A 247,842-nucleotide genomic window follows, 5' to 3' on the forward strand; every position below is an offset into this window, starting at 1 on the left:
TGTCTGAGCCTCCAGGCCCGGGCACCTGCTCCTGAATTAAGGGTACCTGGATCCACCAAGGCCATGACCCCTGACACTGGGGCAGTTGGGCTCATCAGATTTCACAGTCCACACTGGACTGAGGGAGTGAAGAGGTGCTTCAGGCCAACTCCAACCCTGCGCCCAGAGAGAATGGCCCCAAGGGTGAGAGGGGAGGATCAACCCTCATGGTCTTGGGAGCAAAGCTAATTTTGTGGCAGAGTGACAGCTGTCTACCCAACAACTATCTCTCCACTTGTCTCAGCTAACTGCACTGCAGCTTTGCTGGAACAGCAATGTCTCCTATTATAGGAAACAAGTCATGCCTAGTCTAATCAGATCATGGCAAGCCCATTCCCTATTGTCTAAAAGTCTAAAGTAACTGGTCTAAAAGTGAAAACACAATTCCATTATGGACAATGAGATGTAAAGGGAAATCTGCTCGGAATTTCCAGGAAAGATTTTCCTCCAAGAAACGAAAGAAGCACTTGAAGGCAAGGCCCTTGGTACTCTGTCCTGCTTACTTCCAGCATGGGATGCTGTCAGGAGGGGATGTGATGTCTGGAGCTGTGGTAGCCATATTGTGTTAGTGAAGTGAACCATCATCCATGGACTGAAGATAGCAAAGAGTAAGACTACACAGAGTCTGGGTCCTTGATGTCACCACTGAGCCATTGGTCAATCTTGGGACTACTTGCCTCTGGAAGTATCCTTTAGTTAAAGCATTGTAGTTGGGTTCTTGTTTGCTTACATGGAACCATCTTTGTTAAAAAAAAAAAAACACCTATAATGCAGGTTAGAGGTCACCTGGGGTTTCAGTGCTATTAGTAGGCTTTTACAAGACACATAGATTTATCTGAAGTCCAGGAAGTACAGGGAAACAGAAATCAGAAAGACTTGAGTTGAACTCTGATCCTCGACCTCTCCCCTGCATGAATTTAGGCACCGTATAAGCCTTCCTGAGCTCCGCCTTCCACATCTGCAGAATGAGAGTGATAGTCCCAACATATGAATATTCACAGACTTTGGTCTGAGTTCAAATGAGATGATGTGTGAACACAACTTGTGACATGTCATGTAAACGACAGACTGTGAACCAGCTCCACCTGCTTCAAGTTTGGGTTAACTGTGTGTGTGTATAAAGTGGGGGAGCGAGGGGAGAGAAACAGGAAAGAGAGAGAAAGGCTGGGGTGGGGGTGAGGGATTTAAACAGAAGAGAACAAGGTTTGCCTTCATAAGTGTGTCCCACAGGAGGTGAGTGGTAAAATCAGGTGCTTACCTGGGAACGCAAGTCAACCGAAAGCTAGGGAGAATTCTGCCTCCTTTCCTCTCACACTCAGGCCCTGTCGCCTCTAATTCCTGAAGGGTCTGTGGGTCTGTGCCTTCCTCCCTCCCACCCCATCCTCACTGCCCCCATCCAAACCTCACCACCTCTCATCCAGAATACTGTCCCAGCCTGAGCTGGCCTCCCATCTCCGTTTTGGAATCTTCACAAGAGAATTCTTTCTAACACACAGGTGAGACTGTCTCTTTCTGGGGTTCACCCTTGATAGATCCCCATTCCCTGGGTCACTGTTGACCTGCCTGTCTCTCCTTCTGGAGGGGACGGTCCTTGCCTCCCCCACCCCCAGTACCCTGCACAGGGCTTGGTGCAAAGGGGATGCTCCATTAATATTTGTCAGAAGGAAACAGCACCCTGGGATTCAAACCTTGGGAGGATTAAGACATAGTTTGGTGTCTCCCAAGTGAGTGAGTGAGTGAAGTTGCACAGTCACGTCCAACTCTTTGCAACCCCGTGGACTATAGCCCACCAGGCTCCCCTATCCTTGGGATTCTCCAGGCAAGAGTACTGGAGTGGGTTGCCATTTCCTTCTCCAGGGGATCTTCCCAACCCAGGGATCAAACCTGGGTCTCCTGCATTGCAGGCAGATGCTTTACCCTCTGAGCCACAAGAATCCCTGGTGTCTCCCAAGGACTGTCTGAAATTAATGAATCTGAGTCACCAATGCTTTTCTGCATGTAGACACTTTATTGACAGCGGCTATGGTGGAGAAGAAGGTGTCCAGGGTGGCAGTTGGGATGGGGCTGGTCACTTGCTGTAGGTCTTGGAGGCTAACTCTGGGAGACCCAGGAGGTCCTCTGTCAGCCCGGAGCCAGCCGGTTGGTCCTCCTCTTCACTCTCTGCTGACAGCCCATCCTTAGCTTCATCTGAAATAGGAGAGACAAAGCTGGTCCAACCTGGATCCGATTTCTCCCTCATCTCCTTCCCTATGACCCAAAAGAGATCCCAGTCTCTGATGGGAGCTCCCTAGTAACGCCCCTCCAGAGGGACATTTCTGGGGTGGGGCACCAGACTTACAGTCTGACTCTGCTGCGGCTGCTAAGTCGCTTCAGTCGTGTCCGAGACTCTAGGGACATACTAAAAGCATGATGGCCTTGGGTTCATCAACTGAGAAGATAAAATCAGAGTTGAGGACTTCCCTGGCAGTACAGTGGTTAAGAATCTGCCTGCCAATGCAGGGGACACAGTTCGATCCCCACTCTGCGGAGATTTCATGTACCACAGAGCAAGGAAGCCCATGTGCCGCAATCACTGAGGCTGCGACTCATAACTACTGAGCCCATGCCTCCTAGAGCCTGTGCTCTGCAACAGAAGGAGAGACCTCAAGGAGAAACCGGCATACCGCAACTAGAGAAAGCCCATGCAACTCCGCAGACCCAGCACAGCCAAAGTAAATAAATTAGTAATAATAATAAAAAGCAGAGTTGCGAGTCTAAAACATATGCTGGCCAAGTTGCTTCCCTGCTGAGCGCTCCACCATTTCGCTCTCCCTGTGAAGAGCTGCTGTCTAACTGAAAACCTCAGCCCCAGCGTCACCTCCCCCAGGAAGCCTTCCCAGAGGCTCCGGGAAGAGATGTCAGCCCTCCCTCCCTTGGGACCTCCCTAGTGCAGGCTCAGACTTCCATCATGGCACCACAAAGTGGAAGGGCATTCGCTGGTTATGTCACTCACTCCCCCACTCTTCTGGAAGCTTCTGCACTGCTCTCTCTATCCCCAGTGTCCTCATGATTCACTTCCTCTCAGCACCTCTGCAACAGGAAGTTCTCTTCGACAGGAAGAGATGAAATGCCCACTTCTCCCCTGGCAGAAACCCCTTTCTAAGCTGTTTCAGCCAAGCCTCCGAGGACGGCGAGCAGGAAGTTCAAGGTCTTGCCCCACAACAGTGCCGCCTGCCGGTGGCTCCCTTCTCAGCCCTCCCAGGCCTCCCCACCCCGGGCCCCCAGGGGCTTCTCGCTGTGCCCCCATCAGAACAGGAGGCCTTGGCAAAAAGGACCCACTCCCCCTGCCCCCAGGCTGTGAGCCCCTCACGGGAAGGGGCGATGTCAATGGCATCCCAGGGACCCGGTGACCCCTGCTCCCCACCTGCCGAGGCCTTCAGAGACTGGATGTACTTGGACCAGAAAGAGCAGTCGGCTTTTTTCAGGCCCTGTCGATTGGGGAGGAGGACACTGAGCTCCTTGTAGCTCTCTGCGCCATCACGAGGGACAAAGTCAGGCCAGGGGGCTCCAAATTCAGGTGGTCTCCTGGAGAACTCATGAGAGTAGTTGGGATTTCTGGGGAAATGAGAAGAAAGCAACACCCGTGAGGAACGATGCTCTTTCCTTTCATCATCTGAGGTCACTGCCCCCTCGCACACAGTCTCTGAGGACCCAGTCACACATCTTCAGGTGTCGGAGCAGGAGTTGAAAACCCGCCCCGTCTGATTCCAGGGCTGTGCTCTGAACAGCTGTGTTAGACATGAGTAAAGACACGGAGGCCCTGACTCACCCCTCTGAGGCCACTTCTGGAAGAGGAAAAGACGTGAGTTCAGGACCCAGCGGTGTTTTCCAGGACCTAGCCCTGCCCTTCTGACCTCCTGATCGCTCAGGAGGTCACCATGTCCCTTTCAATCCTGGTGATCTTTGCTCTGCCAGTGTATGGAATGCCTCTGTTTGCCCAAGGCGTGGGCAGGAAGGTGGGCCTGGAGCTGGACAAACTTGTTGGCCACCTACAGGCCAACTCGTCCTTTGAAGTTTCCAGGGAGCTGAGCACTGAGCTAGGTGAGCGCTGCTTGTCTGGTGTAAAGGGACAGAGCGGGGCGGGCAGTGAAGCAGGAACTGGTTTCAGAAGGAATGGTGAGCACACCAGCTGGGCCAGAACAGAGGTGTGCGGGAAGGCTGGAGGGAGACAAGGAAGTGAGCACTGGAACTTCACTTGATCATCTAAGACGGCAGTCCTGCACTGGGGTGATTCTGCCTTCCAGGGGGCATTTGGGAATGTCTGAGATAGTTTTGTTTTCATAAATGGAAGGATCGATGATGAAGCTGAAGCTCCAAAATTGTGACCATCCGATGCGAAGAGCTGACTGCTTGGAAAAGACCCTGATGCTGGAAAAAATTGAGGGCAAGAGGAGAAGGAGGTGGCAGAGAACAGGATGGTTGGATGGCATCATCAACTCAATGGACATGAGTCTGAGCAAACTCTGGGAGGTAGTGAAGGACAGGGAAGCCTGGCATGCTGCAGTCCATGGGGTGGCAAAGAGTCGGACACGACTGAGTGATTGAACACCAACAACTTAACTGGAACACGGGTGAGGTGCTCCTAGCATCTAGTGGATGGAGGCCAGGGATGCTGCTAGACAGCCTACAGTGCCTAGGAAGCCCCGCCACAAAGACTCACCCAGACCAGTGTCATTGGTGCTGAGGGTGAGAAAGTCTAGAGCCACCCAAGGGAGTGTATGATTGGGATGTTTCTGTACCAAGGCCACTTTGGGTGGAAGGAGAGACCGAGTCAGGGAGACCACTGGCAGGGAGGCAAGGGTGAGTCCATCAGTGCAAACTGTGACCTGTGCGTTCAGAGGGAGGGGAAGGGGTGCACACGACAGCCTCCAGGCACACGTGGTCCACTCACCCGGATCGGATGAAGTTGGAAAAATGCTGCATGGTTTTCAGGGAAAGGCTTTTCCACTCACCCAGATCGGATGAAGTTGGAAAAATACTGCATGATTTTCAGGGAAAGGCTTTTCTCCTCCAGAGTAAACTGCCCCTCGTAGGCAGGGTAGAAGGGAAGCCCAAAGGCATACAGGACATCTGTCAGCAATTCCAAGCTGGGAAAACACACAGAAACAAAAGTTACAAGAAGAAACAAAAGTTAAAGGAATATTAAACTGCTGGAAGAACCCACATGGGCCAAAATCCAGTATTCATGCCCCAGTGAAGGTTTTATCTCGTATGTCTTAGATCCTGTGTGGCGCTTAGTTGAGATTCGTCCAGCGGCCCCTTGGGCAGCTCCTCGGTACATAGATAGGCTGAAGAGTAGCCACCCCTGAGAATGCAACTCCCTGGAAACATCTGTAAGACTAAGCAAGTTTCTAAGACAATGTTCTCTTGACTGCATTCCATGATACTTAGAACACTATCAGTCAAACATCTGTTTGTCCAAAGTAACTTGTGTTTTCAACCCCTTCTCTGTGCTAGTCCTTATAATCATATACGGCTTATACTCTCCAACTCTTTTCCAGGTTGACACTCATCCATGTAACCTACTCAGCACAATGCCTGGTACATAACTGGTCAATAATACATATGCTATGCTGAACTGGAGATCTAATAAGCAGCAGGCAGGAGGGAATAAAGATTTGGAAGCCCAATGAGTGGTTGAAATGGACTGAGCTGGTGATGGGGAGATGAGTCCAGGGGTACACGGATCCATGGGGGTGAGTGCCGGGAGAAAGGCTGGAGGGACTTCATAGCAGTGGAGTAGAGAATCTGGCTTTTCCCAAGAAGTCTGGCCCATGCCCTCTGGTGGCTGGGAAGTAATCCATGCCACACCTATGTGAGTGTCTTTCTTTAGGGCAGCACTTTGTTGGCCATGCTGGACCTTCCTTAAATGCAGCAGTATCAGCACAGGGCTGGCCATGCCAGATCAGCCACGTGGCTTAGTGTGGGGGCTCTGGGTCACATGATAACAGTCAGCCTAGAGACTGAGGTTAACCACACAGGCTATCAATCAAGCGATCGAGCATGCTTACGTAAAGGGGCTCCTGTGAAGCCTCTGAGCACCGTTTGGAGGCACCTCCCTGGTGGACACCACTCTGGGTACATCTTTGCTGCTGTTCAGTTGCTAGGTCACGCCCGACTCTTTGTCACTCCATGGACTGCAGCACGCCAGGCTTCCCAATCCTTCACTCTCTCTCAGAGCTTGCTCAAACTCATGTCCACCGAGTCAGTGATGCCATCCAGCCATCTCATCCTCTGTTGCCCCCTTCTCCTCCTGCCCTCAATCTTTCCCAGTATCAGGGTCTTTTCTAATGAGTTGGTTCTTTGCATCAGGAGGCCAAAGTATTGGAGCTTCGTTGTCACTCATCAGTGTCCAGAGCATGACCCTCCTGATTCCATGGGGAGAGGACAACAGCAGAGCTGCACATTCGGAAGCCCCCTGGACTCTGTGCTCTGCCGCTCTTCCTTTGTCTGATCTTAATCTACATCCTTTCCTTGTGACAACCTCAACTATGACTACAGCAGCTTTCCGTGAGGTCTGTGAGTCCTTCCAGTGAATTTTCAAACCAGAAGGTGGTTTGGGGAACCCCCCAAATTTGCACTTGTCCTCAAAAACAAGCATGGTCTTATGGGGAGGCCATGTTCTCTGACCTTGCACTTGGCCCAATTTATCACGAGAGCCAAATTTCTTAACTTTATAGATGAGGAAGATGAAGTTCAGAGAGGTTTCCTGACTTACTCAGAGACAGCAAGAACCTGAACAGCAGAGTTGAGTCAAGAACGCTGCTAGGAAGGCAGGATGCTAACAAAAGACTTGGCTGGAGGGGCCCAAGGGCACTGTCCCTGGTCTTGGCTCCTCTACTTTCAAGCTGAGCGATTTCTCAAAAATTACTTGACCTCCCTGATTTCCTGTTTTGTCATCTATGGAACAAGCGTGAAATACCTACTGCACATGGCTGCAGTGAAGTCTGAAATATGGGGGATGCAGTAGGTACTTGAAAGCTTGGTCTACTCCTTTCTCATCCATCATTCTACTTCTAGATTTAATCAACCATCTCTGAGGTGTCAGTGGCATCTCTGAGCAGGGGTACGGAGTCACCAGTGATTCTCATCAGCACTGGTATAATGGGCAGATATGCCCAGAGCTGGTCCTGGGAAAGGACTTAGATTACATGACTCCCATGTAAAGGCAATTTGTACAAAGACTAAACTGTTCTAAAGCAAGAAGCAATGTTGTGTGACTAAACAGTGTGACTCTGGCTCAGAGTGACCCACTGTCATGACCCCAGAGATGGGAAGGGAGACCCTCAAGATGAGGGATGTGAAGGGGAACATTTCAAGCACAGAAAGGGCCTTCTCTGCTGTTCCTCATCTGCTTAGGCTGGGAACTGCGGTGACCTACGGGCCTGAGGTGGGGCTGGGGACCCGGCACCTGGTCTAGCCTGGGGACTTCCTAGGGGCTCGAGGGCCAGAGTGACCATCAGACTGATCAGCAGGTGTACATGTGACTCGCAGCAGGGCACAGAAGAAATGACGCGCTGCTGAGTCACTCAGCTGGGACCCTGCTCTATCAGTTACTTGTCACCGTGTAACCTTAGATGAGTCATTCAATGTCTCTGCGGCTGAGTTTCTTCATCGTGAAATACAGACCAGAGCATCCATGGCCCGTGGAGGCTATTAAAACAAATGTTTCACAAATGCCGGGAACTATTGTGATTATGGTTTTTATTGCTCAGTAGCTAAGTCGTGTCTGACACTTTGTGACCCCAAGGACTGCAGCATGCCAGGCTCCCCTGTCCTCCACTATCTCTGGAAGACTGCTCAGATTCATGACCATTGAGTCCGTGAAGCCATCCAACCACCTCATCCTCTGGTGCCGCCTTCTCCTCCCACCTTCAGCCTTTCCCAGCATCAGCTTCTTTTCCAGTGAGTCGGCTCTTCATATCAAGCAGCCAAAGTACTGGAGCTTCATCTTCATTTTCCGTCCTTCCAGTGAATATTCAGGGTTGATTTCCTTTAGGATGGACTGGTTTGATCCCTTGCTATCCAAGGGACTCTAAAGAGTCTTCTCCAGTATCGAAATTCAAAAGCATCAATTCTTCGGCACTCAGCCTTCTTTACAGTCCAACATTCACATCCGTATATGACTACAGGAAAAACAATAGCTTTGAGTATATGGACCTTTGTTGGCCAAGTGATGTCTCTGCTTTTTAATATGCTATCTAGGTTTATCATAGCTTTTCTACCAAGGAGGAAGCATCTTTTAGTTTCATGACCACAGTCACCATCCACAGTGATTCTGGAGCCCAAGAAAAGAAAATCTGTCACTGTTTCTGCTGCCTCCATGAAGGGCATCATGGAAGGAACATGACACAGTGTGAGTCCCCAGGACCAACGGCACTCAGAGTAACAGTCCTAAAGGCTGAAGTCTCTTTGCAGCTGTTGTCAGGTTCCCCGATCCTCTTAGCACCAAGGTAAGCTTTCCTTCAGTCCTGAGCAGGGAGGAGGAAGTGGCACCAGAATTTATAGGTTCTGGGACCCGAAGAGCCAAGCGCCTTGTTCGGTGACGAAGCATCCACGGTCAAGCTCAGACAAAGCCCAGAGTCTGTAGTCCCCAACTGGACCGTTCAGCGGCCAGCTCTCCTCAGCGCCTGTTCACAGCTACCATTTCCCGAGCACCTCTGATGCGCCAGAGACTGTGGTTGATCTTTGATGGGCAACATTCAGGACCAGCCAGGAAGTGAGAGTAGCACCTGCGTTGTGATGCATCACAGGAGAGCCAGGGCCGAAGCTGTCTCTCAGGCCCCAAATCCTGTCTCCATCTTCGCTACCTATAGGGGCGGGGCTGAGCACCACCACAGGGCGCGAATGCCCCATGAAAAGGAAAGGAGCACAAGACAGAAAACAGGAAGGCGTTCACGTTGTAACAGGGCAATAAAGAGCTCTCACCGAGGCCCACACGTGGCAGTTCACCAGTCACTTTACCCTTATGATCCCCAATCCCTGTGAGCAGATGGTACTGGAGTGATTTGTAGTTTTACACTGGACAGAACCGAGGCTCCAAGATGTCATTTTCCCGCCAAGGTCCTGAAACTCAGCAACAATGCCGGGACCAGGCCTGCGATCCAAGGCCGGCTGTCCTCCTGGCCTCGTGGCAAGGGCTCCTCCGTCAGCACCCCCACCACTGGACTGCTTGAGGTCTGTGCCTCTCAAAGGCTGTGCGGGAATGAGGCGGGCCTGGAGTCTCAGAGGTCGGCCGCTCCCCTCTGTTCCCCCAGCCCAGCCTGCTCCTCCTCTATGGTGTGCGGGAGGGAGCCACCTGCAGAGAAAGCAGCCCTATTCCTTTCCTGCTGCTGCCCTAAGAAGGGTTTCCCAGTGGCTCAGTGGTAAAGAACCTGTCTGCCAATGCGGGAGATGAGGGTTTGATCCCTGGGACAGGAAGAGGCCTTGGAAGAAGAAAGGGCAACCCACTCCAGTATTCTCACCTGGAAAATCTCATGGACAGAGGAGTTTGGAAGGCTACCATCTATGGGGTCGCAAAGAGTTGGACACAGCTGAGCAACTAAACAAGCAGCTTAAAACAACAGGAATGTACTATCTCACAGGTTCTGGAGTTCAAAGGCCCAGCATGGGTCTCAACGGGCCAAAATGAAGTGGTCAGTGGGCTCTGTTCCTTTGGGAGTGCCTGCAGAAGGACCTGTTTCCTGCTCACCAGGTGGGGAGCTAGGGTCTGTATCAGAACTGAGATCCTCAAGGGGCAGGACCCAGGCGGCTGCTGCTCTCTTGCTGGAAACTGCAGGCCATTCCCAGCTCCGACAGGCCATGATTCACGGTCCTCTTCTTCCAGCCTCAAAGCCACAGCACTCAGTGGAGTCCTCCTCTATTCTCTGACACGCTCCTCTGGCCCCTCTCCAGCCTTGAGGAACTCATGTCGTTAGATCGGGCCCACCTGGGGATTCCTGAATCACCTCCCATCTCAAGGTCCTTAATCTTAATCTTATCTGCCAGGACCCCTTGCCACGTAAGATGACGTATCCACAACCTGGGGGATTCGGATGTGGACATTTGGGGGGCCATATTCTGCCTCCCATGGTGGCCTTTCTACTACCATTTCCAAAGAAAGCTGCGTTCCAAAGGATGTCATGAACAGAGTTCAGATCCTGACTCCATCACTTCGTATCTGTGAAGTCTTATAGAAGATCCATAATCGCTCTGGGCCTCAGGGTCCTCATCGGCAAAAGGGTAATACAATCAAGCTTCCAAACAGTAAGTGAGGTTTAGCAACTACAGTTTTCAAATCTCTTGCACAGTTTCTGGCTCCAGTGCCCATTTCCATTTCCTTTACCTTACAAGAACCACCAGAAAGCTTAGGAGTAAGGGTCTTTAACTCAGGGCTTCCATTATAGGGTTTCAGAGGACCACAGATTCCCTGAAACTAGATGTGACCTGCTGTGACAGTCTTTCATGCGCATCTTTCTTGGGGGAAGCTTCACAGCTTTCATCACGTTCTCGGGAAGATCATGGGCCCATGGTGAGCTGGTGAACACTTAAACCTCGGCCTTTGCAGATGTGCATGCGTGTGTGTGTGTGTGTGTGTGTGCTCAATTGCTACAGTTGTGTCTGACTCTCTGCGACCCTATGGACTATAGCCCACCAGGCTCCTCTGTCCATGGGATTCTCCAGGCAAGAACACTGGAGTGGGTTGCCATGCCCTCCTCCAGGGGATCTTTCCAACCCAGGGACTGAACCCATGTCTCTTACCTCTCCTGCATTAGCAGGCAGTTTCTTTACCACTAGCGCCACCTGAGAAGCCCCGTCATGCCTGTAGACAGTACCAAACTACTAAAGAGACATCATAACACACGGAGTTGGGAAGAGGGGTGCACACTGACTCTGGGAGCACACACAAGCCAGCTGCAGCCCACCACCCAAAAGTTACAGAGCACTGCTTTGGGGAAAGGCCTGGCCTTCCAGCCCATCTGATCTGTTTAATTTGAGAGCTTGTCGTTGTTGTTTGCTTTGTTGTTTCCTTAGCAGGGCTGATCTTTATCAGGATGCTGGAGTTATTTTGAGCTGTTGATGGCAAACATCTGGAGGAGGGGCAGGCGGTGGGGAGCCTTGGAAGAAAGCATTTGGGATTGGAGGACCAAGGCCTCGGTGAGTCTGGGCCTGAGAACTCCCGAGCTTCTGGAGGAAGAAGAGGGATTTGGATTCGGTTATCAGCAGAGGGAGACACAGAAGAACACTCCAGGGACTGTTGGGGGAAAAAAAGAAACTCGCTAGCTGAGAGGCTGCAGTGCTGAGGCTGGGGGCAGACAGTTCAGGTCTATTGATCTGGCTTCTTTGCTCTGTGCTGGGTTTGATCGCTGACAGGTCATAGACCCAGGCCGCCGCTTTGATTTGGCCTTTCGATGTCATTTGCTAACAATCCTCCCGTCAAGATTCCCTAACCTGACAGTCACTCGTCCTGTCTCAGGCCAGGTCCACATCTTCTCGTCGTCCCATGTGGATGTGAGGTCTGGGAACGCTCCCGGCCCAGGCTGGGTGAGCTCAGCTCAAACCCTGCTTCCACCTCCGACTCTGGGTTGTTCTCTCTGTGAGATGCATCTCACCATCCCTGTTCAGCCTCCCCCGTGGTATCACCAGATGCTCACAGACTGATGGTGGATGGAGTTTCCTCTAAAAATTAAAAAATTGCCATCCGAGCAAGGGCTTCCCAGGTGGTGCAAGTGGTAAACAGCCCACCTGCCAATGCAGAAGATGTAAAAGACTTGGGTTCAAAAAAAATCCCTGGGTCAGGAAGACCCCCTGGAGAAGGAAATGGCAACCCACTCCAGTATTCGTGCCTGGGAAATCCCAGGCACAGAGGAGCCTGGCAGGCTGCAGGCCACAGGGCTGCAAAGAGTCAGGCACAACTGACGTGACTAAGCACACAGCCCACCCAAGCAAGAGCTGCTGTTGCCGGCGTCGGTCACGGCACACACAGCCAGGGAGGGGGAGGGCCCAGCAGCTCCCTGCCCGGGGGATTCCGGGGGATTTGAGCTCAGGGTGTGAATACAGTTCGGTGAGGATGGTTGCAAACACAGCACATCAGGGCAGGATTGTACTTGAGCCACATCTGCCAAAGGCCTACTGTGCGCCGCACTCAGAATAGGTGCTGGGGGTAAATGAGGACTAAGTCCGCCTTTCCATCATGGAGCTCAGAGTCTGACAGGAGGTGCAGAGAAGCCAACATTACAAAGAATAAGATTCTGATAGATAAATAGATGCCAAGTGATAGAATCATTGGCGGAGCTTTGTAAAGAGAAAAGTGATGCTACTTATTTCAGACCAGGGAATGGACAGCAGTTTGTAGAAAGTCAGAGGGGAGAAATTACGGTTGACCTGGCCTCGAAAGGTGAGTAGGGGTCTTTAGAGAGGGGGTTAAGTACAGACAGGCGTTTGAGCAGAGACTCGGGGCATGTGAATCACATTGGGTCTGGAGCTTTGTGTGGAGGCCAGGGCGGGAGGTGTGGCCTGGCACAGAGAGGTGGGCACCTTGGCAGGTGACAGAGCCCCCAGTGCTCTGGGCCTTGTATACTGTGAGAAGCTCATCATGCTGACAAATGAAAGTGGAGTTTTTCCTGATTCAGGAAAACCAGAAGTTTGGGAACCACTCGAGTGCACACTCATTAAGGCCTTTCGGCTCTGGTCCTGTGAAAGGCGTGAGAACGGAGATCAGAGGAACTGAAGGCAACATCTGAAGGGATGGGGGACATCGGTGATCTCTACACAAGCCAGTCACCAGCTGATCTCTTTGGGAACCATTGCTAGAGTAGGCTGGGAAGATAGATTAGAAGAGAAATCATAGGGTGGCTGCAATTATCCAGTAGGGACAGAAGGCTGCTTCCTTTAACAGATTGCACCCTGCTCCCCCATCCCCGCCCTGGCCCTGAACTTAGCTTCTAGCCAACCTGCTCACCTAAAATGTGCTGGATTTGCAGGGAGGCTAAGCCTGCATTCCAGCGAGTCAAAAGCAAAGTCACATTTCAGAGACTATTCACACACAAGCTCCTGACCTGAGCTCTGCTTCCAGCGTAAGGGAGGCATCACACATGGACACCAGGGCTTCTTAGGCAGCAGGACTGAGGTGCTGTCCCCAGAGGAATGCACCTGATTCTGAGCCCTGTGGACACAGTGACCTGTGCTGGGGAGCAGGGTGAGGGAGGGATGGGTAGGATCTTTCTTAACGTAAACAGGCCACGTGTTTGCCTTCTGGAGGTTGAAGAGGCTTGATTGCTGAAAGGCCATTGCTCCAGCCGATGTGACTGGATTGATCTGAGAGCCTGCAGTGGCAGGGATTTCTATCCTTGTTGTTCCGTCTGCAGGAGGAAGTTTGTTGACCTCATCCCCATAAAATATACACCTTTCCTTATCTTTAGCCAGCATCTCTCGACAACTTCCTCCAAAGGAAATTAGAGAACACGAAGGAATAAAAGTCCTTCTGCTTCCCAGGCCTTTTTATTATTTTTTTTGAAGGGTTGTTAAATAACTTACAAATAGAAGCTTACCAGTATGCTTCTCTTTGTGCAAATCTAATATGCAAAAGTTCAGATTCTGCCCATGAATTAATCAAGAAGTAATTATATGCTTTGGCTTGTGTTTTACAAAAGGATTCCCTATACAGTACAACACCGCCCCATCCATGGCTCCAGATGAAATAGTTGAAATATTTTCATAGCTCCCTAAAGCCCAGCAGAGCTGGATGATATATGCTTTGGAAATACAGGCGACACTTTCAAAGGACTTGCTGGATTAACCTGGACATTTTATTCCCTACATAAGGCACAACAACCGTTGCTCAGAAAAGGCTGAACTTTCCTGCCCCAACACATCTATTCTCTCCAGGAAGTTATGTGTCTACCAAGAACCAACTGTGCTCCTCGCTAATCTGTTTGCGCCTGTTATAGTCCTCACTGTAATTATAGAGCTGAATTAAACGCACTGCGTATCTCGTGGATGCCCCACTTTCAAGAAACCAAAAGTGGACATCACAGAGCTTGCATTATGGTTTTGGTTTTGCACAAATTTCAAAGAGAGAATTCCAAACTGTGTTTTCCTACTCAAACTTTTGACCCTGCACGAAGCATGGCAAGTGAATGTACGTTTATATGCTTACATTTCAAATTAAATGTTTAAGGCATATACATACCTCATTCATTTATCACAAGTTCCCATTTTAGTTAACTTTCCTGATTAACTAAATGATCATAATATTGGATAACAAGGTTTCCAATGGTTTTTAGTGAGTTGTGCTATGAGTGTGAAAGAAAAGACCAATGTGCATTCTACATAATCTTAAAAATCTCCAATATTAAATCTTCTATCATACTCAGATACAATAATATCTCTGCCTGCCACAGCTTGCAAACTCCTATGTGAACTGCAAGACCCCATCTTTTTCTCCCACATCTCCCACATACTCTCTTCCTTTCCAAAAGACTTCAGTTCTCCATCCATCTTTATCCTCAGACACGTCAAGCTTTTTTCCTTTTTTCTTCCTACTGCCATTATCCAAACTTATTCTACTTATTTATCATCTGTTCTTTGCAACCTATTCTTAGACCCTTATCAGCCTTCAGTTCAGTTCAGTTAAGTTCAGTTGCTCAGTCGTGTCTGACTCTTTGCAACCCCATGAATCACAGCACGCCAGGCCTCCCTGTCCATCACCAACTCCCGGAGTTCACTCAAACTCAAGTCCATCGGGTTGGTGATGCCATCCAGCCATCTCATTCTCTGTTGTCCCCTTCTCCTCCTGCCCCCAATCCCTCCCAGCATCAGAGTCTTTTCCAGTGAGTCAACTCTCCACATGAGGTGGCCAAAGTATTGGAGCTTCAGCTTTAGCATCAGTCCTTCCAAGGGACTCTCAAGAGTCTTCTCCAGCACCACAGTTCAAAAGCATCAATTCTTCGGAGATCAGCTTTCTTCACAGTCCAACTCTCACATCCATATGTGACCACTGGAAAAACCATAGCCTTGACTAGATGGACCTTTGTTGGCAAAGTAATGTCTCTGCTTTTTAATATGCTGTCTAGGTGGGTCATAACTTTCCTTCAAGGAGTAAGCGTCTTTTAATTTCATGGGTGCAATCAGCATCTGCAGTGATTTTGGAGCCCCCCAAAAATAAAGTCTGACACTGTTTCCACTTACCCCCTGACTATAGTGTTAGTCCCAAGAGTGTAGCCCTTCTCTGCCTCACCAGCTGCTCTATCTCTAGGATTTCCATCTCAGAGAATCTGGGGCATAGAAGATAGTAGTTATTTGTTGAATTATGTTAAAAAGGATGTATAGCACAAGTCCTTATACATCATGAGGTTGGCTTCAGTCTCAGAAAATTACTCACTTCCATCTTAACTGGGAAATTTTCTTGTTAATCACACAGGATGTAGCCAGGCCAAGAGATTCAGTTCAAGAATTCAGCCTCTTAATATTTTCTTTGGTTTTCTAATTTCAACTAATCCACCAAGACACATCAACTAGAAAGATAAGACTATGAATCTGGAATATTAAAGGCCCCTGGAATGCACAGAAACATCTAGAATGCACATGCAGTGGTATACAAAATGTCTTGAGTTTGGAATTGATGGCTTGTTTTTCCAGGGTTGGGACAACTTGTGAAGGGGAGTATAACTGCTTCATTAGTCATTTTAATTTTTTTTTCCTCAGACCTTATTACTGACCAGCTACAATATGCAAAGTATTTAATGTACAGTGACAGGAATCTTCACACTAGGAGGCAGATGTAACTATAGCCATTTTCTAGGTGAGGAAACTAAGGCGAAGGAACTTGCTCCAGTGCAGAAGCTAACAAACGGAAGAGATAGGATTAACATCCTAGTTGGTTTAACCTCCAAGGATATGTTCTTCTACACTGAATTGCCTCTCCCAAAGGTAAAGAACAGTCCAACATCCTATGTGGAGCTTGAGAAGTGTTTAATCCCAAGAGTCCGACCCCACCGCCCATTCAAAGTCAAGTCTCAGCTCTCTAAAATGTCTTTTGTACTGCAGAGACATGGGAATCACGTCTCAGGATCCTGCAGACCAAAAGTTTTGGAATAAGGACCTGAATGGAGCACACAATTCAAGTCTGATGGCTCACACACAGTCCCGAGGTGAATTTCTATGCGAATGATTACCTGACTCTACCTGCCAGGAAGCTTAAGATCATGGGCCTCTATCTCCTCTCTGAAGTGGCCACAGCAACCCTTCCAGTGGCCAGTTCCCCAAAACCACTTTATCTGTGGTTGCTTTCTTACTCGCACTTGTTCATTCCAATGTGGGTTCTCCCAGGATCATACATTAAGCGGAATGAGCAGCACCTACTGAGTGCCAACTTTACGCCAGGCAGCAAGTTAGGCTGTTTGCATGCTTTGTCTTACTTGATCTCCACATACTCCTGTATGTGTCAGTACTATTACTAGCTCCATCTACGGATGAGGAAACCGAAGCTCAGAGAGGCTGTCACTGACCAGAGGCACACAGCACGAGGCAGAACCAGGCTGAGCCCCCTAAGGACAGGCAATATCAGAGATAACACCAATGCTCCCTGCTATGCTTGCTGGGGCCTGGCTCCTAGAGGAAGGTCTGGAGAGGATCCCCCAAACCTGGGTCAGTAACAGGGTCTGGGAGTCCTTTGCTCGTAAGTGGCAGAGAATAAAGTGGGGCCCGTTCTGGGAAAATACTCGGCAAGTGTGTCCTTTGCGAGGAACTGGTTAGACAGAAAGACATCAACCTTAGTCAACAAGATGGTGAAGCCAGGACTGGCAGGGAGTGTGTGATGTGATGCTTAGAGACAGCTGGGCAAGAGAAACAACGCCCACGGCCTGAGATGCAGGAGCAGACGGCAGGCCAGGGTCCTGCTGATGTGACCACCGAAGAGAGCCTGTCAGCTTTCCAGGGCTTTGTAATAGAAGCGCCAAAGATTCTGTATGGGTGGTGCCCTGTGGTCTGCCTGAGACTCTGTGGGGCCAGGGATGATATCTGGGGGTGGGTTGGTTCTGTGCTCATTTAGAGATGGGGTCTGAGAAAGAGGTCGCCATTTCCCTCCAGTGCTGTTAGTGATACCTGCCATTTTGAGGGATGCCAGCAGTGTTTATTAACTGAGGACCATTTTGGCCCCCAAGGAACAGTGGCCATGTCTGGAGACATTTTTAGTTATCACAACTGGGAAGGTGCTTCTGGCATAGAATGAGTGGAGGCCAGAGTTGCTGCTAAACTCTGCTCAACAGCACGTGATGCACAGGACAGCCTCCACGCCAAAGAGTTATCCGGCCTGAAATGTCAACAGTGTCCAAGTTGAGAAACCCGAGATTACAGTCACCACTGAAAATTCCTCTTCCTGAAACAACAGGCTATATATTTGAAGCCATGGAGGAAACTGGCTCAAAATCTCCACAGTGAGCAGAACTGAGCAAAAGAAACATTCTAACCTGTGTTCAGTTAGGTTCAGTCACTCAGTCGTGTCCGAATCTTTGCAATCCCATGAACCGCAGCACGCCAGGCCTCCATGTCCATCACCAACTCCCGGAGTTCACTCAAAACTCATGTCCATTGAGTCAGTGATGCCAATGAGTCAGTGATCTCATCCTCCGTCATCCCCTTCTCCTCCCACCTTCAATCTTTCCCAGGATCAGGGTCTTTTCAAATGAGTCAGCTCTTTGCATCAGGTGGCCAAAGTATTTGAGTTTCAGCTTTAACATCAGTCCTTCCAATGAATATTCAGGACTGATTTCCTTTAGGATGGACTGGTGGATCTCCTTGCAGTCCAAGGGACTCTCAAGAGTCTTCTCCAGCACCACAGTTCAAAAGCATCAATTCTTCGGCACTCAGCTTTCTGTATAGTCCAACTCTCACATCCATACATGACTATTGGAAAAACCTTAGCTTTGACTAGACAGACATTTGTTGGCAAAATAATGTCTCTGCTTTTTAATACACTGTCTAGGTTGGTTATAACTTTTCTTCCAAGGAGCAAGCGTCTTTTAATTTCAAGGCTGCAGTTACCATCTGCAGTGATTTTGGAGCCCCAAAATAAAGTTAGCCACTGTTTCCATTGTTCCCCCATCTATTTGCTGTGAAGTGATGGGACTGGATGCCATGATCTTAGTTTTCTGAATGTTGAGTTTTAAGCCAGCTTTTTCACTCTCCTCTTTCACTTTCATCAAGAGGCTCTTTGGTTCTTCTTTGCTTTCTGCCATAAGGGTGATGTCATCTGCATATCTGAGGTTATCGATATTTCTCCTGGCAATCTTGATTCCAGCTTGTGCTACATCCAGCCCAGCATTTCACATGACATACTCTGCATGAAAGTTAAATAAGCAGGGTGACAATATACAGCCTTGATATACTCCTTTCCTGATTTGGAACCAGTCTATTGTTCCATGTCCAGTTCTAACTGTTGCTTCTTGACCTGCATACAGATTTCTCAGGAGGCAGGTAAGGTGGTCTGGTAGTCCTATCTCTTTCAGAATTTTCCACAGTTTGTTGTGATCCTCACAGTCAAAGGCTTTGGCATAGTCAATAAAGCAGAAGTAGATGTTTTTCTGGAACTCTCTTGCTTTTTCAATGATCCAACAGATGTTGGCAATTTGATCTCTGGTTCCTCTGCTTTTTCTAAATCCAGCTTGAACATCTGGAAGTTCACGTTTCACATACTATTGAAGCCTGGCTTGGAGAGTTTTGAGCATTACTTTGCTAGCATGTGAGATGCGTGCAATTGTGTGGTAGTTTGAACATTCTTTGACTTTGCCTTTCTTTGGGATTGGAATGAAAACTGACCTTTCCAGTCCTGTGGCCACTGCTGAGTTTTCCAAATTTGCTGGCATATTGAGTGCAGCACTTTCACAGCATCATCTTTTAGGATTTGAAATAGCTCAACTGAAATTCCATCACCTCTACTAACTTTGTCCATAGTGATGCTTCCTAAGGCCCGCTTGACTTTGCATTCCAGGATGTCTGGTTCTAGATGAATGATCACACCATTCTGGTTATCTGGGTCATGAAGATCTTTTTTGTATAGTTCTTCTGTGTTTCTTGCCACCTCTTTTTAATATCTTCTGCTTCTTTTAGGTCCGTACAATTTCTGTCCTTTATTGTGCCCATCTTTGCATGAAATGTTCCCTTGGTGTCTCTAATTTTCCTGAAGAGCTCTCTTGTCTTTCCCATTGTATTGCTTTCCTCGATTTCTTTGCACTGATGACTGAGGAAGGATTCATGTCAATAGTTGTAAGTAGTGTAAGTTGTGCTCTCATGTCAACAGTCTTGGAAGCAAAGCTGCTGGATATCATTGTAGGTACACACACACACACACCCCAGATGCAGGTATTCTCTCCCTGAACCCTTGCAGTATCCCTGTGGGAGATGCACTATCACTCTCCCTTGTATAGATGAAGACGCACCAAGGCTCAGAGAGGTTAAGCATCTTGTCCAAAGTCACACAGCCAGCAAGTGGACTTAGCCATGGTAGGGACTCATAAGTTTCAGGCTGAAGTAGGTGCGACTGAAAGAAAGCTGGAGACAGGGTAGGAGATGGGGTTTGAGTTCAGACTGCCACTTACTGACTCTGTAGCTGAGACATAATTCCAGTCTCCCCTGAGCACTTATTTCTTTATCCGTAAGATGAGTTGGACAAAATCATTCTACATAGTTTGTGATTCTTTGAATCTGGATCTTGAAATTGCACCTTCTTCTCATCTCATCCTGTAGATTTTCATTTCTTTGTCTCCCCCCTCATCCATCATGCCTATTCTTTCCTCACAGAATTTCAGAGACGTAAATCTCACCGACAATCCAGCTAAGCAGGTAGAGGACCAAGCGGTGCTGCGATCAATTGACCAGAGGCTGTGAGAAAGTGGTAATTTATTGTGTTTTGCTCTCTGGCTATGCCAGGAAAGCTAATATATGCTCATAGAAATGGAGGTACCAGACAGATGGCTGAAACCATAAGGCGCACACATATATTTTAAGTCTGTAGATGTGAGCCAGAAACAAATGAGACGGTGACAGCTCTGGGGCAGAATGAGGGAGATGTCTTTGGCAGTAAAAGATAAACTTGCCAACAATTAAATGGGTTAGTTCCCGTGATTCATTCATTTATCTACTGTATAGATGGAACCATACGTGGTGGGAGAGATGATATATGCTTAGAAAGATGTCAATAGTGCGTTTTGATGGACAAGAATAATGAGACATTCCCACCATGTCCTGTTTACCAGGTCCCATTCTATATACAAATGATCACAGCAACCCTCTGAAGTAGACACTATTATTATTATTCCCATTTTCAGATGAAGAAACTGTCACCAAGGAGATGGAGTGCCTTGCTTTAGATTCCTGAGCTAATAAGACAAACGAGGCGGCTGGCCCAGAGTCCCTGCTCTAACCAGGACACTCTCTGCCACTGTACAGTTGGCAACATCTCTGTCTCTAAAATGGATCAGTGACGCAGAGTCTCTTTGCTCCAAAATTCATAGAATGTGAGAGTCAGAAGGTGCCTTAAAGGTGACTGAGCCCAGACATTTTTCATATCTCTCTAAACTGCATGACCTTGAAATTTTACTTGAAGCTCAGTTATTAAGATAAGGGGCTGGGAGGCTCAGATCCCCCACTCCCTTCTTGCTGTCCTCCTCTCAGGGACCTTGGGTCCAGGGCTCTACAGAGCCCAGCTAAGACTGAGTACTCCTGACCTCTCTCACCACCTTACTCCCATTCTGCAGATGGCAAAACTAAGCCCCAAGGCGCCTATAAACTAGGGTGGAAAGGGCACTTTCCCACCTGATAATGAGGGGGCTGGGTCAGCATCTGTCCTTCAGCCTGGTTTCCTGAGCACCTGCTATGCCCTTTCTGAGTCAGGAGGGTCTCCTGGACCCGAGGTGCTGTGACTGTGAAAGACCCAGCAGGCCCTTTGTGTGTCTCTGATGCACAAACACGTCTTCCTTTCAAGGGAGCTTCTGTGGACCAGCCCTGTCTGTCGGTCCCCAGGAGGGTGTGAAGATGCTCTTCAGCAACACAGAACCCCAGAGTGGCCATGGGAGACTGAGGATGTGTCTTGGACTCCGTTCAAAGATTGCTCCTCCCAGGACCACCCCGATTCTAAGTCCTGAACAGCCAGCTTTGAACCCTTGTCTCTCAGGAGCCTCCCCGGCAGGGCTGTCATATGACCGAGAAGGGTGGTGCTTCCGGTTGAATTCTGTCCCCCTTAAAAGACATGCTGGAGCCCCTTCCTCTAGGACTTCAGAATATGACCTTCACTGGGAACAAGGTCTTTGCAGAGATAACCAAGTTAAATGGAACTCATTAGGGTGGGTCTTAGTCCAGTGAGACTGATGTCCTTACAAAAGGGAGAAATTTGCACATAGACGCACAGTGGAAAGATGTTCAGCTACTAGCCAAGAAATGCCTGAGGCCCCGGAAGCAGGGGTTGGGGGTGGGGCTAGAGCAGATCATCCCCTCCAGCCTCCAAGGGGAGCGTGGCCCTGCTCCCACCTTGATTCCCTGCTGTGGGCCTCCAGAACTGTTGTTCTACCCCCAACCCAGGGTGGAAATGAATTCAGATGGGGTTAAAGCATTACTGATTCCGGCTAGAATCCTATGGGTCTTTTCATTATGCTTTGTTTTGATTGTTTCTGTCCTCATATAATAGGTGCAGTTCTTTTTTTTTTTTTTTTTTTTTTGCCACTTATAAATTCTGGAGTCCAGGCTTCCCCTGGTAGCTCAGTGGTAAAGAAAGAATCCACCTGCCGATGTAGGGGACACAGGTTCGATCCCTGGCCTGGGAAGATCCCACATGCCTCAGGGCCTCTAAGCCTGAGTGCTGCAACTGCTGGAGTCTGTGTGCCCTAAAGCCAGTGTAATGAGAAGCTCACGCACCGCAACTAGAGTAGCCCATACTCGCTGCAACTAGAGAAAAACCCCATGCAGCAACAGAGACCCAGCACAGCCAAAAATACATAAATAAATGAAAAAAAAATTATCAAAAAAATTCTGGAGTCCAAAAGTACATGCACGTGTTGAAGGCTTTTGATGAGCTTAATTCTGGAGGCTCACAGCTTCTGCTATAACCTCTACCTTAGAAGAGAGGAGGGCAGACCACACTGAAGCAATGCACCAGATGTGAATTCCTGAGAGCCCTGGCATTCAGGAGGTGCTGCCAAGGCAGACTCTACCAATGACTTCCCACGCCTGGCCCCCCAGGACGTGGTGGCCACAGGGTTACGAGGCTTCCTTTCATCTCTGTCCAAACCCTCAACTGTCCTCACCACCGTCTTCCTTTTCTACTGACTGCCTTCTCAGCAGAATACCTAGCCTGACATGAGTCTCCTTCCCACAGCCTGGAGGCAATTGCTTGACTCTAGGAAATGGAGCAGGTTGACATACTTCTAAGAAGAGAGACCACACGTTTTCATGGAAAGAGAACTCGGGGGCTCAGAGAAGCTGAGTAGCTCACTGTTCTATAACAAACCACCGTTTGTCCTTGGGGAAATCATGTGAAGCTCCTTGACCTTAGGACTCTATCAGTAAAATGCAGAAGGTCATTTCAACACTGCTGACCTCACAAAGATGTATGTTCTATGTGTGTGTATGTGTGTGTGTGTGTTAGTCGCTCAGTCGTGTCTGACTCTTTGCCACCCCATAGACTGTAGCTTGCCGCGCTCCTCTGTCCATGGGATTCTCCAGGCAAGAATACTGGAGTGGGTTTCCATGCCCTCCTCCAGGGGATCTTCCCAACCCAGGGATCCAACCTGGGTCTCCTGCACTGCAGGAAGATTCTTTACCAGACATTCTGTGCAGTGTTAAAATTAAAAAACCTGTCAAAGGAAGCCAGGTAAACAGTGAGTGCCTGCTTAGGAAAACTAGAATATTTGGGAGACTGTATTAGTTTCTTGTAGTTGCTGTAACAAATTACCGTAAACTCTGGTGACTTGTAGAAACAAAAATTTACTGTCTCATGGTTCTGGAGACAAAACCAGATTTATTGAGCCCAAATCCAGATGTGGGCAGGGCCAGGCTGCCTCTGGAGGCTCCAGAGAAGAAGCCAGTCCTTACGCTTCCCACTCTGGTGGTGCTGGCATTTCTTGGCTTGTGTGTGCATCACTCAAGCTCTGCTTCCTCCTCTTCTATGTGTGTCAAATCTCCCCACCTCCCGCTTATAAGGACTTGTGAATGCATTTAGGACCCTTTGGGATAATTCAGGATAGTTTATTTTGGTTTTTTTTTGGCATCAGGATCCCTAGTTTATTCACATCTACACACCCCTTTTTCCTTAAGAGGTCACATTTAGAGGTTCTAGAGTTTAGGACCTGGTATCTCTAAGGTGATCATTATTTCCTTTTGTTGCGAAACATCTTTTTATACTGTGGAAAGCCATTTTCTTAAATTAAACTAACTGTTCAGTTTTCAGAGGCACAAACACATAGGATTAATAAAGATGGCTCCTCCTCCCAAGCCAGGTCAACCAACGAAGAGCTAATGTTGCAATCCCAGACTGCTTTCTGCATCTTTTATCCCACATGCCCTTCCTACAATGCTGAGATGCAGTGGCGATTACTATTCTACCCATTGTTCAGATGAGACTCAGAAAAGTTAAGTGATGTGTTCCGTGTCATTGAACCAGGAGTCGTACGGCGGCCCTGCCCTCTTTGCTCTGTTACCCTGTGGACTGCAGAAGCGACAGGGCCCCTCGGCCAGATTCCCTTCATGAACCGATACCCACCGTGGCCATGTGGCCACCTTACCTGCTGTGGCTGTAGCTTTCTGGAGCGTGGTACATGAAGACGTTTCCTCGGACTGTCCTTGCCCAGTGGCTGGCCATGTCGATCACGGGGCAGATGATAAAGTAGTCTCTGGTGAGAGGAAGACAGAGGGGGGTGTCTAGCCATGTCCAGCTCTATAGACAACTGTGCTGGGTAAAGGTTTCTCCCAGGCAAGGGTCCCTGGGCTACCAGCCCCTCTGCACACCCCCGCAGAGAACACACCTGCTCCTTGCACCCCCAGCTTTCATCTTGCCCAAGCTGTGCCCCCTGCACAGTCCAGCCTGTTTCATGGATGGCCATGGTCACACACTGTGGTCCATACGATGCATCTCAGGGTCAAGAGACCCATGGGAGAAACATCTTTCCAGAACATCAATTTTATCCAAAAACTTGGGAACAAAACATCTTATAGTCAAATAAATACAATACACTGTGGAGCTGAACATAATCGTGCATTTAAAAAGAAGATGGAGACCTCAGGGTCTGGGGCCACATGCAGCATCTCTACGTCTCCTTGACACTCACGTCCTCAGCTGAGAAATGGGGCCCATGAGCCCGACGCTGCAGAGATTCTGTAAGTGATGGACTCATGGAAGTTCATCACTGAGGAGGGCTGCCTACCCCTCCTGCAGAGGTGAAGACCAGAACCTCCAGGGCTTACAGGGAAGGTTCTCAGAGAGCAGGTGGCTGGCGGGGTGAGTCTGGAAGTGCAGATGGAGGCAGCCCTCTTCAGCTCACGGGCCCCTGAAGAGCAGTGAGCAGGGCAGGGGTGGGAGCAGACCTCTAGAGAGGCTCACCCTGGTAACACTGTGACGGGGACACTGGAGGCAGGGAGGCCCGTGGAGGCTGTTGCCTCAGTCTGGCTAGGAGGGAAAGAGGGCCGGACCTGAGGGGCAACTGGAGTCCGCCTCATCAGTGAAGCCTTCCTGGGTTACCTGTCCTCCCTCAGACCTCCGCTCCTGCCCCCTGGTTCATGGATTGCTCTCAAAGACAGTTACAGGCTAAAGCTGGAGCAGGAAGGAACATGGGTTTCTGAACTCTAGTCTGAGCTCTTTCCACAACATGGATCTGAGCCAGTCCCTACATGGCTGTGAGCATCTCAGGGCCCAGGAGTTGGACATCTGTGAGCCCTTAGGGTCCATTCTGGGGCTGGGCCTCCAGGAACAGCTGCTGACCATTTGGTTCAAAGGGTTCAAAGCTGAACTCTCCACTGGAGGGAAAATTAGAGCCCTCTTGGGCCCCGAGGTCCCAGGGGGTAGTACAAAGTTTTATTCAGAGCCAATGATGCACTGATTGGAAACCGCAGACTCTTGGGCAGAGAGACCAAGCAGGGAAGCGTGTCTCAACACCCTTCAGTCCAGCTCTTTCCATCACAGGCAAGTTCAGCAGGGCCTCCAAGCCTCGACAGTGGCTCTGTCCCCAGGGACGGAGAGCGAAGGCCATTGTGGACCTCCCCAAGGACAGGAAAGAAGCCACAGGATGCCAACCCCCCACCCCCCGACCAGGTTCTCCGCTCGTGGAGCGGGGCCTGCCAGGGAACCAGAACATGCCAAGGGGGACTCCCCGGTGACTCGAGAGCTAGAGTCCCCGCTGTGGTCTCATCCCAGGGGCTCCGCAGGCAGAGAGAGCCAGAACCTGGCTGTTTCTCGACTGATGAGAGAGAGGCACGGTCTGGGGACGGCAGAGGCTGCCATGGGTGGGGGGCATCCACGAACCACTCCTGGGTGGGGGACCTGGGCAGACTTCCCCAGGGAAGGAAGCTGAAAGCAGTGAACTTGAGCAACAAGACCCATAAACAGTGAGCGTAGAAACAGCATCCTGGGGAAGGGGTCACACGGCCTCAAAAGCCCTGTGTCCTCAATTCTAGATGTGACATCAGGCACAAACCTTCCCCTGTCTAGGCCTGTGTTTCCTGTGCAAGGTGAATTCTGGCCACAGAGCAGAGTCACTTGGGGGACCCTTGAAATACATTTCATGCTTAGTCACTCCATCCTGTCTGACTCTTTGCAACCCCATGGACTACAGCCCGCCAGGCTCCTCTGTCCATGGGATTCTCCAGGCAAGAATGATAATGTGGGTTGCCATTTCATCCTCCAGGGGATCTACCTGACCCAGGGATCGAACCCAGGTCTCCTGTACTGCAGGTGAACTTTTAACCATCTGAGAGATGCTTATGAGGCCTGGGCTCTTGCCCCACCCTTTGAGTGCTCCCTACATGGTTCTCAAGGGTAGCCTAGGTCCAGACTGCTGTACTGGAGGACATGGGGTCCTCTCTGCTGGGTTGGACTGTTCCCTTCTGCATGAAGCGCCCCCCTCCCTGGTTCTCCATCAGTAATAGCTGAGCTCAGCTTCTAAGCGCAGGGCGTATACAGCAGGTGCAAGCACCAAGGAGGGAAGGACAGGTCTCCCCCATGCAGGCAGGCAGCCCGCACTTTGGACTGAATGAAGGAGGCAGCGAAAAGCACCGGCACCGTGTCCCGGTTCTCCCCAAATGGCCTGAGCATCCCCACGCCCACGTGGAGGCAGACCCGCACGTCCGGGGGCTCACCGCGTGGCCTGCTCCAGGGCGCGGGAGAAGGAGGCGTAGTCGTCCGAGTCATGCTCCAGGGAGTAGTACCACGTGGCCGCAGCCTGCACATTGGCGTCCGCTGCCTCGCCACCCAGGGAGTTCTGCAGCGCCTGATAAAAGGCTGTTTTGCTACTGGTCCGGCCTTGACTTTCCTCAAATTGCTTGGAAAAGAAAAAGATATGGAAATTGCCTGGTCAGATTCTGAAAGGCCTCAAGTCAGCGTCGCTTGAACACTTGGTTTAGAATTTTCTCTCTGGAAAGCGGTGGCAGATGGTGTGAAGCCCATGGGTGCTAGAGCCTGAGTGCGAAACCCAGCGCTGCCTCCTTCCAGCTGTGTGACCTTAAACAAGTACCTGTACCTCTCTGTGCCCTCCTCTCCCAGCCTGAAAATGGACAGAGCGGAGCCTGCCCCCACCAACCCAGGCAGGGTTGCAAGGAAGATTAAAATGTTAATACACACCAAGCACTGAAAAGGGCCCGGCAGTAAGCAAGTGCTCATTGAATGCTGGCCTTGCTGCCGGCTGCTCTCAGTGCTCTCAGGATTCCCGCTGGGGAACCCTGCTCTGGACCCGCTCAGTCAGCTTGTCACGTGGTCTTGTCAGGAGAGCAGACTCCAGTCTCCTTCACTGACTCAAGCAGTCAATGTAAGGGTGTTCTCCGTCCTCTCTTCTACTGATAAACCCACTCCCGGTCCAGGCCTGGGAAACAGCCCTGAGCATGCCGTTCAGAGAGCCCTGATCAAGCTTCCTGGCTCTCGCGGGCCTCATGTTCTAGAGAGTGGAGGTGGAAAATAAGCAAATAGTTATGCCGTTCATCCGGGACAGGTGCTGTGAAGAGAAGCAGAGCAGGGTGAGAGGGTGAGGGCAGGGCGATTTCACAGAGGATGGGCGGGGACGGGGAGGGGTCCCCGGGCACCTCGCTGGGGCTGGGCGTCCAGCTGGAAATAAGTCTTTCCCCTCTCCTTCTTCCTTTCTCTCCTCCGTTCCTTCTTGTCTTTCTTCCTTCCTCCCTCTTTCCCTCCCTGCCGTCTTTTCTTTCTTCTCTCTTCTTTTCAAAATTTGTTTTTAAACTGCGGTGTGACTGGTCTGTAACGTTAAATAAGTTTGATGTGTACAACATTCTATTCCTACTTCTGGGTACCCGACCGTGAGCTCACCGCCAAAGGTTTAGTTTCCATCCCATCACAGACGCTTGAGACAGTAAATGAAACCGAAGTCAATCCCTTTGACCGGTTCTGCCCTCCCCCCACCCTCCCCCTCTGATCACCGCTACCCTGCCCCCGCTGTGTCTGCGTGTTTATTGTTGCTTGCTTTGGTCTGTTCAGTTGTTTGTTTCGCCTGTGAGTAAAGTCGTATGGCACTTGTCTTCCTCCTCTTCCTTCTTCCCTTCCTTACTTGTCCTGTCTGCCTGGGGGAGTCCGGGGAGGGCCATGTCTTCCCCGCCAAGACTCAGTTTCCTTGTTTCTGAAGACAAGGGGTGGGGGAGATGCAGCTCCCGCGTGTGAGGTCCAGGCCCCTTGGCCCTTGTACAGTCCTAGGATGTATGTTTACATATTTCTAGACTCTTGTCAACACTGACATGTGCTTATCAGGACATCCTGACGTGTTTAGATTGTTTTCCTAAACATTCCCAAGCACACCGGACCTGTGATTAGAATTCAAGGAGTGGGTATGATCAGTAAGGAATCCCTGCTGTCTGAGACACAACCCACTGGGGTCACGGGCTGTGCTGCCTTCAGCCTGGCTCACCAAGAGCCTGCACCAGTGGGTGAGTCACTGATCAGAAGCACATCTGCCAGTGGCTACACACCAGCTTCAGGAGAGACGGAGAAAGGAGAAGGGAGAGGTGTGCAAAGATGGCTTAGTCTGAACTCTATCAACAATAGGTTATTTCTCAGAAAAAGATCTGAAGAAAATATGGCCAAAAATACTAGTACCTGTTAAATCTGAATAGCAATGTGCTTATGTATCAGTGTTTATTATGTCAACATGGGTTTATTATATAATGCATACATTACCAAATATTTCTGATCATGATCTATAATAAAAAAGACATTGGATACCTGCGAAATTCACACACACTCACGCTGAAAGTCCTGCAGTAATGTTCACAAGTAACATTCATTCTCATTGTTGCTAACATCTATGATATATCTGATAGTTTCATTATATTCTATTGAATTGTATTCTAGTCTAGTCTAGTCTAATCTAGTGTATCCAAAATGCTTGCCTGCAATCTAATTGACTTCACAATCTTCTAATAGTTTAGGGGGAACCATCATGTTATTATCTGCTCTTTTCTGAGTTTTTGAAATATTTTATCCCCCAAATTATATTAGTCACCATTCACATAACTCTGATTATTGCTAAACATTTAGCATGTGTATTTCACTGAAATATCGAAATCACCATGAGTTGAGCAGTTGCATAGAATCACCATCAAATTCCAACAAAACACTGATACACAGGGCACAGCACAGCTCTGGGCACACACGGTCAGTAGATGTGAATGATTATTATTTTTCCTTGTCCCAGATGCAGGCGGGGCCCCTGGGTGCCTTCAGGATGCTTTACCAAATCCCCAGGGCTATTCTTGTTCTATTCTTGTTCCAGAGCCACCGAAGAACCCCTGAACCACAGGACTCAGTGTGCTCAGTACGTGCTGGACAAAACCAAGAGTGAAGACCCTGACCTTCATGGAGATGACACAGGAGGAGCTGCAAGTCCAAAGTCGAACCTTCTAGATTCAAATCCCCAGAGCTGGAAAGACCTGGACTTGGGTGCCAGCTTTGCTAGGTATTAGATGTGCATCCTGGGCAAGTTACTGAACCTCTCTGCCTTTGTTTTCTTCTCTGTGCCATGGGCACAATAACATGACCCTCTTAATAAAACTGTCCTGAGGTTAAACATGCACACCGTTAGTATGATGCTGGATGCCTGCAGACTCAACCCTGGGCCCAGCTCAGCTGGCTCAGGGGAGCTCATGTTTCACAATAAGACCTGATCCACGCTGGTCCCATTGGCTGGGGTCCAGACCCTGGGAACTCCTCTTCTGAATCACTGCTGGAGAATGACTGACCTTGTCCTGGTGCTGCGGAAATTCTCTCCACAAAGAGGCCGCTTTTAGGAGCAGCACACCATTAAGCCCTGGGCCTTACTAGAAGCACCTCGAACAACCGGAACAGTTCCACAGCTAGAATGTTGAAGGGAAGGGCCCAGTTTCTGCTGTCATGAGACTGCGATTCGTTTCACATTCTAACAGGACCTGAGTCGCTCAGATGAGCTGGGACATGACAGTGTCCATGGTCACTAGCCTGGAGAGACAGCTGGCGTGTGGACCTGGGACCCAGGGTGCGCGTGTGGATGCGAAGGGACCTGATTTCAGCAAGATCCAGGTCTCTTCCTGCTTGGCACGGACAGAAGCACAGATGCCGTTGCTGGTTTAATTAAAGAGGCAGCGGGAGGGAGTAGGGCACCATGTGACTGCCAAGCCAGGGGCCAGTGGCACAAGCTGTAATTACAGGCAGGACCTTTCTCAGAGGCGGGTTTGCTGGGTGTGCGCTCATTAAGGGCCATCAGAGATTGGCACATCTGAGCTGTGTGGTTTTAAAGGGCTGCCCTGAATATGCCCTACAGAACAGTTAGAGGAGCCCTGGGGAACATTTAGAAACTACAGAGAGGTCCAAAGTCACCTTGCATGCTGGTGGCCTAGGGAACTGAATGTGGGGATCAGACCTGGCTCTGTGTGTGGCCGCAGAAGATTCATCGCCAGTCGGTGTCCCCAGCTCCACAAAGCCCCAGCAGGGAGCCCGGGAGCCCCTGGCTCTCCCCTCCTTGCAGTTATGCAAAATGGTTGTGACATCGCACGCTGGAGGAGAGGGAGACCCTGAGCAGCATCTGCAAAGGCAATCAGGAGAAGCGAATGGACAAACGCCCCCAGGATTCTCTAGAGCTCTAGGGCACCTGGAGACACACATCCTCCTTCACGTAATGGGCATACGTTCGAGACCTACTCTGGCCAGCAGCTGAGGGGTTTGAAATGAACAGGACACAGACCTTCCCACGGAACAGCCTGGTAAAGTCGAAGAGGTAACTTGTCAATGAATGAAGTGGTCATGGAAACTGTGGAGGGCTGGCGTCCAGCGGAGATGGGGGTGAAGCAGAAAGAGGGCGGGTTTGGGAAGCACACGACCGCCTCCTCACTCCCTCCTCAGCCTACCCTCAACACTCAGGCCTTCCCCTCACCCCCCTGAGGCAGCCCTTACCAAGGACCCCCAGGACCTACATCTTGTCAGGTCCAGGGGTCAGATCTCCGCCCTCATCTCACACCAGTTCCAATGACGTTCTACCCTTGACCTCAGCTTCCTTTCACAAACACGTTCTTTTCTTGGCTTTCTGTGACATCAAGATTTCCTGGTTTTCTTCCAGATCTGTATCGATAGCTCTGAACTCGCTTCTGAACTCCCAGCGCACCCACCCAACTGCTGATCCTGCACGTATCCCCAGTCTGGGCCTGTCTCACCTCTCCCATGTCTTTAACCCTAACCTGATGCACCAGCTTGCCCCCCGGACCTCACCGTGGACCTCAGTCTGGTCTCTAAGTCCTCTGTTATCCTTCCACAGTTGTTCTTCCAAAGAGCTGCCAGAATGCTCTTCAAATTCACTGATCAGGAGTATCATTTTCTAGCTTAAACTTTCTGATAACTGCCCCTTGCAAGTAGAATCAACTCACTGTTCAGATGGCCTAACAGGTCTGCTTTCCTCTCTTACTGCTCCCTCCATCACCCACTGGGTTTAGCAGCATCTGGCCTTCTCGGCCCCCAAACCAGCCCTGCCCCGGGGTCTTTGTACCAGCTCCTCAACTGGCTCCACTCACGGCAGGCTCTTCTCACCACTCAGGACCAGAAGTCCCCGCCCTGACCTCCCTGCAAAGTGCTCTCCTCCGCTGCTTCCTTTCCTCTCCTGTTATGTTACAGCTTTCCTCGGAGCACATTCCATGATCTGAAACTCCTATGTCCTTTGTGTACACACCACTGCCACAAGGAGCCTGATCTCCATGCTGGGGGCTGGGGGCAGGGGGTTACAACGTTTCCCCAGGGCCATGAGGTGAGCCCTCAGAGAGTTTGTGTTGACCCCTCCTGCACTGACCACTGGGTGTGGAAGTGACCAGAGCAAAGGCTGACTTCACCTTCCAGCAGACCTCTTGCCAGGCCCCATCATAACTGTAGGGGCCATGATAAAATGTTCCTTTTCATTTTTGTTTTAAATCAGAAGAAAAAATAAATAAATATAATAATAATAATGAACATATACTAATGAATCCAGGGACTTCCTTGGCTGTCTGTGGCTTAAGACTTCACCTTCCAATGCAGTGGGTATATGTTCATCCCTGGCTGGGGAGCTCGGATCCCACACAACCTAGGGCCAAAAATCCAAAACATAAGACAGAAGCAATATTGCAACAAATTTAATAACGACTTAAAAAATAATCTGCATCAGAAAATCTTAAAAAAATAATAATAATGAATCCAGCCTGGTTTACATTTATCTTTTACTGGCACAGTCAGAAAATATTTTTACTGTTTTGGGGGGATGAGTCAAACCTGTTGATCCCTGGTTTTCTCTTCACAGAGCACAGGGGACACTGAGACTAGGGACACGGATGGGTGATGATGCTGAGGGGCGGGTGGTTTCAGCACCAGCGTGCAGCAGTCTCGGCCCAGCTCCCACGGTTGGGTGCTGCCACCTTTGCCTAGAAGTCCTTAAAAAATAGGACTAAAACTACCCTATGACCCAGTAATCCTACTACTGGGCATATACCTTGAGAAAACCATACTTCAGAAAGACACATGTAACACGATATTAATTGAAGCACAATTAACAATAGCCAGGACATGGAAGGAACCTAGACGTTCATCGACAGATGAATGGATAAAAAGACTGCGGTATATATACGTAGTGGAATATTACTCAGCTGCAAAAGGGAATGGCGTTGAGTCAACTGAACTGAGGTGGATGCACTTAGAGCCTGGTATACAGAGTGAAGTCAGTCAGAAAGAGAAAAACAAATACCATACCGTAACGTATACATATGGAATCTAAGGAAATGGTTCTGATGAACCCATCTGCAGGGCAAGAACAGAGATGCAATGTAGAGATGCAGGACACAGAAACGTGGACACAGCGAGGAACAGAGAGGGTGGGGCGAACTGAGAGAGCAGTGCAGTGGTGCTTCAGTCACCCCGTCGTGTCTGACTCTTGCGACCCCATGGACTGTAGCCCGCCAGTCTCCCCTGTCCATGGGATTCTCCAGGCAAGACTACTGGATGGGGTTGCCATTTCCTTCCCCAGAGTAGCATAGAAATATATGTACTACCATGCGTAAAATATCCAGCTAGTGGGCAGTTGCTGTATAGCACAGGGAGCTCAGCTCGGTGCTCTGTGATGAGCTAGAGGGGTGGGAGGGAGGCTCAGGAGAGAGGAGACACACAAACACACAAATAGCTAACTCATGTTGTTGCATGGCAGAAAGCAACACAACATTGTAAAGCAATTATCCTCCAATTAAAAATAAATTTTAAAAGAAGAAAAAAAAAAAAACCAGAAGTTCTCACTTAACTACAAGGTTGGTTGCCCTGTGCCCATTCAAAGACTAAAGAGATGCTAGCTCTCAGACTGGTTCAGCTTCCTGCACGGCATGGCTAAAGCAAGAACTCCCGACCTGCTTTTTTTTGATTCTGGGTCCTGGCTCCCCAGAGGGCCCCAGGATGTCTAGCATCCGCACCCTCGCATTGCTTCACCCCAAAGGGCCGGGGATTCGGCGCGGCAGTCCCCCTCTCTCTCCGCAGGAAATCCATGTGCTCCCTGAGACTCTGGCACGCCCCTATGCTGTAATCTGTCACTAAAGGCTTGGTTTTCCTGGGCTGGGGCTCATGCCAACTCCTGGGGCTGCCAGGTGCCACTTTCCAACTTTCAGATGGGCTGCCCTCCCCTCCCCCTCCCTGCAGGGCTCCCACCCCACCTGCTCCTGGACGAGGCCAACTCCCGACTAAGCTCAGGGGCAACGCGGCAGGGGCCAATTGTGGTTTTTTTCTCGCCTTCCTTGGAGATGCTCGTGCTTGGAGGGGAAGGCAGAGCATTGCCTCTTGGAACAAATCTGCTTTTGATCATGCAAATTAATGCCCGGTTAATGTAGGCAGACTGTCAGTTTCACCAGTTAGGGGGAGAGAGAGAGAAAGGAAAGAGGGAAAAATCCCTACCACGGTGACTGACGAAGAATTTCAATGGAAAGCTGCTACTTCAGAAAATAAGATCGTTCTCTGTGAACAGAGCCATCCCAGGCATCTCAGGGAGTGCCGATGCACCACGGGTACGTGGTTAACTCTGCCGGTGTCATTAAGGCTCCCCGGGTGGGCCACAGACAGCCTGGGGTGCTGGGGGCTGAGGGTCTTCACGTGGACTCGCTGGAAGCCCTACCCACCTTCTTTGGGCTGAGGGAATTTATTGGGTCTCTGCTGCTGTGACGGACGGGTGAGTCCGGGGGCTCACTTGGGGTGGGAGGGACGTCTATCTGCCTCTCTCGTGACTTTCCCTGGGAAGCTGGATGGTGTGTGTTTGTGGGTTGGGCTCTGGGTGGTACTGATGCAAGGGTGGAACGAGAGGAAAGCAAGTATATGTATCTGCCACGATTTGGAAAACTGGCGCAGGTCAGGTGAGGTAGTTCAGTGATCGTACACTCTTTGTATTCCTGCCTTCCTGGGATAATTCTCTGGACTAGGGACAATAGCTTTGATATTGATTGTCATAGCACAGTTAAAGAATCAAGGGAAAAGCTAATATTTATTGGACACATGCTACTTGCTGCCTGTATTTTTTTCTTTCAACATCTTTATGGGGATATGTACTGATAATCTCCCGATTTTACAGATAGGAAAACTGAGGCTCAGGCTCTAGTGAGCTCAAATTCTCCTGATTACAATCCATGGACAACCAGGACACTCTCCTGCTCTGTTGATGGACAGCTTGGGGGACAGGGCACTGGCCAGTTCCATCATCACTGGGTCACTTCTGCTGTCAGTACCACTGTGGGTCCAATGACCCCTTCTTCCCCAACTGTGCAGAGGTCCTACAGTAGTTGTCCGTCTCTCCAAACAGTGTGTATCAAACTGCCTTTTAATGATTTATTTTTGCTCATTTTCTTTTTTGTTCCTTGACTGTGAGCTCCTCGAGGGCAGGAATTTAACTTGTATTTATGTCCCAAACACCTACCCCTCTGTTGGGGGCAGAGTAAGTGACCTTGTTAAGTGTCGCATGACTAATTAAACAGGTCTCTGTGCTGGGAAAACATGCTTGAGACTCTGTTCTAGTGGATCTGTCCTGCTTCTCAGCACAGACAGGGTGGGAGAGGCGGGGCCGATACAGATGGAGGGAGGATTGGGGAGAAGGAATTGCTGGGATGAAGGTCCTTGGGGATATGCCACCCTGGGCTTTTCCGTGACTAACGGCAGTTGGATTCAGGTGCTATAAAGCCATCCAGGGGTAAATGGAGAAACCCACAGCCCAACCCTGAATGCAGGTCACGAGCAGGCTGAGACAAGGCAGGGTAACCTGGAGGGCAAGTGAGCGCAGCGTTGTTGGAAATAAAAGAGGAACTTCAACACCACATCCACAGGGCAGCTGGAGCATGGTTCCCTCTTGGGTGTCCACGCTGGTCCATGGCAGCTCTGTGTCGGGCAGGATTCTGAGGACTCCTCTGGGCTATGATCTGTCTGTAGGCTGCAGATGGTGCTAGTACATTTCCACCCCCCAACTTCCTGCAGTTGAATACAGAAAGCACCCCCAGCTGGAGCTGGGGACCTGCAGTGGAGACTCGGCTTTGCAAGTGACCAGTTAGGTGACCCGTCGCACGTGCATGTTTAGTCGCGCAGTGGTGTCTGACTCCTTGTGACCCCATGGACTGTAGCCCACCAGGCTCCTCTGTCCATGGGGTTTTCCAGGCAGGAGTACTGGACTGGCTTGCCATTTTCCCCGCCAAGGGATCTTCCTGACCCAGGGATCGAACCCAGGTCTTCTGCATTGCAGGTGGACTCTTTACCACATGAGCCACCAGGGAAGCCCCAGGGTGACCTTAGGACAATATCAATGCTGTGAAAACATGCTTCTTCCTCAGTACAGTGGTGTTAAATGTTGCTTCATGAGCATGGACCTTATAGCGTTATGGCTGAGATAAAAGAAGAGTGCAGGGGGAACTGCAAAGCCCTTTGCGTTGAGTGGCCCTGATTCTACCTGAGTTCCTGTCCGTGTGAGCACGCTGTTATTGGTGGACGGCAAGCTCATAAAGGGAAGCCTGGCTTTTCCCAGAAGGCTGGGATAGAAAGAGTGCCTTTGGAGTTGGACAGACTTGGATTTGAATTCTGACTTCTCTCTGAACTGGTTTCTCATTGGAAAATTAGTGATAATGATCCCTGATCCATAAGGTTGGCTGGGGATGAATTATTGGTTTTGGTTCTTTCAAACTAATAAAGATTTATCGAGCACTTACTGTGTACCAGTCACTTTTATAGGCACCAGAAATATAGCAGGAAGCAAAACAGATAAAGTCTATGAGCTCAGGGCGACTTACATGTGCCCACGTTCTAGTGGAGGATGAAATATGACAGACAAACAGATGACATTCAGGGGCACAAGTGCTGAGGAGGGAGAGCAGGACAAGGGTGAGAGAGAATGCTGGGGGTGTGGTGCCCTCTCCACCAGAGTGGTCCAGCAAGTTCTTTCTGAAGAAACAGACCCTGAAGGAGGTGAGGCAGTGAGTTACCTTGAGAAGAACATCCTAGATGGTCTAGTGGTTAAGAACCCACCTTTGAGGGTTCGATCCTGGGTCAGGAACTTAAGGTCCCACATGCCACAGAGCTACTAAGCCAACAAGCCACAGCTAGAGAAGCCTGCACCCCGCAACAAAGAACCAGCACAGCCAAAGAACATTCCAGAAGAGGGAACGGAAAGGGCCGAGATGCTGAGGTGGGAGTGTGCTCGGCAGATCTGAGGACTACCACGGGGACCAGTTGGGCTGAAGCGCAGGGAGCGAGAGGGAGATGAGGTCAAAGACTGCATCAGACAGTGGCCATGACCCACTGGGGCTTTTCCCCTGTGTGAGCTGAGGCCACTGGAGGACTCTGAGGAGTGAAGGGATCTGACTTATCCTGTGAAGGATTGCTCCAGCCACTGTGGTTCTTATACCTCGTAAGAGGCAAAATCAGAAGACGGACGATGGTTGGGGGCCATTATAAAAATCCTGGAGAAAGATGATGGCATGGGTCAGGGTGAAGGCAGAAGTGGTGAGGACAGAGGGCTGGAAACATTCTGAGGATAAAGCCACACAGACGTGCTGATGGAAAGCTGGGAGCAAGAAAGAGAGGTTTGGAGCCTGCGCCTGCAGAAGCAGGAGTTGCTGTTTATTACGATGGTGAAGACAGTGGAGGACAAGCTGGTTGGGGCCGGGGGCGGGCATCAGTGGAATCAGCAGTTCCTTTGGCTGGGTTAAGAGTGAGAAGTGATGAGATCTCTAAGTGAGGATGCCAAGTAGACCCTGGGCTAAGCCAGTCTAGGGTTCAAGGGAAAAGCCTGGGTGGGAGATAGAGAGTCGGGCTGGAGGTACAGGTCAGTCCAGGAGATGCAAGCATGTACACGTGATGGCTCTGCAAGTGTCCATTTGGCCCCAAGCCTGACTGTTACTGCATCCTTCTCCCTCCCAATTTTCCAGTCATCCCCTGGGTGAGTTCCCAGGGGGACATAGTCTCCCAAGACCCTGCCAATGGCTGCACTAGCGCCTGTTCACAGGAGGACAAACACAGAAGGGAAGTAAGACGGGGACAGTCTAGCAGAGCAAAGGCGCTAAGGGAGCACTGGCTGGGATGGGGTTTGGATACAAGCAGAGACCGGAACAGAGCCGGGTGCTACTCCACCCCGACCTCCCAGCCAGTTCCCTGATCCGGAGCCTGGCCCCCACCCGCCCCCTGATGTGGGCAGAGAGCTCTCGTCAGCAGACACCATCTTTCTTTGCAAGTGGACCAAGGAAACAGCTTTTTGAAAGCCTCTAAGGGAAATTCAATGAGAGGAATGGAAACACATTCCTGGGGAGGGTTCCCAGTCCTCTGGATCTGGGCTCCCTGCCATGGGGGCTCTGAGAGTCAGGGCAGAGCTGGCAAAATCCAAAGATGCTGCTGGGAGAGGAAAGACCAAGGCAGCCGCAGACCATCCTCTTACACTGGGCTGTCATCACCCCCTGGGGATCAATGTGTCCACACTGCTATATTTAAGACAGCCAACAAGGACCCACTGTAGAACACAGGGAACTCTGCTCAATGTCATGCGGCAGTCTGGATGGGAGGGGAGTTTCAGGGAGAATGGATATATATGTATGGCTGAGTCCCTTCGCTGTCCACCTGAAATTCTCACAACATCATTAATCTGTTACTCTCCAATATAAAATAAAAAGCTTCAGTTCAGTTCAGTTCAGTCGCTCAGTCGTGTCCGACTCTCCACGACCCCATGGATTACAGCACGCCAGGCCTCCCTGTCCATCACCAACTCCCGGAGTACACTCAAACTCATGTCCACAGAGTCGGTGATGCCATCCATCCATCTCATTCTCCGTCGTCCCCTTCTCCTCCCGCCCCCAACCTTTCCCAGCGTCAGAGTCTTTTCCAGTGAGTCAACTCGTCGCATGAGGTGGCCAAAGTATTGGAGTTTCAGCTTTAGCATCAGTCCCTCCAGTGAACATCCAGGATTGATCTCCTTGCAGTATAAGGAACTCTCAAGAGTCTTCTCCAACACCACAGTTCAAAAGCATCGATTCTTCGGTGATCAGCTTTCTTCACAGTCCAACTCTCACATCCATACATGACCACGGGAAAAACCATTGCCTTGACTAGACGGACCTTGGTTGGCAAAGTAATGTCTTTGCTTTTTAATATACTATCAAGGTTAGAAATTAATAAATAAAAGCTCCCCTCCCCCAGTTCCAGTGGATGGATGACTTTTCCACCAGGAGTTGGGGGTGTCTAGGAATTTGCTGCCGGGGCTGCTTCCCCTCGCCTGTTAGGATGCTCCCTAGGCTCCCAGGAACGCAGTTCTTCCCCTCTCTCTAAGGTTGGAAATGGGCTAGGATGCATTTTCAGTGCATGTCCAAAGACTCAGGGCTTCAAGGATAGAATATCTCCTGCACAAAGCTTCCCATGTCCTCCCCTGCCGGGTCATGTGAAACGAGGAATTGCACGGAAGGGAATCCAGGGCCGATGGGCACGTCTCTCCATCTTGCCCGTGCTGTAGGGCACAGTCTCCCACATGGAGTATGTAGAGCGTGCAGCAAGCAAGGACATTCATTTCCTTCTCATGCTTTAAAACGTTCTGTGTTTGTGAATCTTTTATAACAATTAGTATAGAACTATGCATGCATATTATTTATACTAGAATGACTAAGCTTACTACTTTTTAACTGATGACAGACTTGATCAAAAGTAATCTGAAGAGCCACCGCTTTAAAGAAAAGCTCAGGGCTAGTGGTGGAGAGAGGCCTTGTTTCAGCGTTTCCTCAGTGAAACCATCAGTCTGGTTCATAACCAAGTTGCAGACCCTTGAAATAAAGAGCTGAGTCATAGATGGGTGCTTGGCAGAAAAGTGTAGAGATGGATCAGAGGCAAAATTCCTTCTCCATGGCTGTGAGTCAGCAATGGAAGCCGATAGTGACCAAGCTTTGTTGTTTGCCACCTCCCAATACACACACACACACAGACACACACACACACACACACAGACACACACACACACACAGACACACACACACACAGACACACACACACACACAGACACACACAGACACACACACACACACACACAGACACACACAGACACACACACACACACACACAGACACACACACACAGACACACACACACACAGACACACACACACACACAGACACACACAGACACACACAGACACACACACACACACACAGACACACACACACACAGACACACACACACACACACACAGACACACACAGACACACACACACACAGACACACACACACAGACACACACACACACAGACACACACACACACACACAGACACACACACACACACACACACACAGACACACACAGACACACACACACACAGACACACACACACAGACACACACACACACAGACACACACACACACACACACACACACACACACAGACACACACAGACACACACACACACAGACACACACACACAGACACACACACACACAGACACACACACACACACACACACAGACACACACACACAGACACACACACACACAGACACACACACACACACACACACACACACACACGGCTCTCTGTTTATTCACATATATATGGTATTGTTGTTCAGTCACTAAGTCGTGTCCGACTGCAACCCCATGGGCTGTAGCACACTAGGCTCCATGGGGTTCTCCAGACAAGAATCCTAGAGTAGGTAGCCATTTCCTTCTCCAGGGGATCTTCCTGGACCAGGGATCGAACCCACATCGCCTGCATTGGCAGGTGGATTCTTTACCACTGAGCCACCAGAGAAGCCGATACATACCTGTATAGGCACACATATACGTGCATATGTTATAGATAATGTGTACATATGTATGTTAGCAATGTTCATAATACTAAGTTCATAGTGTTATGAAAATTCTTTTTCACACGGATGCACCTCCTGAGATTGTCCATGTTAACTGCTTGCTGTGTTCCTTTCATAAAGAAATATATACAATTATACACACTTACATATTTACAGATATACACTGTTTTTTCAAATACACCAATACTAGCTTAATTTCACACTCGTCTGGGTTCTGACTTTTGTTTTCCATTCAACAACGTATCACAGGCATCCTCAAGATGGGAGAGATGTACCTGGTTCATTCTTTTTACAATCTACATTACATATATCCAGTAGTTCGTGTGTATCTTCATTCATTTAACCATTTCCCTATTCATGGATATTCAAGTTGCTTCCAATGTTTTGCTATAACAATTAATGCTGTGATTAATACCTTTATATATTGATATATCTCATCTCAAAATGGTAATTTGCATTTTTTTTCTTTTGCTCTAAGGTAGATTCCCCCATGGGAGGTAGATTACCAAAGGGAATAGAATAATCCAAAGGATGAGAGATCCCATTTGGTTGTGTTAATGATCCTTATTTGCTGTTATTAATTCCAACGATACTGCCTTATAGTCAGCAAAGGCAGACTGAGCCAACACTGAGTGTCTGTCCTCTGTGTGTGTCATGCGTTGGGACCACCATCCCAGGCTGACAGCCTAGAGGGTGATCAGGAGCAGCTGGACAGGGAAAGGGGGCTGGGCCAGGGGCCAGGGTGCCCAACCCCTTCCCGGGGGCGGCCACATCCCAGTGAGAAGTGATGGCTTCTCTGGTCTGAGCAGGAAGCGTATGCTCAGGCAGATAAATGACCCCGCGAGTCCCTCACACTTTGCTGTGTCTCCAACAAGCCACCACAAGGCTCACGTTTGGGCTTCCCTGCCAGACTCCCTTCATCCACCCGCCTCTCCTTCTCCCAGCCTCCGTGGGATGAGCATCCTTCGTGGGTGCAAAGGGTGCGCACAGCCTGGAACCCTGATGCCACAGAGCTCTTGAGCCAGCCTCGCTGGCGGCCCCCACTGTGATTCGAGCACTCACAGATGTCGTTTCTGCGTGTATCGGTATCAGAGCTGCTCACAGCACAGCAGGCATCTTATTTCTGACCCACCCCACTGCCGTCTCCTAAATTCCTTACAGAGCTTTTGCACATGTAGTTTTTCAGTGACTGTCTTGAAAATATAAGCAAGCAAGTCCATGACTCTTGACCAAGGCCTTGCTTAGGTCCAGAGTCACTGGGCCACGTGCCCCTCCCACCTACCTTCACGGCCTTGGCTCTGTTGATGAGCCCGTCGTCCTGAGAACTTCCGATGAGCAGATCCACCTTGACCCGTGGGGCCCTCTGCAGTGCTTGGGCTGGGGCCTCTCGGAGGTACTGGCCGTCGACCACCGGACCCCAGTAGTGGAAAGGACCACTCACAGCCAGGAGCTGCATCAGGTGCAAAGGGGTGTCATGGTTTATACAGACTTCATCCTTAAAGACTGATACTGAAATAGCCAGTTGTATCGCTTTGCCAGGGGCTTCCCAGGTGGCTCTCCTGCCAATGCAGGAGATGAGGGTTCAATGCCTGGGTAGAGAAGATCCCCTGGAGAAGGAAATAGCAACCCACTCCAGTATTCTTGCCTGAAAAATCCCATGGACAGGGGAGCCTGGCAGGCTACAGTCCAAAGGGTCACAAAGAGTCAGACACGACTGAGCCACCAAGCACAACACAGTTGCTTCGCTTAATCAAGTGTTAACCATAATGAACACCAATGCTGGCTATTCACCCAAAGCTCTACTGGGAAATAACAGTAACATGGCCAGAACAGCAAGCAGGCAGGACACCAAGCCACAGTGCCCGGGGTCAGGATGGCAAGTCTTACTCAGAGCAGTGACTAGTCCCTAGGGGAGCATCCCAGAACCTCCCACCGAGGTGACAACAGATCCACTGGGAGGAATGGGTAAGCCTGAGCCTGTAAGAGATATTGATCGTGGTGGTGGCCAAAGGCAGGACATGACAGGAGAGATTCATCAGCTTTAGTCACGATCCGATTAGCCCATATTTGGAGGAGCTGAGGATAAGACCTGCTCCAGGTCCATGAGTCCAGGCCTGCTGCGGAAGGGATTAAAGCCTCAGCTCAGATGACAAGCTATTCTTTCTAGAGTCCCTTTGTCAATATCAGGGCCAGGCAGGGAGCCTGGGGGCTGTGAGCACCATCTTTATACATTGGAGAAGAAGCACACAGCTGCCATGTCTAAGGGGCACTGCACTGCACTGCAGCCCTGCCCACAGTACTCAGTACCTGTTACTGTGACCTGACCGGGTGACACCATGATCCCAGCAAGACCCTTTACACTTCATTTTCTTCTCCTACTCTGTAAGATTCCCATTATTAACCCCATGCTGCATGCATGCTCGTGTCTGAGTCTTTGGGACCCCATGGACTGTAGCCCAGCAGGCTCTTCTGTCTATGGCATCCCCCAGGCAAGAATCCTGGAGTGGGTTGCCATTTCCTCCTCCAGGGGAATCTTCCCAACCCAGGGATCAAACCCGGGTCTCCTGCACTGGCAGGTGGATTCTTTACCACTGAGCCACCTGGGAAACCCCATTATCCCCATAGAACAGACAAAGTCTAATGCACAGAGACCAGTCGATCCTCAGGACCTGAGTTTGGTCCATGACGTACTGCAGCCCAGGCACAACTCGGGAAGAGGGTGGGGCAGCTCCAGCTGGGCACCAGCCTACTGCGTGGCCTTGGGTGGGTCCTGTCTCCTTTCTGGCCCGGTTTCCATTTGTAAACGATCCCTCCCTCCCCAACTCACACACGAGTGCCCACCTTGGTCTGGGCATCATTGAGGATGTGGGCCGGCTCCTGGCGGAGGCAGGACACCATTTCTTGGACGGACGAGCTGGGGCAGCCAACCTCCTTTGCCAAAGCAGCTGCCTGTTGCCGAGCCCTCTCTGGCCTGATGACGGTGGCAGGGGAGAGTGCGGAGCCACCCTGCAAGAGAGAGCAGACTCAGAGCCCGAAGTCTAGTCTCCCATGCCCGGCTCAGCCCAGAGACCCCTTCTTCCAGGAGTCCCAGGACCCTTCCCCCGAGTGCCCACAGGCATCTGGGAGGTCAGGGCTGATCAATATCACATCAACATGCTGTGTGGCCTTGACTGAGTCTCCCTGGGCCTCAGGTTTCTCACCTGTGAAGTGAGGGCAGTAGACAGAGTGATCTTCAGTCCTGACTATGAACTAAGGTTGTGCATGTGTGTGCGTGTGTGTGTGAGTCATGCAGTCCAGTTCTTTGCAATCCCATGGACTGTAGCCCACCAGGCTCCTCTGTTCTTGAAATCCTCCAGGCGAGAACACTGGAGTGGGTTGCCATGTCCTTCTCCAGGGGATCTTCCCAACCCAGGGTTGGAAGCCGGGTCTCCTGCAGGCAGATTCTTTACCATCTGAGTTACCAGGGAAGCCTGAACTAAGGCTGCATATTGAGACAAAGAGTTGACGGTGGTTGAGCAGGGACAAAAATCAGAACTGTCCTCCGAGAAGAGGACTCCACAAAAGGTGGGTGCATCCCACCGCCTCCTGAGGATTTCGTAAATAGCAAGCTTTCCTGGCTCGGTTAAGATAGAGTCACACTTTAAAATAGATGCCCACCTAGAAGGTGATGGAAACACAGTCATCCTGCGAGTAAATTGTATCAGCAGTCATTGTAAGTCTCCATAAAGTCTTTAGGTCTCTGGGAGCATTTTCTCTCTAAGAAGGCAGGTGGTGGTTGCTAGGTCCTGGGCAGTGGGTCTCTGAGCCTGGACAGTTGGTGGGATTGGATCTTCCGCCCAGGGCAGAAGAGTTTAGATGAGCAGGGTAGGATCCGGGGGCCTGTCCTCTGTGGGTCAACCCCTCCCTCCAGCTCAGACATAGGCTGGGGCCCACCACGGACTCCGAGATAACCAGGGCGGGATTGTTGGCATCACTGCCATTACTCACAATGCCACCTCTAACAACAGTAGCAGAACGGCCATTTTTTTTTATTTTAATTTATTTTATTGGAGGCAAATTACCTTACATTAATATATTGGTTGGTTTTGCCATACATTGACATGAATCCGCCCCGGGTGTACATGTGCAAAAATATGGAACGCTTCACGAATTTGCGTGTCATCCTTGCGCAGGGGCCATGCTAATCTTCTCTGTACCGTTCCAATTTTAGTATATGTGCTGCCGAAGCGAGCACCAGAACGGCCATTGACTGGGGACTTCGATTAACTTGAGTTAATCTTGTTTTATCTCATTGGGTCCTCACAATAGCTGTGTACCTTAGCAGCTGTTACTGTCACCATTTGATAAACACAGAAATAAAGAAATAGGGAAACGAGCAACTTAGCCAAGCACAAAAATCTTATCAGAGGCGGAAATAGCCTGTGGCTTCAGACAGTCAGGCTTCAGAGCGTACTGTGCTCAGGACCCCAGGAAGAAAGTAGAAGGGTCCAGATCGATTCCTGGGTTGGGAAGATCCTCTGGAGAGGGGAATGGCTACCCACTCCAGTATTCTTGCCTGGAGAATTCTATGAACAGAGGAGCCTGGTGGGCTACAGTCCACGGGGTCACAGAGAGTTGGACATGACTGGGCATGGACCCACACAATTTACTTAAGCCTCACAATCATCCCACTAGGCAGGGGGAATTATCACCCGATTTTACAGATGAGGGGGTTTAAGGCACAGAGGGGCTCTGTGGGTCTCCAGTCAAAGACTTGCTCTGAGCTTCAGCATCTGTTAACCAGGGCAAGTCCTAACTCCAGGCTTAAGCAGTAATAAAAGTAAAACACCAACCAACCCAGTGCCTGGAGGTCAGCAATGGTGGGAATGAACAGGTTCATGATGGTTGAACCCTCACCATCGTGAGGAGTAGAGTCCCTGGGCCCTTGGGTTTGTTTCCAATGATGAAGACCACTGCATGTGTTCAGTCTTAAGGGAAAACACATACACATTAATACACACTCAAGATATTCAAGGTCAAAGCCCCATGTTCTAAATTACACATGGAGCTGACAGTGCAGGAGGCCGAGGTGGGGTGGCTTGACCCACAGGTAGGCTGTGAGGAGACATGGGTTTCAGGAGGGGGCCCTCTAATGTGTTCTACATTTTCTACAGATATAAAAAGCCAGAGTCCCTGATACAGTGAGGAAGTGGTTAACAGCGTGGGTTACACTAATATTGCAAGATGCCTCAGGGAACGTTTTTCTCTGCAAGGACTTTGTCTTAATCGATCTTTCTGAAGGAAACCATGTTCTTCATGGAAAATCGGTGGTTAAACAAGCCAACGGCTGGCTCAGCCCTCACTATGAAGCACCTGGTTGAAGACAAAGAACTGGGGGTGGGAGGAGGCAGTGGTACGCAGAGTTGTGCAGAGAGAGGGGGCTTCGGGGGCAGAAGAACCAGGTTCAAACCCCAACCCTACTGCTCACTGTTGAAGTGACCTTGGGCCAATGAGTGGCCCCAGGGGCCTCATCTGTAAATGCGGACGATGAACCAACCTCACAGGTCACTGCCCAGAGGGCGCAGCATCCTCCCCACGGAAGGCAGAGAGGTCTCCGTTGCTGTGGGCACCACGGGGCTCCGCAGACCCAGGACCAGCCGTGGGGTCTCTCCAGCCCACCCTGTCACATCAGCCAGCCACCTGCAGCTCTGGGCCCAGACTTTATCTAAATCTGACCTAGCTATCAAGTGGCAGTGAGTTTCCGCTTGTTTGTTTTTTTTTTAACTTTAAAAATAGCACAGGGCAAAACCACAAGTGCTGACCACTGCTTCTTCACTCTGGAGCCTCCAAACATGGGAAGGTATCTTGACCTCAGTCAGCCACAATGGTCACTTCAGAGTCAGGACCTGCCCTTGGGTAGGCGCGGGCACAGACCACACGGTCAGACAGAGAGGCACCTCAGGGTACAGTCACACACACACACACACACACACTTACCGACACACACTCTCACACAGAGACACAGATAGAAAGACACGCAGACACACTCAGAAACACACAGGCACTCAGCCACCACACAGACACAGCAGACTTGACCCAGACACCTCAGTGAACCCGTCACAGGCCTTCCGCAGAAAGCAACAAGGAGGGGTAGTTTCTGTGACACACGTTCTGCCCCAGGAGGGCCTGGGGGCCCTTCCTTCCTTTGGGGGGTGGGGGGACTCTGGGTGGCGGGTGAGCCCTCCAGGAGGTGCAGGCTTCTCTCAGCGCCTCCCTCACCCTCCTCCGCCTGCCCCCCACTGTGCATTTCTCACCCGTGGTGAGATGGTGGTGGTGGTGGTGATCACTCGTGAAGGGAGAGAGGGTGGGTGGGAAGCTGGGTGCCCGCTGGGGGCACAATGTGGAATCAAGGAGTTAATTCACGCTGAGCCCTTGTGAAGGCGCCCTGCAGGGAGACGTAACAAGGACGGTGGCAATTCTCATTTAAGCAGCACTCACTATGCGTTACACGCTCCAGGACGCTATGCTCATAAAGGTTGATTTACCCTCAAAGAGCAACCCTGCAAGGTTGGAGGGGGCGGGCGGGGGGGACTGGGTTATCTGAGCCTTACAGGTGATGAAACTCAGGGCGGAGATCAAGCCACTTGCTGTGTGTGTCACAGCTGGAGAGGGACAGCACCGGGATTCCAACCTAGATGGCTGGCTCCTTAGCAACCCACTCTAACCTTGTGCGTCCTCAGTCTTATGCCTCTGGTCGCCGGTCCCTTTCCATCCCTGTGTGAATGTGAGGTCAAAGCAAAGTGGAAAGGCATGGCTCCGGGGTTTGGGCCCACCAGGGTTTTGACCCAGCTCTGACCCCAGCTCTGCCTGCAGCCATCTTGCCAATTCCCTTTGTCATGCTGGGCTTCCAGCTCCTGATCTGAAAAATGGGGCTATTTTCACAAACATTCACAGAGCTGGTATATGGATTAAATAAAATAATGGAAGCCAACTACCTAAGACAGAATTATCATTCAGTAAAGTTAGTTGTAATGGTCATAGCAGATATTGTTCTCCATGTGTTTAACTCCTGCAATTTGACTTATTCTCAAGTCACTTAAGCCTGTGGTTACGCACCAAGTGACAGGTAGCAAGTGCCTTGCGATCTCTGTCCTGAAATTCTGCTCAAGCTCACTTCCTGCTTGTTGAAAATATGGACTGTATCCAGCAGGATACACATATTAGTGGCCTCAACATGAGGTTCTCAATCATCAGGGTTAAGAGAACAAGCAGAAATTCATGTGCTTTCAAAGCTCAGAGCGGGAAGAGATTTCTAGGCATGAGAGTGCTCCAGAGGAAGCTGCCCAGACTTAGGACTTGAGTGGGCTTTGATGGGAGGAAGTGATTCGAGAAAAGGAAAGAGGGCAGGTGGCCACTCTTGGGGGAGTGGGCAGGGATGGCAGGTGAATCCAGGGATCTGATCACCCCAAGCAGCTAAGGGGAGTGGGAGCTGATTTCAGGAATCCCAGAATCCCCAGATTAGCACTTCAGCCAGTTCAGTCACTCAGTTGTGTCCGACTCTGAGACCCCATGGACTGCGGCACGTCAGGCTTCCCTGTCCATCACCAACTCCGGAGCTTGCTCAAACTGTCCATAGCATTGGTGATGCCATCCAACCATCTCATCCTCTGTGGTCCCCTTCGCCTCCTGCCTTAAATCTTTCCCAGCATCAGGGTCTTTTCCAATGAGTCAGTTCTCCCCATCAGGTGACCAAAGTACTGGAGCTTCAGCTTCAGCATCAGTCCTTCCAATGAATATTCAGGGCTGATTTCCTTTAGGATGGACCGGTTTGATCCTTCAGTCTAAGGGACTCTCAAGAGTCTTCTCCAACACCACAGTTTAAAAGCATCGATTCTTCGACTCAGCCTTCTTTATGGTCCAACTCTCACATCCATACACGACTACTTGAAAAACCATAGCTTTGGCTAGACAGACTTTTGTCAGCAAAGTAACGTCTCTGCTTTTTAATATACTGTCTAGGTTGGTCATAGCTTTAAGATTAGGACTTAGAACTCAGAAAAATAGGTACTAAATGAGTTAGCCAGCAACTGTGTAAGTGAATGGAGGGGTGAATCGATGGATGGATTAATTAATTCTCCTGAGTAGGAGAGACATGTACACAGAGAGGCAGTGAGCAACAAATGCGAGAGAGCTTTAAACTCAGCCTAAGCAAGATACGCAATTAGAAAGCAGTAAACCCCGGGTGCTGGAGAGGACTCTTGAGAGTCCGTTGGACTGCAAGGAGATCTAACCAGTCCATTCTAGAGGAGATCAATCCTGGGTGTTCATTGGAAGGACTGATGCTGAAACTGAAGCTCTAATACTTTGGCCACCTCATGCGACGAGTTGACTCATTGGAAAAGACTCTGATGCTGGGAGGGATTGGGGATGGGAGGAGAAGGGGACGACAGAGAATGAGATGGCTGGTTGGCATCACCGACTCGATGGACATGAGTTTGAGTGAACTTCAGGAGTTGGTGATGGACAGGGAGGCCTGGCGTGCTGTGATTCATGGGGTCACAAAGAGTCGGGCACGACTGAGCGACTGAACTGAACTGAAACCCTGGGAAACAGGCAGGTATCACACAGGCAACAAGGAGTTAGTAAAGGTTTCCAAATGGGGTGTGACAGAAGGTATTTTAGGAATAATCTTGTGTCATTTATTTTTGCATCTCAGTGCTGAAAATGGTGCATAGCACTCAGTAGCCCCTCAGCAAATGAGCATTGAAGCCTCTGGAAGATGAAAAATTCTTATGGCAGACGTTGAGATGGGTATTCCCTTACCATGAGAATCTAGCACAAAGCTTGGTGCAGAGCAGTCCTTCGCTAAAGATTGGTGGGCAGAATGGAACTCAAGTGAAAGGCTGGATGGTTGACTGACCGCTGTGTGGGATGAACAGGAGAGGTCCTGTCTGAAGCAGGGATTCCAACAGAGGCTTGTGCGGGTGGAGGAGAGAGGGGTGAGGTATGAACCAGAACATCACTGCCACTGCTCTGCATCGGACCCTCTCCTGGGAACGGACCCAAACCTGGAAACTTGCCACCAGAACATCATAGACTGGCTGGGTTTATTGTTACTGTTTGGTCTCTAAGTCATGTCCAACTCTTTTGTGATGCCATAGACTATAGCCCCCCAGGCTCCTCTGTTCATGGGATTTCCCAGGCAAGAATACTGGAATTGGTTGCCATTTTCTTCCCAACTGAGGGATCAGACTCACATCTCCTGCATTGCAGGCAGATTCTTTTTACCACTGAGCCACCTGTGAAGCCCCCTAGCTGGACTGGGGGACATCACTGAGGCAGACAACTCGGAGAACACTCTGCAAGCTAAAGCAAGAGATAGACTTAAAAAAAAAAAATCTTCTGTACGTGCAAGTTAATATTGCTTTTAATCTTTTCTACACTGAAATCATCTTCTTTTCTTGATCCCTAAAAGCATAAGTTTCACTCTGATTTGTAACACTTTGATTTTGGCAAAATTTCAGTCAAAGGGATGATAATTAACACAACTTTCATCCTGAGACCCTAGTCTTCGGGGCATCAGAGCACACTTCCTCTGCTTCTTAGGAATCAGCAATTTTTGGTTTTAGTTGGTGGGAGCCCAGGGCATTTGTATGAAGGAAAAAGGGGGTATCTTAACCCTTGTTGGAGAACTAAAAGGCAACCCACTCCAGAACTATTTCCTAGAGAATTTCATGGACAGACGAGCCTGACAGACTACAAGCGATGGGGTCGCAAAGAGTCAGACACGACTTAGCGACTCACATACATAGCCCTTGTTAGTGTCCTTTGAATATCAAACAAATTGATGCCCTTGAAGCATCTTAACACCAACTGCAGGGATGAATTATAGCTTAGGAGAGCGCGCGAAAGACAAAACTCTGTGAGTGCTGCTTCCTTTGTGGAGAAATGTGTGTGCACAAAATACATCACCTCCCAAGCCTCAGTGACCTCCACTATAAAGCGCTGGCCTCACAGTCTTGCTGCCAGAGGCATCAAGTATGTGGCGCGGGGAACTCAGCATGGCACCAGTGCAGGGCAAGGGAACGCCCCACTGGCTCCCTCTCCTGCTATTCCTCTTAGTACCCTGGGTCTTCCCAGTAGGACACGCCAGCCTTTCACTGACTAATTCTGAATTGCCGTGCCCTTTAAAACTTTGAAAACAACTTCCAGTGTGGAAAAACTGGGGGGGCAATTTGTGAATCAGGGCGATGGCAAGAATCAGAACCTGCAGGGAAAACAAGCAGCCCAGTTCCTCTGAGGAGCAAGGAAGCTTCCCGGCCAGTCTGCTTCCTCCCTGCCATAGGACCCCGCTGGGTCCTCCTCACCCTCTCTTCCCCTTCCATCTCTCCACCTTTCACGTATACAACGTTTAAAGGGATGTGGAAGAGAAGGAACATTTTATAAAGTAACTTCTAAGAGCCAGGTCACTCCTGCACATTTTCTCATGTGATCCTAGCAACAGCCCTGTATGGATTACCATCCCCACTTTACAGATGGAGAGATTGAGGCCCAGATGGGCAAGTACTTTGTTCAAGGTCTTGGGACTGAAAGCAGCAGAGCCAGGGTCATAAAGGTTGCACTGTCTCCCCTACACCGTCCTACCTACAGGCAGAGACAACAAGAGCTCAGCCCATCACACTCCTGCTTTCCACTACACTCGAGAGTGGCTGATGGGCAGTGATTTGTAAACAAGACGTTTGCAAGGTGGTCAGGGCAGAGAGTGGAAAGGCAGGGAGAGCCTGGCTTCGCCCGCAGCAGGAGTGCCAAATGGGAAACAGTCTCACAGGCCGGCTTGTAAAGGTCCCTCCCTTGTCGTGACCTCATTATGTCTGCGGTGTGGAAAAGCCACCCTGAGACCAACCAGAACCCACCCTGGGTCACTGTGATGTGCGTTTACAAGTGTCCCACATACCCTTTTACATAGAGTGTTCACTCAGGCCATCTCAATATCCAACCCATCTGATGAGGTAGGAAGAACCAATACTATTTTAAAAGGAAATACATTACTTATTTAATCACTCTTTTTGTACATTCCCTACCTCATTCCAAAAGGAAATTTGGATATACTCAGGAAATAATGTCAACAAACTTTGGTGAACTGTTTGTACAGATGAAGGAGGTTAAGAAGCCAGATTGTTTGGCCCCAAGATGCTGTGGTTGACCCATGCTGCCATGCTGCCTTGATGGAGGGCAGGGGTCCTGTGAAGTCCACGGGCACCCTGACTCCCTCATCTCCCATCGCCTATCACTCCACCAGGTTCTTTGGATAGTCCAACTTGATCAGTTCCCAGAGTCCCCTATTAATTCAAGACGAGGGACTGATGAGTGATTTTTTGGACTTTTTATAGTTTTCAAAATATTCTAACTTTTCTCCAAAGAATTTTATAACATTTAATTAGAACAAATTTTTAATTACATTTAAAAGAGTAATTCCTTACTAAAATATAACCTGACTCTTGTTGAGAGGAAAGCAGGCATATCCACTGATCTGTGGGCAAGTGGCAAGGTCAAAACCATGTAAGAACACTTGGCAGGGGGAATAAGAGGTGGTGCAGAGAAAGACCACTGCTGGCAGAGGGAGGTGGTCCTGACCAACCGGTCCCCAGAACAAGCCTCAGCGTCATCACATCCCAGGTTTGCCAAAATGGCAATCCTCTGCACACCTAGAAAAAGGCCAGCACGTATCGTTCTACAGCTGTCAGTGTCACCTCGGTTTTGTTGTTTAGTCGCTCAGCCGTGTCTGACTCCTTGAGACCCCTCGCAGTGCTCCTCTGTCCATGGGATTTCCTAGGCAAGAATACTGAAATGGGTTTACCATTTCCTCCTCCAGAGGATCTTTCCAACCCAGGGATTGAACCCACATCTCCTACACTGCAGGTGGATTTTTTGACCACTGAACCAGCAGGGAAACCCAATTTGTCACCTCTGTTTAGTTAAAGGTAAAAGAGAAATTTTTGCAATTTTAAAGCAAAAATAGCACAGAAATCTATGGGGGAAAATAAGGATGAGCAAAACAATGGAAACTTAAAGTAAATACAATTTTCTGAGTCAAGGAGCAATGACTGTGAGGTATTGTTAGCCTCTCGGCATATCTCTTCTCTGTGTGTGTGTGTGTCTGGGTCTATTTGTATATTTACATGTAGGGAATAAATTAGATCACACTGATTTTGGACTTATCTTTTGCACCTCTCAGTCCATTGTGCATATCCTTCTGTGCTGGTACCCAGCCATTTATGAGACTTTCTAACATCAACAGTGCACATCAGGTGTTTAGGCTGTTAGGGAGGGAGTCATGGACAGGTTAGGAGCGCCTGCAGGTCACACCTGAATGCAAAGCACAGCTCTGATTGGTACTTTTTGATCTGGACTCTTCCTTCATCTGTAAGGAGTATAACGATGCCAATAGCCTCTCTAGAAGACCTCAGACAGGATAACTGCCTTGCCCCAACTCATCTACTGTTATCGAGTTGGATTTAGGATGCTTTTCTTCAAAGCCAGCGTGTCACCCAGCCCTGCTGTGCCGAAGGGAGCAGGGGACCAGGCTACTGTCTGCTCTCAACCTCCCTTCTCCTGACATTGCTGGCAAACGCTCCTTCCCACGTGGCTCGGTTACAAATCGCCTCTGCTACCTGTGGATGTGCTGTGTGGAGGCCTTGCCCAGGCATCCGCCGGGGGCAGGTGGGGTGGGGTGCCTCTCAGGCATCTGGTCAGCCTTGGCTTTGCCCCTTTAGAACCATGCTCGCTCTCCTGTCATGCTTGCCCTCCATGCTCTTGGAAACTTGACAAAATGCCTTTTTTTCCCCCCATCTGTCACGAGCATTACATCCAACGGCCTCTGTCATCTTCTGCCCATCAGAAACCATTTAAACGCTTGGCACTCAAAACATACTGCTGTCCCAGGCAAAGCTATTGCCCTTTAAAAGGGACACCCTGACTGATGGCCAAGGCAATGGCCATCTTCTGATTTCAAAGGGAACGGAAAAGGCAGGCTCCTGAAGCTCCCACTCTGTTCTCAACGAGCAGTTCACATACACACGCAGTAAGGAAGTGTCGCCTTTGAAAAATAATTTCCAGATTACAACCTGTAAAAGAGCCGAGGTGCCTGGATGTTTCTGTCCAGCCATTGCTCCTGTGCCTTTGTTTCAGGGACTGGCTGGTTTAGAATGAATGCCTCGGACAGCTGGGACTGTATGGAGGAGAGGGCGAATCTTAGAGGAGGTTGGCCTGGGCTTTCCCACATTCTTATGCTTTGGCTTTGAACAGATGGGACAAAGTGGGACATGCCAGCCTTTCACTGACTAATTCTGCGTTGTCATGCTTTTAAAAAATTTGTAAAGCAAAACCAGTGTAGAGAAGTGGTAACAACACAGACTAAGGAAAGAAAGACTTGCGTTCGAGCCTCTGCTCTTAGTGGCCTTGTCTTGTTGGGCAAATCAGTTAACTTCACCCAATCCATTTTGTGAAGATGGGATTTTTACTCTTTAATTTTTTTCCCACGTGCTGCACAGTGGGTTCTTGTTGGTTATCCATTCTAAATATAGCAGTGTGTACATGTCCATCCTAAAGAAAGAAAGAAAGTGAAGTCGTTCAGTCATGTCCGACTCTTTGCGACCCCATGGACTGTAGCCCACCGGGTTCCTCCGTCCATGGGATTTTCCAGGCAAGAGTACTGGAGTGGGTTGCTATTTCCTTCTCCAGGGGATCTTCCTGACCCAAGGATCAAACCCGGGTCTCCTGCATTGCAGGCAGACGCTTTACTGTCTGAGCCACAGGGAAGTCACACACATCCATCCTAAACTGCCTAACTGTTCCTTCCTCCCAGCCTTTGCCCTGGCGACCGTAAGTTCGCTACAACTGTGAGTCTCTTTTCGATTTGTAAGTTCATCTGTATCATTTCTTTTTAGATTTCACATATAAAGGAGGTCATAAGGATATTTCTCCTTCCCTGACTGACTTCACTCAGTACGACAATCTCTAGGCCCAACCATGTTGCTGCAAATGGCGTTGTTTCTTTCTTTTTAAAGGCTGGGCAACATTCTGCTGTGTCTTCTTTATCCCTTTCTCTGTCAATGGACATTTAGGTGGTCTCCATGTCTCGGTTATTGTAGACCGGGCTGCAGTGAACACTGGGGTGCAGGTGCCGTTTCACATCGTGTGCTTCTCTGAATGGATGCCCAGGAGTGGGGCTGCAGGGTCACATGGTAGCTCTAGTTGTAGCTCTATGTTTGAGGAACTTCCTTACTGTTCTCCACGGCAGCTGTACCAATTTACACAGTCGGGGATTTTACTCTTCCCTCTGTTCGGTTGTATGGATCAGTATACAGAGATAACTGGAACTGGTGGCAGATCTGGTGCGGGGGCTGGTGAGCCAGTCCTTGCCCAGGGCTATATTCCCATGTCTAATATCAAGGTGGAAAGATGGAAGAGTGAGGCGTACGGAAGGAATTTCTGGCCCAGAGGAAGCTGGCCTGGAACTGAAGCCTGGCTGCTCTGCCCCACAGGAGAGACTGAGCAGCTTGCTTTCTCTATAAGTGTGGCTCAGCAGTGAGCCATGGCTGACTATTTGAACCATGCCTCCAAACATGAACATCTAGAAGATAGTAGGGGGCTTCCCAAATGGCTCAGCAGTAAAGAACCCACCTGTCAAAGAAGGAGATGTGGGTTCGATCCCTGGGTCAGGAAGATCCCCTGGAGAAGGAAATGGCAACCCACTTCGGTATTCTTGCCTGGGAAATCCCACGCACAGAGGAGCCTGGCGGGCCACAGTCCATGAGGTTGCAAAAGAGTTGGACACAACTTAGCGACTAAACAGCAACAAGAAGAAGATGGTAAGGCCCAGCCCAGTCATCTAGGAGTGAGAAAGCCTTGTCTGGTTACTGGTTTCCGCCCCATCACCTGCGATCACCTCCCTCTGTCCATCTCCTCCTCCTTTCCTTCCTGGACTAGGTGACACTGACCAGCTCCTGGGGAGAAAGGGCTCCCCAGGCTGCCCTGAAGAAGCGCAGTGTGTGTGAAAGTTCTGAGGCTCTGGTGGGTCTGGATGGTCTTGTCTGTGCAGAAGGGGAACTGGCTGGGGGACAGGGTGGCCTCTCAGGGCACAGTGTTGCCAGCAAGGGTGACCGGGGCTGCATGGACATGACCGGGGATGCCTCTGTCAGAGGGAGCAGGGCAGAGAGGAGGGGCGTGGGCCGGCTCTTGTTAGACATCCCTGGAGGGGGCACCTTGGAAAGAGGCTGGACCAGGAGACAGGGCACTGACCCAGAAGGCCTTCCTGGGTGCCCGGCACAAAGGTACAGGTGAGGGGGCTGCCCTGGGGAGGTCAGTCACAGGCGCTGGAGTCAGGTTCCGGGCTGGAGGCCCTGTGCTGGCCACAGCGGTGGGGAGGCGGGAGGGGCCCCCACCGGAAGTGGACGGTCTAGGGCTCCCACCTCACGTCCAGACCACAGAGGCGGCACGGAGCGCCTGAGGGCAAACCGTCTGCACATCCAGCAGGACTGAAACCCGCGGCCCTGGCCTGTCCTGGCGGCTGTCCTTCAGACTTGAGCCTCACACCCACACCCTCCCGCACTTGGCCTTGTGTGTTCAGAGGGGTCCTGCATTCTCCACGGCCCACTTCCTTATCCTGTATTATCTCCAGCTAATGGGTGTGCGGTCTGAGTTTAGCCCCCTCCCTGTAACAAGGGTAGCCCTCACAGGTCCTGGGCCCATCACTCTGCCAGACCCCCTCCCCAAACTCCCCCATGTGAACAAGCCCAGGGGACTCTTGCTAAGGTGCTGATGCATCGGTATGAACTAAATAGGTCTGCTTCTGAACCCCTGCCCAGCTGAACTCCTGGAACCCATGTCACGTCATGTGCAACAACACTACGCCTTCAAATCTGTCAGGTAAAAACAAATATACATTTTTACATGGTGTAGAAAAATAATGGACAGAGCTTGGGCTTTGGGGTTGGAGAAATCTTACTGAATCTTGAACTGACAACTTGGTAAGTGGTTCTACTACCTGGATTTCAGTTTCTCTACCTGTAAAATGGGTACATAAAAGTGTCTCAAGGTACAGCATAGAGAGCATGGACCATGAGTGTGCATGCAAGGCCAGTATTTCCTCCTCCTATGAGCTGTGTGTACTTAGGAAAGTTATTTAAATCCCCTGTACCTCAGTTTCCCCAAGTGTAAAATGAGAGTAAGAAGAATATTCCACTAGATTGTTGAGATGAATTAATGAGGTAAAAGGGAATGTGCCTACATGGGTTAGGTTTCCAATAAATGGTAGCCAATATTAAACTCAGAATTTATATTTCAAAGAGCTCTGCTGCTGCTGCTTCTAAGTCACTTCAGTCGTGTCCGACTCTGTGCTATCCCATAGATGGAAGCCCACCAGGCTCCCCCGTCCCTGGGATTCTCAAGGCAAGAACACTGGAGTGGGTTGCCATTTCCTTCTCCAATGTGTGAAAGTGAAAAGTGAAAGTGAAGTCGCTCAGTCATGTCCGATCCTTAGCGACCCCACAGACTGTAGCCTACCAGGCTCCTCCATCCATGGGATTTTCTAGGCAAGAGTACTGGAGTGGCTTGCCATTGCTAGCAAGAATTAAATGAAATAACAGGCTCGAAAAGTATTTCAGAACCTGTACAGCACTGTCAGAGATCGGTTATTATGATTTATAATATTATTGCTGCTGCTGCTGCTAACTCACTTCAGTCGCGTCCGACTCTGTGTGACCCCATAGACGGAAGCCCACCAGGCTCCCCCGTATTATTGCTACTTAAACTCAAATTTAAAAAATAGCCAAATCTTGTCCAATCTAAAGAAAGCTTTGGGGATTGCAATCCTGTATTGGCCAAGGATATTTTAAGCAGCTGGGCTTGTCTATCTTCTCCTGTCCCTGCTTGGCGGCCCTGTGCTGCTGGGTGTAATTAGTCGTGGCTCTGTGGGTGATGAAGTAAAGGCTGCCTGACAATTTCACACCCACCCAGTGGCTTGGAAATGGATGACACCATTCTAAATTGCATTAAGGCCAGTTTTGAGCTTGCTCTTCAGATGACAGCCATGGAATCTTGTTTTGAGTGGAAAGCCTATCTCACAGAAGTATTAAGGCATCATAAAATGAGAGAGAAGGGGAATTTAATAAAAGCCATCATCATGCTATAAGAGATGGCAACCTCATTTTGTGCTGTTAAAGCATATTTTGAGGTGTTTGGACAAGTTTAATTTTGATTATTGCTTATGAGATGAAAATACAGGGGTGAAGAAATGAAGAGGCCTGACTCCGCTCACGCTCGAGAGCTAATCGCAGAGACCTTATCTTTAATGCTCATCCAGCTCTTCCTACCAACTCTGAGACACAGCCAGCTCCGCTACCAGAAGCTAGTTCTTCACCAGAATAACTCCATGGGCATCTTTGAGCACTTCTTGTATGCAAGATGCTGCAGTGAATTTGAAGATGATTAAGGCCTAGAGTAGGAAATGGCAAACCCACTCCAGTATTCTTGCCTGGAGAATGTCATGGACAGAGGAGCCTGTCGAGCTGAAGTCCATGGGATCACAAAGAATTGCACATGATTAAACATGCACACTTGAGGGCCTAAAGAAAGTGTGTAAACTACAGGGAGGGGGATTTCTTTGTCTTTCTTGGTTTTTTGTTTTAAATTCTCACTCCCCCTGTCCCAGCCTCCAATTCTCCCTCTGTTCTGCCCTTTCTTCCTCCTAGCAAATATTTGATGGTGACTCTGGCCATGCAAGGTGCTAATGCTAGGTGTCAATCACTGACAAAACAGGTAGCTTCCCGGCCTTCATGGAACTTAATAGTTTTCGGAAGACAGGCCAACACAGAGGTAGGAAAGGGGAGGTATTAGAGAAAGTCTTGAAGAACTTCCCTTCAAAGGGCCTGATACCACCTGATGCCACCATGTACCAAATCTTATTTCTCTTGTTAAGACTGCCTCTTGCCTTTGTCCTAAGTGAAATTCACAAGGATCTCTGTGCCCTTCCCGGTTCAACTATACATTTGAACCAAGGAAAGATAACCTGTGATGTCTCAAAACTCCTTGATAAGAATCCTCTTTGCTTGGAAATGATCCTCTTTATGTTTCTATTAGAGTCTTGGTCTCCCAAACAGGGTGCATGAGACAATCCACTGGTGCACAGGAAGAAATTTCCAGAATATTTACCTATAAGTATCATTTAGGTAGTCTTATTCTTTTAAAACATGTTTATATCTATAATGTATATTTTAGTACAGTCATCTATGAATATAATTAATGACTGTGTACATAAAAAATGTGCACATATAGGGAATGCTTACTCAAACTCACTCAAAACTTTGTTTTACTGTCATGATCAACAAGTTTAGAGGCGAGAACACTTGCACTCGAGAACAGGAAGAGGCCCTTTTCTCAATGAACTGAAGGAAACAGAGTCGAATGAGGAAGCCCCTCTGCGCCATAGCACTTTCTCCGCTGGTGGGAACAAAAGTGACCAGCAAACTTCTCGCCTCTAGGACAGTCACAGGGCTTTCTGGCGAAGGGCTCTGCTGCAGACAGATGGCACCACTTTTGTCATCCCTCCTCCCCACCAGGGCCACACGGCGGGAGCCAGTCTGGGGAACAGGCCGATCAGACAGCTGAGGAACCTCACCTTAGGACAGAGGACAGGAGCAGGCAGGGGAGAGGGCTTGACCCCCACCCCCACCCCCACTGCATAGGGTAAAGGGAACATGAGCCTTCTGCCAGGCTCTAAGTCTCTAAGAAGAAAGGATCAAGTTTTGACTGGCCCAGACTAGAGACTCACTCCTGATTCTGGCAGATCCTAGAATGAGGGGAACAGCAGGAGCAAATTCAGGGACAAAGGCAGCAGAGCCTGCCAGGCAGTAGGAGAAAGTGGAAGTCACTGAGATGGCAGGTCAGAGCAGTGAGGACCGGGGAGGAATCCACACGAAGGCCACGGACAGTGAGGGGAGCGGGGGTGGAAGGCTGGGGCAAAGCGGGGCTGAGACTGAACTGACCCAACGGGGTCAGCTCGTCAGCCTGTTCCAGGAGCAGCGAGCGGGAAGATGGGCTCACACAGGCAGTGGGAGGACCGGCACGTGGCCGATTCTGACGTCACTTCCAAGTCCAGACAAGGTGCAACTTATCATCCCACAAAGAGAGAAAAAGCAAGAAGGCACCAATGGAACATCCCGGCCAGCACTGCCAAATGTGTGGCCTTAGTGGACTCCACTCGTGTTCAAGGTTGAGCTGAACGTCACCCGCGTCCATCAAGGTTCGGGGCCACTGCAGCAGTCTGAACCATTTCCTTTAGTTTCCCTCATCACAGAGCCCCCACTGTGCTGCCCTATCATCGTGGTTCCTTCCTGGTCCCTGTTTGCTGACCTCTTGGATGGCAGGACGTGAGTCCCAGTCACCCTGGTGCCCCCTGAGCTTAGCCTCATGGTTGGCATGAAGCTAATAGTTACTCAATACAATATTCATTTAAATAAAGAAATACCTGTTAGATCTAGAAAAGAAAAGAGTCTGCATCTTCATGCATCTACAGGAAGTTAGGTGGGAAAGCAAAATTGCAATGCTGTGAAGACTGAAATTGGGGCCCCTCTCAGAGAGCTTCCCAAGCTTTGGGAACCCACTGTCCCTTAGGGGGATGCAAAGGGGACAGGTTGAGCAATCGCAGAAGAGAACAGCTCGGGTGATTCAATGCATTTGTGCAACTCCTCAGAGTGGAGAAGCCCAGTGCAAACAGAGCTTCTGCTTTTTTTTTTTTTCCTCCTGAAAACACTGTCAGCTCCAAGAAGCACCCCCCAGGGAAACACAAAGATTCTGAGGATACACATTCAGGTGCCATACTAGCTGGACAATTCAGCTCATCCACATGGACCATTTACCCAGCTCCGGAGATGGTTCCAGAAACATGAACAGCTCCCAACTCCCAGAAAACAATAGAGTCTGATATCTCCCAGATGATTTTCAAGGTTAGCTCATCCTCCCCAGAGGTGAAGAGTCAATATTCACAGGCCATGCGCTTTTTGTTCAGAAAGCAGATCCATCACCTTCATTTATTTGTGATGCATGGGTGTGGCCCATCTGGGGGGCAGGCTCGGTGCTGGGCTCATGGTCTGTGTTAGATCTGCCCCTCCTCTCCCCAGCGTATGCTCCACTTTGAAAGGAAAGAGGGGGAGGCATATTCTGTGGTTCCCGCATCCCCACCCCCGCCAGACACCTTGCACTATGCTAGGTAATCTATGCACATCCTCCTATGGACCTCATGCTGGAGAAGTGGGCTTGGTTCCTGCTTGGTTTGGGAGAACTGCAGGCAGGTGGGGAAGTGACACCTGGCTCTCGATGACACTAAGTGTGTAAAGCTAGCATTTACAAAGGAGAACGTTTCATTTCAATGAGATGATGACTGCACAGAAGTAGAAGGAAATTAGTCAAGCAAATCTCAACATACAGGGTCATCTTGCTAATTTGCCCGTGGACATTAGCCTGAGTCCTAATAGCTCATAGACAGAGTACTAGAGCAGAGACATCACTTTGCAGACAAAGGTCTGTCTAGTCAAAGCTATGGTTTTTCCAGGAGTCATCTATGGATGTGAGAGTTGGACCATAAAGAAGGCTGAGTGCCGAAGAACTGATGCTTTAGAACTGTGGTGTTGGAGAATACTTTTGAGAGACCCTTGGACAGCAAGAAGATCAAACCAGTCAATCCTAAAGGAAATCAACCCCGAATATTCACTGGAAGGACTGATGCTGAACCTAAAGCTCCAATATTTGGCCACCTGATGAGAAGAGCCAACTCACTGGAAAAGACCCTGATGCTGGGAAAGACTGAAGGCAGGAGGAGAAGGGGGAGACAGAAGATGAGATGGTTTGATGACAACACCGACTCAATGGACATGAGTTTGAGTGAACTCCAGGAGATAGTGGAGGACAGGGAAGGCTGGCGTGCTGTGGTCCATGGGGTCACAGAGTCAAAAGCGACTGAGCGACCAAACAACAATAATATAACAGTTCATTAACTCAAAAAGCTCTCGAAATCAGCTGATTTTACACTCACGGATCTGGATGTCTCCATGTGTTCTTGTAGTGAGGTTGCCAGGCACGTGGTCACTCAGCCAGGGCTGATCCCATTCTTAACTTAAGGACCTCGGTGGGTGTGTCCCCTGCCAAGTGTGGGCTCCGACCTCCACACCAGCCCTCAGCCTGGGCCACAGCCCGGGATTCTTTGAAGTGCAGTTGACAGCTTCAGGTACATTTTCTCAAACAGACCCCATTTCCATGCAGTCACCCCAGGGGTGAAAGGAAGGTCATGAAACAGCAAGGCCAGGGCAAGTGGACAGCAGCTCCAGGTCACCAGTGGAAATGGGCAGAGAGGATCCTGCCACCCGGGCTCCCATGGCTCCCAGTTCTGGGCCTCTCCTTCTGCAGCAGCCTCTCCTGGGCACCGACCACTCCCTTTGATGAAGACCCATCTATGGTCCCTGCCTGCCTGCTGTCAGCCTCCACCATCAGACAACTGGGAACTCCCTTAAGCCCACCGTGTTTTTTCTCCCCATCCCCTAAAGTCTGCAGGAGCCTCTAACCCTCTAACTTGTTCCGGGGTGGTCCTTTTCCTCCTGGAGCCTCAGGCCATGGCACAGAGAGTGCCTTCCTCTCCCACTTCCACACTGGCCATTTTCCTCTCCTTACAGAGTCACCAGAACTGATAGCTGTGTAGCAGGGCAGGGCTTTCATGCACGGCTGAACTCCAATGCCTAGAAAATGTCATTGAATAAATAATTGAATGAAGGAATGAGTTCAGAGTCTAACTCATAATTGATGCTCAATAAATATTTTTTGACAAGTTGCCTAAAGCTTCATACCTCTTAACTATCAATCTAAACCCCTGTTACTCCTCTGGGTGAGTTCAGGGGGAAAAGTCCACTTCTGTTTCTCCCCGCCTGCCTGCTCCTCCCCTTCAAGGCCAAGCACCCAGCCAGTCTTTGCAACATTTCCTCTGCCCCTTCCCAGGGTGCCCCGCGCAGCACAGGGACTCTCAGAAGTCGTCTAAGGAAGCATCTCTCTAGTACAGAGCCCCTGCTAAATTTAGAAGCAGCCCTGGTGTTTTGAATTCATCTTCGATCACAACAGTGAGAGAGGTTTCTAAATGACTGTCCCCGCTGGCCGTGTCATTCCCACCAGGTTGGGGCCGTGCCATCAGTCCCAGACACTGACCTGACTCTGCTTGGGGACCAGCTGGGTGACGTTGGGCAGATCATTGGATGCTCTGTCTCCTCTTGAAGTGGGAGGTGGACCAAGGCTCTCAGAGGGCCATGAAGCAGGTCACCTGGCATTCTGAGCTCACCCAGGCAACTCCATGACATGCTGTCTGGAGCCAGCGTTCCAGCAGCTTCCATCTCGACCACCAACAAGCCCTTGGGCTCCATGTGTTGGGCTTTCCTGATTGAGACCAGCATACTATGAGTTGTGTCCGACTCTTTGTGACCCCTTGGACTATAGCCCAACAGGCTCCTCTGTCCATGGGATTCTCCAGGCAAGAAAGAACACTGGAGTGGCTTGCCATTTCCCTCTCCAGGGCATCTTCCCTACCCAGGGGTCGAACCAGCATCTATTGCACCTCCTGCATTGGCAGGCAGATTCTTTACCACTGTACCACCTGGGAAGCATGCTATGAATAGGGAGATACATACCATTACTTAAAAAATTTCAGACCCACCACGAAGTTGAAATAGTACAATGCACATATTCCCTTCACCTAAACTGACCAAGCATGAACATTTTGCCACATTTGCTTTCTGTCTTTCTCATTCATTTTCTCTTTGTGTGTGCATGTCTCTTTTTTTTTTTTTGAACTATTTGAACATTAAAGACAGCATGCCTCTTGACCTCTAAATACATTAGCATGGAGCTCCTAAAAATTAGCACATTCTTCACGTAACTCTGTGTCATTATCATACCCAAGAAAACAAGCACTGACACAAATGGTCTGATAATGCAGTCTGTATTTGAACACCCCTACCTCCATCCCAGGCGAGCTCTTTCAGTCCTTCTCCCTTGATCCAGGAGCTAGTCAGGCATCATACATTCAATTACCATGTTTCCTTAGGCAACTTTCATCAGGAACCTAGGACAGCTGACTATTTTTCATAACCTTTCTAGTTTTATAACCTTTCATAACCTTTCTAGTTTCTTCCGGTTGTAGCACCAGCCAGCCAAGGGGTGGTATGCCTCCCCTGGGAAGGCTGGTGGGCTGCTCCTTTCTGTAAAGGGTCTTTGAGGCCCATTATTTCAATCCTCTGCCAATTAAAAACTTTTCTACAGTGGAGCCAAGACCAGAAGCTTTGCTCGGGGCCCACTGGGCAGTGACATCAAGAACCTGAGAAGAGAGAAGCAGCTGAGGCTTCTGAGCCTCGGCCCCCTTGGTCCCAGTGAGCTTTAGACCATGAGAGCATCCTCTCAACCTCCTCTGCCTTTTAATTAGAGACAAATGTCCCTATGTCTGAAAGCAGAGCATGGCCCGGACACTTAGAATCAAGCTGCCCATATTCCCAAGTGCTTTGCAAAAAAAAAAAGAACAGTGTTGCTATCTGCCCTGTCCTTACAAAGAGAAGTCTGCTCGGCGTGGTTGCTGAAAACAGGAACCTGTCTCCTGCAAGCCCGCGCCTTCCTTGTTTCTAGCAGAGGAAGTGGCAGCCGGTTTAGCAACTGTGCTTCTCGATAGCATGGGCTCCTCTGCACCGGCGGAGGCTCACTCTACCACGGAAGTAGCAGCTGATGGAGCGGTGGTGACAGCGCTCCTGATGGTCCCTCCTCTGCGACTCCCAGGGGAGACTGTGCCCAGCTGTTGAAGGTATCTGGGGGGACGTGGCAGGGGGCTTTGGAGGGGAGGTGTCGGGACCCCTGAGACACACAGCTGGCAGTGGGTGGACTTTCTAGAGACAGACGTTCTCTGGGAAGACAGGCAGAAGCAGGTCTAAGTGAGGCTCAGTGGCTGCTGAGTTGTAGCTGCTCACTGATGGGGAACTCCAGGAAGGGCTGGGAGAGCTCAGACTGGGCACGCTCACTCCAGAAGGAGATCTTCCAGCCACAGAACATTCTAACACAGGAGGCTTCTCACTGTGGACACTCCAGCTTGCTATTAGACTTTCTAGAAGTATATCTGTAGGTGAGACATTTAAATCTCTCCAGGCCTTCATTCTCTCCTCTGGGAAGTGGGAATAATGGTACACAACTCACACAGGTATTGGGCAGATTCAACGAGCTAACATATGCAAAGTGCCCGGGCCATTTTCAGACACACAGTAGGGGCTCAGTAAAATGCTATCGGCATGGAGTCATAACGTCTGTAACTGGAGCCCAGGCAGGTGGACATCACCGTAGTGCTTCTAGGTATCTGGGGTGCCAACAATGACTGATGGTAATAAACAACAAGAATCCCAGTAGGTGAGATTTTTACGGTGCGTATGATTAAATCAGAGGCAAACATGGGAGGCGTATAAAAATCTGAAAATAAAATGCAAGCATTAAGAAATATTTTGGAGAACTAGAATGTTCTAAGGAATATGGCACACTCCTTATCCTGCTAGGTTCTTCCATGTCCAGACAGCCTGGTGTGTCTGGGAAATGACCTGGGTTTTGGCCTCAGAATGTCCTGAATCGGGGTTGTGCATGCAGTGTGAAGGGATGGGGTCTGCCCAGCTGAGTGGCAGGGGAGGCATGTTGCATGAAAAGTTATTCTCCTGCAATCTTTCTAACAATCCTGTTAAGATTACCGTGATTATTTGCTTCCAACAAATGAGAAAATGAGGCTTAGAGAGGTTAAGTGATTCATCCAAGTCACACAGCTGGTGAGAGGCTCTGAGGGCTCCGAGGGCTCCAAAGGCTGAGACAGGGGAGGAAGAGCCCCACCTAAGTGAGCCGAAGTGTGGGAAGGGCAAAAGTGTGTATTTAAAGCAGTGCTCGTTGCATTAAGAGAAGTATGCTCCATCGACTGCAGAGTGTCTTTCTGTAGGTTGCTGTGAGATGCAGTACTGGGCTGTGGTTCTTTCAAAAATAGAGGTAAGCTCAAGTAAAATTTCTGGCAAAATTTGGTACAAACTATAGTCTTCAGTTGGGAAAATGTTATTCAAGAGTACTTAAGGAACTTTCCTAGTGTTCCAGTAGCTAAGACTCTGAGTTCCCAATGCAGGGAGCCTGGGTTTGATCCCTGGTCAGGGAACTAGATTCCACATGCTGCACCTAAGACCCTGTGCAGCCGAATAAGTAAATGAATATTCAAAAAAGAGTGCTTAACAGGCTCTGAAATGTATAATGGTAATAACAGGGGAAAAATCTATGGAATAGGCTGAAAGCTATTTAGACTCTCGTGTCTTAAAGCAGATCTAGAATCAGGGAAGTAAGGCCAGGAAAACCTATTATTTTAATCAGCTCCACCTGGGCCAACATTCTGGGTTGGTTGCCAGTGAACTCACTGTGTGACTCTGGGCAAGTCGCTTTGCCTATCTGAGTGTTTGATTTTTCCTCTTATTATAATAAAAAGAAGACCAGCTTCCTTATATGTTTGTAAAAAGTTTAAATTATATACAATATATGAGGTGAGGTGAAGTGATGTCGCTCAGTCGTGTCCAACTCTTTGCGACCCCGTGGACTGTAGCCTACCAGGCTTCTCTGTCCATGGGATTCTCCAGGCAAGAATACTGGAGTGGGTTACCATTTCCTTCTCCAGGGGATCTTCCCAACCCAGGGATTGAACCCGGGTCTTCCACATTGGAGGCAGACGCTTTAACCTCTGAGCCACCAGGGAAACCCATACGATATGTAGTGGATGCTAAATACTAAATAGCAGCGACTATCATTCCTAACCCAGACAATTAAAGCACCCAAGTTACTTGTGTATCCATCAGCAGCAAACAGTAGCGGGCAGTGTTCAATACGCCAGGTCAAATGGCACAGCCGATGACCTGGTGATTCCTTTCTCAGTTTTTCTGAATGCTTATTTCTACCTGGTGGTCCTCCATCTCGCTTAAGTGAAACAGCTATAGGTAGGTTTGTATTGCACTGAAATCATCTTCCTAATACAGGAAGAAAAAAAAATTTCCCCACTCTGAGTTTCGAGAGCTGGCAATGTATTTCCAAGGGGAGTGGGTCTTCCTTAAAGACTTAGAAATTATTCATCTTGGTAAACCCCAGTCAGATTCCTGCATTAATAGATGCTGCTGGGTTTTAATTTTTCATCTGACATTCAGCAAGAATTTATTCCCCCAGCTCTGAGAGAAGCTGGAGCTTAAAATTCTCATTAAAATTTTCCAGCATATCAAGCTAGAGCCTTTGGTTCTTGTCAGCAACCCCAGGGCCCTGTTAATACATTTATCCATCCGTCTGTCCACCCACTCATCCATCCATCCATCCTTCCCTAATGAATAATTAATTGAGGGTGTACCCTCTGACTGATTTCCTCTCCTCCCACCTCCCCAAGAGTTCCAAAGGAAATAGGTTCACTGGGTCCCGACCACTTCCTCCCATCTGAGAACCACCAGTGGGGAGGCAGTTCATTTCGTTATGGTAACTGGAGCTACAGACAGAAACCGTGGGGCCTCCAAGAGGCTCATTTGTTGCCAAACAGCCTTGCAAAGTCATACTTCCCTCCTTGGCACCTTCCAGGCAACTGGGACCATGGCTGGGGGACTCAGGGTGGGGGTGGGGGTAGGTGGGGAGACTCCAGGAGCTTCAAACCAAAGTGGGAATTGTCCCCTCGATGGTCCTTGAGGGAAAGGCCCACCCTGAGAGAATAGGGCTGCCCCTGAGAGCACAGCCCTGCCTGCCTGCACTGTGCTGGGTACTCTCCAGGTGATATTTTTAGCCACTCGACTGAATGCAGTGAGCCCTTACTATGTGCCAGGCACCTGCTAGGTAATGATTTCTCATTGAGCAATAGATTAAAGAAAGGATCACGTGCTCAGGGAGTTTATAACCTGGGGCTGTTGAAGACACGAATCGATAACTAGGAACTGTGGTGTGAGTCGTGACGGGGCCAGAACCCTGGACAGAGGGCAGAGGGGAACCTGTTGTCAGTGAAGTCTTTACCTTTAATTCTCACATTAACCCTTGGAGGCAGCCACGTTCCTTCTCAGAGTACAAATGTGCCATCTCCCCCTACTCTTCTGGACTCCCAGACCCTCCAAATCATGTGGACAATCAGCTTAAAGATTACACCTTCTGAATAGAACTTGGAAGAGCCTGGCAGGTCAGAAACCCACTTCCCAATACGCTGCTTTAGCAATATACCGACTGGTCTATCTACTGAGCAGCTATGATGCAACTGACCTCGTAGCATACAAGAGCAGTGCCGCGATCTTGTCATGAAAAGGGGTCGATTTAGCTTTATGCAACCCTCTGTCCACTTCCTTATGACTCAGAGCAGAGGACTTAAGAGCTGGGCTCCGGAGCCAGACGCCTGGGTTCAAACCGTGTCTGCTCTCTTACCAGCCCGCTGATAAACCCAGACAAGCTATGCAAACACTCTGGCTTTGGTTTCCCCAGTCCCTCAAGAGGCCTAATGGCCGTGGTGTGTCTCTCCTGGGCACAGGGTCTCCTCAGTTTTCATCTCTTCCTTTTCTTTCCCTTTGGAACATCTAGGGTGTTTCCGGTCTGAGTGAACACAGACCTCTGTCTTCACAGCACTTACGGTCACTCATCAAACCACCACACAAGTGAGTGTTAGAATCATAATCCACTTTACAGGCAAGGCAGGTGACCCTGAGCAGGTAAGAATGAAACCCTGAGCTGAGAAAGTGTAGCTTCGGGGGTCTCCACCACAGGCATCTGCAAGTGATTCACCTGCGGCTCAGCACACACAAAGGCCGTTAAGAAACAAAAGAACAATTTCCGTCTCCTTTGATAAGCTCGTGAGTGAGCCGCGCTGGTGGTTCATGTATCTGTACAAAGAGCAAACCCAAGTCTTGCTGGGAAAAGTGATGCAATAGAGGAACCCCTAACTTCACCACGCCCGGGCCCAGGCGTCCAGATACCCTCTCGCCTATCCATCTGCGTCACCATTGACCTCCACCTTCTGATGAGACCTGAATTTCCTGGGCATCTACGTTCGAAATGAAAAGCCCATTTCGCCTTCACTCCTTTCCCATTCTGTGCAATTGTGTATCTCTGTGATCTAACATCCAAAGAATTGGCTTTCTAACTGCTTGCTCATTGCCAAGATCTGTGATTGTCAGCTTGTAGGTTATGTGGGTATCTAGGACCTGGCCTGATTTCATTTGTAACGTGGTTTTTGTCAGGAAGGGTTCGGTGTTCAACAGACTCACAGACTGGGAGGTACCATATCCCACGAGCCCTGTGTATTGTTGGGGGCGGGGAGGGGGGTGGTCACTCTGAGTATGAAAAGCTGATTTAGGAAAAAAAAAAATGGGGAAATTTTTAATTTTTATATCAGTGAGACGTTAAAGCCATGCCAGGAATAACTATATTGTTCACCTCTCCATGCTGGACACTGCTTTTTACGGATCCTGCTAGGCCTGGGGTCAAGGTGCTCACTTGGAGCACATTTACTGCTGTCAGAGAAATGAGCAGCAGAGCGCTCACTCCCCCCGCAACACACGCACACACCCGGCAATGTGCTAATCTTGTAACACAGACTCTCTAATCCTCACTTGTGAAAACTCAGCAAGGAAGCTATGGCTAAGCTCAGTTTTAAAACAGTAATGAACAAAAAGCAGTGGAAAGAAGTTTAGCGACCTTCTTAAGAAGTGGCACTGAAATATGCCTCAGCACCAAGAGGTCCCAACTCTGGATTCTTCTGACATCCTAAAACGACCGTAAAACGTTTTCTAGGATGTGTCTATCCTGGTCTCAGGGTAAAGCTGAGACTCCCTGTTATCCTGAGGGTATATAAGATCCTCTTCTGGACACCCAAGGGTGAAAGGAACATAGGCTCGTGGACACGTGGGTCAATGCTGATAAATGGTCAGTGGCTCTTTGTGGCGGGAAGAGTGCTGTATGGTTGGGGGGGTGCGGGTCACAGCACTTATCCAAAATTACTGAGCGGCCTTGAGAACACGGCTTGCCCTCTCTGAGCCTTTTCTTTGTAACTGAGGACACTGAACTGCTCATCTCCAGTTGGTACTTTATGGTGCTCTAGGGTCAGAGAGTCCTCTCTGGAGAAGTAAAGGGGCAGGGAGTGCTGAGCCCCAACCCCCAATAAGCCTGCTTTTATCTATTTTACATGTTGAGCCTTCTGGGGAAACTTTGTTAGAACAGGTTTCACCAGCTGGCTGGACTGCAGGCTCCTTGTCTGCAGAGGGGCAGGAGAACGAGACAGGCCTGGGGGCAGGGAGGATGGGCCTGTGGCTGTGTCTGCCCGGCAAGGAGAGCTGGGAACCATGCGGGTCACAGGGCTGGCACACCTGCCGAGCGAGGTCAGGATGTGGTGGGGTGCCCCCGGAAATCCTGAGAGATTTTTGGCAGGGGAGCCAACCGATGCTAAGGTCCTGGCCCAGTTCCTAGGGCCCCTGCTGCGGCTGGCAGACCGCAGGCAGCCCTGAGCAAGTCCCAGGGCGGTTGGGTGGGTAGCGGGTACCACTCAGGGTGTGGGGTAGGGGGTAATTGAGACAAAAGGACCATGAGCCGTTGTCTGGCCAACCCTGTCCCCATCATCCTTGAGAACCCAAGGCCTACAGGAGGGGAGGACTGCCCGAGCTTGCCCAGTGACCTAGCTGGCCACCCAGTACCCCCGCAGGTCCAGCGGGTAAATCTGCAGTGATCCCATCTTACCACACTTGTCTCTGCTTCAGATATGACCTTAATTTAATCCTCAAAACAACCCCTCAAGGCATGGATTAGAATCTCAGATTTCTGCATTTGGAAAGGGAGGCTCAGAGAAGCGAAGCAGACTTGCTAAGGGACACACAGCTGGGAGGTCAGGGAGCTGGAATCGGAACTTCTGCTTGCCTGCATTGGAAACCCTTTATTCAAGGCACCCTCCTTCTTCCCTAGTTCTACTTCTGATTATAAAAGCAGTTCAGGCACGTGGGAGAAAAACTGGGAGATTTTAGAGGTGTAAAGAAGAAGTCAAGAAATTCACCTATAAAATCAATCCTCAGAAAGCCCTTGAAAACACCTTGGCAATAATTTCCTTTAATAGTTTTTCACATATATGCAGATGCATGTTAAAGTTTTGGGCTTTCCTGTTGGCTCAGACCGTAAAGAATCCACCTGCAATGCAGGAGATCCAAGTTTGACCACTGGGTCGGGGAGATCCCTGGAGAAGGGAATGGCTACCCATTTCAGTGTTCCTGCCTGGAGAATTCCACAGACAGGGGAACCTGGCAGGCCTTAGTCCAGGGCATCACAAAGAGCTGGATACCACTGGGCGGCTAAGCACGCACGCTAAAGTTTCATAAAATTGACATAGTATGAGTACGGCTAGTTTTTTGTTTGTCTGTTTTGTTTTGAGCTTTTTTCTCCCCATAGCGTTTATAGTTCTCCAAAACAATGCTTTGAAAGGCTGGAAAATTTTCCACACAATTCACTCCTGCCCTTCTGACCACACCAGGCCGCCTAATAGTGGCCATGACAGCTGAACCTGAGCAGACCTTAACTGGCACTTCCCTCCTGTCCTTCCTCCTCCCCCAGTTAAAACTCCAGCCCTGGGCTTCCGATCACTGCAACTTGACATCCAAGAGACCCCTGGGGACCTCCGTGTCCCCTGGACTAAAGGTCTACCCCAACGTTTATGGCCCTCAAAGCTTCCTTTGGTGACCTTTCAAAATCACTTTTGGTTGTGTTCTTGGACTAGACCCAAGGGCAGGAAAGCAGGACAGCATTTTGTGGTGGTTCTGAGAATGGGTTTGGGAGTCAGGCAGACCTGGTGTAAAGCCTGGCTTGCCTTCTTACTACTCATATAACCTTGGACAGGTCACCTAGTTCATGTCACCTAAGAGCAGGGCTCTTGCAAGAACCTGGGTGGGGAGTGTGATGTCTGTAACTTGCTGGGTGCCCGGCAGAGGAAGGGCTGACCACCCAGGGGCAGTGGTGGCGATTCTGTGGTGACTGCTGCTGTTGGGGTTCGGAGGTGATGTGTGACGAGGGCCCCCACTGGTGCCACCATGCCTTCACATCTTAGAAGCAGGTCACATGGACGGACTTTCCGCTGCCACACTCTGTGGGAGAAATATCTGATTCCAAAGGGAGGGCTGCACCCCCAAGTGAGTTCTCACCTCCCAACTGTCTCCACGCTTACCCGACTGTTCTAGACCTGCCTTCCCCGGGTTGGGGCTCCTCAAGCTGCTGCCCCCTTGTCACATATGAAGGGGTTCAGGTTACTTCCTTTCCCAGAGCGAGGTTTGGCCTTTAGGAGTACAAAGTCGATGAGATATACAGAGCGGTCCTGGGATGCTGCCCCATGAGTGGCAGGCGCTGTGTCCACCCGGTAACACAAAGCCCATGACGGAAACATCCCTGATCTGGTCAGACAGAAACTAGCCTGAGAAGGCAGGGCCCACACGCCTTGACCCCTCTATACCAGGGGTCCGCTCAAAGGGCGGCCAGCCATTTGCTGACCAGAGTCTTTTGGGGACCCGGCTTCCTCCTGGTGGAGTCGGCAGCATGGCCCTGGGGAAAGGGCAAGGGCTCTGCAGCCAGGGCCGGTAGATGGGCCCCTGCATCCCTGCTCCATGGGGTTCCAGCCCCAGGTCTGTGGGCAGGGGAGCCAACCAGCTGACCTCCACACCGAGAAGGTGAATGCAGAAATTCTGCCTCCCAGGATGCTGGGAAGATGAAAGGTGGTGGCATCTGCTCATCGCCCACACGAACCACCCTGCCTATGTCCTGAGAGGTGTAAAGACCACGCTTGTATTTTATTCCATGTAACGGGACTTCATAAGAAAGCGATGATGGGTCTTTCAGTAATCATTTTCAAAAGGTCACTGAAACTGCTGGAATTGAAAGAGGTTCAGTGGCTCTCTCTTTGGAGATCATCTTTCCCATTCATTTCATTTTTAAGAAGAGTAAACTGGGGCCCAAGTTTTCACAGAACAAAAAGCAACATGGGTTCAAAGATGGGGGAAGCAGAAGAGGCGAAGGCCGGTTTCCATCCTCTGACGTCACAAAGAAAAGGGATGAAGAAACCAAGACTGTTCGGAGCCAATGTTAATTAACTCATTTCTCTCTGGCCCTCTCCTTATTGTTTCCAGAAGCAATTATGCCTTTCAAAGCCTCACTCCCACCTCCAGCCACTGCATAAAACTGTCCCAGATTAAATCAGACCGCTCAGCCATTTCATTAGGGAAACCCCAGCTCTCAGTCTCTGGGGGCACTTTAACTCTTCTCAAATCAAAGCCTCCTTCAGATGAGTTCACTCCTCCCTGGAGATGATAGGAAGTCAGCCCCCAGACCTCCAAGGAGCAGGTGGACTGATGGGCTTTTCTGACTAGTGCGGGCGGGATAAGGAGTTTACAGCCCAGCCCAGCCCCTGTTCCTGGTGTGTGCCCATCTGCCAGACAGAAACAGGGAGAAGACCAAGAACCCAGGCTCCTAGCATCCACCCCATCTCATCTCGAGACCTTGGGTATGCTTCTTTCCTTGGATGGACCTCAGTTTTTTCATCTGTAAATGCAAGTTTCAAATCTTTTGTTTTCCTGCATTGTAGTTCCTGAGCTTCTCTGGTGGCTCATATGATAAAGAATCTGCCTGCAATGCAGGAGGGCTGGGTTCAATCCCTGGGTCGGGAAGATCCCATGGAGAAGGGGATGGCTACCCACTCCAGTATTCTTACTTGGAGAATTCCATGAACTGGGCGGCTTGGTGGGCTACAGCTCTTGGAGTCACAAAGAGTTGGACACGACTGAGCAACTAACACTTTCACTTTCATTGTAGTTCCTGAATCCCTTCAAAGAGCACACACGTCCTTGACAAGAATGATAAAGTTGTTGGAAAGAGATGAAGTTAGAATTCCCTCTGATAGAAAACGAAGTCTATCTGTGTGACTCTCCTGGAGCTGCTGATGTAGAGATGAGAGTAGGACATGATGGCTGGAGGGCATCACTTGGAAGAGGCTGAGGGAGAAGATGGACCAGGAGTGGGGCTAAGACATGCTGCAGGGAAGGGGCCCAGGCGTCTGCAGGAGTGAGAGCTCACTGCCTACTGGGCGCTCAGGGTAGGGGTGAAAGGCCCAAGCCCTGGGGTCTAGCTGATCCTGCAGACCACACATCAGGCTGCAGGGAGAGAGGGGCATTGTTCCCAATCAGAAGCAGCACTGTGGGGACCCTTGGGAGTACGAGGGGGCAAGGTGGGCACACATTTGAGTGATATCTCCATGGGGAGGCCTGCAGGGCCACTCCCCACATGTCCTGAGAGCTCCACTAGAAACCTTCGTGACCACAGACAGGGCAGCTGAGGGGCTGGGGTGACCGCGGGCTCCAGGAAGTCACTGGGAGCAGGACAGAGGCAGTAGGGCCTCTCAGGACATCTGTGCATCCCATGCGGGGCGCCGGCTCCCCAGAGCCAGTCTGCTTACTTCCCCCTTCCCTGGACAAACCTCAGGTGGGGCCCCAGAGGTGGCAGCCTTCCTGTCCACTGGGTGGGACCCCAAGGTCCCCGTTCCTCCAGGCGCTGGCTCAAGGTCCCAAACAGGAGACACAAAACTTCAGAGTAAGGCTGCGGGTCCTTCCACTGGCATGGTTTCCCCAGCACTTTCTTTGAGCACGTTTCCAGCAGTGCCTGCACTACACTGGAGACAAAGAAAATTCATCCCTGCCCACCCCATCCCCCCAAGAGCCAGGGTAATGCTTTTGAAAACTCCTGGCCTGCGGGAAGGGCCTGCCAGGGACAGAGTGCCCCCTTGGCTGTATTCGGGGAGGGGGAAGGCAAGATGGAGGAGGAAAAAGGGCCTTGATCTTGCATCAGAGCGGCCTCGCCCTTAAACTACCCTCATTGTTTCCAGTCACAAAGGCCAACAGGATCAGAATGTGGGCCTTCTCATTTGAGCACGTGGCCCATCCAGCCACACAGTCTGAGGTGCATTATAAGTTTAGAGTCTGGGCAAGTCTTGCGATTATCTTGGGAAGAACTCAATGATACTACCATCTCTCAGTCTGAGTTATAAGTGATAAACTTCATGTAACTAGTTAAAACAGATTAACTTTCAAAGGACACACTTTCTGGTTCTCCTTGTTTCACAGTAGACCACGTAGACCGCCTTCCTTGCCTTCCCCCCACCCGCTGGGAAGCGGTGCACTCCTCCCTCAGTCTCTGAAAGGCCCTGCTCTGAGAGCACTGATCTGTCTAGCATCTGAACCTGAAATGTACCGAGGAAGGATGCAAGGGTTGGATGGGCTGACTGTGGGGCCCTTTCAAACTCATAACACCTCAGTCTTAAACTGGAGACAAAGAATGGGGTGGAATGCAAGTTTCCAGGTGGGCTGGACACTGGCTGGGGGATTCTGTCTCACCAATTTTCTTTGTCCCCAGGGACAGGAATAGCTCTGTCTATAGGTGTGGACTTCCTCTGCTTCAAGCAGCCTGAGAGGACACTTCTGTGATGGAATAATTTAAGCCCCTTTCGAAAATACTTATATGATGACCCAGACTTAGATCTTCCCTCACTGTGAACTTTCAGAAAATACACTGTAAATGACAATAACTAGCAATTTTATGCCTATTAATTTTCTGCCAGGTTGTATTCTAAGTGTTTCACAGGCTTTATCTATTAATGTTGCAGCTACAACCCAATGTTGTTTTATTATTATTCCCTAAAACAGGCAGGGAAAGGTCAAGAACTTCCCCAAGGGCATCCAGCTTGCATGCGCAGAGCCAGAATTTGAACATTATGGACCGATGTTCCAGAGACTTAGCATTTGAACAGTAGGGAACAATTAAACCAGAGACTTAGCATTCTCTGTTCAAATTCCAACTTCCCCATTACATGCTGTGTGACCTTGAACAAAATCCTTCCCCTCTCTGAGACTCAGTTTCCTCTCTGCAAAATGGGGTGAGGGATGCAAGGACGCTGCGATAATCGAAGGCGGCAGCAGGTGCCGAAGCGCTGCAGCAACACAGGAAGCAGGCAGACAACAAACAGCCTGTTAGGGGTTTGCACTTGTCCCACTGCTTAGAGCATGTTGAGAAACTCCAACAGGAGAGACAGAGTGGAAAGAGAAAGTACCCATTTCTCATCCCCTTTGGGTTGCGGAGCCCCATAACTCCTGCAGGGTAAGAGCTCCGTAGGCCGGGCCCCTGGGTGTTGAGGGTCAGGGCTCAGGAGACCCTGGGGTGGGGAGTCTGAGAGGCACTCAAGCCCTCACACGAACACTGCCGGCTGCTGGCTGTCAGCCGTGCGAGGAATGGAAACTTTCTCCACCAACAACACTTGCTAGCAACTTCCCTCTCTGTGGTTTTTCTCTGTCATTCCCTTGATAAAAGAAGTAGAGCTGTGCAAATGTAACCAACATTCACGAATCTCATCTTCACATAAAAACGCCCGCCTTTCAAGAAGCGAGCGGCCTGAAAAAATGATGCAGGATGTACTCTAAACTGGGTCATTCTCCACCCAGAGGGCTCGGCACGTGGCTGACTCCCCGTGTGGATCCCCTGTGCCGTTGGCTTCGAGCGGCTTCGACAGCCTGGGGAGAGAGGAAAATGGGAAACAGCATGCGATCCACCCCGGCACCCTCCGAGAGGCCTCTGCCCAGCTCAGAGGGTAAGTCTGGCTTTTTCGGCAAAGACGGGGTGATGGGGGTGCTGACAGCTGTTAAAACAGGGTAATGGGTACATAGGGCTTCCTTATACCGTCTCTCTTGCTTTGCCTGTGTTAACGTGCTCGTGATTAAACGCTAAAAATGATCAACAATGGTGCCCTGCCAGGATGCTAAGCTGCTGGCATTTTATGAAGGAATTTCGAAGCAACTGGTTTGATCTTTTTATTTCATTTATAGGTGGGGAAACTGAGGCCTGCAGAGCAAATGCAATTTGTATATTAGCTGTTGGTAGAGTTAGATTTCCAACCAGGGGGTGTCTGGTTCTGAAGTCTAGGTTCTTTCTTACCATTCCTTGTCAACTGTGATATAATATTATGATGGGTATATTAATATTATCCTGAGTATATGATATTATCATGGGTATATAATGTTCGCATGGATATATAATTCTACAAAACCTCTGCCAGAACATTTTCAGCGTAACTTGATGAAGCTAGCCACCAGTCCTAGGAAATCTTCCTGAAAATAAAGGAATCTTTGTGAGCATCTGTAGGACAGCAGGGACCAGGTGGTCTAGAAGGAGGGCATAGTGTGGTGGGTTAATCGAGGATGACAGGAACCAGCTTTCTCCAGACATGCAAGGCTGAGCCAGACTCTCGAAGCCACGGTCATTCAAGGATGGCCCAAGAGCTGGGAGGTGGACACTGGCAAGCAGAGACAGAGGCTGAGAGTAAACCCATGGCTTAGAGGTGCGGGTGGCCGCTAACACCCTCACCTTTATTTCCTATGACAACAGTGAGGATGTACGTATGGGTCCCTTTAGGGAGTCAGAAAGGGGATGGTCAGGTTGGGTGATCCATCAGCGTCTCCAGGGTGAATCTTGGGGGCTTTGGGACACTTGGACCACCCACCTTCTATCACAGCACCCGGAGTCCGATCCCCCTCTCCTAAGGGGTGACCCCACCTGGTGCCCCCATATGCCTTGCAGCACTAAACTGGGCCAAGTTCACAAGCACAGATGCCCAGTACAATGTCTGCTAAGCACAGCTCCACATGAGCGGGGACAAAGCCAGACCAAGCCCTGTCTCCCCACTTGCAGCTTACTCCATGACGTCTGTGACCCACTGAAAAAGGAGCCACCTTCTCATTTCTTCCAAAATGGAGACACTCTGTATCCATGGTCTCATGATTCCTCAGATGCCCCCAGGTGACTGCGCAGAGACCCTCCTGTTCCATCTTTGCTCAAATCAGATGCAGGGCAATTCTAGTGAGCCTCCTGTCCATCTCCACAATACCCTTCCCCAGATCTAAGGGGGAAGACGCTGAGATGTTCCCCCCACCCCCCGCCAACACCCCGCCCGAGAAAGGAGGCGGAGCTGCGTGACTGGGGGCGGGAGTGTGTGCGACCGGGGAAAGTTCTGAGCTGTGTGCAGTTGTGCAGAGTGGCTGCGCCTGAGATCCTCTCCCACCTTCTCCCAACCAGCTCATGTCAGTCTCCTGCTCTGACCGTGGCCACTTCTAGAAAAGCGATTCTCCCAGGCCCGGGGCCCCGGCTGCTTGTGGGAGGCACCACCCAGGAGCCCATCTTGTGAGGTCGCCTCTCCCACCACGGGGGTGGCGGGGGTGGCATGCTTGAGCGAACTCCATGAAAACACAGGCCTCCAAGGACTTGCCCATTTGCCTTTATTTTCTCAATGCAAATCATCATGAAATAAGTTTCTCTTTTTCCACTGTGTGGGTGGGAGGACGCCTCTAGAGAAGAGGGCCAGGGGTCTCCCCGACCCTCCGCCTCCTGGTTCCGAGAATTCCCCAGGTGGTACCCGGTTTGCAATCCAGGCAACCACATCAAGTGCTGGCAGCCAGTGGCTTTTCCATCCCCCACCCCTGAAAAGTTTCCTTTGTGATCAGTCCTAACTTGATTTCCTCTTTCCTCTGACACCTACTTGAATAAGGGATGAGGTGGTAAGGTTGATGCTAAGTGAATTAGTCTCGATTCAAATGATGTAAAGAAGGCGGGTTTGCACGGAACAAGCACCTTTCAGCCAACACTCCTGCTTACTCATCTGATTGGTCTCAAGGACCCAGGAGGTCTCCCGGGAGCAGATTCTTTAGGCCAACAGCCCCACGCTCCATATACGGATGAGCAAGAGGCCAACAATGTGGAGTTCTAGACAAACAGGTGTTCTGAGCAGGACTGTGAATGCCTGGGAATATGGATTTGCCCATTTGTTTTCTCCTCAACTAAGCTTTCCAGACTATTCCTGATTAGTTCCCAGAGACAAGTATCATAAAACCCAGAGAGACAGCAGGGCTTGCTGGAAATAGGGCAGATCTCAGAGGCAGTGACCTTGCTGGGCTTCTGGTATTGTCCTGCAGGGGCTCCCAGACCATAGCGAAGTCACTCAGCCTCTCACGAGGCAGGCTGTCAATGGAGATCAGAGTAATTCTTCCCCAACAGTGATGAGAGCACAAAGCAGCTACCTGATACATGTGGGTGGAAGCACTCCTTTTTTAAACTCCATTTGAGGTTACCTGATGGCACTAGGCTGTGTCTAAATGGCCTTCCCCCTGCCCCACCCCGGAAAAAATTTTAAAGTGGGGATTCCGTGACTTGTTCCCAAATTATCCCAAAGAGCTCATTTTCTCTGCAAATTCTATGCATGGTTCAGACTTCAGTTTGGGGCCAGACGCAGGTGGAACAAAGTTGAGTAAGACCCAGGGAATTCCCAAAGAGCTAGGAAATGGCATATTTCCACCCTAAAAAGAGAATTCAGTCACCTTGCTGTGATCTTTTTCCCCTCCCTGTTTCTAACCTTCTTATCTCCCGGACCTAAAGTGAGATCTCACTGGCAGAGGTGGTAACACAAACCCAGACACTGCTCAGACCCCTCTCTCTCTGCAAGGTGGAAAGAATGCTAAACTGCATTTACATAGCATCAAGAGGGCTGCCCAGGTGGGTGGAAAGAGGGGTGGGTGAGGCTCTGGGGAGGAAGAAGGGGCAGGCAGTCTCAGAGCCAGGGGACTACTTTTCAGTGAGTGGTGCTCAGACCACCTGCCTCAATCCCCTGGGTAACCATCAAAAATGCAGATTCCTGGACTTTCCTGGTGGTCCAGTAGCTAAGACTCCATTCTCCCAATGCAGGGGACCCAGGTTCAATCCCTGGTCAGGGAACTAGTTCCCATATGCCCCAGCTAAGCACTCACCTGTCACAGCAAAAACCAGACACAGCCAAATAAATAATTTTAAAAACACATTTTGGGGCCCCATTCTAGACCTGCTCATCAGAATCCAGGCATGGTGGGAGGGGCAGCATGCCTGATTTCCTACAAGCCTCCTGATGCCTCTTAAGCTGCCTAAAGCTTGCAGACCACAGACCTGCTGATACACCAGCATACAAGGAACAAGAGAGGAGAAGCCAGCCTGCCTCCCTCGTGTCTCTCTGTCCTTGTTTGTAAAAGGGGGAAATTCAAGTTACTTGGTGCTTATATGCACCAGTCATGAGGCCACATGCTTTAGACATATCAACCCTGGATTCTCACCTAGAGCTGAGGTTGATCCCTGTTAGCAACTCCACTTGGCAGCTGAGGAAACTGAGCGATGAGATGGTTCAGTTACTTGCCCGAGGCCATACAGCTGGGATTTGGGAAGCCAGTGGCCTGAATCTAGAGTTCCCCCATCACCCCGACACTATATGCCTGGAGGGAACGGACTTACTGAAAGGACAGGTGCTCCGAAGGATGAGGGACAGTGTGGTCGCCAGATAAAACGACACAGACACTCAAGTGGCCTTGAAAGACAGACAGAAACCCATGTCAGATCTTTACTAGAGGCACATTTCCCATCTGGTCTCACTGACTCCACTGCCGGTACATACGATGGCTTTAGGACAAACATCATTCAACTTTTACACTGAACGTATAATATTTGTACATTTCATGGATACCATGCAAATTATGACCAATCCATCAAACCTGACTTCACATTGCTTAGAATGGGATTAAAGATTTTTTCAAGTAAATTAACATTAAAAAAAAAACAACAACACTAGGCTCAGAGGGCTAGTGTTCCAGCATCCAAGGAGTTCCCTGGTGGCTCAGATGGTAGAGTCTGCCTGCAATGCAGGAGACCCAGGTTCAGTCTCTGGGTTGGGAAGATCCCCTGGAGGAGGGCATGGCAACCCATTCCAGTATTGTTGCTTGGAGAATCCCATGGGCAGAGAAGCCTGGGGTGCTGCAGTCCATAGGGTCCCCAGAGTTGGACACGACTGAAGCGACTCAACAGGCATGCAGTGTAGGTGGTGCTCAGCTGTGACCAGGAGAGCAGGCGGTCAAGAGCAGAGTCTGTGACCGCTGCTGTTAGGTTACCTGGTTCTGAAACTAGGCCCTCAACTTGCTGGTTGTGTTCTTTTGGCAAGACTCTCCACCTCAATGTCCCATCCAAGAGCCTCAGAGTCTGCTCAGTTCCACACTTGATCATCTAATTGACAGAGAAGTCAAGACCTCTCTGGGCCATTGGGTCTCACTTTCCAGCCTGTTACAAAGGATCCACAGGCACAAGTGGCCCGTGGTGACCAAGAGAACCCAGTAGCAGTGGCCTGCTATCAGGCCACTCTGCCCAGCCCTGTCTCGTTGTTTAAGTGTATGTTGGGGCCAGGGGTATTTCCTGTGAAAGATAACTAAAAGTAAGACCTGCTTTGACTCCTCCGTAGGCCATGAGTTTGAGCGTGACTCAAGAGAATGCAAAACAAGAAGCTGAGCTCACTAAGTTGGTTAACTCCTGTCCCACCATCTGCACTGAGTATCTCTGTGTCAATTCTGAAGCCACAGTTAAATCAGCTTTTGTCCCAATTTGTCATGAGTCAAAGGTCAACTGGGCAGAGCTTGGTAACTAAGTCCCAAAAGGAGCAAAGCGGCTTCGTGACCTCACCATGTGCTTGGCAACCCCCATGCTCTCCCCTGAACATGTTTCTGAAACTCCTGCAGCCTTGCTTCTTTCACCTTTTAAATAAGAAGATGAAAGTGAAAGTCACTCAGTCGTGTCCGACTCCTTGCGAGCCCATGGACTATACAGTCCATGGAATTCTCCAGGCCAGAATACTGCAGTGGGTAGCCTTTCCCTTCTCCAGGGTATCTTCCCAACCCAGGGATCGAACCCAGGTCTCCTGCATTCCAGGCGGATTCTTTACCAGCTTAGCCACCAGGGAAGCCCAAGAATATTGGAGTGGGTAGCCTATCCCTTCTCCAGCAGATCTGCTCAACCCAGGAATCGAACCGGGGTGGGTCTCCTGCATTGCAGGCAGATTCTTTACCAACTGAGCTATCAGGGAAGCCCAAATAAGAATATATGTTCCATATATTTATTGTGTTATATTGGAGCCAAGAAAATAAAGAATGCCTGCTTTAGCAAGATGGTTATACATGAGGTCTACTAAAGGCTTTCCGTATTTTAAAATAAATGACAGGCCTCACCTGGTGGTCCAGTGGCAGAGACTTGGGGCTCTCAGTGCAGGGCCCCAAGTTTGATCCCTGGTCAGTGAACTAGACCCCACATGCCACAACTAAAAGAGTCTTCATACTGCAACCAAGACCAAAGGCAGCCAAATAAACTAAAAATGATTTTGCACTTGGATTGTAATTTTCCTATGCAGCTAATTAATATGGATTTCTCTCAATGGCTCAGGCAATTGAAATTCATATAGTAAAAAATTAGTTTGTATTGAAATGCAAAAAAGCACAGATACTCTTTATAGTAACTAGTTATGTCTCCAAGACTATTAATATTGTAAATGTAGCCTTGTGGTTAGGATTTACTAAACCTACACATCAATAGCCTACACATGTAGCCTACTGGTGGCTCAGATGGTAAAGCGTCTGCCTGCAATGCGGGAGACCCGGGTTCGATCCCTGGGTTGGGAAGATCCCCTGGAGAAGGAAATGGCACCCCACTCCAGTACTCTTGCTTGGAGAATCCCATGGAGGGAGGAGCCTGGTAGGCTACAGTCCATGGGGTCGCAAAGAGTCGGACACGACTGAGCGCCTTCACTTCACTCACTCACTCACACATCAATAAATTCTACTTGTTTATACAATTGAAAACCAAACAAAAAATGAATGATAATGCTACTCTAAGGAACAATAATGCAAACAAAGGGCCTGTTCTCTCATGACCAAGTAATATTTGTGGCTAGTAAGTTCTGCCTCGGTCTCCTTCCGCTTTTGGATTCATTTCCTATTTTACACTTTTGTTCAGTGTGTTTAATCTGACTCATTTTCGCGTTCAGCTATCAGCAACTATTTGGTCTCTTGAACTGCCTCTTCTGTTCTCACCAAATGGCATTTATTTTTAGAAGATAAGAATATTTTTAAATTTACAGGACTAAAGGCTTTGCAAAATTCAGAACACTACTGGCTGAGACTGGCCGGATCACAACAGAATGATAACCTCACCCCCTGTCATAAACATGATACCAGCTACCGCTGACTGAGGCAGGCTCTGCTCATACACTTCCTCATGAATCCTAACCTGATCCGAGAGGTCCAGTGTGATAGTTCCCATTTTAATACATGAAGAAATCAAGCTCAGATGAGTTAAAAATAAATCTCTCCCCAACTCACTGAACAATTATGCAGAGGAGGTGGAATTTAAGCCTGGTCTGATCGATTTCAAAGCTAGTCCTCTCTTCTGAAAGCTCTCCCTGGATTTCTCCTTTGTCTGCCCAGCGTGCATCTCATCAGTTAATTCGGTTCCTTATCTTGAGTCTGCAATAATTCTGTCTGCTTCCTCTGAGCAACTCTTCCCTGTATCCTTCATTTATCTACTTAATTCAAATGCTCTGCTCTTCACAAAGCTAGGGGCTACAGAAGTCCATAATCATGTGTTTGAGCTTTATGAGCAAACTTAAACGTTTCCTATATTGCATTAATTTCACCATAGGGACCAAAGTTCATGGAGACTTAGGTGGGATTCTAGCCCCAGACCTTACTTAAAATGGCTGCCCTTCCCACAAAAGTACAAATCAAACTATCTCCCCCTGACTTTGCCTTCCGTTTTTCCAGTGCTGGGGAAACAAGGTGATAGGGTGGACCCAAAACCCCTTGCAAAAGACCAAGCAACGGCCATAACCTTGAAGCCAAAGCTCAAACTCAAACTTTCTCAGCGATGTTTAAGTGTCATAACTATCAAAAAACATCATTATTACGGAAATTCCACAGGAAACTCAACTCTTGTTATTGTGAAATTGAAACCCTCCAGCCCCTGAAGCCTGTTTTCCCCTGCTTGAAACAATTTTTTTGTAACGGGGTTTTGTTTTTGTTTCTGTTTTTAACATGAAGAAAAGACCGTTGCTCTATTCCACAGCCTTAATCTTGAATCAGAGATCAAAGCCCCAGCTCCTCTTGTAGACATACAGCTTGTTTCAAGGTTCCATTGCTGTCACAGATAGCAAAGCTGTGCCTCTCATTTTCATGCTTGTTTTTAAAAATGGTCTGGTTCCGTCACCCCATCCCCACACCCTACCATCCTGCTTGCCACAAATCAGGCTCCCTCCTCCTGGACCCTTTAAAAAGCTCAGCATGACGGCAGTTTTCCAAGGCCCAGTAGCATCAGGACCTCCACACGTGTTCATTTGATAAACCTGCCTTGAGCATCCCGGGCTGGGGCCGTAAGACAGCTCCTCCTGGAGTTCACGGCCATTCCCTGACAGTCACACACACAACACTTACAACCCCAGCTCACTGCCTCAAAGGCAAAGGCCAGGGCCAGGGAAGCAGGACCACAGAGGGCTGGGCCTCTCCCAAGCATCAGGTGACCTCTGAGTCAACAGAGGTGGGAGGGATGAGAGAGGGGAGAGCAGACTGTGGTCCAGGCAGAGGGAACAGCCTGTTCACTGGCTCTGCAGATGGGTAATCTGGCCAGCTGGGAAAAACACAGCGGCCCATCTCAGAGCATCGCAGGCAGTGGAGACCCTGTTACTAAGTGCTCCTTCCATAGTCGGGGGCTGTCAATCTAAGAAGAACAGATTTCCGTCATGAAGGCATTTTCCAACCCCTCATTTTCCAGAGTAATACACATCCCAGAGGGGAAAATGTGACCACACTCAGAGCAGCGAATCAGCCTCAAAACCAGGACGATTTACCAGCATCTGGACAAACCTCATGCACCAAGAATGGCTTCCTGGCACGACGCCTTCCTCAGGCCCCTACCTAACATTCTACCTGCAATTTTGTGCCCTTTTTCTTAAAGAGGACCTCCAGATCTGCAGAGGTTTCATGTCCCACCAAGTCTGGCTCCACGCCTTGTTAGAACTCGGGACTTTTGGCATGCAGCCCAACTGTAGCGCTACCACTAATTATTGAACTGGGTCTGGGCTGCACGAGGGAAGAACTCTTTCTTGCTTCAGCGAAGCAGAGTGTGACAGAGGACTCCCCACAGCTGCAGGGAGGGTCAGAGACCCCACAGGTCAGCCTCCCCCGGGGACTCCGCTCCTTCTCATGAGCCCCACTCCAGTGGCCATGGCCACCATGAGTCACTTTTGGTTTCCATCTCACACACAGGGAGGCTTGCTCTTACAGGGTGCGTTGCTGTGACTCAGCTTCCCCAAGTGAACAATCCATCTGAGGACACTATTCCATGGCCGTCACTCATTTCTCATTTATTCTTACTCATCCTTGTACTTAAGCTCTCTTTCAACTTAGTCTGATGGGGACTGTGTCAGTTGGAGACGACAAGACAGATGGGCGGTAAGGGACAGGGGCTAGAGTTTCCAGCATGAGGACCTCTAGATCCTAGAAAGTGGCCACCAAACCTGCCTGGGGTGAATGAGGCAGGGAACGAGCCCGCCTTCCATGACTGATGTGTTCTCTAGAATATGAGCTCCGTGACAGCAGGGAGACTTGGCTTGCCTTGTTCACCATGCTTGGCCCACAGTAGGGGCTCAACAAATAACTGGTGAATGAATGAATAAATAGTATGTTACCCAGAATTTTGAGTTCAGATGCTCGGCCAGAAAATAGACTGATAAATGGAACGTCACAGCAAACAGTAACTGTCTTTGCCAATTCGTTGCTGTTATTGTTCAGTCACTAAATCATGTCTGCCTCTTTGCGACCCCATGGACTGCAGCACGCCAGGCGTCCCTGTCCTTCACTGTCTCCCGGAGTTTGCTCAAACTCAAGTCCATTGGGTCGGTGATGCCATCCAACCATCTCAGCCTCTGTTGCCCGCTTCTCCTCCTGTCCTCAATCTTTCCCAGCATCAAAGTCTTTTCCAGTTTGTAGAATATGCTATTTCCCCAAAGATGTACCCTGATATTACCCTGTAGCTAAGATACCTGAATTATGGCAAATCACTAAGGCTGTGAAACAAGGCTTTGCTTAGTGACAAAAAGCACACACACCTGCCGTCGACTCTATAGTCTACAGTAAGCTGTACTAACTCAACCAGAATGAACCAAAGAGCAACCTTTTCTTTTCAAAACCACACCGGAATTACTTTCAACATACGTACGATGAGTACTTTTCTTCCTCCCTCTCCACCAGCAAAGGTCCCTGCTAAGTAGATTTCTGACTTGGCACCTTACAGTCTAAGGGGAAGAAGGGATTTGTTGACCTTCAGAGTTAATAGCCTCCTGGTCCCGTGGGTCCTCAGAACTCATGGGGCCTAACCCCGACACCCCCACCTCAATAAGTTGCAGATGTGGGACTCGCAAGCCCCAAGGAGGGTACCTAAAGCCATGGTAATCAGACACGATGTTTTCACAGCATCTCATCATTCATGAGTGCTGCTATATACTTTCATCTTATCTCACAAAAATCCTGGAAAGAGGAGTTATTAGCCCATTGTAAAGATGGCAAAATGGAGGCTAGCAGGCATTCCAGGACTTGCCCAAGAGTATATGGATCAGTAGACACAAGGGAACACCCTGGAGTCAGACCTTGTGACCTCAGCTCAAAGAATTCTGGATTCCCATTTCCCAGATGAAAATGTCCGGGTCAGGGCAGGGATGAGCAGGAGGGTAGGTCACCTGACCCTCTGGGTTCCTTCGGGCACCTGACTCACCATTCCTGAAGAGGGGAGGACTAACTGAAAATTGCTGTTTCAAAACAATCAACTGTCTTTTGCTGCGAAGTCCCCAGGAAGGTCTCACCTCTGCCCCCCCACCTTGGTTTTGCTTCCCCAGAACTGGACAGTGACTTTCTGGCTGTGCTGAGTGACTACCCATCTCCTGACATCAGCCCCCCGATATTCCGCCGTGGGGAGAAATTGCGCGTGATTTCTGAGTGAGTGAGCTTTCCAAAACTTTTATGATGCCCCAGAAGAACTCAATGCTGGTGGGAATGGCTAGATTTTAGCTGTAGTTGTCTGGCTCCCCATGAGCCCTGGTCCTGTTGTGAGGCGAGAAAGTTGACCCAAACAGCGGGCCTCCATGCTCAATCCTCCCGACTGCTGCTGGCGCTCTAAAGCTTTCACTGGCTCCCAGTTGCCCAACGGATACAATCGAGATTTCTTAACTTGGCTTTTGAGACCCTTTACGATCCAGCTTCTGTTTCTTATGATGGCCTCATCTCCCCCCGACACAGGCAAGGTTGAGGTTACACATTAACCTCAACCTTGAAAAGAAAATTTCTGATGATAAACAGAAAGGTATTGCCTTCTGACCTGTTGTCTCTTTTAGATTTGAAAAAGGCTACAGAAGACGTAGGGGCTCTGAGCCCCTTTCATTTAGATCCTCACTGATGTAGGCATGTGAAACTGTCTTGGTTACATCTCAGGGTCTAATTCAGCAGAGTAAACATTTATTTGTTAAAAAGCCTCCAACCATGGAAGATAAGCTAGAAACATCAGCTGCTGATCCCTGAAAGGTGGCTCTTGCCAGCACGTGGGAAGACTTTCTGTTTAGAGCAAAATGGGGGGATATACTTAAAAACTGAATTTTCATAGGGAGAAAGTCTAGTTAACGTGGCCAAGGACAGACCTTAAAAAGGAACATCCCAATGCACCCAGGATCAAATCTGCTTATTCTGTTCATTCATTCAATCACTCAGCACTTCCCCAGTCACTCTTTTCTATTTGTTCTTATCCTTCTAGTGAAGGGGGCTGGTGGAAAGCCATCTCTCTTAGCACCGGTCGAGAAAGTTACATTCCTGGAATATGCGTGGCCAGAGTTTACCATGGGTGAGTACATTTCTAAAATAGTATCAATAAAGCATGATCTCTGTGAGAGTGTGGGCTTCCCTGTGGCTCAAACAATAAAGAATCTGCCTGCCATGCAGGAGACCTGGGTTCAATCCCGTTGGGAAGATCCCCTGGAGAAGGGAAAGGCTACCCACTCCAGTATTCTTGCGTGGTGAATTTCATGAACAGAGAAGCCTGGCAGGGTTACAAAGAGTTGGACATGACTGACTAAATTTCATTTCTATGAGAGTGCATAGAGAGACCCCAGCAGGGGACACTAGAAAGGAAGGTATTGGTTCAGTAGGGTCACTTCTAACCTTAGCTCAGTCTCTAAGGACAGGGGTGTCCTTGAGTTAACCCTTTCTCTCTCTGAGACTCAATTTCTCCATTTAGTTCAGTTCAGTTCAGTCGCTCAGTCGTGTCCGACTCTTTGCGACCCCATGAATCACAGCACGCCAGGCTTCCTTGTCCATCACCAACTCCCAGAGTTCACTCAAACTCATGTCCATCGAGTCGGTGATGCCATCCAGCCATCTCTTTCTCTGTAGTCCCCTTCTCCTCCTGCCCCCAATCCCTCCCAGCATCAGAGTCTTTCCCAATGAGTCAGCTCTTTGCATGAGGTGGCCAAAGTGTTGGAGTTTCAGCTTTAGCATCAATCCTTCCAATGAACACCCAGGACTGATCTCCTTTAGGATGGACTGGTTGGATCTCCTTGCAGTCCAAGGGACTCTCAAGAGTCTTCTCCAACACCACAGTTCAAAAGCATCAGTTCTTCAGCTTTCTTCACAGTCCAACTCTCACATCCATACATGACCACTGGAAAAACCATAGCCTTGACTAGATGGACCTTTGTTGGTGAAGATGAATAACAGACCTCACAGATATAATGTGATGTTACTATAGAAATAAGGATTCAGGAACTGTGATTAGAAGAGGCAGCAGACAAAAGTCAGCCAATGTGATGTGCAAATACAGAGACTGTCACTTAGTGGCTGCATGACAGTGGGCAAGTATCAGCTTCCTATCCCCACTCATTAAATAGAGATCGCAGTATAGAATGACAGGAATAATGATCTATAGTAATGGGACCAGAGTCTGGGGCTGTTAGGAGAATGAGAGAGGATAAAACACAGAGAGTTCTTGGAACTGTGCCTGGTGTTACCACCAGGACTCAATACATACTGTGGGTGCACGGGTGCTCAATTATGTCCAACTCCTAATGAGCCTATGAATGGTAGCCCGCCAGGCTCCTCTGTCCATGGGATTCTCCAGGCAAGAATACTGGAGTGGGTTGCCATTTTCTCCTCCAAGGGATCTTCCCGACCCAGGGATCAAACTCATGTCTCCTGCATCTCCTGCATTATCAGCTGGATTCCTTACCACCGAGCCTCCTGGGAAACCCACTCAATACAGACCAACCAGATTCTTATCAAATCATATCCAGCATATGAAGACCATGCTGCCAAACATGCTTACACACCCACCCTGACAAGTGGAGAAGTCAAGCAGAAGAGGCACCTTTAAACAATAGAGTACGCAGATGAGAAAGCATGATGTTTCTCTCCCTGCAGTCATACAGAAGAGGCCACAGGACATGACGGGTGGCCCTGGTGGCCAGTGCACCCCAGCCAGGCTTCCACTGTGGGGCCTTGGAAAAAAACTCCTCAGGCTCCATGAACCACAGTCTCCTCATCTGTCCAGTTACCAAGGCCGGAACTTGGCATATAGGACAGGAGAAAGGAACTCCACTTTTCACTTGAGGTCCAGAAGTAACTTCCTTACAGTCAGAGAAAGATTCTGCAAGCCACCCGCTTCCTGGGGAAGAGAGCAAACCGCCCAAGTTTTCTGAAGCACGGAACCCAGTGCACTGCAATCAGCACTCCTGATTCTGATGACGAATACCAAGAGTTGCCCCTGAGCTGAGGAAGACAAAGCTGAGCAGAGGGGGGCAGTGGTTGCTATGGGAGTTACGTCCTGAGAGAACGTGAGCCATGTGACTCTTATCAGCTGTGTGTCATGATCCATCCGTGCACTCAGCCATCAGCGCCTTCATGCTGAAGAGGCAGTGTTGGATGCCGGCATAAGGGGGATGGGCGGTGAAGAACCCAGATGAGTAAGATGTAATCCTGCCCCTACAGAGCTTCCACTGTTACAGGTGCAATCATGTCCGGAAAACACAGAGCAGGAAGACAGCGGGTGTAGCGCGGTGGTCATGGAATTTGAACAATGCACCCCAGTTTAGCAGCGTCCACTGTGATGTGGGTGCTCAGTTGCTCAGTCGAATTCAATTTTTTGTGGCCCCATGGGCTGCAGCTGCCAGGCTCCTCTGTCCATGGGATTTCCCAGGCAAGCATACTGGAGTGGGTTGCCATTTCCTACTCCACAGGTGAGTCACTTCAACAAATTACTTAATCACTCTGACCCTCAGCATCCTCATCAGGGAGACAGAGATTATGCTATTGATCTTCGGTGGTTGATACAAATGTTAGGTTTCAAGTGCATGACGTGGTATGGGCCCATAATTAGTATTCATGCACAGATGTTGTTATCACCATTGTTTTATTATCTTCATTTTTATAAGTGGAATTTCATGAAAGGACTTCAAACGATGAATGCTTATCATTTATGCTAAAACAAATTAATATGCCATGCATCACGGAAAACTAAGGGCATAGTTGAAATATTTGGCCAAATATGGCATCACCATGATCTTACCAACACGGGCACTCCTGGAGACCAGCACATAAATAAACGGTGTCTGAGGTCATTGTCACACGTGGCGGGAAGCCTCCGCCAGGCCCGCCGATGGCCTGCTTTCATGCCACGGGGAATGTTAAAGGGTGAGAAACAGCAGAGTGCTAATACTCCCACAACACTCCTCACCCAGACATGTGATCAAAAGCCAGGGCCCGTTCACTGAAACGCAGCATCGCTTAAGAAGGGATGGACGGCTGCTTCCGAATACACAGCAGCCAACTGCTAACAGCGGTTCTGCAATGCAAGTCAGGGCCCTTTCCCTCAGAACACAGATTCCCTTGTGTCCCCAGCTGCTTTCTAAAGCATATTCAAAGTGCCCGCTCTCCTCTGAAGGTGAACATTCCATTGGAAAGTTGGGCTACAGTATTATAACTGTTTTATTTTTACCAGTGAAGTGGAAAAAAAAAAAGGCAAAGAAGTGAATGGAAATGCATTGTGCAATGACAACTGAGTTTAAAACGTGTTGAAAAGGAGAAAACAAGGAGGAAATAGAATGGATGCAGGGTGGGGCGTCAGGTGGTGAAATGAGGCACCGCCATTTCTTTCATTTTCTTTCTTTCTCGTGTTGACTCATTCTTTCACGGCCATATACCAAGCTTGATAACCTGGACACCCAGGTGAACAGGACAAAACCCCAAACAACAGACACAGTCCCTGCCCCCGTGGATGGAGGAGCTGAGTAGTCAGAGTACAAAGAACATAGACATTTAAATAAACTGCCAAAAAGGTCCCTTATCGTGTTTTAAGATACTTTTATACAATACGGAATGGGTGCCGTGCAGCTGGCATTTGAGAAACAGGATCAGAAAGATGCCGTGCGCCTCTCCATGTCCTTATCCAACGTAACACCTGCCTTGCGGTGGGCACTCGGGAACTATTTGAAAGATTAAAAGAATGAATGAATGAACCATTGATTGCCTTGCTCTTTTTGTTTGTCTGCTTTTTAAATCCCAACAGCGGGTTTTATGTTAACTGGACCTGGGTCATTTCTGCATCCTTGTCTTTTGGTGGGGAGGGTACATTCAGGGTACTCATGGCTGTCTTTCTTGTCCCCAGTTGGCTGTTTGAAGGGCTAGGCAGAGAGAAGGCTGAGGAGCTGCTGCAGCTGCCCGACACGAAGATCGGCTCCTTCATGATCAGAGAGAGTGAGACCAAGAAAGGTGAGCAGCCTTGAACCCATCTTTCCATGCGGGGGTCAGAAAACAAGCTTTGCTCTGGGCTGACTCATGCATCACCTGGCTCAGGTTCCCTTCCTCCCACGATGCACACGAATCGACCCATGCGCTGAGCTCCCAGAAGCCCACACACCGGCAGTGTGGCCAGCACGAAACCAGGGCACTGGAGCCAGGCCACAGGGAGCTGGTGGGGCACTGGCTCAGGCTCTGACCCACGCCAGGCCTGGAAGACTACCACTGCAGAATTTCCCAACAACTGAGAAAAGATGAAAACGCCAGTTGGCAGTGCCCAGGCCAGAAAGGACATGGGCTGCACAGCTCTGTGACTGGGGCGAGTTATGTGCTTCTCTGACCTCAGTTTTCTCATCTGTGAAATGGACAGAAAACCCCTTCCTTGTGAGATTGTGGTATGATTCAAATGTAATAATACTTGGTGTGCTCTCACGACACAACAGACCTTCAATCTTAGTCCCTGCTGTGCTCTACAATGAAATCAGGCAGCTTAGAGGATTGGGATGAGCAGATTCACCATGGTCTTCACCACTGTAATTTGCACACATCCTACGCACTAAGTAATTCAGTGAAAAAGAAAGAACCGGGCTTTGCCATGGTTCAAAGCAAGCGTCTTCAACTCTAGTCTGGCCTGTATGAATCACTAAGAAGTCACTTCCTCTCTCTAAGCCTCTTTTCCTTTCTCTATAGCATGGGATTAACAATGGGAACGTGTTTGGCAGGTGTCTGGAAAAGGTGCTGGTGGTTTAGTTTGCTAAGTCGTGTTCAACTCTTATGACCCCATGGAATGTAGCCCGCCAGGTTCCTCTGTCCATGGGAATCTTCAGGCAAGAATACTGGAGTGGGTTGCCATTTCCTCCTCCAGGGGATCTTCCTGACCCAGGGATCAAACCTGGGTCTCCTTTATTACAGGCAGACTCTTTACCAACTGAGCTATGAGGGAAGCCCTACGAGGGAAGTCTGGAATGGAGTATGCATAAACTCACAGAAGCCAAACATTAACAGCTGGGGCTTACTCAGACTATCTGAGAATTAATATTAACTTCTTGAATACAGAAAATAGCTCCAAGATCTCAGCCTGTTTCTTGTACACCCACCATCAAAGAAGAGAAAATGTGGTTTCTGAGACTATCTCCCATGCACTTATTAAGCACTAGAGCTACCTGGTACTGGATGGAGCCTTCCAGTAAAATGAGCGTCAGCTTTCCTCTGGGGAAGCAGGGACCTTCTGTGTGATATAATGAAGAATCCAGGACCAACCTTTTTCTTAAAAAACCTAAATATGCAGGGTGAGAGCAAAAGCAAAGCAGAGGCGAAACTTCCTATGCAGGTCCCAGGGGGTCTCCTGAGGCAGGAGACCCAGACCTGGGTCTGGGTCAGGGGGTGGTAGGGGAAGGACCCCAAGTGTAGGTGCCAGAGCTGATCTAAAAATAGACTGAGCAGCAGCCTGGGTTGGGGCGGCAGGCTCTGCTCCCTCGGGTATGCAAAGTTCTCGTAAGTTTCCACCTGCAGTTCTTGAACTGCTCGCTGTCCTTTCAGTCCCTGTTGCCATTACCGGAAGACACTTGCTGAACTGACGCAGGAGGCGGGCCTGGGAGAGCAAGGGTTGCTGGCCACTAGAGAGGCCTGCTCCAGGAAGACAAAGGTCCCACCCGCCTCGGGGCGGCCACCTCTGAGCTGCGTGCCTCCAGCCATTTCACTGCTTGCCCTGAGTCTGTTTCTCCAGTTGTAACAGTATCTGAGGACAACACCTCCCAGGGTCTTTCTGAGAATCAACAGAGAGGTTGCTATGAAATAGCTCAGCCCCTGACCCAGCATATGTAAGCCAAAACCCAATACATGCAGTGTCCCCACTCACTGCCTTGTGAGTCTTTTCCCTCCCGGAACCCTACAAGACAGAGCAAGGAAGGACGTGTGTGTGTGTGAGACTCAGTCGTGTCTGACTCTTTGCGACCCCGTGGACTGTATCCCACCAGGCTTCTCTGTCCACGGAAATCTCCAGGCAAGAATACTGGAGTGGGTTGCGATTTCCTACTCCAGGGGATCTTCCCAATCCAGGGAATGAACCCACATCTAATGCACTGAAGGCAGATTCTTTACCATCTGAGCCACCAGGGAAGCCCAAGAACCCTTACACATGACCTAAGCTCAGTTCTCTCACTTTCCATTTGAGAAAATGAAGGCTAAGAGAGGTGCAGACACTCAGCCACCGTTCTACTCCACGCTGCCAATGGGCAGGGTTCCATCCCTACTCAGGGAACTAGATCCCACAACTTAGAGTTTGCAGGCTGCAACTTAAAAAAAAAAAAAAAAAAATCCCGCACACTGCATCAAAGATCCCATGAGCCACAACTGAGACTCAGTGCAGCCAGATAAAATAAATACAAGAATATTTTTGAAAAGAAATTTTAAAAAGAAAAGAGCATTGCAGTACGGTTAATGCAACTGGACTGCTCAAATACCACGTTCCTGGAGATTCTAAAGAGTGAGCTTCATCCAAACAGAGGAGGTTCAAGCAACTGTTGCTGAAAACACAAGAGCGTGTTGTCTGGGTAGCACGCTCGGATCACAAGGCTGAGAAGGTCTCTCCGCCTCCGCGGTGGTGGGCTCCTCAGCTGGTGGCCCTGGGGTGATGACCTGTCCTGCACTCCCTGCAGGCTTTTACTCGCTCTCGGTGAGGCACCAGCACGTGAAGCATTACCGAATCTTCCGTCTGCCCAACAACTGGTATTACATCTCCCCGAGGCTCACCTTCCAGTGCCTGGAGGACCTGGTGAATCACTATTCCGGTAAGAAACACCCCGTCAAGACCAACGCGTGACACCCCTCTCGGCTCACTGCCGCCCCACCCCCCAACCCCAACTCCGGGCACTCAGTCCAGGCTGCTCCCCTAGACCTGCCTGGTGATTTACTTTGCTCTCTTGTCCATCCTGCCTTCTTCAAATGCTCTTTTCTCGGTAATTCAGATTGCAAATTTCAGGCTAAAACAGTCTGAATGTGAAAGCTAAGTAAGTAAAACGCAGCCAACCTCGACTTCACCCTCTCTCTGCCTGTAAGTGAAATGAATCAGGACGCCCCTACAGTCAAAACCACAGATGGTCTACACTTCCTTAAGTGGGTCGTACACTTGGGCCTCTGGGGCTTTGCTCTGAAATGCCCTTCATTTCCCCCTTTCTGCATGTCAAAGTCCTCATCGACCTTCAAGGCCAACAGGAAGCCATCTCTCTGATGAAGCCCTCGGAGTTAGAAGATGAATGGTCTGTTTTTTCTCTGCTCCCCTGGCATGCCAGGTGTTTTTCTCCCTAGAATTCTGGGCATTCCGCCTGGTGACCTAGTTACGTGTCTACTAGTCTGTGTTTCTCAACAAGCTCTTAGAAACCAAGGATTATACTTCATTCATCTGAATGTCCTTCCTGGGCCCAGGAGACAGGTCCAAGCGTTCCGTGCTGACCGGAGCATCCTCCAAGACAGCGGATGCGGAGCGGGGTTTGATGGAGCTGAAGGGTGTAGTGCATAGAGTCGGAAGAGGAACTGTGAGTTAGACTGACCTGAACGCCAGGTCAGGAGTTAAGAGTTTTACCCTATGGAAAAGGGAGAAATGGTGTGTATATATATATATATATATATATATATATATGTAAGTGGCTACATTTCTAAAAGCTGGCTCTGAAACCATCTCATGTTCAGATCCCAGATCTGGGCAACCTTGGGCTGGCGGTGCACTTTTGAGCCCATTCTGCTCTGTGTCACACAGACGCTAAGTGTTCCTACCTTGAACTTGGAGAGTTCACTGAGTTAGCACAGGGAAAGTGCAGATGAGAGCACCCCGGACATAAATGTGGGCTCCTGCCACCATGTGACCACCGTGTGAGCTGCTGTTCCCCGACCACATGGGCTCCCTCCTCCCCGTTTCTGCCATGTGAGAGAGGAAGACAGAAGCCACTTTCACCACACAAGCATCTTCCCTCTTCCACGTTCCGGACGTCTGAACCCAAGCCCTGGATTCTTTAGGATGTGTGATCTTGAAGGGCCTTTCAAGGTGAAAGGAGGCATCCATGGCGCTGGGTTATCACACCTGGCCTGTGAGAAGTGCAGGTCAGGAAGGAGGAATGGTCACTCGGGAGGCCCACGGCCAAACTTGCCTCTGGGCTCTATGAGTTCTTGGGTGAAGACCTCTACCTCGTGGAGCCCACTTCGCTGCTCATGGAAGGTGGATGACAGCAGCCCACTTATAGGTGGTTACCACGATTCTTGAATATGACAGCTCAAGCAATGTGTCTACCTAAGCTTGGCACATGGCGGGTGCAAAATAAATGATAGAGCAAATATTACTCCCATGACACCTGAACACCTAGCAGCTTAGCTAAAAATGAAAGAGGAAGGGAGTCCTGGAAGCAGTCAGCTTTTGCTGATCACGAGTAGAAGTTGGTCGTGGTATTTGGCTTTTAATAAGAATCATCTGAGAGGTGTGGAGACCATAAGTTTTGCATAGACAAAAGCAAACATGAAAAGGATGCTGGCCGTAGAGATGTTTACAGAGCAGGAGGTCCATGCGGCTTCCCTGCCGTGAGCACCTGAGGACCGCACGGCAGCACAGAAGCGCACCTTCCAAAACGCACCCCGGGTCACTGCACCAGCACAGGGATCGAAGCCAGAAGTCCCCTCTGCGAGTGACTGAAAAGGGTCTGGGGCCCTGCAAGGCTTCTGGTACCTTCAGGACCTCATGGTGGGAGGAACGTGGCCAATTTACATCCCACCAGTTCTTCCTAAAGGCATAGAATCTGAGAAAGCATGCACTCAGGGGTGTGAACAGACTTGTTTTATGAGTTACTTGTATTTATTATCCCAGTGCCTTTGGACAAATTATTTAGTAACTTAATAATTATTCAATTCTGTTATTATTCAATAGAAATTATTCTATTATTATTCAAATTTGCTATTATTGAACTTAATAATTTTGGAGCCTCAGTTTCTGTGTCTATGAAAGTGAAACTGTCAAGCTCCTCTGTCCATGGGATTCTCCAGGCAAGGATACTGGAGTGGGTGGCCATTTCCTTCTCCAGGGGATCTTCGTGACCCAAGGATAGAATCTGGGTCTCCTGAATGTAGGCAGATTCTTTACCATCTGAGCCTATAATTTTGGAGCCTCAGTTTCTGCATCTATAAAATAGGGATTGAAATGCCTCATTATCATTAGAACCAAAAAGAAATATCATGCCTGTGACTGGCTGTGACCTTGAGCTCACGACTTGACCCCAAGGTCCTTGGCTTCTTCATTCCCCAAACAGGTATACAGTACTGACAGCCAGAGCAGCTCAGGGCTCCCTGAACTGACAGCCGCCAGGCTCACTGAGCGTGGGGCTGAGGCTACATGCTCAGAAGTCAGTCCTCTTCTTTGCCAGAACGCATGTCTCACCCTAAGCACTACCCTTTGTAAGGAAGGTGCTCTCTACCATCGCTAGCTTCCTTCATCTTTGCGTCTGACGTGGTGTCCTTCACTTCCTAACCTGGGAGGTCGTTTCAATTTCCAGCCCGTGACAGGTAATCATTTCAGGTTCACATCCAGTTAAGCTCCCTGTAACCTCAGGGTCCAATCTCACATTCCTCAGTGTGCGCCAGTGTGGGCGGACATCTGAGTCCACGGTGAAAGTCACGCGGACGCGAGGCATTCCTGACAGTCACTCTCTGACTTGATTCTTCCGATACAATTCCCCTTTTTGTTCTTTGGCAAGGACACCCCAAGAGCTCTATCAATGTGATGGAGACAGAGCCCAGCAGAGGGGCACTGTGTTCCTAAACTCTGGTGATGGGCGGTCTCGAAGCCAGGCTGGCTGCATCCGGGAGGACACTTCATCTCCCGCAGGACCTGAGACTCACTGGGCTCTCCATCCTCAGCAGGGCCACAGAGAATCTCCTGCATCTGTGAGAACATCCGAGCACCGCAGGCTCGAGGCTGTCTCATGATGACAGGGGCTAGGGGAAGGCTATGAAGAGACGGAGGCTCTATCTTAAAGCTCCTAGAGAGATGGGGGACCCTGGAAGCTCAAGGAGGAGCTATTAACAGGAGGATAAAAGGAAATGATTTATTTAATTTTCATCCTCTTTGTGCTTGAGTATCTAGCGTAGAGAAGAGAGAAGTTTCTCTTCTGTCTTTGTCCATTTTCTTGATTTTTGCCTTTCATCTTTCTGTTTCTTGCCTCCTATTTCTGTGTCTTTCATCCTTTTTGGTCTGCCTTTGCTTCCCCTCCCTCCCTCTACCTAATTCCCTCCTTCCCTCCTCCCTTCCTTCCTCCCTTCTCTCTCCTTTCCTTTCTGTCTTCTTCCCTTATTTCCTTTATCTTTCTTCCTTCCTACAGAGGCATCAGCCCCACCCGTGCTACATGGACCCCCGTTCTGTGTGCCGTGGGGGCTGCAGCAGGGCATGTAGCCCCCCAGCACACAGGAGGCTGCCCCCGAAGCTGATGACCCTGCACCTTGGTGGGAAACTCCTGAGTGTGGGGTCTCCCTCACACGGGCACTCTGCCAGCTATTCTCACGTGTCAGCTCCATCCTCTCATCCAACAGTAGAGGATTCAGCTTCAGAGAGGGTCCAGGCGATGTGCGATCTGGGCAGGGCTGAAACTCTACCCCAAGCCGGGTGGATTCTGGGTCCCAAAGTCTACTCTTGCCTTGTGTCAAGCTAAGCACAGTGTGCACTCGGGGCATACTGAGATGTCTTCAACAGCTGCGCACACGGTTCTCAGCCCCTCACAAATCTCAGCCTCAGTTTCCCCTCATGAATATCCAGGGCCCCGCAGCACGCACTGGCCGGGGCATCTCAGAAACACTGACCAGTTCTCCGCTTTCTCCTCAGAGGTGGCCGACGGCCTCTGCTGTGTGCTGACCACGCCCTGCCTCACTCAGACGCCAGTGGCCCCAGCAGTGAGGGCCTCCGACTCACCCGTCACCCTGCGCCAGAAGACCTTCGACTGGAGGAGGGCGATCAGGTGTGTGTGTGTGTCCTCCATGAATGTGTGTGTCTGTGTGTGTCCTCCATGAATGTACTGGAGGAGGACGATCAGGTATGTGTGTCTCTGTGTGTGTGTGTATGTGTGTGTGTGTGTGTCTGTGTGTGTGTCCTCCATGAATGTACTGGAGGAGGGCGATCAGGTGTGTGTGTTTCTGTGTGTGTGTGTGTGTGTGTGTATGTGTGCTCAAAGAATGTATAAGCCCCAAACCAGCACAGGAGCCCAGCACATGAACACCGTGGCCTGTTACCGCCGGCCTTGCTACCCCCTTGCTCTGAGCAGGGGCAGACCCCAGGAGTCCCGATGTCCCTGGGAGACCGCCCTGTCTCAGCTCCCACGCCCTGGTGGCGGGGCCCTAGCAACTCCCCGCCACGGCCTCAGTACCCCCAGTTCTGCACACATTCATTCAGCACTCCTTCAGTGTCAGCTGAATATTTTCTAGCTGAATGATAACACCATGCGCTTTTCTAATTGTTAGTTTCCTAGAGAGCGACACACAGATCAATCTCGTGTAAATTTAATATTGTTGTAAACTCAATCGAGAAGCTTAAACCCACCAGCAAAATCCTAAGGTGACTTCATGTTTTAAAAGGGGAAAAAAAAAATCTACCTTTATTTGCTCTGATTGTCAGCTATTGCATTTAAGGGGTATCTGTAAGTGGGGACTGGTGGATTACCATACTAATTAAATAATGATCCAGACATCCCACTGGTAAATTCAAAGAAAATCAGTGATCAGAATTGCCTAGGAAATAAAACAGCTGTTCCTTGTAACTTATCATGAAGAAAGATTCATCAAAATGTGCAGCTGGAAGTTTTAGCCATCCAAGGAAACAGTGGCTCAGAAAGGTCAAGTGATTTTTCCAAAATTACACAGCCACTGATGGAAGAAGCAGAATTAGAGCAAGTTCGATACGTATTAACCAGGGTCTTCATTGGTTTTTCTTCCTTTTTTTATTCTCTTGTCCTCCACCCTACTACACCCTCTGCTTCGCCCCTTTCTCTGTCCACCCACTAGCAGACAGCAAGAGGGCCCGGAGGGGGCAGAGAGCCCCATCGGTGTGGATGAGTCCCTTTTCAGCTACGGCCTTCGGGAAAGCATCGCCTCGTACTTGTCCCTGACGGGAGATGACAGCGCCTCCTTCGACCGGAAGAAGAAAAGCGTGTCCCTGATGTACAGCGGGAGCAAAAGGAAGAGCTCTTTCTTCTCGTCACCACCGTACTTTGAAGACTAGCTAGAACAGACACCACGGTGTTTGCCCAAAATAACAGAGGTTATGACTGTCACCTGGCATCCTGCACAGAGGCACATGGTCCCTGGGGAAACTCACGTATTCCAGAAGCCAAGAGAAGCCACGCGGAGAACTGAACTCTCGTCTTCTCTATCCACATCATGACAAAGGGAACCCCTCCCTGGTGTCTGATCAGGCACACTGTAAAATGTTGACTCCTGGCATCTTCGTGCAAGGGGGTCGGAAGAGCCCAGTGTGTGTGTGTGTGTGTGTGTGTGTGCACGCGCGCACGCGCATGCTATGTCTGTGCAAAAGACAAAGATGCTCTCTCACAGGAAAGTGCACCGGTACCGCTCCCCACCACACCGCCCAGCTAGGCTCCCTCTGAGACCACTAGAGAAAACTTCTGAATGAGAAAAGCCTGAGAAGAAAAAATGAGCCAGAAGCTACAGCCTGGCAGACAACCTGGGTTTGCAAGTCGATCCCCTGCACTGAACTTTTGAAACCCATCTGTAAAGAGAGACCTCTGGGCTGCAGCTCCTCTCTTTCTAAGGGAGCTCAGTGACACTAAACGCTAACCTTCCTTATGAGCCCCCAGTCAGAAGATCCCTTTGGGCTTCTAGCTCCAAAACTACGTGTGTAGAAGTCAGACGACTTCCCCACTGATGTAGAGACCGGGGGAACAGGAGAGGAGGTGGCTGCCAAAGGGGAAAGCACAAGGGCAGGCCTGGAGCTGAGTGAGGTTCCGCGACGTCACCGACCATGGCTCACAGCACAGAGAGGGCTCCTCTGGGGTGCTGAGGTCCTTGCCCATCTTAATGCATCCGTTATTCATTTGCGGTTCCCGGAAGAGGCACTGTGTTAAGTCCCGTGTAGGTATCAGGTAGTATAGACAGGAAGGAAATATTTGTATAGACAAATATTGTGGAAGTAGTGTGCTGTGCCAAGGCGCTTCAGTCATGTCCCACGCTTTGTGAGCCCATGGACTGTTGCCCGCCAGGCTCCTCTGTCCATGGGATTCTCCAGGCAAGAATACTCGAGTGGATTGCCGTATCTTCCTGGGTGACCCAGGAGTTCATATCTCAGCTGGATCCTTAAGTAGTGGAAGGGCTGGCTGGACTGGATAAATAAGAATGGTTGGATTTTTTGAAAAAAGGAACTTGCTAAGTTCTAAAGAAATCACCCATCCAGTATCTTCTTCTAAAAAGAGTCTGTCAGCCACATGAATAAAAATGCTAAGCTCCAGAAAAGAGGGGAACCAGAGTGGCTTAATTCTGTCAAACAGAAGTTTAAGAGATAAGAGAGAAAACACCACAAATTTCTGGAGAAGGAGAAGCGATTGTCTCCGGATCCTGTTAGGAAGGGGTTGCAGTTGCCTCTAGGACCTGTTTCCCCGCCACTGCAAAGGGGTTCCGGGAGAGGAGGGGTGCCGCTGATAGGAAAAGTCTGTCTGTTCAGCACACACATTCCAGCCATCTGAGATCACTGCCCTGGTGGTGAGTGCACATGCGTTTACACGATTTTCTGTATCATCGGATTCCAGAGTGTTTATCCAAGAGGACGTCTGTGGTTTCCTCAACACTCCCCACAGGCTATTTCTAAAGGGCCGGCCGATGTATGGGAAATGAATGTAACTCCGGGGACGCCAACTCCCCACCTCGCCAATGGCAGATGTGTGTACTGCGTCTTCTGTATTGCTTTCCGTTGTAACCAACGAATGGTTGGAATGTTTGGGGAGGACTCGGCGGGGCGGGGGTCAGGTTTCAAATGGGAAGCATTACATTTTGCTAAATCATGTATTTATTCCTGATTAAGGTAAGCCTAATAAATATTTAATTCTCGGGGACTCCCCTGGCGGTCCAGTGGTTGAAACTTCACCTTCCATTGTAGTGTGGGGGATGCGATCCCTGGTCAAGGGGCTAAGGCCCCACAAGCCTCACAGCCAAAACATAAAACAAAAACAGTGTTTTAACAAACTCAACAAAGACTTTAAACGTGGCCCACATGAAGAAATATTTAATTCTTGACATGCTGGGGAGAGGTTCCTGGGTGAGGCGGCTGGGTGGTTAGTTCAGAGGCTCTGTGGGTTAAGAATTTTTTAAAAAACTTGCAGCTGGAGAGAGGGGAGGCCAGGGAACATAAGAGGAGGCCACACTGGTTAGTGTATTGGCATCTCCTTGAGGTGCAGTCATAAGAAAACAAGGTTTAATGACTTTTGAGGCTGTCTCATCCGACTTGGGGCTAGACATCCAAGATCCAGGGAGATAACTTCTTAGTGTTTGTTACAAAAGTTTGGTCTCGCCTAGATACTCCTGCATGTTACTTGTGATAACTGCAATTTGTTCTTCCAAGAATTCCTTCCACAGATATGTTTTTGGACACCAACTAGATACCAGACGCTGTTCTAGGGGCTGCGACCATTGCAGTGAAACCAGAAGAGGACCCTGCAAGCAGGGGACAGGCGGTGTCCTTCCCAACCTAAGTCCCCAGGGGAGGCTCTCCTCTCCTTGCATCCCCTCCCTTCTGCCTGAAGTTCCTGGCAAACCAGACCCAGCCCTCAGATGACAGCAAGACCCTAGAATGACAGAGAAACACATAGAAGGAACGTAGCCCTGGAGAAATCATGAGATATCTGGACTCCCCACCTGGGAAAATGTTATGGGAAAGAGGAAAAAGAAACTCACTTGTTACTTAAGCTGCTTTCATGATGGGTCTCCTTGTTAAAGCAGTCGAGCATTTGCTCCAAAGTACATAGAAATAAAGGGGCTTCCCAGGTGGCTCAGTGGTAAAGAATCCACCTGCCAATGCAGGAGACTTGAGTTCTATCCCTGGGTCGGGAAGACCCCCTAGAATAGGAAATGGCAGCCCACTTCAGTATTCTTGCCTGGAAAATCCCATGGACAGAAGTACCTGATAGGCTACAGTCCATGGGGTTGCACAGAGTCAGACATGACTGAACGACTGAGCACACACACTCACACACGGAAATCAACCTGATTTGCAGATAGTGAGATAACTTGATAAAAATCCAATGGACCCAGCAGACAAAGTATTAGAGATGATAAGAAAACTGAGCAAATGTGGAACCAACTTAGTTCCCTACACCCATGTTTACCGACTGGAGAGTAACATAGAAAACACCAAGCCACTTAGGAAGGGTCTTGCCTCACAACAAGTTTGCAAAGCTTTTATGGAGAAAAGTTCAAAACTCTATGAAAAGATAAGGAGACAAAAATACTATGGACCTGGTTATAGGGTTAAGCTGATATAAGAACTAACATCCTAAAAACATATTTTGTCAAAATGATTTGAAAAAGTATATGTAACTACTGCCCAATTCCCATCAGGAATATTTTTAAAAATCAGTGAACTTACTCTGGCTTCCTGGGTAGAACAGTGGTAAAGAATCTGCCTGCCAGTGCAGGAGACACAGTTTCAATCCCTGGGTGGGGAAGATCCCCTGGAGAAGGAAATGGCGACCCACTCTAGTATTCTTGCCTGGGAAATCCCATGGACAGAGGAACCTGGCGGGCTACAGTCCATGGGGTCTCACAGAGTCAGATGCAACCTAGTGACTGAACAACAACAACGTTAAAACGTATTCCAACATATATACAGAAGCATCAAAGCCCATGAAGAGACAGGCCAATTTTGACTAAGAGAAGCAGCAGGGTGGGTGAGTGCACCTAAGAGGTACGTGTGAAAACAGGAGAAAACAGTGTTCTGGACCCAAACCAGCATTTCCCTCGCACTGCCTCTGGATGGTTTAATGCGCTCAGCATGGTCTTAGATGCCCTCTTTGAACCAGGAGCTGAGTGAAGTGCTAAGGCCGTACTAAGGAGATGAATCCTGTACCCAATCAAGCCTGCAGTCATAGTAGAAATGGAATAAGCTGTGCTAGAAAACACAACAAGCAAGTAAAACAAATCAGAATTCCTAAAAGTTACCAAGCAGAAGTCTCTTCACCACAGTGAGATTCTTTCTGTTTTAGAGATGGAGAAAGGCTTAGAGGTCCCATCCAACTGAGCCCTAAAGATGGAGTGAGTTTCCAGGTGGAAAACAGGACATGCTGACCACAGACCAGCGTGAAAAAGATCTGGAGGAAGGCATGGCATTTTCTAGGAATGGTGGTGGAGCTGGTGAGCCTGGACTACAGGGTTTATGTGGGAAAGGAGAAAGGAAAATTTAGTATGAGGCCAATTCCTGGGGCCTGGAGCTCACTCTGAGGAATGCAGAATTGGGGCAATGTTGTAGGAAAGCCATGGAAACTTCTTCTAAGTCCTGAAAATCACAGCGTGGAGGACACGACCTCTTCTACCTTCTCTTAAAACTGGCCAAGGGGTCAATGCCACAGAATTCAGGCTTGCAACACGGCCTCCCCATCCTTCTTCAACCCCCAACGAGGGCAGGTGAAACCTCCCACCTCCCATCCTGCTTTTGTTTGGAATTGCCTTTACTTGGCATCGGACATGGGGAATTGGGTTTCTTAAGTTCCCACAGGGTACAGTATACTTTACAAACCTTATATCGTGACCCCTCGAATCCTTGGGAGACAGAATTAATCACACCCATTTTATCCATGAAGCAGGTAAAATAAAGGGTTTCACCCAAGGCCAGCATCTTAATGCAAGCTTGTCTGATTCTAGGCTCTTTCTCTGACACATTGAGTCCCTGAACATGTCCCAGGCTCTTGAAGAAACATTCTCACAGTGTGGAAGAACACAGGATTCGGCTTCACAGGTTCCAGTCCCTAATGCAGTGCCTTCTTGACTGTGTGCTCTTTAGCAGGTCACTAAACATCTCTGAGCCTTGGCTTTCTCATGTCTAGATTAGAAACAAAATAAATGTCCCTTGCAAATCAATGTCAGGAACCTATGAGATCATGTATTGAAATGGATTTATGGCCCCACACATGCTAAACAAATACATATAAGCTATTAATTATCACAGGAGTCTGTCTCGTTCAAATTTCAATAGTTCTGGCCCCAAGATTTGCAGAAAGACTGAAGATTTTATCCAAGAATATATCACCACCTCAATTTCATTCCTCCCAACATCTGTTGGTAGAGAGCACACTGAAGGAACTGCTAATATATTGAAGTATTTTAGTTCTCTCAGTTCCAAATAATTTCACATGCATCCCAAAGACTGCGGAGAACAGTTGTAAAAGCTGTCTCTAAATGACTAAAACAGAAGGAGGATTTATTTTTAAATACACTACCATTTGTTAAAACAGATTCGTTTTTGAAATTCCCCAAACATCTAAATCCTCCAGACTTTTAAAAGGAAAATTCTCCCTTCTGGGCTTACTGGAAGGTATTTTTGGTGTCCTCTGGGTCCCCTCGAGTGTCTAGTTTCTGAGAGGACCCTTGGGGGAATCCCTTCGGGATCAACTCAAAGTCAGGAAGGTCTGCTTTCAATCCCAGAAACTGCAAGATGTTTGTGCTCAGGTCTGCCACTCAGACGGACCCCTTATGGAGGGACAGACTGAAGACCACCCGAAGCGAAGGACAAGAAGCACAAGAAAGAGGTGGGAGGAAGGGAAGCGGACCGGCCTGCAGTCCCAGGACACACACCGTCACTCCGCTACCCGGGTTCACGAGCCAGCTCCTTCACTGGCAGTGTGTTAATCACAGAGCATCGGCCACAACACAGCAGTGCTGGGTGCCCCGGGCTCTGTGGAGAGCCGGGCACTGCCGTCCCCTGCTGTCCTGGAGTTGACAGTCTGTGGGAGAGACACACGTGGCAGGAAGAGCAATTCTGCACTGGTGGGGAAGCGGGAGAAAGACTGGATGAGACTTACAGGTGGCAGCAGCCACACGAAGGGGGTCCGACCTGAGGCTGGAAAGTCTGGAAGGGGTCCCCAAAAGACGAGTGGGTCAGGAAAGAGAACGATGGGAGAAAAGCATTTCGGGCAGAGGAAACCACCTGGAAGAGGCTGAATAGAGTACAGACTTCTCAGTGAAGACTAGAAGGCTCCATGGCTGCAGGAGACAGATAAAGTGGCAGGAGGCACTGCTCCCTTTCAGGGCACAGATGATGCCCATCCGACCTCACCTGTGCCCTCTGACACTGACACTTCTCTACCCTCTTCATGGTCATGGGTTTGGATCCCGGGAAGGCTGGACAGAGCTGGGTGCGGTCTGATGGCCTTAGAATCACCAGGTGGTCCGTGTCACCGGCCCTGACGGTTCCCCATTGCTCTTTCCTTTGTGTCACTTAACAGTCTCCTCGTCGCTTTCTTTTCCTCCAGCACTGACCCCTTACATGCATCCTCCACCAAGCTCTAGAAGTCTGACCCTCTGATGGGAAGAGCGTTCACAGCACTATTGCCAGTAGCCAAAAGGGGGAAGCAACTCAAATGTCAATCAGCAGACAACTGGGTCAACAAAGCATGGTGTACACACACAATGCAATATCACTCAGCCTTAAAAATAAATGAACCTTGAGGACATTATGCTAAGTGAAATAAGCCGGTTACAAAAGGATAGACCTCATAGGATTCCACTAACATGAGATACATTCGTATTAGAGTGGGCAAATTCACAGAAGACAGAAAGTAGAAAAGAGGTTACTAGGGGCCTGGAGGAAAGGAGAGTAGGGAGATAGTGCTTAATAGGTGCAGAGTCTCTGTTTGGAATGATGAAAAGTGCTGCTGATGTTTAATACTGATGGTCGCACAACGTTGTGAATGTACTTAATGCCAGTGAATGGTATGCTTGTAATGGTTAACATGGGAAACCAAACCAGCAAACAAACAAAAGCTGTCAACGGCTCACATGCACTCAGGATAAAACCCAAGGTGTTCGTCTGGCTGCTCTCTGCCTCCCAGCCTCCACTCCATAGTCCAGGCAGACCCTGCCCTCCAGCCGCACTGCATGATGGGCAGATCCCAGTGAGCCTTGATGCCAGGACCCTGGTTGCATGCCAATACAGCCTGAAGCATCAGCGTGCACAGTCCCTCTCCCAGGGCACTCCCTCCTACCTGAGCTTGGTGGGGGGCTTCTCTCTGAGCTGCCATAAGACTCTCTTTTAAACAGCTGCTTTAAGTGTCTGTCCCCTCTCAAGTAAACTACAAGCTTCCTAAAACCTAGGGCACATATCACGTAGTAAGGCATTTCCAGCAATGAGCATAGTACCTGGCACCAGCTGGACATTCAATAAAGTTAGAAGCTAATCAGAACAGCCAACAGAGCTTATGCTGTGGTCAACAGGCGGTTTCCTCCATCATAGTTATTCCATCCACATCATTATCATATCACCATCATCATCATTTTCACCACCACCACCATCATCATCATCATCAACACTACCCTGTCCACATGATTAGTACTTAAGCTACGAGTAGCTATGAGTAGCCAGTAACATCCTGGCTCATGTATGCATAGAAAGATGGCCATGGGCAGGGCACCCATTCAGCACAATGGATAAAGGAAATCCAAACAATTGAAGCCAGGTAGGGGAAGGAAGGACCACCTTCAGCAAGTAGGTGGGCAAGAAGACACAGTGGGCAGCTCACCATCAGCACAGCTCTCCGGAAGAGTCTGGAGTTGGCGGCCCTGGAGGTTACAAGGTGGATGCTGGCCACGTCGGCTCCGCCACGGTCTGCTGCCAGGGTCACGCGCCGAGGGTCCCCACCAAACACTCGGATGTGGGTCTGCACCCAGGTCAGAGCCACCACCTGGTCCAGCAGCCCCCAGTTGCCACTCAGCTCGCTGGAACCTTAAGAAAGAGGAAAGCCTTTAACCCTCTGTGATCCTGCACCCTAGATGCAGCCAATCAGGCACGTGGTGCCTGTAGGGGACCTAGAATCCCGTCCACCCAGGTCAGGACTGTGGTTTCTCCATACGGTGGGAGAGCCTGGGCTCTGGAATCAGGCCTATCCAGCTTGGATTCTCCCATCAGCCTTTGCCAACTAGGAGACCGTGGACATGTCCCTCCACGTCTGTGGACTAAGGCTTCCCCGTCCTTGAGGGGGTGGCTGCTTAGATGAGAGGCAGCGCGTGTTCAGAGTCCCCGCTTGGCACACCCAGGGAAAAGGAGCTAAGTTTCCTGCCCCGGATCCTCCCTGACTGCCCCTGACTCTGTGTCTCTTCCTCGTGACGAAGGCCAGGCCAGCCTGAGCCATCAGTCTCATCCCGTCCCACCGCCTTCCACGACCTTCAGCAGCACTCAACAGAGCTGATCTTTTTTTTCATATAATTCAGGAAATATTTTGTATTTTATTTTTAGATTTTTTTTTTTTGATGAGGACCATGTTTAAAGTCTTTATTGAATTTTTTGCAATATTGCTTCTGTTGTATATTTTGACTTCTTGGCTGCAAGGCATGTTAGCTCCCTGATGAGGGCTCGAACCTGCACTTCCTGCATTCCAGTTTTAACCACTGGACCACCAGGGAAGCCCCCAGTAAATATTTACTGAAAGCAGGCTGCAGTCCACGGGGTCGCTAAGAGTTGGGCACGACTGAGCGACTTCACTTTCACTTTCACGTATTGGAGAAGGAAATGGCAACCCACTGTTCTTGCCTGGAGAATCCCAGGGACGACGGAGCCTGGTGGGCTGCCATCTTTGGGGTCGCATAGAGTCGGACACGACTGAAGCAACTTAGCAGCAGCAGCACTTTTTAAAAATGGAATGATTCGGACACAGAAAAACATACAGCCAGAACATTCTTCTCCTTGGCATTTGAGACACTCTATGCCCAGGCCCCATGGCCGTCTCCTGAACTGAGTGGACCCTCCTTAGTCTACACCACTAAGGACCCTGGAGCACCAGGCCTGTTCTGGTCTGAGCCGAGGCTCACGCCTTTCTTCTCTGGCAAACCCTTGGCTTCAACCACCGCCTACGTGCGGCTGACTCTCAGGGTGACGCTGCTGCCCAGAGCACTCTCCAGGCCCAGGTCCCTCACATGCCTCCAGGAGGCTGTCTCACGGGCACCTCAGGTCCATTCAATCCAAAGGGAATTGATTCAAAGTCTCCTGAGCACCCCACCAAGCAGCTTCTCCCAAGTTTCTTACCTTCTCCCTCAAACCCAGCCATACCCACCCACTCCTCTCCTGCACAAGCTCGTGGGTCTTCCCGGACTCCTCTTTCAGCTGCATCCCCTCCTCCCTCCTCCCCTGGCGTGGTGAGTGCTCCCCCACTGATCTCTGCCCCGTCTCTCCTAGAGCTGTTCACAGGCCTCCTGTATCCGTACACTCCTCCCACCCCTGAGTTCTCTGTGTGCATCCAGGGTGATCTTCTACATTGTAAGTTTGATTATCTCTCTCTCTGAGACACACACACATACCCCTAATGTACATACATACACACACACCAATGTACACACACACACCCCAATGTACACACACACACCAGTGTACACACACACACACCAGTGTACACACACCAGTGTACACACACACACAACAAAGTGCACACACACATACACACACATCAATGTACACACACACGCACACCCTGCCCCATCCTATGTAAAGTCTCCCATCTCATCTCATGGTCCTTAGGGCACCATGTCAATTCTTCTCATGCATTCCAAGCCCCCCAGAACCTAGTCATCCTTCTCTCGGGGCACATCTCCCTTTGTCTCTCCCCTGTCCTGTGCCGCAGCCACCCAGGCTCCCCAGCAGATGCCCCAACACAGCAGCCCTCCCCTCCCCCACCCGGGGCTCGGCACATGTGACTTCCTCCACCCAGACCCCTTCCTCTGCCCTTGACTTGCCCTAGCTCCGACCTCTGACCCAGTCATCCTCTGAGTCTGAATTACACCATCAACTCACACGCAGCCTCGGGTGAAGTGAGGGTCCCCTTTCAGAGTACTTGTCAATATGGGTTCCCCTGCTAGACTCCGCGCCCCACTAAAACCAGTGGCACGCAGTCGGTCCTTATGAAATGTTAAGTGAATGAAATGACTACATTTATGATGAACACAATTCAGTATAAAGTGAGATACTATCAAAAAAAACCCATTTCCCCAGATAGAAAGTAGCAAGACCTTGCATCCTGATTCCCCAGCCTGGTGTTCACAAAGAGCTGACGAGAACACCAGCTTGGTGGACACAATGGTTCGAGTTACTCCTCCAGCTGGGGAGACGCTCAGAATTTCTTCAAACGCATTTCATGTTCTGGGTTTAGTGAAGCCATTGGCACCCTTCTCTGTGGGCTTTTCTGGAGTGCAGACACATTCTGTTTGTTTCCAAGGTCTCCGGGAGGGCAGGAAGGCTGGGCAGCAGCTGAACAAGACCCGGTCTGGGAGGTGACGCCCACGGCCTGCATTTCCAGGGACAATGTAGAAGCAGGGCACTGTCCCAGACTCCCACTGACAACGCTGACATTCTGGGGTCTACAACCCATAGGAAGTCAGAGATGAGGATGCTTTCAGGAAGCAAATCTGAACTGGATTTGCATAAGGGCTTCACCTTATGCCACCACCGTGCTGAGTAGTGCAGAAAGCAAGACAGACAAGGTCTCAGCCCTCAGGGCAGATAGCCTCCGGGACACGCACATGGAGCAGCCAACTAGCTGATCTGAGATGGTCCAGCTCAACCCTGCTACTCCCCAGTGGAACCTGAGACTTGAAAGGGAAAGTTTGTTTAGTTGCAAGAAGTAAATTTTCTTTCAGATTTTATTTTTAATGTGGACCAAAGTCTTTATTGAATTTGTTACAATATTGTTTCTGTTTTGGTTTTCCGGCCACAGGGCATGCTAGATCTTAGCTTCCTGATCAGGGAAGGAACCCACACTCCCTGAGCTGGAAGGCGAAGTCTTAACCACTGGGCTACCAGAGAAGTTCCCTAGAAGCAAATGTGAGATAGAATCGGCACTTAAATCTAACACACATTCAATACTTTTTGTCCTAACATTCAATGTAATTCAACAAACATTTGTCAAAAAAAAAAAAATCTATGGTGTGCAAGACACTCTGTTATTTTCATTAAAAATTTTAGGTACTCTTTTTACGGAACTTTCTGTGCTCAGAAGCCTTCATAACGCCTTCATTCCTGCTGCATCAAGTCTAACTTCTTCCTGGCTTTTCCTCCCCTCTAAGATTAACTTCAGGCTTCCCTGGTGGCTCAGCTGGTAAAGAATCTGCCTGTAATGCAGGAGACCTGGGTTCGATCCCTGGGTTGGGAAGATCCCCTGGAGGAGGGTCTGGCAACACACTCCAGTATTCTTGCCTGGAGAATTCTATGGACAAAGAAGGCTGGTGGGCTACAAGTCCATGGGGGGGTGGGTCTCAAAAAGTCGGACACAACTGAAGCAACTAAGCAGTAGCAGCAAGATTAACTTCAGCACATCTGAGCAGTCTGCATTCCCTTCACTTTCCAACACCCATCCTCGTCCAGACCTTGGGGTCTGCTCGCTGCCTGTGTTCACCGCCCCACAGTCCGGTCTTGGCCAAGCTCCATTCTTTTCATCTTCAGGGCTGAGCTCTGGTCTCACCTGGCTCAGCCCGCCACAAGCATGCAGTAAGCAGTGCTGCTGTGGGCGTGAAACTGGACAGGGCTGCTCTCTGCTGGCCAGGCACATACAGTCCAGGAGGGAGTCCAGGATGTGAGTGCAAGATCTCCAACTGCCTTACCCCACCCTGATCTAATCCTCCAGCTCTCTTCTCCCCGCTCTCTGGTCAGAACACATCAGCAAACATTCAGGTGTCCCCTCACGGTCTAACTGGCTCTTGCTTGCTCATTTGATTTATTCAGTTATCTTTCTAAAGCTCCTCAGCTGGACTCACAGCAGTTCCTCCCCCAGTTCTTGTTGATGGCCATCAATAAAAGGGATCATGGTTGCTTTGCAGGTGGGTTATGGAGCCAGACCAGTCAGGCACTGGTCTCGCTCCATCCCCTACAAGCTCAGCGGGGCCCTGGACAATTTACTTAATGTGACTTGACTTTCTCCTTCCATAAAATGGGATAATAATAGTGCCAACTTCAACAGGTTGTTATGATGATTGAATTTGTTAAGATTTGTAAAAGGAACAGAATGATGCAGAGCCTCGTATCAGTTCAGTTCAGTTCCGTTCAGACGCTCAGTCATGTCTGACTCTCCACGACCCCATGAATCACAGCACGCCAGGCCTCCCTGTCCATCACCAACTCCCGGAGTACACTCAAACTCATGTCCACAGAGTCGGTGATGCCATCCAGCCATCTCATTCTCGGTCGTCCCCTTCTCCTCCCGCTCCCAACCTTTCCTAGCATCAGAGTCTTTTCCAGTGAGTCAACTCGTCGCATGAGGTGGCCAAAGTATTGCAGTTTCACCTTTAGCATCAGTCCTTCCAATGAATACCAAGGATTGATCTCCTTTAGAATGGACTGGTTGGATCTCCTTGCAGTCCAAGGGACTCTCAAGAATCTTCTCCAATACCACAATTCAAAAGCATCAATTCTTCGGCAATCAGCTTTCTTCACAGTCCAACTCTCACATCCATACATGAACTCGGGAAAAACCATAGCCTTGACTAGACGGACCTTTGTTGGCAAAGTAATGTCTCTGCTTTTTAATATACTATCAAGGTTGGTCATAACTTTCCTTCCAAGGAGTAAGCGTCTCTTAATTTCATGGCTGCAATCAGCATCTGCAGTGATTTTGGAGCCCCAAAAAATAAAGTCTGACACTGTTTCCACTGTTTCCCCATCTATTTCCCATGAAGTGATGGGACCAGATGCCATGATCTTTGTTTTCTGAATGTTGAGCTTCAAGCCAACCTTTTCACTCTCCTCTTTCATTTTCATCAAGAGGCTTTTGAGTTCCTCTTCACTTTCTGCCATAAGGGTAGTGTCATCTGCATATCTGAGGTTATTGATATTTCTCCCAGCAATCTTGATTCCAGCTTGTGCTTCTTCCAGCCCAGCGTTCCTCATGATGTACTCTGCATATAAGTTAAATAAGCAAGGTGACAATATACAGCCTTGACGTACTCCTTTTCCTATTTGGAACCAGTCTGTTGTTCCATGTACAGTTCTGACTATTGCTTCCTGACCTGCATACAGGTTTCTCAAGAGGCAAGTCAGGTGGTCTGGAATTCCCATCTCTTTCAGAATGTTCCACAGTTTATTGTGATCCACACAGTCAAAGGCTTTGGCATAGTCAATGAAGCAGAAATAGATGTTTTTCTGAAACTCTCTTGCTTTCTCCATGATCCAGCGGATGTTGGCAATTTGATCTCTGGTGCCTCTGCCTTTTCTAAAACCTGCTTGAACATCTGGGAGTTCATGGTTCACAAATTGCTGAAGCCTGGCTTGGAGAATTTTGAGCATGACTTTACTAGCGTGTGAGATGAGTGCAATTGTGCGGTATTTTGATCCTGGTATAAAGCACTCTAAAAGTTGTTTGTCTTTTCTTAAATAAAATAAAACAGGTTTAGGTCCAGTTATTATCTCACAGATGCCCTTTGTGGGGTCTGCCTTGTCTTCAGCAACAGAAGTTGCACTGGTGGTGGGGCAGGACCCCAGGCCTGTTCTTCTGGTCAAAAAGGGGAGCAGACCCCTCTGAGGAGAGGCACTAAGGGGAATCTCTGAGCGCCCTCGGGGTGATGGGGCGACGGGCACATTACTGGCCTTCGGTCTGGCTCCCAGGCCAAAGCACACTTCCTCTGCTCCGACACGCTGCAGAAGGCCTGCGGGCCATGACCTACCCACACCTCTGACCCTGCAGGCCACTGGCCCCGGGTCCTTTCACTGCATTGCTTTGCCAGTGAGAGGAGGGTAATCACTGCCCCACGCTGGCGAGGTTTGTCCTGCCTGTGAGATCCAGGCGGGGGACCCCTTCACTTCCTTTCCACCTGCTCTTCACCAGGAACCATGCTCCTTCTAAGTACTGTTGAGTTTGGGCTTTTCTCTCCGAGAACACGAGTTTGTCTAGTCGGCTGCAGAGCTGACATCAGTTTCTGCTTCCATCTCTCTCCCATCTCTTTCTTAATGTGCCTCTGGAGTCTGGCGTTCTCGGGGGATTCTCTTCACTCTGAGCTACAACAGCAGATGTTGCGTGCATTCATCACACGAGATAAAGTACATGAAATGGCAACTCGGCATGACTCAGTAACTGCCAGGGCTGCTGCTGGCCAGATGCAGGGCCTGGACATGGCTGAAGCAGTGCTCTCAGTTACAGAGGCCCTGCCAGGGAAAGGGAAGGGGTGTTAACCCTTGGGAGCCCCTGTGAGGTGCCAGCAAGCTTCCAGATGTTTGCCTTCACACGCTTGGTCTCATGAGAGGCGAGCAGCCTGGGATGGATGAGATGCGGAGGGACTGAACCCGGGTCTCCTGCATTCTAGGCATATTCTTTACCCTCTGAGCCACCAAGAGCCTAAGGGGGCTGGTAAAGGATCCACCTGCCAATGCAGTAGATGCTAGAGATGTGGATTTGATCCCTGGGGTCGGGAAGATCCCCTGGAGTAGAAAATGGCAACAGACTTCCTGTATTCTTGCCTGGAGAATCCCACGGACAGAGAAGCCTGGCGGGCTACAGAGATGGGGACACAACTGAGCACACACACTCAGAAGTGAGGCAGAAAGTCCCTTGACCTCTCTGAGCCCCATGCTATTCTCTGTGAAACAGACATACTGTGCTGACCTCATGGAGGTGCCTGGAGACTGAGATGATGTCACCCGGGAAAGACATCTGGCAGAGACATGGACGCTGGGTGAGCGTCACTCTTTCTCTCTTGCTGACGGTGTTGCTTTAAGCAGAGGAACAGGCAGTGTTGCATGCCAGGAGTGAGAAGGGGTGGGTGTTCTCTGCCTCCCCCGACACTGCTCCCAGAAATGGACTCGTCTTCCCAGAAGCCCACGGAATTCTCCATAGATTACAGCCCATGAAATCATAAGCCCGCCCCCTCACCGACATGTAGCATATGGAAATTCTCTTCTGTCTGGAAAAGCTCTGAGCTGGAGTCAGCCAGGTCTGTGGAAAGCGCCACCCGAGCGGGTCCCATAGGCTGGCTTCTGAGTTTCACCGTCTCTTTAGCGAAATGAGCTCCTGACTTAACAGAGTCATCAGTCGTGTTTTTGAAAAGAAGAAAGAAAATCCAGCAGGAGAGTCCAGTACTCTAGCAGCTGCCGCTGCCTCCCCAAAGGAAAGCCTGGCAAGGGTTCATCAGCCACACTCCCCTCATCGGCACTGGTCACATGTTGCCTTAACTTGCTGCCCGTTTTATGTCTGCTGTGCAAACCTAAAGTCTTCGTTATGACACTCAAGGCCTCTAGCCACATGGTCCACCCAGCCCTATCCCCCAGGGCCCCGGGGTTCTGCTCACGCTGGATGCCTGCCTCACTCACCCATGCTCTGGAGGAGCCGTTGTTCCGGCCACGTTACCTCCCAACCGCCCAACCGTATCCATCATGCAAGACACCCCAGGTCTTAAATGAGATCCCCAGAGAACAGAGATGATGCTCGGCACTGTCCTTGAGCACACGCAAAGCCCATCACAGCCTCCGGAGCCCCTTCACACGTAGCACCTCGCGTGAGTCTCACAGTAACTTTAGAAGTTGGGTTAAAATTACTCCCATTTTACAGAGGAGAAAACTGAGACTTGGAGAAAGGGAGGGTTTTGTCCAAGGTCACACAGACAACACTTGGCTCTTCAGATTCCCAGACCAGAGAGTCTGCCCTCCACCACAGCTGCCTAACAAACAACCTCCCTACCACCGGAGGTGGGGTGGGATTAGGGGGAGTGGGGTTGGGGTGGAGATGGAGGAAAAGACCTGGGTGGGTGATGCTGGGATTGGTCCAAGCCTCAGTTCTGCCCTAGGGACTGGTGCGGAAGGTGGAGGGTGCAACCTGAGGGGTAAAAGGAGTCTGTGACTGCATAGGAGACAGGCCAGAAGTTGACGGTGATGATGGACATCATTGTCTATGCAGCCTTTACTCTACTAAATGGCTCTCTGAGGGTCCCAGAGCTCTGATCCATCCCTTAGCGTCTCCAGGGCAAGAGGACCCTGGTGGTGAATCCTAGCTCTGCCTTTTCCTGACCATGTGGGTCTCTGGGGTCTCAATATGCACAAGCACACACACAGAGGTATGAATATCACAAGACAAAACACGTTAAGGTACTTGGAATGGCTTCAGACATGTGAGTTTCATCAGTGGCAACTGTGACCTATGGGCATCAGCATATGGCTGGAGCGTCTTGTGAAGGTACTGACTGTACCACTGCCCACTCAGTGGGCTGGAGGAGGGCCAGGGGCCTGGAAGGGATGAGGTTTTAGGAAGAAAGGACTAAACTCACACAAAGAACACACTCGGCTCAGGGAGTCAGAGGTCCCCACCAACCGCAGCAACTCACCGGAACTCAGGAAGCCAAAGATGCCCGTGCGATAGCTGGCCGTGACCACGATGAGGTTGCCGACAGCAGCCAAGAAGGAGCCGTCCACTGCCGGCCAGTCCCCACTGCCCTTGCCTTCCGCAGCGTTATGGAAAAACACCAGCACGGACGCGTTGGGGGCCTGCAAGGAGTGCAGAAATGTGGGGGCTGCCGGCGGCCACTCCCACCACCCCCACCTCTCCAGAGCTTGGGAAGGGCACCTTTGCCATGTAGGTGCCAGACCGAGCCGACACACAGCTCTGGGTGTGTCAACACACCTACCCCAAGGCCAGGCAGGGGTGACGGAGCAGCCCAAGAGGGAAACGGCAAAGCTACTTTTGACTGGAAACTCCCCGAGGGGGAAGGGGTCCTGGATTTGAAGTCAGGAGATGGGGATCAAGCCTCCGCTCAGGCCAGCTGTGCTTTCTCAGTAAGCATGAAGCCTCTCCTAGCCTCAGTTTCTATACCTCTAAATGGGAAAGTGGGGAGAAGATAGAAATAAACATATTTATCATTTCCTTCTAGAGTTGGAAGACCAATGACACCGTAGAGCGACTGTAAAGTACTGTCATCAACCTCTTGCTCACATTATGGCAAAAGCATACGCTCACTGGTCACTACTCACCAGCCCTAGCAGTGAACTCTGGGACCCGACCGACCAAGTCTACAGTAATAACTCACTAGCTGAGTGACCTTAGGCAAGTCACCCGACCTCTCTGAGCCTTGGGCTTTTCATCTGGGAATGACACCTCTTAGAAGCATCAGGAGGATCAGAAGGAAGGATGCTGTGAAGTGTTCAGCCGATGACGGGCACAGACCTCCAGCGGTGGTCCCTCCCCCGGCCCCTGCTCTTTCCAGTGTGTTCAACACTGGCCAGCTCCTACACTGCCCGAGTGAGGGTCTCCTCCAGGATTTAGGTGTGGTCTCTGTCCCACTCTTTGCCATTTCCAACGTCTCTCTTACCACCTGTTCATTGGTTAATTAGTATCTAACCATTCTCATAAGAACTTCATGAGCTGATGCTATTTCTCTCCCTACTTTTCAAAACAGGAAACTGGGGCACATGGAATGTGAGTTGCCTTCTCCAGGCCAGGGAGGCAGTGGTAAGTGGCAGGCTGGTTAGGAGCCAGGACTTAATTCAACATCCCCAGCAACCGGCCAGCACTGGGCATCACCATCACCTCCCTCACTCTAGGCTCTATGCTTCTATTAATGCATCCCAGAAGAGCCTCCATGTTCAGATGCCCTTGTTCCAAATCTCACTCAGCAGCTTGCTGAGCTCAAATCTCCAAAGTGCATTGCCTCTGACTGATGGTGGTTCGGGGACCAGGAAGGGGAGGCGTTTCACATGCACGGTGGGATCTGCCAACACGACTCACGTTTCCTAAGGCACATCAGTTCTGTTTTCGCTCATGAGTTCTGACCCGTCCCCCCAAACAGGAACTCAACATCAGGATCCAAGCTGCTACTTAGGCAGGTACAGGCTTCAAAACAGGGCCTAACCAGAGTCGACTCTGAATAGTCACTGGAAGGACTGAAGCTGAAGCTCCAATGCTTTGGCCACCTGATGTGACAAGCCGACTCACTGGAAAAGACCCTGATGCCGGGAAAGACTGAAGGCAGGAGGAGAAGGGGGCGGCAGAGGATGAGACGGTGGGATGGCATCACCGACAGGAGTCTGAGCAAGCTCCAGGAGTTGGTGAAGGACAGGGAAGCCTGGCGTGCTGCAGTCCATGGGGTTGCAAAGAGTCGGACATGACTGAGTGACTGAACTGAACTGCCTATTTCTGCTCCTCCCGCTGTAACGGAAGCCCCCTTCAGGATAGCAACTTTATCTTGTTCATAGCTGCAGCCCACGGAGAACAGACCCTCCCGTCACTGGCGATTTATGAATATCTCTTACAGAACTGGACCCGGATAATGAAGAACCATGCTCCCGTGCAGATGAGAGGAGGCCCTGGAGGAACCAGGCTGGTGCTCAGCCACTCGGGCCTCAGGAGCCAAGAACCAGCCAGGAGAGCACAGAGCACAGGGCGGACCATGCTGGCAGTGCAGGGGTTGGGGATGTCTAACAGGGCAGCTTTCACAGCAAACGTAGCAAGGGCTGTCGAACTCACCATGTTCTGTGGGACAAACACGTTGAGATACAGGCAATCTTCACTGACCCCGGAAGGCGTGGGCGTCCTGACACCTGGCTGCCAGCACCTGGCCCTGCAGATACAGATGGATGGCGTGTGACTTGCAGGAAAAACAAATTAAAGGGACACACGCCAGCCCTCCTGCATGCCCAGCAGCGGCAGCAGAACCCACTGCCCCATTCTGAAGGCCCAGCAGCCCATCGACAATCAGGCAGCTTCAGGAAATGGTTAATGTGATTGGTGAGTAAATGCTGGAAGGAGCAGGATGACCACCAGTCTCTCTACCATGGGCTGGAGGAGTGTCCCCTGGACAAGGTGCCAGCTCAGACAGAGCAGAGGAACACGGGTGTCACCTGGGCCCTGGGGCCCTGCAGGCTCCAGTGTGCAGACCCGCTGGGATGAGGGGCCTCGACCTGTTTTCCCCATCACTAGGTCGAAACATCTCCTGGCATAAGAGCTGAGATGCATATCTGGGACACACCTGAAGCAAACATGATGGTTACCTGTCCAAGCCTGGTTGGCACTGGGCTCTGATGGACCAAGCTCTCGCTGCTCTTCACTCAAAAGCCTCAGTCCCCTCACCTGTCAAGTGGGTGGATCCTAACCCAGTGAAGTTCTCTAATCAGTGCTTGTTTCTTTTGTCTCCCAGTGGTGACTCTTTTATGGCTTTCTGCATCCTTCTGCCACTGTCCTAGTTTAAGCCTTCCTGTTGCTCGCCTGGAATATCCCAGAGCCTCCTGTTCATCCCTCTGTCTGGTCCTGAGCTCCCAGAGCTGCCCACCAACTGGCCGCGGGCAGTGATGGACAGGGAGAATGTGGCTGCCTCCTCAGGACAGAGCTGCAGACACCTGTGTGGAGGGAAAGGCCGTGGGACGAGAGAGGCAGGCATGGGTGCTCCTTCCACAGATACTCTGAACATGCTTTCATCAGAAAAATGACAGAATCATACCTCATCTGTCAACTGTCTATAGTGGTATGTGCACAGGAGGGAATGGGCAAAATGAAAAGCAGAGGAAGGAAAATAGGATATTCTATTTTTCCCCATTTTTGAAAACTCCTTTTAATATCATTTCTATTGAGGGAATGAAAAGACCTTTTACATTATTATTATTGACGCGGCGCGGCGGCGCGGGAGGTGAGTACCAAAGGTCCCGCGGTCAGTCCGGGCTTCGGGGCGGGGCGCAGTCGCTGAGACTGTGGTACAGGAGCGGGGATTAGGCTCCGGCGCCGCTGCCCCTGTCCCGGAGGCACTGTTCTGCTGGCCCGGGGACCGCTCCGTGTTTGGCGCAAATAACTTCCTGGGTCGCTTGTTCGGAAGTTACTTGAGGAAGGGAGTTTGACTCCCAGGGAGGCGGAGAGCCCTGCTTTGCTCGTGTCCAGCGCCTTAGCTCTGAGCTGGGACCAGACCCGGTGCTCCTCACGGTTGTGACCTGGCCTCTCTTTCCAAGGGCGGAGCATTCGGAGGAGCCAGAGCTCCGGAGTCAGTCTGGATGGGGTTTGAGTCTTTAGTGTACCCTGCTGCTGCTGCTGCTGCTAAGTCACTTCAGTCGTGTCCGACTCTGTGTGACCCCATAGACGGAAGCCCATCAGGCTCCCCCATTCCTGGGATTCTCCAGGCAAGAACACTGGAGTGGGTTGCCATTTCCTTCTCCAATGTGTGAAAGTGAAAAGTGAAAGTGAAGTCGCTCAGTCGTGTCCGACCCTTAGCGACCCCATGGATTGCAGCCCACCAGGTTCCTCTGTCCATGGGAGTTTCCAGGCAAGAATACTGGAGTGGGTTGCCATTGCCTTCTCCATCCAGTCAACCCTAGGCACCCATTTTACAGAGGAGAAAACTGAGAACCAGAAAAGCAACCAGGGTCGCCCACAGTTACCGAGCAATGGCAAGCCACTCCAGTACTCTTGCCTAGAAAATCCCATGGATGGAGGAGCCCGGTGGGCTGCAGTCCATAGGGTCGCTAAGGGTCGGACACGACTGAGCGACTTCACTTTCACTTTTCACTTTCACGCATTGGAGAAGGAAATGGCAACCCACTCCAGTGTTCTTGCCTGGAGAATCCCAGGGATGGAGGAGCCTGGTGGGCTTCTGTCTATGGGGTCGCACAGAGTCGGACACCACTGAAGCGACTTAGCAGCAGCAGCATGCTTTTCCTTCTCTGCTTATTTCTCAGCCCCACTGAGGTGAGATGTAGCTGGGAGGTTGAGTCACTGCCACACTGGAGCACGTGATGAACACGCCCCGCCCATGGGCGTTGCCCAAGGAAACCTCCCGGGCACTAACAGCCTCTGTTTCCTGCATGAGAAGTCAAGGGAGGTTCCTAGAAGGAACCTTGGAAGGTCTGTGCTGAAGAAGACACGCCAGCCTGGGTCTCCACATCGCTGCATGGAGCAGAGCCCACCAGCCCCTCCGTCAACAAAGGAGGCAGGACCAAGGCAATATTAAGTCACCGACAAGTGGGGGTTTATGTGTAAGAGCACTCAACGCCATCTTAGCTAATGTACCCCCAACGCACGGCTCAAATTCTAACACACTGCTCTGTTAGCAACTCTCACTTTGAAGGCTTAGAATGGGAGAAGGCATCCCTGGATATCCCCCCAAATGTATTCCACTCCATCCTTACCGTGGCTTGGTGGCTTCCCAGGACCCAGTCCAGTTCAAGTGCTCCGGGGCCCGGAAGCGTTTCTCCCCCAAGGGTGGGGCAGCATACGGAACTCCCAGGAACTGGTCCACTGGCTTCCACGAAGTGCCCACTTGAATGGCCTGCGACCTGCCCAGCAACTGGCCATGGGTGGCGATGGGCACTGAAGGTGGAGATGTCCCAAAGCCAGGCAGAGGGATGTCTGGGGCAGGGGAAGGACGAGAGCACAGCACATGCTCTATTCAGGGGTATTCCAGACATGCTTTAAGAAACAAATCAAAAAGCCCAAACACTGTTCTCTGCACTTAAAAAAAATGTAGTTATTCATTCAGGCACCAATAACTTAAGTCTAGTCAAGTTAGTGTCTAATGTGGAAAACAAAAGAAACCCAACAAAGACACCTGATCTTCCCTGGGCACTGAGCAATCCTTCCCTCAGTTCTTGTCATCTCAAGTTCTTTCCGGGGAGATCACCCAGGCTCACAAACCCTGACTCAGCCCTCGGGACCAGGTGTCATCACGATTCTGGATCCCTTGGATTTTAAAAAGAACAGAGGGGCCCAGACTGTGCAAGGTCCAATCCTCCAGGGGAGTCTGGACTTGAGCCCCATCATTGGATGCGCCATTTACTTCTGGGAGGAATTGTATGGGCTGGTCCTGCTAAGAGGGATGAATACCTGATATCATTTCTTCGGTCAACTTTGAGTCAGATTTTGACCCCAAACGAGTTTGCCAAAAACTTAAAAAAATATTTTTTTCTGACTTTAAGACTGCTTGGATTTTAGAACTATCACTAAGGCACTGCAGACCAGTAAGTACATTTCACTGGTGAGGAAATGCGTTCAGGGGCTGAGGGTGGGTAGCTGTCAGGACGTCAAGGTGATGAGTTGAGATTCAAAGCTGAACTTTTCTGAGCCCCAGCTCTGACCACGGGGCCAGAGGTTCACACAGGGTAAAGGGTTGGGCCTGGCCTGCAGCACCCATCCTCCCTTTGTGCCTGTCTGGATCCCACTGGGTCCTTTAGGTCAGGCTTGTGCGGCTGGCCACCCTGCCCTGTGCTCCACAGGCCTCCGCCCGCTCCCAGCAGTGTTAATCTCCAGACACTTATCAGCTCCCTGTAGCCTTATCTTATCTCCTCTGCTGTATTCCTTCACATTCATTCATTGAGTCAATATACTTTTATCAGCTCAGTTCAGTTCAGTCTCCTGCCTGACTCTTTGCAACCCCATGGACTGCAGCACGCCAGGCCTCCCTGTCCATCACCAACACCTGGCATTTACTCAAACTCATGTCCATCGAGTCGGTGATGCCATCCAGCCATCTCATTCTCTGCCGTCCCCTTCTCCTCCTGCCCCCAATCCCTCCCAGCATCAGGGTCTTTTCAAATGAGTCAGTTCTTCGAATCAGGTGGCCAAAATACTGGAATTTCAGCTTCAACATCAGTCCTTCCAATGAATATTCAGGACTGAGTTCCTTTAGGATGGACTGGTTGGATCTCCTTGCAGTCCAAGGGACTCTCAAGAGTCTTCTCCAACACCACGGTTCAAAAGCATCAATTCTTTGGCGCTCAGCTTTCTTCACAGTCCAACTCTCACATCCATACATGACCACTGGAAAAACCATAGCTTTTACTAGACAGGCCTTTGTTGGCAAAGTAATGTCTCTGCTTTTTAATATGCTGTCTAGGTTGGTCATAACTTTTCTCCCAAGGAGCAAGCATCTTTTAATTTCATGACTGCAATCACCAACTGCAGTGATTTTGGAGCCCCAAAAAATAAAGTCTGTAACTGTTTCCACTATTTCTCCATCTATTTGCCATGAAGTGATGGGACCAGATCTTAGTTTTCTGCATGTTGAGCTTTAAGCCAACTTTTTCACTCTCCTCTTTCACTTTCATCAAGAGGCTTTTGAGTTCCTCTTCACTTTCTGCCATAAGGGTGGTGTCATCTGCATATCTGAGGTTATTGATATTTCTCCCAGCAATCTTGATTCCAGCTTGTGCTTCATCCAGCCCAGCGTTTCTTGTGATGTATTCTACATATAAGTTAAATAAGCAGGGTGACAATATACAGCCTTGATGTACTCCTTTCCCGATTTGGAACCAGCCTGTTGTTCCATGTCCAGTTCTAACCGTTGTTTCCTGACCTGCATACAGAGTTCTCAAGAGGCAGGTCAGGTGGTCTGGTATTCCCATCTCTTCAAGAATTTTCTAGAGTTTGTTGTGATCCACACAGTGAAAGGCTTTGGCATAGTCAATAAAGCGGAAGTAGATGTTTTTCTGGGACTCTCTCGCTTTTTCAATGACCCAACAGATGTTGGTAATTTGATTTCTGGTTCCTCTGCCTTTTCTAAATCCAACTTGAACATCTGGAAGTTCACAGTTCACATACTGTTGAAGCCTGGCTTGGAGAATTTTGAGCATTACTTTACTAGCGTGTGAGATGAGTACCAGCTCAGGCTCAGTGACAAATGCCATTTTCAGGGGCTTAAGACAGGCCTGTGTCTAGTTACCGCAGGTCTTAGGGCCTCACCCAGAGGAAACCAACACTGGTGATGAAATTCTGTGTGTGTGTGTATGTATGTGTGCGCATGCGTGTGTGTGTAGTCTCTCTTGTTTATTTCCAACAGGTGTGTTTTCTTTGTTCCAATTCACTGTGGGCCCATGGAGAGAGAAAGCTTTGCAGCTTGGTCTGCAGCTCTGTCTGTTTAAAATACATATTTATAATGAACATAAATGTGGGAGAGGAGGCAGACAGACAGGCAGAAGTTTATCCATTCCTCAAGAGTTTGGTACTATGCAGTGGCTCAACTGGAGGTGGTTTGACCCCAGAAAACATTTGACAATGTCTGGAGATATTCTGGGTTTGTCCCAAGGATGAGGAGAGGTCTGAGCTCCTAGCATCTCATAGGATTGAGGCCAGAGATGCTATTAAACAACCTACGATAGAGACAACAGGTCATCCAGTCATCCAGTCCCAGGTGTCAGGGGTGTCAGGGCTGAGACCACCTGGTGTGATGTGCATTCATGACCTCCAGGCCACTGAGGGTCCACGTGGTGAGGAAGAAGCAATGAACAGACCTGTGTTTGTGTGAGGGACCAGCTGCTTTAGAAAAACCTCATAGTTCTTTTGACCCTCGATTTCCCCATTGCCCAGAAAGGAACAGTAGCTGTCCCTACAACACAAAGATGTCAGGAAGAAATAACACGATGCCTGTAATGTCCCAAGCTCAGTGCCTGGTGCGTGACTGGAGACCAACACGTGGATGAATGAATGGGGAGAGGGAAGGAAGAAAGGAAGGAGGGAAAGATAGATGGAAGGAGGGAAGGAGTGGAGGGGTGCAAGAAAGAAGAAAAAGGAAGGACAAAAGGAAGAGAGAACAGAAGGCAAGAGTGAGTGAAAACTTGGTTGTTCACACACTGGCGTGTCAGTTATAACCCAAAATGGAAGTTTGCGGTGGAAAGAGATAGGTGCCACTTTATCATCTGGCCTCAATCGCAAATCATGCCTGCTCTCACCCCCACAGTTCCTTCCATCTCACAAGATTTCCTGTTTAAATTACAAATCACAGGCTCTCTGGCCAGCATTCAGGACCAACCGTGGATGCTAAGGCAGCAAAAAATCCCAAGGTCAGTTCTTTTGCTCTGCAGGAAACAGCCACATTTCATGAACGTGGCATCATCTCAAGCAGGGAGCAGAGACAGAAAATATAAAAGCTAAAGAATTTTGAGGGAATGCAAGCCTGCTTTCCCACAGACACTGGTATTTAACCCTCCCTCCAGAGGCTGCCCAATGTATCCCAGATGGAATGAGATCCAACATGGGAAAAATATCTGCTGTGCATTTCGCCCTTTTGTAATCTTTTGCAGAAGTGGAGATTATTTCTAGAATACCCATATATTTAGGTTCTGTGACTGTGTGGATTAAGAAAATTATTTGTAGCTCTACATGTACTTTAGGTGCAAATAAATGTCTATGTAGACACTCGTGGGCATGTGTCTTCTGCTGGAGAGTGAGCATTGCATGCTGAATTTGAGACACACAGAATCCAGAGAGAAGCAGTCTAATTTGTTTTACAGAACTCACACCTCAAAGTGAAGGCATTTCTCAGCAGGACTACCGTGCAGATTGGCTACACTATGGATGAAATCTATTTAACTCGACCAAATGATATAAGCATCCTGAGAGTCCCTTGGACTGCAAGGAGATCAAACCAGCCCATCCTAAAGGAAATCAGTCCTGAATATTCACTGGAAGGACTGATGCTGAAGCTGAAGCTCCAATACTTTGGCCACCTGATGCAAAGAACTGACTCACTGGAAAAGATGCTGATGCTGGGAAAGAGTGAAGGCGGGAGGATAAGGGGACGACAGAGGATGAGATAGTTGAATGGCATCACAGACTTGATGGACATGAGTTGGAGCAAGCTCCAGGAGTTGGTGAAGGACAGGGAAGCCTGGCATGCTGCAGTCCACGGGGTCGCAAAAGTCGGACACGAATGAGTGACTGAACTGAACTGAATAGAAGGCAAGCCTTAAGATTAAGGGCCCAAGACCTTAGTTTATAGGAATCAAAGCACTCCTAAGCCTGGGCACCTTCTCCTGATCTAAACACTGAGGTGGAGGAAAGGGGAGAGAGGACATCCCTGGATCCAGACAGCCCTGAAGGACCATTAATACTTGAGGACAAGGTGGGGCCAACTGTCACTGCTCCCTGGTCTCATAAATAAAGTTTTATTGGTACACAGCCGTGCCCATTGATCTATTATTGTCTGTGGCCACTTTCCTGCTTCAACAGCAGAGTTGAGTAGCTGTAACAGAGACTTGTAGCTGTGAAGCCTAAAATATTTATTATCTGACTCTTTACAGAGAGGGATCACTAACATCTGCTCTTGAAGATAAGATGGCAGATTCAGCCAACATTTCTAAAAAGTTATTCATTCCATCCTGTAAGCGTGTCTAGTCGTGAGGGGGTATCCCCCAGGGCCTCGGCTCCCATGTTTCCTGTTCTATAGCTCATATTATTTCACTTTAGGCTGTAATTATATGCTGCTTGCTCCTTACCTGCTTCACCCCTGCATCCCCAGCACCCAACACAAGGGCTGACACTTGATAACACGTTAATGGATGTTCCTAAACTAAACCCAGCCAGGAGCAACCACACTCTTTGGTGATGGTGATGTGGTCGCTAGGCAATGCGATTTTGTGGGAGAGGATTGCCTCCAGAGATAGGAGACCTGGCTCCAAGTCCCTGTTCTGTCATCACTAGTTGTGTGAAATCAGAGAAGCAACCTAACTTCTCTGGACCAGAGTCTCCTGGTCTCTAAGAAAGGGATCAATCCTTTATCTTGATATCTCACAGGATAACATCAGGATCCAACAAGATAAGGTATGTGAAACAACTTTATAAACTCTGAAAGGGTACTAAAAAGTGACCTAATGAATTATTTTATGCAGAAACTCGAAGGCCAAAATGGCTTCTATAACTCAAAAGAAGTCATGAATACAGACAGTGCAGAGAAGTTCTAGGTCAGAAGTAGGCTTTTTGGTCTCCCTTCAGTTCATCCCATGTAAGTGCCACCTAGCCTAAGATGACTTTGACTGATTTTTCCTTAAGAACCTCAAAAGCCGCCACCCGTGAGTCACCACATGCTCCGACAGTCCCTCCCAGCCATACCCAGGCCCTCGGGAATGTCTGCAAAGACACAGGCTGGCACTTACTTGGCTTCCGGTAGATGTAGGTGGCCTCTTCATGGAGCAGAAGTTGGCAGTTCTGGGCCTGCAGGCTATGTGTGCAGCTCTGGGTATCAGCATAGAACATACACCTCACAGCTCCAGGTTGGGTCTGCAGAGTGGTGACAAGGCAGTCCTGGTGACGGGAACACTCTGCGGAGGAGAAGGGTGGGGATTGAGCCTGAGAGATCATCTCAGTCAAGTATTCAAAAATACATTCATGAATCCATGCATCCACTGATCCATCCATCCAGTCATGCACCTGTGAACCCATCAATTCATCCATTCATCCATCCAACCATCTATCTTACCATCCAACCGTACATTCATAAATCCATGCATCCACTGATCCATCCATCCAGTTGTGATCCATGAATCCATCCATCCATCCATTCATCCTGCCATCTAACCATACATCCGTGAATCCATGCATGCATCCTTCCATCTGTCCGAGCATCATCCATTCATCCGTTCATGTAATTATACATCGTGAATCTGTGCATCATCCATCCACCCACTCTTCCATTTGTCCCAAGACAACCTGAGGTGCCTGGCAGGAAGGAATCCATCTGAGAGAGAAGACATGGGTGAGCACTCCTCTGCAGTCTCCTCACTTTCCTTCAGGATCAGTCCAAAGTCACAGTTTCTCAGAGCATAAGCCAGCTAGACAGCCTTCATCCAATCACACTTCATGAATCTATCCATCCACTTATGCACCATCCATTCATCTATCCAATTATGCATGCATACATACATACAAACACTCACTCCTTCATTTTAGCACCTGGCACAGGGCTATAATCTTGGAATAAAACTAGTGGTCGGGGACTCAACTCTCCCATGAATCTATTTTCCACACAACAATCAGGGTTTTCTTTGGTTATTTATCCACAAATGTGCTCTTGTCATTTTTCTGTTTAAAGCACCTTCACGGCTCCCCACTGGCCTCAGGATTAAGTCATACAAGACAAGGGTCTTCATGCTCTGGCCCATGACTTCCTCTTCAGCCTCATCTCCCTCTGCCTCCTGCCTCACCACACTCACCATGTTCCATCAAGGGTTATGTCCTTTCCCATGGAAACCAGGTCCTGCCCTAGACAGTTTAAATGATTCATGGCATTAGGATATTTAGTCCTAAGAACAGCCGTGAAAATAATGACGTTTCATTCAATTGAGCAAGCTGTGCACTGCCTAAAGCTCTTATTCATAGCCTAATCTCTGTGTTGTGGCACCACCCAGAGTTGCACAATGTACAACCTGTACAACTGCACATGGCTGCCCTGTCTGTAATCTGTGCATGTTGTTATCCAGCCTCATAGAGGAGGAGATCCATGGAATCTCAAAATTGCAGAAGCATAAATGGCCTTCCCTGTGGCTCAGCTGGTAAAGAATCTGCCTGCAATGCAGAACTGGGTTTGATCCCTGGGTTGAGAAGATCCCCTGGAGAAGGGAAAGGCTCCCCACTCCAGTATTCTGGCCTGGAGAATTCCATGGACTGTAAGGTCCATGGGGTCGCAAATAATCCGACACAACTGAGCGACTTTCAACTTTCACAAATGTTATCTAATCTTGATCTCTTTCATAAAGTCTTTGTAGAACCTTCCGACCAGGTTGTCACCTAGCTTTTGTTTATATACCAGTGACCAAAACCCTCTAAAGGAAGTAGGCATCTGTGGACAGCTTTGCCTATTAGAAGGTTCTCTGTATAGCACTGAAAAATGCTGAGGGCAGGAGGAGAAGAGGACACAGAGGGTGAGATGGTTGGACAGCATCATCGACTCAGTGGACATGAGTTTGAGCAAACTCAGGGAGACAGTGAAGGTCAGGGAAGCCTGGCGTGCTGCAGCTCATGAGGTCACAGAGTCAGACACGATTGAGCCACTGAACAACCACAGCACGGGTCTTCACTCTGCCCCATGAACTTGGCCAGACAATCTCTCTCTTCACTGTCATGGCCACCCACCTGTCATCTGAGGACAGCCATCACGGCCTCCACCCATCTCCTCTGTCTCAGACTAACCTCCTAGATCCTTCCTCTGACCTGGTTCGGTGTTGCTCATTTTCTGGCTGGCTTAACCTCTTGGAGACCTTGGCCATGGGTCAACTCTGCAGGAGAATGAGAAGACTACAGAGGAGAGCCCAGCCAAGGTTCCTTCACCAGATGACATCCTTCTGGCCAGGCACCCCAGGTGACCTTGGGGTCTTCTATGTGTTTCTGAGGTCAGAATCTTCAGCAGCACTTGTGTGAGAGGACCCTCGTCCCATTTCACCCCCTACCCAGCGTGTGGACACACCCCTTACCCCACAAGCAGCGGTCTCGGGCCGCAGAGAAGTTCCCCATGGCAGCGGTGCTGATGTGGGCAACGTCAAAGTTCCTGACGGATGGATCAACAATCACTGAAGAGAGGGCCAGGGACTGCCACGAGGCCAGAGCGACTGTGAGGGAAAGAAGAGGCCCGTCAGCGGGGTGCCACACAACGTTCCCAAGGGCGCGCCAGGGCTTCCCCCGGGGGTCTCCATTCTCGCGTGACCCCACCCCTTTATCCATCTCTCCATTCTACAACAATTTTTTCAATGATTTCTATGAGCCAAATTTCTATGTGTTCAAACCTGGGAATACAGAGGTTAAAATACAAAACAAACGAACCAACAAAAGCATGGCCATTTCTATTGAGCAACTTACAGGAGACTGGGAGAGAATGTCAAAGGATAAGAAAAACATCATAATACAGTTGTTATGGGCTTCGCTGGTAGCTCAGATGGTAAAGAATCCACCTGCCAATGCAGGAAACCCGGGTTTGATCCCTGGGTAGGGAAGAGTCCCTGGAGAAGGCAATGGCAACCCACTCCAGTACACTTGCCTGGAGAATCCCAAGGAAGGAGGAGCCTGGCGAGCTACAGTCCATGGGGTCAAAAAGAGTCAGACACGACTGAGTGACCAACACACACACACAGTTGTTAAAATGCAAAAATTAGAATAATGCCAGCACCCATGATAATAACAGGCTCATCCATGTTGGTTGGCACAGTGGGAGAGAATCTGCCTGCTAGTGCAGGAGATACAAGAGAGTCGGGTTCGATGCCTGGAAATGGGAATGGCTACCCACTGAGGTATTCTTGCCTGCAGAATCGCATGGACAAAGGAGCCTGACAGGGCCCAAGGGATCACAAAGAGTCGGACATGGCTAAGCACACACACACAGCGCTGGTCACATGGTGCTTTGCGATGCACTGTGTAGGCTGCCTTCAGGGTCAAGGCTTTCATTTCCCCAAGTGGCTGGGGCTGCTGGCTGAGTCTCTCCCTAGGAATTACCTAGGACTAGGCCAGCCGCCTCCCTCCACAGGGTCAACCTTCATCCCCAAACTAGTCCAGGTGGATCTCCAAAGTCCTAACTCTCTGGCCCCAAGTTGGGACAACCTCCAGGGGCCAACTCAGCTTCACAGCTCACTGAGGCGTCCATGGGGCCAGGATTTGGTTTGCATCCACGTTCTACTTCACCCCCAACCCAATTCTGCCTTACACGTGTTGCTCCCAAGAGCACTGTGCACTAAACTTTCTGCATGCAACTCTATCTCAGAGTCTTTCCTGGAAAACCCCAGCCAAGACATCCTCTTTAAAAGAAGAAGACAATTTGCCCCATCCTCCCCTCCCCCCGCTGTGTCCACAAGTCTGCCCTGTACATCTGCATCTCTATTCCCGCCCTGCAAATAGGCTCCTTTGTACCATTTTCTAGATTCCACATATATACATGAACACGCGATAACTGTTTTCTCTTTGACTTCACTCTGTGTGACAGAGAGCAGCACTGCATATATGACGGCCATGTGTGAAACAGTGAGTGGGAAGCTGCTGCGCAGCACAGGGAGTTCAGCTCGACGCTCTGTGGCGACCCAGAGGGTGGTGAGGGAGGCTCAGGAGGGAGGGGCTATATATGTACCTAAAGTTGATGAGGATGAGATGGTTGTGTGGCATCACCGACTCAATGCCAGCTGGATGGTGACAAAGCCCAAGATAGAGCCTCTTGGCTCCAAGTCAGTGCTCCTTCGCATCCCTCTGAGCCTCCCACAGGGTGAGCATCCTCTCCAGAAGACCATCCTCGGATAGGAAAAGGTGGTTGTCTTTGTTAACGTCGTGCTCTTAGCTATATGAGGAAGCCTCTTGTTTTTATCTCAAACCTGTCTTTGACACCACACTACTGAGGGGCACTAAAATTAGAATGGCAAATACAGTAGCAAAGCAACCTAGTACCACCACCCTTTATTTTTTTAGTTAAAAAAAAAAGAGAGAAAAGGAAAGGAAGGAAAGAAGAAAAAGAAGAGAGAGAAAAAAAGGTGTACTCAGAGAAGTGGCCGAATAATGCAACCAGATCTCACATAGATTCAGGAAGAGGAAGGTGAGACCCCCACACTCGTCCTGGAGCCGTGGGACCAGTCTCAGAATCTCGAATCATGTGCTTCTGAACTTGGGATCTGCTTTCCCTGCAGGAAACCCAGGGCTGTCATTTTCTTAAGCATCACCCATGTGTTGCTATTTTCATGGTCAGTGCAAGTGGCGTTTTTGCAACACAGCTGATCTGAGGCACATATTATTAGACGGTGAGTACAGGGAAATTTCAGAGAAAACTTATGATGGGATTTCAGGACCGAACCTGCCAATTTTGGTCTGAAAATGGAAGCTTTGGCTGCCCTCCACACTTAGGTTGATGTCTAGGGCAAAGCGCTCTAATTAAAGGGTGACTGTCACTGCCAGAGTGAGGGCCAGCTCATCAGGGGCCATCCCAGGGCTTGGAGCCAGCTCTCTGCCACACCCGGGACCTGCCCCCCTCCCCCGGCACACACGACCCCTGGATGAATCATTGCTGCCATGCTGAATCCAACATCTGGGGTTCTGTATACACCTCATGGAAAACTCAAACAGCAAGTCCCTTGCGAATGCAAAATCACAGTGAAGCATGAAAGCTGGGCAGTCTTGGTAGCATTTCACAAGAGTTCACTACTTTGTCAAGGATCCCACTGCCATTTAATATTCACGATAAACCATGCTGTGGCCACCGTTACGTGCACATTTTACAGGCAAGCAAACAGATCCAGAAACACACGCAAAGCGCTTAGCCGACAAGTGGTGCTGCTTGGGCTTGAGCCCAGCTCCTTCAGCTTCAGCATCCATGGTTTATTCCAAGGATTCTGGTTTCCTCACCAGGTGAATGAGGCGGCGGCGGCTTTCAGACTCTCCCAAAGGGATAGTCTCCCCTGAAATGCAGCCTCTGTGGTTTGTTGGTTAGATTTTTTTCCTTTGTGTAAAATGTATTTTACAAATCACATTGCCAGAATCGCTTATTTAAAAAACAAAGACATTGGAATTCGCTGGCGGTCCAGTGCTTAGGACTCGGTGCTTTCGCTGCCATGGGCCAGGTTCAATCCCTGGTTGGGGACCTAAGGTCCTTCAAGCTGCCCAGTGTAACCAAGAAAGAAAGATTTGGAGTGGAAAGGAAAGGACAGTTCCCAGAGGGGCTGAGGAGGCAGAATTGACAGGACAGGGTAAGGGAGAAGGTGATGAAGACCATGGGATTTCTGGGTTGGACAACAGAGCGTGCCGTGTAAAATCTCCATGAGGAAACAAAGAACACGGTGTGGGGGCACAGAGCAGGACAGAGGGTGAGGGCGGTGATGGGTTCACTCAGGGATGTGCTGGGCTCATAAAACCTCGAAACGCTCCTGTTTCCGAATGTTGCTGTGTTCAGCAGCCGGCCTCAGTGTCGGGCACATGGCCCGGGTCCACTGTGCTAATGGCCTCACCGAGGATCCCAGGGCCAGAGATGGGAGGGGAAGTGTTGATAGAGTTCCCCGGGCAGAAAGCCAGAGGTCCTGGGACAAGGCTGGCGTGGTGGGATCAGGCAAAGGCAGGAGGAATTTTTTGAAATCTCCAGCTGATTTGATTATGTCTCCCTGCACACCACAGCGTTGCTGAGGTGGCGCGGGGCTGAGGGCAGGGGGGCAGCATGACCTGCAACTTTGGGTAGGGCAGGCCCCAGTGTGATACCAGGGCCCTTCCATTCCCTTCCAGCAGCATTATTCCATTCTAATGTCGACTAAGCATCACTGACTCGATGGACATGAATTTGAGTGTACTCTGGGAGTAGGTGATGGACAGGGAGGCCTGGCGTGCTGTGATTCATGGGGTCGCAAAGAGTCAGACACGACTGAGCAACTGAACTGAACTGAACTGAAGCTTAAATCACTAGACTGAAATACATTTGAAAATTTCCACCAATATATGGAAAGCTGTATTTCATTCCCTTCGCTTCCTCCCTCCCTTTCTTTCCTCTTTTCTTGCCTTCCTGTCTTTCTTTGTTCCTTTCCAGACAGACGTCAGTTAAAGAAGGAAATGTTTGATTTTGATGTTAAGGTTCAAATAGAGTAATTTCAGGTGTTAAAAATAGCCACAACAACAACAAAAAATAGCCACAACAAAACAAACGCCCACATAACTGCAGACCTGTGTTGAGACAGGAGGAGCAGGTCTGTCCCTTGCTGACCACGTTAGCAAGGACAAGCGTCTGCTCTGGCCTTCACCTCTCAAAACGAGGGCAAGGAGCCTTTCAATGATTTTTATTCAGATCCAAGGGCAGAAATGTCAAGCCAGTTGCAAATGCCTGATCTCGCCAACGTTCAAATAATCACAGACCCATTTGTTTAATGAAAAGACTGATGGGGTTTTCTTAAGAATCAGCAAGAATGGAGATAAAAAGTAGAAACTCTAAAGCACTGAAAAGAAGCCAGGACCCATACTGTTTTTCTTGCAATCAAGAACCAAGAATTCCTTTCTGCTCCTCAACACTTATCAGTGCTGGATGTGCAAAAAGCTTGAGGAAATATTGGAGGTGGTTTCCATGCCCAGCCTGGCTGGCTGGGGGAAAACATCAACGTTTTGAAGTCTTTCAGACAGGAAATGGCTTCAGACAGGAAAACCATTTCAGGCACCAGCAATCCTCCGTGACTTTGGCATAAACAGAGGGTAACAGGGTTGTTGACGCTGCTTTCACAGTCTATGGCCACGAACTCCAGCTGATGAAGATACTTGTGTGCTATCATTATAAGATGGGACCACTGCTCAGACATCCTCATTTCTTACCAGACACCGTCTTTCAAGTGAAAACCACGTCACATTGGGCTATTTTTACCCTCATTACCAAAAAAAAAAAAAAAAAAACCTAGATGTTCCTTTGATAACAGAAAGAAAAAAGACACCCCTTGTTATTTTGCAACCATCTGCAAGATGAAAATGGGACCAGAGCTAACTATCTGTCTCGCATGTCTTCAAAGAGAAATGCCTGACATTTAAAGCAGACCCTACTGGACCCATCTTAACATTTATAACACTATAAAAGTATCTAGGGACATATTTACCTCTGTTCAGCCCCTACTCACTTACTTTTGAGCTCCCCAGGAGGCATGTTTTCACCTTTGACTTTGCACTTCCAGAGCTTAGCAGAGGGATGGTGCTGAGTACTGTGCTAGAACTGTGTCCCACCCCAACTCCAAGATTCATACTTCAAATTCATCCTAACCCCTGCACCTCTGAATGGGACGCTGTTTGAAGACAGGGCTTTTACGGAGGTAATCAAGTTAAAATAGGGTCATCAGTGTTTACTGTGCTAAGTCAATTCAGTCGTGTCCAACTCTTTGCAACCCTATGGATGGTAGCCCACCAGGCTCCTCTGTCCATTGGATTCTCGAGGCAAGAATACTACAGTGGGTTGCCATACCCTCCTCCAGGGGTTCTTCCCAACCCAGGGTTCAAACCCACATCTCTTACATCTACCTGCACTGGCATGTGGGTTCTTTACCACTAGTGCCTCCAGGGAAGCCCTGGTCCCTAATCCAAAGAGACTGGGGTCTTCATGCAAAGGGGAAATTAAGTCCTAGAAGTGGGCATTAAAGGAAAATGATAAGCAGACACAGGGATAAGACCACCATCAACAAGCCAAGGAGAAGGTTCTAGAATAGAGCCTTCCCTCATGACCATCAGAAAGGATCCACCCTGCAAGCACCCTGACCTTGGACGTCCAGCCTCCAGAACTGGGAGAGACTAATTTTCTATTGTTTAAGCCCCCAGTGAGTGGTACTTTGTTAGATAGCCTGAACTAATACAGTGAGTGAATATTCAGCAAAAACATCCGTTCCTTGATTCACAGTGAGCTTGCTGTGCTCCCTGTTGCACAGAAATGCTGAGCCTAATGATAGTTCTTATCATGTCATATCACAATGGCTAATATTTCTTAAGCAGTTCCTCTTTGCCAGACACATTGTGATGTGGTACCTGTGGTTTCACTTAATTTATACACAGCTGTGTGCATGACTGTTCTGGTCACCACTGCATGCATGTTTTAAGGCAGGACCACTCTGGGGGCACTCTGCCTGCCCCAGTCCCAAGCTCTGCCCACTGCTAGCTCTGATTTAGTGTAAACTGCAGTGTTCTTGCCTGGAGAATCCCAGGGACGGGGGAGCCTGATGGGCTTCCGTCTATGGGGTCACACAGAGTCGGACACGACTGAAGTGACTTAGCAGCAGCAGCAGCAGCACTCTGTAAACTGGATTAGTCTGGCCACCCGATGTCACCTGAGTCAGGGCTTCCCGTATGCTAAGGGTCAGAGTTTGCTCTTGATCCTTCCAGTCTCTTGGAGGAGGGGGTGGAGGCTGCTGGGCCAGTCCTCCACCTGGTTTTCCCAGTGCCATGTCATTGCGCCCAACATGTGTCATAGCAGGAGAAGTCAGTGAGCCCTGGACACATGGTGAGGGTGAGGGCTGAATGGATTGATGCCTGCAAACTGCTTGGCACATGAGAGTGCTCAGTAATACTTAGTAAAGATTCACCCCTGTGTGTTGACCTCCAGAACCAGAGCTTCTACCTCTGTGCTGTGTTGCTGAATGCACGAGGGTGTATATGTTGTCACTTGTATTAATAAAACAGGGCATTTTCAGCCACAACACCAGCATTAACAGTACTAGTAGACAGCTGCCACCTCTTTACTTTCCTGGTCAGGCCTGTCACACAGTAAGGGGTAGGTTATGTGGCCTGGGAGGACCAGAGAAGACCCGTTCAGATAATTCAGGGACTTGGGAGGGAGGATGGAGAAGACAGCACATATTCAGGCTACAGCAGGGTCAGCAAGACTTTTCTGTTAGAAGCCAGATAGTAAATATTTCAAGCTCTGCTGCCCCACATTCGTTCTCTGCTGCATACTCTCTATATGTTATATATCCATTCTCAGATTACAGGTTCTGTACAGACTGCACGCAGTGGTTTGCCACCACTGGTCCAGAAGGCAGAGACAGAAGGTCATGGGTTCAGTCACTGTGCACCATGATGGGTGGAGGGTCTACATTCTGGGAACCAAAAACTCAACAGGAAAGTTGACAGGGAGTTTCTGTACTTTTTCCAAGAATGAGGAGTCATCTGGGGAATGCAATCTGGAAGGTAAAATATTGTAATTTTCATGGCAACCCACTCCAGTATTCTTGCCTGAAGAATCCCAGGGACAGAGGAGCCTGATGGGCTGCTGTCTATGGGGTCACACAGAGTCGGACATGACTGAAGTGACTTAGCAGCAGCAGCAGAAGCATGACATGTTAATAGTCGCCCTTCCTTCCTAACTTGGCATATTAAAGTCCTTTAACAAAATGACAAAGATTTGTTTGGTTTGGGTTTTTTGATGGTTCTTATTTGGTAGAAGGAAAAGTTGGCAAACATGAGCTGCCCTCCAATTCAAGGATAGAATCCAAGCCTAAATCAACATGGTCTTACCCTACTTCTGAACCAGGCTCCTGTGGCTCCCAGCTCTCTGAAACCATCTCCCTGCTGTCACAGCAAACTCCTGATCCTGTCTCATTCTTCCCTATCCACTGTGTCCTGGAAACAAGGGTTCCTACCATAACGTTCCCTGCCTTCACTTTGGGTTACAATCTTCTGCTATGGAACCTTCTAGTATTTCTCTGGTCATTCCCCCACATTCTTCCAATTCTTTGCCAGCTATTGTCTTTGCCAAGATAAGTTCCACCGTCACCCCAACTACTGCTAAAGTGACTTTATCATCTGTGGGTAAAGCAGATGGCCCATTTCACACTCTGGTCTCAGTTTCTTGACCTCTTCAAGCACAGAACACGGTATCTGCACCCACCCCAGCCAAGCACCTCCACAGCCAAACTCTGCCAGGGTACTGAGCTCCACTGCCATGCCAATGCCACTCACTCATTCAAAGTGCCACCTGCTGCTACATCCCACAGCCCTCCTTCCTTCCAGAATTTTTATGCCATATCCCGTTAAAATCAGCTCTTCCATTTCACTATGATTTCTACTCTCTAACCCCCTCCAGGTTATCCATCTTCACTGGCTTCTCATAAACCAAGGCCTCTCATGGCTTAGTCCAGCGTTTTAACTTCCCTTCCACCAGTGCTCTCAATCCCCTTCCCTTCCATTGGATTAATCCAATGGGCCTGCTTCCACTGCACCTTGTCTCGACCTGAGCACAGCTGAAGACATACCCACAAACAGACTGGCGCCTTTACAGGCCTTGGGTCTTGCGCCTCCACTGAGCCCCCCGTGCAGCCTCATACTGCTGTCCTCCCCCTTCCGTTCTCCTCAGGCGCAGGCGTCACCATGACCCCTGCACTCTCACGAGGTGCCTGATCTCCTGCCTCCCAGAGAAAAAGTGACCGTTATCCGCATCGGCTCTCACTCCCTGCCCGCCTTCTGCTCTCTGTCAAGCCTCCCATCTTTCCCTCTTTGCTTCTCCTGAGAGAAAGGGTGGCTGTGTGAGGCCAGTTGGACATCCATCTCCAACTTGCCCCCCTCCCCCTCATTTCCGACACACCCACTCCCGGCTCTCCTTCACACCCCGCCTACCCTGGACACTGACACTTCAGTCTTCGCGTGAAAACATAGCCACATTTCTCCACTATGAAACCAACCCGTCACCCTAGGTTTCTTAACTTGGGGTCTGGGTTTCAGGGAGTCGCTTGCATGAAAACACATGCAAAATTTGGTACCTATGGAGGATACATTCCAATACTTTACCATGGGTGATTCAAGACCTAAAAATGCTTGGTTACCAACGAATGTTCCACAATCCTTTTTTTAGCTGTCAATCTCATTCTCTCTTTGACTTCAGGGCCAAGATTTTTTGGAAAGTCTGTAGTTTCCATTTTTCTCAAATCACTACTATGTAGTTTCTTCCCTCCTCACCAGCGAAATTTGCAAAGGGCCCTTCATGACTAATCCAATGAATATGCACAGTCTCCATCTTCCTTGAAGGTACTGACCACACGGCCCTCCCCTGGTTTCCATGACTCCACACACCCTGCTGCTCCTTTTAACTCCTCTTCTGGTTTCTCTTCTGCTCTTCCCTTAAAGACCACAGTTCCTTGGGGGTCTGTCCCTGACCTTTACTATTTAAATTCTATATACTCTCCAAGGGTGATCTCATGACCCCCAAGGCTTAAAATACCACTGACATGCTAGCGATTATCAGAAGTATCTCCAGGACAGACCTTTGCCCCAGCCTCACGCTGAGATATTCGGGACTCACTAGATACCTCCCTGAAGCATGTCAAACTCGGCATGCTAAAAGCGGGACACTGAAGTCTTCCTGAGCTCTTTAACTCATTCCCTGCTGGCATTATCTGTTTGAGAACTGGCACCACCACCCGTGGGACTGAGGCCCTGAAATGTTCAGAAGGATCCTTAACCAGTGTACCAGCAGACTGTCCATCTAGTAAGGACATAACCAGTGTATCAGCAGACTGTCCATAGTGAAGACACAATACAGAAGGAAAGTCAAAATAAATGGCTTTATTTTCAAGTCTAAATATCCATTATAAGTGGATACTCTGTGCGGGGTAAATGCATTTATCTGATTTTCTAGCGAAAAAAGCAAAAACAAAAACCACAGCCTCCAAGTTTTCATACGTTCTGTCTGCTGCCTCCCGCACCTGCCTCTCCAGGCTCCCCTCTCATCCACCTACTTCCGACCACCCCAAACTCATGCTTGGCAGTCTAGCAAAACATTCGGTGCTGTCCGATTTTGTTCACTATTCCCTTTGTTTGCACTTGCAAAGTGAAGTCAGTTTATGCACCTGATGAGTTCATATCATCTTTCAAAACCCAACACAGATGTCACTTCCCTCGGAAGCCCTCCCAAGAGTCCTTCCTCTGCCATTCCCGGGAGTTTTTCTTCTGCTCTAAGTATCTTATAAATATGTCAAGTATTCCACTGATATGCAGCATTGGAAGTTACTTATGTTTTTTTCCTCTGTTAAATTATGAGTTTCTAGAGATCAAAGAGTCTGCCTTGGTTTTATTAATTCTCCAAGACTTGTCATAATAGCATATAAAAATACTAACAATAGCGGAACTTCCCTGGCAGTTTAGTGGTTAAGACTCACCACTTGCATTGCAAGGGGCGCGGTTTGATTCCTGGCCAGGGGACTACAATCCTGCATGTTGCACAGAGCTTGGCCAAAAAATAAGGATAGACATAGATATAAAGTTGCTGTTTAGTTGCTAAACTAAAAGAGTTGTGACAACTCTTTTGTGAGCCCATGGATCCTAGCCTGCCAGGCTTCTCTGTGTATGGGATTTCCCAGACAAGAATACTGAGTGGGTTGCCATTTCCTTCTCTAGAGGATCTTTCTGACCCAGGGGTTTAACCTAAATCTCCTGCATTGGCACGCAAATTTTTTTTTTATCACTGAGCCACCTGGGAAATCAAATAAAGTTGTAGTGAGCATTTATTAAAAGATATAGGGTTCTACATGCTATACAGGAATATCAATATCACAATTTTGCATGAACTGCCCAATCTATAAACATGTAACAAATTAGTGAATGAACAGAGCTCCTTAATTAATAAAGGAAAAATGGGATACTCACTCTTTTTTCATCTCTATAAATATTAATATTCTCATATCACAAGACTTCAGTAAATAATAATTGAATAAAATCAATTAATTGATCAGTGGATCACACAGAAAGCAAATAATGTGCATTTGATTTTATAATATCTCACTTTTATGTGGCCCATTCCTGTTTGTGAAACATTTTCATTTAAACTGTGATATTTAATAATGGGGGCTTCTCTGGTGGCTCATACAGTTAAGAACCTGCCTGCAATTCAGGAGACCTGGGTTTGATCCCTGAGTGAGGAAGATGCCCTGGAGAAGGGAATGGCAATACACTTCAATAATCTTGTCTGCAAAATTACATGGACAAAGGAGTCAGGTTGGTTACAGTCCATGGTGTCGCAGAGTCGGTCACGACTGAGGGACTGAACTGAACTGAATTGAGTGACTATACTTTCAAACTGAAGCTTGGAGCTGGTGAATCACATGGCCAAAGTCACAGCTCATGAATGTCAAGTCAAGGACTTGACCCAGACTGTCCCCTTCTAATCCCCATCCCACTGTAGCTGCCCCCTCCCTCCCCGGGCTCAATTCCAGACTCATAAATTTATTTCCTTCAGTGGCATGTGGGCTTCCCAGGCAGCACTAGTGGTAAAGAATTTGCCTGCCAGTGCTGGAGACTTGAAAGGCAGAGATTCAATCCCTGGGTCGGGAAGATCCCCTGGAGTAGGCAATGGCAACGCACTCCAGTATTCTCGCCTGAAGAATACCATGGACAGAGGAGCCTTGTGGGCTACAGTCCAGGGGGTCCCAAAGAGTCGGACATGACTGAAGCAACTTAGCAGGCACGCAAGCAGCATGTACATCCCAGGCAGGGGTTTTCAAAGACATCTGAAACAGTCCCGCATTTACTGAGGTTATGAGCTTGTGGTTGGTGAGTAATCACCTTTCACATTGCTAACTTCAAGGACACTTCTCAAGAAATGTCTAAGAAAACAGCATACCCAAGAAACTAGACTCTGTCCACGTCCTCATGGCAAATCACTAAATGTGTCACAAGCAGAATTTCCTAGTGGAAAGTCAAAGGCTCAGGTGGAATCTGATTTCTCTCAAAGAAGTTTGACCCTTATCAAGTGGAGGCCCCAAATTCCACCCCCATACAAAGGTTTCCTGGGAGGTGACAGGACAACTGAATTACTTAGAGCATCTGAACTCCTCTTCCTTGGAGCCACCGAGTGATGCTAGGAAGGTGGGGGAAATGTGCAGAAACTCAGAGGCACACGTGCATGTGAGGACCAATGTGAGCTGAGCAAGGTAATTCCAATAATGCACTGGACACTGAGCTCCTGCATGGGACAGCGGCCACCATGACCTCTCAGTGGACTGTGGGTAACTTGTGCAAGGTCACAGAGTTGGTTTGAACCCAGGCACAAGGTCACAGAGTTGGTTTGAACCCAGGCAGGCAGGCTCTCAAGACAGCACTCCCACCCTCCGCCTCTCCAGCCACTGTGGGGGCAGGAGCTGCTGAGCTGTCCGCACTGACCCCTTACTCACTGGACATGTTAGGTATCATGCTAAACACTCATCCTGCCTGATTCACCCAAATCTCATAGCAACTCATGGATGCAGGGGATATGATGAAGAGTCTGCCTCGAAGAACCCAAGGCTCAGAGAAGTGAAGGGACTGAACCAGGTTACAGAGAGGAGGAGCAGAACTGGAAATGAAACCCAGATTTGCCCAATGCCAAGGTCTCTCCACTCCACTGCTTCTGCTTCTAAAAACATCTACCAAGAGCTTTCTGCTTCCCTCTGGGTAAGTTATCACAGAAACAGAAGAAAATAAAAAACCACGCCTTAAAGTGTAACTGAACCAGTCATAAGAATTACCAAAATAGAAAAGTTAAAAGAGAAGCATAGAGGACATTGAAGCCACCCCCTCCCACAGTGAGGGAATCTCTAACATGCTTGAATACTCCACTGACGGGGACCTCATCCTCTCCACCTCACGCCATCACAGCAGGACCAATAACGCCTCTTCCTCCATCCTTTGACCCCACCCCCACTCATCCCATCCCCCACTGCCCCCTCCACAAGGTAACGTCTACATGGAAGCTCTCCCACAGCCTCCCCTGTGCTAGGCTCCTCTCCACTTCTGGACTCCACTCATCGGGGAGGGAAAGTGACTACTTCCTTGACAAATGAGATTCTGTTCCGCCAAGGAGGCCAGAGAATTCAGCACAGGCTCCTGATGGCTCAGTGGTAAAGAATCCTCCTGCAGTGCAGGAGACATAGGTTTGATCCCTGGGTTGGGAAGTCTCCCTTGGAGAAGGAAATGGCAACCCACTCCAATATTTTTCCCTGGAGAATCCCATGGGCAAGGGAGCCTGGCAGACTACAGTCCATGGAGTCTCAAGAGTCGGACATGACTTATCGACTAAACAACAACAATTTTAATAAATAATAAAATAAAAACTTTGTGGAGCACTGCTGCTGCTGCTGCTGTCACTGTCACTTCAGTCGTGTCCGACTCTGTGTGACCCCATAGATGGAAGCCCACCAGGCTCCCCCGTCCCTGGGATTCTCCAGGCAAGAACACTGGAGTGGGTTGCCATTTCCTTCTCCAATGTGTGAAAGTGAAAAGTGAAAGTGAAGTTGCTCAGTCATGTCCGACCCCTAGCGACCCCATGGACTGCAGCCTACCAGGCTCCTCCATCCATGGGATTTTCCAGGCAAGAGTACTGGAGTGGCTTGCCATTGCCTTCTCCTGTGTAGCACTAGCCACTGGCAACATAGTATTACCATTTTTAATCAACAGAATTATTATAACCCATAAAAATAAAGGAAATCTACCACTGTTGATGGATTGCTTTCAGAGATGGTTTAATTCATAATCAGCTCACAGTGATTAGAGTGGTCCTAGGAGGGTCACTATTCTGAAATATTTCCCCTCAAATGCTTAACAAAGGATCTGAATTTCCACTTTTAAAAATGAAATATTCCTGGTTTACCCACTTCTTAAAATGTGACCACTCTTGGGGAAAATGTTATTTTATAAAAGAAGGTAGGTCCTAGGTTGGCATATTTTGTTTTTGACCCTATTTCCCTTCAATTCGATTGAGCCAATCCTTGATGGACCATGTACAAAACTGGTGCTGTCTGAGAAGGAAGTTATCAAGGTAAATCCTTTGTTTTCTCCAGTCTCTAAGATCTAACAAAGGTTTAAGACACAATTATTCAGCAAATATTAATCAAATGTCTCTCAGGCATACCATGTACAGCTGCAAAGGTTGTATACTGTACAAGTGCAGGGTCAGCATTCACAAAGATGACCTGTGAAAGGATCCCTTAGAACTGGCAGTGCTTGACCTAATCTAGCTATTCCAACAATGCTAAACTTCATCAGGCATTGGGGCAGCAATTTTACACATAAGGCATCTTTAAAGTCCAATAACAACCTCTTTGAAGACACCATCATCTCCATTTTAAAAGTGTAACAACTGAAGCTCGTAAGTATCCCTTAAATTGGTCAAGTTCACAACCTAAGGAAGGCAAAGATAGGATTCCTACATCCCATGTGATTTCTAATCCATTCACCTGGTTACCATTCATTAATTTATTCATTCTTTCAACACGCATTAATTGAATCACTGTTAGCTTTAAACTACTAACCTTGAGCAAAATGGATATTTATATTTTTCTTTAAAAAAGCAAATAATGGTAAATAAAATAAGATTGAGTGTCTACTAGACACTTTGCTAAGTGTTTAGCATCAAACCATGAATGACAAGATATCTGCCCTTTGCAGCATGAAATCTCACAAGCAAGCAAACAAGAGAAATATGTTTGTTCATTTGGGGACTATTTCCTGAGAACTGACTAGGTACAGTCATGTTTCTAGGGCTAAAACATAGCAATGAACAAGACAGATAAAAGCCCCTGCCCCGTGTGGCTTTCCTTTTAGAGGAGGGCAAACAACTACTCAGGAAGCACACAAGGGAGAAGATTTCACAGCACAAAGCTATGCAGACACTAAGGCAGGGTGAAGGGGCAGGAAGTGCCGAAGAGGCTGCTTTGATGGGGACAGTCGAGGCTGAGATGAAGGCTCCATGGAGCAGGGCTTTCCGAGGCTCTGTTCATGGCTCTGGCCCCAGTGCCTAGTGCCTGGCAGAATAAGTGCTCAAGAAGATCCAACCGGTCCATTCTAAAGGAGTGATCATTGGAAGGACTGATGCTAAAGCTGAAACTCCAGTACTTTGGCCAACTCATGCGAAGAGTTGACTCACTGGAAATGACTCTGATGCTGGGAGGGATTGCGGGCAGGAGGAGAAGGGGACGACAGAGAATGAGATGGCTTGATGGCATCACCGACTCGATGGACATGAGTTTGAGTGTACTCCAGGAGTTGGTGATGGACAGGGAGGCCTGACATGCTGTGATTCATGGGGTCGCAAAGAGTCGGACACGACTGAGCGACTGAACTGAACTGAACTGAAACACTAAGCACTTGTTGAACGAATAAGCGAATGAACAGGGGGAGGGCAGCTGAGGCAGAAGAATGATAACTGTGCCCCAAATCCTGCACCTCACCAGCTGGCCCGAGGCTTCCTCCTGCCTCCGTGGAGAGAAGTGAAGCCTTCCAAGCTGAGGGCCCGTTTCCGCCTGTGTCCCACTTTACTTCCCTCTGCCGTGGCTGGGATCCCAGTCTGCCAGCCGTTTCTCCATCTCAGTCCCTGGGTCTCCGAGCAGCAGGGCATGGGTCCGGGGGAGCTCACTGGGTCCAGGTCCAGAGCACACTCAGTCCTGCCGGTCACAGCCACCCAGGTAGCGGGAGCCGGGGCAGGTGGGCATCCCAACCGCAAGCACTGGTCTAGGAGGGCACTGCCACTGCCAACTAGACTCAGCACTCTCGATGGGTTGCAGACAGGAAAGAGTGCGTGCCTGTCAACCTCACCCTGCTGGGCCCTGGGATATGGACTCTACCTCTGGACACCACTTCCCATGAACAGGGACAGAGTCTATAGCGTGAGGTCCAGAGAAAGGCAGTGTGTCTCTGTGTATGTGTGCACACGTCAGCTCTGTGCATTTTGGAAAGGAGATTTAAGTTTTATGCAAACATGAGGCAATGTTGGAGTCAGTACCTGCTCACCTGGCCCTTTCAGCCCAAAGACCAGAAGGATGAAGAACTGGCGTGTGTGTGGGTTAACGCATCACCACGCTAGTGGCTATGGCAGGCAGGTGACAATGCCCCAGGGTCGCTGAAGGACACAGTTGTTAATAGCTCCCATCCCAGTCTCAAATGAGCCTCAGATGAGATCATTAAAGTGTTGCGCCCCAGGGATGCAGGCTGTGATGTCCTCCAGACCCCACTTCAGGAATGAAGGGCTCCTCCCCAGCTGCTGGCAGAGACCCTCCTGTCAGACCCCTGCAGGGAGGGTGGCACCCCAGAAGGGCAGCCATATCTATGTGTGACCAATGTGAGGGTGTGACAAGTTTAAAGGTCATCCCAGCACCCCCAGAGATCAACTGAGCTAAAGTCACACTGAAGCTCAAGTTCTCTCTCTCTCCTTTTTTCCTCTTCCACCCCCTTGATTACACTTCCTAAAAAATGACCTGCATTCTGATCTCCGAGTCTGACTCCTGGGGGACCCAACCAGCAACAGTCAGCATCTTCAGTGGGGAGACTCTGGGTTTGGATCAGATTGGGTTTGAATCCCGGCTCTACCATTCATTAATTCTGTGACCCTGGGCCTCTCTGACCAACACTTTCCAAGTCTGTAAAATGGACATAAGCGTGCACATCTCCTAGGGTAGTTGTGGGGATGAAAATATGGAAGTACTTAGCACAGTGATTGACAGATGAAGTTGCTAGATACATAGTCATGGAAACATTCATGACTTAATAGCTCTGACCTTAACTGGCTGTGACTTGGGAGAGTCACTCTTTCTGCCTGTTTCCTCTTCTGTAGAAGGATGGGTTTGGGCTTGGGAATTATTACAGACATTTCTTCAACATCCAGTCTTACCAGGTTCAGTGCCGAGCCTTGTACTATTTATTCTACAACGCAAGCCTACTAGACTGATATTTCTTATTTTTCACCACCATCCTCACTTCACAGAGGCCAACAGAGGCTTGCGGAGACTGAGGAATCTGGCCCCGGAGTGCCCAGTGATTAAGTGACGGGGCAGGATGGGAAGCCGGGTGGACGGACTTAAAGCCCATGGCCGCACCAGAATGCCCCGATGTTTCCTTCAATGAGCCACGCTCCCTGCCAGTGCTGGCATTTTTTAGGATCACACAATTCTGTCTCCAGCTGAACGGAAAACATTTGCAGAACAGATCAACTGAATTCCATCAGCCCCTTGGCAGAGCCAGGAAAGGATGGAGGCCAAGCAGACAAAGCTGATTGACTACAATCGTGTGTCCCCAAGAAAGACTGTTGGCACAGCCACTTCTATCTCCATCAACCTGGAGTTCAGACTTTACCACTGTTGCTGAGCTCCAGGCTGGGGAAGCTGAGCAGGGCAGACTTTGACCAGGCATCTTCTTCAGCCACACCTCCCACCCTCTCAAGCTGTAGCCTCACCCACACCCTTGATCTGCCGGTAGCAACCTGTGCTCACAGTCAAGAGCCGGGGTGTATTTTAAAGGGTGTTTTGAATTCCTCAGATGAAAGAAACTCAGAGCATAGACACAGTTTTCTAAAACTCACATTCTATGTTTTCCTCTGGCTTGCACTCTAAATACTCAGTTTGTTTCAATGACACCACTAAAAGAAGAGCTTCTGAAACAGGGAATGACAAGCAATTATCCTGGGAATTACCCCTTGAAAGATCCCGGGCTTGACCTGCAGGGGACGGGGAGATAGTGGTCATTGTACAGGAAGCCTCCAATGTCCTGAACATCGTTCTGGACTGGTTGTCACGGGTCTTTTAAGAAGCAACGGACCTTTTCTCTTACAAAGAAATAGCATCTTTGCCGTTTTTGCCTATTTTAAAAAAACATACAATTTTCCCTATGAAAGTAAAACAGCTCTCAACACATAGATGACACAATTATCCTTATTTTCTCAAAGCCTAGCTTGTCCACGCACTAAGCATCTCCACCTTAGTCCAAACGGAGAGCATTTGAGTCATTTTGAAGCTCATTATGGAGGTGGCTCAAGGGTAAAGAATCCACCTGCAATGCAGGAGACTCGAGTTCAATCCCTGGGTCAGGTAGATGCCCTGGAGGAAGAAGTGGCAACCCACTCCAGTATTCTTGCCTGGAGAATCCCATGGACAGAGGAGCCTGGCCGGCTACAGTCCACGGGGTCACAAAGAGTTGGATCTGATTGAGAGACCAACACTTTCACTTTGCTGTCTTCAAACCCGCTAATGTTAGAAACCTTCTTTGGAGCAACATAAACCAAGAGCTTAGAGTGGTCCCTAGCACACAGTATGTACCCAAGACAGGTCCCTGAGGTTTCACAGGTCACCTTCAACTCTTCCATCCACATTAATCCATCCATCATCCCATCAGAATCCCCCTTTTCAAGCAGATGTTGAAGGGGTAGCTTATACACACAACTTCATAAAAGAAACAAGGCCAAGACTTTAAAAGGTCTCCGGACAAGTCTGAGATGGGGAAGTTCATCTCTGTCACCCTTTCCAGAAGCTCAACCCAAACATTTTAATCTAACTCTTAGTGGGGCCAGATACACATCGATTCCAGTCCCACGTGGTCATTTACCCTAATGAAGCCTCGGACTCCTTACTTGAAAAATAGAGTTTGTGACCATCTCACTTTCTTTTGAGCATGAAATGATTTATGCAATGTTTGGCATTTAATAAATACTTCCTTTTCTCCCTGAATCAAAAGTGCATAAAGATGAGGGATTTACATATGCTTGGTGTGTATTTGCATGCGTGTGCACACACATGCACGCACACCATCCATGTCAGCGTCACATAGAGGCACCAATACCCTGAAGGCAGAATGACGCTCCTGCCTCTGACACATCAAACGAACATGCTCACACTCTTAATTCCAACCTGGGAGCTCTGTGCACAGATGGGATGTTGGGGCCACACCTCTTCTGCTTTCAAACCACACTTGTCCAAAGCATATTTGAAAATACTGTGACATCTCATTCCACTTTCAAAACATCTACCCAGATCCATACACTTTGTGTGTTCGTGAAGAGCGATGTGGAATTCTATATCATTTTTCTTTTGTTGGTGATCCAAATCTCAGTAATACAAACCTTATCAAAAACAGACTGGAACCATTGTAAAATCACCTGAAGATGCTTATACGTTGATTGATTCCTATCTAACAGTATACATTTGACTTAAGATATCAAAACTTTATCCATAAATTTAATAAATGATTTCTTAGTGGTAGTATTTAATAATTCTAAGCACGTGATGGAAAAAAACACTGATTCACTGCTAGCAAGTATGAAACGACAAACAAGTGTTTGGGACTAATTTGACAAGATAGACCTAGAGTTTTTAAATCTAGAGTTCTCAATCCCAGGAATTCTGCTTCAGAAAAGGTACTCCCACCACCAGCAGGAAATAATCTGGACATTGGAAAGAGCTCTATGCAGAAAGGGATTCTTGTGATATTTTCATGGTGATGAGCAGTCAAAAACAACCAAATGCCCAGAAACAGAGGAATGAGTTAGTGAACTGCATGACAGTCGTGGCTGATACTGTTCTTTGTTTCTTCATCACCAGAGAGGGAGCATTTTGGGGTAAGAACTTGGTCAAACAAATGAGTGAATATACACACGCATGCACGAACGGTCAGCACATCCACAACAGTTTGGAAATCTGCACACAATGCAATGTTAGGTAAAAACAAAACACTGAAGAGAGATTACAACTACTTTTCACACACACAAATCTAAAGAGATTAGGAAATAAACCAAAGTATTAACTGACATGGAGTAACTTCTAAATAATCCTGTGATTTTCTTTTTTCCTTCTGTATTCTGGCATTGCTTGCATTTTTCTGTCATTAACAAATAGGAAGATAGAAACTGCCTTTAGAGGTTGGTGTGATGATCAAAAGTCTTAGACATGAAATCTGTAAGTGCTTAGACACTGATATTCTGAATAGAACACTCTGGGGGACAAAAGTACAGACAAAGCCAGCTCTTTTCACTGAGTGGAGGAAGCGACGACGTGGTTGAGGACATTTACACTCTCAGCCCAGCCCTGGCTAAACATGACTCCCTCCCACACAAGCCACGTTCTGTCCCCTCAGCCAGGACCGTAATGACACACGTCGAGCGCCCCTCAGACATCATGTCACCGGCCAGGAATGATGCGAGCCTCACGTTTCCTGACTAAGGGGAGGCATAAGCAGGGCATGCACTGAGGCCCACGCTGGCCGGCCCACCCCCGCCCCGCCCCACGCTTCCCACTGCCCGGGCAGCAGATGGGGCCAGCGGTGGTGGGCACGGTGCCAGGTGCGGGAGGGGACAGCAGCCTCAGCCTGCCCATGCTCCTGGGCTCGGGGCCAGTACCCCGCCTCAGAGGTCACTGTGCCACTCGGGGGCACCCGGGGCTCTGAGCCCCAACTCCTCTGCACAGAGAAGACTTGACTCCTTTCACTTTGGGGCCCCAAACACCACGGCTCCTGACATGGCCCCAGGGTCGTGCAGGCCTCATCACCACGCCATACGGTGAAAACAAACCTTAGAACAAAAATCAGGAGTACCAGTAAACCCCCTACATGCGAACCTTCAAGTTGCAGATTTGCAAAGATGCAAACGTCCATTCGCATGCCCCATCACGTAAGTCAGTTCACGCGTCTGGCGTACATGGTCAGGTGCGTGCATCCTCTACAAGCGGTAGTGTTTTGTGTACCTTACTGTACAGAACTGCATAGAGCCCAGTAGTACAGTATCTTTATTTCGAGCCCAAGATGTCCAGAAACAAGCATAAAGGCAGCGGTGAAGCAGCTGGTGCTGCTGAGACGTGCCATCTGTAGTATGCTACTATACTTTTCAAGGTGGTGGACTGTAAGATTAAACACGTTTTAGTTTTTGTGTTTGTTTTGTATGCATTATTTGTGCAAAAAGCATTATAAGCCTATTATAGTACACTACTGGATAGCCCATTGTGTTAGCTGGGTGCCTAGGCTAACTTTGTCAGACTCACAAACATGCTCTTGGGATGGAACTCATATATGTGTAGTGGACTTTTTGTACTGGGCTCCCGTCCCACTCGGCCTCTGCTTGGCTGTGTTGTTTGGCCGTCATTTAACCGTTGCAAGTTTCCCCGTCTCTGAAATGGATGTGGTGCTGGTATTTGCCCTCTCCATGCACGTGTCTAACTGAGAGGAGCTTGAGGGCAGAAATGTGATGGGCTCCTGTGAGCTATAAACTCTTGGACAGAAGCGAGGAGAAAGTCAGCCTCACATAGGAGAGACAAAGAAGATCATGGACTCACCGTTCTCCGTGAGGGCAGGCAGAGCCACCGAAGGGCAAAAACTGGGAGCATCACTTTGAGAAACTGAAAAGAAGACAAAGACGGCCTTTTAGATCTTCTTGACTCTTTGGCTCATTGAGCCCCGAAGGCAGGAGGACTGGTCTTACTTGGCGACACAAAGTCGTGCATGGAAGGCAAGACAGTGTGCACAGTGCCTGGTTCCACTCCTGTGTGGTCAGGACAGGGTGGGTTGTGCTGAAGGGACATACTAACATCTCAGGGGCTTAAAGCAACCAAGGTCTCCTCTCCCTGAGCCATGTGCCTGCTGCAGGTGCTGGGGGCTCTCCTCTGTGTCAACCCCCTTCAAGCCCCAGGCAAGGGGAGGTTCCATCACACCCCTGCCTCCCAGACGCTGCGGCAGGGAAAGGACAAGGCTACCACTGCTTGCACAGTTTTGCCTACGATTGACACATAGCACTTATTTTCATACCATTTGCCAAAGCCAGAGGTGCAGAAGTGCAGACCAGCCATGTTCCAGAGAGTGGTCACCTAGAGACATGCGGTGAACAAGGAAAATGCCCACTATCATTGCTTAGCTGACTCACTTAGGGGAAACACTTAGCCCCTCTGGGCCTCAGTTTCCACATCTGTACAATGGGGATGACACAGCCTATGCTGAGAATTGCCATGAGCATGACAGGAGGTAGTATCGGGCCACGCGCAGGGTGAAGGCCACAAGACGGCAGCTCTTCATGGCAGGCAGCATGGCAGGTGGACAGAACCTGGAGTAGGTGGACAGACAGACCTGGGCTCCAACCTCCATGGGCCCCTTAGAAGCAGGGCAAATGGACAAGTGATCTGGCTTCTTCAATCCCCAGCTTCAGGCACTGGTATGAGACGATGATGTCAGAATTAAATGAGAAACTGCACACACCCAGGAGCTGGCCCATCAGTGCTAACTACCCCTTCCCTTGCCTCTCCCCTTACTGAACAGATCACAGTCTTCAAAGCCACAGCATCTTTTTCTCCCAATGGCCCAGACCAGGAGTGCAGCCAGACCTCTCCCTCTCTGAGCTACAGTGCAGCATGATCAGCGGTCAAGCGTCATGGGTGAGGCTCAGAGTCAAGGGCCAGGAACCCAGGGTGACCTTCCTTGTCCTCAGCTTCCCTGTCTGTAAAATGGGAGTAATGATAGTATCTCATTTAGGACTCTGAGGCTTAGATGAGTGAAGCTTTGGGCATACAGTAAGAACTCAATAAATGCTGGCCACTATTTACTCTTAATATCGCCCTTTTAGGAACTTCTTGGCAGTCTAGTGGTTAAGACTCTGAGTTTCCAACACAGGGGGTGTGGGTTCCATGCCTGTCTGGGGAACAAGGATCCCACATGCCTTGGGGCATGGCCAAAAGAAAAAAAATAAAGTAAAATAAAATTTAAAATTTCAGCACTACTGAAATTGTAGGTGAAGCAAAATATAAATATATATATATATATCAGTCTTTTGTAGTAACACATCCTTGTCATTGATGCTCAGCCTTGTCTGCCTCCACGAAAGCCTGAGTCAGAGTCATGTCCATCTGGTCCCAAAGGCCTGGTTTGGGTCCCCTCCCATCCCATCTCCTCCTCTGCCTTTCTCACTGTTCAGACACACCATGACCCAGCCTCCATTCATTCTAGAGCCTCAGTTATTGTGTGTCCCTTCTGCTTGGCTCCATCTGCCTAAAAGCCCCTACTCCCGGTCATCATTCTAGAGCCTGTTTCCCAGCCTTCAGCGGACATTGGAATCCCCTGGAGGGCTTGGTGACCCACACTGTGTGAGCTTCACCCCCAGACTGTCTGGTCAAGCAGGTGTGGGCTGGGGCCCAAGATCCGCCATTTCTAATAAGTTCCCAGATGATGCTGACCCTGTTGGACTCACTCTGAGGGTCACTGAGCCAAGGCTTCCGTCACCCAGCGTCCTGTGAGCTCCTCACACAAAACTCAGAACCACCCACCACCCTCCACGGTACCCAGGGGACCAGTGTGTTCATTTAAATGTCCATCTTTGCTTTCTCAGAGCAAAGACCCTGAGAGTCAGCACACTGCAGAGAACGATTATTTGACGGGTCTGTAACAAGGGCATTTAGACATCCAGCCCCTTGGGCCCAGTGATTCTCCTTCTGGAAGTCTGTCTGGAAATTCAAAGCAAGCTCAGTTTGCGAAGGAAAGATTTATACAACATTAATGAATGGCCAGAAAGTCTATACATCCAAGGCTGTGAGAACAGTTAGGCAAGCTGTCCACAGGGAGAATGACCGTACGCACGTCCAGGCATTTATCACCTAGATCTGCTGCTGTTGCCTTACCTACTCTTTCTCAGCCCCCAGTGTTTCCCGACAGGGTGCTGTCAACCCTCTGGGTGGGACCTTCTTCACTGTACAGGAATAGCTGAACCCTGAAAGTTCTCAGCTTCCCTGGGCCCCCTGGGGCACTGAAAATCTTAACACCCTCTTTCCCTGGGGGCCCTCCTACAGAGAATCACACTGTGCAACTTGGAGCCAGTTGCCCAGCTAATTCCTACTTGTTAAGCAAGACGACAGTAACCCTTCTTCTTTCTTCCCAACTCTGCTTTCAGTGACATCAAGCTGGTGGCCTGAAATGGGCTGCAGCCGGGGTGTTTATACCACGGAAAGAGGCAACCACGACACCCCGCCCTGCACCTGCCCAGCCCGCCCTAATTGTAACACATTTGCCAACAGACCAGAAAATGGGGTAAGGAGAGACCCCACCTCATCACGTCGTTTGGGGACTAAATAAGACGCTGCCCACCTAACACTAGCCTAGCCAAGGAGCTGACAGGGTGCTAAGCAAATGGCAGAGGCTCGTGCTGGGATGTGAGTGATGCTGAGGAATGAATCAGACAGCAAACTCTCCTATGTGCGGTGGTTTCTATGTGGGCTGCAGAGAGGCATAATTAGAAGAGCCGGTCACTTCCTTTCCAAGTCATTCCCGTATCTAGAATATCTATCTACAGGGTCCAAGTGCATTTGTTTAGCAGAAGAAGAGAGGAAGTGGGAGGCTTCTATTGGGTTTTTTTAGAAGCCACATTTGACTTTGTAAACAAACCAAAGACCCTGCCCCACTTGCAGGCCACTTGTGGCTGCAGCGGGGTGGGGGGAGGGGGAGGGGGGTTTGAACAGCAGCTCAGCTCCCCTCTCAGAGCAGCCAGCGGATACCGGAGCCCCAGAGGAGCCCCCTTCCAGGCAGCCCTGCGCCCCAAGGCAGCTGGACCACAGAGCAGCCTCTTGCCCTTCCATTCCCACCCTGGTTGCTAAGATGCTTCCTCTTTGAGTACTGCCGCCCTGCCCGGAAGGGGCTGCAAACAGCCTCATTTGCATCCACAGTCACTCAGCCTGGGTCTCTGGGTTCTGTGCTCAGATCCCTGGAACTTTCTGTTCGCTCTGGGCAGCAGTGAGAAATCACATGGCTCTCTGGGCAGTCCCTCTGGGCGCTCGCTGCTCTAGGTTTGTGCCTCTCTCCGGGTTCCCAGGAACTTGACTTCCATTTTTGTTCTGAGAACACAGCTCAGTACCAGGGTCGTGTCGCCTGTGTGCAGGTCTCTGGGGGCCCGGGGGTGCGGGACAGGACTATGGCCATCCTACCCACTGTCCCTGCACCCTCCACCCGATGCGCCTTCATCTCCACCTAGATTCCCCCTGGAGTGGCTCTGGCGCGATCCCTTGTAGAACAACATTTCTTGCGCCCCTTTTGCGCTCCAGAAGCCCCCATGCATCTCCCCACAGTAAGACAAGCCAGAGGGCTGAGCTGTTCTCTGGGACAGAGGGAGTAATTACTCCTGATGATGAGGGGCTAGGAGAGCACCGGCCCCACAGCGGTCCCAGCGAACGCGGGGAGAGCACTGCAGAAGCGTTTCTGGCATCACTAAGTGCCTGAGAAACGTTCCTTCTCTCACGTCTGCCTCCCAGGCCAGGCTCGGCCCTTTGGGGAAGGACCTTCTATCGCTGGTGCTTCAAGGGTGTTTGATGTGTAGCAGGGGCTTCCCTGGAGGCTCAGATGGTAAAGACTCCATCTGCAATGCACGAGACCCAGGTTTGATCTCTGGGTTGGGAAGATGCCCTGAAGGAGGGCATGGCAACACACTCCAGTATTATTCCGGGAGAATCCCATGGACAGAGGGGCCTGGCGGGCTATAGTCCATGGGGTTGCAAAGAGTCGGACACAACTGAGCGTCAGAACATATTATTATCATATTAGGAGCTCAACAAATGGCCCTTCCTTTCCTCTTCTTCTGTCCAGTTCTTTAGGTGCAGGCCCCGGGTTATGCTTTTTGTGTCTGGTTGTCAGTCGGGAGTGAAGTCAGGAGTCCATGCCCATCACTCAACACAGATGGCAGTAGAGGAGGCATGCTTTATGTCTGTCTACGTAACTAGGCACCGACGTACATATGAAAGTGAAAGCGGCTCAGTCGTGTCCGACTCATTGCGACCCCATCAACTGTAGCCTTCCAGGCTCCTCTGAAAATGGAATTCTCCCAGTCAGAACACTGGAGTAGGTAGCCATTCCCTTCTCTAGGGGATTTTCCCAACTCAGGAATCAAAGCCAGGTCTCCCGCATTGCAGGCAGATTCTTTACCGTCGGCGCCACCAGGGAATACGTATGTGTGTGTATACACACGTGTGTGTGTATGTATCTGCCTGCCCATCATCTGTTTATCTATCTTCCCAGAGATCTATCATCATCTATCTTTGTCTCGCTCTGTCCATCCGTCATCTCTCTCTCTGGGTTTGGGTTTCTGCCCTGAGGTCCTTGACCACATTCCCTGCCTCACTGTACACCCCTCTTGTCTCTGCCTCCCTGAGTTTGATGACAGGGTACCCCCAGCAGTATCTCAGGAGGAATCTCACTCTCCCCTGAAGTACCTGCTCTCAGAGGTCAGTGCTCAAGGTCATGACACCCTCCCCGGCCAAAACCATAGATGGCAGGATGCTACACGACCAAGCCATGGATTTGAAGCCAGGGCAAAATCTATTACAGAAATTCTTTGCAAGAATTCCTTTGTAAAAACCATGTTTCCTGTGCCAGTGCTGACTGAGAGTCACCCTTCATGGCACAGGACCCTCTGTGCAGCCTCCCTGCTCCTGCAGGGCCCCTTCTTCCTATGACTGTGCATGACTGTCTAACAGGAAGATGAGGATGGGATGACAAGATGTCAGCTTGTTTGTTGGGTTTTCCAGAGTTACACTGGTGCAGTTTTATCTACAACAGAAAGCAGAATACAAGGCCATACTAAGGTTCAGAATCCAGAAGATGACTGACTGTGTTTTGGCTCAAACTGTATCACAAATCAAAAGGTGACTTTGTCCTGGATCGGTGTGACTGAACTACGAGAACAGTCTAATTAATGGAACCAGTTTCCTTGAATAATACTCCTTTTCTCTGCCTAGGGCTTAGGAGGAGATCATTCATCAAGTCTTAAGACCTACCCCACCACCCGCTTCTGATGAAGATGACTTAAGGGAGAAAGATGGACTGGTAAGAACCTGGTGTTGCTCTGATGGGAGCCATGGGTCATACCAGGTCACCAAAACTCTGTGTCAGCCAGACCTCTTCCTTCCACTCTTTTGAAATTGGAGATTCAGAGCCACTCACACCAGAATGGCCTTCAGCCATGCACATCTCAGGGTGTTTTCCAGCCAGAGGTCCTGAGAAACTGATGCCATTGTGGCATTTTAAAATCTTTCACCCCACTCACCCAAGCACTGAAAACAGACAGTGTGCAGTGTGGAAAGCTGCCTGTGAGGGCGGCTCCAGGCCAGCAGACCAGAACCTACAGGGAGTGGTCCCTGAAGCATGAAAGAGGGCTTGCAGGAGGCTGTCAGTAGTGGAGCTCCACCTCTCGGAAGCAGAGCTAGTATCTTGTTCCTGTATTCCCACAACAACTTACGCCTGTCTGTTCCAGTCCTGAGTCTGGGACGCTACAGTTAATCACAGACACCCACGACCTCCTTACTAGGATGTGAGCATCTATAATAAGAAAAATGACTACATCTTATTAATTTCACATTTCCTATTGCCCAGCACAATGGATGACTCAGTATGGACACTCAAAAGAGTTTCAAAACTTCTAAACTTAAGATATGAACAATCCAGCACTAAATGGCTTATTTAGTTACAGTCTGCAATTGCTCCTTAGGATTTCCCAGGTGGCTCAGTGGTGAAGAATCCACAAGAGATGTGGTTTGGATCCCTGGGTCAGGAAGATCCCCTGGAGAAGGAAATGGCCAACCCACACCAGTATTCTCACCTGGGAAAACCCAAGGACAGAGGAGCCTAGCAGGCTACAGTCCAGGGGGTCACAAAGGGTCGGACACAACTGAGCAATTAAACAGCAACAACATCAATTATTCCTTAAGTTGAGCACCCGGAGGATAGGAATCATATCATATACATACTCAGCCATTACATCATAGTGAATATGTCACATAGCTGAACATAGCCATATCATTTGGTTATTTGGACCTGGTTCTTTTTTACAAAGTCCAACTATCCTGAGTCCAAATTCCATCATTTACCTGCTCTGTATGACCTTGGTAAAGTGACTTAGCCTCCATGGACCTGTTTCCTCATCTAACAGAGGTTGTAAGGATTAAATGGGATAACACTTGTAAAGTGCTTGCATTCAGCCAGGCACACACACGAGAAGACCCCAAAGAACAGAGGCTGGATTTAGAAAACCAGAGACCCCCCGGGGCACAGCTGATGCTCGGTCAATGCCCTGGTCAGAACTCCTGAGTCCTCAGACTGACCCTGTGAAATATATGTCATAAAAAGCTAATAGTCTCTGCAGTCAGATAAAAAGAAACACAACAGATGGAAAAGAGTTGGGACATAACCACCTTGAATACTTTTCCTGGCCAACTCCTGCCAAGATGTTGTAACACTGGTCTGAGTCCCATATTTCTGAACAAATGAATTATGTCTTAGCTTCTTTTTACCCAGCCCTTCCCTGCACAATGGAAAGATGAAAAATGACATTTTCCAGCCTTTGGGAGGTAGGGTGAGGAGATGGAAGAGGTGAGAGAGGACGGATGGGCAAGGAGGCATTCAGCGGTGAGAGTTCAGTTCTGAAGGCCCTAAATACCCAGAGCTGGCTTTGGATCTCCTGCGGAGCCACCAACCTAGGCAGGTGTTCATGCCCCAACCTCTCTGAGTTAGTCAAAGACTCCTCTATATGGCACATTACCCCTCCTCCCCGAAACCCAGGGCTTCCCCTGGGGCCCAGCAGTAAAGAATCCACCTGCAATGCGGGAGCTACAGGAGACATGGGTTTGATCCCTGGGTGGGGAAGATCCCCTGGAGGAAGGCATAGGAACCCACCCAGTATTCTTGCATACAGAATCCCATGGACAGAGGCGCCTTCTGGGCTGCAGTCCATGGGGTCGCAAAGAGCCGGACACAACTGAGCAACTTAGTACACATGCATAAAAACCCACTGAGGCTATTTCATCATACAGTCCTGATGTTTTTCTTAAAATACGTCAAGATGTGAAGATAAAAGTCATAAATAGAGTGAACTCAGAACACAGGATGCTCAAGGAGGGAGCAAAGAGGATTTCACTCAGCCTGGTAACAACCAACTCCAAAAAAATCTTCTCTGCAGTGACAAAATGTCTCAGGATTAGTGTCTCGTGTTTAAGTGTCAAGGACCAGATTCCACCAAGGAGCCCAATCCCAGGTCTCTAGGGTTGGACATGGTTCTGGAACACGCGGCCAATCTACCATTGATTTCATTTATTAGTTTATTAATCAGTTTTATTTTTTCAATTTATTAGTCAATTGCCTCTATGGCCAGTTGACTTGAGCTGGGGGAAAACCAGCCAGACAGTGCGTCTAGACAGTTTCACATCCAATAGCTCGTGTGATGTGGGAGACCCACCAGGCGCAGCATGAAAGGGGAAGAGAGAAGTTTGGAGTCGTCAGAGCTGGGTTTATGACCTGACTCTGCTTCCTGCTGGCTGTGTGGCTTGTGTCAAATAACTTCCACTTTCTGCACCATACTCTCTTCATCTTAAAATGGAGGAAATAATGTCCACTCCCCAGGGGCACTGAGCAATAACTGTGTAGCTGTTCAGGACAGGTCACTTACCAGGCTTCTGGTACCATCCGAAGGGATAGGTATAGACCTCAGTGTCTGGGGAGCCACAGTCCAGAATGCGCCAGACCCCTCCATATTCCTCGCTGCACGTCTGAAGGCCCAAGCTGTTTAGAGTTAGGCATGTCACCTCTCCTCCTAGAGCAAAAAGTAACCAGGACCAGGGAAATGATCATGATGGGAGACTCTAACTGAATGAGAGAAACTCTGCAAACTCATCCTTCGGCAGACATGTGGGGTGAAGCACCCTGTTCCAGGGATGATCTTAGCCACTGATGAAAACCCTGCTACCTTAGTGAGTTTCTGGTCTAAGAACATGGTGGAGGGGGCAACACACACTTGTCAAGCATCCTTCATGCGCCCAGAGCTGTGCTAAGGCTCTGTATGCATCATACTGCTCGTCCTCACAGAAGCCTATGAGGAGGCTAGCACTTGTATCTCTATTTACAGATGAGGAAACTGAGACTCAGAGAGACTCGGTGGTTCATCCAGAATCATTCGTGAATGAAATGTGACAGAATCAAGTTTCAAATGCAGATCATATGGAGGAATTCCAAGTTCAGCCCACCAAGCTACCTGACCCAGGTCTTGAAAAGCAAGCAGAAGACAATTCAGTGAGCCATGGCAAGAAGGCTGCTTGGGTCAGGCGGAAGTGGTGTCCAGTTGACTGGATACTGGACCAGCAGCCCTGCCCCAGCTACCACATTTACCAGTCACTTACTTGCCCCTTCTCAAGCCCCCACAAGGAGACGCTGTGGATTAGATCAGACCATAGATGTGCACAGGGCTTCCCTGGTGGCTCAGATGGTAAAGAATCCACCTGTCTGCCAACGCAGGAGATGCAAGTTCGATCCCTGGGTCAGGAAGTTCCCCTGGAGAAGGAGACAGCAATCCACTCCAGGATTCTTGCCTGGGAAATCCCATGGACAGAGGAGCCTGGTGGGCTACAGACCATGGGGTCACAAAAGAGTCAGACACGACTGAGTGACTAAACAACAACATGAATGTGGACATGTTTCTAGACTGTAAAGTGCTGGGTACTTTACAGAAGGAGTTGTTATCACCGTTACCTTTTAACTGAGAGACGTTCAGAAAGCCAAAGCTGGTGCAGCACGGGTCCACGTCACACAATCGCTCACATTCGAAGAAGCTGGCAGAAGAGGAGAAAGAGGAGTCCTGAAGGTGTGTGCAGGACGGGATCCTTGAGGTGGGCTGAATCGTTGTCATTCTGACTTCTGGGGGCCATCTCTCTGTGACAACTCTTCCCTGAGTCCAGACACACAAGCTCTGCTCCTACAACCCCCAACCAGGGCCAGGCAGATCCCCGTTTTCCACCCTCCCTTTCTTCCCAACTCCCATCAGCATGGGCAGTGCCCAGCCAGATATCTTTTATCATCTTTTAATCTCCGTTTTCGAAAGCCAATCTTAAATGCCAGCAGCAGGGCATAGTTCCATATATCAACAACACTTTGTAGATCCATAGTTCATAGATCAAAGACTCTCAAATTCTAACTTCTACAGGGAGAACTTAGTTGAAATTCACATTCCTGAGCCCCCTGTAAATGCTGATTCGGGAGGTCCAGGGTAGGACCCAGGACCGCAGGTAGTAAGAAGCCCTCCTGGTGGTTCTGATAGGTGAGATTCACAGACTAGTGGAGAGAAACACTAGTCATGTTCAATGAAAACAACTAACTTATAGCTAATTAAATCAATAACAAAATATATTTTTAAAATTTTCTTAATTTTTTTTTTTTTCAGCTGCAGTGTGTTGCATGTGGGATCTTAGTTCCCCGACGAGCAATCGAATCCATGCCCCCTGCGCTGGGAGTGCAGAGTCTTCACCACTGTATCACCAGGGAGGTCGCACAGGATACATTTTTAAATAAAAAATTAAAGTCCTTATATGCCTCTGACCCTGTAAAAAATTCTGCTTGCTCTCCGGGTTCTGAATGCAGCAGGGAGACTTTGCTAATCAAGTTTATTTCAATGCTTAAAAATTTGTATTAATTGATTAAAAGAAAAAAAAAAACAGGTCAAGTTCCCCTTTTGCATCAGCTGACCTTAGGTTCAGGGCTAAATGTTGTGTTGATTATTAGTCGCTGACTTTAGCCACCTTAGTCATTAAAATGAATAGTGAAAGTCCCTCAGTCGTGTCAGACTCTTTGCGACCCCATAGACTGTATAGTCCATGGAATTCTCTAGGCCAGAATACTGGAGTGGATGGCCTTTCCCTTCTCCAGGATCTTCCCAACCCAGGGATAGAGCCCAGGTCTCCCACATGTTGCCTATTTATTACTTTTTCACCCTTTGCTTTGCGTTTTGCAGTTTTTAATGCTGTTTCTTTAACTGATATTATATCACCTTCTTTATGAAAATAGAGGGGTCTTCATAATAAGTATTGTAGAGGGCAGGAATGAATGAAAGGAGCTTACCCACTGGAAATGGATTTGTCAGACATAGGCACTTTGTTTCTGACGGAAATCCCCGTCAGTGTTTGGAACGGCAGGCGAGTGTAAAAATTCTTCACTCTGTCTTGCAGCACAACTACACAGAGGAAGAAAGACGTCTTATTATTTAAGGGGAGACACACTGTAGCCAGAAAAATACTCCTGCAGGGGGCAAAGTACACAAACCCGTCCTGAGAGCTTCTGATTAGAGATAGCACATTAAAACCATAGACGCACTCTCCGTTCTCCCCCCAAATCTCACTAAAATCACAGTAAAGGGATTTTTATAGAGGCATACACCCACAAGGCAGAAAAGAATAGATCGGGCAGAACGACAAATTTTGGAAGCTAGAAAAAACACAGAGGAGGAAAAATTGACCTAATAAACCTAAGAAGGCTGAATTATTGACTTTTCTGTGGGAAGAAGCAACCCTATACACCTGTGGGGCTTCCCAGGTGGCTCAGTGGTAAAGAATCTGCCTGCCAGTTTAGGAGATGCAGCAGACAAGGGTTCAATCCCAGGGTCAGGAAGATCCTTGGAACAGGAAATGGCAACACTCCAGTATATCGTCTGGAAAATCCCATGGACAGAGGAGCCCGGCAGGCTACAGTCCATGTGTGCTAAGTTGCTTCAGTCGTGTCCGATGCTATGTGACCCTGTGGACCGTCACCAGCCAGGCTCCTCTGTCCATGGGATTCTCCAGGCAGGAACACTGGAGTGGGCTGCCATGGCCTCCTCCAGGGGGTCTTCCTGACCCAGGGATCGAACTGTGTCTCTTATATCTCCTGCATTGGCAGGTGGGTTCTTTACCACTAGTGCTACCTGGGAAGGCCCTAGGCTACAGTCCATGGGGTCACAAAGAGTCAGACATGACTGAGCACACACACACATACACACACACATCTTCTGGAGTCTTGAAAGGTTTATGTATCCACAGTACTGATGCAGAATGGCCTGGAAGTCTTTTAAAGAAGCAGGTATGTCTCCAGAGGTCTTCTCTTTTTCCAACAACTTCCCCTTCCCACTGTACAAAAGTGAGGTCTCTCAGGGGCACCAGAGTGGACTACAGTGCAGAGAGGACTGTGCTGAAGCCAGAGAATTTTTTTTCCAGTTAGTCTAAGTAGTGAATATTCAGACTCCTTCATTTTTCCAACCTTGTTTGGCATCTAAACCACAAGCTGGCTCATGCCCCCAGGCCAGATATTGTACAAGATTCCTCTGGAGGAAGAGCCTAGACACAAAGATGTGAAAGTGTTCGTCGCTCAGTCATGTTCAACTCTTTGTGACCCTGTGGACTGTAGCCCGCCAGGCTCCTCTGTCCATGGGATTCTCCAGGCAAGAATACTGGAGTGGGTTGCCATTTCCTTCTTCAGGGGATCTTCCCAACGAAGGGATCGAAGCCAGGTCTTCTGTATTGCAGACAGATTCTTTACCATCCAAGCCACCAAGGAAGTCCACATAGATGTGAAGGATTCCCCAAAGGGCAACCCAACTAGGTCATCCTACAAAGAAAGCCAAGGTCAACATGCTCCCACCACACACTCAGAGCTTCCCAATTAGCTTCTGGGCCCCTCTCTTACATTGAAGTGGAAAATCAAGGGTCACCAGATACCTGAGAAAGGCTTCCAGCAAAGAAAACAGAACAGTAAGTGGAAGATCACATCACGGAAGAAGTGAAAACTGTGCAAGGTGAATCCCTCTCCCCAGAGTATCACTGATGTTCCCAGAGGGTAAAATCAACTTCTGTCTTGTTGAAGCCACAGCTGTTGGGATTTTCTCTGATAAACAGCCAATGGGAATTCCAACTGCTATACGCAATAAACATGATTTATAAGAGCAGTGGAGACCAGAGCAAGCTGCTTCACTCTGGTCAATCTGATACATTTCTAAATGCCTCTGCATCTCTACAAGAAGCCTGGGCAACTTCCTTTAGAAAAGAAGAAGAGCTGATCAGGATATTTCTAAAACCACAGAGTTGGCAGCCCACTGAGAATGCAGTTTGGGATGATCCAACCACGCGCCCACCTTTCTTCCTGTAGAGGGCACTTGGCCTTCGGGGCAGGATCAGCCTGCAGCCCTTGGGACTGGACTCCAGGATATCATCACACACCTGGGCCTCCGGGTAGAGGGTGCAGGTGAAGTACAAGGGTTCACTGTCCGTTACCTCTGCCAGCTGACAGAAAGAGGGCTCTCCAACACAGCCTACCGGCAAGACAGAAGTTGCATGTTAGTCCCTGGGAGGCTGGCGGGGGAGGGTTATCCCTGCAGGATCTTCTGGGAAGAAATGCCCTGTGGGGATTTCCTCCCAGGAAGGGCTGAGGCCCAAGTCAGTAGAGGCTGTCCAGTCTGGAAGGCTCAAGAAAAATACTAGGGTTCTGCCAGCTGGAAAACAGGGAGGGTGAGGAGTCAGCTGTAAACTCAGCAATATGGGAGGAGAGAGGGTGAGATTCCATTGAGTCTGCCCAGGACCATCTCAGAGGCAGTCAGGGTCTCAGACTACAGACAATAGGATGTAAAACTTGGTGACGCTGTGAACAGTCTCCCCTGCTCCCACTCTCGTGTCCAACTTTGCTCTGGTACATGTGAGCTCCTTGAGAGGGAGGGGTATGACTGATTCACTTTTTATTTTCTCATCCCCAAGGTCAAACACAGAGCCTAGAACATAGCACATACTCAACACAGGACACACCTATTGGGTAGAGAATAGATGGATGAATGGATGGATGGATTGTTGGACAGATGGATGGATGGATGGATGGATGAATAGATGGATGGGTGGATGGATTAATAGGTGAATTGATGGATGGATGGACTGTTGGATAGATGGATGGATGGACTGTTGGATAGATGGATGGATGGATGGATGGATTGTTGGTTAGATAGATGGATGGATGGATTAATAGATGAATGGATGGATGGATTGTTGGATAAATAGATGAATGGACTGTTGGATAGATGGATGGATGGATAGATGGATGGATGGATAGGTGGATGGATGGATGGATGGATGGACTGTTGGATAGATGGATGGATGGATAGATGGATGGATTGTTGGATAGATAGATGGATGGGTGGATGGATTAATAGATGAATGGATGGATGGATTGTTGGATAAATAGATGAATGGACTGTTGGATGGATGGATGGATGGATGGATTGTTGGATAGATGGATGAATGGACTGTTGGATGGATGGATGGATGGATAGATGGATGGATGGATAGGTGGATGGATGGATGGATGGGTGGATGGATGGATGGATGGACTGTTGGATAGATGGATGGATGGATGGATTAATAGATGAATGGATGGACGGACTGTTGGATAGATGGATGGATGGACTGTTGGACAGATGGATGGATGGATGGATGACTGGATGACAGGTTCTGGGAGCAGAGTAGATACTGACTGCACAGTTAGCTCCTGAAGATGTGGTTATGCTCTGTCTTCTGTATCACTCACGACAATAATACTGAAGGGATCTCTGAGTTATGCTATTGAATTTGTCTATGTCTCAAGAATTGTTAAACTAGGCCTGTGTTGCCTAACCACAGGGTGGAGAAGAAGGCGGATGAGGGCTAAGATACTCACGAGAAAGGCACCACAGGTTTGCCTGCTGAAGTGAAAATAAGTGTTTGAAAAGCCAGTGTTGCTGGCTGGGCAGGGATAGGTTTTGATCGACAATGACCTGGTTAAGGTCCACAGGGGAGAAAAGGCCTGTTGTCAAATCTGAAAAAGAAAGGGCGAGTCAACTTCCTTTGGCTTTATCTCGTGGCCAATCTCTCTGTCTCTCTCTCTTTCTGACTCTTTCTCTCTCACATACGCATGTGCGCGTACACACACACACATTCTCATACTTGCAGGCTCAATGACCCCAGAGCCGATTTGAAGTCAATATGGCTGGGAGTCTGGTAAAGCAAGAAAAGTTCAGTAGGTCCCAGAAAGTCCTAAAAATTATGGAGTTGCAAAGTCTTAGAATCTCTGTTGGGGAGCAAACCTGGGAGCCATCTGGCTCAACTTTTCACTAAGGCAGGACTCTTGCTCACGACATTTCTGGCCAATCTCCCTGCAGACTCATGTGACTTGTCTGTCCCGACTGCAGCAGCCCACCCCACAGTTAGGAAGTTGAGGAGTCAAATCTTCCTCTTTGTAAATGTGAACCACTGATTCGCCCTCTGTCTTCCGAAGCCACGTGGAATTTCCATCTCCCTCCCAAATGGCAGCCTTCATCTGTGAAGACAGCTCTCAGCTCTGCTCAGCCCCAGACTTGAAAGTTCCAGCTTACCCATCATGGGTCCATTCACAGATCAAACCCTTGGCATCGCCATCTCGTCTCCACAGCCAGACCCCCAGGTAAATCAAGAAGTTTGGCGTGGGTACCTGTTTCTGATGGAGATGCTGGCCTTGGTTCCATGACTCTTCTGCAACCCAGAGACTCAGACCGAGACCCCATGTCAGAATCTAGAAGAGAAAAAGGGATTACTGTTCTAATATTTGGGAGGAAAGGGGAGGCATTCTTCTGGTCAACAAATGATAATGACGGTGTGAGAAATCGTCATGGTCCACAGCCAGGGGCCCCAATAAGATCTGAAAAAATCCAGTGGCATAGTTCTGCATTCTTTGGCTTTTTATGGAACATCAACCAACTTCTCCATAGAGAACTATTATTATCCTTGACACTGAAATTATCAACATTTGCAAAATCCTCCAGAGTTAACAGAGTATGTTCATAAACATTGGTCTTCCCAAGACTCCATGAAGGTAAGGAGTAAGATTTACATTTTACCCTAGAGGAAACTGACACTCAGAGACTTGAAATAACTTATTCCAGAATAGGCAGGTGGAGAGTAGATGAAATGAAATTCAAAAGAGTTAAATAAACTCCCAAGTCAGTAACAGGGCTTCCATGATGGGGGAACTGGGTTTTAGGTGGGCCTTGGGATGCTTCTGTTTAGTGGAGCAAATGTCCTGGGGAAAAGCAAGTCCTTAATTTTCCACCAGCTAGCAAGTTATTTAAAAGAATTTTATTTTTTATTTTTTTTAATTGAAGTATAGTTATATACAATATTATAAAAGTTGTTCATGCTCAGTCACTCAGTTATGTCCAACTCTTTGCAATCCCATGGACTGAAGGCCACAAGACTCCTCTGTCCATTGAATTCTCCAGGCAAGAATACTGGAGTGGGTTGTCATTTCCTTCTCCAGGGGATCTTCCCAACCCAGGGAACAAATCCATGTCTCCTGCATTGTCAGATGGATTCTTTACTGCTTTGTTTGTCCTCCTTTGAGTTTATGAACATTGACCAAGTGCCTACTCAGAGTCAGGGACTGTGGAAGGCATGTGGGGTGAGTCTAACATGATGAGAGAGATGACTGAGCCCCAGGAAGGAGGCACCTGGGTCTGAGTCCCCCAGGAGAAAGGCTTCCTGTAGGGTGTGGTGTCCTCAGAGCTCCCATCCTACTGACAAGGACACCTTGTGGTCAGTGAACTTGATCTCACAGGACCCAGTGCTTCATCCCTCCTTGACTTTCCACACTTTTCACTTTTGTTTTACACTTTGGTATCTGATGAGAATTGAGGCCCTGCTCTCCACACAGGGTACTCACTTGGACAGTAAATCTCTACATTTTCTTTCTGGGGAGCAGAGTGCCCCATGAATGAGAAGTAGGGCCACATGTTCTCCTGTGATGGGTGTCTTGCTCACCACCCTCCCCACCACAGAGCTCACCTTTCCAGAGATAAACCTGCTGGAAGCTAGTCAAGGTGTCCGGGGTTCCTTCCAGGGGGGTCAGACCTGCAAAGAAGATGTTTATTTGTATGAGCTCGAGTGTGCTTGCTCCTAGGAGGGACCCACTGTGACCACAACTGCCTCACCACCCCAGCACTGAGGCCCCTCCTGAGCCTGACACTCTTGTTTCCCATACAAGGAGCATCCCAAAGTCTTCCTGGAGCTCTCTTCCAGTGGCCAGTACAAAATCAAAGCTGACCAGAGTATAGCTGCTGGCATAACTGACGCCATCTTGGGCCCATGCAGTTCCTCATATTCTTCCACTGAAGCCTAGGACTGTCCAGGATGTTAAATCACTTCTCTGTCGTCAAGGGCTTTGTAGTTAATACATATTGTTTAACAATTGTTGGGATTCCCAGGTGGCTCTGGTGGCAGAATTGCCTGCCAATGTAGGAGACGCAGGTTTGACTCCTAGGTCGGAAAGTTCCTCCAGAGGAGGAAAATGGCAATCCACTCTAGTATTTTTGCCTGAAAAATTCTGTGGACAAGAGGAGCCTGGAGGACCATACGGTTCATGGGGTTGCAGAGTCGGACCTGACTGAGCAGCTGAACACACGCATGACAACTGTTAGGTCCAGGTGGCCTCAGTGCTCTGGGAGACTCCAAACAATGATGAAGACTGTGGCTGATGTATTCCCGGCACCCACGAGACTAGCTAGCATTCATGAATCTTGACTTAGGAACGCACGCCTTGTTCCCAAGCACACACCACTATTTGCTTTGTTGTTTAGTCAGGCTCTCAGTCATGTCTGACTCTTTGCGACCCTATGGACTATAGCCCACCCAGGCTCCTCTGTTCATGGGGTTTCCACAGCAAGCACATTGGAGTGGGTTGCCAATTCCTTGTCCAGGGGATCTTCCTGGGCCAGGAATTGAACCCAAGTCTCCTGTACAGGCAGGCAGATTCTTTACCACTGAGCCACCAAGGACATACTCCTATGTGTGTATGAGTGCTCAGTTGTGTCCAAATCTTTGGGACCCTAGATTAATTATAAATCATCCAAGGGGCTCCTCAACAGTACAGTGTAGCCACTAAGGTTATAGATCACTGATGTTGGATCCCCATCCAACCCTCTGAGTAAGTTACCCTGTAATAAATTGACCCATGGATTATTTGGAGCTGCCTGCCTCATTTCCCAGTGTCAAGATACCTTCTCAGTTCAGCAGGCACTTTTCCTTCCCTCTGTCCTCACCAGACCCTACGTGTCTTTCTTAGGGCACCGAAGGGACTACAAGGGGAAGGGTCATGGTGCTGTGACACAGCACCACTTAGGGAACTGTGGATTGGTTTAAAGAGACCAGAACTTAAAGAAGAGTCAACAGCTGTATTAATTTTCCATTGCACTTAAATCCTCTGAGACTCTCACCTCATTGGCAACCGGGGATGGTATTTGTGAGGCCGGGAATTTCTATCTTCAGTCTTATGCTTGACCATAATTTTCCAGCTCCTTAAATATGCTTCCAGAGGCTGATAATTGAGCCTTATTTCTCTTTTTCTCACCAACCCCTAGCATAACCCCTGGTACAGAACCAGTGTCCAGCACATTCACGAACGCAAAGAGGAATGAGTAAGGAAAACCAAGCAGTCAATGGTTTTCAGAGTCCACCAAGGAAACACAGCCTCACCGCACAAGCGCAAGAAGGCTGACCGTGAAACTAGTTTTCCTACTACAAACTTCTGATCCTGCAATCCATTCCTCAAAGCCTCTCCAGTTCTATATTGTTGATGGTGAGAAGGTACAGAGAACAGAAGCAAACATGATTCCTCCTTTTCCTGGCTAATGGTTTAGATTGTCCAGACATCGTTCCATGCCTTCCAGAAGAACTGAGTTAAAACTTCCCCATTATATAAACAGGCCTGCAGACTCTGATGCATGTAATCTGCTCTCTCTGTAATCAAGGCTGCAGGAATACACGCACATTTATAATGGTGGGAGTTTGGCATGGAGCCTGATTCTTGAGGGTTGGTGGGTGTTATGTGATCTTAATTGACTTCAAGACACTTCTGCAGAGATCCTGTGCTACATCTGGGGTGGTTAGCTTGCCTCTAAAAACCTGGAAGTGTTGTTGTTCAGTTGCTAAGTCAAGTCCAACTCTTTGCAACCCCATGGACTGCAGCATGTCAGGCTTCCCTGTTTTTCACTATCTCCTGGAGTTTGCTCAGATTCATGTCCATTGAGTCAGTGATACCATCCAACCATTTCATCCTCTGTCACTTCCTTCCCCTCCTGCTGTCAATCTTTCCCAGCATCAAGGCCTTTTCCAGTGAGTTAGCTCTTTGTATCAGGTGGCCAAAGCACTGGAACTTCAGATTCAGTCCTTCCAATGAATATTCAGGGTTGATTTTCTTTAGGATTGACTGAACTGGGGCGGGCAGGTTTCTAAACTGGAAAGCCAAGGTTTCAGAGTCTACCTTTTACTGGCCATTTGCTCTTCTCTGTATTATTCCCCCCTCATGTGTCTACTTCTATTCCTTGTCCTTCCTTCATGAACTACACTCCTGAACCCTAGTCTCAGGCTCTGCTTGGTGCTAATGATGGCTACTGTAAAGAACTAATAGGGCCATCCCATGTGTAGGTATCCACCATACGTCCACACCAGAGTCATCCAGTGATAACAGGGGCATGTGAGTTCCTCCCTCTCAGTCCCCAGCACCCCAAGAAAATGATAATCATTTATACAAAACAGAATCCCATGAAGAGAATGCCAGCCAGCAAGCTGAGCCTCACCATGAACCAACAACATGAAGCTTTGGGATTTAGAACAAACCCAGGAGTACTTCTGCCAAGGCCTATTTTTCCCATCAAATTTTTAATCCTTATGGGCATTAAAGAATGTTTAATCTATTTTCTTTATATTCATTTGCACTACAAGACTTCGTCAGAAATGAGACAGAGCTTAGAGATTACTAAGCCTTTTTTCTTAGAAACAAAAAGATCAATCTAGCCAACACCAAATAGTTGAAAACTATCCAGAGATGTCCATTGGGAATTTAGAAGAGGCAGACTCTGAGTGGATTCCTCTATTGAGACACATGTCAACCCAGGCACAAAGGTTAAAGAGAAAGCTGGTGACAGGAAAGAGAAATCTCACAGCCAGTGAAAAGTGCCGATAAGACGGCTTCCAGGCGATTCGTGGGGCTGTTTGTTTGGAGATGTATTTGTTTGTTCTGGGTAATATCAGAAGTCTACCCTAAACTCCTCTGGAGCAAGAAAGGGCTGGTTGGCTTAACAGAAGAGGAGACACGTCCCTCAGCTCTCTCCCAAACGAGCCTTCTCACAAAATTCTCCTTCCTCTGTTTTGCTACCTTTTACATCATCCAAGTAGGTGGGGGGTCTGGGAAATGGTTCTGGAGAATTTACTTGGAAAGTCTACAGTGATTCCTCACTTGGAAATGCCATACCTATTGGGTATTGATGTCTGGATGAAAATTCAATTTTAATACCCTGTTTCATACTTACATAAAATTGTGCTATGGTGGTGTGCTTATAGTTATGCTTACAGTTGCTAAGTTGTGTCCGACTCTTGCAACCCCATGGACTGTAGCCCTCCAGGCTACTCTGTCCATGGGATTTCCCAGGCAAGAATACCGAGTGGGTTGCCATTTCCTTCTCCAATGTGTGAAAGTGAAAAGTGAAAGTGAAGTCGCTCAGTCATGTCCGACCCTTACCTATAGAACATTTAAAAAAAAAAAAAGAGTAAAGACATGCTAAGGGGGATTCTGTGTCCAATGATCTGTCATCAGTCCATAAGATGGGCAAATAAGAAACTCACTACACTTTAATAATGCCCCTATCAGTCATCCCAACTAGCCTGTGAGCCCCTTGAGAGCAGAAACCACTCTTCCCATCTCAGTGATCCAACTGCCTGGCTGGGCACCTCATAGCCAGCTGCTTCTCAGGAAAAGGGGCAGATGGGTGAGCTCGGCAACTCCCCTCCCCACGGCTGTCCTGCACCCGATACTCAGCACTGCAGTGCACGCTCGAGCCTCCGCCTCTCCTGCACCTTTTATCCCCTTTCCCCCACAGTCCTTCAAAATCTTGAAGTAGAACATGCTGGTAGCTGACATTCATCACCCAATGACTGCAGTGTAGTGGCCCCAGAGAGGTGGCCAGGCAGCAAAATTTTCAATTACCAGACTCCTTAAGTTTGCTGCTGTGATGGAAGGACCCCTCTGAAGCACTTCCTGCTTCCCATCAAGCAGGTGCAGGCCATCTCGGCAGACAGTGAGTGCTGCCCCTGAACTCTGACCCCTGAAGCTGGAGTTGAAGCCCTAGCCATGGAAATTAATGCAAAGATAACTGCTTGAAATGTGACACGTCACAGCTTTGAACCTCACTCCCATGAGCAAAAGTGTGATACAACCTCACATTTCTGCCTCAGATGGCCTCGGTCTCACCAGACTGTCAAACACGGATCAACTGAGCTGATGGAAAATGCTTTGTGAAATGCAATAGGGATACTGACGTGCTTACTATTTGAATTTAGGGTGTTCCATTCACTAACGCTTTCTAAGTAAACGCTCATCCTCCATGAACCAGGCTACCTGCCGAAGCAGGTCCTCGGCCTACCTGTGAGCTGATGGATGAGAGTGGACGTCCAAACCAGATGTCCCGCAGAGCGCCTCTGTTGGATGTGCAGGTAGGGGACCAGGGACTTGGGGTTCAGAAAACCACACCTTAAACTTCATTCTGTAGTGCATGTTAGCAATCCTTTGTCAATGGGATTTTTCCCGGCAAGAATACTGGAGTGGGTAGCCATTTCCTCCTCCAGGGGATCTTCCCAAAACAGGGATCAAACCCCATGTTCCTGCATCTGCTGCATTGGCAGGAGGATTCTTTACCACTGAGCTACCTGGGAAGCCTTGCTTCATTGTTTAAGATATTAAAAAGTACACCCCTATTTTGCACATGAAAATCCTGAGGTTCGGGGTGGGGGGTGGTTAGGTGATTTGAACAAGGTTATGGAACTGGTCGGGGAGGAGGAAGCAGGATTCAACTTCAATGTTTTCAATGGAAACCACTGCTCCAGCATCTCCAGTATCTACCCAGTGCTCTTCTGGGCAGTACTCCAAGGGCTTCACATGCAATCTTCCTAAGATCCTCCTAACCTCCCCAAGCATCAGAAATCACCATAAAACTCATTTTATAATTATAAAAACCAAGACACAGAGAGATCGTACAATGAGTAAGCATTCACATTGGGATTTGCCTTCCGAGGTCTGATTGCAGAGCCTGTATTTTAATAAGCATCTAGCCATTTGCTGACTGGAAGGAAGAGGTTGACCCTCAGCCACTGTAGGATGGATGGAGTTCCTCTTTATTGCCCCGACCCCTCTCACCTTCCCCCAATCCAGTCTACGCTGGCTCCATCAGCTGTTCAGATACCTGGAATTCTCACTCCTCTTTCCTTTCATCAATATCTGCCATTAGGAAAGGATTTTTTCAGCTATTTACACTTTAGTAAGAATTTTAATCCCTATGTTCATTTTCTCAGGGGTTAGTTTTTCCTGAGGCTGAATTCCTATGTGGAAAGGAAGGATCTGTGCCCTACGGTTCCCAACTGGAGGTGACCTCCAAATCACTCGGTATACAAAGCAACCTTCAATCTGGAACATCACAAATATGACTGAGGCTGCCTGAAATTCCCAGCAAAGGGTTCCCTTCATAACGCTCCACCTGGACCCCAAAATATACATATACACACAGGGGCCCAGAAAAAATACTTCAAAAGGAATCACTCCGTCTCAGGGAGGCCAGACGAGAGCACAGGCTTCACTTCTTGGGCATGGACCAAGCACACACTCTGTGTTAAGTAATTCACTCTGGATTTATTGCCCACGAACAGATCATACGTCTTTCTTCAAATGCTCGTTTTCACCCTGGGCTACCTCTCAGAATAACGGATCCCATATGTTTACTTTCCATCATAGAAATAAACTATTTGATTTTATTTACCACAAAAGAAACGAATCCTCATGGAATTCCACCAAATTCTATAATATTTTTTTTCCAGGCTTTGGTAAATAGGCATTCCACAGGTACTATGTGCAGTCTCTATTCCAGGTCTTATGTTCCATAGTGTGAACCCAGAAGTTAATAAGACACAGATTTTATTATATACTATATAAAAATTCTATTTCTTAAAATGTAACCAAAAAATGACAGATCTTTTAATGATATCATGTAATATTAATACTGTGTGTCAAATACTCTAACAAGTTCTACACGGGTATCATCTGAAAGTACTGATATAAGGAAGCAATTAAGAAAGGCACTTTGGAGGCCTTTGGAGACAGAATGCCTGGTTTCAGGTCCCAACCCTTCTACTTACAAGCTCTGAGACCTTGGGAAGCCCACTTGTTTGCCTCAGTGTCCACAGCTGTAAAATGGGAACAATGGTAACACTAGTGCCTCCCCCAAAGCACCATGTTGAGGATCCGTGAGTTAGAACAGGTTGAGACCTTGGAGCAGGGCCTGGTTCTTAGTAAGCATGATGGAAGACATTTCTATGACTGCTGTTACTGCCTACCCTCTCCTTTCATCTTCACAGCAAGCCAGTGAGCGAGGAGCTGTCATTACCCCATTAGCAATCAGGCCTGCAGACATTCACTGGCTTGCTCAAGGCCACACAGCTGGTGTCCAAAACCGTAATTCAACACCAGCAGGGCCAGGGAGGGCAGCCTCCAGACAAAGGCTCAGTTTCAGTGCACTGTCCACTGCCCTGCACTTCCTAAAAGACCAAAGCGCAGAGCACGCTCAAAGCTCCACAGAGGAGGAAGGAATAAGCTCTGTGGGTAGTCAGGGAGGGCTCTTGGAGGAGGTGACCTTGAGCTAACTGCCATTAGAACCCCAAGAGCTGCAGCACACTGAGAAGCAGAGTGTAGAAACTTCTCCAGGAGGCAGGACCTGGTCTCTGCCAGCCCTTAGGGGAACACCTTCCAGGGGATCTCATGGCCCTTTTGACAGGTCAGCCCCCTCCCTCCCCTTTCTGGCTGATGCTAGCGTGTGCTTTCACCCCTCCCCGCTCAGAGGGTGGACTGGAACCATGGGGTCCAATTCTGACATTCAAGCACTGGCAAAAAAATAGAGCAGAGAAGAGATAAGATGGAGCCGGGCTGCCCAAGACCTCACACTGGATCTGAAGAAGTAAGTGAGCAACTGGGCCCTGTAAACTCGGACTCTCGAGGTCGGAAGAGAACTTCCGGGTCACCTACTCAGAGCTTCTCAGACTTAGCGGACACAGCATCATCAGACAGCCTGTTAGAGTGGATCCCTGGGGGTCTGGGGAGAGGCCTGAGAATGCGTATCTCTCCTGATCTCCCGGTGGTGCTGAGCCTGCCTGCTGGTCCTGACCACACTGAGGTGCACTGGTGTGGTCTGTCCTGGCTCAGGTCAAAGCAGTCTCAGCCCCTCCCAGGTAGAGATCTGCAGGTGGAGGCCACCCAGGGTAGGGGAGGCAGAGAGAGCTAACTGCCCACTGGGGCTGCAGGTGCTAACGCTCCTACCTGTAAAATGAGGGGTGGGGTGCGTGATACTGGGGTGACCTTTAGATCCAACATTTACACACTTGAGGAAAAGGTTTGAAGAGCTTCTCAAAGACAGAAGACCAAGGAGCTAGCTCAAGGGTTATTTCCCTCAGTTTAGCCCATGTCGGGGGCCCTGCAGTTCCTCGTGTCCCTCTAACTAGGCTGGGCAGTACGGCAGTTACCGCCTGGAATTCCTTAAATGTCAGAGGGGGGAATCTGCCCAGAGGGGCGCTCACTTGGGAGACAGATTGCATTTTGGGCTCCAGTTCTTCACCCCTCCTTGGAGCCACACATTTTACACAGGACTCTGCAGTCGCTCCCACTAAAGAATGGAGTATGTCTCCCCACCCCTGACTTCAGGTCAGGCCAGCGCAATGAGGTCTTGGTGACAGTGTCAGACCCAAGTCTCAGCCTTCAGTGCCTTGTCTTGTCTTCCCTGTTCTCTGCCTCTCCTGGGATTCCCAGGTGGCACTAGTGGTAAAGAACCCGCCTGCCAATGCAGGAGACACAGGAGATGCGGGTTGGATCCCTAGGTTGGGAAGATCCCCTGGGGGAGGGCATGGCAACCCACTCCAGGATTCTTGCCTGGAGCATCCATGGACGGAGGAGCCTGGTGGGCTACAGTCCATTCACAAAGAGTCGGTTGCGACTGAAGCCACTTAGCACACACGCACGCTCCCACTTCTGCCCACAGGAGAATACGCTCATCCAGAAGATGCACACGAAGCAGGGCCAGGCCACCGCGGTCAAGTCCAAACGACATCATCCAACTGCCAAGCGACCCCAGGATGTGAGCAAACCTGGCCGAGGTCAGCACAGCTGTCCCGCTGAGCCTGCCTACCCCGAGCCAACCTGAGGCCCCAGAGCTGCACCACGCTTCTTGTGGAGCATTGCTGAGATGCTCTGGTTGTTTCTTACGCAGTATTTTGGTACAAATTATTTTTTGGAAGGATGAATTCCTCAGGGTACAGAGAGGACTCCAAGCAGAGGAGCAGACCTTGCTGGTGAGCACAGATCACCGTGAGGGAAGGAACCCAGGGCGAAGGCAGACACTTACCCCCGATCTCCTGTCCTCCCAGACGCAGTGTCGCCTGGCGGCTGTCCTGGTCATAGGTCACCCCGGGACATGAAGCATTAGCCTGGGCTTCCGCAGGGTCCCTCCAGTCTCTGACATGGCACAGCAGGATATCGGGGGAGCTCAGCAACCCACAGAGAAGGGGACCTGCAGAGTCATGAGACGGAGGAAAGGTGGGTGTGATGGGGACCAAGCAGGGGCCCCTTGGAGATGTACGTCTGTGCCTTTGAGAGGCTCATAGGATGCAGGCAGGGAACCAGTCCTCGGGAATGGACACAGGAATTCAGGAGCCTGCTTTTGACTTGGCCCATCCTTCCCCGATCATCCTGCAGTTGTCTTACCAGCCAAGTCCAGAGAGGAGGGCCACCACTTCCTCCTCCGCAAGAGCCCTTCCTCACGGGATCAGCAGCAGCCACACCTCTGACACTACCAGGGGTCCTACTGCCCACGTCCTCTGTCTCCACTTTCCACATTTTCGCAGAAATAAACAGTGCCCCCACCATCTCTCATTCTCTCTGTGTCTCTCACACACAAACAATCTTGAAGAGCTCAGGATTATTTTTTAAAATTTATTTATTATTGTTATTATTTTGGCCGCACCATGAGGCGTGTGGGGTCTCAGTTCCCTGACCAGGCACTGACTCCACACAGCCAGCATTGGAAAGCACAGAGTCTTCACCACTGGACCGGCAAGGAAGCCCAAGGAAGGCGTATTTAGAGTCAAAGTACAGAACTATTAAAATCCAGGAGCTATACACTCATGGCACAAGCCTTCCTGGTAGGAAATGAACTCCTTGTCTCCGGGTGGATGCAAGCCAAGGCTGAGCACCCATGTCCCTGGGATGCATAGAGAGGATCCATTACTAGATTTGGCAGTTGGAAAGGATTGGACTACTTTGTCTTGAATATATCTTCTATCTCTGAATCTCAAAAAAGCTGCCAATGTTATGACTTTTATTTAGTAGCTGAAAGACCTACCTTCCCCCTAACTGAATTTGATAGTGATTTTAGTTAGATCAATAAAGGTAAATCAAATGGTGGGATGCCTGTGACATGCCAGCCACTATGGTCAGTGTTTTAAGAATATTAATTCTCTTAATTCTTATTATTTTTTATCTCCTCACAGACAAGAAAATCAAGCCTCATATAAGTTAAGTACATTGCTCAAGTTTGAGATTTAGAAATTAAGTAATTTACAAACCAAACGAATTTATATACCATATGCCAATTTATGTAATTTATATACCATATATAGCATTATATAAACTGGTAGTCAAAAATCACCATCACCATTACTATCAAAGCATCTCAGTGATGAACGTTTGCCTCAGAGACCCACTAACTCAGAGGTTCTCAAACCGCTTAGACCATCATGTCGAAGTCACAGAAAGGGTTTTGAAAATGCTTGTTCCTCCGCACCAGCCACAGAGGTGCTGGCTCGACAGTCTGTGCAGGTCAGTGGAGGCGGGGCGCACTTGGGAACGAGCCCTTGTGAACAGCACCACAGGTGATGTTAGTTAACACAGCTCAATCCCAGAATCCCTGGGCTGGTGAGGCTGCTTCATCTCACAGATGGGGCAACAGAGGCCCGGAAAAGGAGGCTGGTTTGTTCCAGCTGGAGCACGGGGCAGCAGGGATGCATAAAAGCCTGTGGAGAGCCCAGAGGAACCTGAGCTTCGCCTCATAAACCAAGAACAAGAATCATGGATTTAAACAAGAGGCAGGTCATGCCTTCCCTCCACCTCTCAGACCTGGGAAGAGAAACGCGGGCTGTTTTCTTCTTTAACTGGCATTCGGTGAGCATTGCGGGTGTCTCAGAGGTGGGCGCTGGCTGGAGATTTGAAATCACTTTGCTGATCCCACAGGCCGGCTTCAGTTACGATGCCAGGAGCCTCCGGCCACACAGGGTTGCTGAACCCCACTACCCAGTGGCTTCAGCTACTTGTCAAGGTACAAGGAGGCTCATGAATGTAGGTCTGCAAGTCTCATGAGTTTTCACTAATAATTATCAGTGGAAAAAAAGCCATTTCAGGGTGGGAGGTTGGCGGGATGGAAGCCTTGCTGGGGAGGAGGGGACAAGGGAGCAGGGAGACTCTTTCAGAAATTAAGTGCCTTCCCAGATGGCAGGAAGAGGATTCTGCTCCTGGTCACGAGCAGATCCAGCCAAAGCTTCACAAGCTAAAATTCCAGGTCTGCCCATCAGACAAGACTGGGAATCATATCGACCTGCTGGTTGATGTGTGCCTTGAAGAAAAGCTTAATTTGCAGCATTTCGAGGTCGCTGTTCAAACCCACATAATTCACAGATCACAGTTACACTGGAGGGGAAGGCGGGCAAGCTGCTAGCCAGAAATGTCATGGAAAATAAAGGATCATGTGGGCTTATGGCTCCATGGAACAAAATAATTATTCCATATATGATCCTAAGGAAAATGAAATCAACATTTCCAACTTGAAAAACCCTATGGTCTGGTGAGTAATTGGACATCTGGGGAAATTGTGGTGTCCTCAGAAAAGACATTTAGTTTAAAGAAGGCAGAAGTCATCCTGGATTTGAATTGCAGGGTTTCTAAATATAGGCTGACATAGAGACATATACAGACACACCTCAGAGCTATTGCGGGTCTGGCTCCAGACCACCACAATAAAGCAAATATTGCACTAAAGTGAGTCACATGAGTTTTTGGTTTCCCAGTGCATATAAAAGTTATGTTCATGTTGTTCTGTAGTTTACTAAGTGTGCAATAGCATTACATCTAAAGAAGCAGTGTGCGTGCCTTACTTTGAAAGTACGTTAATATGCTAACCATCATCTGAGCCTTCAGTGACCGGTAATCTTTTCACAATAGTAACACCAAACATCACTGACCACAGATCACCAGAACAAATGTAATAATAATAATGAAAGAACCTGACATATTTCAAGAATTACCAAAATGTGACATAGAGACCCAAAGTGAGCAAAAGCTGCTGGAAAAATGGCATCGATAGATTAGCTTGATGCAGGGTTGCCACAAACCTTCCATTTGTAAAAAACACAGCATCTGCAAAAGCACACCTAAGTGAAGTACAATAAAACGAGGCGTGCCTATGCACGTGTGTCTCTAAACACTGCACGTGTGCTCAGTCACTAAGCCACATCCAACTCTTTTGTGACTGTAACCCACGAGGCGCCTCTGTCCACGGGATTCTCCAGGCAAGAATCCTGGAGTGGGTTGCCATTTCCTCCTCCAGGGGATCTTCCCGACCCAGGGATCGAACTCACAACTCTTGGGTCTCCCGCATTGGCAGGCAGATTCTTTACCTGCTGAGCCACCTGGGAAGCCCTCTAAACACTACCCAGACCGCAAAGCATGGACTAAGTCTCGCCTCTTCTAGATAGCCCTCCCGGACCGTCAAGTCCCCTTGGCATCTTCCTCCTTTGCAGTTAAGTCTCCCAAGGCCTCAGACACTCATGCCGTCTTGTGTATCAAGCCTGGTACACAGCAGAGCTCCCCACACACTTGGATGTGTCATAAGTTGGGTGACCAGGAGCAGCTGGTTTAAATTCTCTGAGCCTCAGTTTCTCAGTTTGTAAAGGTGGAGCCTGAAATACTTCCCCTGAAAACAGCAGCAAGGAGAAACATGGTGTTGCCATGTGAAGTGGCCAGCACGGTACATGGCCTGTTGGAAGGGTCACAATTGTCCCTCATTTTGTAAATATCACCTTCTAAATGACAGTGGTCCCCTCATGCCCTCTGCTTCCTACAGCATTCCCCGTGCTGTGCATACTGGCTTCGGCAACCCCATGCCTTCCTCAGATTTTACAGACCACAGGTCATGGCAGAGGGAGGCGGCTCTGGCCCCCACTGCCACCTCACCTCCTTGGACCTGCACGAGGATGAAGCCGTCACAGCAGGAATCGCGGTCACAGGCGAGAAGACAGAAGAGATGAACCTCGGCCAGACTGGCCCCGGAGGCCGAGAAGGCGGCGGGGCTGTACATTCCGGAGAGCACACTGTGGAAACCAGTTTGCTCAAATCTTTTCTGACCTGTTACGGTGAACTCTTGGCCTGGGAGAAGAGCAGAAATAAAAACGTTTTCAAGCTCTAAAAGGAATGCAGACCATGCTGGTCAAACAACAGTGGACCCTCTGACCACAAGAGGTACAGAGTTAGGTCCAGAAAGATGCCCTCTGTGTCATAAAACCCCTGGAGCTCCCGAGTGTGCAGAGCATGGAGACATGGCCCTGAATCAGTGGACCCAGACAAACGCCCACCACACCTTGGAGGGTCTGCAGGGGAGATGTGGAGAACGGGCATTTATTATGGTTTTATCACCAGTAAACTGTATACACAGACACCAGACCACATGCTTTACCCAGACAACCTCATTTCATGCTCAGTGCTCTTGAGTTCGGTTCGGCCTGCTCTGCCATCATGTGCGTTTCTGTAACACAATGATTTGAACACGTGGTGCACAGGCAGGTTGGCTGCTGTGATGTTGAGTCACACTGGTTGATCTGCAGTGTCCCCAGCGCGTCCCTGCCCTATGCCATCAAACCACAGGCCCGTGCAGCACTTACACACACAGCTAAAGACAGCAAGCTGCAGACACACAGCGCTACACGATACCCATCAGCCGGCGGGCTTCTTCTTGCCCCAGACGGGCCAGTTGCTCTGTCTTCGAAGTGATGACTGCAATTCTCCCCCTCTTTGTGCAGCTGGCCCTTGTTACCACAGCTCAGCATCCTCAACCCTTCCCCTCCCCCTCTGCCATGAAGCTACCCTGCCCTTCACATTTACGGTAGCATTTCTTTGTGATGGATTCAGTATGTCTTTTTTTTTTTAAGTTTCGCTAACATTTTAAATAAGACCGCTATTGTTTTTGCCAGTCCTCTGGCTAGAAGCGGCATGGTTTGCGTTTCTTCTGTCCCTCAGTCTAGTTTTCCCATAAGCCCAGTTATTTTTAGGGCATCCTTTTGCAAATATGAGGGGTTTTAAACAGATATATATACATATATATTATTATATCCATTTTACATTTGAGGAAAGAGAGCCTTAGCAAGTGAGCAGTCTGGCCTAGGTTTACACAGCTCGTCGGTGGCAGAAAGAACACCAGAGCCAGTGCTTTAGGTCACCCTGACCTCCCAGTGGCCTAGCAGGTCACCAGATCTTAACCAACTCATGCACCTAAAGCTGGGGGAGACCTTACAGCGAGAGTGCAAGCTTCAGAACCCGACAGACCCAAGTGCAAATCCTCGCAGCACCCCGGGCATGTGAGTTCTTAGGTCCTCAAAACCTCAGCTTTCCCTCCTGTAACCAGGCATGTAACCCTCGTGGATGATGCTGAGTGGATGAAAAGATAGACTGGACATTAAAAGACTGAGCCATGAACCTGGCCCTTAGCTGACACTCAGCGGATATATTACAGGAGTCCAAAAAAGCCAGCATCTTTTCCTCCAAGCTCTGGATCACTCAGCCCCTGCTGCCTGACTGCCCCTTAACTGTGCCAGGCCCATCTTGCACCAAAGCCCAACTTAACTTAAAGAGCCCATGTCCCAGCTTTATTGGGTTAGAATTCACCCTCGATCTATCTTACACTCTGTCTGTGCCTCTACTAATGCTCTGCCATCCTTCACCCAGCGGTTAAGCCACTTGGGACAGCAACTGCTCCCACACCAGCTGTGATTACTGGACCCAGTCCTGCTGTTAGAGGCGGGAGTTGCCAGCCACGTGTGACTCCTCGAATATCAATTCCAGTTCATCAGAGTCATGTTGCAATAGCCACATTCCAAGTGCCCAGGGGCCACGCGGCTACCAGCTGTCATGCTGGACAGCAGAGATTTATGGAACATTTCCACGCCTGCAGAGAGTGCTGCCCAGATGGTAGGGCCACGTCTCAGCTCACAGGGCATCCTCCACACAGCCCTGAACAGAGGACCACCTGCCCTGAGATGTGGGCACATGGGCCCTGCCCCATCCTCCATTCCAACATCCCCCTTCTCTGAAGTTCCTTCACTGAGCACCCAAAGCAGTTCGTGTCCAATTTTCTTTTCCTTTTTAAATTGTCATAAAATATACATAATGAACGATTTACCATTTTAACCATTTTTAAGTGTACAGTTCAAAGGCAAAAAGGTACGTTCATAGTGTCTGCAGCATCACCACCATCTACCTCCAGAATGTTTTTCATCCTCCCAACTGAAACAGTGTCCCCATCAAACACTATCTCTGCATCCCACTTCCCCCAGCCGCTAGTAACCACTGTTCCACTTTCTTCTCCATGAATGTGTCTCTTCTAGGTACCTTACATCCATCTTTACCCCAAAGTCCTATTTCATTTTCATCAAAGCACTTATCACCCTCTGAAGTGCTCTTTTTGTTGGATCAATTCCTCTATCAGCTGTGATTCTGATTTTGATCACAGCTGCAGCCACAGAACCTGCTGAAGTGCGTCTCCTACCACGGGTGCTGGGTAGACACATATGGGGTGTGCCGTACTGGGTTCACCCACACGTTGGCCGAGTCCTGAGCAATGGAACAGGTCTGGGAGATCCTCCTGAGTTGGAAGAGGTGGGGCCTGAAGTCTTGGGTCCCCTAGAAACGCTTCCTGTTTCTAGGCTTCCTCTGTGAAACGAGGGCTAGACAATCTCCAAGGAACCCTCAGGCCCTGACTCCCTTTGACTCTGAAAAAGAATGTGGCTCCTCCTCCATGGTCAAGACCATGGACTTGGGCAGAGGATGGCCCCGAAGGACAAGCCAAGTTGTTTCATCTTCCAGCTCACCTAAGCTCCAGCGTGTGGATGGACATGCTGACTACCTACTGGGCACCATGGAGTTTTCGAGAGACCTTCAGAAACCGTGTCCTTTCTACCTCAGCTGTGGCACTGTATTCCCACTTTTACAGAAAGTAAAATAAAGAAGGCATTCCTGATCAAAGAGCTAGTAAGCTGGGGGTGAGTCTAAACCCAGATCAACTTTACCCCTACCTCCCTTCTCTTTCCATTACACCACGATCCAGAATGGCTGGGTCTGTGCGTTTTCTGCTTGAAAAAATGAAAAGCAAAACAAAACAAAAAAGGGCAGAAAACAGTTCTGTCCTTGATTTAGTTTGGCAGCAAAGAATCTTCACAATTTCCCTTGCAATTTTCCTCCAAAGTATAAACTTTCAGGAGATGAGGAGAAAAAAATTATACTTAAAAAGAAATACAATTGCATTAAAAAAATGATAAAAGGCCAAAGAAGAGTTTTCAAGAACATTTTTGAGAGGGGTTACTTGTTTTATTTGGGTTTCCTTTTTCAGAAAATGATCTCTGTACTCTGTCATTTTTCAAAACAGGTAGTAAAAATAATTGGAATAAACACTGGGGCAGAAATTCTAAAACCCTGGCCAGAGATCAGAGAAAACAGAGCTCTGCTGGACTCCATTCTCCCAGGGGAGCTCTCATTTAAGACAGGATGGAGGCATTAGGCTAAAGAAGGACCAGAGACAAAAGGACACAGTTGCTTGTCCCGGCCGTGGACTGAGCCTGCTACCAAGGTCAGCTGAGGCTCTGGGCCCGGGCTGAACGATCCTCTCTGCCAGTGCCAGCCGCTCACAGGGCAAGTCTGTGGCTGCTGGCGGCCAGGCTGCCCGCCCAGAAGCAAGCACCTAGGGGAGCGACACGCTAGCCGCCTTCATTCCAACCCCCGAGTCTTCACTCAGGCTCCCTGCCATGTCTTGCTGTCCACAGCCACAGCCTCGGATCTTTGGGAAACCTTGGCAAGAGTGAAAAGGATCGTAGAAGCCTCCACTTGCACTTGCTCTTCACCACATGGCTCACACTGTTTAGAAAGCACCACATCATTCTAAAGCACCCTCTTTCCCACCTTCCAACAACCTCGGTCCACCTGCAACTCCTGTTTGACTAATGCAAGAACAGCAGCCTGTGATGCCAAGGAACCTGCCCAAAATCACAGAGTTGGCAGCAGCAGGGCCAGAGTCAACCCATCAGGTGGGCTCCAGCCCCTCACCCTTAACAGCAGGAAGTGAGGCCAGGGAGCCCTGACTAGCAAAGGCATCACAGCTCACGGGCAGAGCCTAGTCATGGCCCCGCGGACAGGGCAGAAGTGTGAATGCCATAGAATTCTTGGGAGAGGCCCACTGTTCCTCCGACACGTGCTACAGTGACCAGAAGTGTCGCCTGTCCCCCTCTGTGAGGCCGCATGGGGGTTTCAGACACACTTAGGCTCAAACCCAGATCCCTGATTTCTAGCAATACCTATGACCTTGGGCCACTTTCTTAATTTGAGCCCCAATTTCCTCATCTGGAAAACTGGGATTATGATACCGTTTTCACCTTCCTTCGAGAATCTCTGTGAGGGGAGGAATAAAAGAATGTCTGGAGAAGTGAGCCATAAACTATAAATTATAAGACGGCTCGCTACTCAAAATGTAGTCCATGAACCAGCAGCTTTGGTGCCCCGAGAAGCTATTTGAAAGGCAGTGGCCTTACCTTGAGTTATTGAGCAAGAATACTGGACTGGGTTGACATTTCCTACGCCAGGGGATCTTCCCAACCCAGGGATGGAACCCGTGTCTCTTACGTCTCTCACATTAGCAAACAGGTTCTTTACAACTAGCGCTACCTGGGACGCGCCAATGGTACTGCGCATGCGCACTACATCCGGAGGCGGTCATACGTGTAGGGCGAGGAGAGACAAGTGCGTGGAGGAAAGGACTGCTTGTGAGCTTCCAGGGAGAGTAGAGAGGAAAGAGGGTGGGGTGGACGTCCGTGAGCGGGAAGGCCGGTACGCGCAGCTGCAGGGAGCTCAGGGCCCATGGCCCTGCTGGGAATGCCCCTGTATCACAGCCAGACTCATGGGCCTGCATGGGGCACAGGGGTGGACTCAGCTGACTTTGCTGCAGTTTTTGTGTCTGCTCTGCAATCCAGTTCCTCACCTGCTGAGGGCCTCCCCCGTCCCTTGGGGCCAGGGGCAGCGTGCCTCCCCTCTAAACTAGCCCTGTGGGAAAGAAGCTCCAAACACTGAACAAGTGAACCCAGTGGGGCCCCTGAGTGATCCAGCTCATCAACCTACCCTTTTTCAAATACACAGCTGGAGGGTCTCCTTCCCTACTCCTCACTTTCACCTGACACCAAAGACTTCCAAAGCTGGTGGCCTGCGAGGTCCCCAACGTGTCTTCACTCTGAAGATGGAAAAGAGCTCCATTAAAGTCCTGCGATGTTTAACATAATAATAAATTCAGCAAACGTTGACCAAACTCTACCCAAAGTTAGGCTCCGGGGCTACAGAGATAAATAAGAGAGGAACCCTTCTCCTTTATTTCTCGCTTCCTACTGGAGGACACCCAAATAAGACGGTAGGTATTGTGAGGGGGCATCAGAGGGCAGACAAACTGAAATCATAATCACAGGAAACTAGCCGATCTGATCACATGGACCACAGCCGAATGTGGTCCACTGGAGAAGGGAATGGCAAACCACTTCAGTATACTTGCCTTGAGAACCCCATGAACAGTAACAAAGGGCAAAATGATAGGATACTGAATGAGGAATTCCCCAGGTCGGTAGGTGCCCAGTATGCTACTGGAGCTCAGTGGAGAAATAACTGTAGAAGGAATAAAGGGATGGAGCAAAAGCAAAACCAATACCAAATAGTGGATGTGACCAGTGATAGAAGCAAGGTCCAGTGCTGTAAAGAGCAATATTGCATAGGAACCTGGAATGTTAGGTCCATGAATCAAGGCAAATTGGAAGTGGTCAAACAGGAGATGGCAAGAGTGAACGTCGACATTCTAGGAATCAGTGAATTAAAATGGACTGGAATGGGTGAATTTAACTCGGATGACCATTATATCTACTACTGTGGGCAGGAATCCCTTAGAAGAAATGGAGTAGCCATCATGGTCAACAAGAGAGTCCGAAATGCAGTACTTGGATGCAATCTTAAAAATGACAGAATGATTTCTGTTCGTTTCCAAGGCAAACCATTCAATATTACAGTAATCCAGGCCTATGCCCCAACCAGTAATGCTGAAGAAGCCGAAGTTAATCGGTTCTACGAAGACCTACAAGACCTTTTAGAACTAACACCCAAAAAAGATGTCCTTTTCATTATAGGGGACTGGAATGCAAAAGTAGGAAGTCAAGAAACACCTGGAGTAACAGGCAAATTTGGCCTTGGATCACGGAATGAAGCAGGGCAAAGGCTAATAGAGTTTTGTCAAGAGAATGCACTGGTCATAGCAAACACGCTCTTCCAACAACACAAGAGAAGACTCTACACATGGACATCACCAGATGGTCAACACCGAAATCAGATTGATTATATTCTTTGCAACCAAAGATGGAGAAGCTGTATACAGTTAGCGAAAACAAGACCAGGAGCTGACTGTGGCTCAGATCATGAACTCCTTATTGCGAAATTCAGACTTAAATTGAAGAAAGTAGGGAAAACCACTAGACCATTCAGATATGACCTCAATCAAATCCCTTATGATTATACAGTGGAAGTGAGAAATAGATTTAAGGGACTAGATCTGATTGATAGAGTGCCTGATGAACTCTGGACGGAGGTTCGTGACATTGTACAGGAGACAGGGACCAAGACCATCCCCATGGAAAAGAAATGCAAAAGAGCGAAATGGCTGTCTGAGGAGGCCTTACAAATAGCTGGGAAAAGAAGAGAGGCGAAAAGCAAAGGAGAAAAGGAAAGATATAAGCATCTGAATGCAGAGTTCCAAAGAATAGCAAGGAGAGATAAGAAAGACTTCCTCAGTGATCAATGCAAAGAAATAGAGGAAAACAACAGAATAGGAAAAAGCAAGAGACCTCTTCAAGAAAATTAGAGATTCCAAGGGAACATTTCATGCAAAGATGGGCTCGATAAAGGACAGAAATGGTATGGACCTAACAGAAGCAGAAGATATTAAGAAGAGGTGGCAGGAATACACAGAAGAACTGTACAAAAAAGATCTTCACGACCAAGATAGTCACAATAACGTGATCACTGACCTAGAGCCAGACATTTTGGAATGTGAAGTCAAGTGGGCCTTAGAAAGCATCACTACTAACAAAGCTAGTGGAGGTGATGGAATTCCAGTTGAGCGATTTCAAGTCTTGAAAGATGATGCTGTGAAAGTGCTTCACTCAATATGCCAGCAGATATGGAAAACTCAGCAGTGGCCACAGGACTGGAAGAGGTCAGTCTTCATTTCAATCCGAAAGAAAGGCAATGCCAAAGAATGCTCAAACTACCGCACAATTGCACTCATCTCACACGCTAGTAAAGTCATGCTTAAAATTCTCCAAGCCAGGCTTCAGCAGTATGTAAACCGTGAACTCCCAGATGTTCAAGCAGGTTTTAGAAAAGGCAGAGGCACCAGAGATCAAATTGCCAACATCTGCTGGATCATGGAGAAAGCAAGAGAGTTTCAGAAAAACATCTATTTCTGCTTCATTGACTATGCCAAAGCCTTTGACTGTGTGGATCACAATAAACTGTGGAACATTCTGAAAGAGATGGGAATCCCAGACCACCTGACCTGCCTCTTGAGAAACCTGTATGCAGGTCAGGAAGCAACAGTTAGAACTGGACATGGAACAACAGACTGGTTCCAAATAGGAAAAGGTGTACGTCAAGGTTGTATATTGTCACCTTGCTTATTTAACTTATATGCAGAGTACATCATGAGGAACGCTGGGCTGGAAGAAGCACAAGCTGGAATCAAGATTGCTGGGAGAAATATCAATAACCTCAGATATGCAGATGACACTACCCTTATGGCAGAAAGTGAAGAGGAACTCAAAAGCCTCTTGATGAAAGTGAAAGAGGAGAGTGAAAATGTTGGCTTGAAGCTCAACATTCAGAAAACAAAGATCATGGCATCTGGTCCCATCACTTCATGGGAAATAGATGGAAAAACAGTGGAAACAGTGTCAGACTTTATTTTTTTGGGCTCCAAAATCACTGCAGATGCTGACTGCAGCCATGAAATTAAAAGACGCTTGCTCCTTGGAAGGAAAGTTATGACCAACCTTGATAGTATATTAAAAAGCAGAGACATTACTTTGCCAACCAAGGTCCGTCTAGTCAAGGCAATGGTTTTTCCCGTGGTCATGTATGGATGTGAGAGTTGGACTGTGAAGAAAGCTGATCGCCGAAGAATTGATGCTTTTGAACTGTGGTGTTGGAGAAGACTCTTGAGAGTCCCTTATACTGCAAGGAGATCCAACCAGTCCATTCCAGAGGAGATCAATCCTGGGTGTTCATTGGAGGGACTGATGCTAAAGGTGAAACTGCAATACTTTGGCCACCTCATGCGGCGAGTTGACTCACTGGAAAAGACTCTGATGCTGGGAAAGGTTGGGGGCGGGAGGAGAAGGGGACGACGGAGAATGAGATGGCTGGATGGCATCACCGACTCTGTGGACATGAGTTTGAGTGTACTCCGGGAGTTGGTGATGGACAGGGAGGCCTGGCGTGCTGTGATTCATGGGGTCGCGGAGAGTTGGACACGACTGAGGGACTGAACTGAACTGAACTGAACTGGAGGACACAAATAAGCAGTAAATTCCAGCCAGAGTATTAGCTGCAAAGATACATATCATAAAAGAGGAGGTTCAGTTCCGTTCAGTTCAGTTCAGTCGCTCAGTCGTGTCCAACTCTCCGCGACCCCATGAATCACAGCACGCCAGGCCTCCCTGTCCATCACCAAACTCATGTCCACAGAGTCGGTGATGCCATCCAGCCATCTCATTCTCTGTCGTCCCCTTCTCTTCCCGCCCCCAACCTTTCCCAGCATCAGAGTCTTTTCCAGTGAGTCAACTCATCGCATGAGGTGGCCAAAGTATTGCAGTTTCAGCTTTAGCATCAGTCCTTCCAATGAACACCCAGGATTGATCTCCTTTAGAATGGACTGGTTGGATCTTCTTGCAGTCCAAGGGACTCTCAAGAGTCTTCTCCAGCACCACAGTTCAAAAGCATCCATTCTTCGGTGATCAGCTTTCTTCACAGTCCAACTCTCACATCCATACATGACCACGGGAAAAACCATAGCCTTTACTAGACGGACCTTTGTTGGCAAAGTAATGTCTCTGCTTTTTAATATACTATCTAGGTTGGTCAAAGCTTTCCTTCCAAAGAGTAAGCATCTTTTAATTTCATGACTGCAATCAGCATCTGCAGTGATTTTGGAGCCCCCAAAAATAAAGTCTGACACTGTTTCCAAAGAGGAGGTAATTACCCCTGAAAAAGGAGTGCTTAATTCTTTGTGTGTGTGTTTGTGTGATTATCTCTTGTAACTTCCAAAACAGCTCTTATCAGGTAGGTGTTATTGATATGTACATTTTAAAATAAGGAAACACAGGCTTAAAGAGGATGAGTAGATTGCAAAATCCACACAGCTAATTATGGAGTGGAGGGATATGAATCCCAGTTGGATTCTATTTTCCAAACACAACCACTGGGCGACACTGCCAATTTAGGTGTTCTGGGGAGAGGGCAATCAGGAGTGGTTAATTCTATTGAGAAACAGGAGCTAGAAAATTTTCCCAGAAAAAGTGAATCCAGGTGGGGTTCTGATGTATAAATAAGAGTTTGTCAGGTGGAAACAAGAGAAGGGGGATTTTAAGCAGAGGATATGGCGGAGATGGAGACCTGGGATCCCATGGGTGTTTAGATTAACTAGGTCCAGTGGTTCTCAGGGATTGTCTGTTACAGGGATGGGAGGCAGGTGGTGGGTGGGGAGAGAGAGAGGCAGGGGCCAGCCTGTGGAAGACCTTGTTTGGCACACGGCTTGTATGTGTGGGAAGGGGAAGACTCTAGCTTGAAAATAAGGAGGTTAGACTTCTATAAATCATGTGGTTCTCATTTATCTCTGATTTCTAGTTCCAGAGCTCTTGCTGTGTGGGTTTGGTGGGGTAAATCTGTATCCATTTGTGTCTTGTTTCTAGTACTTTGCCTCCTCCAAAGTTACCCAACTTTGAGTTTCCCAGTTCAATTCTGGGAATTTGGGGAGAGCAGAAGCTAAAACAAAGGCTATTAGAAAGCAATCACTCCCCTTGCTTTTTAGATGAAAATTAAACTTGTTGAATGGATGGTGGTATGGAGAGGGAAGAAAGGCCTTTAAGCAGGAAACATTCCTGCAGGTGGAAACGATCTGAGTTTTAGGTCCCAGATTACAGGAGCCCTGATCCCATCTGCTGAAATTGCCAATACCCTACCAGCTTTGACTTATAGTAAGAACAATTTCATGTGGTTCTAATATTTAACTTTTCTTTTCCTTTTTTAAGCTATAATCATGTTTTACTTCTGCCATGGGAAGGAATGCTGGAGCCCAGAACTCAGATGGTATTTGGGGCTTTGGACAATGTCCTGGTGTGTCCAGTGGCCCAAGTTGCCCAGTGAGATAAACTGGGTGGGGACAGAGGGAAGGGGCTCATTACTACGACCCTCTTCTGATGAATCTATCAGGAAATGATGCCACTCAGATGAGTAGTCTCTATGTCAGCTTCATCCTGAGCCATCACCCATCCCCTGCAGTTTCAATTTCCCAAAATCCTATCATTTTGAAGAAATGGAGGCAACATGGGACCACTTATTGATAATCTCATTCCCTCATCTGCTCAGAGTGGTGTCGATTCAATAAAGGCATTTCTGATGTAGGACAGACACAAGACCGAATTTCCATATGGCTGCCACGACTCACCCGACTGGAAGTCGTGCAGGCGATGTTGTCACTTGCCCAAGAATAGAAATCACAGGACACTTCTGATCCTGCTGTGGACACCGTGAGGAAGCTGCAGGCCTCATCCAGTGCACAGTCTGCAAGAACCAAGGGACAGTCACCCAGCTGTCTCTCAGGCAATACAGAGGACGGACAGACACAAATGCCTACTCCCTGCCCCTCAAACACACACACAGTAACAATGACTACTCGTGGAGGACTGGAGGATTATGAGAAAATTCTTGTAAAGATGAATGCTCAATATGTGGTAATTGTCATTATTCATCTCTGGCCTCACCCTTGAAATAGACAGCTGCATCGCCTGAGCTGGACTAAATGCTCTACAAAGAACAAATGTCTCTCAGTGCTTCTCCCTTAACATCTGGCAGAGCCTCGTTCCTGGCAGGCAGCAGATGCACTATAAACTCAGAACTAAAATTATCAGTTAGATGTACATTTTGGAAATCAGTTGATTTACAGAGTATTTCTGAAGAAGTATATTTGATTATGCTCTCGAAGGCTGTATTTAACATGTCTTGCAAGATCAGCACCGGGTACTCCTACGGCACCACCCACGTGCCCAGCCCCCCATCACCCCTCACCTGCCAAGCATTGCATCAGTGAGGACTCAGAACCGGGAACTTCAGACCTGACCATCACAGCCACATCAGCACTGAAGATCACCTTAGATTCTGGAAGCTTTTCAAATTTCCGCATCACTGAAATGTAAGCATATCCGTGAAATGTTGACTCTGAAGAGTCAGGGGTCTCTGCAGAGAAGCCAAAAGGAGATGTAGGTCAAGAAATCACTTCCCACCCACTGCGTTTGCTCACACGGGTGCTCCAAAATGACAAACTCGCTTTGAAGGGTAGTTCCAGAAGCTGCCTCATAGCTAACACTGAGAGCTATCGCTCATCACGTCTCCTTTTTTTCACCTCATTGTCTGGAAGTAAGAAGAATATCTAATATATGTTAATCCTCACAAGTCCCTTTTTCACATTGATACTGATTTTCTACATAAATTTATATTTCCTTGTCCTTATCTTTGAATGCTATCTCATAATTATTTTATTTATAATGATACAAATAAAATATTTTATTTATAATGGTATCTCATGTTTATTTTTAAACAATTTGACCTCTTTCTGGAAAGAAGTAAATTATTTTTAAAAGACAAAACACATGCACATGGGTTCGTGTACGTCTGAATATGCATCAGGTGGCTCAGACATTTTCATGAGAGCATTTGTCCAAATGATACATTAGCATCTGTTTCTCTGGGTCCCATCAACACACCTGAGCTCCTATCTGTCACACTGACACAGTCACGAGCTCATCGAACTGGACAAGAGAGGAGAAAGAAATAAAATTTCTCAAGGCTCTTAAACTTGGAACTCAGCCTTTACCAAGCAAAAAAACCATGGCAGGTAACTAGCTCTCAAGGAATGAAACTCATTTTACAAGCCAAAATGCTCAAAAGCACCAATGTTTTGCAGGTAACTATCAAAAAATAAGCCCTGAAGTACATGAATACTGATATTTTTGAAGATGTGATGATAAATATGTATGAGTCAAACACAACTGAGCACTAAGCACAACACATGTAAGCCCTCATTCTCACACACAACCATTGCTTTAAAAACGAGATTGTGTCTGAGTTGATTTTCATCATGTCAGTACATTCAAGGCCATCCTAAGCAATCTGTTCTCAGTTTTCATAGTAAGTGTAGGGGGAAAGAAGTGTGTCTGGAGTGGGGAATGGGAGAGGGGAGTATTAATATAACAGAAACGACAGGCTAGTTAAGCCTTCAGAAACTCTGATTTGAAAAACTCATTTTACAAAGTGGCCCTCATTGATCTTAGAAATGGCCAAGTTCATGTGCTCAGTCCATAATCAGCCCTTCTCATTTCCTCCTTTCTTCTTTATTTTTGTACTCCTTGATATTTTGTTTATAGGGACCAGAAGCTCCAGTCCAGCAAATACCATCTTACACTCAGCCCGGTATCCCTAAGGCTTGGTTGGTATGAACAAGAAGCTCACAGCCTTCTAGGAGACTAAATAAAATTTGAAAAGGTTTTCAATTTCCAATTAAAGTAGTCTCAGGAGCCATAAATGTGGTAAGTTTAGCACTTCAGTTAGAGAATCTGCTGGTTTTCACCTAAGAGACACCACAGTGATGGAGATCTCAACATTGCAGAGCTCTAAGAAAAAACTCATTGACAAAGAGAATAGAAACAATCTATAAACTGAGTTACCAAGGAGTCCGTGGAATATTGAGTTAGTATGCAGATGTGTACATCCTCTTGTTGTAATATCCCACATGCCTTATAGTTATTTACAAATTTACATACTTAACATATTTACAGATGTCTTGGGAAAAGCATTAAAGGTCAGCATCAAGGTGCATCACCCTATTTGGTCACGATTTCTCCACAGCTTGTGAAACTGGCCACAGGAGTTCAGGTGGTGCGAAAATCCCCTGCCTTTTGGTGCCCTTTAGGAGACTGTTGTGATCATGCGTGCTTAGTCACTCAGTTGTATCCAGCTCTTTGTGACCCACATGGACTGTAACCCGCCAGGCTCCTCTGTCCATGGGATTGTCCTGGCAAGAATACTGGAGTGGGTTGCCATTTCCTCCTCCAGGGTATCTTCCCGACCCAGAAATCTAACCTGTGACTTCGGCATCTCCTGCACTGGCAAATGGATTCTTTACCACTGAACCACCTAAGAAGTATAAGTCCTGAAGAAGCCCAGATAATTAGAGCCACTCATTCACTGTGTCTCCAGTATTCTTGCTGAGTAAGTTTGGAGCTTTGCTTAAGAAGCCAGAGATTCTGAGGACCTATCTGGAGGCTATTCCTACAGCACCTCAGGGAGGCGTCATCAAAGTTGGCAAAGCTGAGCGGTGTTCTTGTAAAGGTTTCTGATGCCACTGATTGAATGGGCTTTTCTGCTCCAGATGAATGCAGGCCAGAGAAAGCCAGGAAATGCTTTACAATGTGTGCGTTACAATCCATACAGCTGAGCTGGTGGTAGGGATGTAAAGAGGGCTGGAGCCAAGATGCGCACCCAGGACAGCAGTCACCACCACGGCCCCTGGGCAAGTGGCCTTCCCTCTGAGAACGTTCTCTCCCTTGTCTGTGAAAGACAGCAAAGATCTGCCTAACTGAGTCCATAAAGCTCCAACTGTCCTTAAAGCTCTAACTCCCCTGATCGCTATTTCTGCCCAAGAGGAGGCATTGTGGAAAAAAGCAATAAAGATTTTCACTGGACTTGCTATGAAATTTTATGCATGGATATGAAACTTTGTTCATGGACACACATACACAAATCCTTGGCATTTATTAGTTCTTTGCTAAGTCATTTCATCTCCATTTTGCAAATGGGGAAACTGTTGAAGGTAAGTGATTTGCTCAGCATTATAAGACCAATAAAGGGCACCATTGGGATTAAACTAGTTCTGAGCCCGTCCCATTACACTTAGGACAGGACACCTGTCAGTTCACCCAGGGCTTTTGTATCCATTATCTCATCGAAGAGCTGGGCTCAGTCAATGTTTATCATTTTCACAGGATGATATTGACCCCTCACTGTGTCTCAGGAAGCGAGCAGGAGGCTGCCGGGGTGATGAGGCTCAGAGAAGTTGAGCAATTTGCTCTGGGTCACCCAGCAAGTAAATTCTGGAAGAACTGGCCCTCGGGTCTTCCCCTAACATCCCACTGAGGGAGAAACACTGACCACTTTTGGGGGCAAGCTGCCCACAAGAAAGGAAACCTCAGCAGATGAATGACTTTTAAATTCATCTCTCATGAGGCTGAGTATTTAGGGGTGAGGTTTCATGATGTCGGAAATATTTTTTTCCAGTGATTAAAAGAGAGACAGAAAGAGCAAAACAATAAATTTTTGGATCTGGGTGACAAATATTTTTTCATCCTACTAATCTTTCAACACCTACGTAGTTTTCAAAATAAAAGATTGGGGACAAACACATCTTGTGTGTCTCTCCCATTTTAGAAAGCCCAGTGGGATTACACGCCCTGTTCCCAGGAGTGGCTAAATGAATGGCCTGCACATAGTCAGACACTGGGGGCCTGCACGTACTCAGACACTGGGCGTCCATCAGCGGGGCCTCTGCCTCCGTCCAGAGCAGCCTCCGCCCCTCGCTGTCCACACAGAAGGCCTTCCCGCTGGTCCTGTCCCTCTGGCTGGCTCGGTACTGGCCATCCTGGTCACACTGAAGGCCCACCTCATTCTTCTGACAGTCAGTGACACCTGGAACCAAAGATGAATACAACTATCAGTGTCATTGGGACTTCCCTGGTGGTCCAGTGGTTAAGACTCCATGCTTCCACGGCGAGGGGGGTACAGGTTCGATCTCTGGGTCTGCATGGCCAAAAAAAAATATCAGTGTTGTGCTTCTGGGGTTCCCTATCTGCCCGGCTCCCAGTCCTTGATCAGACATGCAAGTCCCATGTCTGAGCCAGACACATTCCCCCAGCCTCAAACTTGTCAATGTCCCCACCCTGACCGAAGGAGAAAGTCTGGGCTCGCCTTTGGGCCATTAGGGCCTCGGGGCCACTAGGCCCCGCCCATCTGACCCTCCACCTGCATCAGTGGGTACCACCGGCTCTGATACCATTTGCTGGACCCCGACTCTGCCCCCTGATTCTTCTCCTGGTGCCCAGGTCTCCCGGTTCTTGGGGAGTTAACTCTTTGCCACCCAGTCCTCACTTCCTCAGGGAAGTTCCTTGATATCCCTTGATGCCCGAGTGTCACACCCTGTCCTCTGGACCCACATCTCTGCTTAGAGCCAGGAGCGCGGTGATTATTTCCATTAGTCTGCGGAAGGACTGGTTCACAGCTGTCTGCCTCCCTCCCCAGCGGGCAGGGACCTCACCTGGGTCTGCTTCCTGTTAGATCCCAGTGTCTTGCTCAGCATTTGACACGTAATACAAGCCCTCCCTGCCCACCCTAGGCTTTGATACTGTGTTTTATAATAAATACATATCTGGTCTTGATCCGCCATGTCTGGAAGTGGACGTTCGTTCAGAGAAAGGAGGTGACTCGGCCAAGGTCACAACAGTAGGAGGGAGAGTGGGGAGCCAAGGGGAGCAAATGCGTTTGGGGCGGGGGTCCCGAGTCCCCATCCCCTGCTCAGCTGCCCACCGCGTGTGTATGCAGCTCACCCTCCACAAACAAGGACCAGCGCGTGGCAGGGAACCCCTTCCCAGAGAGGATCCCTCAGGCCGTGTGAAAGCACCTCATGTCATCCCAGACTGCAGTGACTGGAACCCCCGTGTGGCGTCAAGGATGCTGTGTTCCTGGGAAAGAATGTCTTCTCTAGAAGGCATGCCAAACTTCCGGCCTCGGGAATTCCTCTGACCTCTTACTTCCTTGGAAATACCGCCCTATTTCCACTGCTCTCAAAGAAGACCTCTTTTATCACAGAAGGGGACTTGATCTCTTTTGATTAATTATTTTACAACTCCAAACACGACTCAGATTTCAAATAGTAGTAGCCACGGTTGCCTCACGTTGACACCATTTCAGACTACCATGAAAAGATGCACAATGAGGCAAGTTATGGGTCCCTGCAAGGGAAAACCCAACCCTCCCTAGGCAACTGTTAAGTAAATAGACCAGGTGAAATCACATGACATACAGGAAGGCCACCGTACACACAGACCGACAGATCCACGGGCCCAGAAAGGGAATATGAGCTACATGGTGGTGACCGTAGGTGGAAAGCATCTTCCAGTTCTAAATCTGATAACACTGACTTACCAAAATCGGAAGTTTCAGAATCAGACAATACCAAGATCAAAGGCCGGTTATGTCACTTTATGAGTGACTTTCACACTAGCTGAGCGACTTTAGCTAAGTTTCATCAGATGAGTCTTGGCTTTCTTACACGTAAAAGTTGAGCTCATAATGTTTATCTAAAAGGAGAACTGGGAGGATTGACTGAGACAACACTAGTGAAATGTCTGGCCTAGGTCTTAACAGAGCAGAGGCATTCAAAGCTGGTGCCCCTTTGATTATGCTATGGACCCAGTGGTGCTCAAGGGTGGGCAATTTTGCTCCCCATTTAAGAGATATTTGGCATTGTTTGGAGACATTTCGGTTGTCACAATTAGGTGTCCATGAAGGAGATGCTTCTGGGTTCTGACATGTAAGGACCAGTGATGCTGCTAAATAAACATCCTCTCACGCAAGGCACAGCCCTCTCAAGTGAAGAACTGTCTGTCTCCAGACTGCAGGAGTACCAAGGCTGAGGTGTCCTGTTGTGTTCGCATGGCACTCTAGGGTTTCTCTTTCGTGGCAGGACCCATGAGGACTTACACTGAGTCTGGCTGAATGCTCCAGCATAAACGGTAGTTCTGCCCTCAGGACAGGGCACACAGGCCAGGCTCCCCGCCTGTTCTTGGTAGAATCCAGCAGGACAGGGAATGCACTGCTCATCCTGAAAATAGCTTCCTTCCGGACACTTGACTAGAAGAGATCGACAGAGCAACGAGGTTAAAAAACAAGACACCTGCTGTACAATTATAACCTCAGAACGCACTGGATCTGTGAAATTCCAAAATCAGACAAGAACTCATTCATTTAGCAAATGCCCACTGAGAATGCACTGTGCATCAGGCTCCGAGAGTCGAGGATAAGCTGTGAAGAAGGTCCACAAGGTTCCTGCTCTCCAGGAGCTGATGGGCTGGTAGGATGAGAGGGTGTCTGACAAGAATGGCAGATACGAGTGAGATGAAGCAGGCGCAGAGGGCATGATAGCGAGGAAGGCCCCTCTGAGAGGCGACCTGTGAGACCTGATGGGTGAGGAGTACGCCAGGCAAGGATGCAGAAGAGAATTTCAGACAGAGGGAACAGCAAGTGCAAAAATCCCGAGGCAGGAATGAGTTTGCATTCTTCAAGGAATGGAAAGAGAAAAGCCAAAGAGAGCCAGCTACTGAGTTAGAGCTTAGTGGACAAAGAGAAGGATGTCATGAGATGAAGTTGGAGAACATCTTTAAAGATGAGCACCCATCCTTAGGGTGCCATGGGAATGTGGTGGAGAATAGTGGGGGGGTGCAAACTTTGAGGTCAGACAGACCCAATAAAGTCCTGCTCCTCCCTGTGCCTAAATGACTGTGGGCTTCTCTGAGGCTCCATTTTCTCCTGTATAACATTTTGTTGTTCATTCACTAAGTCACGTCCAACTGTTTGCAACCCCACAGACTGTAGCCCACAAGGCTCCTCTGACCATGGGATTTCCCAGGCAAGAATAGTGCAGTGGGTTGCCATTTCCTTCTCCAGGGGAATCTTCTCGACCCAGGAATCATATCCATATCTCCTGTACTGGCAGGCAGATCCTCTAGCAATGAGCCACCCAGAAAGCCCGCTCTGTAAACTAGGGATGCATTATGTTATCCCACTGGAGTGTGGCAGCGACGTGCAGAAAGCAGGCACCACAATCCAGGCTCACAGGTGCTCAGCCCAGGTGAGGGAGTTGCTCCTTGTAGCCTCAACTCCTGCTCCCTCTACGCAGGGGGCCCTCCCACTGTGGAGTGATCTCAACCGTTTAGCACCATCTCACTCCACTCACATGGCCTCCTCCTCTGGGTCACTCAGTGATGGCGGGGCTCAGACCTGGGGCCACCGGGAGGTGAGAGGCCCGGGGCACGGGACTGACAGAGGCCCTCGCAGTCAGGGTGTTAAGGCTCTGACTTCCCCAGAAAGCCCAGGTGTGACCCTGGGGGTGGGCACCTGCTCCTGTCGGCACCCTGGACGCCTCCCTCCCTGCCTTCTCTTCCTGCCTGTGCGCCCCTGTCAGTCTACAGACTCTCAGGGCCCTCTGTCCCGCTGACTCTAACACTCGAGGCCCTTCCTAGTGTGCTTCCTCCAACAGGACACGAGCTGGGAAACAGAAACCCACACTGGACAGACGCCGTCTCATAACGGTTTTAAGTTGGCATCCAAGAGCTCTGCTCTGCGGCGAGGGTATGAACTTGGCCACACTGATTCGGACAGCTCAGTCAAGGGATGGCAGAAAGAGGTTCCTTCTTGCCTTTTTTCTTGGTCCAGGGTTGGGCTCCTGAGAGTTTGTCAAGTAACTTCGGGAAGAAGTGAGCTGTTACTCGGGGAGGGTGGGAGTCAGAAGCAAGCCCGCTCCTGGGAGCACTGTCTCGGTGCCTGGCGCGCCTCTGTGTGCTACTGCACGTACATCACCTCAGCACATACAGGAGCCCACACGTTACCTCCATTTCACAGATGAGAAGGCTGAGTCTTGCGACATTCACGCATGATGCCCCTTTGCCCACTGCAAAGGGCAGTGCGGAAGTAAAATAGAATATGCCAAGCCAGGTGTTTCACTGTCACCACCTTATGGAAAAGTTATCAGCACCATTTCAGTCTGGAGAAAACTGACATTCAAGGTCAAGTTCAACCAGGCTGTGAGGTGATACGGGTGGGATCTGAGTCCCATTCTCGCCAAACCAAAGCCTTTTCAACCACCTTCTTTTGACGAGGAAATAAAGCCCATACGTGTGGGACTTGCTAGAACAGAGCCTGAATGGATCTGACAGCTCCTCTCCCACGTGTGCATATGCGTGTGTTGTTTCTGAGTAAATCAGAAACCCAGGCCCATCTTGGAAACAGAACGGTGTGTTTTCCGGCCTGCCTGGCGCCATGCACAGCCTCTCTCAGAGTGGAGTTTCGTTACTTCTATGAGTCACATTGTTGATCATCTCTAGTATTTTTACCTCTGTGCTGGGGCGTTTTTTTTTTTTTAAAGCAGTCTCCAAGTTCATTGCTGAAGGAAAACAAAACCTGTGCAGCCAGCCCGAATTGCTGCCTCCGAACCTCGGGTGCAGGTGAAGGGGCAGAAAAATGAAAGCTGAGATCTTTGCTGCCATAAACTTAAGGGCTCTCGACCACGCACAAGAAAACCATGTTGTGTTTCTCTCCATCTCTGACGTCAAGTGTCTTTTCCACCCAAACAAACGCTTGTATACATCACGGTGAGCCTCCTCCTCTAGCAGATGGGTCCTCTTCACAGAAACAACTGGGTGTTTATCCTTCACTTAAATCCCCTCATGGAACTCACTGGAAAAACCCCTGAAGCTTCAGTTCCCTCCTCCGTAAAATGAGGTCATTTGGCCCGAGTTTGTGAGTTTTGCAAAGCTTTGGGGTTATGCCATCCCTCCTGCCAACCAGATCCCAGGGTCCCCAAATAAGGCAGCCACATTTGTGCTGAAGAAAATTACCTGAGGACAGGAAACAGTCCCTCCCTCCTTAGCCTGCTTTGCTCAAGCCCACCCCTGGCCTGGCCCTGTCACTCTCCAACTTTAAATTCCCCCACTGTGACCCCACCAGACCAAGTTCCTTGGTGTGCCCCCAGGCACCTCCACGCTGGTCCCCGCCAACATTTCCGGCTCCATCCTTTGCCGTGTTCCCCATACCCCCATTCTCCAACCACACGAACCATGTGCACTAGCCCTGTAAAAGCCACAGCACTTCCTAACTGCCTGCTTTTGCACTAATCTCCATTTCTGGAATGACCATCACTTTAGCAGCCTCAACACAGGGGTATACACACACACACATACACACCACTGCTTGTCTGCTCTTATCCAAGCAGCAATTTCTACTCACCAGCCTTTGCTAGCCCGGCAAGCCTTCTCTGACTGCCCTGACCATGATGCAAAAGGCTTTTCACATGATATTTTAGCTGTCTTTTCACTTAACCTCGCCTCAGCTAGACTGTGAGCTCTTTGAAAGTGGTGCTATGACTTTTGCTTCCCTGAGTATTGCACATTATGTGTTTGACACATAATTGCATTTTGAAAGTTTGGATGGGATGGATGAAAAGATGGAAAGACAGATGAATGGAAGGATGGATGGACAGATAGAGAGATGGAAGGAAGGAAGAAGTAGGGAGGAAGCGGGGAAGGAAACAAGATGCAACTTGTTACTTCAGAAAAAAATCCCTGGAGAACTAGCTCTATAATAAGAACTTGCAGTGAATGAGTGAGTGAATGTTGTCCAGAATGGAAATGGAAAATCCAGACAGTTTCCCTGGGATTCTCCTTAACAGGCCAATTTGGCATGAAGGCTGCCCACAGGTAATTCTGAGGAAAAGCCATTTGGCTGGCCTTGTGGCAAGAGGGTGAACGTAATTGACCCCATGGGAGTTGCAAACAAAGCCTCCCTCTCCTGCAGCAGGTACTGTGTAGGTCAAGACGGCCCTGACTGCCAGAGTCACGGGAGGCAGATACTCCCATTGGTCCCCCTGAGTCACTGCCCCTCCAGGGGACCATCCAGATTAGCCCCTAAAGACAGCACACAGAAACCCTGCTTCATCTCCACAGGACAATGCTCTGCTTGTAACCTCACAGCTGTGTTCCAGATGCATTCAGAAGGGAAAAGAGTCAATTAGAACAGATTCAGGGATCAGAGGGCATTATTTCACCAAGAGCCCTTGTTGAGAAGAGAGACTTGCGAATCGGAGGACAGAACAAAGATTTTGGAACCAGCACAGCTGAGTTGAAGTCTCACGTAGCCAACTGACAACAAAATCATCTGCTGAAGTTTCACTATGTGTGAATCAACGTGCTTTGTATCGATTATATTCTGCTATGCAAATTGCAACCTCTCTATGAAATAGATATTACTGTCCCCGGTTTCCAGATGATTTCTAGTGAAGATGGGAAGTGTCCCAAGAACCCACACTGCGGAAGTGTTGGAACCATGGCTTGAGCCCAGATCCATCTGACTTCCAAGACTTCCAGCTTTCTGACACTGTCAATTGTATTCCCCCGCTGCTTCGTCCATCCCATGGGATTAAGGATACTGGACTCTCTGGACCAGAGCAATACAAAAACTCAGTAGAGGATGGATGTTATCATGGATACTGGAGAAAACCCAGGGCTTTTGGTACTGCTTTTGTGAATTCCATTCTGGACCTTTCTGAGTATCTGGAGTGAGGGGTGGGGATAAACTGTGTGCTCAACAATTCTTTGTGAATCAGTAAAAAGCTGCCGCAGTTGACAAACAGAATGCAGGTTTCTGTAGAGCTGGGATGGGCAGACTGCAGCCTTCGGGCCAAATACTGCTCACCTTCTGTTTGGCAAATGAAGCTTTACTTAGAACACAGCCTTTTTCTCCCTACTATGGATGACTTGAGTCCTCGAGACAGAAAGAGAATGGTTTGCAAAGCCTAAAAGACTTCCTTTGGCTCTTTAGAGAAAAAGGTGGCCACCTCCTGGAGCAACTGCAGCCCCCACCAGACCTTTCATTCGGCCCCTTCCCCAGGCCCATCTGGGGCTCCCACTCTCTAGAGCCCAATCACCCCAGGCCAGGTTCTGATTCCCGGTCCCTCACTGCTCAACACCCACCAGGAAATTCTGCCTGCCCTTCTGGTTTAACTTTTCCTCCCATCTCCTACTTGAGCCGGACTGTCTGTCCTGGGAGACAGGAAATGCTCATCTAATCATCAATCAAAGTCCCTGGAGAAAACCTAGGCCCGGATTCCAGGACACACCCTTTATTTTACATGAAGGAAATGGGGAACTGGAGCTTGACAGGTCCCTCTCGCCATCTTTTTGTGTTCCAGAGGGGGCACCCGAGGTCACTGAGCCTCAGAGTGGGCTCTCAGACCTCCTTATCAACACCACCTGGGGTGACTCTAAAAACACCCTCCTCCTGACACACACACACACTCACACTCACTCTCTCTTACATATACACCCACACACTCACATACATACATTCACACACACTCTCACACATACTCACACACACAACACACTCAGACATACACTTACACACTCACACACACACATAAATGTACCCACACACACACTCACATATACAGACTCACACACACACACTCACACACACTCACACACACACACTCTCACACACACACACTCTCACACACACACACTCTCACACACATTATCTCACACATACACACACACTATCTCAAACACACACACTCAAAATACACATAATCAAATGTACACACACACACTCTCACACACACTCACACACACTCACACATTCTCACACACACTGTCACACATTCACTCACACACACACACTCTCACATACACACACTCACACTCACACACTCATACACACACTCACACACACACATTCTCACACTCACACACACTATCACACATTCACACTCTCTCACACATTCACACACACACTATCACACTCTCACACATTCACACACACACTCACACACACTCTTACACTCACACACACTCTCACACACACACTCTCACACACACTCTCACACACACACACACTCACACACACAATCACACTCTCAGACACACACACACTCAGACACACAAACACACTCTCACACACTCTCACACACACACACACACTCACACACACACTCTCAGACACACACACTCTCAGACACACACACACACACTCTCACACACTCTCTCACACACACTCCAAGTCTTTGGCAGTGGAGTTCAGGGCCCTTCACAGAGAGTCTGAGGACCCAGCACCAGGTGCTGCAGAGACCCCCATTGCAGTGACCCTGCTTCACCCACCCTGGGGGTGCCACCATCCACACCTGCTTCTGCTCCTTGTCGTCTTTGTTTGGGCAGCTCTGTGGGGTATGAGGATCATGAGGGCTGGTCCCGGAGGACCTAGGGTGACTCACCCACAAAGAACCAAGCCCTCTTTTGAGTCAGCCCTGCTCTGGGCACTGCAGACCCATGGCCTCCCCTCATCTGAGCCTTCACCTTTTCACCTGTCCAGTGGGGAGATGACCTGCCACCAAGGGCGACTGTGATGGCCGAGTATTGGTGATGATGCCTTGTCAACTGCAAAATCCTCTGTAAACATTAGCAAGAAGCATTGTCTCTGGTTTCTGTGCTGAGTTAGCAGCATGTGATATCTAGCGTGGAGCTTAGAACTTGGCGTGGGTTTCATGAGAGGAGAGGCCTTGTAGCTTTTGTGTGGCAACCAATATAAATAGTGGAAAAATAAATAACTGGGAAACATCTTCTCTCTCTTCAGCTCCATAAAGAAGCCTCTGTGTGTCACGTCATGTGGGAGGCAGGCTGCTCACTGTGAGACCCTGGAAGCTTTGGTAGCAGATGGAACAATGGCCCCCAAAGAGGTCCACATCCTAGTCCCTGGAAACTGTAAACATATGAGGTCACGTGGCAAAGGGAGTCCAAGGTTGCTGATGGAAATAAGGTCACTAGTCAACTGGCCTTAAAAGAGGGAGAGTTTGCTGGATTATCCAGCTGTGTGTAGTCACACGCATAGTTGATTCACTTTGTTGTACAGCAGAACTAGCACAACACTGCAAAGCAATTACACTCCAATAAAATAAAAAATAAATTTAAAAAAAGAAATGAAAGAAAGGACTTCCCTGGTGGTACAGTGGATAAGAATTCACCTGCCATCGCAGGGTACGTGGGTTCGATCCTTGGTCTGGGAAGATTCCACATGCCCATGAGCCACAGCTACTGAAGCCTGTCTGTCCTAGAGCCCGCGCTGCACAAGAGAAGCTGCCATAGTGAGAAGCCCACATACCGCAAGGAAGAGTCACCTTCACCCGAGCAACTAGAGAAAGCCCACATGCGGCAACAAAGACCCAGTACAACCAAAGATAAATAAATAGATAGATAAATAAAAGTTTTTAAACAACAATTACTTTGGAAAAAAAAAGGAAGAGAAGTGTCCAAGGGAGCTATGATGGCAGAGGAACGGCCTAAGAAGTACAGCACTTCCAGCTTTGGAGAAGAAGGAAGGAAGCCAAGGGCCGAGAAATGTGGGCACCTATTAGAAGCTGGAAAAAATCAGAAAACTGATTCCCTCCCACGGCCTCCGGCAGGAATGCAGCCAGACGACACCTGGATTTGGGCCCATGTGAGAATTCAAACCTACAGAAAGGCAGCATAATAAACGGGTGTTGTTTTAAACCACGATGCTTACGGCCATGTGTTATAGCAGCGACAGGAAATGCACAGAGCTTCTATTCCAGGAGCCGGCAGGCATGGGCTACTGAGGGTGCTTCCAAGGCTGCTCATGTGTCAGGCCAAGAACAGCCCCGTGACCTCCACCAGGACTCACTGCCCCTGAGCCGCCGTTCCCTGGGCTGATTGCTGCCCATCTGGGGATGGTGGTGGGAAAGGAGCTGCTGTAACCAGACGGATAAGTCACAGAGCACACATGGGGTGGACGACGACCTTCTCCACACACAGTGCAGCCCAGGCTGTGGGTCTGTGCTCGGCAAGGGCAAAGAGGATGGATAAGCCCAAACACGGGGCTGCTTCCTTCTGCCATGCTGCTCCCAGTTTTAGCTACTACCTGGTGGGCGATCACTACAAGCCCATGCATACAGCTGGACATCTGAAACCCTTCCACTGAACAAATAAATGAAGGGTTCCCCACTCTGCATGTCGGAATAACCTCCCTCAGAGCTCTGTGGCCATGCCCCAACTGACACAGCCTAGTAACAGCAGTCCAGGGAGACGGGGCACCTACCACACCCCAGTGCATCCTGACTGGCATTGCTGGTGGTCACGACTCGGCCGAATCCTTCCAGGCACCCAAACTGTGTCCTGGGAGAGGTGCCAAACCGGTCCCCTTGGAGGAAGCGGATGGAGGTGTCTGCTGAGAACGTCTTGGAATCCAGATGAAGCTGGAATGTTCCGCTCTGGATCAGATCTGCAAAGCGCCCAGCGAGATACTTGCCTGCCAAGGCCTCCTCTGCAAGACAAGAGGAAGCAGGAGTGTCACCTCACTGTTTCCGCCAGGGTCAGGGAGGATCCAGGTGCAGAGCTGCCCAGAATGTCCACGTTGAAAGGAGACAGCCCTTACCAGTGTCTCAATTTACAGAAGGAGAAATTGAGGTTCAGAGAAGGGGGTTGATTGACCCAAAGTCACACAAAATCAGAAGCACATCTAGGACTCCAATCCAGGTCTCCAGCTCCTGTTATTTCTGCGGCAGCAATGTGACCCTCAGTGCTTTCCAGGTGGTGCTAATGGTACAGAACCTGACTGCCAATGCAGGAGGCGTAAGACTTACGGGTTCAGTCTCTGGGTTGGGAAGATATACTGGAGGACGGAATGGCAACCCACTCCAGTATCCTTGCCAGGAGGATCCCATGGACAGAGGAGCTTGGTGGGCTATAGTCCACAGGGTCGCAAATAATCAGACATGACCGAAGTGACTTAGCAAGCACACATGCAACGGCGTGACCCTCACGGGTAGAGAATATCATGACCCAAGTCACTCATCTAAGGTGCATTATCCAGATACACAACTGTCTCAGCCTTTGCCAAGCCACCATCTCCGAGCCTCAGTTTCCCCATCTGATAAATGGGCTGAGAAGTTCCCTTTTGAGGTTGGTGGGGATTACAAGAGAGGATGTGATGGAGCCGCTCGAAGGGAAAGTGGAGCCTCCACCTCAATGTTCAGCTTAAAACTGGCAACGTTCCAGCTGCAGAACTACGAGGGTTTCCTTAGAATGAAGCAGGTTGGCAAGCCCCACACCTGGAGCTGGGACACCCCAGCATGCAATGACCGTCCCAGTCACAACAGCTACCGTGAAGGAAGCCCCAGCCATGGATGCCAGCTTCAAACACACCCAAATTGTGCAGTCTGTTGCCACAGAACAACAAAAAGGGGCTCTTCACTCATAATGGGGGGGTTTCTCTGGCAGCTCAGCGGTAAATAATCCACCTGCCAATGCAGGGACGTAAGAGATGTAGGTTCAATCCCTGGGTTGGGAAGATCCCCTGGAGAAGGACATGGAGACCCACTCCAGTTTTCTTCCTGGAGAATCCCATGGACAGAGGAGTCTGGCAGGCTATAGTCCACGGGGTCACAAATGAGTCTGACACGACTTACAGACTAACTAACAACAACACAATTCATAATGCCACGGGGAGGAGTAGTATTAATAATTACTGTCACATGCACTGCAGAATGGCTGAGATGCAGCCTGGGTCACACTCTGGTCTCTTCTCCAACTTCTCCCTCATAGAGCAGTAGTCAAGCTCCAGCCAGCCCTGACCCTAGGCGTTTGGCCACGAGACAGTACAGGAGAAATAGGAGAAGTTCTCACCATCTAGTCAGAAGCCCGTGGGCTGTGTCCCACCCTGGCTCAGAATAACGATCATAAAGTCCACGCCACTCCCTCTTAAGTCTTTCTATTCTGAATTCATCCACACCATCACCACGCAGTTCCAAACAGTGTGCTGATGTGTGTAAACAGTGTCAGTGGCCTGAGAAGTCCTCTGATTGGAAGTAGAAAGAGCAAAAATTATAAATCAACAGGGACTCCCTCACCCTACCTCATTTTCCCCTCTCTGTGCCCAGAAAACCAAGAGAAGAATTAGAAAACATTCTCAAAAGCAGTCACAGGATACTATTATATTTAGTCAGCTACAGGCCAGAATTCTACTGCTTTTATAAACTTCTCAGTAACCAGCTCCACCCATGGGCCAGGCACATGGTGGGCTCTCTGGCCCCACAGGGAGGCACTGGGGCCGCACTGGCTCCATCCGACGGACGGGGACACGGAGACCGAGGAGTCTGCGTGGTCTCAGGGCAGCAGTGTGAGAAAACATACCAATGTCCCGGAGGTCTGGGAGAGAGGCAGAGGGCGCGTCCGCGAGCCGCAGTTTCCACGTGATGTTGACTCCTAACCGCTCCCTGCTCAGACACTCCACCTTCACCGAGGAGTTGTCACAGACGGGGATGGTGACGGGGGTTCCCACCGTCTTCACCTGCACGGAGATGCAGACGGGAGTTCAGGAACATGAAGCCGGGCGCCAGCTTTGCCGAGCCTACGCCGGGCACCAAAACTGGCTTATCTTACTGTTGGAGGGGGTCCCAGAGAGAACAAGACTGCTCCTTGACCTGGGAGCTGGCCCCGGGGGCGGTCGGAACTCCCAGGCCCTCCCTTATCCTTCAAAAGGCTGCTCTGCACCCCTACTGCCTCGTGGGAGCCATTTGGGAGGGCACAGCCTTGAGAGAGCCAGAAACTGAGGTTCTGGGTCCAGAGAGGTTGAACCGCCTGCCTTCGTCACACAGCTTGTAGACAGAGGTGTTAAGTGGCGTTAAGAGCCAACGTACACGGGGAAAGGATTGAAAAACAATAGATACATGTACATGTGAAAATAAGATAGGCTACAAAAAATATACTTAGAAAAAAATGTAAAGATTCTCAAAAAATAATAAAAAGGCATGCGCGTGTGAGCGCACACACACACACAGATAAAGAAAAACTCAGACACTCCAAATTCATGGGGCCATAATTCACTGGAGAAACAATTTCTGCCGACTGCCCAAGTCCTCTCAAGACCCACACCCAGCAGGACACCACCCTCCCTCCCAGGAAGCACCAACTGACTCCTCCAGTGTGACCATGCAGCCTGGCTTCTTGTCCCACCTAAGCACACCCCACAGTGCCCGCTGATCATCCACAGGGCAGGGTGGGAGGATGGATGGTGGTTCAGTTCAGTTCAGTTCAGTCGCTCAGTCGTGTCCGACTCTTTGCGACCCCATGAATCACAGCACGCCAGGCCTCCCTGTCCATCACCAACTCCCGGAGTTCACTCAAACTCATGTCCATAGAGTCGGTGATGCCATCCAGTCATCTCATTCTCTGTCGTCCCCGTCTCCTCCCGCCCCCAATCCCTCCTAGCATCAGAGTCTTTTCCAGTGAGTCAACTCGTCACATGAGGTGGCCAAAGTATTGGAGTTTCAGCTTTAGCATCAGTCCTTCCAATGAACAACCAGGATTGATCTCCTTTAGAATGGACTGGTTGGATCTTCTTGCAGTCCAAGGGACTCTCAAGAGTCTTCTCCAGCACCACAGTTCAAAAGCATCAATTCTTCAGCGATCAGCTTTCTTCACAGTCCAACACTCACATCCATACATGACCACGGGAAAAACCATAGCCTTGACTAGATGGACCTTGGTTGGCAAAGTAATGTCTCTGCTTTTTACTATGCTATCTAGGTTGGTCATAACTTTCCTTCCAAGGAGTAAGCGTCTTTTAATTTCCTGGCTGCAATCAGCATCTGCAGTGATTTTGGAGCCCAAAAAAATAAAGTCTGACACTGTTTCCACTGTTTCCCCATCTATTTCCCATGAAGTGATGGGACCAGATGCCATGGTCTTCATGGATGGTGGTAAGGCCCGGTTAACTCGAGGGCAGCACCAGGCAGGGCCGGGGATCCACACGAGCCTCACTGTGCACTCTTGGCATTGTGCTTTTTCAAAGGCAACAGCTCAGGAGCTTCTATGTGGAGTCCTGGGGGTGTTCGTTTATCAGAAGCTGGGGCGTCAGAGGTGAATGAGAAGGTGCTGTGTAAAAGCAGGGGATTCTGGGGCTCTATCACTTCTCAGTTCTGTGACTGCCCAACTATTTTAACTCATCACAAAACGGTAATAATAATAGGGTCCCCTGAGGACCACATTAGCTAAGCCATGCCAAGGGGTGCACAGTGCCTGGCACAATCTAAGTGCTCAGCACACATTTGGAGCGGTATCTGTGCGCAGATAGAATGGCCAGTGAGATGGGCACCAATTCCGCCTCTACCTCTGTGCCATTAGCCTTGTCTGAGCTGCTTTCCCATCCTGGGTCTCAGTTGGTGAAATGAATGAGGGTTGAACTGTAGGTTCATTTGAGCCCTGAGGTTCTCTGCCCAGTGACCCTGAGCTCAGTCCGAGCCCTGCTTGTGGGCACATACCTGAATCTGACAGAAGCCACGGGCCGTGAGCTCATCTAACAGGAAGACCTGGAACGCCAGCAGCAAGCCCGAGTAGTCGGCACTGCACACCTTGCCCGGAGGGAGCTGGAGCTGGAACTGCGCTTGGGTCTGGAGAGTCTGCCAGAACTGGGGCCCTGCAGGCAAGCACCAGAGGTCAGCAGACAGGGGCAAAGAACTGTGGGGTTCTTTTGGTTTTTTTCTCTGCAAAAACTGACCCTTCTTCATTTTACTTAGAGTCCACAAGTGCTGCCATCTTGCATTGTCACCATCTGGGTCTAACTACTTCCCAGCATACCAGCTTGTCTCTGAAGTTACTTAGCACCCTCACAGCAAGCTCAGGCCTGCCTCAGCCTCTATACCCAGGCTGAGGTCCTGGACACTCTTCTTGGAAAATCTTCCATACTACCTTGCACTCAGACAGGGCCATGACACCTGCTTTGTCCAGTTCAGAGTAGATACTGCAGCCTATGTGCAAGACTAAAGTTGTGCAGTACGCAACCTGCACAAATGTACGCAGCAACCCTGCACTCCATTTTAGTTCAGGACCCACACTTCTCTTCTCCCAAGTCCTTTACTCATGACAAGTCTGGCTCTGATTTCTAGCCACTCAGTCATCATCAGGGGGACAAGTCACTTATTTGTCCAAATCACATTTGGAACTTTTTTCTGGATAGCACTTTCTATTTCAGAATGCTTTGTGACAAATTTGTGTCCTTTGCCCCTCTGCCAGCCACCCAGAGCCTTGTGACAGTCAGTCCCAGAATCTGGGTCTCTCTCCTGAATGCCCCTCCCGTTGCCCTGGGTGGACCCAGCACTGGTCCCTGTGCTGCCCCTGCCCTGCCTGGCTGTGAGTAAGTACAGCCGGCCTTTGCTTTGGACGCAGTCAGGGTTCAGTGCAGCCTCACAGCCACGAGCAAGTGAAAGTGGGTTTGCTGTGAAGCGGGAGGAAGGAGTTGCCCTTATTTAAACATGGCCCAGGCCCACAGTGATCAGAACGGACGCCAAAGCCCGGAGCTAAGGACGGACCGGGGGGTGGGGATGGGGGGGTGGGAGGGGGGAGGGGGGAGGGGAGAGGCTGGCATGGCAGTGTCGCTGTGACCCCCAGAAGCCAGACCAGCAGCTCTGAGCTTGTCAGCATCACATAACCAACATGGCCATTGAAGCGTCTACACCTTGAGAATAGTCCTGTACCCAGGACTTCCCGTGGGAGCCAGAAACAATGGAATGTGTCTCAGGGAGCAGATCGCTCCAGAGAAGCCACAAATAAAGCTTTGCCCCAGGGGCCTGGGAAGCACACCTGATCGTTCTAGAAGAAAATGCTGCCTTGAGCACTCTGTCCTGCTCTGATGCCACCTGGCTTATCATGGACACGCTACCCTCAGATGGGGAAAATGAAGGCCTCGGCCCCGAGCCCTACAGGGGGAGCGGGACTCTGGGTGGAACTTTCTGGGGCCACTCACGTTGGCAGGCGTGGGGCTGGGGCGGCCGGGACTCCCAGCGTCTCCTCTGCAGGCTGCACAGCAGCGGCTCCGGCGGGAAGGCGCTCTGGTAGCCCCGGCCGCACAGTAGTTGGCACCGCTGCCTGGCGGCCGCGCCCAGGCCCAAGGCACGTTCACACAGGACGGCCCCGCCGGCCACGTCCACCGCGCTGAAGGGCAACGGGCACTGAGGATCTGGGGGGAGGAAACGGGCTGCAGTGGGCACCTACCCAGCACCAACGCTGAGCGCCTCCACCACCACCCCCCTCCCGTTTCTGCTCACAAGCACGGGCCCCCCACCCTCCCTTCCCTCAGGCCAACCTGGGCCCGCCCGCTCCCTCTCCACCCTCCTGTTGGCTAATCCCATCCTCTCTCATTTTAACAGACACCCCTGGGTCGGGAAGATCCCCTGGAGAAGGGAACGGCTACCCACCCCAATATTCCTGACTGGAGAACTCTATGGATAGAGGAGACGGGTAGGCTACAGTCCATGGGGTCACAGAGTCAGACACAACGGAGTGACTAACACTTTGATAGCACTTTTGAGCAGAAAAGGAAGTGGCAACCCACTCCAGTATTCTTGCCTGGAAAATCTCATGGACAGAGGAGCCTGACAGGCTACAGTTCATGGGGTCACAAAGAGTTAGACACGACTGAGAGACTTCACTTCAACTTCACTTTGAGCAGAGATGACTCTCACATCTTCAACTCCACTCAGGCCCTCTGGGCACCTTCCCATCTCTAAGTCCAGTTCCCGCCCAGTCTCCTCCACCCCAAAGCCAACAGGGCCAGGCTCAGCATCTGCTGCCCACGCCTGCTCTGGCTTCAGCACCCCCAACTTGAAGCCAGAAACATGGCGGCCAACCCAGACGGTCCCACCACCTCTGCCTGCCAGCTCAGCTGCGGCTCACAGCTTCTTGACTTCTCTTCATCCCCTCCACACATCCTTCATTTAGACACGCATCATCTTCTCCCTGAACGGCCACTGAAGCTTCCTCAGCAGCTCCATGTGTTTGGGCCTCATCCCCTGCCCTCTATTCCCATGTCCAATCCAGTCCACCCCCCATCCCCCAGCAGAGAAATGTATGGAGCTGGACTCGGTTCTCAAGTCCCCCGAGTGCCTGCTGGCCTGACTTCCCCTCTGCTCTGGTCTGCTCTCCAGCCCCGCTTTGCCCCAGGGCAGAGTTGCTATTTCCCAACCATATGCATTGCACAGCCCATGTCCTTCCTTCTTCCACCTGCTCATTTGCCTAGAAGATTTATTTTTGGGTCCTCTTCCAGGCTGACTTTGGCCACCTTTCTCTAAGCCCTCAGGCCCCCTGGAGTAGACTGCCTTGTGATCAATTACACAAGATTCTATCTGCATTCCAGTCTCCCCACTGGACTGAGCCCAGAAGGGGAGAGTGTATCTCTCCTCTGTTCACCCCAGGGCCCAAGGCTGACCCAGACCACAAGCTCCAGGAGTGTGTGTTAAATCAATGGATGAATGAGTAAATTAAAGAACAGACACGCTCAGTGACAATTTCACACCTGGCTAAAGATACAGTTAATTATCTGACTCTAGAGCACAGCCTTGCTGCCTGTATATGTCTGGCTTTAAAGCTTGCAGTCCTCATGTGACTCAAGGTTACTTGGGGTCCTCAGATGGAGAATGACTCATTTTGATCTTCAGGGTGCAGCCTGGGCTTCTGTCTACTAAGGACAATGGCCTCAGGGCAAGATTGTGCGCTGTAATTTGCAGTGGGCTCATTGAGTTGGCTCTTAGCCACCAGGCTCAGCAGTTTACAGAGACTATTTGAATTAACCCTAACAATGATGATAAAAAATAGCTATGATTCCCCTCCGCCATGCCCACAAGTTACAGATTGGGAACTTGATGTTAAGGGACTTGCCCAGGGTTACCCATCAAGGGCATTGGCAGAGCTGACACTTGGGTCTGTCTGTCTGGCCCCCTCATCTGAGCTTTCTCCCACACTCTGCAGCAGGTCAGCAGGTAGAAGCTTTGGGGAGCTCAAGGTGCTGGCTGTTCCACTTGCTAGCTGGGTGGCTTCCAACACATTAATGGCCCTCTGAGAGTCCCAGCTTTGCATCTGTAAAATGGAGAGTCAGACTCTTCCATCTGTTCACCTTCACTGGGAGGCAAACATGGGGCGCATGGTGTGACGAGCACATTTTAGCAGGTGAATCTCTGCACAGGTGAGCTATGATCATGGAATCCCGGCAGGGCCAAGACACAGGTGGGCTTTCCACACCCCAGAAGAGCTGTGCTCCTGAATCTGTTCCTGCAGGACACTCAGCTATCTGTTCCTTGGTTGCCGACAGTGCAGACCACTCTTAGATGTCCTGTAAGTTCAACGTGTCTGACACTAAGGCTGACACTCACTGCTCTCGGCAACACCCAGCAGGGAGCTCTTCTCATAAACACCCATCGAGCACCTACTATGTTCCCTGCATGGTGGCAATGGCTGAGGGTCTTGAAACAGAACCCATAGAGACTGGGAGACTCAAGGACTTAGGACAAAAGGCGTGCAGTGAGAGCCCTGGGCATGCACCGCAGGTTTGGGGCAGGCACAGGGATGGACAGAAGGAGACAGAGCCCCACGAAGAGAGCATCAACTCTTCCTTCCCACCCTTTTTTTGAAGACTCTCCTTTCTCTTTACAAATATAAATATCATTCTACAAATGTAAAAATTCTCTTTACACATAGAAATCACTAGACCTAATTAAATGTGGCTGCAGTTCCAAAATGTTGCCTAGAGACTGCAAATGTTAAAAAAAAAATAAGGCAACAAAACAGTAAGAACAACAGAAGAAAGGCAACTGCCATAAAATTAGTCATTTTGTGCAGCATTTCTCAACCGTGCCAGACCCAACATCCCAACTCGTAATAAATATTTTGCAATGTCTTCATTTACTGCTCTGAAACAAAAGTCACAGATAATGTAACCTACTTGTGCACATACATTTTAAAATGACTACAATGTCTTGTGACTTGAGTATACAGGAAAAATTAAAGGTAAGTAAATAATAAATCAATAATATGTTTAATAAGTAATAATGTTTTTCAATATTATATATTCATGTACAGTTCAATATTTGATATCCAAATGATCTTTTAAAATAGAGACAAAAATAAATCAACACCTCCACTGATTCCTGAAGATCCCCAACTGGGATGGACCCACCCCCACTGAGATCCTGCTGTGTGAACCCTCCTCCCCACTCGAGGACAGGGAGACCAAGACCTGACACCCCCCAGGAGGCCAGCGCCCAAGCTTTACTGGCTCAGGAGATCACCACAAGGGCTCGCCTTGGTTTGAGCCCCAATCCTGAATGTTCACTGGAAGGGCTGATGCTGAAGCTGACACTCCAATACTTTGGCCACCTGATGCAAATGCTAATGCTAAGTCACTTCAGTCATGTCCGACTCTGTGTGACCTGATGTAAAGAACTGACTCATTGAAAAAGACTCTGATTCTGGGAAAGATTGAAGGTAGGAGGAGAAGGGCACGACAGAGGATGAGATGGTTGTATGGCATCACCGACTCGATGGACACAAGTCTGAGTGAACTCCAGGAGTTAGCGATGGACAGGGAGGCCTGGCACGCTGCAGTCCATGGGGTTGCAGAGTCAGACGCGACTGAACTGAACTGAGACAGTTTCAACATCACGGGGATCAACTGCAATCCCTCACGCAGTTCCCTTGTTCTCCCTCCTGCCCTCACTGTCTGACACCTTTGGTGACCCTTCACCCCAGCCAGGGCCAAGGAAGAGATGACAGGACCCCCACCAGCCCGGGGGCCACTCTGGAGCATCACCACTTACTCTCACAGGCCGGCTGGCTCCCGGCCACACGGGTCCCAGGCACCTCTTCTCCGCTGCCCAGGACGCACCAGCAGCTGCCCTGGGCGGGGTCGCACTGCACTGGGGAGAAACCTCCGTCCTCCGCCCTGCAGGCCGGGCTGTAGCTGGGGCTGGTTCTCCCGGAGGAGAGTCCACTCTGGAGCACTTCACAGAGGCTCGGGCCTTGACACAAAGACAAGCCGCATGTGTTCTCTGCCTGCATGGCTGTCACAGCCCTTGTCACCACCCACTGCCCACCGCCACCTGCCTGCAGGGCCCCCCAGGGTCTGGGGCTGCCTCCCTACTGGGCTGTTGCACTCGGACACTCGGCTTTGTACTCCCCTCGCCGCTCCATGCACGCGCGCGCGCACACACACATTGCCTGTCTTCAAGGAGCTTAGAATCTTAGAGGATACTTAACAAGTAAGTGAGCAACTGCAGTTCAGATGCTAAGGATGATAATGGGAGGTGTGCAGGGCAGTTTATGAGCCCATAGGAAGGCACTGAGCTCTGCTGTGAAAGACAGAGAGGCCCGCAAGGCTTCCTTGAGGGACTGATGGGTGGTCAGAGTGAGAGTTAGCCAGCTGGGGTTGGGGGTTTGCACAGGCTGAACCAGACCATGAAGGCCCAGGGAAGAGAGTGACTACCTGCTTGAAAAGCGTGATTATAGTTTACTATTCCTGGACCTGATGCTGAGATGGAGAAATAAGAGAAGCCCAGGAAGATACAGGAGCTGACATGGAGAGGTCCAGGGGCCACAGCAAGGAGCCTGGGCCTGAGGACCATAGGGAGCACCGATGGGCTCCAGGCAGAGGACAGCCACACAGGTGCCCTTGAGAGACACCGTCTGAACCTCACTGTGGAAACCAGATTGCTGGGCCAGGCTGGAGGACGAGGGGCCGGGCAGGAGCCCCGGTATCGGGGCTGCACAGCAGACCCCATGAAGGCAGCAGTGCCCACTCTAATAGGGAACAGTGCTGGTTTGTGCCTCTATTACCCCAAACCCTGCTATATGTATTACTCCCAAGAACCCATGAGGTGGGGGAATCATGCCCCTATTTCACAGATGAGAAAACTGAGGCACAGTGAGGTTAGAGACTTTCACGGCTCTGGAATGGCCAAGCTGGGACATGAAGCCAGCTCTTGGGCTCCATACCTCATGCTCATGGGGTGGGGGCTGGAGGGTGATGGGGAAAGGGCAGTACTCACACTGGGCACTGCTGTTTGTGCCACGCGGCACGCCCTCTCCTGAGGCTGGATCCACACACCAGGTGCCGGCCTCCGATGCCTGCAGCCTGGCAAACTCTCCTGTCTGAGACAAAACCAAGGTGGTGTCACCCAAGGAAGATGCTTCTGTAATTGATAAGTCGGGAGCCAGACATCAAGGATATTTCTCCTGAAACTACTGGCAATGGCTTTTCCAGACACTGGGGAGGGGCTGGAAGGGGCTGTCCTGTTTGAGACCCTTTACGTACATTGCCTGAATTCATGGCTATAACATCCACATGAGACAAGAACTGCAGTGAACCCATTTTTAGAGTGGGGAAAACTGAGGCTCACTCAGAGAGAGAAAGTGGCAGAGCAACATCCCGCAGCTGGGGAGTAGCAGACCTGGGCTAGGCCCAAACCTGCCCAGCCCCAGAGCCCAGCCACTGTCTTGAAACCATCCCCTTAGTTCCAGAAATGATTTTCAGCCAGCATCCCTTGGAGAAAAGGGGTCTGTAATAGAAAAGAAAGACAAGGGAGGAGGCAGTCCCCTGCCTTTGCCCAGGGCCCCTCTCTCCTCAGCCAGCTGGGGATGCTGGGCAAGCTCCTCCAATTCACTGGAGCGAGTTTCCTCATCTAAAAAGAGAGGAGATGGGACCAGATGGACTCATGCACTCCTGGTGAAGATAATGTCCTCTCTCGTGTGTGTGCAGCTGCAGGCAGAAGGGAGGCCAAGACCAAGCTCCCTGGGACCACTGAGAGTTTCCTTGAGCTTTCTGAGGCCACTTGTTCATTCTATACTCTGCTATGCCACTTTCACAGATGATAAATGACCATCGTAGCAACAGCCGACACTTACAGAGAACATAATCAGGAGGCCCCCGGGGTGTCCTTCAGTCCCTGATGTCAGTAGAGAGCCTACGTCCCCGTTCTACTCAGAGAGACCCAGGGAAATCAGATGAGGTGCCCCCGGGTGCACAGCTTTCAAGCCACACAGGTAGGATCCAAACCCAAGCAAAGGTTTGAGAAAATATGGGATTATAAAGATCTACAACTGAGAACATAACAGCTGCTAACATGACTTCTCCTGAGGAGCAGGTCCAACACATAGCCATCCAGCGTGGGCACTGGGCATCTTGGGTCCTGTTTCCTGGCACTTGGGTCCTTCCAGGAGCCAGCCTGGGGATCCACATGATCAGAGGTTCTCTGGGAGCTGGTCTGAATCACTTTTCCGTCCATCAGGACTGTGGTTCCTGCCTCCCCTCCACAGATGGACTTGCCTCCCAGGATGATGGAGCAGACTCTCATTTCAGTGGTAGGGAGCTGCCAGCCAAGATAAAAGACTAGATCCGCTAATTTCTTTACAAAACTGCCGTAATCAGGGTCCATGTGTGTAGCACCAAACACTATTAATGACAGTGAGGGACAGTAACAAGGGGCCTTTTGCTCAGTACTTTGCATTTTACGAGCCTCTGCACTGCTGATTTCATCTAACTTCCTCGGAGCCCCTGCGAGCCCAGCAGAGTGGGTGGCGGTGTTCCCATCACCCCTACTTCAGGGTACAGGGCCTGAGCCACAGGGAGTTCCATCAGCTGGTACCTGAGGGGTTGGTTCCAGCAAGAAGTCTCTAAGAGCTTTCACATCAATCACTGCCCTAAATCATGACAACCAGGGAGCTGGAGAGGGAAATATTATAGTCTTCCATTTATGTTGAGAAGTTGAACTATGATGGGCATGTTGATGTGGCTACATGGTTTAAGGAATCATGCATGTGTATATTATTCTTCAAAGAGTTTTCATTAAAGGTATTTCCTAAAAGCCTCAAAACAGTCCTAGGGCTAGGGAAGATTAAAATGTGACCTGATTTTAGGATAACGCAAAGCCCAGAGAAACACAGAGACGGTAAATAAATTGCCCAAGGTCATCTAGCTTGGGCCTCCAGGTGGCTCAGTATTAAAGGATCTGCCTGCCAAAGCAGGACATGCAAGAGATGTGGGTTTGATACCTGGCTCAGGAAGCTCCCCTAGAGGAGGAAGTGGCAACCTACTCCAGTATTCGTGCTTGGAAAACTCCACGAACAGAGAATCCTGGCAGGCTATAGTCCGTGGGGTCATAAAAGAGTCGAACATGACTGATCAGCTAAACATCACCACCACCACATGGCTTGGGTCAGCCAGGACTGGGACAACAACCGAGGCCTAGACTTCCTTGTGAGTTTTCAATTGAAACAAGTTTATTGAATACTAGAAAATGTGCCATCCAGAAAGTTCTGGCTTCTGGAACCTTCTTGGGCCTTCAGAAACTTACCTCTAAGCAGGTCGGGATGAACAGGCCTTTAGGAGATGGTTCCACTTGGACACCAGCCTGTTTCCAGCTGGAAAGCAGCCCACTGGCTCGCGATCTCTCACAGCTAGTGGGGCCTGGGTGGGGAGAGAGGGGAGCTCTCAACAGGCTGGCCGCAGGCGCTGAGGGCAGGTGGGGAGCCCAGGCTGGCCCCGAGTGTCGGAGCCATTGGGTAGGTGGAGGTGCCTTGTGCAGAGAGCTGAGACCCCAGAGAAGCAGGCTGAGGGTAGGGGACAAAGACCCACGTGGGACATTTCATCTCAGAGACACAAAGTGAGCGCTTGATTACACGGGTCCAGACTCAGAGAGAGGTTGGACTAGGGACCAGACATGCGGTCGTTGTAGAAAGCACAGAAATAGATGAAACTTCCCAGGAAGCCGGTGTCGGGGGGCGGACCTGGAGCTCCTTGCCCATGCCCAGCTCGCTCCCTCCACTTGGGAAACGAGGGGCACCATTAGAACTACGACCAAGGTCAGGGAAATCTTCCAGGCCTGGGGACTTGCGGGGTGTGATCTGCCTGCTCTCGGGGGTTGGTCTGAAGCGCTGACCCACAGAGCCTCCCCGGGCAGGGCACCCACTAGAAGGCCCGCCGGCCAGTCTGGCGGCCCCACTTACACTGCGGGATCTGCCGGGAGCGGGCGGTCAGCGAGGCGGGGATGTACTCTCCCCTCCCGTCCACACACCAGCAGTGCCCTGGAAAAGAGCCCCGGCCAGAAGTTCAGGAAGTGCCCACGGGCCCTGCCCTGAGGGTCCTGCAATACACACTGCCATACATAAAAGAGATAACAAATATGGACTGGCTGTGTAGCACAGGAAACTCTACTCAATAGTCCGTAGTGGCCTATATGGGAAAAGAATCTGAAAAAGAGTGGGTTTAGGTATAACCTGCTCACTTTGCTGTACAGCAGAAACTATTATCACACAGTATTAGAAATCAACCATACTCTAACCAAAATTTAAAAAATCCCTAGCAGTGCCAATAAGTTCTCTCACACAAACCCCTACCAGTCTGCTCTTCCTAACATAGTCCACAAGCAGAGGCCCTAACACCCAGAAACCCCAGCAGCTACCCACTAGATCTTCAGGCAGGCAGAAGGTTACCACTCCCATTGTACAGATGGAACAACCGGATGGCAGAAGAATTAAGGGGCTTGCCACCAGCTGCCGAAGAGAGGCCTAGAGTCCACTTTGCTTTGCCCTGTAGTGCAGGGCTCTTTCCTTTCTTTCTTTTTAGGGCTCTTTTCTCCACATGAAAAGGAGCGGTATCCCTCAGCCTCCCCAGGGATCCTGCCCGCCTCACCCGTTGCGGCATGGCACTGCACAGGCTCCCAGCCTCCGAAGGCGTCACACTGAGGCACGTAGGGGCTGGACCGCACAGGGCTGGATGCTAGTGGGGACTCGGCCAGGGTCACCAGGCGTCTCTGGTAGAAGTCAAAGGCTGGAGTCGGGAGACAGGAGGAGGGAGGTGAGCACTGGACGGGCAAAGCCCAGGCCGAGCGGACTCTGTCCTGAGAACAGCCACCTTGTCCTTTCCCAACATAGGCTTTTGATTTCTGTGACAAACATTTCCACCCCAAAACAGGACAGAGGTTCATCGAGGAGTGGGTAGGCACTCACCAGATTGCGCTTTAAAATTAAAATGCCGGCTGATGGGAATTCCCTGGCAGTCCAGTGACTGGGACTCCATGCTTCCACTGCAGGGGCACGGGTTTGATCCCTGGTTGGGGAACTAAGATCCCACAAGCAACATGGTGTAGCCAAAAAAGTAAAAAATATCAGCCAGGTTTGAAGGAATCACTGTTCCTCCTCCAGGAATTCTCCTCTAGAGCCCATAGCTTAAGGCAGAGTCTCCAGGCACATGAGAGAACAGCGATCGCTGGTAACACTGATGGCACGTTTTGTAACGGCCTTTCCTCCTGTGCCCACCCCTCCTCCCTAGAGACCCCGGGACACCGCTGCAGGGTTCTGTGGGCCAAAAACGCTTGTGGCCCTCAGTCTCTTACTGGGCTGGGCCTCCCCAGACTGCCCAGGCTCCGGAGTTCTGCACACCAAGAGCTTCCTCTCCTCTGGCGCAGTTAGAGGTGCCCCTTCTCACCTGAAGGGGTGCCCAGAAAAGTGACCAACCCTGGTTGTTCTCTACAGACACTTCCTTTTTTCCCAACGGCACCAGACTTGCAAAAGCAGAGCCAGTGGCTTGGGGGAGAGGAACTTCCTTATCCTGACTCCTGAGCAACGAGCAACGTGCCACCACGACATTCAGCCAATAAATTCCCATGGGGCCAACACTTCTCTCTCTTCCTCTAAATTTCCCTCCCTGACCGAAGTGGTCACCACTCAAGGGCATCAACCCCTCCTCCTCTCTTTGATTACATGACAACTTGCCCAGGAACAACATTTTTTAAAAAACTGGGTTCCTGCCAAAAGCAGAATCTCCAAGTCTCCAAGGAACAGAGGGGAAAAAAAAAAAAAAAAAAAAGTTCCTGGGTAGGGAAGGAGAGAGAAGAAAAGAAAGGAGCAAGGAGGACAGTTAAGCATCCTTTTCCAGGTCCCCACATTCTGCCGGGCGCTGCACGAGACCCAGGATGTGAGGAGTAAGGTGGGGCGTCTTGTTCTCCAGCAGATGTGGCTGGGAACGGGGAGGAAACAAAGATGGCTCTGGGGAGACTCTCATGTGGGGTTAGGGGAAAAAAGGCAAGGGAAGCCCAATGCCAAGGGGGCAGCAGAACTGCCAGGAAGGTGAGGGCAGGGAGGCTCCAGCCTGTGGGCGAGGGCACTCTTTGTCTTGGTCTGGATGTTACGGGGGGAGCAGGGGACAGAGGCCTGGGGGCCAAACCACCAGCATCGCATCCAGGCTCCGCTAGTTGCTGGTTGGGTGAACTTGGATGTGTGACTTAACCTCCGTGTCCACTTCTGAAAAGACTCACAGATGGTGATTACAGCATCACTCTCACGGAACTGTCAGAGGATCAGATACAGAGATCTGGTAAAGATCTACTTAGCGCAGAAAGTGCTTGGCCAGGGGTACGTGTCAAGCAATGCTGAACTGTCCCCAGGCTGGAGCAGTGTCAGCCTTCTGAGCATACGTCTCTGTCATGAGCAGGGATCAAGTGGTACTTTTTGGAGTTAACTACCTGGATTAGATTTGATCACATGAGGAAGGTGCCTAAACCCAAAGTGTGTTTCTTCAGTTTAGGAGGGCTCTTCTCCTTTCTCCCTAGGGGTGTTCCTGAGTCCTTGGAAATGGAGGGAAACTTCAGAACCAGCCACAAGGGAGTAGGAGATTTTGGGGCTCACACATTTGAATATTTTAACCCAAATACTTGGCTTCCTGGTGGGCTACAGGCACCATGTGCAATACAAAACATAGAGCCCTGCCCCCAAGTGGCTCTGCTGGAGGATTGGGTGCCATCTTGGAGGGGTGGGAAAACTTCCAGCTTTGGGATCATAAAACACGTTTGTCTTCTCCGGAACCCATGGGCCGGGGAAACCACAGCTCTAAAGATGACCTAAGAGGAACTCATTCAAGCTCTCTCTTCCGCCAAATAAGAAACAAGAAACCAGAAGCACGGGGCACTCACTGGACTGAGCTGCCAGTCGAATGGCATAATCACTCCCACTCAGAAACTTCTCCAAGAAAGTCTCCCGGGACAGGGAGAGTGGAGGAAAGGCCAGCTCCTCGTCAGTCAGCCGGATTCCTTTGGCCGCAAGGAAACTCTCTCCCAGAGGGAAGCGAGAACTGTTAGAATACGTGACAATCTCTTCTGCTTCCCTGATGAACTGCAGGACGCGAAGCTTCACCTCCTCACAAGAACCAGGACCTGGGGAGGAAAGGCAGATGGATTCACCCACCATGGGGAGCTCCCTCTGACGCCTTTGAAGTATGCACACCCATAAGCATACACAGGCATTTCTGCCTCAGCTGTTCCCTTTGCCCCAACTCTTCCCATAACCTGGAATGTTCTTTCTGTTTTGTCTCCGCAATCGGATTCACTGCACTGATGGCACACACACTTTGTAAGATTAGTAGTAGCTAATGTTTATTCCACACTAGGAACTCACATGCTGGAAACTTGCTGGGCTCGTTCCAGGTTCCTTCCAGCTTCTGACCAGCCTCATCCACACACCAGCAGCTCCGGAGGTCAAAGTGGGCCAGAGGGGTGCTAAAGTCTGAGTAGGGCCCTGGGTATCGGTCAAGCTGGCCATTTAGGATCTGCCAGAAGAGGTAGGGTTCCAGAAGCACGTTCCCTCCAGGCTGGGTCCGGTTCCCTTCCAACACTGACACTGGGACATCTTGGAAAGAAGAATATCTCGCCAGCCCTGGGAAGATGCCTTGTTGACCAGCCTCGTACAGATTTTGAATGAAGAGACGGAAGTTTCTGGAAGCTGCTTCTTTGTAGCTCATGATCTTCATTAGCAGTTCCGCCGGGGTCAGCGCCTGGCCAGCACTGTTCTGAGCCTCCCAGCGTTCATACCATTCAAAGGCTTGCTCAGGGGGCCCGTCACATTGCACGGGTCTCCACTGACCACTGGCACTGCATTGAGGGATGTAGATGCTGGAGAAGGCGGGTGGCGTGCTGGGATTAGAGACCAGGGCCCGCACCATCCCGAGGAAGGCTCGCTCAGCCTGTAACTGACAGGGGCTGGGACCTGGGGAGGAACGAAACACAGGAATGTCAGGTTAATAAGCCCCAAAGACCAAGATGCATATGTGTCAAGTCGTTTCAGTTGTGTCCGACTCTTTGCCATCCCATGGACTGGCAAAGGGGACCACACCTTTGCATGCCAGGCTCCTCTCTCCTTGGGATTCTCCAGGCAAGAATACTGGACTGGGTTGCATTTCCTTCTCCAGAGGGATCTTCCCGACCCAGGAATCGAACCCCTGTCTCTTTCATCTCCTGCACTGGCAGATGGGTTCTTTACCACTAGTGCCACCTGGGAAACCCAAGACCAAGATGGAAGTCCTTATCTGTCCAAACTCCATCTAAAACCTTACACAGCCATAGAAACCCCATCAACCTTAAATTTGTAAATATTCAGAGAGAGAGAGAGCCTGCCCATCACTAAATCAATGCAGTTGAGACCAGCTGTTGTCAGCACCGCAGAAATTTTATGTGGCAGCTTCTTAAGGCCAAATTAATCTCCCAATTCCACTCATTGGAATGGTTAACATTATCAAGGCCTTTCTGGACAGTGTTTAAATCAGCCAGCAAATTTCACCATTAGCAGAAGTTTGGGCTTTAACTACGACTCTGATGCGTCATGTCAGGGCCCTAGGGGTGAATCGGAGTCTGCAGGTTGATCACTCAACAGACTCACATTTCTTGGGCTCTCCAAGCGCACTTCGAGTTCCGGGAACAGGCTGACCCTCGGAGTCCACACAGTAGCACTCTGAGTTGAAGCACTGGACAGGGAGAAAGTTCCCCTCGCTGGTGCAAGCAGGGACAAACAGGCTGGACCCAGCGGGCTGGCTACCCAAGAGGCTCTGCATGCGTGCCCTCTGCTTTTCGCACTCCGTGGGGCACCGGGGTCGTCCACCTCTAGCCCGGGAGCCAGCAAGTTCTCGGCCCCGGGCATCCACACACCAGCAGTCTCCGGCGAAGCACTGGACCTCCTCGTAGCTCCCTTCCGCGGTGCATGCCGGGACGAAAAGGCTGCCGGGTGCCTGCCCGCAGCCCTGAGAGCTGAACACCATTTCCATCACGTCACCTAAATCCCTCGCTGTGTCCTCTGGCACAGAAAGAGCATGCTGCAAGAAGAGAAGGAATTCTGGAAGCTCCAGGAGGGAAGAAAGGAATCGCAGGGCATTTTGGTTTTCTTGTAAGTTGACTTCAAAGCCAAAGCTGCCCACAACTGGCTTCCTCGGGGCAATGCCTGTCTTGGAGGCTTTGGGAGCTTTGGAGGCAGGATTTGATTTCAGTCCCACGGAGAGGGGCTTGGCCAGATCAGCTAGTGCCCTTCTATCCTGAAAGCCTGGGAGACCCAGCTGCTGGAAAAAGTGACTGAAGTTAAATGTGCCTCTTGTGCCCAGGGCTCCAGACAAGTTAAACTGGCCGACGTTCACCAAAAATCTCCCCCCGAAGAGGTTTTGCTGCAGTCGCTTTGCGTTGGTGGTGAACTGCAGGGCGAGGCGGGCCAGCTCTCGGGAGGGAAAAATCCCTCTAATGGCTTCCTTGAGGAGACTTTCTGGGGCAACAAACTGTGTGTCCTGTCCTTGCAGCATTGGCTGGAAAATTCCAGAATCCAGAAAGAGCTCCTTGATGGAGGGCGGGCAGGATGCGGCAAATCTGGCGAATCTCTGAGACACCGGTCCTTCTTTGGGAGCCAAGAGCAAGCTCCGCTGGCTGAAGTAGCCAGAGGGCCCAAAGCGGAGTCTGGCAAAGGCCCGCCGCCTCTCGGAGGGACAAGACTGGTCTTCAGCTGCAGCGGGAATGCAAGCAGAGACACAAATAGCAGAGACACAAATGGAGAAATAGTTTCACCATCGCCAGTGACCCTGACGCAAGACCCTGACCCTCAGATCTTTCTGGTTTGCTGTTGTTTAATAATCACTGTCTGACTCCTTGTGACCCTATGGACTGTAGCCTGCCAGTCTCTTCTGTCCATGGGATTTCCCAGAAAAGAAGACTGGAGTGGGTTGCCATTTCCTTCTCCAGGGTATCTTCCCGACCCAGGGATTGAACCCGTGTCTCCTGCTTGGCAGGTGGAACAAAAGCAACAACAGCATTTCTGACACAGCCCTCAGATCTTTCTGGTAGTGAGATGAAAAAGAGTCAGTCAAGGACTGAATCTCTGCCTCCTCCTTTCTACATACCCTTCTATTTGTTCCGTCCCCCTGAGCAGAGTCTGCGACCCCCATCTTGGGGAGTGAGGACTCCAGCTGACTTGACTTCCTCTCCTTGATTCCCCTCGAGGGTGACCCCTTCCTAAGACAGGGCTCAGAGACACTGGCCCACTTTCTGGAGACCTGCCCACACACTCATCAAATGTGCCCACTGGCATAATATCTCCCCACCGGTGGGTGCCCTGCCTTGCCCAATGCCCATGTCCGCCCAGAACCTCCAACTGTGATCTCATTTGGAAATAACATCTCTGTGGATGTCATTAGTTAAAATGAGGGCATACTGGTTTAGGGTGGGTCCTAAAACCAATGACTAGTGTCCTTAAAGAATGCCATGTGAATACAGAGACACAGGAACAGGGAAGGCAGAGACTAGGGTGATGCAGCTGTTAGCTAATGAATGCCAGAGACTGCCAGCATACACCAGAAGCTGGCAAGGACTCTACCCTACCCTGGAGCTTCCCGAGGGAACACAGCCCTGCCCACACCTTGATTTCAGACTTCTGGCCTCCAGGACGGTGAGAAAATAAATGTCTGTTGTTTTAAGCCATTCAGTTTGTGGTCATTTGTTATGGCCGCCCTAGGAAACTCCTGCACCAACAAATTCCTGTTTGTTTTTAATGGAATGTTGTTTTCCAGAGTTCTCCTATCAGAACACTCAATGGTTTTTAACGCTTCATTATAATGCTATTCAAGAGGCTGCCTATTCCTCCGTGGAGATCATCTTATCTAGGTTAACTAGTTTATCGTGTGTTTGAGGTTAAAAACCATACTTTAAATGCTATTGATATTTTCCATAATAAGAAAAATTTCCTATGTTTTAATGTGCAATATTAGAGGAATTGGGCTTCCCTCGTGGCTCAGTGATAAAGAACCTGCCTGCCAATTCAGGAGACTCAGGTTCAACTCCTGAGTCGGAAAGATCACCTGAAAAAGAAATAGCAACCCACTCCAGCATTCCTGCCTCGGAAATCTCATGGAGAGAGGAGCCTGGAGGGTTACAGTCCATGAGGTCACAGAGTTGGACACGACTGAGCAACTAAACAACATTACAGGAATGATGGTATTTCCCACAGTATAATATGATAATGGCCGCTCAGCAAACACACTGAGCACAGTCTTCCAGACTTCTTGAACTTTCCTTGAAATTATCAATTAGTAATCAACTCCATGCATGGTCAGGTCCTTCTGTCTGAATATACCAAGTCGACGGTCTTCATATTCAGAAAAAAGTTTTAAAACTCAAACTCTGATCATCTCAGTCACATAAGTGGAAGGGAGAAAACTCCGTTTTTTTCCATAAAACCATAAATCTTAGAAGTTCTTTTCAACTCACCCCACCCCCAACTTTTCAAAATAATTCATTCCCCTCAGTTCACACAGGTGCCAAGAAAAGTCAGCCAATTTCACTCTGTAACCAGGCAACAGAGTAAGAGCTGGAACATGCGCCCAGGGAGAGTGAGAGACACTGGCAACATCTGAACATATAACACAGCCGTCCACGAGGCCAGGGCTTCCTCTGACGGGTACCACAGGAAGGCAGGGAAGAAACCACGCTCACGTCTCTGCTTACTCTCTCTCCCTAATTGGGAGCATATCCTGTCCATTCATTCGTTGTGTAGTGTTACCAAGGCAAAGAAAAACATCAGATATTGGTTTCTTGTAGCACATGTTTCCATGGTGATGAGACTGATACAACAGATGGAAAAACTAGAATATGTATAAACATGATCTATGCATTTGGAAGTACTTTTGGTTTTAATGTGGAAGACCATAGTTCTTCATTTTCACCTGGAATCTAACAGAACCAGGGTGGAACTGTAAAGGCTACCTTCCTGGCAGAGCTTCACAACGTTCTTTTTCTACATCGTCACACTTAGCCAAAAGGACGCTACCCAATACAGTGCTGAGAACTCAAAATGTTAAGTTGGAGAAATCAAATGGTTTCCCAGGAAGTCACTGAAAGAATGTTAACACACGTCTATTTCGAGGCTCTGAAAAGACTGTCCTCCTCCTTCACTGTCTCACATCTTGCTGAGTCCATCCAGCTCACCCCAACTGGGAGCCTTTGAGTGCTCCTAGACTCCTCCTGCTCCACCACTAACACCCTTCAGGGTCTCGGTGTAAGGAGGAACGGAGTTGGCTGCCTGACTCAAGTTCACACCCTTGTCCCCAGCCCGCTGCTTCTGCTTCAGTATTGCTTCCTGTCCTGGACTGAACAGTGTCTCCCTAGAATTCACATCCCTCCTGCAACTTCAGAATATGATGCAGGCCATTGTAGGTGTGATTAGTTAGCATGGGGTCACACTAGGGTAAGGCAGCACGATCAGTGGCTCAGTCGTGTCCGACTCTTTTCAGCCCCGTGGACTTTAGCCTGCCAGGCTCACCTGTCCGTGGGATTTTCCCGGCGGGAATACTGGAGTGGGTTGCCGTTCCCTTCTCCAGATTTGCCTGATCCAGGGATCAAAGCCACCTTTCTTGCATCTCTTGCCTCTCCTGAATGGTGGGTGGATTCTTTACCACTAGCGCCACCTGGTAAGTCCACACTAAAGTGGGCTTTTAATCCTCTATGACTGGTGTCATTACAAGAGAAGGAGACAAGACACAGAGGCAGACAGCCATGTGACGACAGGGGCGGAGTGTGGCGTTCTGCAGCCGCAAGCCAAGGAAGGCCAAAGGTGGTTGGTGTAAAAAAGAACGAAATAATGCTATTTGCAGCAACCTGGATGAACTAGGGAATGGCCAACTAGAGATGGCCATATTGAGTGAAGCAAGTCAGACAGAGGAGGGCAAATAGCATACACTGTTTACAGGTGAAATCCAAAGATGGGGACAAATGAACTTATCTACAAAGCAGAAATAAAAAGAGTTACAGGTGTAAAACAAATTTAAGGTTACTAGAGGGTAGGAGGTGCTACAGAAGGATAAATTGTGAGACTGAGATAGACACATACACGCTGCTGGTGGTTGAGGCGCTAACTCCGGTCTGACTCTTACAGCCCTATGGACTATAGCCACCAGGCTCCTCTGTCCATAAGACTCCCCAGACAGGAATAATGGAGTGGGTTGCGATTTCCTCCTCCTCCAGGGGATCTTCCCAACCCAGGGATCGAACCCAGCTCTCCTGCTTGTAGGCAGATTCTTAACCGACTGAGCCATCAGGAAAGCCCAACATATACACACTGCTGCTGCTGCTGCTGCTAAGTCACTTCAGTCGTGTCCGACTCTGTGTGACCCCATAGACGGAAGCCCACCAGGCTCCCCCGGCCCTGGGATTCTCCAGGCAAGAACACTGGAGTGGGTTGCCATTTCCTTCTCCAATGTGTGAAAATGAAAAGTGAAAGTGAAGTTGCTCAGTTGTGTCCGACCGTTAGCGACCCCACGGACTGCAGCCTACCAGGCTCCTCCATCCATGGGATTTTCCAGGCAAGAGTACTGGAGTGGCTTGCCATTGCCTTCTCCGCATATACACACTACTATGTATAAAATGGATAACTAATAAGGACCTACTGTATAGTACAGGGAACTGTACTCAATTCTCTATAGTGACCTATATGGGAAAATAATCTAAAAAAGAGAAGATATATGTATAAATGATTCACTCTTCTGTACACTTGAAACTGACACAGCATTGTAAATCAACTACACTCCAATAAAATCTTTTTTAAAAAGAAAATAAAGCAACTAAGTTTCTGGCTAAAAAAACAAAAACAAAAAAGATTGTTGGTGACTACCACAACCAAGAAGAAACAAGGATTTTCACCTGAAGCCTTTGGAGCAAGCACTGCCCTGCTGACACATTGATATTAGACATCCAGCCTTTAGAACTGCACAAGAATACATCTCTGCTGTTCTAAGCCATTCCATGGGTGGTCATTTGCTACAGTCACCCCAGGAAAGTAATATAGGCCGCTCATCTCTCTTTAGGACACCTCAATGACCTTTAAATGCCTACTGCCTATAGCCTGACACTCCTGTTCAATCTCTGCTCCAAAATTCCTGGGTTGCCTTTCCACACAACCCACACAGGGCACTCTCCAGCTTCAAAGCCCTCAACAGCTTCTCTGAAAGCTGGAGGATGAAGCCCCCAAGGCTCTGCTTGATATGAAAGACCTAATGACCCGTGACTTTCAGAGTCCCCCACTCAAAACAGGAGCGTCCCAGGCAACTTGGTGGTAAAGAATCCGCCTTCCAATGCAGGAGAATTAGGTTTGATCCTGGGTTGGAAAGACCCCTGGGAGAGGAAACGGCAACTCACTCCAGTATTCTTGTTTGGAAAATCCCATGCACAGAGGAACCTGGCGGGCTATAGTCCATGGGATCACAAGAGTCGGACACAACTGAGCTCAAATGCGCGCGCGCGCACACACACACCCCCAAACATGCTCCGGCAAGTTTTTGTCTCTATCCTTCTCGCAGACTCCATGCTCCTTAGCACATGTGAAAGTCGCTCAGTCATGTTCCTCAGCACACCAACGCCTATCACAGATCTTCCTCAACTAGGATGGAATGACATCCTGATAAACTCATCATAAGTTGAAAATATCATTAAGTCAAAAACGCACTGAATTCCTAACACCATGGTTTAGCCCCGCCTACATTAAACATGCTCAGAACACTTACATTACCATGCAACTGGGTAAGGTCATCTGAACACCAAGCCCATTTTGTGATAAAGTTTCAAATATCTCATAATTTTTTGGAGGGGGAATCCCATACCATGCAACTTGCAAGATCTTAGTTCCCCAAGCAGGGATTGAACCTGGGCCCCAGCAGCGTGCCAAATCCTAACCACTGGACTGCCAGGGAATTATTGAGTAACTGTACTGGAAGGGAAAAATGGAATAGCTGTCCGGGTACAGAATTGTCATAAGTGTATGGGGTACAGTCATGTGGCTGACTGGGAGCTGTGGCTCACTGCCACTGGTTAGCATCATGAGAAAGTTCCATGCCACATATCCCTAGGCCAGGAAATGTTCAAGATTCAAAGCACTATTTCTACTGAACATGTATCATTTTTGCACTGTCGTGAAGTCTAAAAATTGTAAGTCAAGCCACTGTTAAGTCAGGCCCCATCCATATTTATGTTCCTATAATTTTGCTTCCCCAACTGTGACTCTAGTGAACACCTCTTTATTTTCATCCTTCAGGAAGCATCTTTAGTTTAGAAGATGCTCATCAAGCATCACCTCTGCCATGAAGCCCTCCTGGATGTCTTCTCGCCATACAGGCGCAGACAGAATGGACCCCCTGATGCCCTGTGCTCCTAGAGCTGTCAGCATACACTTCTCTCGGGGCGCAGTATACTTAATTCTCTCCTCTCCTACTATTCTCGGAGCTCCCTGAGGAAAAAACCATGTCTGATACGGGGCGAGAAACATAATGGAAATTAATAATGATAGACGGGTTTCCATCCTGTTGAACTTGAAGGGTCTGTGGGGCACCCCTGGGAGGCAACAGAATGTTCTGGAAAGGTCAGTCTGGAGAGACGGATACAGTAACATGACCTGACGAGAACAGGGAGGAGGCTTGGAGAGAACACCCACCACAGGACGGAGGCTCCCCTCGCCGCCGCGTCCCCGGGAGCTCCTGTCCCCGGCCGTCCACGCACCAGCACGGCCCTCCCCGCTGGCACTGTACCGCCTGGTACTCCCCGTCCCGGCGGCAGCTCGGTACATAGGGGTGATGGAAGCTGGTGGCTGCAAACCGCTCCACTTCACATTTCGTGGGGCCTATGAGAGATCCAGACAGGAAAAGCAGGGCGGTTAGTGTGTTTACAGCACGCGTTCTGGACTCTGGGAAAGTCAATTCAGTCCCCACGCCCGCTTTGGTAGGACAGCCATGGAGGCTGCAGGGACACGAAAGCTGAGTGGTTTACTCCTAGCGGAAACACACCTGCCTCCACCTTGTACTCACATCGGAATCTGCCGGAGATGACTAGCTGCACTGCTAGGAACCGTCTCTGCAATATCCTGTACAGAGTGGTCTCAGCGAAGGTGGAAGCAAGGTCCAGGCCGGCAAAAATAGTGTCATAAATTTCATCAAGTAACAGCTCCAAACCTGAGCCAAGAAAGCAAGCATTTGGAAGGGATGGGTTCATGCAGAAAGGAGGCCCTGACCTCACCACCATGCAAACAGATATAAAGAGGCTGGAGCCCCCAGCGGGCCTCACTGTGCTTTGGGCCTGAACAAGGCTTTAATGGTTTTCAAAGTCAGGGCAGCTCTGAGTGGTTGCACAGGTTGTTCATAGCACGAGGGAGCACAGCTGAGAGAGCAGAGAATGAAACCCAGCCCGGGCACCACTCGCCAAGCTCGGAGCTGCATCTGCTCAGAGAGGGGGCTGATGGGGTAACTTCCCAGCAAAGGCACCATGTGGATGAGCAGCAGCTCTATTCAAAGTACCTCCCTTGAAGGTTGTGAAGGCCGTGCCCTCCTGCATACCCAGGACAGCCCAGCCGCTGTTTCTGCTTTATAGGGAGTGACACTTAGGCTCTCAGGGGAATGTGCTTACCTGTCTCAGCCAGTTCCCGCCCTTGGCTATCCGCACAGTAACAATACCCAGACACCTCTGGAAACCTGCTCTGGAAGGAACTAAAGGTCACAAATGCATCTGGGAACCTGCAAGACAATGGGACTCATGGTCACCAGCTCATACAAGGCAAGTCATCGCAGCCCCTTCCAGTAGAAATGAACTATCGTGGCCTCATCTCATCTCAGGGTGAGATTGTTAGATAGCATCGCTGACTCAATGGACTTGAATTTGAGCAAACTCCAGGGGAAAATAGAGGACAGAGGAACCTGGCTTGCTGCAGTCCATGGGGTCACAAAGAGTCAGACATGACTTGGTAACTGAAAAACAACAATCTTATCTGGGAACAAGAACCGTCTGCTTCTTTGTTTCATGACATTTGCTCCATGCTTCCTGTAGTAAACGTATTTTTTTTCTAAATTGGTTTTCTTTGGCCAGAGCAAGGCTGGACCTGTGAAAATTAAGCTGTGCTTGACTGTCATCTACCAGTTAGTGTTTTTCTCACTCGTGGGCTATGACCAATTTATGCCCGAGCGTGTGTCTCATAGGATCAGGAAGAAAACAGTTAATCAGCATTGCATTAACGAGTTCCTTTACTAGAATAGAACTCTCAAGACTAAGGGCCAAGTGTGCTTTACAAACACATGGTACACATTGCAGATGATCTCATTTGGGGAGATCACATGACTTCAGAGCCCTTTACGACTTTTAAAGAGCTGGAAAAGAAGCCAGGCTCCACCACAGGAAATTCTTATGTAGGACATTTCCCAGTCCCATAGTCGAAGAAAACACCAAATCATTATGACATCACTAACAAGGGCCATACTTCATTTCCATAGGTTGAGGGAAAACATGCCTAAATCATGCCTGGCCCGACAATTGCTACAAGGAGCTAATTGGCTGGGTTACCCATCCTAGAAGTAATATGAAGCTCAGGTGATAAAAAGTTGTACCCACATGCAATGACATAGCAGCCAGAGAGGAGCTGCTCATCTCTATGTAACACTGAGAAATTAGTTCTTATGCACCATATAGAAGTCTATATGGAGAAGGAAATGGCAGCCCACTCCAGTAGTCTTGCCTGGAGAACCCCATGGACAAAAGAGCCTGGCGGGCTACAGTCCATGGGGTCACAAAGAGTCAGACACAACTGAGCGACTAACACACACACACACAGCAAGTCTACGAAACTAAGCATAGTGCGTTTCCACCTGTATCTGGAAATATATTCCCAACCAGTAAATTAGAAGAAGTATAATAGCAGCTCTCTGCACAGAAAGGCCTATTGCTGTGTAATATATTCTAGCAAAGTGTTGAAGACAACCTTCATGTCCAAAGCTATGAAAACTGAAAGTGAATTATGGTAAATCCCCTAAATAAACGCATGCATAACATTACTTAAAAAGGGTGGACTACAAAATGGCATGTGCATACACTACAATTGTTACTATGCAAATGAACCAGACTTGGACGGGAATATATTTCCAGAACTTCTCAGAACCTCAACACAGGGTGCACATGCACTAGTTAATCTGAAAGGAAATGAATACACAAAACAAAACCTATGTACACACTGTAGAATTACGGATTGTTGCCATATCGTTGGTCTGTGATTGTGCGTACATGGGTTCAATTAAAAAGAACATTACAGTCAGTGAGTTGCATGAGTATGAGTGTTTGTCACTCAGTGGTGTCCAACTCTTCAAGACTGGAGCCCGCCATGCTCCTCTGTCCGTGCAATTTTCGAGGCAAAAATCCTGGAGTGGGTTGCCATTTCCTGCTCTAGTAAATTGCACAATAGAAGCTAAAGACACACGTGGCCCAATTGCTCACACTGACTGGAGGAATATGACAGAAGATCATTAGTTGGAACCTGGGATAAATTCAATTCTAAACATGTTAAAACAGTACGATAATCACTTCCCTTTATTAAGCAATACTTTGTAAAAGACAATCTGCAAAATGTTTAATAACATTGACTCATTTAATCCACTTAACTGTCCTAAAAACAAGGTGGTATTTTTTGTGTGTGCCCATTTTAGAGGTTAGAGAAGTGAGGTATGTTGGCCACCATCTAAAGTAGTGGTGGGAGCTGAAGTTCAAATCCAGGCTGTCACCACCATGTGACCTCTGTTAGTGGGGTTACTCAGTGTGCTTGGCTGCTCCCTGTTCCTGCCACATCTCCCGAAAAGCAGACCTCTGCTCTGATACTCTTTCCTCTCTGCTGGATCCTGGGTTTTCCTGGCATCTAACAGCAGTGACAGGGCTCCTGGCCGGCCCGAAGTTCTGCAGGCCATTCCAGCATGAGGCACAGGAAGCTTAAACCACTCGAGTCCCACATTCCACCAATTCAACCCAAAGACCCACCTTGACCTTCAACTAAAGAAAAGGATGCTTCCCTTTTGTTGAATGAAAAGCAACACCTCAGGATGATGATCAGAGAGTCCTCAAGAAGGAAGATTGTAACGGAGGGGGAAATGATGGTGTTTCTGCATTTATGCTCAGGTTGCGGCCAACACAAAGTTAAAGAAATCACAAATAAGGCTCCGTGAAATATAACGTCAGTCCCAACCAGGTGTCTGGTCATGCCCACCCACACCGCAGGATTCATGCCCTTGGACTCAGGTAGCCAGCACCCTTACTCAATCAGACGCTCCCACCCCTCTCATGGTGGCCGGTCCCTCCAGATATGCAGCCTTTGATGAAGACCAGCAGATCCATCAAAATTAAGAGCTGTGATGACTCCCACAATGCCTGGTGCACTGCAGACCCCTGCAGAGGGTCCAGTGAGCGTAACAGGCGATGATGAGTCCATGAGGGTTTCTGCACACAGTCACTCTCGTGTTCAGATAACCAGGTCCCTGTCCTGCATATTAAAATGCATTGGCTCCTTCTCATTGGATCATCTGTGTAGCAGAAGTTCCCAGTGCATCTGAAGAAGTTTGGATGAGTTCTGTCACTAAGGACAGCGCCGATAAAGAGACCAGTTGACTGAGTCTTACCTTGGATCACTAAGGCTCACGTGATAATGGCGTCAGCTCTTAACCAAGGTTACTTAACCAGAATGCACTTCTCTAGCCAGTGGTTAGGCAAGGGCCTTGTGAAAGAGGGGAAGGGGCAGAAGAGCTAGCAAAGCTTACTCCCCACCATGACCTGGTTTTTTTCCCTAAATTCACCAGCCAAATGGGTATAGTTAGCAGCTGCTTTTTTCAAGAGGCAAAAGGATCTGCTTCAAATGGGCAAATGCTGTGGTCAAGCTCAAGCGTAAATCATCACCCAGCACATCAAGAACCCACAACAAACAGGTTGGCAAGTGAGGCTTCCAGGCTCCCTGCGGCCCCATGGAAATGGGTCAACTGCCTTACACCACTTCTGCATGTGAATTTCCCAAAGAAATCTCTTCAGATTCAATATTCCAAAAGCAAATTTGTGGCTCTTCCTTTCCAGGCTCTTCCTCTACCAGCCAACCAGAAACCAGACCTTGGAGTCATCCTTGACTTTTTCTCTCCCTCAGCCTTCCTATCTGTTCCTTCCCCAATTTCCATGAATCCCACCAAGTCAACATTTCTCCATCAATCCCGCTCCATCCCACCATCCCTCTCCATCACCTGCTGTGGTTCAAGTTGACAATCCCTCTCACCTGGAATAGTACAGTGGCCTCCAAACTTACAGAGTCACCCCTAGGTACCCACTCTGCTATTCCTTGACTGCAATCCATTCTTTTTAAAATCCAACTCTGATGTTTCATGAGATACCTCCAACCCTCACCCAGTTTTAAAATTCTTGATGCAATATTCACGATACCCTTAAACTGAAAAATTACTCCTTGCTTATCTGAAATTCAACTATCACTGGCCATCTGGCATTTTTTCATCTGACAACCATCCAGGGTACTATGTCTAGACTCTCCACATAGCCTCCAGGGCTCCTGACACTTTGCCCAGTGGAGACGCTGGGGCTGGCACTGCCCGGGTCTGCTTATCAGAAAATTCCTGAGCATAGCTGGGCTTCCAGTAACCAACTACCTGACCCTTCCCATGACCTTCTTAAATCAGAATTCACTCAGAGACATGCTTGCTTACATAAAAGAAAAGCTCCCGTTTCAGGTTTTTGGTTAACAATAGATGCTTAGTCCTGAACTTTTGCCTTTAATTCGACTGCCCTCTGGTGGACAAAGCTTGCGCCTCAAGCAGGCAACTGCAAGAAGTTCTTTGAGAATTATTGTTCAGTTCAGTTTATATGCAATATGCCAGCAAATTTGGAAAACTCAGCAGTGGCCACAGGATTGGAAAAGGTCAATTTTCACTCAAACCCCAAGGAAAGGCAATGCCAAAGAATGTTCAAACTACCGCACAACTGCATTCATCTCATACTCTAGCAAAGTAATGCTTAAAATTCTCCAAGCGAGGCTTCATTTTGTGAACCGAGAAATTCGATATTCAAGCTGGATTTACAAAAGTGAGAGGAACCAGAGATTAAATTGCCAACATCTGTTGGATCATCAAAAAAGCAAGAGAGTTCCAGAAAAAACATCTACTTCCACTTTATTGACTACACCAAATCTTTGACTGTGTGGATCAATCACAACAAACTGTGGAAAATTCTGAAAGAGATGGAAATACCAGAACACCTTATCTGCCTCCTGAGAAATCTGTGTGAAGGTCAGGAAGCAACAGAACCGGACATGGAACAATGGACATGGAATATGGTTCCAAGTTGGGAAAGGAGTACATCAAGGCTGTATATTGTCACCCTGCTTATTTAACTTCTATGCAGAGTACATCATGAGAAACGCTGGGCTGGAAGAAGCACAAGCTGGAATCAAGATTGCCAGGAGAAATATCAATAACCTCAGATATGCAGATGACACCACCCTTATGGCAGAAAGCGAAGAACTTAAGAGTCTCTTGATGAAAGTGAAAGAGGAGAGTGAAAAGGCTGGCTTAAAACTCAACATTCAAAAAACTAAGATCATGGCATCCGGTCCCATCACTTTATGGCAAATAGATGGGGAAACGATGGAAACAGTGACAGATTTTATTTTCTTGGGCTCCAAAATCACTGCCGATCGTGAGTGCAGCCATGAAATTAAAAGACGCTTGCTCCTTGGAAGAAAAGCTATGACCAACCTAGACAGCATATTAAAAAGGAGAAACATTATTTTGCCAACAAAGGTCCCCATAATCAAAGCTATGGTTTTCCCAGTAGTCATGTATGGATGTGAGAGTTGGACTGTAAAGAAAGCTGAGCACCGAAGAATTGATGCTTTTGAACTGTGGTGTTGGGGAAGACTCTCAAGAGTCCCTTGGACTGCAAGGAGATCCAACCAGTCAATCCTCAAGGAAATCAGTCCTGAATATTCATTGGAAGGACTGACGCTGAAGCTGAAACTCCAATACTTTGGCCACCTGATGGGAAGAACTGACTCACTAGAAAAGACAACCTGATGTTGGGAGAGATTGAGGGCAGGAAGAGAAGAGGACGACAGAGGATGAGATGGTTGGATGGCATCACTGACTTGATGGACACGATACTGAGCAAGCTCTGGGAGTTGGTGGTGGACAGGGAAGCCTGGCGTGCTGCAGTCCATGGGGTCACACAAAAGAGTCAGACACGATGGAGCGACTGAACCGAACTGAGAAGGAGCCAGACAGGCCTATAACCCACAAACGGTGCTTCCTAGGGTGGGCTCCTTAATTTCCGTTCTTCAGATCCCCCACTCTGTGCTAGAGACCGTCGTTTCCAGTTATCTTTATACATATTGAAGTAGATGAAAGGGTCCCAAATTCCACTGTATACAGTGAGTACCCAATTGAACTTGGACTGAGCGTACATCGGTTTGCATTGCTGAGCATCAGTAAATCAGGACGTTTGGAAATTCCAATATGCACATGGGCAGGCCATTTTCTAGGCCTGAGGTGGGTAGGGGAATGTAACCTACATTTGCAAAAGCTGGTGATGGATTCCCTACAAATGCATAATAATTTACAATTTTCTCAGTGGTTTCAAGGGCTCCGCAGATCTTTTTTTTTTTCTCTCCCTCAAATGGCTGTTGAATTTATTTGATCAATAATGGTCCTGGCAAAAATTAGTTAACTAATGCTGAGACAACTGTAATGAAATACTGATTTTAAAAATTCATGACACCGTGATAGAAATTAAGAGTTTACACAAACAAAAAAGAAACCTTCAGTATTGACAGGACAGCAAGAAGGCTTTTATACATTTATATTTGACACCTGACCATATTTTCAGTCACCATAATATCTTCTCTCCAGGTTTAAAAAATAGTATGCTGATTTCCATAACAAAGCTTTTTTTTTCGTACAAAAATCAAATAATGGCCAACAAGTCACAACAGTGCAATAGGCAAAGAATAAAAAACCGCATTAACCAGGTGCTGAAATAAATACTAACCAGGAGAAGAGGATGCGCCCTCATGGGGTGTTTCCATCACTGGGAAGTGTGGGTTTGTCTTCACAGCCCAGAGCCTCTTGGAGCCACTTACTTGGACCCAGCGGCACTGGACCCCGGTGCCTGTGAGCCGGACGCCTCGGGTTACCAAGGTCGTGGCGGGAGGTGGGGTCAGGACCACGGCTGACTCCCGAGGAAGTCCGATTCCTAGTACTCAGCCTGGCCCACCGGGCGTCCAGCAGCAGTTCACCAAGCCTGTGTGGACACCGACTGCAATCCTGTTTGAGCGCGTGGCTACGCATCGATATGGCTTATCATATCAATGCAGGCAAAGACACGCTTACATTCGGGCCTGAGCAAGCCACCCATGGCGCTCTGTCCTAATGGAAGGTTAAGGAAACATGCTGTGTGGACGCCCCGGTCCTCCCACGACCCAGGCCACCGCGGTGACTCAAGTGGGGCTGAGAGGGGAGGGTGGGGGGCGGCCGGTCAGGAAGGAGGTCCCCAGGACCCGCACCGCGGAGGTGTGAAGGCACAGGCGAGTGAAGGCGAGATCCTGGGGACGTGGCGGGCGGGGCGGCCCCATGTGGCTCCCCCATGAACGAGAGAAAAAGTCCTCAGATCTTCACATGACTAATGAGCTGGTGTTATCCTTACAGATGGGAACACTGGGACTCAGAAGTAAGTGAGTTGGTCGCTTTGCCAGCAGTGGCAGAGTCAGAACGAGGGTCACAGGGCAAACGCTAAGGGGCCATACAATGCAAACAGTTGGAGCAGGAGGGGTGTGGCACACACAGGAAGAGACCCACAGTGCCGGGCGGGGTCCAAAAAGAATCAGCTTCTTGGTGCCCTGGGACAATGCATGCAGTCCCCAACCATGTTCTTTAGAATCAAGAACTCAGAATTTTGCATCTTGGGTTGAACATACAAAATTGCTATGTTGGACTATTTTTACCTACACAAACTGAAATTTCACAGGATTCAATTTAAAATTTCTCAGTTTTGAAAATAGCATGCAGCTCAAATGAGACTTGTCTCTGGGACAGTACCTGGTCACAGGCTGCCGATCCGTGACCCCTCTGGGCACAGCCCATGGGAATTCCCTTTCTCTCTCATAGGAAGGAAACTAGTGGTTTTGAAAGCCAGACACATAAAGCCTCAGGTTCTCTAAGAGAATTCCTACCAGTATTTACAAATTAATATTATTATTTCCCCTCATAGTGTTTTGATTATATCTGAAGTCTGTGCAAGCCCTGTATACTGATAAAGTCACCATCTTAAATAACCAGAAGCCATCCAGGTATTTGGGTCAAGATCTATTTAAAAAATACCATTTTTATATTTGTTATATAAATCTTTAAGCTTAAACAAGCTTAATAGGTGCACATACGTGCCATTTATGAGACTGCATCAGTGTGGTCCACATGTTTCCTTTTCTGCTGATTCTCCTCTCCTGACTCCTCCAACCACCCAGTATGGGCTTCTTCATGTGACTCTCTGTCCTCACCTAATCCCATACAGGGAGGCTAATCCTGTGCAGACACAGCATCATCACATAAGCATATACATGCACTGAAATCAGGACCTGTTTTATGTCTGTGTTCCTCTTATATTAAATCCTCTTATATTACGTGCACCCTGTATCTTACATGATATTATCATAAGGTGCTGCAGAACCCACTCCAAATCAACACCGTCTGAGTGTATTCTGTTTAAGGGCTGCGGAAATATTTACAGTGGCTTCCCTGATAGCTCAGCTGGTAAAGAATCCACCTGCAATGCAGGAGACTCCAGTTCAATTCCTGGGCTGGGAAGACCCCTTGGAGAAGGGATAGGCTAACCCACTCCAGTATTCTTGGGCTTCCCTGGTGGCTCAGATGGTAAGGGATCTGCCTGCAATGCCAGAGATCTGGGTTCAGTCCCTGCGTTGGGAAGATCCCCTGGAGAAGGGCATGGCAACCCACTCCAGTATTCTTGCCTGGAGAAGCCCCATGGACAGAGGAGCCTGGTGGGCTGCAGTCTGTGGGGTCACAAAGAGTCAGATACGATTGAGTGACTAAGCACAACATAACATGCTTTTAACCAGACACCCACCTTGGGTTGTCAATCACTCTGTTCCCAGTTTTTGGCCTCAATTAAAAAAACAAACAAACAAACAACGATTCAGTGGACATTCTAGTACATCCTAATAAAGAATCTTCATATTCTGGTGTTTTCATCTCTGTAGGCTGGCTGGGCCAGAGGGTTCATGTATTTTAATTGAATAGCTATTGCCAGCTTGCTTTGTGGGAGATGCCGTGGGCCTTCAGTGTCTGTCACGGGAAAGTGAACGCGAGGTCTCTCTCAGTTCGCACGGGCGGAGTGTGTCACACACACCCTTGCCAGCAGAAGCCTGGGTGGGAGACCGGAAGGCGTGGGCCGTGCTGGGCACACCCTTACCTGTTGTAGCTGTGGACCAGGTCGAAAATCATCATGTCTGTGGTGTTGACAAACTTGCACTGCACTGGCCTGAAGGCCCCATCTGGGGAACACTGGGGTGGTGACCTGTCGCCCACGCCGTGGAGGAGACGGCGGTTCCTTATCTCACAGCTCCTTGGACCTAAAGGTTTCCAAGGAAACAATTTAAATCTATTTACTTTTCATTAATTTTTATTGGCATATAGTTGCTTTACAATTACTTTTCATTGATTTTTATTGGAGTATAGTTGCTTCACAATGTCGTATTGGTTTCTGCTGCACAGCAGAGTGAATCAGCTCTATATTTATATATATTTACATATGCCCCCTCCTTGTTGGATTTCCTTCCCACGTGGGTCGCCGCAGAGCACTGAGCAGAGCTGACTGTCCTATACATAGACGTTCATTCGTCATCTGTTTTATCCATAATATCAGGAGTGTATGGGTGTCAGCTCCAATCTCCCAATTCATCCTGCCACCCCTGTCTTTTCCCCCTTGGTGTCCATAGGTTTAGGAAACAATTTCTAATTCTTCCATACGAGGAGGCATATGCGCTTCTGCAGTCTGGACGCTTGTGTTCCTACTACACACAGGAGAGCATCCCGAGCAGGGACTAAGGCCTGATGCTCCCGGAAATCCTACTTGTTAAGCCTGTGAATACTGCGGTCCACGGCGCAGAACAACCAGAAGGGAGAAAACCTTCCTAAAACGCCTCCCTTCTCGCGCTGAAGGCCAGGTCCCTGCCTTTGCACGGGGAGCCCTCGCCCCTTTCGGTCAGCGCCGGGAGGCTGCCCGGGCCTCCGCCCCCCGGGACCCCAAGGCGGGAGGCACTCACACCACGCCGGCCGCCCGCGCTGCCGGGTGCCGTACACCTCCATTCCCTCCGCGTCCACACACCAGCACCGCTGCTGCCGCAGGTCACACTGCACGGGCGAGTAATCCCCCGAATCCTGACACTGGGGCAGGTAGGACGTGGCTGTGCTGTTGATGTAGCTGCTGAGCAAAACCTGCTGCTTGTGCAGCTGGCAGAACGACAGACCTGCGGCGGCAAAGAGTGGCATCAGAGCAGGGCAAGGGGACCACACAGGGGTCGAACCCCGGAGGACTGCGCGTCCTCCCCAGGGGCGGGAAGGCAGAGTCCTTCCCACCACCCAAGGAGGCTCCGTGAGCAGGCAGCAGCCTCAGGACCAGCGTTCGGCCTGCCCAACTCTACATCCCAGAATTTCTTCTGGCATCCGGCAGGCCGAGCTGGGAAGAGCAGGTTTCATCGCGTCCCCTCAGTCCATGGGACACCCCAACAGCCCTGGAGCTGCAGAGGTGGGGTGTGAAGGGAGCACATGCTGGCTGTTGATATCGTGTCTGAATACGAATTTCCCTTGTGCGGGAAAGAAGACTTCCTGGGGGAGTCTTCACCCTTCCATGCTCGACTCGCCTTTACTATAGAATTAAAATACAACTCATGGGAGAGACCCTGATGCTGGGAAAGACTGAAGGCAAAAGGATAAAGGGATGGCAGAGCATAGTTTGATAGCATCACCAACTTGTTGGTCATGAATTTGAGCAAACTGGGAGATAGTGGAAGACAGAGGAGCCTGGTATGCTGCAGTCTCTAGGGTCGCAAAGATTCAGACACAACTTAGCGACTGAACAACAAGCCTACTTCAGGTGCATGAGGCCTAGTGACACTGGTGATTACTGCTCCTACTCCATACCTACTGGGGGCCAAGTGTCTTACCTGCAATTTAAATCCTCACAACCATCAGAGCTGACCCTACGCCAGCTCCCGTATTCATGTTACAGACAAGGAACTGGAGTTCAGTGAGAGTGGGGCACCCAACAGAGGTCACTCAGCAGGACCGCTGGGAGTCAGTTTGCTCCCCAAGCCAGCGTGTTGGCCCCCAAAACCAGCGCTGCAACAGAGCTTTGCTCTTTTAAAGGATAACTGATTTGAAGCTCAATCTCACCATTTTAAGGTGAGCGGCTTAAACTGACCCTTGTTTTAACTTTACTGTGACACACTTTAAAGAGGTAAATGAGCTCCTTTGACCACTCATCATAGCAATTATTTTAACAGGAAAGTTTTTGCCTTAAGTCTCAAATCTTAGAAACATCCCAGTTGAGAAAACACTTTCTGCGCAAGAGGGTGCTTTCTGGTTTCAGAGGACTCTGAAGTCTTTTCCCTGATGCATCCTTAGCATCAGACGTGAGGCCTGGCACAGGGGGGAGCAGAGGCTACTTGCTGAACACATGACTTGATTGTTCCATTGATTTTCACAGCAGTCCTATATGAGGTAGGGCCTAATTCAAAGAGGACGATCCTGCAGCCCAGAGGGAGACTAGCCCTGGATACACCCAAGCCCAGGGCTGTATGTAGGGTGTGAACTGCCCCCTGCAGTTCCTTCCCTTCCTACTTACAGGCGACAGGCCGCCCGGGCTGCCGGCTACCAGGCACTTCCCTGCCATCAGCGTCCACACACCAGCAGGAGGTCCCATCCTTCCCGCACTGGACGGTCCTGGAGACAGAAGCCACAATCAGGTACCCTTCTTCCTTTTCCTTCCCTCCATGCTTTAATGCATTTCAGTTAGGAAAAAGACTGGTATGGAGCGGGACTGGACACCAGTTGAAGTCAGGGAAGAGAGGGGGCATCGGAGCGTAAATCACCGGATCATTGGAGAGTAAATCACCACTGCTGCCACCACCCCATGCATCCTTATTAAAACAATTACAGTAAAAAGTTTTCGCAGGAAAAAAAAGTTTTTGCAGGAAAGGAAGGGACGGCTTTGGTTCTGGCTGGAAGGAAGCATGGATTGGGGCTATAGGGGTCAGATGACTTGGTGTTGATGGGTCTGAGGAGCGCTCCAGTGACAGTGGCCACAGGTTAGTTTCGAGGAGGAGCATAAAGGGCAGTGGGGCGGGGACAGGAAGAAGATGGGTTTTAAGGCCCCTGAGTCCGCACAGCTGGAGGAGGCCTTACTGGAAGCTGCCGTCCTCGGCGCACTGGGGGACATAGTCTTCTCTCTTCAGAAAAGCCTTCTCCCTCTGCAGCTCGCATGGGCGGAGAGGCTGGGCGTCCACCTGGTACTCTGCACAAAGGAAGTGATGCCGCTCATAAGAATCTGCTGCCTGGATTCCAGTAACAGAGACAGGCTCTCTGGAGACACAGACGCTCTTCCGGGTTTTATTTCTAGCACCATCAGCAAGTATATTCCAACTCGCAGTTTTGTGGCTACTCACAAGTTTGACATTAACTCCCCTGATCCCCTGGGAGGTGATGTCACTGCCTTACCCAGGTGGCCCTGAGACTCAGCTGGGAAAGTAGCCTGTTCAGGATCACACCACTGGCAAGAGAAGGATTCAAGACAGAGTACCTTCCTGGCCTCAATGGAGAACGCATGTAATGTGCAGGGGCTTATTCAGAAATCACAGTCACAACTGCTTCCTTTCCAGAGAGGAAACAAGCTGAGACTTCATTCAAAATCAATGCTAAGTGGCCGAACCACAGCTATAATAGAACTCAGGTCTATTTCACACCACAGGTAGATTTGTGCTTTTCATTACCTGCTAATACCCCATATGCACATAGGACTTGAGATTGTAAAGATAATTTAAAAAAACAAAAACAAAAATGGAGTCAACACCAGCATTTGCTGACAGGGTGGGGTGAGGGGAACTAGAATCCAACTGGGAAGATCTAGTTTCCCATCTCCTTTCCACTGATCACTGACTCTGTGACTTCTCAGACCCTCTGTCTCTTCACCTGAAAAGGAAAGAGTGCGTCACTGACCTCGGGACACTCTGAGGATTAAATGAGGTCACAGATGTTCCAAGGCCCTGGGGCAGATCCTGACTAACAAGGAGTTGGCCTGAAAGGTCTCTGCCGACCCAACGCTCCGAGACCGCAGGGTCAGAACTCACCAAAGATGTTGGCTGACACCAAGCAGACTAAGTCCAGCAGACCAAAGACCCATCGGGCCAGGGCCATCTTGGGAGCCCTTCCAGGGAGAAGGGTTAGAAGCTGCTGCCCACCTTAGGGCTCTGGCCAAGGAGCCTTTATAGCACTGCTGTGGGCACTTAGCCCCCACCCACAGGCACTCAGAGAAGCAGTGTCCGCCCTGTTTTCTCTGCTGGTCACAAGGAGGTCCTCTACCTGCGTCTGTTCCCCTGGAGGACACTCATGTGGCCAGTGTGGGGTGAGAATCTTGTGGAGGCTGCAGGGGAGCAGAACCGGGGACGGGTGTGTGTGAAAGTCGCTCAGCCCCATTTGACTCTCTGTGACCCCATGGACTGCATCCTGCCAGGCTCCTCTGTCCATGGGATTCTCCAGGCCAGAATACTGGAGTAGGTAGCCGTTCCTTTCTCCAGGGGATCTTCCCAACCCAGGGATCGAACCCAGGTCTCCCGCATTGCAGGCAGATTCTTTACTATCTGAGCCACCAGGGACATGGCTTCATAATTAATCTTCAGGGGTAAAGGCCAAAGTTCACAGCTTGGTGGGCCACACATTCAGGCCCACCGTGAAAGAAACACAATCCTCCCTTCCTCCTCATCCCTCCTCCTTCCTTCCCTCCTTCCAGCAATGTTTCTTTAGAGTCTGATAGAGAAGCAGACACTATTCTAGGCCATGAGGATATGGCAGGGAACAAAACAGGCAGAGCCATTAACACAGAATGTAGGGATTTTAATGAGATAAGCCAAACACACACACACACACTCATATTCGTATTCATCCCCCTTTCCCCTCTGCCCCAAGACTTCAGACAACCAAAAGGCAGCAGGAAGCCTGTCTTCCACACAAAGCCTATACATCGGTGAGCTTTCTCTAGTTGCTTCTCCCATCAAAGGGGTGGGGGATGAAGACAGGCTCCATGGGTGTTCAGAAGGTAGCGTGGGCAGGTGTGGGAGTGAGGGAGATGATAATGAGCCTTAGGTTTTAGGTAAAGATGATTTGAGAAGATGTGCTGGCATTTACTAGGGAATTAGAATCCCCCAGCTTGGCCCTCTGCAGCCCCCATTGGATGCTAAGTCACTTCAGTCATGTCTGATTCTTTGCAACCCCATGGACTGCAGCCCACCAGGCTCTTCTGTCCGTGGGATTCTCCAAGCAAGAATACTAGAGTGGTTTGCCATTTCCTTCTCCAGGTCTCTTATGTCTCCTGCACTGGCAGGAGGGTTCTTTACCACTGACACCTCCTGGGGAGACCACAGCCCCACTCACACAAGCCAAGTTCTCCCCAGGCTATGGAGATGCTGTAATGTTACAGTGAGCCTGGCCATGTGCAGCCCCTGCCACCTCTCCAGGTCCAGGTGTTCTAAAGCAGATGAATTTTCTAAAATGTTGAAGCCGGGACTTCCTAGGCAGTCCAGTAGTTAAGACTTGACCTTCCAATGCAGGGGGCAAGGGTTCAGTCCCTGGTCGTGGAGCTAACATCCCCCACGCCTTGTGGCCAAAAAATCAAAACATAAAACAGAAGCAACATGGTAACAAATTCAATAAAGATTTTAAAACTGGTGCACTCAAAACAAATAAAATCCTTTAAAAAAAAAAATGCTGAGACCATGACTGAGGTCTACCAGAAAGCCCACTCCTCATGCTTCCCAGCACCCACGCATGCAGGTAGGGGTCTTGCACAGGCCAGCCTGTATGCTGAGTCATTCTCGCTGGCCTGGCCCCTGGGAAGAGGCACAGTGGAGTCAGTGAGGTGAGAGCTGCCCGGGCTTCCTTCTGAGTCAGAGCAGTGTGCCTGGAGGAGAGGTGCTTCTCTCCACCCCAGCGATGAAGCGGCGAGCTTGGAGAGAGCCACGCCAGGGCGCTGCCTCCACACCGTGAAAACCTCTTTCTCACGATGACTCAGCTCCTGCCAGCGCTCTCATCTGATGCTCCGTGAGCCAGGAGGATGCTCTATGCAAACTCTAGGCAGCAACTCCCTGGTCTGGCCTCCGTGAGCTCCTGGCTCGGGCCTCCGTCCTCTCTGCAGGCTCCTCACCTCTGGCCCTGTCACCTCTCCCTCCCTCCTGGATCCTGATACAATCACAGTGCCTTCTCGTTCATCTCCTTCATTCTCAAAGACTAGGGTGCTGTGTATTATAACCTTGATGGCTCAGCCTGTAAAGAATCCACCAGCAAGGCAGGAGATCCAGGAGACAGGGGTTTGATCCCTGGGTGGGGAAGATCCCCTGGAGGAGGAAATGACAACCCAATCCAGTACTCTTGCCTGGAGAATTCCATGGACAGAGGAGCCTGGCGGGCTGCAGTCCACAGGGTCACAGAGTCGGACACAACTGGGCAACTGAGCATGCGTGCAACGAACACTGGGGACAAAGGGAGAATCACTGGAATCCAGGGGACGAAACTGCTTCAAAGCAAACATCAGATGCCACTGTTTCTGGCTCCACAGAGAAGCGTTTACCAGCCATCTCTCCTGGAATCCTGCTTGCTGCCATGTTGCTGGTCCCCTGCCACAGCTTTGGACAGCTACTCTCGTCTCCCACAGAACCAGTGACTCAAAGGCATGTTCCTCTTTCTCCCAGGTTGCCAAAGCAATAACCAAAAGTACTGGAACTTGACTTCTACTTCCAGAAGATGAAATAGACACACTTTCCCCCTGTTCCTCTGGCTAAGGACATTTAGAGCTCCTCGCTATTACATGCAACACAAACAGAAGACACTAAAAGATGGATGCGAGGACAGTCATCGAGCAGCCTCAGAACGAGAAACAGTGTGGCAGTGAGTCCCCTGAGTGTTACCTTGCCTCACACATCTCAAACTCACATTAGAGAAGCCAGCAACTAGAAATGCCAAGAAGCAGAGACCCCAGAAAAGCCCCAAGAAAAGTCTTTTTGAGCTAAAGGTCCAGGAAAGGGCAGCCTATAAGACAGAAGATTTTTTGACAATAATTGTTCTGTTCTTGCAAACCTCACAGAAAACACACACACACACACAAACTGTGGTTCCACCCCAACCCATGCCAACAAAAGCCAGCTAGGGAGCCTGGAATTCCATTCTTGCCAAGCTAAGGAGTCTCTGCAAGCCAGGATGGTGACTGAAAGGCCATGTGAGAAGCCAGAATTTTTACCCCAACTGGGCAGTCATGAGCCCCCTCTCCCTGTGGGGTCAGTGAAGACCACACAGGCAGCCTGAACTTCCACCTGCCCTCAACCAGCAATAATAAGGATGCCGACCCTCCCAGCTAGGATTGCATCAACATTGACCCACAGGGGAGCCTAAACACCCACACCCAAAGATCTCCATCAAAGTAGTCATGCTCTCACCTCAATGAGATCCTCCCAAGAGTACCAAGGGCTTGACCTTGGACAAACTACTTAATCTCTTCACGCTCCAAGTTCTCATCTATGAAGCTGTAATGCTATTAGTGCTCAAGTTTATAGGATGATGTGATTGCTAAATTCATAAATATAAGATGCATAGAACGGGGCCTGGCCCACAGTAAGCACCCAATGTTATTTTTCTTGTGAAAATGAGAGATTTTCAGTGGTGGCAACCCCAGACATTGGTCTCATCTAAGGAGCATTTCTTTCCCTTCAACATATTTTAAATCTCTTCACTTCTACTTCCTCTTTGAGTCTAATGTGTTCCACTGAAGGTAGGTGTGCCTGGAAGCCTCATCTGCTACTTGGGTGGGCGGTCATCCCTAGCCCTGTGCCACAGTGACCACTGTCCTGGAGTTTTAAGAAAGTGAAAGTCGCTCAGTCATGTCTGACTGTTTGTGACCCCATGGACTGTAGCCTGCCAGGCTCCTCTGTCCATGGAATTCTCCAGGCCAGAATACTGGAGTGGGTAGCCTTCCCCTTCCCCAGGGATCTTCCCAACCCAGGGACAGAACCCAGATCTCCCGCATTACAGGTGGATTCTTTCCCATCTGAACCACCAGGGAAGCCCAGAATTTTAAGAGGGCGCCCTTAAACCTTAGCCTTGTAAATACTTCCTCCTCATCTCCATTTTTTCTTTTTTTTTTAGCTGAAGAATCATCCCAGCTCATTGTGTCCGCAGTTGATGGCACCAGGGAACTGGTGGGACCATGCCAACTGAAAGAAAAATGCACAAGTAAGAGCTGTGAGTTTGTTTTATTCAAGAACCTTACTGAGGACTAAAAGAGCTTCCCTGGTGGCTCAGATGGTAAAGAATCTGCCTGCAATGGAGGAAACCCAGGTTCAGTCCCTGGGTCGGGAAGATCCCCTGGAGAAGGGAATAGCAACCCACTCCAGTATTCTTGCCTGGAGAATCCCATGGAGAGAGGAGCCAGGTACAGTCCATAGTGTTGCAAAGAGTTGCACAAGACCGAGCAGCTTTCACTTACTGAGGACTGGAGACAGCCTTTGAGGATGTAGGGGAGAAACCAGCTTCTAAGTGTTTTCTGGCTAGGGGATCCATGCATTTGGGCATACACCTTGGTTAAACATCACTGTTAGTCACAAAGAACAGATATCTTGAGTTAATCATTCAGTGCTTTTCAATGTATGGGAAGATACAAGAATCTGAGTTTAGTAAAAAAATCTGCCTGAGATATACATCTATCTAAGGGGCCTGTTTTCCCAAAGCACAGAGTGGTTCATCTGTTCTTCACCCTAAACTTTCTGCAGAGTGCCTTGTGGGTCACTGACCGCAGTGGCTGACAACTTAATCCTTGTGGAACTGGGTGGTGAGCAGTGTTTTGTTCTGCTTTGTTCACAACCAGAGCCTGACGCTCCTGCAGCACTACTCTTTCTCACTTTTGACTCTTTGTGTTTTGAGCTATACACGTTTTTATTATTTTCCACAGTAGAGGAATATAATGCCGACATTTTAATTTCCATGGTGGTTCCCCTTTTACTTTTAGGAAGGCTCAGACAATTTTCTAACACTTTGAATAGCTTCTTAAATCATTCACTTTTCTTCTCTGGTTCATTTTGAATTATATTGTTTGCTAGATTTGAGTCTTTCTCTCTTGTCCCGCTTTCAAAATGCATATATTTAACAAATGTGTCTCTA

The 247,842-nt window shown here is 49.3% G+C and overlaps 2 protein-coding genes and 1 non-coding gene across 6 annotated transcripts; 1 reads left to right on the forward strand and 2 right to left on the reverse strand.

Annotated features, from left to right (window-relative positions):
* Positions 1-2,024: 2,024 nt before the first annotated feature.
* Positions 2,025-242,838, reverse strand: TG (thyroglobulin). The gene is made up of 48 exons (XM_055431976.2): positions 242,772-242,838; positions 241,831-241,939; positions 241,271-241,368; positions 239,691-239,894; positions 238,838-238,997; positions 229,967-230,073; positions 229,372-229,515; positions 229,002-229,187; positions 221,934-223,034; positions 220,677-221,264; positions 220,196-220,435; positions 217,918-218,055; positions 217,233-217,310; positions 216,581-216,693; positions 214,277-214,379; positions 213,050-213,250; positions 209,206-209,418; positions 207,725-207,879; positions 205,596-205,752; positions 203,503-203,727; positions 195,325-195,474; positions 193,084-193,254; positions 189,583-189,699; positions 188,963-189,078; positions 183,331-183,439; positions 178,132-178,323; positions 174,254-174,418; positions 165,609-165,674; positions 164,260-164,340; positions 163,471-163,608; positions 161,906-162,082; positions 159,865-159,976; positions 158,503-158,582; positions 157,427-157,570; positions 149,301-149,363; positions 128,262-128,396; positions 125,949-126,113; positions 120,213-120,432; positions 117,571-117,664; positions 115,436-115,595; positions 106,672-106,874; positions 42,924-43,088; positions 41,365-41,532; positions 26,395-26,576; positions 23,829-23,936; positions 5,031-5,165; positions 3,443-3,633; positions 2,025-2,226 (listed from the first exon to the last, which is right to left on the reverse strand). Exons 1-48 carry the CDS (start codon positions 242,836-242,838, stop codon positions 2,108-2,110), a joined length of 8,313 nt encoding a protein of 2,770 aa, XP_055287951.2. The 3' UTR covers positions 2,025-2,107.
* Positions 44,210-44,316, reverse strand: LOC129560551 (U6 spliceosomal RNA). The gene has a single exon (XR_008686784.2). It is a non-coding gene; the product is annotated as a U6 spliceosomal RNA (small nuclear RNA).
* On the forward strand, positions 63,745-100,998 carry SLA (Src like adaptor). Of its 4 annotated transcripts, XM_055432365.2 has the most exons (9): positions 63,745-63,942; positions 65,104-65,150; positions 75,653-75,798; positions 85,975-86,074; positions 86,883-86,969; positions 90,783-90,886; positions 93,571-93,702; positions 97,767-97,899; positions 98,939-100,998. In XM_055432365.2, exons 3-9 carry the CDS (start codon positions 75,738-75,740, stop codon positions 99,153-99,155), a joined length of 834 nt encoding a protein of 277 aa, XP_055288340.2. In that variant the 5' UTR covers positions 63,745-63,942; positions 65,104-65,150; positions 75,653-75,737; the 3' UTR covers positions 99,156-100,998. The 4 variants fall into 4 exon arrangements, with proteins under 4 accessions (XP_055288340.2, XP_055288339.2, XP_055288338.2 ...); XM_055432364.2 differs by lacking the exon at positions 65,104-65,150 and having other exon boundaries at positions 63,747-63,942; XM_055432363.2 differs by lacking the exons at positions 63,745-63,942; positions 65,104-65,150 and having other exon boundaries at positions 75,621-75,798.
* Positions 242,839-247,842: the final 5,004 nt, after the last annotated feature.

Source organism: Moschus berezovskii, chromosome 16, assembly GCF_049115385.1.
Source record: "Moschus berezovskii isolate FMDL1 chromosome 16, NW_MosBer_1.0, whole genome shotgun sequence".
NCBI classification, from domain to species: domain Eukaryota; kingdom Metazoa; phylum Chordata; class Mammalia; order Artiodactyla; family Moschidae; genus Moschus; species Moschus berezovskii.

Excerpts from the sequence above, each read along its gene's own strand:
- SLA (XM_055432363.2), top strand. The coding sequence starts at position 75,621 with ATGTACTCTAAACTGGGTCATTCTCCACCCAGAGGGCTCGGCACGTGG. Across the intron at positions 93,703-97,766 it reads CCTGGTGAATCACTATTCCG|AGGTGGCCGACGGCCTCTGC; the intron begins GTAAGAAACACC and ends CTTTCTCCTCAG. Across the intron at positions 97,900-98,938 it reads GACTGGAGGAGGGCGATCAG|CAGACAGCAAGAGGGCCCGG; the intron begins GTGTGTGTGTGT and ends TCCACCCACTAG.
- TG (XM_055431976.2), bottom strand. The coding sequence starts at position 242,838 with ATGGCCCTGGCCCGATGGGTCTTTGGTCTGCTGGACTTAGTCTGCTTG. Across the intron at positions 213,251-214,276 it reads CACAAACAGCAGTGCCCAGT|GCCCGAGCCTCTGTGAAGTG; the intron begins GTGAGTACTGCC and ends CTTTGTGTCAAG. Across the intron at positions 164,341-165,608 it reads GCAGGTTTATCTCTGGAAAG|ATTCTGACATGGGGTCTCGG; the intron begins GTGAGCTCTGTG and ends TTTCTCTTCTAG.